The 286,417-nt window shown below is 46.2% G+C and overlaps 3 protein-coding genes across 6 annotated transcripts; all 3 read left to right on the top strand.

Annotated features, from left to right (window-relative positions):
* Window positions 1–14,391: 14,391 nt before the first annotated feature.
* On the top strand, window positions 14,392–67,529 carry Bcr (BCR activator of RhoGEF and GTPase). Its single transcript, XM_041647523.1, has 24 exons — window positions 14,392–14,416; window positions 14,983–15,078; window positions 15,148–15,329; window positions 21,238–21,342; window positions 21,656–21,841; window positions 24,706–24,813; window positions 26,180–26,240; window positions 29,662–29,714; window positions 31,611–31,751; window positions 38,933–39,054; window positions 39,807–39,975; window positions 41,933–42,052; window positions 42,872–42,947; window positions 44,285–44,389; window positions 44,948–45,022; window positions 48,777–48,874; window positions 51,084–51,215; window positions 58,106–58,165; window positions 59,282–59,391; window positions 61,154–61,293; window positions 62,803–62,937; window positions 63,829–63,934; window positions 64,260–64,422; window positions 64,834–67,529. Exons 1-24 carry the CDS (start codon window positions 14,392–14,394, stop codon window positions 64,921–64,923), a joined length of 2,658 nt encoding a protein of 885 aa, XP_041503457.1. The 3' UTR covers window positions 64,924–67,529.
* A 20,711-nt stretch (window positions 67,530–88,240) lies between these two features.
* Window positions 88,241–196,345, top strand: Specc1l (sperm antigen with calponin homology and coiled-coil domains 1 like). Of its 2 annotated transcripts, XM_041647520.1 has the most exons (17): window positions 88,355–88,380; window positions 93,167–93,291; window positions 106,108–106,297; window positions 115,563–115,716; window positions 119,624–121,257; window positions 123,466–123,673; window positions 135,100–135,173; window positions 136,300–136,475; window positions 139,962–140,125; window positions 141,537–141,628; window positions 146,665–146,755; window positions 152,803–152,886; window positions 155,282–155,438; window positions 159,380–159,482; window positions 191,598–191,714; window positions 192,362–192,421; window positions 193,829–196,345. In XM_041647520.1, exons 2-17 carry the CDS (start codon window positions 93,245–93,247, stop codon window positions 193,916–193,918), a joined length of 3,441 nt encoding a protein of 1,146 aa, XP_041503454.1. In that variant the 5' UTR covers window positions 88,355–88,380; window positions 93,167–93,244; the 3' UTR covers window positions 193,919–196,345. The 2 variants fall into 2 exon arrangements, with proteins under 2 accessions (XP_041503455.1, XP_041503454.1); XM_041647521.1 differs by lacking the exon at window positions 93,167–93,291 and having other exon boundaries at window positions 88,241–88,380.
* A 6,589-nt stretch (window positions 196,346–202,934) lies between these two features.
* On the top strand, window positions 202,935–220,833 carry Adora2a (adenosine A2a receptor). 3 transcript variants are annotated; one of them, XM_041647528.1, is made up of 3 exons: window positions 202,935–202,970; window positions 211,764–212,329; window positions 219,105–220,833. In XM_041647528.1, exons 2-3 carry the CDS (start codon window positions 212,007–212,009, stop codon window positions 220,006–220,008), a joined length of 1,227 nt encoding a protein of 408 aa, XP_041503462.1. In that variant the 5' UTR covers window positions 202,935–202,970; window positions 211,764–212,006; the 3' UTR covers window positions 220,009–220,833. The 3 variants fall into 3 exon arrangements, with proteins under 3 accessions (XP_041503462.1, XP_041503463.1, XP_041503465.1); XM_041647529.1 differs by lacking the exon at window positions 202,935–202,970 and adding an exon at window positions 202,984–203,274; XM_041647531.1 differs by lacking the exon at window positions 202,935–202,970 and adding an exon at window positions 203,405–203,470.
* The last annotated feature ends 65,584 nt before the right edge of the window (window positions 220,834–286,417 follow it).

The raw sequence follows: 286,417 nt of genomic DNA on the forward strand, positions 1-286,417 counted from the left end.
CTTAAGAAAATTTAATTTTTAAAAAAGTGTATGTAAGCAATGCGGATCCCGTAGGAAACCATTGTCCCTTGGGACCCTTAGACTCTCTAAGCAGCGCCCTATGGGAGCTTCCTGTGGGCCACGCACGGGCTGTGGCTGTGGGCTCCCGCTTGGATGCTCATTTCTTGTGAAGACCTCGCGAGGCAGCTTGTGCAGACTTGGGGCTCTGGCTGCGTCTCCGTGTTCCATCCACTGGCCCCTTTCCTGGCGGGAGCAGCCTGTCTTGTTTGTCCTCCCGGTGGTGACAGGCTGTTCTTGTTTGGAAACAGAAAAGATACCACCACTGCCTTTTTTGCTTTATTGTTTTATTTCCCTCTTTTCCTAAAGCATAAAGCCAGTGCTGGTGCTGTGTTTGTACTACTAGGCTCTGCGTCCGTACACGGCAGGCATCCTCCTAGTCCTTAGAAGGCATGGTGACCTCACCTGCCTCAGGATGTATACCCTCTAGGGTAGTGGTTCTCAACCTGTGGGTCACGCATGACCCTTCCACAAGGGTGGCAGATCCTGCGTATCAGATATTTGCATTATGATTCATAACAGTAGCATCATTACCGTTACAGAGCAGCAACGAAAATAACTTTATGGTTTGGGGTCACCACATCACGAGGAACTGTATGAAAGGGTCGCAGCATCAGGAGGGTTGAGAGTCACTGCTTTAGGGGTTCTTAGGAAAGGAACAGGTCATCCAGAGGAACTGGACACTAGGTATGGGAGGCTTTCCTGATGGTCAGTAACCAAGAACATCACTTTGGGTTTTTGTAACTCATTCCCAGTGAGCTCAGCCTGTTCACCCTACAGACGTGCTGAGCCCTGGTATAAGGCCTCTAGAAGGGACCAACTGTGTCCACGTATGTAAACCCCTTTTCTCCCCTCCCCTGCAGTCCTCTTCTCTCTTCTCCTTCTCTGTCTCCTCTTCCCCATCTTCCCCTCTCCTTTCCTCCCTTCCCTCCTCCTCTTGGCTCCCTCCTTCGCTTCTCCCCTCCTCATCCTCCCCCCCTTCTCTTTTGCCTCATGTAACCTGAGCAGGTCTTGAACTTGTGTTGTTGAGGATGACTATAAACCCTGGGTTTATAGGTGTTCCCCATTACACATGGATCATGCAGTGCCAGAGATCAAGTCAGGGTCTCATACATGTAAACAAGCACAAGAGCTACATGGGGTTTCATACATGCTAGGAAGTACTGTGCCAGCTGAGGCACACACGGAGTTTCATGCATGCTAGGCAAACACTCTACCAACTGAGCTACACAGGGTTTCATACATGCTAGGAAGCACTCTGCAACTGAGCTACATTTCCTGTTCATCTTTTCTTCTGACATTTTTACAGAGATCCTAGCACTGCTGGACTCCTAGGAGACCACAGTTTATTTATTTCATTTATTTGTGCCTTACCAACTCAGAAGGCCTTTAAGTCTCCTGTATGTCAGGCACCCCACCCCTACCCTGGCCTCGTGGCCTACTGTGGGTTTGGCCAGCCTGATGTTTTCCCTGGCTAAGCCACAGATGGGCTCCCAGTGGTTCTATATATGTGTAGTTGTTTGCTTATTGGTTTAGATCTGAGCACCTAATTAGCAGTACAGTCTAAGTGGACTAGAAGTGTGCTCTACAAATGGTCCAGGGTTTTTAAATGGTCGTCAGCCTGTGGAGGGACCAGAATAGGCCCTTGTCTTCAGGAAATAAAAGTTGAAAGAAAATCCACAATCGAGAGTTGGGTATTGGAGTAGAGGGATCCTTGAAGGGTGAGAGAGAAAACTCTGGAGAATGTTCCCCTGGCCCAGGCTGCAGGAGCAAGAATCAGGTTAAGCCCTTCAAGGAAAAGAGTGGAGCGTTGTAAAGATTGGTAGGACTCATAGACCCCTCAGGTATGAGGTAGGTGTGATCCAGGCTCTAGAATGGCGCACCCAGGGGCCCAGGCTGGTCAAGCTGCAGTGTGCACTGGGAATCCATAGCCGCCTGTGTGAGGAAGGGTGGGACCAGGGTGGAGCTCAGGGCCCAGAGGGCCTTGGAGCCTAAGGCAGCCTGAAGGCTGGGGACAGCTGGGAGGAGGGTGTGTGCACACGGCCTGCCCCCTGTTCGACAGGGTCTACAGCTCCACCTGGATCTGCAGCAGTACTTTCTCCTGACTGCTCTTGATTGTGCAGCTAGGATGAGGGTGGAAACCAGCAGAAGGCAGGCTTCCATTTCATCTCCATCTCTAAGCCTGAAAGCATTTCTACCTGACCCCTAGGCAGAATCCTGACTCTAAAGCACCTGTAAGTGCCTCCCACGAAGAGAACACCCCTATGTTCAAGTCTGCATGGTCTCAGACACGGGGTGCAAAGGAGGTAAGAGATACTCAGAACAATACGTATACATCAGATTTTTCAGCTGTAAGTCTATTTAGGCTTTAATGAAAGTACTCTAAACTAGGTGACCTAAACCACCAATAGTAGTTTCTCCATTCAAGAGTCAGCCGTCTGAGATCAAGGCAGTGGCAGATACGGTTACTGGTCAGGATCCTTCTTTCTGTCCCGTTGACTGGTCTTCTCGCTGTGTCTTCCCATGGTAGAAGGGAGAGAAGTATTCTGGGGTCCCAGAAAAGTGCCATTCCCACTCACGAGAGTTCCACCCTTCTGTCCTGGCCACCTTCTTAAGTTCTCACCTCCAAATGTGAGGGATTAAGTTTCAACATGTGAATTTTGGTGAGGCACAAACATAGTCTGTAGCAAGCAACATCTCATACAGTGCCTCCTCCACAAAGCTGAGGGGTGTTGCCCATGAGAGCTGACAACTCCTGGGACTGGTGGGCATGGTGGCTTAGAGGCCTTTTGGGGCACTTCAGTTAAAGACTCCCCAGCTACCACCATGCACCCCAACAACCAGCCCAGTACACATGGAGAATGGCTTCTTTGTGTCGTTGAGCCCTGGGGTTCCATGTGACTCTGGCCCTCTCATAGTTCCCTCTTCGCCGGTGGTATGTCTTCATCCTGCAATACCAAGCCATTTTTGGTGGAGCTGTGGGAGCTAAGACACATTTGCATTGCCAGTGTGTTGCTGACTCATTGGGTAGAAGCCCTCTGATGGTCTCCTGTCAGCTGTCCAAAATAGCAGTCCACCCTGCTAAAAGAAATGGCCCACGCTCCACTGGTGACAGTTCCTTCACTCCAGTCACGAACAGAGCAAAATCCAGCAAAAGAGTGACAACACATGTCTGCACAGCCAAGGTGCAAAGCACTGAGTATCGGGGGACTCCACCTTAGCTGAGCTGAAAGCCCCTGGGTGCAAGCAGCTCTGGGTTTCTTCCTGAAGACAGAGGTGACTCGTGTCTGCCAGATGCTGGTGTGAAATCAGTAGGTCGCTACTACTGTCCTTTGCTGGGGGCTGGTGGTGCCCCCTCCAGAGGGAGGTCAGTGGGCTGGGATTAACTTGTGTGTAAGAAGTGTATACTTGTCTAGGAAGTGTTTTTGACTCATCCTAAATAAGCTGCCAACCTTACAAGGCCCCGAGAACAGGGGTGGCTGTTGAGATAAGAATGTTGGGCAAGGTGATCCAGTAGGACCAAGCGTTGCTCTAGTACTTGGAGATTTTCTGTGAGACACGCCAGATTTAGAGCCAGAAGGTACCTTCTGGGCACCCCTCCAGATGTCTCGGCTCCCAGTGGATCCCACAGTTCTGGAGGAAGGCCTCTTCCTGATACTATGCCAACTGATGTCGTGGAGACTGCGTAACAGAGAGAAGTGGTCCAGCCGCGCCTCCTTGGAGTTGTGTCAGACACTCACTTTCCCTGGAGAGCACTTGGGGGATGGAACATAGCCCAGCTGCCATCAGGACCTGCTCACCTGACTGGTCTGGCCAGTGCCCAGTGTGAGTCCTGAGTGGGTGTGTGAGCGTCTGACAGCTGCTCCAGTCAGGGACAGCTCAGGCCTGTGAATCTCTCCTCCCCGGGGGGGGGGGGGGGGGGGGGGGGGGGGGGGGGGAGCAGGCTGGGAGCTGGGCCTGGTTCCCCAGCCTGACTGGCCAAGGAATGACAGGTGGGTCTTGGAACAGATTGTCACACCCTTGATGACAACTGGGATTATCACCACGAGTGGTAATTCCAACATGACGGTTTTGAGTTTCAGGTCAAGAGCCAAGTTCTCTTCTTGCATCTGGACAAAGAAGTCCTTACTGACTGACTGGCTTTCAGGCTCATTTCTCGGCCGTATGCAGAGACTGCATGGAGATCTTTGGCCTACAGAGCCTGAAGCCCTGCAGAGTTCTGCTCCAGCCTGGTTCTTGCCTCAGAACAGAAATCTGGCATCTGAAAAAATGGAAAAGAGGACCTCCGTAGATAAGTGGCCAGTATATCCATGGGCATTTGAGTCTCGGCTGACCCTTTCTGGTAGGCAGGGACCACTATGCTTGGATGACTCTCTGGCCCACAAAAGCCTTAGACCCTATAAGTAGATTCTGCTATGATTTAGATATGTCCCCCAAAGATTTGAATGTTGGACATTTGGCGTCTAGTGTGTTAGTGGTAATGCTGATTAGAAATGGGACTTTTTAGAGGTGAGACCCAGTAGGAGTTGGTTAACATACTGGGCAAGTTACCTTTGGGTTAGTTCTCATGGGACCCTACATTAGATCCAACAGTGGGTTATTCTAGGAGGGGACACCAGTCCCTTCCCCTCTCTGGCAATCTCACAGTGGTGCTGTGTTACATCAATCAGACTTTTTATCCCCAGAATGAAATGCAGGAGAAAGCAAGCAAGGAAGGAAGGATTCGTTTGAGCTTACGGTTTCTGAGGTTTTAGTCTGTGGTCATCTGGTGCCGCCTTTGCTTCTAGGTCACTGTCAAGACGGAGGCATCATAGAGGAAGGACACAGCAGAGGAAAGCTATTTGTCTTTATCCCTGAAGCCAGGGGGAGTGGAAACCAGAGGAAGGGACCGAAGACAATGAATAGCTCCTAATAATAGTGACCTGTTCCTCCCGCTGGGCCTTAACTCCTGAAGCTTCTACCACCTTCCAAAAGCTGGGGACCAAGCTTGTAACACACAGGAGCCTATGGGGAGCATTTCCTAGGCGTACTGTAACAGATGCCACCCACTGTGATACGATACAGTTAGGGGAACCCTCAGCATAGCCATACCATGCCACCGTGAGCTAAATGATCTTTTTATAAGCGATTGTCCTCTAGTGTTTCATTATAGCAACAGAAAACAGACAATTGCTGAGAGTCCTGCCAGCATGCGGATCTTGCCGCATTTTATAAGTGGAGATGGTTTAAAACAGTAATAGCAGTGGCTTCACACACTAAAGAAGCCAAGCAAGGGCAGATCAGATGGTCTTCTGGAAGGGAGCCACACAGTGACGATAGCTATCACACCTTGGCTGGTATGAATAGCCAGTTTGCAGTAATTGCTCTAAGTGATGCTTCTAGGCGCTTCCTCCTTCTGGTAGGGGAGTAGTGGTTTACTTGTCACCCCCCCCCCAGGGCATTCGGGTAAGAGTGTCATTATCCTCATTTCATTGATGGGAATGTTGAGAGATGAAAAGAACCTCTGCCCCCCCACCCCCCACCTCTTCCCTGCAGTTCCAGTTTGTCGTCTTTCTTCTGTAGGGGATTTCTTGAAGAAGGCCCTCAAGGATGAGCAGTGGAGGCAGGGAACAAAAACGATGCTATTTCTCCCAACCAATATCTGTTTAAGCAGAAAACTGAGCGAGTTCCCAGGGGAAAATCCATTTACCCTGGGCTGGCAGACCCTGCCACTTTTTGATCTCTCCTTTGGCTTTTGACATCTGCCCACGTATCATGTACCGTAAATTCTGGTACAGATTCCAGAACATCCCTTGCACGGAGCTTACTGTGTTTCCAGTACCCTCTTTCCAGTTCAGCTCATGGATGCTGAAGTTGAGGATCCAGCCCAGATTATGATCAAACCTTCTGCTATTAACTATTAACTAGAAGACCACCTTAAGTCTCCACTTTGAGACCTAGCTGGGGCACTCGGGGCATGTCGCTTCCATGGCCAGCAGGTTATAATGAGGTCTGTTTCCATGGGCAGGTGGTAATTAAGAAATGGTTCTTTGGTGCTGGTGTCTGAGATCCACGATAGACTATGCATTGATCTACAAAGGGCTTCATAACAAAAAGTTACAAGCAGTGTGGCTCCAAGACTAGTTCTTGGTCTCATACTTTAGAAGACTACGTAGCTTTAGGATGGGACTGGTTGCCAGCAGAGCCAAAAACTATAGGATGAGAGAGCTGGAACTTGCAGCCCTACCCCCTGCCTCTGGGGAAGGACAAGATGCTGGAGATTGAATTGATGCCCGCAGTCAGTGCGCGAGTCAGTCGTGACTCCGTAAAGAAACTAAACAACGGGATTGAGAGAGCTTCCAAGTGGGCATTTGGAGAGGCAGAGAAGGTTGCCAGTACAGCACGGATATGTGTGCCCTGTTTACCTCTTCCATTTGGCTGTTGTCATTTGTGTCCTTTATGATAGGTTGGCAGTGGGGACCAGAGAGGCAGCCCTTGGCCTGATAGAAGTCTCCAGAGATTCCTGGCCGTGCTGCAGAAGAGAATTTAAAACAAACAAATGTGAATCAAGCTTGGGGTTTGTCATTAGAAGGTTTTAGTACAAAGGAACAGTGCACACCCTGCCGGGGCTGTGGGGTCCTCAGGAAATTCTCCTTTGGCTTTGAGTGTCTCAACAATAACCATCTGGGTGATTGGGGTGGGCGGAGTGATGTTGTTCAGAAGGCTTCCAGAAGCTTTCTCTTTTCAAATCGTGATTTCTGAAGTGCATGGGACAGGATTGTGGACTTACGAATTCTAAAAAGTAGGTCAAAAGGGTCCAAGGAATCCTTACTGTATGTAGGTCACAAGGAAGTTAAGATACGCTTTAATAGGGTTTGTTATTTTGTTTGTGAGGTTCTCATAAAATGACAGGTTTATAGCTAGGAAAAGAATAAGGTTAAGTACAAAGGTCACGTGTGCTTCGGCCTTAAGTGTGGTTCAATGATATTTTAACATTCTTATTTGAAATATCGCTATTCAAAAAGAAAAAAATAGGCAATATTCTTGGTAGGTTTTATTAGTTGTGACAAAATCGTTTTCGTCAGCTGTCTAGAGGCTTCTCTCGGCCCAGGGTCTCCTGTCTATAGTGAGCTCTCCAAAAATCTAGGCTATTCTAGAAAAATCATCATACTGGAAGAACAGTGTGGCAGAAACACACACGTATACCGCTTAGTAGCTGGTCATTCAGAAGTCCCAGATAGGGCTGCAGAGATAGTTCAGAGGTTAAGAGCACTAACTGGCTGTTCTTCCAGAGGTCCTAAGTTCAATTCCCAGCTACCACGTGGTGACTCACAACCATCTACAATGAGATCTGATGCCCTCTTGGGCATATATGCAGGCAGAACACTGTATATATAATAAATAAATCTTATTTTTAAAAAAAAAATCCTAGGTAGCCTCAACATTTGAGTGACGTGAATTCAGTGTGTCAGACTGAGCCCTTAGCCCGTGGAGTCCAGATAGTAACAAAACTGAAGTCACATTGGTGGTGTCCCAAGACTTGGACAGTTTCTTGATGTATAGGAATATACCTTATATTTCTCATGAGTGATCTTTGAGGACACGGGCACAACAGAGCGATACTATTGGGTAATCTACAGAGATGGCATCTGAGGCTCCTTAATTATGTCTGTCTGCCTCCAAATACGATTCTGTTCACCTTGCAGGACCAGAGTTAAGATATGGACCTACTTTTTATTTTAACATCAATAGGAACAGAACCCAGAGCTTTGCACATAAGGCAAGCGCTCCAGCACTAACGTTCTCAGCCCAAGGACGTGATTTTTTTAGGAGGGTTAGCCCTGAATCTTTCATGGCTTTCTGTTTGCCTTTGTGTTCAGGGCAGAGCCTGTCTGCCTCTCCTACACCTCCCTCAGATTTTATAGTCATTTCCTCAGCTTCCTCTGTTGGTGGCCTTGGCATGATCGTCCTGACGTACACATCCCATAGTTCCAAGGGGAGAGGGGTTATGTGTGGTGCCATGACATACCCAGCACAGGTGCTAAATGCAGCCCATCTCTTGGTGTGACAGATGCTGTGTTCATTTTTCTGGGATAAATAGTTGAGGCTCCAAGAAGGTTTTCTTAACCTTGTTGTCAAAAAATAAAAAGCAAGGTGGCTCAAGAAACAGTAATTAAATCAACCCTTCTCGTGGCAAAGGGCTGCTGCCTTTTCCTGGGGGGCGGGGGTCTGCCTTTGCTTAGGGCACCAGCCAGTTTCAGCCTAGGGCCTGGAGCATCAGATCACTTCTCTTGCCTCCAGTGTCTAGGAGTTTGAGACCCCTAAGTCCTCAGAAGCTGAAGGGTTTTTTTTTTGTGTGTGTGTGTGTGTGTGTGTGTGTGTTTTAAAAACTGTGTTCTGGATGCCAGTTATATAAGGGGAATGTCTTAGTTACTTTTCTATTGCTGTGAAGACACTACAGTCAAGGCAACTTATAGAAGAGTGTATGGGAGGCTTACAGTTCCAGAGGGTGCAACCTTGATCATCGTCAGAGGTAGCACGGTGGCCGGCACGCAGGGCGCTGGAGCCGTAGCTGAGAACTCCCCTCTCAATCCACAAGTGTCAGTCAGAGAGAGGGAGAAACTGGGGATGGTGTGGGCTTTTGAAACCTCAGAGCCCACCCCGCAGTGGCACACCCCCTTGAAGGCCACACCTTCTGATCTTTCCCAGATACCAACCGAGGACCAACTATTCAAACATATGAGCCTATGGGGGCCTTTCTCACTCAAACCACCTTAGGGAGGGTACTTGCCCACATTGTGGGTACACTCAGCTGGGGGAAGATGTCCACCTTCCTGCAAAGTTGGCCCTTCGGTAGTTCAGAATCTTCAGCCACCTGGAACCCAGGCCCTGAGTAGACAGAGCAGTGCAGTGTATATGGGTCAGCCTCTAAGACAGTAGTTTTCAACCTGTGGGTCGTGACCCCCTTGCCAAACCTCTATCTCCAAAAATATTTATATTATGATTCATAACAGCAGCAAAATTACAGTCATGACGTAGCAACAAAAATGGTTTTGTGGTCGGGAGTTACCACATGAGGAACTGTATTAAAGGGTCACAACATTAGGAAGGCTGAGAACCACTGATCTAAAAACAAATCATTAGAAACATCTGCCCCCTCCTCTAGGACAAATAGGACCACCTGGAGAGCCAAGGCAACAGGCCATGAGCAGGGCACTCTCGGGTCCTTCCCGGCTGGCATTCTGCAACCCGCCTGGGTGCTAGTCATGGCTTAGCCAGCCTCAGGGCTTTCTGGGTGGCATACACTGATTCATGACCATGACCTCTCCCTGCCCAGGCAACCGGGGATTTCCATGCTTGGGAACTGGCCAAAAATGATGATGCCATTTTTGGGGATGCGGTGCAAGGGCCAAGAGACCCAGGATTGCGGTGCTCACGGTGGCCCTCTTCCTAAAGGCATTGCATTATAGCCAAGTGGGTGAGGGATGTTCCCTTTATCAAGAGTTTTGATGTACTTGTCTGTCAGAGCAGGAGGGACAGCTGCCAGCCTATCAGAGGAGGAGAAAGTAGAAAATCCACTGAAACCAGCAACTATCTCAGAAAGCTCAGTGGCCATTTGCTGCTCGGGGTTGCCTGGGGTTACGACACCAACTGGCTGGTTCTTTTGGCTATTTTGAATAGTTCTCTTGGCCTTCAGAAAACTGTTAGATTTGGTTTTTTGTTTTGTATTTTTTTAAGACAATGACTCATGTAGCTTAAGCTGTCTGCAAGCCTCCTGCTGTAAGCTCCCTAAGGAACCGCGGGCATGGAGTATGGTGCTGTGCACCCAATTTATTTTTAATTGAGGGAAAATTCATATAACATGAAAATCATTGTGTGCCCACACCTCCCTCCCCCCCCCGTGTGTGTGTGTGTGTGTGTGTGTGTGTGTGTGTGTGTGTTGAGTCAGACCTAAACCACTAGGTCTAACTTAGAATTAATTATTTTAAAATAAGCAGTTGGGTGTTATCCATTCAGTTTTAACTAGCAATCTAAGAGTTTCTATTGCTGCGATGAAACACCATGACTAAAAGCAAGTTGTTGAGAAAGGGGTTTATTTGGCTTACACTTCCACATCGCTGTTCATCACTGAAGGAAGTCACCACGGGAACTCAAGCAGGGCAGGAACCTGGAAGCAGAAGCTGATGCAGAGGCCATGGAGGGGTCACTTACTGACTTTCTCCGTGGCTTGCTCAGCCCGTTTTCTTACAGAACCCAGGACCACTAACCCAAGGACAGCACCACCCAGGCCTTCCCACATCAATCACTAAGAAAATGCCCAGCAGCCAGATCTTATGGAGGCATTTTCTCAGTCCCTCCTTTCAGATGACTCTAGCTTGGGTCCGGTTGACATAGAATCCACAGTTTGGTTCCACAGTTCCCCATCCCCTAATTCCCAAGCCTCACAATCACAAAGCAGTGACTGCCCTACTTCCTGTAACTTTCCACGTACCTGCTGGACCGTGTGAATGGTACCGTGATGTGTGACCCTTTCTGTCTGTCAGTGTCTCTGACCACGGAACATAGCATCCTCGAGGGTCATCCATCTTGTAGCTGACGTCGGAACATCTTTCCTTTAAAGCTCATAGACTTTGTAGAAAATGAGTATTTGGATTGATTCCACTCTTTGACCAGGGCGTAACTTCACTCTTGGGTTTTGCCAGCAGTGGGGCTCTACCCAGGCTGTGCGCGTGCCAGGCAAGCTTCCCGCCGCTGCCACTTGCGGCTCCTTGACTGTTGTGAACAGCGCTTTCTGTGAACATCACGACACAAGTGTTTGTTTAAACATCAGCATAAACAACTTTCCAGTCTCCTTGGTCACGTAGGTAATAGAATTGCTGGATTGTGTGGTTATCAGCCCAGGATTTTAGGAATACCGTCTCTTTGGAGTGTGCTTGGAAAGTGACAATAATAGACACTCGAGGTCAAGCCTAGGGCCTCAGGATGCTAAACTGTATCTCTAGATCCGCCCCCCTTTACCCTTCATTTTGAGATAGAGTCTCAAACTATGTTGCCCAGACTGGCCTTGAAGTCACCTCATAGTTCAGGCGTGCCTTGAGCCTATAATCATCCTGCATTAGCTTCTTCAGTGATGGGATAACAAGCCTATTTCAACAGGCTCTGTGTGTGTTTGTGTGTGTGTGTGTGTGTGTGTGTGTGTGTACACGTACGTACCAAGCGCCTTGCTTACACTCAGCAGACTTTCTTTCCCTGCTCATGAAGTTCAATTCTGTGCTGCTTTGGCATCTATATTTAGCATAAGTGGGCTTCCTCCCCTTACAAGCAGGTCTCAGTCACTCTTCCAGTTGTGCAATTGTTTCACAATTTCCCGCCTTCCACCTCCTTCCAGTTCCTGCAACATCTGCCTTATAACCGCCTCCCAGTGACCACTTCCCTAGGTGATACTAGATCAGGTGGATAGACCAACTAAATTTGCCATCCTAACCCCACATGTCACACAGATGGCGAAGCTAGGCCTTAGTGACACCCCAATAGTGCCAGTGTGCTTTAAACCTACCAATTAAAACCCCATTAGAAAAATGTTTGGATACCACCCTGGACCAATAAGGCTGATGCATTGATATGTCCTCCTGCTCCTCCTTCCTAGTTTCTCTCTCCATACTCCCTGACCTCTCTGCGTGTGGACCCCAGGCACGCTGTATGCACCCTCAGGACCTGCTGGCTGTTGCGTCATCAGTGATGGAACTCCCTGCATCTTACAGGGTTTTAAATTACAATAGTCATAGGTGGACTTGAATGTAGTCAGGCTCCAAAACTCTGTCAGAAAAATGGTGATCTGGAAATCCATGCCCACCGAGGTGTCTGCATACATCCACAGAATGTGCGAAAGATTGCAACACCATGAAGAGGCGTGGGCAGTGCCTGGCAAAGGGTAACAAGTAGGTGTTTTCCACCCTGCTTCTTGTAAGACCTGAGGCTTCCCGGTTGTTAGGAAATTTAGTTCCGGGTAGTGCCCTGGCTACTATATAAGGTACGGCTCCAAGCTGAAGGAAGACCCCTGTTGGTGACTGACCTCATGGTCCTTGTGTATGGTTATCTTCCCGAGCTGTAGTCAACTTGGGATTCATAGGGTTCTGGGAGAAGGCTGTAGCCTGTAGCTTGTGATCACAGGTCCAAAACTGGCTCTAACTGTGGTAAGACTTGAACCTGCCTGCCCTGCAGATTTCTAAGCCTATAGTGGAGAGGTCTGCCTGCCCAAGGATGTGAATAGCTGTCTGTAGAAACAGCCAACACCAGCAATGTGCAACTTCAGTTTGCCTTCAACCCTGGAGAGAGTGCAGAGTTGGGAGGAGGGTAGGAGCTGGGGAAACCTTCCTATCATGGCTGGATGTCCGATCTGCTCTCACGTCTGTAAATATGGGGGTGTCGCTCTGCCGCTGCTGAGCTGCCGCCCCAGCCCCAGTTCTCCCCAGAGCCCCCACACTCTTCCTCTTGAATCCAGTATGTTACAATGAATGGGTTACCTGGCCCTCTCGGTCTGTTTTCGTGGTCTGGGTAGGCAGGGCTAAGAACATGGCCATGTTCCTCCTGAGTTCAAATGCCCAGCTCCTCGGAGGGTGGGATGCAGCTTACTTCCTGGGTCACCCGCGACTCAGGTAGCAGGAGGAGCGACTTGAGGAGTATTGATTATCATCTGAAAAGATGCCTTAGGAAAAGAGCAAGACGGTCACAAGATTCTTAGGAATGTTTAGCTGACACTGGGCCCTTGTCTGTGCTGTCTCTGGTGAGGGGTCCAATTCCACTGAAAACTGCAAGCTGGGGCCTGGGTGTGTACTTGAGTTGCTAGAGTGTTAGGCAGCCTTGGGTGTGCTCCCTAGCACCACAGAAATCTAGTAGAGGGTTGCACGCCTGGAATCTCAGTACTCACAGATGGAGACAGGAAGTCCAGAAGTTCAAGGTCACCCTCGGCTTCACAGTGAGTTGTTGGAGGACACAGGCCAGCTTGAGACACGTGAGGCCCTGTTTCAGCAAACTGGAAGGAAGGACTCTCGAGCTAAGAGTGGTTCAAAGAGGAGCTACAGGTGGCCAACAAGCTTTGTCAGCCAGCCTTGAGGTGTGTATGGGTGGGGGTGGGAAGTGCCTTTGTAGGACTGTGTTATTTTCTGTAAGTGGAACTTCACTAGCCCCGGGGCTCTCGCAGAATGGACCCCTCTGTCCTTGTGCTGCGATTGGATTGGAATAAAGGGGGTCTGGGCTGTGGGTTGAGTTCCTCGGGTCAGGACCACCAGGCCTTGCTGGTAATCACTGTTCACAGTTGCCCGTTCTTGTCGCTGGACTGGCCTGCTATCCTATGGTCTCAGGCTAGACCTTACTGTGAACATGGCAACCATGGATAGCTGATATCACAGCATCCTGTGTCTCTAAACGGTGTACCCCACTGCCTGTCAGCATCACCCAGGAGCTTTGAAATGCAGCCAGGCCCAGCACCCTGATTCCCACCCCTAACCTTCACTTAAGTTTTGTGATAAGATCACTTTTGTATCTCTGACTGCCCTGGAACTCCTGTGTAGACCAGGCTAGCCTCAGACCTACAGAGATCCACTTTCCTCTGCCTCCCAGTGTTGGAGTTAAAGGTGCGTGCAACCATACCGGGCTTAACATCCTCATTCTTATAGAGGCTTCCCAGAGGACTAGCAGGTAACTAGCTTGGCTGTCTGGTCTGGTATCTGGCACTGTGCTGGTTCCCATGCTAACCTACCACATGCCCCAACCGTCCGCATGAAGTTGTTTTGCAAAGGGTAGGCCACATTTTGCCTCTGTGTGTATGTTCACTGGAAGGTCTTGGCAAAAGGTTACTACTATAAATAGTAGCATGGGGCAGGGTGGGGCCAGGGGCAGTCCAGGATCATGGTTGAGCTTTTTCTGGGTTTGCCAACAATTAGTACAGAGGACTGTGGTCTTTTTGCCCATTGCATCCCCATAGGTAGGCATATAGGGACCATACAAGGGTATCCTTGCATTTGGGGTTCTTCTATCCAGGTCCCCTCCCCATATGATGAGCCCCTGTGTGTCTTCTCATCGCCTTCAACAGAACACTTCTATGACCTAATTTCCTCCACACCCAGAAACCCTTAAGTTTCCTGGGGATGCCACCTGGGTATAGTGCAGCGTTAGCTCCGGTTTGGCATCATCTTCCTGGAGATGGTACAGGGTCCCACAGGTTAAGGGCTCAGCCCTATAATACCAGCTCCCCCTCACTCTACCACCTCCAAGCCCCGGGATTCTCTTCGACCATATAAATGAGGAAAGGGAGGAGGAGCAGCTCACAACCCATCTTTCATAACTCTGTCGTCGATGCAGGGATGGCTGGTGGCAGAAGGTAGGGAAACAGTTTCCTAACTAGACTTTCAGTTTCTGATTAAAAATAAAACAGAAGAGGAACCACTCAGAACGAGTGAGAGGAAAGAGAGGCATGAGGCGAGTTATATGGTGGGGTGGCCTAGAGTGTTTTCCTGGGACTCAGTGGCCAAGACATTTTCCCAACCCTGCCTTTTAGGTTTCTCTAGAAGTTTCATTCTATAGGCTTGACGGATTATGCCACTGGCCTCAAATGATCGGCTCAGGCTTCAGCCCCCTTCCTTTCCCTAGAGGGCCGGGGTCATGACTGAAAGTTGCAACTCTCTAACCGTAATCTCGGTCCTCCCTTCCACTCTCCCCAACAAACCAACCCCCATCCTGAGCTACCCAATCATCTCACAAACATGAAATATAGTTGTCATTTTGGAGCGCCTAATGGTCTTAGGAGCCATGTCCTAGAAAAGTGTGTGTGTGCTTACCAAGATCAGATGTTACCTGTTTATCCACTATACCACCCATTTCCCAAGGACAGTCTTGGCTACTCTTGTATTTTCTGGATACCCCTTCTCACCCTGTGTCTTTGGCTAGTAGTAGGTCTTGAGACTGGTGGCCTTGTACCTAAAACCCCCGAGAGATGCCAATTTGCGGCGGAGATAGTGTCAGCTCGGGTCCTTGCGTGGACAGGTGAGCCGTAGATGCCCCTGAAATGGCCCTTTGGCTCTCGTTTACACGGTCGCTTCTCTGTACACACAGATTCCTCGTTTGGCACACCACCTGGGTACGGCTGTGCCGCAGACCAGGCCGAGGAGCAGCGCCGGCACCAGGATGGGCTGCCCTACATCGATGATTCGCCTTCCTCCTCTCCACACCTCAGCAGCAAAGGCAGAGGCAGCCGCGACGCTCTGGCCTCAGGAGCCCTGGAGCCCAGCAAAGCGGTGAGTCCGGGAGGTCCACCTGCCGCCGAGAGTGTGGGGTAAATGTGAAATCCACGTGGGGCACTGAGCTCCGCTCTGGACAAGGTCATAGCTTCTATGGACAGGCCTTCTGAAAGGCAGTTCCTAGTTCAGAGACATGTCACAAAGAGGTGATGGCACCATTAGACAAACCACAGAAAACTGTTTTCTTGACATATGTCAAGTAGAGGGTGACAGCCCTCTGCATACATTCTTCAGGGAGGTCATGGATTGCTTTGTAAACTCAGAGAGGTGAGTTGCATGGGTTCTTGAAGCTAAGAATAGTCATGCCAGAGGCCGCTACCTAAGCAAGCAGGAATTGCATGGTGGCCCTAGCGGTAGTGCTCGGCTAGGCCGATGTTAGCCCTGGTCCTGATGTTAGTTAGCCCTGGTCCTGTGCTCAAGGAGTATTATACTAACTCGCTTTTCAACAGAGGAGGTGCTGACAGTGGTTTGGCTTGATCAAGGTCTTTACCGGTGAGTTCCCACTTAACCAACAGTCCTAAGGGACTTGCCTTGGGTCACCTTCATGTCACCAATGTGTAGCTGAGGTCAGTTGTTGGCTTTCTCTCAGGTCATGTGACTAGTGAGTAATGGGACATCTGAAAGATGATCTAACCACATTTCCAAGTAGCATCCTTGGTGGTCCAGCCTTCTTCAGGAACATCACTCTGAGGTGCTTGCAGGCTGGACAGGGCAGTTTGCAGAGTGAGTCCTCCCAACCAGCACAGTGTCCTGAGCCATTCTGTGGACCTGTGGCTAGGATATTGTTGCAGGTGACTTTCTCAGTGGTGTACTGAGGCAGGGATGTGCTCCTCTTGCCATTGGAGCAAGGGCACCACCTGTGATGACTTTAATGGTCAGTGTGACACAGTGAGGATCATATTGGAAGAGTGTCTCAGCGGAGATTGTCTAGATTCGGATAGCCTATGAGGGGGGGGTATCTAATTATGCTAAGTGATGTAAAAGGACCTACCTGCTCACTGTACACAGCTGGACAGCATTATTCCCTGGGTTGGTAGCCTAAGGGGCTAGCCACCTTGACTTTGTGAGTGTGAGCCAAATAAGCCCTTCATCCCAGAACTTGCCCCTTTCTGGTGTGTGTGTTATCAGGGCAACGATGAAGACAGCTCCGTTCACATCTTGCATTCTTCCTTCTTGGGCTGAGTGATCTCTGTTGCTCCGGAGCAGTTTCTCCTCCTCATCTTTGGCTCTTTTGTCTTTTCAGCCCCTCTGCTTACCTTGGGTTTGGATGGTTTCTACCCTGGGTATAAGCATAGGAATGAGAACAGGCCTTGGGATCATGGCTCAGTTTCTAGAGTTCACGCCCAGCGTACACCTGGCCCTGGCTTCCACCGCCAGCGTCACACTTTCCCGTATTGCTGTAATAAAGCCCAGGAAATGTGTCTTTCCTCCATAGTTGCTTTGCTCTGATGATGATGCCTTTGTTGAAAGACCGTTTTCTTTTTATGGGCCTGTGATTTCTAATGGCGCTGTTGCTGAACAGATTCCTCATTCTGAAATTTGAGACTGAGGAAGGAAGCCAGTGTGTGGCCTCTGCCTGCTCCTTGTTGCTTATGTCCCTGTCCAGCCATCACTTGAGAGGAGCTGATCTGCCTCTCTGTACCTCAAGCCCTATCCAGGTTGGCCTCTATCCTGCTACTCTCCTGATGTAGCACCCAGTTCAGGGGCTCATCCCTGTAGGTTCCATGCAGAACCTTGTCTGCCTTCTCCAGCCCCCTCAAGAGTCCATAAAACACCACCCATGTTGCGTTTTTTAGCAGGATGTTACACATCTGCACATACGTAGGGCTCTACAGTTCCCCCAAGTGTTCTGCCAGGGCAGGCGGTGGGATGTGTCCTGAAGGAGGAGGGTTGACATGTCACCTAGTCTTGTTCCAGCAGCCCTCCAGTTAGGTGCTTAATCTAATGCATACGACCCTAAGGGTAGACGCCCATCTTGGTGCTGGTGGTAGGCACCGCCTTCGCTTTCTGATTTCACTTCTTAGGTTCCTTAGGGAATGTGGTGGGTTTGAAGTCAGAAGCACCCCACCCTGCTGCCTAAGGTTCTTCTACCTCCCAAGTCCAGGTTTGTTCCCTGCTGCCAGGCTCACACCTTTTGGGCTACTGAGCATTAAGAGCGCTTCTCAGGGGATGTCATGGCAACACATAAGCTCTGTGGAGCTTCTGGGTTTCGGGGGATCTCTGGGCGCATCCACCCCCAAGGAGTTAGGTAGGTATTGTTTGTGGTGGGGCAGAGACCTGGCACCCCTGACCCTAGGAACAACAAGGTCTTCAGTGGGTTTACTGAGGCAGAGCCAGGTCTGCGTGCTGTGGGATCTCCCCTTCTGGAGGACTAGTCTGCTGTGAAAGTCAGGCCTTCAGAGTGCTTTCAAGCTCGCCTCTGGGGCCGTAGCTAGGCTATTACTCTGACTAGAACCAGCTGCTATGCTGGTTTTGAACTTACAGAGCAGAGAAAGCTGCACCCTGCCTGATTGGCCAGTGGGCTCCTCTGAGAGGAGTCTTGAAAGACTTCCTAATGGACCAGCCTTCAGCTCACCTGTGGGCTTGGTAGCATTTGTCACCTTGTCACTGTGAGCCTAGTTTGTTTCTCTCCATTCTTGGTTTCCTGTTTCTGAACTCCAGTTAGGCATAAGGGCTTCTTCCAGTTGCCCAGCTTTCTCCTAGAAGGAACCTCCCTGCCTGTAGGTGCCAGCTCAGCCCATTGTCCTTGTCTTCTTCCATGCCCCATTTCCTTTTGGTGAGGCAGAGTGGGCTGCTTGTGTTGCCGCCAGCACTGTTCTGATCCCCAAAAGACTGTCCGTCTAAGGTTCCTCTTCTCGTGGCCTGTCTCCGTCCACCGCAGCACCACTTCTGGGCCAGAGAGCCTCACCCTTTAGAATAAGGAGAACCGGACTTGGCGCCATCCTGCTTGCACAGTCTTTCCTCCTGGCTTTCCAAACTGCGTGGGTGGAATGAGGCACCAGGCTTCCACCAGGCACTTCCATCCATGCAGGCAGCAGCAGCTTATGCTGGGCAGAGCTGTCACTGGCCCTGCTGACCTCCCCAGACCCCACCGTCCCTCTGGAGCTGGCAGTAGCAAGATTGTTCTCAGAGCAGGAGAGCTGGGTGTAGGGGGTGGCTGCTGCTGTCAGAAGGCCTGCCATTTCCCTGATCTCTTCCCTCGTGTGGGGTAGGTGCTTTGTCTACACAGTGGGAGGCTGTGCAGAGACAAGAGAAAAGTGCTTCTCCGAGGACCTGCCGTTTGCACTGGGCTGAGACCTGGGCACCACGCCATCAAATCCTGCATATTTGGGCCCCATGGGCAGTGATTAACGAGCTCAGCTGACAGTCCTGGATTTCTGGGACCTGCTTGTTTCCCAGCAAGAATACCGAGACTCCAAAGGGGCCCTTGGGGTTTCATAAAGATGAGGCCCAAACTAGGACCTGGCCAGGTCTTTTAGATTTAATGGTGAAAGGAATCTTAACTGAGCACTGTATGTTCCAAGCACAGGAATTTCCAAGTTCAGGCACAGCTGTGCCCTGGAGGCTCCTATCTGTGGAAGCTATTGCCTGGTGTTTGCTGAAGGGGACCCATTTGGGTGGGTTAGTTCCTTGGAGCAGTGGCTGCCACATTTGCGTGTTCACAGCTTAGATACACAAACACACACACACGACACACTATAAAGCTGCAGTGACTGCCACCTACACACATTTGCATGTTCACAGCTTAGATATACACACACACATGCACACAAGCATGCACACACTATAAAGCTGCAATGGCTGCCACCTACACACATTTGCATGTTCACAGCTTAGATCCACACATATCCACACATGCATACATGCACGCACACACTATAGAGCTGCAGTGGCTGCCACCTACACACATTTGCATGTTCACAGCTTAGATACACACACACACATGTGCGTGACGCGCGCGCTATAAAGCCATAACTCAAGAAAGTTTCTTAGGAAATCAGATGGCAGTGACAATGTGAATCAAGCCCCCAGGGATCCAGGTGAGGGTGGGACTCCCTGAGCAACGTAGGCTCCTGACCCTGGGCTCTTCTGGATGACCTCGCAGTCTAACCCATGAAATACTTCCCTCTTACAGGACTAGGGAGCTGGACAGGACCAGTGGAGTTATTATGACACAGAGGGTCCTAATGTCCAACTGCAGAGGCCCCCAAAGGCCTGAGCTGGCCCCAGACAGGTCCTTCCTTGAGCCCAGTCTCATTAGGGGTTATACAGACCCCAGGCAGTAAGCGCTACTATCCAGACATTTGTGGCCACCACATGTGGGAAGTAAGAGCAGGATGCAGGTCAGCATCATATTGTATAGGATTGCCCTTCAGCCCAAGACGTCAGCATTGCGGGCATTTTCCGTTAATGATTTAGGGAAGTGAGTCATGGAAGGGTCCCTGCTCCCGTTCTAAGCCCAGGAGCTGGGGTAATAGGGCTCTTGTGAGTTTGCTCTTGAGCTAGGAAACTGGAGAGGTGGGCGGGGCTTTTAATATCCCATTACCTTCCATGGATGTGGGGCTCCTCCCCTTACTGGCATCTCCCTCTGCCTGTAGGTGGGGTTGGTTGGCCAGGTGCCACACAGTGGTTCCATGGGCATGGCCAGCCTCTGACATCACTTGTGACTGGGGAGTGAAGCAGGGAGTGGCCAGGAAGTCCAGCGGCACTTTTTGTTGCCTTTGGCACTGCCATCACTATTGCTTTGTGAGGCGAAAACACCACAAGCCGGGCCGCTTGGACAACAGAAATGTACTGTCTCATAGGCGTTAGGGGCTGGGAGGCTGAGCTCAAGTTGTCACAGGGTTGTTTTCTTCTGAGTCCTCTCTCCTGAATCTGTGAATGGCTATGCCTCGCTACAGCTGGACCAAACGTCTTCCATGTGTGTCTGTCATATACTCCAGTTCTTACAGAATACGAGTTACACTGGCTTAGAATCCACTCTTCTGACTTCATTTCAGCTTCTTTAAATACAGTCACATCCTCAGGCCATGGGGCTCAGGACTTCACTATAGGAATGGGGGGATGTGACACACTTCAGTCCGCATCAGCTGACATCAGCGCATGGTCTTCCAGGTTATGCACTTGCACCCCTATGTCAACAGCCAACAATGTGTCCGCTCTGGCTTGCTGAAACAAAGGCAGTAGAGCGTCACAGTTTTCATCTAGGAAGTTGACAAAGCTTGGGTGCTTTGCCTAGAGCCTGCTTGCAAGAGCATCCCTACAGCAAGGTTAGAGAAAGCTGAGTGAGACAAAAGTCCTGAGCCCGGGGGTGGGGGTGGGGGTGGGCGGGGGGGACCACTCTTCCCAGGTGACACACAGCTGCAACAGTCAAGGCTAGGAAGGACAGCATGCTGAGGAAGGAGGGGGTGCTGCTGCCTAGGAGCCTGGTTGGTCCAAGATTTAAGTGTCTGTGACAGTCAGGAAACCCAGGTGAGGCACACCTCAGGTGAAGGGCAAGGAGCAGCAGATGTTTTTGATAGCAGAAGTCTAGATGGACAGACAGTAGGCTCCGATGTACGCCAGCTCAGCCCTCCTGGAGCATCCCTTGGGCTTCCTGCATGCCATGCTCACCTCGGGTCAGAACCTCCTTTTCCTTCCATGTGTGGAAGGCAGCCACTCCATGGTCCCAGGCACAAGGCAGGAAGGGAGGAGGTCCTGCAACCTCTTAGCATCCAACGTCTCCTTTCCTAGGCTGTGGGGGCTAAGGCCGTCCTAAAGTGGATGGCCTTCCAGATTTTAGTGACGAGTAACTACGATGGCTAAATGGGTACCAGGGCTCTTGGGCCCTTCCTCGTCCTTCTTGGTGGATTGTCTCCGGTTTGTTCTTTGCGGGGAGCTGATGTCTCTGCTTCTCTTCCTGCAGAGTGAGCTGGATTTGGAAAAGGGCTTGGAGATGAGAAAGTGGGTTCTCTCGGGAATCCTGGCCAGCGAGGAGACGTACCTGAGCCACCTGGAGGCTCTGCTATTGGTGAGCACGCCCTGCTGGGATTCACCTCCCACCTCTCTCCAGACATCTGAACTTCTCTAGAAGCTGGGAGATATTGACAGAAGGCCTCTGTTGCCAGGTTTCCCCTTGCTTTTAATTTTTCCTTGGAATTTGAAAATGGTCAAGCCGGGATGTAGTTCAGTGGTAGAGCATTTGTCTGCCCGCCATGCCCAAGGTCCCTCTTGGACCTGATTATGACACCAAAGAAATAAAGTCTATGTCGCGTAACCACCGCGAAGCATCTAGCCAATGGTAAAACCTGTCACCTCATCACTTCACCTATGCCGTTCTCTAGCCCATGAAGCCTCTGAAAGCCGCTGCCACCACCTCGCAGCCGGTGCTGACCAGCCAGCAGATCGAGACCATTTTCTTCAAAGTACCTGAGCTCTATGAGATCCACAAGGAGTTCTACGACGGGCTGTTCCCCCGCGTGCAGCAATGGAGCCACCAACAGCGTGTGGGTGACCTCTTCCAGAAGCTGGTGAGTGACTTGGACATGCTGGCACTTGTGACTAGATTTGTCCCATGGGCTTGTGCCACAAGGAGACAGTAAAAAAGGAGAGCCTGGGGTTTGTCTCTTTAGTACCAAAGGGCAGGCCACTGGGAGAAAGAGGCTGAGGGACACATTGCCAACCCAGCCGGAGTCCGGTGAGTACGATGTCTTCTTCTTCTTGGCTTCCTACAGTTTTGCTTGGGGTCTCCAGTGTCCACACAGATCAGGCTGCCTTTGGGACCAAAATGGCTTTGCTGCCCAGCACGCTGGGCTCTTAGTGGAGAACAGGGTGTGGCTGGGGAGGGGATTGCACGGGAAAGCACAGTGTGGGGCTTGATTACAAGTCAGCTCCTGCATCTGCAGGTTCTCACGTGCAGACTGAGCTAACCAAGGGCTGAAAAACTTCTGTATATACTAAACATGCACAGGCTTTTCCTTCTCATTGGTCCCTAAACAATCCAGCGTAACGGCTATTTATGTAGAGATGACATTGGATTAGACCTAGAGATGATCGAAGTGTATATGTCTGGGTCAGTGGTAACCTATCTGAGCTGTTTGGGAGGCTGAAGCATAAGATTGCTTGAGCCCAGGAATTTATGGAAACAACCTAGGCCAGCGGAGTGAATAAGCAAAGGGAGAACGGGGGGTGTGACTCGGAGCCTCCATAGAGAAGCATGGACCAGGTGACAGCCACAGGCTGTGAGGAAGGTGGCTTCCTACAGAGCTGGGTCTCTGACACAAAGGGGCAGAAGGTGTGCCCAAGGGGCATGCACCGTCTTACCTGCACTGAGACAGACGGCCCTGTATACCAGGTACTGTTTTCAAAGCTATTCAGCAAGGAAAGAGGATATTTCTCATAAAAGAGTACATTTGTCTGCCATGAGGCATAAAAACCAAAGGACAAGAGGTGTTAGACAACAGAACAAGAAAATTTATTATTTATTTATTATTTAATAATAAATTTAATAAAAATTTAATAATAATTTCTTGCCAGCTTTTCTTAACCTGTCTACCTTTTGTCTCTGGGGTTTTACCATTCTCTTACTTTTTTTATTCTTATTCTGTTAGAATAATAAATAAATATTCTGTTAGACAACAGAATAAGGGTTTCTGGAAGGCTTTTTACATCCCGTTACCTTCCATGGATGGAGTAAGGAGTTATATGAACCTCCTCCACCTTTGGTACCTTCTTGAGAGCCCTGGACTCCTGGGTTAAAGCAGTGGGTACAGAAGTTCCTTTCCTGAGGTTTGCTTTCAGTGCATGGGGTTTTGTTTTTGCTTGATGTCCTCATCCCTACTCACTCTCTGATGGAGGATCCAGTTCTGTCCTTATGTTGTATATGTGTTTGGCTAGGATGTGTCTTTAGCAACCTTGTGTCTATCTTAGTGCCTCGAACTGACATTTTTCTGAAGGGCCCAGGCTGCTTTGAGTTTGTCAGCTATGCCTTCAGACCTTTCTGGTAAAGAATGACCACAGTAGGGATCCGTGTCCATCACAGGACATCCTGACTAGATACTGGCCATCTCCATTTTTGCTGTTACTGTGCAGCTCCAGTTTTTGGTTACCAAAAACATCATTTTTTTTTTTTCAGAATTTCTCATACCTGAAAGATATAAGCCCCTTAAGCTGTGAACGTGGTTCCCTACCAAAATTCTCCAGACTGCAAGCCACTCCTCTCCAGAGAGGCCATCATGAGCCCCAGGGCAGCTGGGAAGCCCTTACTCAGTGGTCTGCAAAGAAGGAGGGGGTCGAGGCAGCAAAGGCAATGCTTTGGGTCTTACGGACAGCCTGGAATTCAAGGATGCAGCCACTTCTCTGGGGTAGTTAAAAGTGTAGGAGCTGAGCGGGGTGTCTTCCAGTCCTTCCTCCAGCACCCCATACCTTCTGTGCAAGCCCAATGGGAACACAGCCAGTTCGGGCCCAGCCTATCCAGGGGCACCTGGTTTTATCTAGCAACTGGGATTGTCATCCCTGGAAGTAGGAATGCTCATATAAATGCAAATGCTCATGGAAATGACATTCCACACAGAGAAAAAGTCCAGGAACAGCAAATGCATCAGGCTTCTAGCTCCTGGGCAGCCGCTGTGGGAGGCTCAGCCCTTCCCAGCGTGTGTCCACATGTTGCTCCATGTGAGCACTAGCTTTTTCCTTGCTGCCCCAAAACGATGTGAGACCCAGAAATAACCATGGTGGTGACCCCCCCTCCCACTCCATCTACCCATGGAAACCATGGCTTAATTTAGGGCGTGTCTGAACAGAAGCCCAGCGAGGAAACCCTCTATTCATGTCTTCAATCACATAAAGAACAAACAAAATGTCTCTCACCTCGCGGCTGGCAGGCTTTCCACCTGCCGGGTATATAAGAGCCGGGTACCCCTGTGGAGTCTGGGAAAGGCAGCTAGTCGTGGGAGCTCATCTTTCTGGTCAGCCAAACTGTTCTTTACCTGCCTGACAGGATCAGAAACGAGCACAACACCACGGTTACCAGGGTGGCCTCCTCCATCTCACCTGCATGGAAGCATTTATCTGCATTCTCACCTCAAGTTTAAGCTGCTCCTCGTGACACCCTTTGTTGCATTTGGGGTGGGAGGAATAAGGATCTCTGAAGGGAACCATTACCTGTTCAAGGCTGTGACTCACTTCTCAACATGTCGTTTTCAGAGAGGGAATCGTGCTCGGTGTGTGGGGAGGTGAAGCAGGTGGGAGGGAAGAGCTGACGTTCCTGCACCCCGCGTACTGTCTCTTACCTGGGTTCTCTCCAGAGCAATGCTCACGAGCCCAATCCTCAGGGAGGCAGGGAACAACTCCCTCTCCCACCTCTGTCTCACCCTCCCCTCCTTCCTCTCCGCAGGCCAGCCAGCTGGGTGTGTACCGAGCCTTCGTGGATAACTATGGAGTGGCCATGGAAACGGCAGAGAAGTGCTGTCAGGCCAACAGTCAGTTTGCAGAAATATCTGAGGTAATGAGGGAGCACCCTGACGCCGTGCAGGCCAGAGCGCTGCCGGCTCCCACCCGTATCTTCCCACTCCTGCCATGGGCTGTGGGCTGGTTGTTAGGAGAACAAAGTATACCAGATTAAAGGCTGGGTATGAACCCCAGCTCTGACTCAGAGTCGGCTGGGTCATCTCCCTCGCAGGACACCGTTGTGATTCAACAGGAGCGGTCCTCACAGGGCTGTTACCCAAGGCCCAGGGTCGGATTCAAGATGCCTTTATCTTTTCTCCATCACTACTACAAACTGTTCGCTGTGTCCTTTGTAAAGACTAGAAATGTATTTGTTTGGAGGCTGAGAAGCCTGACCACACTGAGGTTCCTCTGTTGAGGATCTTCTCGCTAGATCATCACAGGACAGGGTGTCACATGTCAGGACAGAACAGGCAGACTAACTCACTTGAGGTGTGCCCTCATGACCTCATCCAACTACCTCTTAAAGATCCCAACTTCAAGCTCAGTGTGTCTGGTAGGGGTTTATGTTCCCAGTACACGGGCCTTTTGGGGGACACATCCCTTTGTAATAAAGCAATTCATTTGCACATTATAATGAGTATGTATGTGCATGTCCAATCATGAGACTGGCTGAAAGTAAAACATGCTATCCGTCTGGGGGTGCCCCACCCCTACCCCTACTGCACTGGCCGTCACCAAAGGTGAGTGGGGACTTTTCAGAATGACCAGCTCCTTGAATGCTGTTCAGCTGCCCTTAGTAAGCACTTTGTGCAGAAGTCTCCATCTCGGGGTCCCCATCTGTAGATGACTTTGTTCCCACAGGAGCCTTGGGCAGGAGACTGGATTGTTAACTACACTCATAGATAGCGACCAGGGATGTGGCTTGCGGCAGCCTCACAGGGCAGGTACTCGGGACAAGGAATTTCTGACCCCTCGGTGCTGAGATTGAGAAACCTTGTCTTAAGGGAGCATTCGGGGCAGTGGTTCTCAAGCTTCCTAATATTTTGACCCTTTAGTACATTTCCTCCTATGCTGGTGGCCCCCAATCATACAATTATTTTTGTTGCTACTTCGTAACTATAATTTTGCTACTGTTGTGAATCAAATGTAAACTTCTGTGTTTTCCGATAGTCTTAGGGAACCCCTGTGAAAGGGTTGATCTTCCTCCAAAGGGGTCACGACCCACAGGTTGAGAACCGTTCATCTAGGGGACACCCTTTGTCCTCGTCTTTTTCATAGGTCATTGCTCAATCCATGTCTTCATTTGGTGGCTCAGAGTGCCCCCTGATGCTTGCTGCACACAGGGCTGTCTGTGTTCAGGCTGTGGTGCCCAAGCTGCTTCTGCCATTCCGTGTGAGCATGTGCTCTTCTCTCTGCAGAACCTGAGAGCCAGGAGCAACAGAGATGCCAAGGACTCCACCACCAAGAACTCTTTGGAAAGTGAGTTCTCTCTGCAGAGGGTTCTCTTTTCCTTTGCGGTAGTGGCCACTTCCAACAGAGGGGATGTTGTTGGAAAGACACTACACCTCGTTGGGTCACCTAGTTCTTCCTAGTTCTGGACTTCAGGTAGTGAGGAGGAACAGAGACCAGCCTGGGACAGGGTAGGGCAGAAAGGATAAGGTCACCAACCGTGACACCAGGAGAACATTGTAGGAATTAGCAGGTACCTCAGTCTGCCAAGTTCACTGTAGGGCTGTGGGTAAAGGGCTTGCTGTCACGCCTGATGACCCTGGTCCACATGGTAAAGAAGAGAGCCAGTTCTCCAAAGTTATCCTACAAATTCCACTTGCACACACAGAATTAATTAATCTGTGTCTTTAGAAAGATAATAAAGGTCTGGAGAGATGACTCGGAGGTTAAGAGCACTGACTGCTCTTTCAGAGGTCCTGAGTTCAATTCCCAGCACCCACATGGTGACTCACAACCATTTATAAGACCTGGTGCCCTTGGGCCAGGCATACATCTTTAATCCCAGCACACAGGAGGCAGAGTTCAAGGCTAGCCTGGTCTACAGAGTGAGTTCCAGGACAGCCAAGGCTACAATGATAAACCCTGTCTCGAGAGAAAAAAAAAAAAAGATCTGGTACCCTCTTCTGGCATGCAGGCAGAACACTATATACATAATAAATAAACCTTTAAAAAAATGGAAAAGGTATTAAGGGTCTGGAGAGACGGCTCAGCAGTTAAAAGCCCTAACTGCTCTTTCAGAAGACCCAGTTTCTGTTCCCAGCACCCACATGGCAGCTCACATAGACACAGTATTTTTTTTTTAAAGAATCACATAATAAATATCACATATTAAAGTCTTACTGGGAAGGCAAATGAAGTGGCACACACCTATAATCTCAGCTTTCAGGAGGCATTTAGGAGAAGCTTACATTTGAGGCTGGCCTGGGATACATAGTGAGACCCTGTCTGACAGTAAATACACACATTGCTGTGCTGTGCCTGGTGTGGGGACATGCGGCTGTAGTCTGAGATACTGAGGAGGCTGAGGTGGAGGAGAGCAAGTTTGGGGCGAGTCTGAGCAAGTGGGAACCCATTTAAAAATATTTTTAATTTTTTCTAAAGATCTTTTTAATTTTTGTTTTATGTGTATATATGTATGAGGTATGTATGAATGTATGTATGTATGAGGTATTATGAATATATGTATGTATGAGGTATGTATGAATGTATATATGTATGTATGTATGTGCACTGTGTGTGTGCAGTACCCAGAGGCCAGGAGAAGGCATTAGATGCCCTTGAACTGGAGTCAGAGGCAGGCAAGCGTGAGCTGGGGAGCAAGTCCGTGGACTCTGGAAGAGCAGCGAGTGCTCTTAACCACTGAGCCACCGCTCCAGATCCCAAATACTAATATCAGCTATTATTTGTTGTTGTTACTAAATACTGGGTGTGTATGTCTATGTGTGGGTATGTGCACGTGAGTGCGGTTTGGCCCATGGAGGCCAGAGGCAGTGGATTTCCCATGTGCTGGAGTTGCAGGTGGTTGTGGGTGCTAGGATCTGAACTTAGATCTTCTGGAAGAGCACCAAGTGCACTTAACAACTGAGTCTTTCTCCAGTCCCCCAAAATACTTTTTAAAATGATTTTTAATTGTGTGTGTGTGTGTGTGTGTGTGTGTGTGTGTGTGTGAGAGAGAGAGAGAGAGAGAGAGAGAGAGAGAGAGAGAGAGAGAGTTTTATGGAAGGAGACTGTGCACACTGGATCCCCTGAAGCTGGAGTTACAGGTGACCGTGGGAAGAGCAGCATGCACTCTCTTTTTGATTTTTTGAGGACTCTCCTGGAATTAGCTCTTATAGACCAGGCTGGCCTCGAACCCATAGAGCCACCTGCCTCTGCCTCCCAAGTGCTGGGATTAAAGGCGTGCACCACCACCGCCTGACTAGCAACATGCACTCAAGTGCTGAGCCATCCCTCCAACCCCCTTAAATACCTTCTAAGAATATCATCATGTTGCTCCACTGGCCCTGAAAGGCAGTTGCATTTTCTCTTCATTTGTAGGTATTAGTCTAATTTCTATTGCTGCCACTGAGTAGCACCACTAAGTTCTTTATTTTATTTTATTTATTTATTTCATTGGTCTTTGAGACAGGGTTTCACACTGTGCTCCAGACTTGCCTGGAACTCACTGCTATCCTCCTGACTCAGCCTCCCAGGTGATGGGATCCCTAATAAGATCCGCCACACATGGCTTAACCAAGCACTCTATAAAGAATAAAGGTTTATTTGTTCTGGAGCTATAGCTTGATGGTATACACAGCCCCTGTGCTCAATCTCAAGTAACACACACAAAGCACACACAACTTATAAAAGGATAAGAAGGCTCAACGTTAAGCGGTTGCATCTAGTAAGGGCACTCATGCCAGTGGGGACTCTGCAGAGTCCCAAGACAACATGGGCCATCACACAGCAAGGCAAACAAGTATGCAAGAGATAGTTCAAATCAATAGCAAAGCTACTTCCTTGATAATCCATATATAGATGAATTCATTCATGGGGGCAGAGTCCAGTTATGTTTCAAAGCAAAAGCGCACCAACTATCAGTAACAGAGAACAAGGCAAGGGCATCATCACATAAAGTACCTGTGTGGAGTGCAGGTGGGTAGGCAGGTAAGGGTTGAGCCCTGGAACATGTGTTTAACCTCTGCCTGTACTAATCAAAAAGTTGTAAGTTGTTTCTTGCTTGAATTGCTGGGCTGGTGTGAACAGGAGAAGAGTTAGGCTGGTGTGAACAGGAGTAGTAATGAACAGTGGATATAGTTCTTTTTCCCAGAGCTCTCCCCCTAGCCCTTCTGAGCCCCAGTTTCCCTGTCTATCTATAAAACAGAGACAGCAGTGTGTGTCCAGTAGCAGTCATGGAAGTTATGTAAAGAAGTGTACCTGGCATGTTAGGAAGACTTAAGAGTCTGTGCTCATGTCTACAATGTTCATCACTGTGTGGGAGAAGCAAAGATGGCCAGGGCTGGCCCTGGTGTCCCCAGATGTGTTCCCATCCCAGAGCAGCCACCAGATGCAGAGCTCTATTTGGCTTCTGCCCATCCCAGATCCAGGCCATGGACTTTCAGAGCCACATCCTGGTCTGCTACAGGGTAGGACTAGGGCCCTCACCATCCTCTTAGACAGTCCAAGGCAGCCATGCATCCATACTGAGCCTTTCCAGTGGCCCAGCCCTGAGCAGCAGCCCTAAACTCCGAGCCGGTAGTATGGCAGACAGATCCCAAGTTTGCCCTCATGGCCCTGCAGAGGGGAGGTGGGACTTCTCTTCCATCTTCTTGGCCTTGCAGCACCAGTGGGCAGGTAAGCGTTTTGTCTTCCCCAGGTGTGATCATATGTCCCCCCGCGTGTCTCTCCACAGATCTGCTCTACAAGCCTGTGGACCGGGTGACAAGGAGCACACTAGTCCTGCACGTGAGTCCCATCATAGAGCATGACAGCTGCCTCCCCAAGGTGGCCTGGGTCCTCTCCTTGTCCTCAGGCCAGCTGAAGAAGGCCTCTTCACCCGAGTCTCCCTTGGGTCCCCTGTCTGGAGGTTGATGCTGGTTTTTTGCCCTCCTCCTCACTTGTGTCCAGCCATTCCATTACCACACAGAATTATTGAGGATGCAGGACCTCCCTGGAGCTTGCTGGGAAACAGGTGCCCCCACTGGGACAGACAGGGAAGGAGCATCCTACCTAACCCACGTGGGCAGAGGTCGTGGGAACACTGTGCAGCAGTGAAGTGTGTGAGCTGAGGTTCCATGGACAACAGGCACGGTTGGGGCAGTAGGCTGGTGACCCACTGCCCGGATGCTTTCCTACACTGAGAAGCAAAACCAGAAAATAGAAGCAGCTCTGGTCTTTCTGCCCAGGGAAACCCTGTTCATAGCATGCATGCTTACAAATTCCAGGCACATATTTTGTTTAATGGGCCACAATTCACAAGAATTCCGTGACGCTTTTCTTTTCTTTTCTTCCCCTCCCACTGAGTCCCCCACTAGAGGGCTTGTTGATCATGAACTAACATGTGTGAACATCTTTTTTAATTACTTAGAAGATGTCATGTTGTAAGTGTTCACACCACTTTTTCCCCTTTATGCATTTTATGTATACGGGTACTTTGCCTGCATGTACATCTGTACACCAGAAGAGGGCATCAGACTCTTGTGAGCTGCCATGTGGGTGTTGGGAATTGAACTCAGGACCTTCAGAAGAGCAGCGAGTACTCTTAACCACTGAACCATCTCTCCATCCCCTACTTTTTTTTTCCTTTTAATAGTGTATATGGAGATTATTATTTCATTTTGGTCCAGGCAGCTTTGCCTCATTTTTTTTAGCTCATTTTTTTTTTTTGAGGGTTTTACTCTATAGCCTAAGCTGAACCTGAACTCGTGGTTCTTCTGCCTCAACTTCCCAAATCCTGGGATCACAGACATGTGCTACCATACTCGGCTTTATTATTCTTTGTCGTGTTCTGATTGTTTGGGGGGATGAGGCTGGAGAGATGGCTCAGCAGTTAAGACTGTGTACTGCTCTCCCAGGGGACCTAAAGTTTGATTCTCGGTACCCACATCAGGTGACTCACAATCACCTTCAACTCCAGTTCCAGGGGGATGATGCCTCTGAACTCTGAGGGCTGGAGCTATCAGGGTGACAGATCTTGAAGCAGCCAGTCACATCCCCAATCAAGAGCAGAAATAGGGTAAATGTGTGCACTGTTCACAATTGGCTTTCTCCACTCTTACACAATTCATAATGCCCTGACTAGGGAATGGCTCCCTCCACAATGGACAGGTCTCCACTTAAGCAAATATACTCAAGATAATTCCCCACAGGTATGCCTCCAAGCCATCCTGCTCTAGACAGTTCCTCATTAAGGCTGTCTTTCTAGATGATTCTAGGATTGTGAAATAGTAACAGTTCAGAGTTTCTGGCCAGGTAGCCCATCCATGTAACTCTCTTGAGATGCTGCCATCTGCCTGTGGCTGTGATTGGTTCAGATCTCAGGCCTGTGTGTAGTAAAGCATCCTGGTGGAGAACACCAGAGCTCCTAGGAGTGGTGGGAGCGATGGGTGGACCTACTCCCTAGCTTCTCTTTGTAGTTGGGATTAGGAGTTGAAAGGGTTTTGTTTCTGTGAATCAGGGAGCTGCTTGCCATGGGCAAGGAACAAATTGCCCTTGTGGTATATAAATTTTTAATACCCATGTCTGGGCTTTGGGAGCAGTGGGCCTGCAGCTCTGAATTGCACCCAGTGTGCGTGTATGGTTTCACACAACGTTCTGTGCCGATGCTATTCTGACTAACTCTGGTCTTCCCGCCTGGGCCAGGACTTGCTAAAGCACACTCCGTCCAGCCATCCTGACCATTCCCTGCTACAGGACGCCCTCCGCATCTCACAGAACTTCCTGTCCAGCATCAATGAGGAGATCACACCCCGACGGCAGTCCATGACCGTGAAGAAAGGAGAGGTGAGCATAGCTGAGCGCGGCACCCTTGATCTCAGGCACAGACCCTGAGCGCGGCACCCTCAATCTCAGGCACAGAGAGTCACTTGCTGGTCCTTAGCAGATGGCTCAGCACAGCACAGGATACATATGGCCCTTGGGGAATCCATGACTTCGGGTACAGCAGGACATCAGGGTAAAGTCAAAAGGGTGATCCTGTGCCACATCAGCCATTGTCACCATCCCTCATTCAGCCTTCTTTCTGTTTTCTATTTCTGTTGAGTGAGGCCTGAAACATATCTCATCGTTTTCCTCATACTCCACCAGCCCAGGTCCCCACCCAAAGCAACAATGAGCAGGAAGACAGCATCTTGTTTGCCTGGACCTGTCTCTTGATGGTCTTTTCTCAAAAACCTGCCAACACTAGATGTACAGGTTTAAATGTAGGACAGGGACGGATCCACGATTTTGGGGGACATGAGTCTGGCTAAGGAAGTTGATATCTGCAGCACAGAGCTCCCCTTCTCCCTGTGCTGGCCACGGATGGAGATTCTGTTTCTGTGAGTCATCAGTAAGCAGCCTGTGCTCCTGACCGCCTCTGACTGGTGAGGACAGCGGAGGGCCAAGGCCAGGAGCTGGAATCTAATATCCTGTGTCAGAAGGGGTGTTAGAGTTGGGGGAGCTGCCCTCTCGTCTCTGGAGTCTTGTACCCAGACAGGAGCTGTCAGACCCACGCAGGTTATGGTAAGGTCATGCCACTGACCGCAGCTGCCTCTGAGAACCACTTCTTCCTCCTCTGGCTCATGTGCCAGGTGCCTGGGGACATTTCTTTCCTTCTTCAATACAGTTGACAGGCAGGCTGCTCTTGGCTCTCATCCTCCATGTCTCTTTCTGGGAAGAGCTGTCCTACATGTTGAGTTGAAAGTACTTAGCCACGGTCTAATTGGGCTTAATTGCGAATGAGGCGCCTGGTCATATCTCTCTTGGTGGGCCTGACCCAGGAGGAGCTGGGGAAGAGAAGGAGGTGTCCTTTGGGCTTTGGAATAAAGCCAACTTGGGCTCCATCCCAGTATCCTGAGGGCTGCTCCTAAGCATCCCAGTACCCATAGCTTCTCCGTTCTAGGCCCGTTCTTTGTCTCTACAGTAGGGTAGGGGCATAACTCACCTCCCTGGGCCCCTGGGCCTCAGAGGGATGCAATTTATGGGAAAAGCAGTAAATGACAGCACCCTGGCCCTGTGTGTCCACTCTTCTGTTGTCGTTAACTCCGTTGAAGGCAAGAGAGGTGGACCCTAGCTTTACTAGCTGGTAACCCCTGGGGAAAGATACTGAGTGGAGTAGTTTTCCAGCTAGGCAGGTGTTCAGTATCTGGCACCTAGGGAAACTAGGAAGCAGGTCTCCTCTACAGTGACACTGGGCCTTGCTATGGTTCTCACGTGAGGCCATTGGATAAGAGCGGAGCCTGTGCTCCCCTCAGCAGCCCACTGTATTCGACTTGGTGTTGGATCTGTGCCCGCCAAGATCGCATGTATTGATTGGATACCTGCTGAGATCACCCATCCCACATGGTGTTTCTCTCCTCTCTTATGCCAACTGTTCCTTTATGACCCGAGAAGCAAACTTTGAACCCCTTTTCCCTTGGCCCTGAATATGGGACCAATTCTACCCCCTCTTCCCAGCCCACTGCTTAGGATCCCTTAACAGAAATAGTCCATGTGTTCAGGTCAGCTGCCTTAGGGACTGAGGACTGAGGTGTCACCCGGAAGCTAGCAGCTAAGTCCCTACTCCCGCATCTGTCTCAGGTCTGTAGTGTTTAGGGCAGAGTGCTTTAAGGAGGCCGGAGGCTCCCTGTGGGGGAATCTGCTGATGCTGCCTCTGCTGCTTGTAGGGTCTGCAGGTTTGCAGTCCTGACTTACCTGCTTCATCCAGCACTATCCATTAGTGCCTCGGGGCTTACTAAGCCAGGATGCCTGTTCTTGTGCCCCCTGGTCCCCAGACGTGTGGGGTCCTCATTGTCCTCCCCAGGGTCCTTCCACCCACACAGTGCTTGATGCTTCCGGAAAGGTACTAGAAGGGCAATCTTCAACCAACCCCACGCTGGTCCTCGCCCACTGCTTGCCTCTGAAGCTGACTTGGGCCCCCTCCCCCTTGAGCATCTGTGCTCTCTAAGGACAGTGACCCCTCCGCTGGGCCACGGTGGAACTGAAAGTTTTGTCATCTCACATACTGATACTATGAAACTGAGTGGTGACATGGAGATGCCTTCTGTGCCAAAGATGCTGATGGGCACCCTTGGTGTTGCTAGCCAGTAAAGAACCCATAAGCATCCCAGCAGGATGAGTCGGGGCACTGTGGAAAGTCGCACATGTGAGCCGTGGGCAGCACCTGATGTCTAGCGTGTCTGCTCTGATCTCTTCATGCTTTTCAGCCAAGTCTCCTGGCTCCAGAGCTGGCCCTTTTTTGGAAGTGTCTGGGCAGCGTTAGAGGTGGTTTCCAAACTGAGCAGCGGCCAGCGGCTGCCCTGGCCGACCAGAATTCTTACCAGAGCACACCAGGAACTAGCAGGAGTGGGAGCTGCCCAGCATGAGGAGTGAGGGCTTGGGATCTCAGCTTTTTGGATCAGAAGGTCCTGCAAACGCATTTTCCTTCCAGGCCCTCGGCCTGTGAGCTGGTGGGTGGGTGTGCACTTGTTTAGCTGAATTAGCTTCACAGTTAGATAACTAAGTCCCTGCTGCTGGATCATTTCCTCCGAGCAGTGGTGGCCTGTCTGCTCTGAGCTCTGCACTGTGTGCTGCTCAGGCTTGCAAGAGTAGCTGATGATTCCAGTTCTCTGCTGGGGCTTCTAGAGGCCGTGGAGGAGGCAGGCAGTGGCTTCTGAAGGCACTATAAGAAGGGACAGAGCTAGTGAAGGCTACGAGGCAGCGGGGCTCAGGGCATACTAGGCTTTCCTGCCAACGATTAAAAGGAGTTGGGGGCGAAGGGTATACCTCACCTGTAGAGTACTTGCCTATCATGCTTGGAACCCGCGGCTCCATTGCATGTGTGCATGCGTGTGTGCATGCATGTGTGTGCGTGTGCGTGTGTGTGTGTGTGTATGCTCACATGTGCGCACACACGTGGATAATTGATGAATTATCCACTGGAAACATCAAACCCATTTGCAAGAGGCATTTCGAGGGTGGGGAGCATCAGCACTGAGCACCTGCTAAGTAGTGCTTGCTTGCTGCCATGACGAGGATGGACATGGACCGCAGAGCCCACAGCCCGAGCAGCAGGCTCAGAGCTTAGAGTGTAGTGCGCTATAGAATATATATGCAGGGGCCTGGATTCAGTCCTGAGTACCCACAAGAGCCCTGTGGCCCCTGAGAGGCCCTGTGGGTATGTTGATTCATTTAATCCTCAAGAAAAAAAAAAGGCCACTAAACAGGCTTTTTTTTTTTTTTTTTTTTTGTCGTCCCCGTCTGTAACACTGGCGTGGAACCCAGGGCCTTGTACAAGCTAGGCAAACATTTTGTCCCTGAGCTGTGGTTCAGCCCCAACCCTACCCTACATCTGAGTTTTAAAGATACCGAGATAGAAAGAAAGTAAACAAGCTAGGGTGTAAACATTAAAACCATAACAACGTGCTTCTAAATTTGGTCTTCCCAAAGGAGGCCCCGGACGGGCTGGTTCCCAAGCCATGCCAGGAGACAGGCAGTGAAAGTGAAGGGGATCCTGGTCTGTTTGTGTCGGTTTCTCAAGAAGGCAGTGGTGTCCTTTCCAGCTGATATTTCCTACCTGCATGTAGAGGAACACCCAGAGAGTGCCTCCCCCCAAAACCATACACAGGTCTTCCTCCACTGCTTTGCCCTACAACCTGGGGGCGCAGAAACCTGCATAGGGGCTCCTGCCAGCACACAGGACGTGTACACCAACAGCCACACACGGGAACATGCATCTCTCCCCCTCTCCTCTTGGACACAACTCTTGCCATTTCCACAAACAGCCTTCTCTGAGCTACAGACTCCTTGGACCTGGGTCCAGCAAGGTCCTGGGCTGTCTGTCCTTCAGCTCTGTCTTGGGGCGGGGGTGGGGTGGGGCATGCACTGGGTGAGGCTTTGAGTGGATACTTCTTCCCGGGCGCCTGGCCTCATTTAATGTTTTGCACACTGTTGCTGCTAGCGAAGGTGGCTCAGCCTTGACCTTGTCTGTGTGCCCTGGAGAATGGGAGCAGGCGGGATGGGGAGCCAGGGCTGGGTCTCCTGTGCTCCCGGGCCTGTAACCAGACTGATGAGTACTTCTGAGTGAGGTGTCCCCTGGGCAGCCCGAAGCCGTGAGAGTCTGAACTCACTAAGGCCATGTGAGCTGGCCTAGCCAGACCACACTGGCCGGAGTCTGCACAGGAGCCAGGATTCCAGGAAGGGAATGGGGGAGGCAGCAGGAGTTGAATTTGCAATGAAGGCTTCTTAGCTAATGGTCAGAGGGACAAGGTTACTGTTAGGGCTCCCTTCTCCACCTCACCCCAGTATTTCCTTATCATAGAGTCCTCCCTGTGTTATCTGTCTTGGACCTGTCTCTCCCCTCCCCTGCGGCTGTTACCAGGGGGAGAAGATGGAGGATGGTCTTAGTAGAGTTTCTAGCTAGGCTCCCAGCAGAGTTGAACCCAGGTCTGGCCAACGTGAGCTATGGAGGTGGCATCTGCCCAGAAGCCTAGGGATCTTAACCAGCCTGAGACTCTTGCCTCCAGGCCTGGGACAGTCCTGGACCCGCCCTCCCTCTTCCCACTGCAGTCTTCACCCACCGGGCTCTCCTCTCTGATTCTCTGATCCTAAGCCTTTTTTCCTGGATAGGCTGTTGTTATGTTTGGGGCCTCACCTGTTGTCCCAAGGCTTGGGCGCCCTCTGCCCTGGCTGTTGAATGTTCTCTTTGGCGAGGGACTGCCCATGCCCTGAGATTCAGAAGCCAGATCTCATGGTGCTTGCACAAGGACAACTCTGATGGGTGTCCCCGCCAATGACTTTTACACATCTGAAACCGCTCTCACAGAATGGGGACCAGGGGTGGTGGGGCCAGCTGGGAAGTGTTGAAGTTGTCATCTGTCCCCTCCCCTCCTCCTCCCCCCACCCGTGACAACGCTGGAGAGGGGTTAAGTAACTGTTGTGATATCAAAAGTGCTTGCCAGAACCAGGCTAAATCTGCCTCTTGGAACCTCTTAAGCCTGCATGAGATTTGGAGAGCATTAGGTGTCAGGGGACTCTTGCCTGAACACTACAGACCCACAGCTTCTAGGCTGAGCTTAGGGCGCCCTCTGCTGGTTTGAAAGAAATTCAGTTATTTGGAAAGAGAAAAGACTGCCACCTGGTGGTCTGCGATCCTGCTTCTGTGTCCTTATTGAGGAAGCATTCATTGCAGACTTGGGTGTCCCAGAACACTTCCTTATCCCCACCACAGACCTAGCAATATATATATACCTGTCTCTATAATCTACTCTGCATCTCCCACCAACATTTCCTCAGATGTATGCACCATTGGGCTAGGGAGGTGGCTCGTCTGTTAAAGGCTAGGCTCACGCCCCAAAAGACAAATGTCTGTATACTGTTTCTTGAATCTTGTAGCTACCGTCATCCAGAAAGCCTTCTGCCCTGTGGAGGTGTGTGTGAGAGTCCCGGTCTTAGCATGTTGACACCAGCCTATATAAAATAATTAGCTGTTCCACACCAGCAATCAGCTGACCGTCATGAGCTGAGTGCCTGTGATGGCGGCGTGTGACCCTCCATGCCAGGGGATGTCAGGGGACCTGTCCAGGCTGCACCCTGCAGAGCGTGCTGCACCCTGCAGAGCGTGGGAATAGAGTTTATGGAGGTGAGACTACAGGCACAGGGAAGCAGGCCCTGTACAGCCCCAGTCCACTGGATGAGAGGAGGGAGCATCCTGCTTCTTGGGGGGTTGGGGATCTACTACACCTCAGGCTGGGGAAGACAGTGGTTTTTGGTTTGGTTTGGTTTTTTGGTTTTGGGGTTTTTTTTGGGGGGGGGTTGTTTGTTTGTTTGTTTGTTTTGGTTTTGTTTTGTTTTTTTTGAGACAGGATTTCTCTGGTTCTCCTGGAACTCCCTTTATAGACCAGGCTGGCCTTGAATTCACAGAGACCCATCCACCTGCCTCTTCCTCCTGGGTGCTGGAATTAAAGGTGTGAGCCACCACTGCCCAGCAACAGTAGAATTTGTTGTATACGTCTGACCTGTAGGTCCTCCCCGGACAGGTGCCCCCCCCCCAGAAAGCCTTTCTGAAGCCGGGTGCGCCCCCCAGGCCAACGAGTAAACATTCCCTGTGCTTGCAGTGCTGCCTTGGGATGGCCTTTCCGGGGCCATTTTCTCATGTCTGAATTGGGCTTGGGGTGGCGGGACTCACAGTAACAGAACCTCATCCTATCTCTGTCCTCTGCATGACATATCATCTAACCCACATGAGGTGGCTGGCATTGTCTGAACAAGTTAATAACTTGTCTTATTGTGCCTGCTTAGCAACTTGTTGGGTTGCACAGGAGAGGTGACTGTCCTTGGCTTGTTGATGGACTGTTGAGTTACATAAGGCTTGGGACCTGCTGGGAGACTCTCTTCACAGTCCTTCCCTTGTTCTAGTCCCCGCCCACCCGTGTCACACATCCTCTTCTCTCTGTTGGCCTTGTTCTTAGTCATTAGTGTCTGGGGAAGGGTTGGAGGTAGGGTTCAGACATAGGTCCACAGCTTCCTGAAGCCTTTGGCATGAGACCCAGCCCATATTCCCAGCCCTGCTTCTTCTCGAAGAACTCCTGGGCCCATCTTCTTCCTGCTGATTGGCTGCCCAGTCAGTCGCTGGAATATGGTGCCCGTGCCTGAGAACAGTCATCCATCTGTGTGGCTGACCTCAGGCCAGCTCCTCAGAGAGGAACCAGTCACCCCAAACTGATGTCCACCTCTGCCCCATTCTCTGGTGTTCTTCTCTGGGCGAACATCTAGGCGGGACTCAGAATAATTGGCAGAACAAGAGAGATGCTGGCAGCCCCATCTCTTAGCACGCAAATAAGATGACTAGAACGTGTTGAAAATAAATGCAGCAGGAGTGTAAATCCCAAAGGAGAGCACTTTCTAGACGGTTTCCTCCTTGCTCCTGCTGAGAGAGAGGCCCTGTGCCCCATCTCCCCTCCACACCCATCGCCCTGACCTGCCCCCTGTACACACTGTGCCCACAGCACCGGCAGCTGCTGAAGGACAGCTTCATGGTGGAGCTGGTGGAGGGGGCCCGCAAGCTGCGCCACATCTTCCTGTTCACCGACCTGCTCCTTTGCACCAAGCTGAAGAAGCAAAGTGGAGGGTGAGTGACCTTGGCCCTGCCCTCACCGCAAGGCTTTGCTGGCTGGGTTTCTGACAGACATGAATAACAATGTAGCCAGACCCCCCCCCACACACTCTTTACATAGTTTCTATTTGGATGTGATGCCAGGCTCAAAGTCAGGGACATCACCAACCATCTGGAGGGGTCATAAGGCAGGGCAGTGACTTGTCTTTGCGTCCTGTAATGAAAGGCAGGAAAGTCTCATCAAAAACCATCAGAGAAGCATCGAGGGCTACAGGGCTGGGCCAGAAACCCTCCCCTGTCAGCAAATGGTCACTCGGGGGTAGCTGTCCTTCCGTCTTCCCATGCTGTAATGTTTTACACGCATCACCACCGCCACCAGCAAACTGCCCAATGTACACATACACACACGCCACCAGCACCAGAGATTTGCCCAGGTTGGAATGGAGTCAAGAGGTCCTGTTAGAACAACCTAGACACGGTGGGGTCTCCTTACATATTTCTGCTGACGTGGGAATGAACTCACTCACTCCACGCAGAAGGGGAGCCTCCGCTGCTGTTCATCAGTAAAGTGACGCTAACAGGTATACCGCGGCCTCTCAACCTCTGCGCCTCTGCACTTCAGTCCCGTCCCGTCAGTGCCTGCTGCCAACTGCAACCTCGCCTGTTTTCAGTCAGCTGAAGGGCCCAGCTGTAGACCTAGGGCTCTCTGCTTCTCAAAAGCAAAGGGAAGTGCAGTCTGTTAACGTTCTCGTCCCTCTCCACCCCAGCAAAACCCAGCAATATGACTGCAAATGGTACATTCCGCTCACGGACCTCAGCTTCCAGATGGTGGATGAACTGGAGGCTGTGCCCAACATCCCTCTGGTGCCAGACGAGGAACTGGATGCCCTGAAGATCAAAATCTCCCAGATCAAGAGCGACATCCAACGGGAGAAGGTGAGACCGATTTTGGAGAGCTCCTGCCAGGTTCCGTGGAGCCTGAGTGCACAGCAGACCCTTGTGTGCAGGCCAAGCAGGGGCTCTCTCGGTCTTGGCCAGGCATCTGTCCCTCCACAGCTGGTCCGCAGGATCTGCAGGGACCCTTGAGAGTTCTCGGGTCCTGGGCATCGGATCATAGCTGGACTCTGGTTGTTTTGAGAGCCTCCAACTAAATTTGAGTTCTCCTACCAAAGTCCCTAGCAACCGAGCCTCAATGGGAGATGAGGCATCCGGCAGGCTGTTCACGGAGTGTCTGTTATAGGATGCTTACCCCGTCTGTCAAACTGCTCAGTGTCCACTTACCTGACTAGTGACCCTTGCATAGAAGGTTCGTGTTCACTCATAGATCCCCTGTGGCTCTTCTCTGACGTGGTCCAGCTTAAGCCTGCATGGCCATCCCTGGAATGTTGAGAGCCCAGCCTTGTACCTACCTCTTACTATGATCTTCTCATCCTCTCCCCGACCCCGTCCTTGCGTTCCAGGAAGATCAGGCCTGGGGAAGCTCCTGATTCTTCTTATGGAGGTTATGAATTTAACCTCTACCACATAGAAAACAAGCCAGGAGATCAGTACTCAACGGTCCTAGGCAAGAAAGGCACCCAAGGATGGGAGGACTGTTTTCCCACCACCCCCAAGTCACACCAAGTAGAAATGAAGTCAGGCAGAGAAAGAGGGCATCCAGAGGACAACTAAGAGACAAGGTCTTGGGTTGTCCATGCTAGTATCCTGGGCCTGAGCAATCCTCTCACCCCACCTTCCATATTTAGAGCTACTGCTAGCTGATGCTCAGGCAGCATCTGTGTGGTATTGTGGCAGGGAGACATGCTTAATCATGGCGGGGGGGGGGGGGGGAGGGGATGGTGCATCCATCCCAATTGGGCTGTAGAGGACTCAGGGCAGACTAGGATGTGGCCCCTCTAGCTGCTTTGAATTACAGTCCCCCAGGTTTGTTTGTTTTGTTTTTTTTTTTTTCCTGGAGAATTCTTAGAAGGTGTAAAGGTGAGTCTAGGGTTAGTTCAGGCCAGGGGGTGGGGGCTAGCATTAGCCCCAAACAAGCTGTATCATCAGAAGACAGGCTTCTGCTCAAGGACACCCCCTAGATCCCTAGTGAAGTGGATACCACAGAACAAAGGGTCCTCTTCAGGCGGCATGCCCCTTCCTAGATCTCCACGTTGCAAGTGTTACGCATTTAGGGATATGTAGGGAAGCTCTAAAGCTTCAGATAGGGGTGAGCCAAGACCACGGTGGATGTTAAATCATTGATTTATGACCTCTGTAGCATTGTCCCCAAGCAGAGCCAGTGCTGCGTCCTCGGGGCTACTGGGCCCTGCTGCCCACTGATGGTTGTCCCTATCCCACATCATGGGATAGGGATCGGGGCACCAGCTTATGAGAGGCCACAGTCTTCTTTCCAGAGTCAAGTGGCTTCAGGAAAGTTCCACACAGCCCAGGACAAGGAGGGGTTTTCTCATCAGATCATAGTGATGTTCATTCTAATGTGCTAGGACCCTCTCCTTCCCTGACCCCCAACATCCCAGGGGCCTGATGATAAATGTGACCAAGGCAAGGAGCAGGGTAAAGGTCCCCTAGATCCCACTAACTCCTGAACATTGTCCAGGTTTTGACAAGCTGAAGGCCTAGCCCCTGCTCTTACATAAAGGACTGATTCCTTCAGGAAGGGCTCAGTGAGCACACCCCAAGTTAGTGCTGGGGCTCAACCCCAAGGAAAGGCTGTTCACATCCTCTAAAGGCCACCAGCAACAGCTGACGAAGGGCCTGGACTGTACTGAGCTGACAGATGGGATTCTGTGCTCTGTGAGCCTGGGGGTAAGGCCGGGGAGTGATGGACCACAACTGAGGGGGAGCAGATGGCATTGGTTCCAGATGAAAAAGCAAGACTATGCTCTCTCTGCAGAGAGCAAACAAGGGCAGCAAAGTCATGGAGAGGCTGAGGAAGAAGCTGTCTGAGCAAGAGTCACTGCTGCTCTTAATGTCCCCCAGCATGGCCTTCAGGGTACACAGTCGCAATGGTAAGGTGAGTGCCAGCCGCGGTCCAGCCTTCCCCAGCCGCCTGCTGTCTCCAGCTCATGGATGCCTTGTGGCAGCCATTCTATGGCTCCAGGGAGCTGGGGAGCATTCCCATTCCAAAAGAGACCAGTGCAGCGTGACACATGCAGGCACACATCCCTCCGATGGGGCTTTGGGCTAGTCTCCAGCTGAATAACAGCTCCCTCGGCTCCTGCGGCTGGGAAGTGGCAAGGGCTCCAGGGAGCGTGTAGGGGAATGTGACCTCGGGTCCTCAGGTACAGGAACTCTACCTAGGGACCTCCAGGGTCATTGACATTCTCTTCTGGTCTGATTCCTGGTGCCACCTGTAGCCTGGGTCTCTCTATTCTCTCTCTCTCTCTCTCTCTCTCTCTCTCTCTCTCTCTCTCTCTCTCTCTCTCTGTGTGTGTGTGTGTGTGTGTGTGTGTGTGTGTGTGTTCTTGTTCAAGACAGGGTTTTGTGTGATTTATTCTTTTGCACGTGACAGGGAGAGCAGCTGACCAGACTTTGTGAGCCTTGTCTTCTTATGGGCTGGTTGCATAGGTTAGATTCCCATCAGCCCTCACCCTAAAGAACTACCTCATAACCCCTCCCTCCATGTCCTTAAGCCGCACCCCCTCTGCCAGAGTCATGCCCTTAACCCCAGGCATTTCGGGTAGGCTTATGCCGGACATAGGCCTATACTGTGTCTGGGTACCATGGCCCACAGTATAGTACAGTAGAGTGTACAAAAAGTGGTCAGTTTGGCTGCGGGAGAAAAGTGTGTCTCTCCGACTCTAGGGTCTGCTCTTCTTTTCCCTCTCTGCAGAGTTACACATTCCTGATCTCCTCCGACTATGAGCGAGCCGAGTGGCGAGAGAGCATCCGGGAGCAGCAGAAGAAATGTGAGTGGGCCCTGTATCCAGAGAACTCGGCCTTCAGCCACCAGGGATGGATGGGTGGGTGGACAGACGGATGGACGGATGACTACTCAGTGGACAGTTCTCAATCTTCTAACGCTTCTCCTTTCCCCCGTTTCTCTGCTCTACTCTTCTTTTCAGGGGGGCTTTAGACTGGGAAGGGAGATGTTGCATGGAACCCGGCCTAATTCAGAACATTAGAGGAACTGCCCAGCCCTATTGTGCTCTCCCAGTGCTCGCCCAGCCAATATGCCCTTTGCTCTTCCTAGCTGTCTGTTCACACACCATCTACCCTTCTCACCTGTCCCAGCCAGGCCTTTATGGCCTAATCCTTGGGCCTGTTCACCAGTTACTGTCTGACCCCCTGGGGCTCCATTGCCCTCCCTCTCCAGGTAGTGAAGAAGGAGCCGTTGCCTGGACTTACCTCAGGAACCACACCGTAGTGGCCCCACTGTTGCTCACCTCCAAACAAGACTCTTCATCCTCCCTGTAATGACTCCTTCCTTCTCTAGGCGCTTCCCTCTGTCAGTGGGTTTTTTTCTCTCTCTGAAATTGCAAGCTACACTCCGGGTCCTGGGACAGTGTTGGGAACAGAATGGTAGACCTCACCCACAAGTCCTTGGCCTGCAGCTGCCTAACACCCCATTTTCCAAGAACTGCGTCCTCTGAGAGATCAGCAGCTCCTGCTGAAACAGGAGTTGGGGTTCAGTTTCTGCAGATACAGCTGGGGGGCTCTGCACGCCTCTGACCCCTTCTGAGTTCCTGTCTCTAAGACACATCATTTATGCTGAGCTAAGACCACTTTTTCCTTTCAGTGCCTGTATGGCCTAGGAGAGACCAAGGGTTTATGTCCCAGGGATTCTTGGCCTAACATGGGATCCAAACCATTTCCAGTATGGCAGCATCTGTCCCTGCTCCAAGTGGTGTCCAGAAATAAACCCCTTTGCTTCAGCTGACTGGGAGACATCATCCACCGTAGCAGAGTGAAGGACAAGAGCTACACGGATGTTTGTCTGGGGAGACCTACCAGGGAGATGCTTCCAGACCAATCTGTCTGTTCCAGCCTGCCTTGTGGCATTGTGCCTGGGTGGCAAGAGAGCACATGTGAACATGAGTTATCAGCAGCATTGCCGATCCTCTCAGGGGCCCATGGGCCTGGGCTCTTCAGGGCTTTGCATTGCCCTGTGCTATCCCCGCATTTCACCTGGGAGTCAGCAAGGCCCAGGGGGCCTTTCTGACCTTCCTGCCTCCATGTGTCGAGAGGGTCACTTGAGAGGGCCAGTACGGACTGACTTGTCCCCATGCCTGCTCTGCCCCTTCAGGTTTCAAAAGTTTCTCTCTGACGTCGGTGGAGCTGCAAATGCTGACCAACTCATGCGTGAAACTTCAGACTGTTCATCACATTCCACTGACCATCAACAAAGAGGGTAAGGCTGGGATCCTGGGCTCCGGGTTGATCTGGTAGGAGCAGTGTCAGCTCCTGGGCACCGGGCTGATCTCTTAGGAGCAGTTTCGGCTCCTGGGCATCGGGCTGATCTTAGGAGCAGTTTTTCCCCTTGAAGCCACTGCCGGACAGTTGTAAAAACTGACCCTGGGCTTTGTCCCTAGCCATAAGGTTTGTGACAGCTGGCCAGACTGTCAGTACAGTGGGTGTGAACCCTGAGCAGCACTGAAACCATGGCGAGTTTTGTGTTCGGTGCTGTCCGTGTGCATACGCACTCAGTTAACACACACGGGCGTGTATTCAAGCACAAGGGCTCCGCTCATACCCATGTCACCCCAACTCCCTCTCCTGTCTTTGGAACTTTGTTTTGGCCACCAGTTTGCCTGCGTTTTGAACCCAGCTAGATCCTAAGATACTAAATGCAGCATCCATAGTGGGTACCCACTGTCTGTGATACTACCTCCTCCTGCTGGACCAACCAGTCACCTTACCCTCCCGTGCTGGGAAGGCAGAAAGTTGACCTCTATGGTCTCTCATGCAGATGATGAGTCTCCTGGGCTCTACGGCTTCCTGAATGTCATCGTCCACTCAGCCACCGGGTTTAAGCAGAGTTCAAGTAAGTGGCTTAGGGAGGGAGGTGGTGGACCCTGTAAGTAAACTTTCCTAGGAACGCTGTTCGGGTCCACCAGAGGTGCGCTGTTCCGCTGTTCCGTGTGGGACCCTGCTGGATGAAGCCTGCTGGGGATGGGATTGTTTTCTCAGCTTTTCCCCTGTCTCAGAGAACGGAGAACGCATACAGATGAGCTGCCACCTGCTGGCAGGTCTTTTAATTACCGGGTCTGGAATTTGAGCCCGAAGCCTGATGGCAGCAAGATGCCGGGGAGCCTAAGGTCCAATTCAGGGAACTGTAGGCGGCGGTCCCCCAAGCCCGGCAGCAGAGCAGATTTAGCTGGTTCGAGACCACCCTTTCTCTCCCAGCGAGCTGCTCTGGCTGTCTAAGGGCGGCCACACTGCATCTTCCCATCTCCTCACCTAGGTAGGTCCTCCCAGCCCTCAGGCCCGTGGTACTGAAGGGCAATTAGAGTTTTGACCCTCTCCACACTGCTGCAGAACAGGAAGCCTCAACAAGTTCTGGAATGGGTCCGATAAAGGACTTGCATCTAGAATATACAAGGAACTCTTAAAACTGAGCACTAGGAAGATGCAGTTTCAAACATTTTGTTTTTAAACGAGCCGTGGGCTGGTGAGATGGCTCAGTGGGTGGAAGAGCCTCCCGTGCAAGTCTGGCCACCTAAGTTCAGCGCCTGGAGCCCACGATGAAAGGAGAGAACCTCCTAGAAGCTGTCCTCTGCCTTCCCCACATGCACCGTGAGCACACAAAGACATCCGCTCACACACGTCATGCATACACATACACAACACACGCATGCATACACGCTCACTTGTGTGTGCACATGCGCACAAAAACAATGCTAATTTTTTTGACATGAAAAAGATTTGAATAGAAAACACCTCACCAAAGGAATAGTACATAGCTAGTAAGTACATGGGAAAAAATGCTTGTCATGTTAGAAAAATGAGACTTAAAACCACTTTGAGATATTTGTTCATACACCCTGAGTCAGTGATCCTCAGAAAGATGCGCACTCGGGCTGGAAGTGTAGCTCAGTGGTAGATCTCCTCACTGGCATGAATGGGGCTCTGTCTATCTCAGATGTAAAATGCATTAAGTCCTAGTTCAAAAAAATCCCCATAGTTTTTTAAAATGTCAACCCTGCTTAAAAGCCTCAAGTCTCATCTTATCTGAACTCCTATAAAACAAAAACAAGTTACATGTTTCCGACATAAAATGGCACAGAATAAACATTCTCATAGCCAAAGGCCTAAATGGGAGCTATCAAGGAAAGATCGGGATAAAGCAAACTTCAGCAGGGCAAACGCTAAAGCCTGCAGTTTTGTGTCCAGCATCTTGGACTCATGATAGACCTCTCTGAACTCGAGAGGATTGGGTAGCCTCTCTGCCCAGCTCTGCCACCTGCAGCCCCTCTCTTTTGCCGTAAATTCTCCATAGCTACAGTTTTCCTTGGTGGCTATCCATGGTCCTGACATCTTCACCCTGCTGGGTCTCCAATGCAACTTAACCTTTACCTGCACAGCTTCACCCGGTGGCCTCTTGAGGCCTCCTCGAAGAGACTCCACCTCTCTTATACATTGTCTGGCCCAAGTTGCTCTCTGGAACTGCTGTGCAAGATTTCGTGACTTTCTCAATCTTATATCTTTCATGTCTATAAAATCAGTAATGCCATGGGGACAGTATTACCAGGTTGCCAGCCTGGGATGGAGTCTGGACCCCTGCACTGCATTTGTCCCAGCTTCCCTGAGCTGACCTGGGAAAACACTTCCCCAGCCAGTGACTTTGCAGGATCGGGGAACCCTTCAACTGCACCCTCGGTTCAGACTTTCTCCTTTCAAATGAATTTGTATCTTCACACTGCAGACTTTGGGGGTTGGGGTCTTGACCTCAGGGCGCCTTTCATTCTGTCCCAGTTGAAAGCACAGGTTTGTCTTTAACAATTACTGCTACATGGTCCCCTTGGGTGTTGGCTGCAGCTATCAACTTGTTTAAGTTCCCTTCCTTAACAAACTGCTCGTGTTTTACGTCTGGATAGGAACCGTGGGCAATAGCCGCGCCACAGCCTGGATGTCATCTTTCCTTGAAACTTCTTCCACGAAGCAAATTAGTCCATTATTTTTAAAATTCAGCCTCACTCAAGTTCTCAGGAGATGGGCAAAATGAGGCCTGATTATTTGCCAGAATATAACCAGAATGACCTCTGAAGCCTGCTGAGGTGGCCTCCACCATCCCAATGTCTCTCGGTCTTCTGGTCCTCCAAACTCACACCAGACTAGTTCCTTCAACTCTGCTCATGGCATTCAAGGGCATTTCTAACCCAGAGTTCCAGGCACTCCACGTTCCTCCAACAAACCAATTCCAAAGTCCTAGAACCAAAGTCCTACTTACCACAGCAACACCCTGCTTGTGGTACCAAGTCCCTGTCTCTCCCCCTCCTCTCTCTCTCTCGTTGTTGTTGTTGTGACAAATATCCCAACAGAGGCAGCTTAAGGAGAAAGGGCTAATTCTGGTTCCAGAGTATTATCCATCATGGTGGGGAAGTCATGGAGGCAGAAGGCAGCTAGTCTAGTCACATGGCACCCAGTCAGTGGGGGGAGGGGGGGATACTTAAGCTAGCTTGCTTTCTCTTCTTCGCCAGCCTGTGGAATGGAACCACCCACATTCAGGCTGGGTCTTTACATCTCAATTAACCTAGTATAGATAATCTCTCACAGCAGTCTGTTTGCAAAGATTCGCCATATGTTTGTTCCATAAGCATCTTCCCCCGCCCCTTGCCAGGCCTACCCCCAAGACTCATCCAGTAACAGACCAACGATGCCCAAGCTGCCTTTCTAGCTCTTGGCCTCTCTCTCCTGACCAACTGTGTTCATTTATATCTGATATTTTACTCTTTAAACTTCAGATTCCCAAGCCAAGGGTATCACTTGCAGCCTCTGTTCCACTGTGAGACTCCTTGCCATCAGTCCGGGGCCATTCTCCATCAGTGTCTTAATCTGTATTAATCTGGACTCTTGACACCCGACTCACTGATAGCTGTCCTGTTCCACCGTACTGTCCCCTTGCCCTGTCAGTCAGATGTCATTATTCATTGCAGCATCATCTTGGTCCATATGCATGTAGGTCTTTGACGTGGCCTTCCCAATCCCTACTGCCAGGCCTCCCTTACTCCTCATCGAGGACTCCCCTAAAATGCAGGACCCCTTCCTGTCATTTACCAGTTACACTTGGTCCAACAAGTACCCCTGCTTCTCATCTTTCTCAGCCCTGCACTGGTGTGAAACTTCCCGTGCTCTAGCTCCGTGTTTCGTGAAGTTCCCGTCAGGGTCTGCTCAGATCCTCGGAGCTCCCCCTAGGCTCCCGTTTCCACCCTTTGTTACTCCCAGGGTAGGAGACATCTGCTGTGGCCTCTCCACAATGCAACGCTCAACCCACCCTGGCTTCCAAGGCCACATCCACCTTTCCCCCTGCACACCCAGCATAGGTCCCCCATCCCAGCAGGGGCTTTAGCGGACTATTGCCGAGTGTTGTGGAAGTGGGTGTTTTGAGAAGTTCTGTGTCCCAACACCTCTGGCTGGCCCAGGGATATTACCTGAGGGGCTAGTGTTTGTGTCAGCCACCGTTTGGGTTACCTTAAGAAGGAAAGGTCATTTTCCCCCTGACGTTGTAATGATACCTGCTCTGACACAAGCTAGCAATACAGAAGACCCATCACCCTCACCCTGTCCCTTTCTCCCAGATCTATACTGCACCCTGGAGGTGGACTCCTTCGGGTATTTTGTGAACAAAGCGAAGACCCGCGTCTACAGGGACACGACTGAGCCAAACTGGAACGAGGTGAGGAGCCAGCCCCCACCAGGATGTTTTCCACGGATCTTAATCTCCGGGGGCTCCCCGAGGGCTTCCCCCATGCGGTTGCCAGCATTCCTGGAATCTCCTAGAGGTTGGGGGGGGGAGCTGTATGATACAGCCAAGAGATTTTATCTCTGTGTTCCTGAGACTCTTACCCACCCACGCCCAGGAGAGGAATAACCCATTTCTCCAGAGAAGCGTTTCGAAAGAATACTTTAAAAGGCTTTTGAATCCTGCTATAGCCTATTGTATAGTTGTTAGGTTTCTGGCTTGCCTTTTTCCTCCGAAACTGAAATGAACTCCTGGGACTATTCTGGCTTCCGGAGTTCTTAGGCCCTGCTTGCCAAGGTTGTGGGCCTGGCTCCCTGAGCCTCCCTGTTCTGTTTCCAAGGGTCCCGTGTGCTTGTCTTGAGGTACTAGCTTGGCGTAGTCTGTTGGCTGTACTCCCCAACTGTGGGCCTTTGGCGTGACATGATCGCACAGAAGCATGAAGTTGTCAGACTCTGAGTTACCCCCTCTGGTCTCCGCAGTTGCCGTGACCCTAAACAGCCTTGATTTAGTTGGCACAGGTGGAATAGCCAAGCTACAGAGCTGCCTCCCACCCCTTGCGCACCAAGGAGTAAACCATAAAATACCAGGCAGCTTGGTCTCATCTACCTTGGTCATATGGCTAACAGTGTAACCGTGCGACCAGATCCCTGGTCTTGCTTCATTGCGTCCCCTCATCGTCTGTCCATTATACATGTTGTCTAAGTAGGACAAGGACACAAGGGGCCCAGTAGTTACCTCTCAACTTCTCAGGACAAAAAGGCCAAATATAATCTATGATAGTGGCAGAATAAAACCACATGAGGCTTGCTTGGTGATACATTCTTGCAGTCCCAGTACATAGGAGGTAGAAGCAGGAAAATTGCCTGGCTTTCAAGACTAGCCTGGGCACATAGTGAATATCAGGCCAGCTCCATCTTTAAAAAAAAAAAAAAAGCCACACGAGACCCATTGTAAATGGCTTTCAGAAAATAAGGGGACTGGGGGATTGTGACACCCCACAGAGGCAACAAAGATGGATTCTAGGTAGGTTGCAAAAGGCCTAGGTAGGCATAATGGGGAGTCTAGGTCACCTGATGTGTACCTGCAGGTCATAGAGGGAATTCACATACTCCTAATACAACTTCCCAAAAATAGCTGCTATGCCCAGCTAGAGTCATGCATGCCCAGCTAGAGCCATGCATGCATAAGCATGGATGGAAAATGCAGAATTCCCTAGAGACTCTGAAGGTTGATAGAGGAGCAAGTTAACTCCACATTAAGTGGCAAAGCTCAGAGGACCATTGCAAAGCCCTCTGGCCCTTCCATGGATTATGGTTTTTTAAAGAGAATGTACGGAAGCCAGAACTTGCACTTGCTGAACACTGAATTGTACCCCTAGCTTCGGTTTTATTCTTCCGTCTTAGTGTGACAGCAGAATTAAGAGGAAGGGCGGAAATTCCCATGGACTGCCCGCTATTTCAGTCTTATACAATGTGATCTACCTGCATAGCACACCCACCATGGCCCAAAGGCTACAGTTAGCGGTAGATGTACCTGCTGTGGGTTTTCACAGATCAATGATGATATGTAGTGCCACTCTAGCACTACCCAGAACAGCTTCACGGCCCTGAAAATGAACTCACTTCACAGGCCGTTACCACCCAACGTTATCAAACCCTGTCTCGATTCTGATGCCGCTGGTATTAAGACCACTCTTTGGAGACAGATGCCATTGTGCCGAGTTTGAGTTAGGTTTTAAAAGGCTTCTAGAAACTGGGTGGTGGTGGCGTATGCCTTTAATCCCAGCATTTGGAAGGCAGAAGCAGGCATATCTCTATAAGTTTGAGGCTAGCCTGGTCGACAAGAGCTAGTTCCAGGACAGGCACCAAAGGTACAGAGAAACTCTGTCTTGAAAAAACAAACAAACAAAGGCTTCCAGAAACTTCCAATCACAGACCCACAGTGTAGTGACAGCATTGTCTACAGGAATGCTCACAAGGATCCCAGGACCAAGGGAGGAGAGTTATGTAAGGTCTGGGTCCTTCTGGGGCAGCAGGGGTACCATTGTTGTTAAACCGTGGTTCAGACATGATGTTGAACCTGCCACATTCTTGGTTGGACCTGCTTGTTTGTGGATAACTTTCTTTCTTTTGGGGAACCACAGGAGTTCGAGATAGAGCTGGAAGGCTCCCAGACCCTGCGGATACTGTGCTATGAAAAGTGTTACAACAAGATGAAGATCACCAAGGAGGATGGCGAGAGCACAGACAAGCTCATGGGGAAAGGTCAGCTCCAGGTGAGCCCACACCCCTAGATGGGATGCTTTATGGCCTTTTCCATGTGAGGCTGCTAAAACGGCCTAACTCCTGGGATGGAGGATAGCGAGCCCAGTCATGGGTCCTTCCTTCTTTTCTCTCTGTCTGTTATATCACACTGTCTTGTTCCCCAAAGATTTTCTGTCAGACTTGTTCTTGCAGCTGAAGCCGTAACTTCTCTGATGGTTTTAGCAGCCCGTGCTTTCTCATGGTGCTTACAGCAGATCTTTTCTTAGAAGGGAGTGAACCCAGGACCTTGTGTATGCTAAGCAAGTGTAGAACCACTGTTCTCCAACCCTGTTCCTTCCTTGTGTTAGTCAGAGGCAGAGCCCTACTGACTTGCGTAGGCAGGCCTGAACTCACCTACAGGCCGACTGTCTCAGACTTTTCAGTGGATGGGATCTGGTGTGCACTACACCCAGCTGCAGCAAATCTTGAAGAATGCTCATTCGACGTTCAAGGAGACACCTTCCCAACTATTTCCGGCCCTCTGATGAGCAGTACTGTCTGGAACTTGTTGGGGCTCCAGTTCCCTTCTCCCTCTTGGTATCTGCCCACAACCCAGGCTTTCTTCGTGCATATCCCAGACCCTGGTACCCTCTTGAAGCTCCTATTACCCAGCCTCACTCAGGGGTGATCCCAAGGATCCTTCATGGTTTCATCAAGTACAGTAAAGAGAAATTCAGGCCCCACTGGTCGTCTTGAACCTCTGGAATCTTGGGAATGGCTGGATTTGAACCAGGACCTCTGAGTACCACCACTGGAAAACTAGGGATCTCAGTAGGAAGAGAGCAGAGCTGCTGTATCAAACCAAGCTTCTTTGGCACCCCCTTGCTGTGATGCTGTCATATAAACAAAATGTTTCTTGATGCATTTGCTTTTGGGGGGGGAGGGCAGTCTTGAGTGCCCTGCAACCAGCCTAGTGAAGAGAAGAGAAATTTCCAGAGCTGAGAGCAGTGAAGGCGGCAGAGGCAGCTATGTTCAGGATGTTTCCAAGAGGGAAGAGATACCTTTATATAGAACAGGGCTCAGCTCCAGATACAGCGCAGACAAGTGGGCATTCACAGCCAAGGAACAGAGTGAGGGTCAGTGGATAGATGATTACTAACGGGAAATGCCGTGTGTACGGAGGATCCTGGCTAGACCAGCCTACTAGGGTTTTTTCTGAAGGAAGGGCAGGTCAGCAGACATCACCTGGAGGAAGATAGGAGATAACCCAACCAGATATCCAAGGTGGTGGTGCACATCTGTAATCCCAGCACTTTGGAGATGGAGGCAGGAAATCCATGATTCCAGGACCAGTCACAGCCATGTGGTGAATTGTTAGAGGCCAGTCTGGGCTTTATGAGACACAACAAACAAACAAAAAAAGCTAGTATGAGGGCAAAATAGTTGATATGGAGGCTTGAGTGTTATTGCCAGCATCCTTGTGTAAAAAAAAAGGGGACAAGGATAAAAGCCCAGTGTGATGACTCGCTTCTAATCCCAGCACTGGGAAATGGAGACAGACAGATTCCCTGGACCTCGCTGGCCGGCCTGTCCTTATCTCAATAAAAACAAGGTGGGTAGCACCTGAGGAACGACACCAGAGGTTGGCCTCTGGCCTCCACAAACTTATACGTACACACACAAAATAAAGCACCCCTAAGTGTGTGTGTGTGTGTGTGTGTGTGTGTGTGATCTCAGCATAGAGATTTCTAATAATACTGACTTAACAGGATCCTCACTCAAACTGGGTTTCTGAACATGCCCAGGGATAAAGCCATGGTGAACAAAGAGCTGGGAGCCAGGTTAGTATGGTAAAGAAGCTAATCTCATCTCTGTCAGCTCCCTGGCCTGCCGTGCTCTGTGGGACCCGAGTGAGTCATAACCCCGTCACCCTTCCAGCTGTTGTTTCCTTACGTCTAGGCCAGAGTGGGAGACATGATACATCGGGGCTCGGTGACGTATCCCTCGGACCTGGTCAGCGTTTGGTTCTGTTATTATTATTTGTTACCGTCATGGTTAGCCAAGAGGAATTGGAGACAGTTGGATGCGCCAGCCCCCCCTGGTCACTGCCGTGGCCTGAGATGAATAGCTTCTGGAACCTCATTAAACAGGAAGGAACCCAAATGCTTGTACGGGTCTAGATGACTCATACCCGCCTACACAGTGGCTGCCCTGTCTCCTGGCAACGAGGGCTTATTCGTGTGATCTCAGGAGGAAGGAAACAGGAGGAGGAGCTGTGACATGGTGATGCTCCAGTCTGGCTCCATCCTTCTGCCTGCTGGCTTTTTCTCACCTGCAGATGCTGTTGTCTGGGTTAGGTGTACCTAGGAGAGCCATCTGTGACTTGTTAAGGCTAGCCTCCCTTAGCCCAGGCTTCCCCACTGGCATCAGTGCCTTCCATGTGTGCCGTGTGGGTTGGATGCCAAGCTGTCCATTTCCTGCTGCTGGGGGTTGATAGGGATGGCAACCTTGGCTCAGACACTGAGTAGAGAGACCTGAGATAATATGACCTTGCACTGAGATGATGTCACAGTCTTGGATATCCAAGGGAGGACAGGAAGAGAAGTCCAGTCCCAGGGAGGAGAGCAGGGCCCAAGGCAAAGGTCAGAATGGAACCTGGGACTCTCATGGTATGGTCTATGCACATCCCAGGACAGGAGGTGTCATATTCTTCTGAGGTTAAGAGCCTGCCTCAGCATGCTTTTTGCTCCATAAATGTTGTTATCGAACACTTACTTCAAGAACCATAACCTGGTCGGGCAGTGATGGCACATGCCTTTAATCCCAGCACTTAGGAGGCAGAGGCAGGCAAACCTCTGTGAGTTCGAGGCCAGCCTGGTCTACAAGAGCTAGTTCCAGGACAGGCTCCAAAGCTACAGCAAAACCCTGTCTCGAAATCTTTGGTTTCTGCTCTTCCTGAAGATAGAGTTCCACAAGAGAAAGAGTAGAGGGTTCCCTCTTTCTGAATTAGATACATTAGAGCCACAGGTCAGAAAGAGGGAGGGGTGTGGTGGCACTGGTCTGGGACGCAGTCACCAGGATGGTGCCAGCTCTTCAAAGAGTCACCCAGCAAGGAAAATGTGAGACCTCACGTACAGTATGTACACAGGACCTTGGCTAGAGTCCATTTCAAGATGGTCCCAAGCTTCTGTGGATTATCCAAGCAAACGAGGCCATCATACACAAGAGCCTGTTGTTTTGCCCTCATGATGGTCCCAAGCTTCTGTGGATTATCCAAGCAAACGAGGCCATCATACACAAGAGCCTGTTGTTTTGCCCTCATGAGGCAGGACCTATATGCCAGGCTCCAAAAATGCCATAACATGAAGCCATTTATCCCCCGAGCTTTGTGATCCAGAGTAGAGAGACTCAAGACTACAGATGCACCACAAGCCAGGGCCAGCCTACTGACAAGGTCACACTGGCTCAGGGGGCAGTGATGGTGGGGTAAGATCAGGGCATAGGGAAACCTTCACAGGAAGGGACACTAGGTGTCCTATCTTCAGAGAGAGGCTTCCCAAGGTAATGACATCAAGTTTTACACCCCAAGGCCAGCAGTAGCCCAGGATTTGTGGAGATGCCTGTGCTGGGAGGATGCCATTCTGTAGCCTGGTAGGATGTGGTCAGGACAGGGACAGGATCCAGAGAGCACCATCCTCAGCTAGAGCCACCATTCAAAGGAAACTGTCAGACTCAGAAAAGCCTAGGACTCTTGGGGTCTTGTACCCATCAGAGATTTCTCCCTGCCTCTTCCCTTCCCTTGTTTCCACTCACAGACTTTCTAAGCTGGTGAGTTCCCATAGATGATGAATTACAAGAGTTCTTTCTTGGGGAAAAACATCGTATCGAGTCATAGGATCTTGTCTTTTCCCATGTTCCCCTCTTGTGCCATCTCTCTTAACCTTCTGAGTCCAGCTGGGGTTATGACTCAGGTTCCCACAGAGCCTTCTGGGTCATAATAGTTTTTGTCTTCAGTTTGTTCGTTCTGCACATTTTATATCAACAGAATCATGCCAGAGGTAATCTTCCGTGACCATTTTGGTTTTTCGAGACAGGGTTTCTCTGTGTAGCTTTGACTGTTCTGGAACTCGTTCTGTAGACCAGGCTGGCCTCGAACTCACAGGGATCCAGCTGCCTCTGCCTCCCCAGTGCTGGGATTAAAGCTGTGTGCCACTACCACCCAGCTGACTGTTGTTTTTAAGGGTTATCTGCTTCTTAATATTATTAATAAGTAACTAAATAAGATTACTCTGCCATGGCCTACAGTTTTGTTTTCTCTGATTATTAGGCTATTGTGGTTGGTGCCACTGTGACCCCTGGCATTGGTATGAGTCAGTATGGATGACTGCTTTCCAACCATAGGCAGAGGAGGTTCCAGGTCCCATTCAGTGCTGCCCTGGTTAAACTGAGGCACGCCCCAGCCTGTCCTGGTGTGTACTAAGCAGTTTTCTAGGCAGGCTCCTGGGTAGCCGTCCACCAAATCCACTGACCACAGCTGCCCTTCTGTGTTCCTCCCGGTCCAGTCCCAGTGAGACAGTGGTGTTACAGGTTGCCCTTCTGAGACCACTGTATGAGCACGCACGTGCTGGCTGCCCAGTGGCTGTGTGGAACTGTGGTACCTTACAGCCCCAACGGCCCTGAGGGCTTTAGCTTTGCCCTGCGCTTCTGTTTAATAGCCCGTGCCCCTCGGTCATCAGTTTTTCCAAATCCTGGTCTCTTGCTGGTTTGTTTCTCTGGAACTTTAAGTAACGGCATGGGAAAGGGTGCCAGCCTTGGCTCCCATTAGCGGGGTAGCCCATGGGAAGGTGCGCCAGCCTGGACTGCTGTTTGCCACATAGCCCAGCCCTCCTTATCCTGTTATTCTTTACATGGTTTCTGCTCTGCTAAGTACATTCTGTTCTCTGAGGCAAATCCACCTATTCGAGGCTGCTGTGGAACCGAGTGTCTAGACACCAGCATAAGCTACAGATGGGGGTCTGGTGTCGGGCTAGCCTGACACCAGCAGCTCTGGGCAGTTAGACCTCGGTGCTTAGGAGTGGGCAGGGTCTAGATCAGCAAGTCCTTGGAAGCTCGTCTACAGGGGACAGGGTCTACACTCAGGATGCTCTCTGCTCCAGTCCCATTGACAGCAGTATATGCGATTTAGAACTGTCAGCAGGCCTGGAAGCATTCTTACAGGACCCTACCAGCCTGAAGTGGACTGAGCAACAACGCACGTTACTCAGTGTCTCTAAATTTGAACACAGGAAACCACCCACTCGAAAAGGAGACTCCGGCATAAGAGGAGACTATGACATGTTGGAGTTCCCGTAACCAATAGGCCCCGGAGCGGGAGCTGTTTTTCCCATATACTGACCAAAAAACAAAAGTGGAATGTGAGGATGATGGGAAGCTGGGACCTTGGCTGGCCCCACTGTAGGGCGGAGCTTACCCGGGAGAGCCTGTTCAAAAGGAGACAGAGGCAAGGAGCTTGCCACTGTGCTGCTGTTCAGCTCCTCAAGCCTCCTGCCGCCTGACCCCCATCGCCATGCAGGGTCTCATTCGGTTTTTCTACCCCAGCCGGGCAAGCCGCAGCCGGATAGCCTCTGCTGAAAAACAGCTGTGTGCCCGAGGCACTGCCCTGTGGACCCACATCCGATGTCTGGTGTGCAAGGGCAAGGTGGGCCAGTCAGGGCCTGGGGTCCCAGGTGGGCTGGGAAGGGTGGGTTCCAGGCACCCATGGCTCAGGTGGCTGCTCTCCCAGTCTTAGAAGAATGCTATCACTCATCACCTTTGCCTGTTCTGGGTTTCTAGGGATGAGGGGGTCCCCGTTATCTGTCCTGGGATGGAAAGGGAAGGTTTGTCTTTCTCAACTTGCTTCTGAAGAAGGAAGGGACGCTGCTGTCCTTGGGCAACCAAGAGAGGTGGGCCCTGGGATTCCTACAAGGAAGTAGGAGGCAAGAACGGGAGTTTCTCCACACCACAGATTCCCACACTGAAAAGAGGTTAATTCTTTGTGTAAAGAGCCTGGGAAGCTGTGGTGGTTCTTTTTTAATCTCTGAATTTGGGGTACTAGAGATAAAAATCCAAGGCTCTTTTTGTTCGTTTGTTTGTTGTTTTAGTTTTTGATTTTCGAGACAGGGTTTCTCTGTAGCTTTGGAGCCTGTCTTGGAACTAGCTCTTGTAGACCAGGCTGGCCTCGAACTCACAGAGATCCGCCTGCCTTTGCCTCCCGAGTGCTGGGATTAAAGGCATGTGCCACTACTGCCCGGAGAAATCCAATATTCTTGTACACACCAGCAAGAGCTCTCCCACAGAGCCACCCTCAGTTCATGGTGTGTTTTCAGAAGCCCTCCGGTTGCTTATGTAGCCTAGCTAGTGGCCTCTCCGAAGCTCCCTGTGATAGCTAAGGGGTACTCATCAGGCAGGGGAAGCAGTGCCATAGATGGGGGGCACGTGGCAGTTTTGAAGACTGCTTATTCAGGTGACATACAGTAGGGTCCTATAGACCGACTGCCAGACAGCGTTCTGCAGAGGTCAAAGTGGGAGGGTACAGTGAGGCTTCCGTCTGATTTTGGGGTGCCGCTCTATGCCTTGATGCTCTTGATGCTCCGCCCTCCCACAGTCCCCACTGAAATTAGTTTTCATCCCAGACTGCCCTGCATTCAGATCTGGAAGCCCCTCTGACAAATACAAGGACGTAGGCTCCATCTGTGGCAGGGGTGGAGAGCAGGGCTCATGGCAGTGAGCTCTGGCACTCTGAGGTTCAAGAACTGTCTAACAGGTCAGTCCGCCTCTCCGGCTGCCATCAGAGAGTATAGGACAGCAGCAGGTGTGGCCACTGCTGGGCAGAGCCTCCAAGCAGTCCTGAGGGCCTCTTCTAATCATTCATCCTTGGTTTCAGTTGGACCCCCAAACGCTACAGGACAGAGACTGGCAACGGACTGTCATCGACATGAATGGGGTAAGTGCCCACGGGGCTCTGTTTGCGCCTGTCTCCCACTGAAAGTTAAAGCAGACCCAGTTCCATCCAGAACAGTCAGAAGAAGGCTAAGCCTGAGATATTAGCTGGAGAACAGGCTCCAGAGGAGGCCTTGTAGGTGGGAGGAAGGGGTACCCCACAGGAGTGCTGTGTACACGGCAGAAGGGGAGACCTCCAGAGCAGACACGCCATACACAGGTTGCCACCCAGACCCTGCGTGTTCCATCCTGAAGGAAAAGATCTGTATTAGGAGCCCTGGGACGGCATCTCACAGAACACTTCAGATCCACTGCGGTCATCTTTGGCTGTCTCAGGGAAATGGAGCCAAAAAGATTGGGACTAGAGCAGTTTTAGAGATTTTCCCCCCTTTTTCTGATGATTTGCAGGCATATAAGCAGTCTTGGACACAGGCCCAAACATAAATATGAAATTTATTATTATTTTATATATAACTTACATGCATAGCTGTGGGGGGTAATCTTATGCATCTTAACTCATTAGCAGGGAGGTCAGTTGGGTGCAGAACCCTGCACGTGCATCACGGAGTTCAGGGACTTTACAGTTTGGTAACAGTTTAGATTTCCAGATGCAGATGCTTGACCTGTTGCTTTTGCTGTGGATCCTTCTTTGAGGGGTGGCGGTGGTTTGATTGTTTTGTTTTCTTTTGCTTTGTTCTGATACTTTGAATTGAAGGCTGTACCTTGTGCGTGCTAAGTTTGTGCACCACCGCTGAGCTACTCACTCCAACCCCACTTATTTATTTTTTTAATTATTACTTCAAAAACTAAAGGGGAACAGGGCTGGAGAGACAGCTCAGGGGTTAAGAACACTGACTGCTCTTCTAGAGGATCCAGGTTCAATTCCCAGCACCCACGTGGCAGTTCACAATTGTCTGTAAACTCCAGTTCCAGGGGTCCAATACCCATGGCAAAACACCAGTGCACATTAAAAAAAAAAAAAAAAAGACTCTTACTCCAACACCTCATTATGTGGCCTTGATTTATTTGCCCTGGGGGTGAAAAGGTTTCTTGGGCTAGGACCTTCTGGACCCAAGAGGTCCAGAGGGTGAAAGACCCATGCCCTCTCTTTCTATCGCAGATCGAAGTGAAACTTTCCGTCAAGTTCACGAGTAGGGAGTTCAGCTTGAAGAGAATGCCTTCCCGCAAACAGACTGGGGTCTTCGGGGTCAAGATTGCAGTGGTCACAAAGTGAGTGGCGGGTGATGTGGGCTTGTCTGTGAAGGCATGCTGCAGGCAGGTCTGAGGGAAAGGCCTGTTCTCTTAGTGCCTGGCCCTGCTGGCTGCCTTTTGGGGGGCGGGGGGGGGGGGGTTATGGAGAGAGGGGTAGCCCCAGGGAAGACTACAAGTCTTTGCTTAGCCACCTCCTGTGTTTATTGCAAAACCAGCTCAGGAATGTCTCACCTCCTGGTCAGGAACTGCCCAAGTGCAGGACTTGCTTCCCTCGCTTGGGATATGTTGTGATCCCGAGTTCCTGTTGAACAATTTGAACCTCGGCCCTCTTGTTATGAGCCTGTTGCCAGGAGATGCCTGTTTGTTGGTTTGAGGGCAATTCTTGGGGATACAGGCCACTTCCTCCCAGACTTCAGCCACTTCCCCAGGATGGAATATTGGCTGCACCATTCATTGTCCGGCGCTGACATGTGTCCAAGCACACTCTTGTCCTCTGAGAGATTCCGCTTCCAAGCTGTTCCAGAAAATGAGGATGACACGCCCCTCTCTTCCCCCATGTAACTATGGGGTTGGGGCTTGGAAGGGACCTGGTTGTGTGTGTCTGAGTCCGGCTATGAGTGAAGCCAAGTTCGTGTCTCCACACAGCAGTGGTTTCTAGCTTCAAAGCGTTCTCCTTCCAGAGCTGTACCAGGAGGTCCAGAGGCTGTCATAAGAGAAAGCCTTTAAAATGGCAAGGTGCCTGGGTACGTGCAGCATGTCCCAGGATCGCTATTGCTGAGATGAACACCATGACCAAAGAAACTTAAGGAGGACAGAGTGTATCCATATGACTGTTCATCACTGAAAGAAGTCGGGGCAGGAACCTGGAGGCAGGGGCTGATGCAGAGGTAGTGGAGGGGTGCTGCTTACTGGCTTGCTCTTCATGGCTTGCTCAGCCTGCTTTCTTTCTTTTTTAAAAAAATTTTATTATTTATTATATATACAATGTTCTATCTGTGTGTATGCCTGCAGGCCAGAAGAAGGCCCCAGACCTCATTATAGATGGTTGTGAGCCACCATGTGGTTGCTGGGAATTGAACTCAGGACCTTTGGAAGAGCAGGCAATGTTCTTAACCACTGAGCCATCTCTCCAGCCCCTCAGCCTGCTTTCTTATAGAACTCAGGACCAGCAGCCCAGGAGTGGAAACACCCACAATGGGCTGGGCCCTCCCTATCAATCAGCTAATTAAGAAAGTGCCTTACAGCCAGATCTTATGGAAGCATTTTCTCAATTGAGGTTCCCTCTTTTCAGATAACTCCAGCTTGTGTCAAGTTAACTTAAAACTATCCAACACACAACAAATGCAAGGTGTTTACCCTATGCAAACCTTAGCTCTCAAGGAGCCTCAAGGGATTCACTGCACAGCGTGCAGGCGCCTGGGCCAATACCCTGCCCCACTTCCTGTCTTAGAGGTGAGAGTTTTTTAGGATTCCAGGAAGCTTTTGGTCCATTCACAGCCTAGGAGCTGTACTTCCTGGGACATTATTGCCTAGGAAAGCTCCTAGGTTGAAGATGAGCTCAGAGCACTTTCCCAGCATCTGTGAGGTATGCATGTGTGCCCTTCCAGCACCATGGAAGAAAATAGCAAAGCCTCCTGACCTTCCCATAGCATTATATATAATTAACAATATGATTGGCTGCTTCAGGTTCTCAGAAAGTTAAGAACTCAGCAGGAAGGAAAACTTGCCCAAGGTTACATGTGTGACCTTGAACTGTACACACCTTCCTCTCCCCCTGCAGGAGAGAGAGGTCCAAGGTACCCTACATTGTACGCCAGTGTGTGGAAGAGATTGAACGCCGGGGCATGGAGGAAGTGGGCATCTACCGAGTGTCTGGAGTGGCCACAGACATCCAGGCACTGAAGGCAGCCTTTGATGTCAGTGAGTATTGCCTAGCAGTGTGGGACAGATGGTGGTGTCCACACTGAGACTCCCAGGGGGCCTAGAACATCAGTCTCTCTCTTTTCCTTCCTTTCTGTTTTATTATTGAAGAGTACAAGGCGGAAACTGGATGCGGCAATATGAGCCTGTGCTTTAACATCCAGGAGGATAAGCCAGGAGTAGCTACTGTCAGCCTGGACTACATGAGTTCCAAGCTAGCTTTAGCCTCATCGTGATTTCCTGTGTCAAATAGATAGATGATTGATTGATGATTGATTGATTGATTGATTGATTGATGGTTGATAATTAGTACCTATAATCCCAGTATTCATGAGGTAGACACAAGGATTGCTGCAAATTCAAGAAGAGCCTACAGGCCTTTTTTCTTTTTTTTTTTTTTCTTTTTTCTTTTTTTTTGTTTTTCAAGACAGGGTTTCTCTGTTACTTTGGAGCCTATTCTGGCACTCACTCTATAGACCAGGCTGGCCTTAAACTCACAGGGGTCCACCTGCCTCTGCCTCCCGAGTACTGGGATTAAACACATGGGCCACCACCGCCCAGCCTACAGGCCAATCTTATGGAAGAATTTTCTCGGTTGAGGTTCCCTCTTCCAGGTATATCTAGGTTTGTTTCACCTTGACGAAAACCAACCAGCACAGGGTCCTTACCCAGCATCCCCAGAGAACAAGAAAATAGAAGCAGGACTTGACAGAGTCTTTGTGCCGCTTTCCTGACCTGGGCCATCAAGCACCCTTTGATGAGCCTTGCTTTCCTGACCTGGGCCATCAAGCACCCTTTGATGAGCCTTGCTTTCCTGACCTGGGCCATCAAGCACCCTTTGATGAGCCTTGCTTTCCTGACCTGGGCCATCAAGCACCCTTTGATGAGCCTTGCTTTCCTGACCTGGGCCATCAAGCACCCTTTGATGAGCCTTGCTTTCCTGACCTGGGCCATCAAGCACCCTTTGATGAGCCTTGCTTTCCTGACCTGGGCCATCAAGCACCCTTTGATGAGCCTTGCTGTACCTTCAGCTTCTCTGGACAACCAGAGCAGGCCTGCTGTCCAGTGCACAGGACCAGTGGCCACCTAAGTCCAAAGAAAACTCCTAGTAAGACCACAGAAATGACCTTAATAACCCCAGGGCCTTCCTGTCGAAAGAAGCTGCCACCCAGGCAGCTGTTTGGTACGGAACAGAGTTGCCCGATTCCTACCTAGGCTCCATGAGCTCTGCCTTCTCCTGCCCTGGCCTGCCTGGCTCTGCACCTCGGTGGCTCTGCAGCTGGACTGCCCTTCGCAGCACAGAGCAGAGACATGGGCAGAGGTGTGAGATACTCTTGTTTCCCAGCAACTCTGCCCAGACTCCATCACACAGACACTTAGGAGAAAGAGGACAGACTACATAAAGGGGCTGGGCACTTACATTTAGCAACATGGTGATGGTCACATTAGCTTTGGCAGGGTTGCAGAAGCCCAGCCTACATAAAGGCTCCGTTTCTATGTTCTTTCCAGATAATAAGGATGTATCCGTGATGATGAGCGAGATGGACGTGAATGCCATTGCCGGCACGCTGAAGCTTTACTTCCGCGAGCTGCCCGAGCCCCTCTTCACTGATGAGTTCTACCCCAACTTCGCAGAGGGCATCGGTGAGCATTGCTGGCCTCGGCCTTGCGGGAGGCATCCCCCTCCTTCTTCTCTCTACTGCCACTGTTAGGAGAGGGAATCAGGACCATTCCCCTCTACTCTTCCATATTGGAACCCGACCTAAGAGAGCTGGCTGTGTAGGAAACAAAAGCCAAGCCATCTGTGGGTTGTCTGAAGCTACCTCTCCTCTCAGTACGGCCAGAGGGTATCAATGTCTCCACTGTTGTATCCAGCTGTGGGACCCTGATAGCTACAGCATCCCTTTTAGTAGAGCAGCATTGAATGGATGGCGTGCCAGGCCAAAAGGAACCCCTAACACTTAAACCCCAGGTCCTGGCCCAGACAAGCAGAGGTTCAAGTCAACTTGAAGAATGGTACTCAAAGTGGCCACTGGCACAGACCAGCATAGCTCCTGCCTCGCCCTTAGGATGACCCAGCCTGTAGGGCCAGTTCACCAAGTGCCCCTTGGGTGCACATGAAAAAAGGGAAACTCCCAGGGACTGGGGCAGAGGCCTTTCAACCCCCCAGTTCTCTTTATCCCGACTCTGTGTGCTTCCTTCAGAGTTTGGGCTCTGTAGGTCTTAACAGCAGCAGAAAGTGGCCCTGAGCACAAGCAGCAGCCATCAGGATGCCTGTTGAACAGGTGCCTAGGGTGCTGTTGACCCTTTGAGATGAGAGAAGGCTTTCCGGGTATCTCCCATGCCATATAAACAGCCGCCACAGGGTCCTTCTCAGTGGGGGTTAATCTAAGCTGTGTAAACCCAGACAGTGATGGGTCTGAACTCCATGGTGTCTTCCCTCCTAGGCTTTGGATACCTTATCTGACATGCTTAGGAGAGGTCTCTGGCTTGTGCTATACATGACCCTGGAAACTAAGCTTCCTCTCTCTGTAGCTCTTTCAGACCCTGTTGCAAAAGAGAGCTGCATGCTCAACTTGCTGCTGTCCCTCCCAGAGGCCAACCTAGTGACCTTCCTTTTCCTTCTGGACCACTTGAAAAGGTAGTGCCTGTTCTCCCATGCAGCCCAAGACCCCAGGAAACGGGACACCAAGGGCCTTTTCTCCTCCCAGGTCTGCAGTTGTTTCCCACACTAGGGGCCAGAGCCTTTGCCACCCTGTCCCTCTGCACCGTGACATTAAGTCAACAGCCAGAATTGCACTTGAACTTGTCCTTTACTCCCAGATCGTGGCTCTAGAGCTGTCCCAGCTGCCCACTAGTCTTGAGTTCTCTTGATCCTGGGCTTCTCGGACCCTGGGGTGGAATCCTTACCTCTGCCCTGAGTGTGGTGATGTTGAAACAGGATCCTCTGCTTTGGCCTTACACAGGGTGGCTGAAAAGGAGCCAGTGAACAAGATGTCCCTGCATAACCTCGCCACAGTCTTTGGCCCCACGCTGCTTCGACCTTCAGAGAAGGAAAGCAAGCTTCCTTCGAACCCCAACCAGCCCATCACCATGACTGACAGCTGGTCCCTGGAGGTCATGTCCCAGGTAGAGGAAAGACTGTAGTCAGTGTTACCCTAGCTTGATACAGGTGGTCTCAGCCTACCCCAGCCTGGGTCTTGTTAGTCATTCCCAGCTCTACTGCAGAGGCCTACCCCCTACCCCTGAGAGGGCCAAGAATGAAGGACCCTGGCTACCTCAATTCCCTCTGCACCTGACTAGATTTGCAGGGCCCAAGACCCAGCCCACCTGCTGGTCTTTGGAGTGCACATAGCCTAGGTCTTAAGACTTCATCATGTGTAGTCGGACACCCTCCTAATCTGGGGTGTATTGATGTGTGGGGCTGTTGTCACTGACAGGATCTCTTAGCCCCTGAGCTGGGTGAGCCAAGGTGAGCTCCCCAACCCCAACCCAGTACACCCTCTTACCTGTCTGCCCTTCCCTTCTCTGCCGGGACAGGTCCAAGTGTTGCTGTACTTCCTGCAGCTGGAGGCCATCCCTGCCCCGGACAGCAAGAGACAGAGCATCCTGTTCTCCACCGAAGTCTAAAGGCCTGGCATCAGTCGTCTCATTAAGAGGCCCTCAGAATGACCTGGAAACCTGTGACGAGAGAATCCATCCCCGGAGTGGGAACGGGACTCTTCTTGTGGTGTAATTTAACCATTCCCAAGCCCTGGGCCATCTGTCAAGAGACAAGTACCCAAAGCTGAAGGCCCAAGGGGGCCTATACAAACCATGCAGGTGTGTCTGCAAGTCCCAGGCTGGCCCCAGACTGTACTCTTCCCTTGTTGCCGCCAGAGGGCACCCCAGGCCAGCCCATCCGCCAGCCTGCATACAAGGGAAAGGTGACGAAGAGAGTGGTTTTTACGAATCTAATTTATCATAAGAGTTTTAAGAAAAAAAAAAAAAATCTCTACTGGATCATTTGTTCCGATGCACCCTCTCTGGGGAATGGGGACACCACCAGATCCCTCACTCTTGTGTCTTGAATAAACACTGCTGCTGCTTCATATTGTGGGGGCCACAGCCATGTCCCTGTGTGGGTGGGGATATCTCCATTTCCCTGACTTGGAGTTCCACTGTCTGTGTACCAGGGCTTGAGACGCCGAGCCAGCGCTGTAGCCTCTTGACTCCTTGCTGCTTGCTTTGTCCTCCTCCAAGGCTGTCTGTGCAGAAGTAGGTCAGGCTCCTGTTGGCTGATACTCTTGTTTTTGCTAGCTGTGCAGTTCTCAGGAGTATGCTCCATCGCAGCCCAGAAGTGTCCGGGGACCAGACACAGGGGGAAAGGAGGTCCTGGCCATGCACCTTACGGTTCCTTCTGCAGGGAGAGTGGCCGTGTCCACTGATCCCCATCGCCTACCTGGCACCTGTCTCCCTTTTGGCTGACAAAGGCTGTGACTTCTCTGGCCTGGCTCTGACTACTCTCTCTGTCCCTTGTTGTCCCACATAAACATCACGTGATCCCATCCTTTCCTTGCCCTCAACTGAGCAGACTCAGTTAACTTTTGTAGAGGTTTCTGCTCCGAAGCAGCAACTTGCTCTAGTGGCTTGTTTTAAAACTTTGATCTGAACTAGCTTTTGATACTTGAATATTTTTAAGTTTTATACATAGTTTCTAATTTTTTTCCTAATGGATTCAGACACCTAATATAAGATACTAGAATGTACACCGTGAAATGAACGGGCAGTGTCCCACACAGCATTCTGTCTTCCTTCGAGAGCCAGCTTTCTTTTTGCTTGGAGTCATTTCTGATGTCTCTGGGACATCAGAAACATGGGAAGAAGGTAAGGAAAGTCAGACCTGGGGTGGGAGCAGACACCCCAAAGCAGATTGGAAGCCAACCCACCTTCCGAGAACATCTGGGAAAAATAAAGCCTGTATTCGGGCGAGAGTTGGGATAGTCTCTTCCTGACCACCCTAGAGAGTAAAAAGAGAAAGGAGATACCACCAATTATTTTCAAGGAAGAAATCCACAAATCCTTGCATCGATTTTAAAAAGGTCTTAGAATCCTACACTTGGGAGGCTGGGGCAGAATTGCCGTGAGTTCAAGACCAGCCGTTGGCAGCATAGAGCTTATTGGTCCAGCCAAGGCTCCAATGCAGGGCTTTGGGACAGGAGTGTGGAGTAGACAGGGAGAGAAGAAAGACTGTAGACTTGAATCCCAAACTGCTCCTGCAGTAGGGCATGACTTGGGGGGTATAGATTGCTTGTCACAGAGGACTCTTGCACCTGGTCACATACCCCACGGTCCCTCCCACGTGTGGAAGGTGGTGGGTATGTCCACGTACAGCATCTGCCAACTCCACAACCCATGGGGATTCCCAAGAGGCAGGGCCATGTATTCCCCTACCGTCTGCTCTTGAACCTGCTCAATGTATTGGGCAGGAAACAAAAGGCCCTGCAGGGTCTCCGTCTGCATACAGTATTTGTTTAGTTGGCCTTTTTTTTTTTTCTCAGCAGAGCCACCCTTTGGTCTGCCCTTGAGCATTTTTGAACCCAGTGGGCTCCTCCATCACAGTCCATCTCAGTGGCGCTGACCACTGAGATGGGAACCCTGCTGAGAAAAGCCAAACCCAGCTGTTGCTTCTGCTCCCTCTGTTGTCTCTTGATTTGCCTCTGTCACCTTGAACTGGAAAGCAATATAGCAACGTGCCAATTTGCGTTCCCTCGGCCTCTCCTTCCTCCGTTGCTCTTTATTTATAGAGGTGTTGTTTGATGATGGAATGGTCACTCTTGCATTGTTCTAAAAGTGTTCCTCCGCCATCCGGCCATGATGGCACTGGCTGGGGTTGTCTCTGTTAACTGTCTCACACCCTGCAGGCCTGTAGGCTGGCAAAGCCACGGTGGGGCATGGAAAAGGCATGGTGTTCTGCAGGAGCGGGATAACCTGGCTTTCCCTCTGCAGAGAGAGTGATGGCCCAGAGTCCATCATGACTGTGCACCAAGCACGGCTGCCAGACTCTAAAGGAAGAAATGCTACTTTCTTACCTTGGAACCTGGGTCCGGGGTACAGTGGGCGTGGCTTCATGGTGGTAACCTGGCCTCCCCAGCGGGTGGATGGTTTCTTAGCTGCAATCTTGCTTTTTTGAGCTCAGCTGTCTGTACTACCCCTGTGCCGGAAGGACCCACGGACACTCTCATTAAAGTCTCCTGAGACTACTTCAGTTTGTGGTGGTTTCTAGACGGTCAGTTTCCTCTGAGTTTGAACCCCCTGCATTCCTGGGGCTTGACAAAACTAGACGCCGCGGGCATAGAGAGGTGCCAGTGGTACAGTTGCCTTCACTGTCCAATCAGGCCACGGGCGGGGGGGAGGGGGAGAAGGGGCCTGTGTGGACCATGGTGGGAAGTCCTGGTTTAGTGGAATCGGGTGCCCACAGGCAGTTGCCAGGCAGGCAGTTGCAAGATTCGGAGTAGCAGCTGAGTCCTCAAGCATGGGGCAGTCTAGTTTGGGCAAGGAACATAGCCTTGGCTAAGGAGGAGAAAGAGGAACCACATAGGATGTTAGTCCTGACCCTGCAGGTGGGGGAGATGGCAATAGGGTAGCTAGCCAGTCCTGCCTGCTCTGCCGGGCCCTGGTTCTCACCTATACCCATACCCCCGTTTTAAGCCCCTTAGCCTGCTGGGATTGCAGGTTGGGGCAGCTGGACCCGACCTTTGTATGGCATGTAGAGGAGGTGACACTCTTAGCTGCCTCTAGCCTTGCCCTCAGAACCTGCTAATAAGGAAGCTGAAGCTGGTGAAAGTGGGCACGGGATATGGATTCTTCCTTTGATAGTGGTGGCTTGGGAAGAGCCTTGTCATATCCGACTGTCCTTTGACATTACCTTTGACAATACCTCTAGCAAGTCACCCTAACGCTTCCCAGAGCAAGGCTCACTTGACAGAGATTGCAAATGGCCAGCCAAGGAGGGGCGTTGAGCAATACGATGTTTCAGTGTGACTCCGGCCTGCAGGGTTGCTCAGAGTAGACTCTCACTGCTCCATTCACCGATTGGCGGGCTGGACAGTGATCACCCTGAAGGACCAAAAGAGCTGCACCCTCACTCTTGGATCCTGAGAGGTCTCAGATGCCCTAACCCCATTCCCACTCCACAAGTACATAGATTGACCTTGGATCCGCCCTTCCCAGGAAGGGCTTCTATTGGTATTTGACTAAGTCCAGCCTCTAAGAGGTTCCAGTTTATGGTCTCTTCCATTGTCTGCCGGCCCTGTTTGGGAAACTTACACGCATGCGTATATTCATAGCCTGTTTTGCATCTCTTACTTTCAGGCAAAAATTGCCTCCTCACCAGGCTTCTGCATGCAAGGGCCAGGTCTGTCCAAACCCAGGTCAGTGATACGACCCAGGGGCAGGATAATTAACTGTACCTCAAGTCTGAAGTTATCAACACTTCCAATAGCCTTTCAAGAAGAGGTTCTGAACCTGTGGGTGATGACCTCTGGTGGAGGGGTTAAACAATTCTTTCACAGGACCATAGGAAAACAGGTTTGTATTATGATTCATAACAATAGCAAAATTCCAGTTATGAAATAGCAACAAAATAATTTTATGGTTGGATAATTTTATAGAGTTCCACAGCATGAGGAACTCTATTAAAGGGTCGCAGCATTAGGAAGGTTGAGAACCACTACCTTGGAGGAAAATGGAGTAACCCCATTCTACATAGAATCCCAGATCCTGCCTGTGAGCAGACGCTGGGGTCTGTCTTGCCTCCCTGTCAACAAATGTACCAACTTTCTGCAAGATGAGACCTCCACCAGCAGCCTTGGCCTGAACAGAATGGTGTTTATTGATGGGGGCACACAGGCTGATTTTCCGGCATCATGGTCTATCAGAGTCATAGAAAAATTGCAGAAGGGCTCTCCATGACTCCTCTACCCCAGTGTCCCAGTGGTCTTAAAAGATGTTTCATGGGTCTGAAGATTGGCCCTTGCAGATATTTCTGGAAAGATAAACAGAAAGATCAAGGCGGTGACAAACTGCTCTTGAAGAGGTCCAAATGGCCTCTACTGGAACAGTGCCCACAGGCCAGCAAGAGCTGAGCAAGATCCCAGCAGAGGTCAAGAGAGCTGTTGGGGTTTGGCTCCCACCCATCTGGCTGAATAGGAGTGAGAGAAGCTGACAGGCTATAGTCAACTTCCAGGCAGAGTTCTGCATCACCCCCACTCCTTACAGAAAGGCCAGCCAGGGATGTGACGGGCATGCACAGAGATGAGCTCTTAGAGACTCGCGTCACATTCGTAACCAAATTAGAAAAGGCACCAGTTACTTGAGGAAAAATGGTGCCAGAACTCCCTAAACCCAGCAGCCCAGCCTGATATCAGATGGTAATAACATTTCAAGAAAGGCTTCAGAGCTCCCCAGGTTATGTCTCTAGCTACGGAAGTACTTCGGAGGCTTAATCTACATTCCTGTCCTATGTATGGAACCTGGGAAAGATCAAGACAGCTTGGACTGTCGAGCAAGACCATGTTTCAAAGAACAAACCAGAAAGTACCATGCAAAGATGGAGGGGTAAATTTACAGGTCAAGTATTGTCAAGGTTGCCGGAGGCACCATGACCAAAGCGAGAGGCGGACTGGACCAAAATGCCACCCAGTGCCTCCACCTGCCAACAGATTAACTCGGCACTTCTGGCTTCTAGAACTGAGACAGAAGTCAGTCCTGGTTTTCTGGAGCCCTGTAGTTTGTAAGTTTCTAACACAGCCATATAAAGCTAATATTGTCACACACCTAGGAAGTCAAGATGCTTCCATCAGTCCCAGGGCCCAAAGCCTAACAGAGAGAGACAGAAGCCAGCAAGGCAGGCATAAAGGTCACCCCCACCTTGGCAATGGTGCAGCACAGCATGCAGGCAGAGGGCTTGCTGACCTGATCTATAGGCCATGGCTGCCCCTCTCCAGCCACCAGCTGTGCTTACAAAGACCCCGAGAAAGTGGAGAGTGTCTTTGCCTGCCGTGTCCTCGCTCGCCTCTTCCTGTCTCCTTGTGTTCACACCCTTTCTAAAATTGGTCCCACATGGCTCTCAGTCTTCTGCAAGACCCTCTAGTGTGTTTGGAACTGGCCACCTTTGCCTCACAGACAGCTCCTTTCTCGCCCTCAGAAAGCATGGGAGAGCCGGGCGGTGGTGGCACACGCCTTTAATCCCAGCACTCGGGAGGCAGAGGCAGGCGGATCTCTGTGAGTTCAAGGCCAGCCTGGTCTACAAGAGCTAGTTCCAGGACAGGAACCAAAAGCTACGGAGAAACCCTGTCTCGAAAAATAAAAAAAAAATAAAAAAAAATAAAAAAAAAAGAAAGCATGGGAGAGTTGGAAATATGGGCCAGTGGCTCAGCGCTAGCCTAAGATGCAGCCCCTGGGCTTTGTCACTAACGCTGCAAAGGGTAGGGGCTGCGAGGGGGGGAGGGGAGGCATCCACCAAGGCTGCTGTTTGCTCTGAATTTGACACCAGTGAAATCTGCCTTGAAGTGGGATGTGTGTGTTGGTGTCTGCTGGGGAATCACATAAAGCACCAAGCTCATTACCATTGAGCTATAGCCTCACTCTGAAAGTTTTTATTACATTATATCTCAATTATACATAATAGCTCCATTATGACATTGTATGCATGTATAAAAATCTATTTCAATCATATTCATCTTCCATTTCCTTCTCTTGCCCCCTCCTACTCCTATCAATACCTTCCTCTTCCCGACTAGTTTCTACTCTTGTCATGTCATGTGTATGTGTCTGTCTGTCAATGACCCTGTGGCCACATGAGGTTTCTCTTTCTCATTTCATTATGATAGGTATCTTTGCTAGGTATAGTAGTGTGGGCTGACATAGCTTTGCTGGGTATAGTAGCCTAGATTGCATTGTTCTCTTTCAGAGTCTGAAATACCTCATTCCAAGCAATCCTGGTTTTAAAGTTCCTTTTCAAGAAATATGCTGTAATTCTGAAGGGCCTGGTCTTTCTGAGTTGATTCTTCTTGCTTGTCACTTTCAACAAACTTTGTTTGTTCTGTATATTCACTTATAGTTTAACGAGGGGAAGTTCTTTTGTGGTCTTGTCTGCTTGGTATTTTATATCTTTCCTGTATCTGGAGTGATATCTTTTTACCTATTTTCAACCATGATTTTGTCGAAATTGTTTCTCTACCTACCTTTAGGATGAAATGTGTTGCCCTTGACCATGAGTCCTAGATTTGTTCTTTTCACAGTGTCCCAAATGTCTTGAAATTTCCATTTATACCATCTGACTAATTTATCTTTACCTTTGTTCTGATTCCTCTACTCTGTCTTTGGGTTTAAATAGTTTGTTCTTTCCTGGGTCCTTTCTGTTTATGAAGCTTTCATTGTTTTCTGGCTTTCATTTCCAGTATTTCAGTTTGATTTTTCTTCAGTATTTTTCTTTATTGAATTCCTAGCCCATATCTTGTATCAACTTCCTATTTCATTCACCTATTTTTTTTGGGGGGGGGATTTTTCGAGACAGGGTTTCTCCGTAGCTTTTGGTTCCTGTCCTGGAACTAGCTCTTGTAGACCAGGCTGGCCTCGAACTCACAGAGATCCGCCTGCCTCTGCCTCCCGAGTGCTGGGATTAAAGGCGTGCGCCACCAACGCCCGGCTCATTCACCTATTTTTGTGTGTGTGTGTTCTCTTGGAATTCATTTGGGATTTTATTCGTCGAGTTTTTTTTTAAAGTATTTCTGATCCTTCTTTTGAGTTATTTGTCTTAGATTTTTGTCTAATTTACCCTCACTGAAGGTCATTACTGTGGGATTAGTAATTTCTTTTTCGAGACAGGGTTTCTCTGTGTATTCCTGGCTGTCATGAAACTCATTATGTAGAGCAGGCTGTCCTTGAACTCACAGAGATCTGCTGCCTTTGCCTGCCTCCCAAGTGCTAGGATTAAAGGCATATGCCACCACTGCCTGGCCTTTTTATTTCTGTTTTGGGATTAGTAATTTTTGAAGGAGTAGTATTATCTTGGTTTTTCATGTTCTTTATATTACTACCACATTAGGTTTTATGTATCTGGGGTTATTTTATTGTTTGGAATTTTTTTTCCTAAGTTGTATTCCTTCATTTGAAGTATTTGCAATGCTCAAGTAAGATGAGAATGTGATAAAGTGAGGTATAGAGTTCAGAAATCACACCCTATCTAGGAACTGTGTGTACCTAGTGTGATGTACTCTCTACCAGAGCAGACCATTAACTGTGGGAGCTGCCACAGTGTTGGATATGCCCACTATGCAAATGTCCTACTAGCTAATTAACAACACTGGTCCCATTGACTTTGGTAATTTTTTAATATTTAATTACTTACTGGTTGCACACACGCTTGCCCCATGGGTACCCTAGAATGCCTGTATGTAAAAGTCAGAGAACAACTTGTGGAAGCTAGTTCCCTGCATCCATCATCAAGTTTGGCAGCAAGTGCCCTTACCTATTATCTCACAAGCCCTCATTAACTTTTGGTGTGAGTGTCTAACACACCTGTGTGAACAGATCGGTACAATTATCAAATCCCTCCCTAGTTTGGTTCAACTCAGCTCAGCTCAGGACTGTATGTAGAAGAAGTAAACGGGAGCCTTTGGCTCTAGAAGAATCCACAGTGTTCCATGGGTGTGCTTGTGTGGAGGGAGGTGAGGCAAATTGCTGTCAGGTGGATCCAGGCACCTCAGTCCTGGGCTTTCTGCTTCTGTTCCTCTGCTGTGTGTGAAAAGAGGCACTTCCTGGGTGGATTTCACTGCTGCAGCTCAGTTTAACTGGGTGCTGATTTGTGCCGATCAATAGCAGCACCCACCTACTTCCTCACAGATATCTTCACTTGGCTTAACAAGTTCATTCATAGATTTTTTTTTTATCTCATTAAGGAAGAGAGATTATTGTGTGTCATCTTGTCTGTTTTCTTTTTCCAAGTATCACGGTTGAGGCTTCTAATCTACCATCTTACCTTGAAGGAACCTTAAGAGGTGACAGAGGGGGCTGGAGATGTGGCTCAATGGCAGGACACGTACCTGCCGCACATAAAAATCCTGGGTTTGATCCCCGAAAACTTAGGGGTTATTCTCCAAAAGCATGTGGGTGCATGGGGAGCCTTAAGGTGGTTCAGAAGGGATCATTATCCACCAGCATGTGGGTTCACAAGGGATGATTATCCAAGAGCATGTGGGTGCATGGGGAGGCTTAAGGTGGTTAAGAAGGGATCATTATCCAAGAGCATGTAGGTGCATGGGGACCTTAAGGTGGTTCAGAATCCTCAGAAAGCTCAAGTACAAGAAAGCGACTGTGACTTAGGGAACTGAACACAGAACTCAGAGGCCAAGGTTGAGGTCTCCATCTCAATGTATCCCTCTGAACCCCGCTTTCTTCACATGAGAAACGAGAGTATAAATGAAGATCTGTATACAAGCTAATAGAGATACCTGAAAACCTCAGGGACACGACTTGAAGCCCTCCGAATCATCCTTCCTTTCCCGTGTCTCCACCACGACATGTGTATAGTTGGTTTCCTGCTTTCGTTGCTTCTCGTCTGTGTGTGCCAATGCTAGGTATGCATGTCATCTTTCTGTTACTGTAACAAAGATCAGAGATAAGCCATGTTCCATTTGTCTCATAATTTCAAAGGTTTCAACCCCTGATAAATTTGTCCTGTTGCTTTGAGTCTATCAGAAGACAATGCATCACTATGAGAACACATGGCAGAAGAGAGGGTTTACATTTAAAGCCAAAGACAAAAATAAGAGGAAGAGAAGAAAATCCCACAATCCCCCTGGAAGATATGCCTCTCCCTCCAAGGCCCTATCTCTTAAGGTTCTACCATCTCAACATAGCACCAACCTGAGACTTTAGGCTCAAAGCCTGAGCACTGGCAACTCTAGCAAGCTAGGTCAGCCACCCATCCTTAATCCACCAATTAAAAAGAGGCTCCAGTGGCCCTGCCAAATCCATATTTGGGGTCCCAGTGTGAGGTTTAGATTTAAATGAAGGGTAAGGGATATACATAACAAAGCAGTCCTATATAAGTGTGCCCCGCTCGTTCCTGAAGCACCATTGCCTGGCATAGAAGCAATAGGAATGAGACTGCACGAAGTAGTTAGGGAATACAGCTGAGGCTTTATTTAGCATGGCTTCAACCAGCGGGGCAGGGAATACAGCTGAGGCTTTATTTAGCATGGCTTCAACCAGCGGGGCAAAGCTAATATCTTGACTGAGAAGTCTGCTCCTAAACCAAAGGAAGAAGTAGGCCTTTGTTGGTTTCCTAGGCTGGGTTAATAAGCCCTCTTACGGTTTCTATTGCTGTGAAGAGACACATGACCACAGCAACTCTTACAAAGGAAAACATTTAATTGGTGCTAGCTTACAGTTCAGAGGTTTAGTCCATTATTATCATGGCAAGACGCATGGCGGACACGGTGCTGGAGAGGTAGCTGAGATTTCTATAACGGGATCTGAAGGCAACAGGAAAAAAGAGACACTGGGCTTGGCTTAAGCATCTGAAATCTCAAAGCCCACCCCCAGTGACATACCTCCTCCAACAATACCACACCTATTCCAACAAGGCTACACCTCCTAATAGTGTCACTCTCTATGAACCTATGGGGGCCATTTTTATTCAGACCACCACACAAGACATCATCTTCTATTGTAGGAGGTTGCTTGTTTGTTCCCGGCTGCTCAGCCCCGAAATAATCACACAGAAGCTGTATTAATTAAAACACTGTTCAGCCTATTAGCTTATGCATATTTCTAGCTCACTCTTATCTCTTAAATTAACCCAAATTTAAATTAAATTAAAATCAATTTCTATTATTTTATGTTTTACTACGAGGTTTGTGGCCTACTGGAAAGGTTCCAGCATGTCTGTCTCGGGCGGCAGCTCCATGACTCCGCCTTCTTTCTACCAGCCTTTAGTTTAGTTTTTTTCCTGCCTAGCCAAGTTCTGCCTTGCTAAGGGCCAAAGCTGTTTCTTTATTCATCAACCAATAAAAGCAACACATAGAGAGAAGAACCTCCCACACCAACTATCTTGGCAGAAAGAGTTCAGGGATTCATGAACATATATGATAAAACTTGAGATTTCCAGATATTTATGCTGCTGAGGCTACTGCAGTGACACCTGCAACCAAAGCAGTGTTTGGACCTCTGAAAAGAAACCCAGGCAACTGTTCTCCTAACCTAGTCAGAGGTTTTCTCTACCACAAAGCTGGTGGGAAAATAATAGATTGCCCAATTGTGTGACCTCTAGAATAGTGACCTTTAAGTCAACTATGACAAAGTAAAGCCAGCATGTTTAGGATTTGTGCTGGTAACACGAAGATTTCTGATCTCTTTGAGCCATGAAGGGTGGTGAATGTACTGGCCTGAGTTTTCCCCTGTGCTGCTTTCGGCTGCCTGTACCTTGACTGGGCATTGCGAGGAGCCTGTTTCAGTTCACAGATGCTGCGTTTGGACCAAGTGGTTTTGTAGAAGGCAAACAGCTCGTCCCTGTACAGTGACACTTCTTTCCTTGGCTGAAGTTGTGTATTTCCCATAATCCATAGTTCCCTGGTCTTCTAGGAGAACATGTCAAGAATCCCAAGCCTGTGACCCGGCACTCAGACCTATCACTTGACAATGGTTTGAAACAGTTGTTTTCTGACTAAAAGTTGGCCTGAAGCCCCAGCTGGGTCCAGCTTCTCCATCAGTGGGTATAGGTGGAGGGAGCTGGGCCCAAAGGCCTCAGTCATAGTGGGGTGGGTCTGAGGGTAGAGTGTTCAGTGTGAGAAAACTGAGAAACAGAGGCACTGCTTAGCTTGACCCATTCTGAGCGGTGGAGTTTGGCCTAATTCAGAGGTAAGGATGTAGGACAGAGCCAACCAGGCCTGATGGGAGAAGAGATGTCAACTCCTGATTTGGGGGTGCGTGGTAGTATGTGTCTGAGATTCCAATCATCTTATGGTGAGAGGGGAAGCAAAGACACAGAATACTGAGTAGTTCATAGGGCAACCAGCCTAGGGCATGCAGTGGGGAAATCTCCGACAAGGTGGATGCAGACCAATGCCTGAGGCTGTCCTCTGACCTCCACATCTGTTCCACGCCATATGCATCTCTCACTTTCTTGATTTAAAAAAAAAAATAAGTAAATGAGATAACAAAGTACTTACGAGGTATGTTAACTTTGAACCCTTCAGGTGTACTTACTTCCAAGAGGGCCTGTGCTAGTTAGGATCATCTGGGAAGAGAGAACCTCAATTGAGAAAATGTCTCCATACGATTGCCCTGTAGGGAAGTATGGGGGGCATTTTCTCGTTAATGACTGATGTGGAAGGACCCAGCCTAATGTGAGTAGTACCATTCTTAGCCCTGTGGTCTTGGGTTGTATAAGAAATCAGGCCAGGGAAGCCATGAAGAGAAAGCCAGTAAAACAGTGTTCTTCCATGGCCTCTGCTTCATTCCTGCCTTTGGTTCCTGCCCTGACTGACCTCAAGTGCTGTAATATGGAATCTAAACCAAATACGCCCTTTCCTCCCTAAGTTGCTTTGGGCTATGGTGTTTAGCACAGCAACAGAGAGCAACTAGGCCAGTGGTAGAGCAGGGTCGGACAGTGGCTTTGAAGCAGAGAGGAAGATGGAAAAGAGACCCCTTTGTCTGGGAATCTGGTTGAAGTCTCTTGTCAGCAGTGATTCGAGATCCAGCTGTCTCCATTTCCTAAAGCTGAGATTACAGACACACGGGGCCATCATGTCCAGCACTTATGGGTTCTCGGGATTCAAACTTGGGTCCTCATGCATAACAAGTGTTCTTATCCACTAAGTTCTCATCCTCAACCCCATGGTGAATGATCTTAATGTTACTGGGCAAACAGAAGTTCCCCTTTGGGCCACTAGTCTCATTAGCAAAGTAAGTTAAAAACAGATTCAGATGAAAGCTTGAGAACAATTTTATTAAAAGATGAGGAGAGAAAACAGGGCGGGCAGGCTAACAATCCCAGTGCTTGCCAAGAGGAGGGGACATGAAGAAAAGTTATGCCTCTGAAGTCTAGCACAGAGGTCAGAGAAACAGTAAGAAAGCCCAGAGTGTCAAGGAAAATATGCATAGAAGTGCCAAGTCACAGATCTGAGTTCAGAGTGCTCTCAATCCCAGGCTCTTGGGTCCTAGGGTGGAGGGTTGTACCAGGGACACAGAAATAAACACAAATAGAGACAGCTCATTAAGAAAGAGAAAGCTTTCCCCCAGACGGGAGTGGGTCACTGGGCTGAGGAAGGAGCCCAAAAGTGCTGGGCCACGTGGATCAGTTTTAGGACACTTCCTTGACACCTGGGCTTGTCTGCAAGGTCAGTCTAGGAAACACTTAATGAGACCTTGTCTCAAAATAATTTTTTTAAAGTAAGAAATAGTGCTAGGTATTAGATATATGGTAAAGTGTTTGCCTAGCATTCTAGAAGCCCTAATTCAATCTCTGTTACTGCAATAATAATGATGAGGATGGTGGTGGCGATGGTGATGATGATAAAATTTTTGTGATGCTGAGAATTGAATCCAATGTCTTGCACACCATAGCAAATGCTCTAATATTTCTAGCAGCAGAGAATACAACTTCAACTACTGGCTGTGAAGTCTAAAAAGAATCAAGTATTTCCACGGAGATACAGTTGATTTTTTTTCCCCTGAGACAGGGATTCTCTGTAGCATTGGCTGTCCTGGAACTTTTGCTCTGTAGACCAGGCTTGCCTCAAACTCACAGAGTGTCCGCCTTCATCTGCCTCCCAAGGGCTGGAACTAAAAGTGTGTACTACCACTACAGGCTGGTTTGTTTATTTTTATGTGTGTATGCCTGTGTATGTATATACTGTGCACCACATGAGTGCAGGAGCTCAGGGAGGTTCAAAGAGGACATTGAATCCCCTGGAACTGGAGTTAGAAGTGGTTGTGAACGGCCATGTGGGAGCTGGGAATTGAACCCAGGTCTTCTGAACAACCAACCAGTACTCTTAACCACGAGCCATCTCTCCAGCCTTGCAGTTGACATCTTAACTTGGTTTATCGATGATCACAAAGGGCACCTAAGTGTTGCAGAAGGAGCTGACTCTGAAGCCGTACCAAGCATGTGGAATTTAGAAGATGACTTTTAGGAGTTAGTTCTCTCCCTCCATTGTGGATCAGGGAGTCAATCTCTGGCCATCAGGTTTGCACAAGTGCTTTCACTCACTGAGTCAACTTGCCAACCTTCTTTTAATTGTTAAGAGGCACTGCTTGGGGCCACCAAGATGGCTCCGTCAGTAACGGCACGTAATTCGGCAAGTGTGGTTAACCAAATTTGATGCCTAGAACCCACATGAAAGTGGGAAGAGGACAGACTCCCGCAGGTTGTCCTCTGACCTCCTCACACACAACTCCCCCTTATCATGCACATGGGCTTCTATTAGGACACACCGAATTTTCTTGGTTTGGAGAGAATGTCTATGAATATTGCCAATGCTCTGGGTTGTTCACCATAAGTAGATGGTGAGACCCTATTGCCAAAGACGTTGCTCACTTTGGAGGCTGAACAAAGAGAAACCAACCTCGACTAACCAAGAGCCTCTCTTCCTGCTGGCTAGCTTCCAGAGTGAAGGCAGGACTCTGAAGGCTGCTGTGGGGGAGACGCCATCAGTGGTTATACACAGGCCTGGCCCCCAGATAACCACAATACCAACCTGTCTGGAAAGATGTGTCAACCGGTAAAATAGTGTCATGAAGGTTATGGGGGTGACCAACCACTTTCGGATTGAATATGAGGCTTGCTCCACACGAGATTTTATGGCTGGTAATGTAAGGTCGAAAGCCTTGACTGAGGAGATCATATGCTCTGGGGTAGGAGAACATACTGTTATTGCTGTGCTAAATGGTCATGCTGCCAAACTACTTCTGAATATTTATCTCTATATCCATGTGTAACGGCTGTTTTTGGTTGTCAACTTGACTACATCTGGAATGAACCAAAACCCAAATGTCTGGGTACACCTGTGAGGAACTTTTTTTAAAAATATATATATATATATATTTTTTTATAGATGAGTACTCTATCTGCATGTTCACCTTTATGCCAGAAGAGGGCATCAGAACCCACTATAGATGGTTATGAGCCACCATGTGGTTGCTGGGAAATGAACTGAGGACCTCTGGAAGAGCAGCCAGTGCTCTTAACCTCTGAGTCATCTCTCCAGCACCAAAGAATTTTTCTCCATTGAATCATTTGAAGGAGAAAGACCCACCTTAAATCCAGATCTTTCGAGGTGGGAAGATCTACCTTCAATCTGGGCCACCCCTTCAGGTGCAGCCTATATAAAGGACCTGCAGGGAAGGAAGAAGGTGCTGCCCTTTGCCTGTCTGCTCTGTCACTCTTGCTGGCAGTCCATCCCTTCACTGTATTAGAGCCTGCATCTTCGGGGTTCTGGTGTCTACTGAGGTCCAGCCGAGGCATCCAGCCTACAGTCCAAACAACTACTGGATTCCTGACCTCCCATCAGGAGACTGTCATTGTTGGAACAGGCAGAACACAACCTGTAAGCCTAAATTATATATATTATATAATTATATAAATTATATATGGCATACGCAAATTATATATGGGATATATAAATTATGTATATATATGGGCTATATAAATGACATCTGCTTACCCATTGGTTCTGTTTCTCTAGAGAACCCTGACTAATACACCCATAGGTTTGTGTTGCTCTCAGCTTCTGGTCTTTTGGCAGTAGGTGGTGATTAATGTGGAGGCTCATAACTGGCCAAAGTGCTGGGGATCGATAACTGTGAGTGCTTAGCTGTGGATAAATCACGGGTGTTGATCTCCACTCCCACCCACCTCCGAGGCTGAGGGAACATCAAGGGAAAGGGAGCAGAAAGAATCTAAGAACTGGTGGATGGGGGAGTGGAGCTATAAAAATATGGACTCTGGACATGACATAGCTCTTGCACGTATCAACTCAGGGCAGCTGTGGTTACCTGCATAAAACCTACACAAGGTCAAGCCAGTCAACATTCAAGTATGGACACCACCCCTACCTTTGGTGGAGGAGCTAAGGGCAGTTGCTGACTGATAAAAGAGAGAGTCCCTCCCCTTCGAGGATGTGGCTACTGGTATGTTGCCCATGCCCCAGTGGATGGCCCCATATACTTATGGATATAGATAGCACTCAATAACAACCAATAACACGAAGTAAAGTGTATGGGGTGGGGCTACTAGTAAGTGTTAGAGGAAGGTAGTGGGCGATCAATAGGATCAGACTACATCTGGGAAGGATGAGAGGCTAAGGAGAGGGTATATAGTGATGGGCCTGCTATACTTAAGTCTGAAAGGCTAAAGTCAAGATGTTTTCTAGAGAGAGCTCTTAAATGAAGGAGAGCAACAGGCAGAACTAGACAGGAGAACTGAAGAATTAGCTTTGTGAAGTATTGCTTGTAAAGAACCCTGGCATGGCCCACCTTTTCTGATGACTGGGGTCTATAAGGAATATGGAAAGAGAATTTGATATCTGAGGAGGTTGCCAGATGTTGAGTTATTTTCAAAACAAATGCAGGTACATTGTCAGGTTGTAGAGATGACAGCAGGTTAAAAAATAAGAAATGATTTGAGCTAGAAGGATGCAAGGGGCCTCTTGTGTATCCTCCGATCTAGCGTGGTAAACTATCCAAGCTGAGGAAGTATCTGTGGGAAGACAGGAGAGGAGAGCTGTGTCTTGAGAAAGGTAAGAAGTTGATGTCCCATTGAGAGTCGCTCATGTAGGGAGGGAAGGATGTGTCACAAGAGGGAATAGTGGAGTCACGGTTTCTATCTGGAGTCATTGATATGGCTTCCCTTTTTTCTGTGCGGAGAACCTCATCATATGGGGGTTTCTGAAACTGCCATGAGCAGCAGAGTAATGAATGCAGTCCAGTTCAACACAATTCAGTAGCAAGTGTTGGTTCAAACTTCTAGAGCTGACACCGGGCAGCTTATTTTAAACATATTTAAGTATAGTGCAATTTTGGAAAATTGTGTCCTAGTAACAGCTGTCTCAATGCCAAGTGCACAATAAAGCTTAAGGCATGACTACATCAAAACTCTTTTGCATAGTGCATGTGACCTCTTCCATAAAGGTGTGTTCTAAAGGGCCTAGGATCTGGTGTGGTCTTGGTCACACAGATAGTGTAAAGGTCACTAGGCTATAAAGTATGTGTGACATCCCTTAAGGATGAGTTTTATCTGATCAAGATAAAGGTCTAGGGAGGAAAAGTCTGGGCTAAACAAGTAGTTTGAGGAACTTGGATGTGGCCTGACAGACAGCACAGATCACAAGGTTATTCACAACTTCCATTTCCAGCCTGTCTGGGTGGAAAAACTGTATGCACATCCCTTCCGTTGAAGAGACAAGCCGGGAGGCATATTTAACATACTTGGTTTCCCCAGTGCTAATCTGTAAGCACAAGGACCTCAGGCCCTCTATACACCATGGGGTTAGATGGGTTAGAAAGAAACAAAGGTTGGAAGAATATTAGAGTCAACAAATGAAACAAGTTTGGAAGAGCAGACTTTAGAGAGCTGGGATTATGTGACTGAGGGGCTGGTGTCTGTTCTGCAAGGGTGTCTTTTGGAGTGCTGCCGTTGGCGGTCTGATCCAAAGCGCCTTGGTGGGAGTCGCAGTAGATGACTGCTGCTATCAGAGACAAGTGGGTGGCTTGAAAGGGTTTATGTATTAATTATAGGTGTCCCCTATGAAGTGAGAGAGAGTTTTCCTCTTGCCAAATTAGGGCATGAAAGTGGAGGATGCCGCGTATGTATTTGGAGTCAACAGTAACCTTTTGGTTTTGGGCTAGCGTGCCAGGGAAGAGCAATGCCTGTCTGCTGTGAGGAGATGTGTAGGGGAGAGACTGAGGGCCGTGTGTCCTGTGACAGCGGAGCATTGGACAGGTGACTGAAAGGTATCAAAGAGTAAAGAAGACCAGGATAGGAGTAGGGGTCTTCTGGAAGGCTCTGTAGGAAGGGGGTGGCTGGATTAAGAGGTTGACAACATTGAAAAGTGATCAGGAGCTAGAAAGACGTCTCCGCGGTTAAGGGCACTTGTTCTTGCAGAGAACCTGAGTTCAGTTCCTAGCACCCACGTGGTGGTTCCCAACCTCAGTAACTTCAGTTCCCGGGGATCTGATGCCTTCTGGCCTCCGAGGGCACCCCACATGAACATGGTGCACACCTGCCACACATATGGTACACATACGTACATGCAGGACAAATCCTCATAAATGTAAGATAGAATACATAAGTTAAAATGATTTTTAGAAAAAGGATATCAGGGGCCTGGAGAGATGGCTCAGTGGTTAAGAGCATTGCCTGCTCTTCCAAAGGTCCTGAGTTCAATTCCCAGCAACCACATGGTGGCTCACAACCATCTGTAATGAGGTCTGGCGCCCTCTTCTGGCCTGTAGGCATACAGACAGAACATTGTATACTAAATAAATAAATTTTCCAAAAAATAAAAAAAAAATAAATTAAAAAAATTTAAAAAAAGAAAAAGGATATCAGGAGGTTTTGTATAAATCATTTATGTACCGCTGCCTGCAAGAGGGAAGGAGAGAGAGTGAGGAGGGGAGAGACTGGTTAACTTTTGAGTTCACAGAGGTTGTGGAAGGCAGGGACGGAAAGGGAAAGGGGTTGATAGTGTCAGTTTGAAGACTTTCTATCATTAACAAAGAAGGTCAACCCTGTGCCATCCAGTCTAAGTGTTTATCAGGGAGGCCACTGTTTTGGCTGAATCTCCATAAAACTGACATAGACCTACGGCTCAGTTATGAGAGGTGTGTACAAACAGGGTGTAAGTTAGAGAGGGGGTTAGGAACATTAAAACAGGAATGTTCTGACAGGCTTGGTGCTTGAAGCATGAGGGTAGGATGGGGTGAGAGGGGTCCAGAGGACCATGAATGGCTTAGTAAAGAGGTTTAGGTAAGACCCCCAAAGTTGGGGCTCTGAGTATAAAAGCAACCTGCTAGCCCAGAAAGGAGAGAAAGTTCCATTTAGTTTGGAGGGCTTGGTCCTGGATCAGAGCTTTGCAACTTTAGCTATGATCCAGAGAGAGGGGGTTAGGATGAGTCCAAGGTAGGTTACTTACAAGGAGGCCATATTGGGCATAGAACAGGACACTCAGTATCCCTGGGCAGCCAGCAAAGGAGGGAAGGTAGAGGTGTGTTAAAGAGATAGATCATAAGAGGGTTTCAGAGAGAGAGAGAGAGAGAGAGAGAGAGAGAGAGAGAGAGAGAGAATCTATATATTAGAGGAGCGTCCTGTTAGCAACATTGAGGCTTAGCAGGTTGTGAGCAAGGGCCTGGCTAAATAGATGAGAGCCATCTCAAAATCTCTGGGGTGGACTACCTAGGTAAACTGAGTGGGCACCTGGGTGTTGTGACTGCCCAGATAAATGCAGAGGGTCTGGACAGGGTGGATTGAGGGGAATAATAAAGAAAGCGATTGGGAAATGAGAGCTGGAGGAAGGCATATGGGATTCCAAGATAGAAGGGTTGGAGACCACCAAGTGGCTAGAATTACAGCTTTGTTAATTGGGTGTAAACCTTGAAGGGTTGTGGGGAGAGTTAGTAGGCTATAAAATGCAGGCTTTGAAGAGTCTGATAATTATGGGCTCCAGTCTCTCTAAGCCTTTAGAAGCCTGGATGTTGAGCCTGATGCACCAAGGGGGATAGCAACAGTGAGACAGGGTGGGGGAACGGGGGTGGGGGTGGGGGCATGGGGTGGGGTGGGTGTATCCCAAGGGAGTTCGCACGACAGAGTGGTAGAAAGGAAGTCACTTCCACGGGGGCTTTGCGACGGAACCGATTGTAGAGGTATGTACGCAACTTTTCCTGAATGTCGTGTTCTGGGTCAGGGGTCAGATAACGAGGAATGTCTGGGAAGGAAGGTACAAACAGGCTGCTCAGTAACGGCCCTGTCTATCTGGGTTGAGATAGAATGCCCTCTTCAGGAAATTATGGTTGAAAAAAAAAAAAGGAATAATCTGACCCCCCATGTCAATGAAAAAAGGCACTATCTTGCTAGCGAGTGATAGTGGTGTCCTGGGTTTGATAAAAGTGACAGTAATTCCATACTTTCTTCATCCATTCTTCTATTGAAGGGCATCTAGGTTGTTTCCAGGTTCTGGCTATCACAAACAATGCTGCTATGAACATCGTAGAGCATATACTTTTGTTGTATGATAAGGCCTCTCTTGGGTATATTCCCAAGAGTGGTATTGCTGGGTCCAGGGGTAAGTTGATCCCGAATTTCCTGAGAAACCGCCACACTGCTTTCCAAAGTGGTTGCACAAGTTTGCATTCCCACCAGCAATGGATGAGTGTACCCCTTTCTCCACAACCTCTCCAGCAAAGGCTATCATTGGTGTTTTTGATTTTAGCCATTCTGACAGGTGTAAGATGGTTCTACTGGGAACTCACCAAGGCCAGCTGGCCTGGGTCTGGAAAGGCCTGGGATAAAACCGGACTCTCTAAACATAGTGGGCAATGAGGACTACTGAGAACTCAAGAACAATGGCAATGGGTTTCTGATCCTACTGCACACACTGGCTTTGTGGGAGCCTAGGCAGTTTGGATGCTCAACTTACTAGACCTGGATGGAGGTGGGGGTTCCTTGAACTTCCCACAGGACAGGGAACCCTGATTGCTTTTCGGGCTGAGGGTGGGGGGGGGGGCTTAGTTGGGGGAGGGGGAGGGAAATGGGAGGCGGCGGCGGGGAAGAGACAGAAATCTTTAATAAATAAATAAATTAAAAAAAAAGTGACAGTAATGCGAACTGCAGTCTGTCACTTGGTAGCACTTGTCAATCCCGACAAATCCACCTATCTTAGGAGTCTGGTGTTTAAGATCTAGCAAGGACAGAAGCTTAGGGGGACTGGCATCTTTCTTTGCTCTGGGTGATTTCCAGTGTCCTTTTTCCCACACAGAGAGCGGGGGCAAGGCAGTGGCCCTGGACTGGGGCATGTTCTTGCCGGGTGGTCCATTTGGCTACATTTAAAGCAGGCTCCAGGTGTCTAGCCCTGAATGGGGAGAGTGGCACTCCCATGTTTGAGTTGCCCTGTGAGGAATCATGGTGTAAGGCGGCCAGCAGCACTCACTACTTCCCCTCATCTTCCTGAAGGTTCTTATTTTGAAGACCCTTTGGTCACTTCTATACAGCCTCTTTGGAGGGTGGAGAGCTGTCCCCTAGTCTTTGAAGCTGTTGTCACTATCAGGTGCCAATGGAAAGCTGAAATGAAGGAGTTGATATCATTTCCCCATTGTTATCCAAGGTCAGGTTGGTCTGTTTAGTTTCTGCTAAGCGTTAGTTCCAAAGCAGGGCCCCTTGAAGGCTTCCGCCTACCAGGAACCTTCCTTGGCCCGCCCCAAAGGTCAATTACCTTGGACAAGGGCTCTAGTTCCTGGTCAGTCAGAACAGCTCTGTTGGCTCAAGGACCACACCCTGCTGACTGTCCAATAAACTCTGCTTGCTTTCCCACCATTTCCCCTTCTGTCTGCCCGCTGGGAGAAAGCCTTGACAGTTTGATTCCCAATAAACCTTTCTTTCCGCCCCTGGAGAGGTCTTGTTTGGTGATATCACAGCACCCTCGCATACAATAAGTGAGAGAAAAGTAAGGCTGGGTTTTCATAGACTCTCTAAGTCATTTCTTTCATCTTCGTCAAAATTAACCACTGTGAAGGCTGCCACCCTCCTGCCAGCAGGCCAGTAATGATGAAGCCTGTCTGCGGAGATCATCCAACTTGGACTGGTAATTCAATAAGGATGGGTGTGTGGAACCAACACAGTTCCTACTACATTATGGTATCCTGGACGTGAAGAGTGTTGCCACATGTCTGTCCTTGGGAGACAGGGTGGAGGTCAGGGTGACGTATATGTCAGGCCAGGTTTGGCTTAAGGACTGGGTAATATATTGAAATTGTAGTAGAAATGGGTGCCAGACAAGAAGCCCAAACATTTTTCTATTTGAGAGAGATCAGTGAGGGAGAAGGGGACATGGGCAGATGGGGGGGGGGCTCAGGTCCAGCAACCCTGTGGAGTGGGAGATCAGAGTGGGGCTGAATGAGGGGAGTCGAATGAAAGCAGGTGTGTGGGGGTGAAGGGAGGGGCAGGCCAAGGTTGATGGCGGGAAGGAAAGTGGGTGAAAGGCTGAGGCTAGGCCTGGGAGGATGGCCCTGGGAATAGGTCTGGCTGGCCAGAAAAGAGAGACAGTGGCAGGCAGAAGGGGTTATTGTTAGGGGGAGACAGTGGCAAAAGAGGAGTCTTGAGGTTACCATGTACCTTGGAATCTTTTTACAATTCTAGGAATTGTAGGAAGCAGTCAGGAACATGCCTGATTCTCACTTACCCTAGGATAACTCCCCCCCCCCCCCCACGAACAGTGGAAAAGCAAGTTTGGCCTCGATGAGCAAGTTTATTTCAATATTTCCAATTGATGAATTTGGTCCTTGAATTCCTTGAAGACAGCAATTCCTTCATTTAATTAACGAATTCAATGAATGAATCCTCTAACCAATGTTTACTGTGTATTTGCACAAGGATCATGATTTTCTGAAAACCGTGCCTGAGTTTTGAGATGAAGGAGGGCCCTGTGGCAGAAAACCACATTTGTAGAGTGTCTGAGGGTCTGGGTTCAATTCTGACATCAGAATAAAATAAAAAAAATTAAAAACTTCCTTAAAAATAAAGTTCCTGGGGATGTAGGTGAGGATAGCTGGTTACATGATAAAGGGATTCAGAAACCAAATGGCCCATTCAGTCGCCAAGTTCTGGGTAAGAGGAAGGACCTGGATCCACTTCTGGCTCTGTCATTTCCTAGCTTGTAATCTTGGGCAAGTGACATTGTGTTTTGTTTTGTTTTTCGAGACAGGGTTTCTGTGTAGTCAGGGTCTGTCCTGGAACTCGCTCTGTAGACCAAGCTAGACTTGAACTCAGAGATCTGCCTGCCTCTGTCTCCAGAGTGCTGAAATTAAGGATGCGTTACCACTATAAGCACTGAATCTGAGCTAAATTCTTAAAAAAGAAAATACTAAAGATTAATGTTTTGGCTAAGTTTGGTCAGTTTGATCTATATTAAGAGTTATCTGGGAAGAGGAACTTAGGTTGAGAAACCATCTTCACCAGATTGCCTGTAGGCGAACCTGTAGGGCATCTTAACGATTCAAGTGGAAGGGGCCCAGCCCCCCTGGGGGCGGTGCTACCCCGTAGAGGTGGTCTTAGGTGAAGCAAGGCCTGAGGAGTTAGCCAACGATCTGAGTCCCTCTAAAGCGTCCCTGATGGAGTGTGGCCTGAGACTTGTGTAAGCCCTCCCTCCCCAAGTTGCTTTTGGTCGTGGTGCTTTATCACAGCAATATAACTAAGACGAATTAAAAATGAAAATAAATCCACTGGGGGACTTAGATGAACGTATAGTCTCGTTCCCTTCAGGAGGGTGGGTGGGGACAGGTGCTGCTCGCCCGGTTTTTGCGTTCCCTCATGTGCACCAGGAGCATCTGTTAAGTGCATTTTTCTCAGCTGTCGCGTTCATTAAGAGCAAAGTCCTCAGCACACTGTAAGCATATATCTCAACCGAAACGGACCCATTTGCCTGCGAGAGAAAACCTGGAACTTGGGGCTTGCGCACGTAGCACCCAGGAACCCTTACCTTCCTAGAGAGCACCTCCAGCTACAAAAGCGGCGACAGCGCCTGCGCGCCCCAGACCCCTGCGCGAAAGACAGCAGGCGCCTGCGCAGTGGTGGGCTGGGAGGAGGCGGCGGACACGGCGCGTGCGCGGGGGAATAGTAAGGGGGGGCGGCGCCGGCCGGCCAGGGGTGGATAAGGGGCGGGCAGAGGGCGGGAGCCGCAAGAGAGACAGGGCGGGCCGAGGGAGCGGCGCCGTGGGGTTGGCTGCTGCCCTGAGGCCGGACTCAACGGATCCGGGCCGCGCCACCGGGCAGGCGAGCTCGCCGCCCGGCCCCAGCCCGGAGCCAGCGAGTGAGCGAGGCGGTGCCGCGCGGTAAGAGCCAGGCCAGGGCAGGGTCTTCTCCGCTTATGCCGCGGGCACGCTCGTCTCCTCAGCGCCGCCCGCGCGGCCAGGCCCGGGCGGCCCCGCAGACCCTGGCGGCGGCCCCGCGCCTGCGCTTTTCCCCCCCTTACCACCCCCCCACCCCCAGCCATCGGCGCCTGCGCCGTGTCCCTTCCCGGGCGGACCTCACAGCTTGCCGGGCAGACTCCCCCCCCCCCCCCCCCCCCCCCCGGGAGCCCTGGCTGGCGTGGTACCCAGCTAGCCGGGGATCTCATCCTTGCGGAGAGTCTAGGTGCGACCCTCGTGCTTGGAATCCCTGTGGTGCGGGGGGAGACGGGGCTTTCACCCTGGTCCCTTGCCCTGGGCTGGGACAGGTTGCCTCCCCGTCTGGAGGATTGAGGGTGGGGAGCAGGGGCGGGAAGCGGAGGAACCCCCCCCCCCCCGCCCTCCCCGAAGGCTGCGTCCTACTGTTAGGACCTGGCCGTTTGCAGCTGGCAGTGTTCTTTATTCTTGAGACTTGGCTAATTGTTTCAGGTTGGATATGTGTTGTTGAAGAAATGATGCATTTCCAAGCAGTGGTTACGTTAGAGACATCCGTAGTTCTTTGTTGTGTGTGTGTGTGTTTCTTGGTGGGTTTAGCTATTTATAAACCAAATGAAAATTTCGGTGATCATTCAAATCCAGGCAACCTTGATTTCTTCACTCCCTTGAAGGATCTGTCTGTCCTAAAGTGCAGGTGGGGAAGAAACTCCATGATAAAATGGAATATTGACCTTGTCATGGGAAAGAACCTTAAGCTTTGGCCCATACCTGTAATACTGGTACTTGGGGAGACTGAGGCAAGATGAGCTCAGAGTCGGGCTGCAGAGTGAGACACCTTGACTCAAAAATAAATAATAGACGGATCGTGGAGCCCAACAGGGCTTGCCCTTCAGGAGCTTAAATCCTGAGGTGAATTCAGCTGTGGACCACAGGCAACAGCAGTTCTTCCTAAAGGTTTGGAGCGAGGGACCTGTGTTGTTGCATAGGCGGTTCGGTCCTCCTTCAGTACATTAGGGAAAAGTTTGAAAAACGGTATGTCTGTGTTAGAGTCGTACAGATTTTTCCCTATCCTTTCATTGTACTGGGTTAATATAAGAAACTATTAATGATTGAGGTGTACTTTGGAATTAAGGGCATGGCTAGATACATGCCTTTATAGCTAAGCTATATCCCCAACCCTACTAGCCTCTTAACCTTTAATTGGGAGATAGATGGAGGTCAGACCAAGTGTCCCAGACCGCTATAACTCTCACTTTGTTGCCACGCAGGCTTGGAACGTTCAGTCCTGCTTCAGCCTCTTGAGTAGCTGGAATTCGCTGCAAGCCTACCCCACACCACCAGCCTAACTCCATCATTCTGTAAGAGACTGGAGTGTCTACCCACTTTAGTTCTCTCATGCCCTGTGCAACCAGAACAAGTGTAATTTTTTTCTTAATTAAAAAATATATAAGTAGTGCATCTATGTTGCAAAATAGTCAAACCATTGTAGAAGGGGATATGGAGAAAAAGAATTGGTTTCGTTACAGTTTTTCCTATTGAGAAAGAGCTGGTGTCCTCCTTCCCTTTATCTCCCATTAAAAAGTCCCATTTTTCCCCTTTGGATTCCAGTGTACACCAAACAGTGTTCTAACCTCAGAAACGTTAGATAGCGTGAGAATGTTTTGTATGTATGTTTGCCTCTATATTTTCTATGTATGTAAGGATTTCTTTGATGTTTCAGTAAGAAAGGTGATTAACGTGCCGTAGAAAAACTGTATCAAGCTGTCTCTTGGTATCAGTCAAAAATATCTGAGCTGATGCAGAGCGGACAGCTTAAGTGAAATTTGCTCAGGCTGTGACCCTGCATTTCGTTTTCTTGACAACACGTGACTTCTGAAGCAGAGGTTCACTTTCATTTGATCCGATGACTCGGGTATTGCAAAGGGTCAAAACTCTTGTCAGGGATGGGTTTTCTTCATGCTCACAACTGGCTAAATAACCTTATGCATATTCAAATCACACGTCTACTTGCACCAAGTGTTCTGCAAACATCTCACCCCGATAGAGGAATGGTGACAGTCTCACGAGGTTGGAAAGATTTCTTTTGTCTTTATGTCTTTGGGCAAGTAAGCCTTCCTTTCTGGTTCTCACTTCCTCCATTCTGTATGCGTCCATGTGAAGGAGCTCTTGGAGCTTGTCTGCAGTTTTTAGCAAGTGTCTACATAATGCTATGAAGTGTTGAATTATTCTTTTATCAACAAAAACTCGGGAGTCAGATATGGGGGGATCTGTATGATCAGAGAAGCGGTGGAGAAGCAGCCTTTGACCCCCTTTCTTATCCTTCCTTGATTCAAAAGGCTGAGATTATTTGTAGGCTGCTCCCTACTACTTTCTGTGTCTCTCCATATGTCCTAGGTTCTCCAAATCTCTATGGCTAATTTTGGTCAGCTAGTAACTAGCTCTACTCTCTGATTCAAGGTAAACTTTATTGGCAGAATCAGAAGTGTCAGAGTGTGATAAAAATATCCCACACAACACTGAAGTTTCCTCAAAAATTTGGGTGACGAGCCAGGCTATGTAGTAAGGTAGGTGAGAATGAATTTGGGACCCTCTGGTGTGAAGGAGTATTGAGTAGTCCTTTATATAATAAGAAAAATAAGGACAGTGTATGGAGTTTTAATGATAATGAATTTTAGCCAATTTAAAGGACCGTCATTTCTAAAAAAACAAAGTAAACCAAAATCACTCAGTTTCTTGGTGATAACATTAAGCTTTCAGGGACTGGAGAGTTGACTCGGTAAAGAGCATTTGTTGTTCTTACAGAGGACCTGGGTTTGGTTCCCAGCACCCATGTACATGGTGCCTCACAACCAGCTGAAACTCCAGATACAAGGGACCCAACATCTTTGACCTCCCTGGGTACCAAGCATGTAGTGCACATACATACATTCTTGCAAAGCACTCATACATACAAATAAACCTAAAGCAATCTTAAAATTCAGCATCTAGTTGGATATGACTTTACAAGCTTCTAGTTTCAGTTATTTTGGAGACTGAGGTGGGAAGGATTGCTTGCTCTAGTCTGAGGCCAGTCTGAGCGATATAGGTAGGCCCTGTGTAAAAGAGATTTAAGTGTCATTTATGATGGTGTGTGGGGATTGCAAACGGTAAATACAAGATAGTTTGTGGATTGTGAGTGTAGACCTAGAGAGAGCATAAAGTTGTGTTTTGCTGTTCTTGAGTTTAAGGGAAAATGTCTGGGCTGTTGCTTTTAGGAAGGTCCAAATACAGCTGCAGCCCTCGGGAGGCCCAGGCAGATGGAGCTCCAGGACAGCTGAGACTACATTAAAGAGACCCGGTCTCAGAACACCAAGGGGAAAAAAGATGTACATACATTTTGTCTGTTTTTTTTTTTTTGTTTTTGTTTGCTTATTTTTGAGACTGTATCTTTTGTAGTTCAGGCTGCCCTTGAACTCACTGTGTAGCCAACGGTGACCTCACACTTTTGATTCTTTTGCCTCCATCTCCCAAATGCTAGAATTATAGTTGTGGCACCATGTCTAGGTTTATGTAGTCCTGGGATTGAATGTGGGGATGTGCGTATGGTCAGCAAACACTCCATCAGCTGGGCTATATTCCTGGGTCTGAACTACTACCTGAGAGAAATGACTTTGGGGTGGTTTACCATGCATGTAAAAAGCCATTAAGTTCGATATTAAGCATGTCCTGTTTTGATTATGTTTAAAATAAAGCTCTTGGGCTGGGGGGTTAGTGGGGATTAAGGCTCTTGCTGCATAAGATGGGGGACCGAAGTGTGGATCCCCAGAATCCACATAAAGTTGATGTGGTAGTGCCTCTCTGTCACCACAGCACTGCAGTTCTGAGGAGACAGGAGGGTCCCTCGACGCTCGCTCCCTGGCCCGCTAGCTTGTGGTATGCTACCGCACACAAGGGGCCCTGTGTCAAGATGGAAGGTGAGGACTGGCACCGAGTGGTCTTCTGACCTCCATGTGTGCTGTGTGGCACTGGATGTCTGTATGTGAGAACACACATAGACACGCTATGCACAAACGTCAGTGTGTATTTCTCGCGTTGATATAAAATGTCAGTTTTTTCCCCTCTTCCATTTGTGTGTGTGCTTGTCTGTCTATGTGCGTCATGTGTATAAAGTGTCCACTAGTGGAGGTTGACTGGTCCTTGGAATTGTGTGTGCCAACAAAATAATGCTAAGGGAAATTCCTGTTGGTTAGAATTGTTAGTACTGAATAGATTTACTGCAAAGTAAAAAACTCCTGTCAACTCAGAAGTTTGTTATTGTTTTCTTTTTCTCCTGAATCTCTTTCTGATCTGAAACAGCATGATGATCAAATTGGTCTTGGGGATGTAGCTTAGTACTCAATATCCCTAGAAATCAGGGACATGCAGATGAAAACTACTTGGAGATACTATCTCGTTCTAGTCACTGGCTAGTGAGAAATCTGATATGGGGAAGAGGAACTCTTACTCACAGATGGTGGGAGTGCAAATTTATATAGCCATTATGGCAGTCAGTTTGGCAGCGACTCTGTACTACTCCTGGGTATTTCCCTAAAGATAGCCTATCACAGAGATATTTTCACATCCGTGTTGATTGCTGCAAGGACGTAGAAGAAGCCTAAGTATCCATCAACTCATGATTGGACAATGAAAATATAGTGTGTACATACAGTGGAATAATATTCATCTGTAAGTAACAGTGAAATCATGACATTTGCAGGAAGGTGGATGAACCTGGAAAGCTTATTAAGCGAGGTGACCCAAACTCCAAAAAACCAGACCACATGTCCCTCCTCGTATGTCAGTCCCAGTCTGTGATGTGTTCATGGGTGTGTATAAACAGGGGTAAGTGTGCATTAAATTCAGAAGTTAAGAAGGGAGACTGTCAGGTGATGAAGAAATGGGCAAAAGGACATAAGTCATGAGGGAGGACTCAAACTTCCTTCCTCTGGTTTTAACTTGGTCATAGGTGGTTTTCTGTGTGTGTAGGGGGTATGTGAATTAAACTTTCTGTATGTTGAAATAGCAATAATCATTTCGTTCCAAAAAAAGAATCTAACATGTGTTAGTCTTTTGAGGCAGTGATTGTGAAGGTTGGGCTAGGTTTTTAATCCCATTGATTAGCACACTATGACATGATTAGTTGCTGAGTACATTTGTCTCATTGACCCACTTTTAGAAAAAAATGATTTTTTTTTGTTGTTATTTTGGAGGGAGGGGTTTAATAACTGGAAATTTTTCTGTTTTTTTTCTTTTAAAGTTGTCAAATCATTCTATTACAGTGTTATTTAATGTGTAAATTGTATTGCTATTTATAAAGTATTGTTTTAAGAAAACTTAAGCGTGGGAAGTAGCCTAGTGGTAGAGTACTTGCCTAGAGTGTACAAGGTCCTGGGTTCAGTTCCCAGTATCACAAAAATAAGTCAAATAGGTTTAAAGAATTGAAGGGGCGGGAGATATTGAGGCAGCTTTGATCCATAGCAAATATAGAGGACTTTGATATTCATGAAACTTTTACTACAGTTTATGGTAGTCTGTTCTGTACTTACCCTCCAGAAAATACAGTTACAAAAGCATCATGTTTTAAAAAAAAAAAAGCAGAACAGGGAAATCTCTGTGAGTTCACGGCCAGCCTGGTCTACAGAGCGAGTGTCAGCACAACTGGAGCTACACAGAGAAACCAAATAAATAAATAAATATAAAACAGTAAACTATATAGCAGTTAAAGAATTCTTGTTGTAGTTCAGAGTAGCCCTTAACAATGTGCGAATGAGCGTAACTAGGTTTCAGTAAAAGTTAAGACTGCAGATTTTCATGTTGTGAAGTAGTCTAGATTTACTCTCCAGTCTTTCAGTAACACAGTAATAGAATCTGAGTTTGTGATACTTTACAATTTTGAGTTTGCACTTGTTCCTTGCTGTGTATGGAGATGTAGTTGATTCTCACACACTGGTTCTGTACTCTGAGACCGTGCTGTGCTTAGATTCCTCAGTAGTGCTTGCTGTAGATTCTATCGGCTCTTCCATTCATTGGGGTCTAGCAGTCAAAGCAGTTTTATTTCCTCCTCCCCAGTTTGAATACCATTTAGTTTTTGTGTTTGTCTCTCTTTCCTGGCTAGAACCTTTGATATGTAGTAACACAGAAGTGAGAGGAATGGGCTTTCTTTCTTTTCTCTCCTCACATGGAGGCACCAGTTCCCTTGGAACTGGAGTTACAGATGCTGTTAGCTGCCATGTGGTCCTCTGGAAGAGCAGCCAGTGCTCTTATCTGCTGAGCCATCTCTACAGCCCTTCAAATTTTTCTTCTAGGACAAAATTCTGTTTTATGGCATTCAGCATGACATTAACTATCAGTATTTCATAGAAACTATATGTCAAGTTAAAGAGATTTATAGCTTTCTTGGGGTTTTTGTTTTATTGAATTTTTTCTGCTGAACTAATCATATTGCTTTTCTTATTTACGTGGTAACTTTGAATTGCATTGAATTTTGAATGTTAAACTTTGATTTGTGGATTAAGTTACTTACATATACTCTTAAAAATTATTTATCCAACCAAAAAAATTTTTAAAAAGCCAGGCAGTGGTGGCACACACCTTTAATACCAGCTCTCAGGGAGGCAGAGGCAGGTGGATCTCTGTGAGTTCAAGGCCAGCCTGGTCTACAGAGTGAGTTTCAGGACAGTCAGGGCTACACAGTGAAACCCTGTCTTGAAAAACATCAAAAATTTATTTATTTATTGGTGTATGTATTTATGTATGTGTGTGTGTGTATATGTGAGGCTTGTGTATGTGTGTATACATGTATGTGAATGTGTATGTATGTATGTATGTGTGTGTGTGTATATATGTGAGGCTTGTGTATGTGTGTATACATGTATGTGAATGTGTATGTGTGTGTGTGTGTGTGTGTGTGTGATATACATGCCATAACACAGTAGTACCAGAGGACAAGTTGTAGGAGTTGGTTCACGTCATCAGATTTGGTAGCAAATTCCTTAACCCAACAAGCTGGCTCACTGGAACTCATACACCATTGGCTATTTTGTTTATTTTCAAAACAGGGTTTCTCTATGTAGCTCTGGCTACACTTGAACTCTGAGATCCACGCACCTCTGCTTCCTGAATGCTGGATTAAAGGCATGTACCACCCAGTCTGGTCCTGATATTCATTCTTGATACATAATCTTTGCTTTGAATTGTTGAATTATATTTGCTTCTTTTGTGATACAAGGACTCAAACCCAGGGTCCATGCTAGGCAAGCACTGGTACAGTACCCTCAAGTCGGAGTTTTCTGAAATTTTGTTTAGAATTTATACATTCATTTTCTTAAGAAATATTGATCAGTAGGGTTTTTTTTGTTGTTGTTGTTGTTTTTTCTCTCTCTCCCTTTTCTCTGCCTTTGCACAGGCTAATTGATAAAATGAACTGGGAAATACTTTTTAGTTTTCTTGAAGAACATTATGATTTGGATGTGTTCTCCAAGAAGAATGCTTTGGAAACTCGATCTCCAATGCTACAGAATTAGGAGGTGAGGCGTAGGCAGCTCTTGAGTCATGAGAATTCACTCCCTCAAATGGATTAAATGGCAGTTATGAAAGGCTTGAGGCTATGCGTTCAGGCTCTTGCTCTTTCAAGTTGTCTGTCTTTCACCTTCTTTCATGGGTGAGCCACAGGAAGAGCTGGCCAGATACGGCTCTTCTAGACTAGACTTCTCTTTTTCTGTGTTCCAGTCCATTTCTGTTCACAGTTACCCAGGCTGAGGTTTCCTATTAGATCAGTTCAGAACAAACTAGCTATAGAAAATTGATACCAAGAAGTCGGACTGTTCCTATTATCAATACCTGATAGTATATATGCACTTTGGGGCCTGAGTGGAGGCTAGATGAATTTAGAGGAGCAATCTAGAGAAAAATCTACATTTCTGTGAATGGAACATTGCAAGCCCCATCCATAGGAGAGCCTGGATGTTAGGGATTGGCTAGGTGGTTGTCATCAGAATTTGTACAAGAAAGACCATTCTGATGAGGTCTCAGGTGGAGCTAAGGGCTAGGTACTGGAAACCTGAGCAAAGGCTCTGTGGTTCCCAGCTGCAAAGACCTTAGTGGCGTGCAGAACCTAAGAATAGTGGCAGGTGAGTGTCAAGGTGCAGGATGACCTTTGGCGGGGGTTGGGGGGGTTGCTTATGGTGAAACAAGAGAAATGACAAGGATGGATTAACAAGAGAAGGAGAATAGAAGGCGCTGGAAAATGTAGAGACTAGCCATTTACGAAAGCATGGAGCTGGATGTAATGGTGCGGGTTGGAATCCCAGCACTCACATGGCTGATGAACCCGTGTTACAGAGTGATAATCTTTCCTCTCTTAAAGAACCCAAACAAAGCCAGGTGTGGTGGCTCACAGATGTGATGGCAACACTTTGGATGGAGGCTGAGGCAGGAAGGTTCCTCTGAGTTCAGGGCCGTTTCTGAGCTATGTAGTGAGTTCCAGACTAGCTTGGACTACAGAGTAGAATCCCATCTCAGCAAACCAACCAACAAATCAAACAATGACAACAAAATTCTCCCAAAAGTAAAATTTAAAAGCGTGTTAGATAATACTCAAGGTGTGACCAAGGAAACATCTGCTAAAAAGATTAAAATGGTTGAAGAAAGAAGGTTGTATTTATGAAGAAAACAGGATAAAGACCCCGAAGACATCTGAGAGACATTGAGGCAAAGTCTTTGAGGTTTGTGTTTGCCAGCAAGACACTGTGGGGCGTCATTTGCTGTGCCGTGCTGCCCGTGGACTCTGTTCCCTGAGTTTCAGTGCAGTGTGTTCCTGCACAGTCAGTGTCCCTTTGCCCCAACTGTGACACACGTCCAGGTCAGCTGTCACTCTGAAAGTGGAACCAGTAAGCCTTGGTGCTGTCTGCGTGGTACCATTTGCAGAGGATGAGCACAGTGCGCAGGCCGTGGGCAAAGGGACTGTGCAATCTCCTTTAGACTTAAGGGGTGGATCAGACAGTCTAAGGGGCTTCGGCAGGAATTTCTTATGGAGTCTGCCCACCGCAGAGCCTTCCGCATGACACTAGCAAACTATGGAATTAGGATGCTGTGGCGACTCCAGCACTACAGGACCCATGGGAGAAGCAGGCACAAGGCTCCAGCCTGGGAGCTCTGTGGCATGACCAGTGTGCACGAAGCCTTGTGGACAGTGCTGCTTGAAGACCCCACATGTCCAGAAGGTGGGGTGTGGAGTCGGAGATTACTGGGGACCTTATGAGGTAATGCAACTTTGCCTGCTGACTTTTGAACTTGGTGCGAGCTGCTGCCCTACTTCCTGCACCTAGTCTCCTTACCATTGCCTCGCCTTCCAAGTTTCTGTTCTGAGCAAGGTCTCACTGTGTTGGCTGTGTAGCCTCAGGTGATTTCAAAATCATCCTCCTATCTCAGCCTCCCTGATGCTGGGACTACAGGTGTGCTGCAATGCCCAGGGCAGTGAAGTGTTTCCTTCTGGTTTTAGTTGTCATTGTATTTCATTCCAGAATTGGAAAACAGATCCTATGAAATGTAGGAAGTGTTCCAGGTAGGGAAACCTTAGCCATAAATCAGACTTCTCTCATAAATACTGGCCATTCAGGTTATCTGCTTTCCACCCCGAGGCCATCACTACTTTAACGAGCTTTTGTAGTCTGCCTTGCAAGGGATTTGTTTCAGCTAAACTTTTGAACTCTGTGACTTAAAGTGAATCTTAGGTTAGTTCTCTTTGGCTTTGCTGTTAGTCTTTCTTTGTTTTGCTTACCTTGATTTTCATTGCTTTTCTTTAAAATATTTGAGTTAAATAGATTTATATGTGTATATATATGTGCGTATATACATTATATATATGTATATAGTGTGTGTGTGTGTGTGTGTGTGTGTGTGTGTGTTAGAGAGAAACACGTGTGGCTTGTAGATGTTGTTTTGTTCCCTCCACTGTGTGGGTACCTGGGATTGAATTCAGGTCATCAGGCTTGGCAACAAGTGTCTTTATTCGTTGAATCATCTTGCTGGCCTCTTTTATTTTTCTCATTTCTTGAAGAAGCAACTGAAGTATTGCTTTGAGTCTTTTCTTTTTCTTGTGTGTTGTATTAAAATTTACCCCCAAATATTGCTTTAATATTCCCACACATTTTTGTCATGTTCTCATTTTTATTCAATTCAAAATATGTTCTAATGCCCCATTGCTATCTATTATTATTATTATTATTATTATTATTATTATTATTATTATTTGTGGAGGGCTCCTGTTGTCAAGCTGACCTTGAGCTCCTGGGCTTCAGCCACCTTCTGCAACCTTCAGAACTGCTGGCCTCCACCACTGTTCCTGGCTGATTCCCCATTTGATTTCTCCTTTGATTGTTTAGCAGTGCTTGAGAACTTCTTAGAGATCTTTTTGTTATTTTCTAATTAACTAATAGTCTATTAAAAAGAAAACAGGCACAGTACCTCGGAAAGAAAGCAGTAGTGCACAAGGATAGGAGATCTGTGTTAATCAGAGAACTGTGTTCAAAGGCCAGTGGAGAGCGTCCAGTAGGGTGGAGTGAGTTGATGGCTGAGAACAGGGTGGACAGGTAGATGCCTGGGCAGCCAAAAAGAACATAAGTGTCAGAACTGCCCCACAGGTGGAGGTTATGCTGAGAGACAGCGGCAGCAGTGATGGTTGCCTGCAGGAGCTCTCAGCCTCTCTGGTAAGCAAGTGACAGAGGGAGACCTGTGAGCCTTTCCAGTACCACAGGGCAATAGAAAAAAAATTGGAGTGAGCGTAGGACAAAGGACATTGCCCACTCGCAGTCCTGGGGGCCAAGGTTTATCATGTCCCCCTTGTCAGTTCCCACACGTTATTGTTATTTAATGGGGTCCTTGTGGAGTCTGTGTCATTTTGCTCTCTAACGTACCCAGCCTGTGCTGTTTCAGATTCTCAGCTGTTTACCCTGCTACTGAGATATGAGTAGTTGTGGGGTGAGTTGTCGAAACCGTATGACAGGTCACACTGTAGTGGAGTGACTAAGTGACCTAACTCACGAAGCCCTAAGCTCTGACTCTGACTGCATGTATTAGCTCTTCAGATCTTAGCTTTTATTGTCTGTTTCTCGAGTGTCTGGTTATGGTTTTTATATAGTTGCTGAGTGGTGTCTTTGGCACATGCCCTGTTTGCTTCCTGTGCATTCTAGGAAGAAATGTATACATCACTGATGTATACTTTCAAGCCACTGTTTGGGATTCCTCCAAGCACCGTAAGCTCAAGTCTGTTTCTGTTAGGCTAAACCGGCCGCTCTGCCAGTCATGCTGCCTGGGTCACAAGCCACTTCCAGGTGATGTATTATTTCCCTCATCTTCCGCAGCCAGTCTCAGAGGACTACTTCCCCTTTCCCACATCCCATCCCATGCCGTCCATCCCAACTATATGAGCTACAACTCAGAGGACTTAGTTTTTTCCCCATCTCACTGTCTGCTTTCCTCATGAAACCCCAAACACTTGGCTTTAACTCCTAGCACTTACCAGCAGCCCTCAGTGGCAGTTTTGGGTTGGTTTGGGTACAGGTATACAGATGTAAATTGATGTTCTTAATTAAAAGTGAATTTTTATGAATACTGTATTGTCTGAGTTTGCTACTGCCTACCAAAATATCTGAGCATAAAGCCATCATGATTTGAAGGGTCTTAAATAAAAATTTTCTTTTGATAAATGCTAAGAAATTGTGGCAGAGGAGGGAATGGCCAGAGAAGACTCACAATTTCTTGGATTCTGACTTTAACTTTGAGAACCAACTTATTTTGGACTAAATCTGCAAAAATAATTTGTGTACTCTAGCCGTAAATTCTTTGAGACGATCTTTTCCCAGTCTTGTCGTGTTGTTAAGTATTACCAGCAGTTCAGCAGTCTTCCTCAGCGGTGCGCCAAAGCAGATCGCCAGGCCGTGATTTCATGTCTGCTATGCTTTTAAAAGCAGTCACAGGAGAGGATGTAGCTGGATCTTTGGAAACCCAGGCTCTTTCTATTTGTTTCTTGTATTTCAGTGAGCTTTTCTGTGCTAAAACAAAGAACTTCTGAAGACGAACCCATTTCTTGTGGCATCTGCTTAGTTGTGGCTTAATGGAAAGAGCAGCCTTTGGGCAGACCAGTCGCTGAGTTCTCTAGCTTTTCTTTCCCACTTAGCCGTGATCCAGTTGCAGTCTGATTTGGACACATCCTTCGCTGGAGCTAGCTTGGCTCTGCTCACCAGTATTGACATCAACTGCAGGGCCATTTGCACACAGCTGATGAGTGTGCCCCTCTCCCGTGCCTTCCCCTCCAGACTCCCTTTACCATGGCCAAGCAGAGAGGAGGGAGCTGTGAGGGAAAGAGAATCTCAATGTGAGGGTCATTTGCAAAATTTACAGTTATAATCTTAAATGCATACATGTTAATAATTTTAGATGTAGAACAAAACCTGGCCTTAAAAATAAGAAAATACTGTTATATTTTAAACATTCAAAACTTGGCTTTCTTAGACCAGTAAGTATTGAAATTTCTAAAGCAGCGCTAGGCTTTTGCTTGTGGATTTGGACAAAGAAGAGAAACCCACAGCTAAAGGTGCCTCATTCCTGTTTGTCTCCTTGTTTTAGGCATTTTGGCTACACGCCAATCACATGTATGTAGATTTCTGATATGACAAGGCTTGATCATCCCTCTGGGGGGTTCTTGTATTTGCTTTGAAGTTACATTCCACATTCTACTTTCAAAGTGGTTATTTTTAATGTATTGTCTGAGTGTTTGTTATAATTCATAAGCATAATAGCTGTGGTGGAGTTGGGCTGGAGGACTGGATCAGCAGAGTTAAGACCACCTGCTGCTCTTGCAGAGGACCTGGGTTCAGCCACGTTGTGTTTCATAGCAGAGTCTGTAATTCTGGTTCTAGGGGATCTAATGCCTTCTTCTGGTTTCTATAGACATTGCAAGCATGTGATGCCCTTGCCTAAATACAGGCACAACATTCATACTCATAAAATCAGAAGGGCTGGAGAGATGGCTTAGCTGTTAAGATCACTGGCTGCTCTTCCAGAAGACCCAGGTTCCATTACCAGCACCCATAGGGTCACTCACAATGTCTGTAACTCTAGTCCCAAGGGATCTAATGCCCTCTCCTGGCCTCTAAGGGCACTGTATGCATGTGGTGCAGAGACATACCTGCAGGCAAAATACCCATACATGTAAAATAAAGGGGAAAAAATGTTTTAAATCTTACTTTTAAAAACCTTTTTGTTGAAGAATTTAGAGTAGAATTAGTTTATTGCATTATGAATGATTTAATAAAACATTTTTATTGGCTTTTCAAAATGAGTTTGGTTTTTGTAGCCATGATTTATATCAGATTGACTTGGTTTTGATTCATCTGGCACTGACTTACCCTTGGCACCTCCCATTCTGTTCTCCTTTGACTATGATTCCTTTCCAGTGTTTAACTCTGTTCTTTCTTTATAATATTAAGATAATCTTTATATTTTAAGTACAGAGTTATGAAACTATAGAAAGATGTATTTAGATTGCCTGGGTCAAGACCTTTTGTAGATATTAAATGGGATAATGCTAGGCATAAAAATCACAATTTTCTAAAAAATGTTTTGAGCACTCCTTGCTGGTGTAAACAAGTTAGCTGTTTACAGAATGTCGGCCTAGGATGTAATCTCGGTCTCTTGATTATCATTCTGATGGACTCCTTACCATGCATCTGCAGCATTTTCTGGTTTGTAATTTACAGTGGGAACGATCCAGAAGCTTCTGTTGTTTGTTGACATCTACATGCTAGAATATGTAATTTAAAGTAAGTAGTAAGTCAAACAGTCTTTAGTCATTCCTTATAAAGGAGCCTCAGCCAGGCATAGAGACACACACCTTTAATTCTAGCATTTAGAAAACAGCTTGGTAGATTCAAGGTCAGCCTGGTAACACAGAGAGTTCTGGCCAGCTAAGACTACAAAGTGAGACCCTGGCTTAAAGGGAGTAGGGGAAAGATTTCTCTTAAAGTACCCTTTGAAGTGCTGTCTTAAAATTTTATGTTTGCTTTATGTGTGTATGTGGTTTGCTTTTGTCTATTCTGTACACGCCTGTGTGCCCAGTGCTTGTAGAGGCCAGAAGAATGCGTTGGATTTCCTGGAATTGTGGTCACAGATGGTCTTGAGCCACCATTTGGGTGCTGGAAATTAACCTGAACCTAGATCCTCTGTAAGAGCAGCCAGTGCTCTTAACTGCTGAGCCAGCTCTCCAGCTCCAAGTTCAGCCTTTCAGTTAATTGTTTTGAGGTGGTCTCAGTGTAGGTCAGGCTGGTCTCACACTTGTGTGCAGCTGAAGATGACCTTGAATTGATTTTCTCTGCTTCTCAAGTGCTGGGTTTCAGGGATCCACCACTATGCCTGGCTGCCTTTATTTTAATAAGGCTTTAGTAATACTCGGGATTTGTAAGATGTTTTTCTATAAATTTTGATAGCTTTTACGTATCTGGTCGTCATTGTGTGCTGTTGCCCTGATAAGCCTACTAGGTTTATTATTTAATTATCTCAGCATCCTTACAAAGTACATACTGTTACTGACCCCATTTTATGAATGAGGGAACTAAAATTTCAAAAGTTAAGCAACTAGTCCCTGGATACAGATTTGATCTCAAGTAGTTATTAGTTTTTATATTTTTGGTTGTGAGCCTAGCCTTTAACGGCTGAGCCATCTCTCCAGCCCTAGTTTTAAAACTAAGCATGGAAGTTGTTTTTATCGTCCTCCTCAGCATGGAAGATCTTATGATAGCAGTTGAATTCAGATACTTTCCAATATCAGTACATCTCTTTTGCAGGAGGAAAAACGATTATAATGAAGGTTAATGTTTAAAGGAAAAGATAACATTCCGGTGTGACATAGAAAGTAGCTTGTATGTTTGTGTAGTGTCCAGAAAGGCTCCTGTCCCTCACTGTTAGGTTGGAGGCACCCACAAGCCAGGGAGTGGCTTAAGAGCCCCTCTGGTTTCCAAGACAGTTGGTGTCCTTGATTCAGGGTGGCTTCTCTCTGATGAATTCATAGGGTCCCATTGGCATTGCTTCTAAAACTTGATTGGTGTACCTCTAGGTTGGAGAGGCTCAGGTTTCTAAACCCCTCTCTAATCTTGGTATGGTGTAACATCTTTCTAACCCCTGGCCCTGGTGAAATGACTTCTAGAACTAGGATGTAAAGACTTTCCCTCAATGGTTTACATGTGTTATTTGTACCAGAAGTCTTTAAGCAAGACTTTCTTAATTCTTATTTATTAGAGAGGAAGTTTATAAAGATAAGTGATTTGACCTTGGTAGCATAACTCATAGGTAAAGCTAGAGGTTGGACCCAGGCCTCCTGACTTTATCCTATTTATTAAAACACTATTATCACATTTAGTGTGTATGTATGTATGTGCACGCATGAGCATATGAACATATATGTACATGGCATGTGAAAGAGAGGGTAAAGCCTAGCTTGACTGTCTTCATGCTTCTTGCTGGAGAGGAATATCATTCTTCATTGGGTGTGAGGCCCAGAGGAGGCCTCTTTTGGTACACCACAGATGTTATTGTTGCTTTGTCCTATGTAACATTGTCAAACAATTAGGTGAATATCTTAGTTTCTTCTCTATTGCTGTGAAGAGACACCATGACAAAGGCAATTTATAAAAGAAAGCATTTAAGAGCCAGGCAGTGGTGGCGCACGCCTTTAATCCCAGCACTTGGGAGGCAGAGGCAGGTGGATCTCTGTGAGTTTGAGGCCCGCCTGGTCTACAAGCACTAGTTCCAGGACAGGCTCCAAAGGTACAGAAAAACCCTGTCTCGAAAAGCCAAACCAAAACAATGCATTTAATTGAGGACTTGTTTACAGTTTCACAGAGTGAGTCCATAACTATCTTGGCCTGAAGCATGATGATTGGTAGGCAGAGAGGGAGGAAGAGAGGGAAGGAGAGGGTGGGGAAAGAAGGGGAGAAAGAGAGTGGGTTCTGCTTGGGCTTCACACCTTCTCCAACAAGGCTACACCTCCTAATCCTTCCTGAAACAGTTCCACCAACTAGAGACCAAGCATTGAAATGTGAGTCTGTAGGGGCCATTCTCAAACAACTACAGTGAGTTACATTCAGTTATGAGGATGCCTTACACAGATTGCTTACAGTGCAGCTTACTCTTTTAGTGCAGAAGTAATAATAGCATGCGAGGCAAGGATGGCAAGATGAGTGAACAGTGGCTGATCTTCAAGGGGTCCTGGATTTGATTCCCAGTACTTGGGTGGTGTCTCACCCTCTTCTGGCCTCCACAGGCACCCAGCACACAAGTGATGCATAGACATACATGTGGGCAAATTATCCATGTACATACAAAAAAAATACATGTATGTTCAGAATGGTGTGTTCAAGTCACCTAATATTGACTCTGTCCTGTGGTTATTAGCCATTATTCTTATGCAGATTTACATTGAGAAAGAGGATACAGGGCAAAAAGAAAAATACAGAATGTACAGTTTGAGGAGAAAAAGATCACGGGGAAATTTGATGTTGGGATCAAGGTGTATGCTATGCTGAAAGAGGAGAAGAAGCCTGGTGGGAGAAGACCGAAAGGGAGTGGTGGTGCCCTCAGGGCAACATGCCACCCAGCTAATCCTGCAGTGTGTGAAAGGAAATCTGAGGGATTTCCTCCACCTAAAAAGCAACTACAAAGGAATGCCTATGCAATTGTAATTCGAGGAAGGTTCAGGTTCCCTCCAAAGCAAATAGACTTGACAGCATCAGCCACGTGATTCATTCTGGCTTTAAAACCACGAAAGATACAGGAGTAAAGGGGCTGTGGAATCTTCCTCAGTGTTTAACAAGAACTGCAGAGACTGGGCATGTGGCAGTAGAGGCATGGAGACCCTGAGAGGTCACTTTGTGAAGATATGAATGTGAAGCCTGTATTGTGTTAGAGACCACAAAATGTTGGAGGTGCAGGAGCCATGCATGGAACACGCGCCAGGGAAAACTGAACAGGGAGTAGAACCAGCTGGAGAGAGAGAAGTGTGTTGTGGTTGGTAAAGCTGGGAGGAAAGAGCCATATAAGTAAGCCTTTTGACACTGGACACAGAGCTGCAGGATTTGGAGTTTGCCCTGCTGAGTTTTGGATATAGAACTATCCAGCACACAATGTAAAGTGTTCTTCCTTCCTTTCTTCTCTCCGTCCGCCTGTCTGTCCTTCCTTCCTTCCTTCCTTCCTTCCTCCCTTTTTTTATTTTTTTGTTTTTAGACAGGGTTTCTCTGTGTACCTTTGGAGCCTGTCCTGGAACTCACTCCTTATTCCAGGCTGGCCTTGAACTCACCGAATAAGTTCCTTTGCCTCTCGAGTGCTGGGGTTAAAGGCATGCACCACCACTGCCGAGCTTAAGGCGCTCTTTCTACTCAATGAAATAAAATACATTATAAATCAGTAAAGTATTACATTTTGGTAATGTAATTTAAGGATTGAAATTACATATCGATAATGTGAGTTTAAGGATTTTCAGCATTGTTTTCTGTTGTGACGTCTGTCTTTCAGATATTTTTATCACAGGGTGAAATTCTTTAGAAATAAGTTTTAAAGATCTGTTTTCCAATTCTTTTTCAATGTGACATTGTTTCTTTCTTCCCACAGGTTTGATTGTAAATGCATCACCAAGAGGCAGCCCAGAATGAAGAAAGCAAACAGGAGTGTTGGCTCAGTGCCTAAGGTGTCTGGCATAAGCAAACCACAACCAGTAGAAAAAAGCAAACCTGAGAACAGCTCTTCTGCACCCACAGCAGGCAAACCTGTAAAGCCGGGAGCCGCAGCATCTTTGTCAAAGGTATTATATTAGCATAGCAATATTTGAATATGCAGTGGATTCTAGGCCTGTATTTTAATATGTTGAATTTATTAAATGAATATTATTTGGGGTTCACTCTCTACTAGGACTAGGAACCTAGTCTTTGAAGGGATCTTAATTGGTGTTTTGGTGTAGCCTTATGAATGGAACTAATAATAGGCTCTGCATGAAAAATAACCCAGTGCCTGCTTTATGCAGGGTGTCGTGTGCAGGTGAGCTGGAGGTAGAGTCTGCCTTCAGGGAGCTTGAGGAGGGAAGGATGGCCACCATGAGATGCAAACAGGAATAACTGACCCACCATGAAAGGCCAGATGCCCAAGACAGTAGGGATAGTAGATAATGCTCCTAGCTCAGGAGGACTTTGAAAGGAACTGGCAAGCTGTGTGTTAAAGGATGACTGGCTGTCGTGTTTCTTCCGTCACACACAGCATAAATTTCTTTCTTTTTTGTTTTTGTTTTTTCGTGACATGGTTTCTCAGTGTAGCCTCCTATAGTTTTTGGCTGGTCTGGAACTCTCTCTAGACCAGGCTGACCTTGAGCTCAAAGATCTGCCTGCCTCTGCTTCCTCAGTATTTGAATTAAAAGTGTGTGCCACAACACCTAATTTACAGTATGGATTTCTGTTTTGTCTTTTTTTTTTTTTTCCTTTATTTATTTTTCATTGGTAGAAGGCTGTTTGTGGGCGTCAATCTGTTGTGGGAGACTGCTTGCTTGTTCGTTCCCAGCTGCCCAGACTCCAGAAATAATCACACAGAAGCTATATTATTTAAGTCACTGCTTGGCCAATCACTTAAGTGTATTGCTAGCTAGCTCTTATATCTTTGATTAACCCATTTCTATTAATCGTGTATCGCCGTCTGGCTGTGGCTTACTGCCAAGGTTCCAGTGTATTTGTCTGCAGCGGCAGCTACATGGCTTCTCCCTGACTTCGGCCTACTCTCTGTATCTCTTTCAGCCCGACTTTACTCTGTTAAGCCATTGGTCGAAAGCAGCTTTTTTATTAACCAATGGCAAGAAAGCATATTCACATCATACATCACCTCCTGCATCACTTTTCTTTTCCATTTTATTCCCCCTGGTTTTTGAGACAGGGTTTCTCTACAACTTTAGAGTCTGTCCTGGAACTAGCTCTAATAGACCAGGATGGCCTTAAACTCCCTCCTAAGTGCTGGGATTAAGGTGTGTGCCACCACCACCACCCAGCTGGATTTCTGTTTTGTTTTTTTTTTCTTAACAGCTGATCCAGTATTAGTCCTAGTCAGCATTGGGTTTTTGATCCAGTAAGAGCTTAGTTAATTTTCTTTAGACTTTCTTAGAGAATGGATTAATTCTTTTTTAAGAAAGAATTGTAATTAGACCAGAATCTTTGGGGACAGAGGTGAATCCATGGCTTCAAAGGATGGATTTTGGGAACATAGCAGTTTTTCAGGGGTGTTCTTTATTGGCTTGGGCTATCCAGTGATGCTCCACGCCGGTCAGTCTGTCCATCAGTCTGTCTACTATGCACCTGAGTACATGTGTGTGTGTACCTTCATGCTACAGTATGGGAGTGGGAGTCCATCTTTGTGTCACAGGGCTTGAACTTAGGTTGTTAGCCTTGGTGACCCACATCTTTACCTGCTGAGCCACAGCCATTGTCCTCAACCTCTACTTTTAAAATGTCTTTATTTTTTTGTTGATGTTATGTCTTGAGACAGGATCTTGCTGTGTAGGCCAGGCTGGCCTCAGATTCCCTGCAGTCCTCCTGTCTCAGCTCCCCAGGTGCCAGGATTACAAGTGTATTGTTCCACTAGACCCAGCTCCTAGTTCAGTGTTGGATGCTGTTATACAGATCCACGCGGGCTTCTCTAGCCCTTCCCATTTAGCACTCATCCCCTTACTCACTTGCCTGCTTCCTTGCTGTAGTGTTGGGATGTTGGGGTCAGCCGATGACACAGGCTCTAGGAAGGGCTTCTGCTAGTCTGACAAGGAGAGACCAAGCATGGCCGACCTCTCCAGCAACCCTTTGTTCAGGCAGAGGGTTTTAGATTGGGGATTAATTTTAAAAGCATTTCAAGTTTGGCAGTGGTGTCACAGGTCTTTAATCCCAGCACTCATGAGACAGAGGCGGGTGGATCTCTGTGAATTTGAGGCCAGCCTGGTCTACAGAGCGAGTTCCAGAATGGGCTCCAAAGCTACAGAGAAATCTGTCTCGAAAAACCAAAGGAAAAAAAAAAAAGGAAAAAGCACTCAGAGGAACAACATGTGAGGGATTGCCATGCGTGTTCTCAAAGACCTAGCAGGAACTTCCAAGGTTATTGAAACTGAACCTGGGCTGATTCAGTGGGTGTGGAGGGCCCTAATTTTTTCCTCACTATATCCTTGATGAAGTTGCTAGTTGTCATCCTGTGGCCTGGGGGGCAATGCCAGGAATGACCTTTGCCCTACTTCCGATAGTCTGAATCAACATCCTGAAGTGTCCCCTGGGTGTCAGAGCTGCCACTCTTTCATGTAAGAGAGGTGGCATGTTCTGACCTAACTGGTTACTCGCTTGCTGGGCTCTCTTCAGAGTGGAGTGCCTGTGTCACAGGAGACCTGTTATTTGTGTGACTGGAAGAACAGGTTGAAATGTTGTTGTTGGATGTGTACCACTGCCTGCCTTCTGTGTCCTGTGTGTCAGATTCACTATGGTATGTGCACTGAGCAGGCATGCCGCATCTGCGGTGTGGGCCTGAAGTTGCTGGGAGTTCGGTCTTGAACGGTGAGTACTTTTCCATTGTAAAGCCAGCACGCACCAGCTGTGCAGGCTTTAGGCTCTGTTACATTAGCAGCTTTGTTTGAGTGTGTGTGCATGTGTGTTGGGGGTGGGGTGGGCAGATTTGTATGTAGTAGGGAGGGTCAGCTGTCATACTGTCTAGAACACTGTGTGAACTGGATCGGTTACTGTCACTTAGAAGAAAACTGCTGTTGATTAGAAATTGAAGAAAAAATAGGAAAGAAAAAGTAAAATAAGCGAAAGAAAGAAAGAAAGAAAGAAAACATTAAAGAACTTTTGAGAGGCTTGGAATTCAGCTCAGTACCAGAGTGCTTGCCTAGCATGTGTTATGCCCCAGGTACCTACCATCCCTAGTACTGTGCAAAAGAAGGGGGTTGCCACATCTCTGGCTTGTTTATATTTTGTTTCTCCGAGTTACTGTAGTTCACTGTTCCTCTGGCACAAACCTCCCACAATCTTCATTCCTGGAACTATAATGGAGCATTGAGGAGTGGCAGGATAAATGAAGTGTTTTGTTTCTGGTTATTTAGACATCATGTGTACATACTTAACCCCATTCATACATTTTTGTCATTGATCAATTTTCCCATGACCCCTTTCTCGTAGTGTCAGGGTAAAAGCCCTTGAACTTTTTAGTATCTTATTTCAGATGCCAACTCTAGCTGAGATTTGGAGGATGATCTTGTGACTTAGCGCTCCGGTCACTGTTGATGGTAGAAGATGAGCAGTCATAGCTCTCCTCAGTGAGATACGGGAGGTCATTCTTACTCCAGCCAGGGGCTGTGCAGATCCCGCTGGGGCTTCGGCTCTTTTCCCTACTGAGGCGGTCCCTCAGTGCTGGCATCTGCCAGTGTGCATACTACGTGGTTCTTCCTAGTTAGTACTTGAAGAAGCAGCAGAGTTCCCATTATACTGGGAGATGTTTTTTGTAAAAATTGGTGGAGGGGACTAATCAGCATCAGTCAGAACTCAAATACTGATAGTACTATGTAATTAATTTGATCATATCTTCTGTGATTGTATTTTGTAGTACAAAATGCAGGATTGTAGCTTAGAAACAGGCTGCGTGTATAGTATGTAAAAGGGCCTGGGCAGATCCTTAATGCTACACACACACACACACACACACACACCACACACCACACCATATATACACACTACACCACACCACACACGCATAAAACATGTGCAGAGGGCCAGGGCGGGGGAGAGAAAGAAGAGGTTAAAGGTGCACCAGTTTATGTCTGAAATGTACAGTTTGGAAAGTAATCTTAAAATTTAGCAAAATATGTAAATTAGACTTGACCATGAGATGTAGGCAATACTTTGTGGGATTTCACTATCTGAATCTGCAACATTTTTACCAAATTAATTTAATCTTGCATCTGTTGTTAAAGGTATATTCATAACATGCTCCTTCATCATGCTCGTGTTTTGGGATGTTAATGGTAGGGAATATTTACAGGGATGTTCATCTATTTACAGAGTCTTGTAGTGCAATCAGAAGAAATGGACAAACAGTAGTGAACATACAAGCAGTTTACTGTAGAAGGCAAGCTGGAAAATGCAGCACTGTTTTGAGCGTGTTTGTACGTTGTTGTATAGCTGATGCTCTCAAGGCATACCTTGAGCTTAGTGAGTCCTTGTGCAGTGAATGTATCCTGCAACCATTACCCAGATCAGGAAGCAGCATCCCTGCTTCTCAGAAGCCTCTCCAGTGCCTCCCCAGAAGGAGATACTGCCCAGAAATTAATTTGCCAGTTTTGAGTTTTATACAAACGTAACATAATAGGTTAGTTACGTTGTTTACTTCCTTTGTTTTAACCACTCAGGGCTGTGTAAAGGGCTGTGTAGGAGGAATAATTTGCTTCTGTTGTGTTATGAATGAGATGGAGCACCTTTTGGTGTGTTTTGTTTCTTCCTTTTAGAGACAGTCTTTCTATGTTACTGAGGTTTTAGACTCTACATGTATTCTTTACTAAGAATCACCACATACTAACTTTTATTTCTGCTGTTTAATCATTGTCCTGTGTATACATGTGCAAACATGCATTTATGTATATGTACACATACAGTTTTTCTTTCTATTTAATTGTAAATTATAGACAGTAATGGTCCTTTACTGGTGAATATTTGTATTTTATAGGAAACGCAAACATTCTCTTTTATAGCCATAGTGTAATTATAAAGCCAGGGCATTATATCACCATAAGCTAGTAGAAGGTGTATAGCCTCATTACATTTGTTAATGGCAATAGTGTTCATTACCAAAAATGAGAATTTCTTTTCTCTTTAAAAGAGATTTGCTTTTGTGTGTGAAGGTGTGTTGCCTGCATGTGTCTCTGTACAGCACATGCATGCAGTGCCCACAGAGGCCAGAAGAAGGTGTTAGGTCCCTGGGAGCTGGACTTAGCGCTCCATTTAGATCCTCAGCCCATTTTAAAAACTGAGTCGTTTGTTTCTTTGATTTTCTTTGTTTGACTCTTTGATTCCTGAGTTTCTTGTCTCTGGTGTTAGTCTTCTGTCAGAGGTGGAGCTGGCGCTCTCCCCACCCACTGGTTCCTTCTTCCTCATACAGCGGCTTTTTAGTTTCGTGAGGTCACACTTGGTGATTGTTGGCCTTAATTCCTGAACAAATGGAGTCCTCTCAGGAAGTCCTTTCCTACACTGAATCTTGTCGATACTGCCGCTGTTTTCGCCAGCAGTTTCATTGTTTCAGCTATCACATTGAGGTCTTTGATCCACTTAGATATCATTTTTGTGCATGGTAATAGATGTAGGTCTAATATTGTTTATCTGTGGACATCCAGTTTTCTCTGCACCATTTGTTAAGATACTGTTTCTTATCCAGTGACTTGGACTTTCTCTCTCTCTCTTGTGTGTGTGTGTAGAGGTCAGAGGACAACTTGTTGGACTTAGTTCTTTCCGTCATATATGTTGCAAAGGTTAAACTCAGGTCTTCAGGCTGGGTGGCCAGTGAGCCATCTCTCCAGCTCTCTGTACTGTTTTTTAATAGCTGTATCCCACATTGTGTTGTGTGCCAATGCAGTTTAAACCATCCTTCTCAAAAGAGTGTGCTATCCTGCCAGCCTGGTATTTCAGCCAAGTATTTCACTATCTGCTTTCTTTTCTTAACTTCCTCTTCCTTTTTATTTGTTTGTTTGTTTGCTCATTTATTTATTTTAACTATGATAAGGATTTTTTTTTTTTTTTGAGACAAGGTTTCTCTGTAGTTTTGGAGTAGTTTTGGAGTCTGTCCTGGAACTAGCTCTTGTAGACCAGGCTGGCCTTGAACTCACAGAGATCCGCCTGCCTCCGCCTCCTGAGTACTGGGATTAAAGGCGTGTGCCACCACCACCCAGCTGGATTTTAATACTTTCTGAAGTTTTGTTTTTATGTACTTAAGTTGATTGAGTTTTTGTTTAATGATTTCAGAATTTCTGGTTGTAGTTAGAAACAGTACACTTTATTTCTGATGTGTATATACTTCAGACTCATTCTTTTCCTACTTTGTGAATACACAGTTGCATGATATTTTGTTTGTGTTCTGACAAGTAAAGCTTGCCTGGAGCTCAGATAGCAGAGCTAGCCTCTAGTTAACCTTGGAGGCCAGGCAGTGGTGGCCTTTAATCCCAGCACTTGGGAGCAGAAAGCCAGTGGATCAGAAGTTCAAGGCTACTCTGGGCTGCAGGTGCTCGAACCAGTCTAAAAGAATGCCAGGCAGTGGTGGCTCACACTAGGGAGATGGAGACAGCACCTGGCTCCAGTCAGTCTGAGGATTTGTAGAGACAGGATCTCTCCCATCCAGTCTGAGATTTTGTAGAGGTGAGAAGTGACTGTGGCTCTGCTTCTCTGCTCTTTCAGCTTCCATCCCCTAATATCTGACTCCGGGTTCTTATTTAGTAAGACTAATTAGGATCCCGCTTCACACAGTTGACCTAGCACGGTTTCTTGTAAAACCTATGTCTTCCGAATTACTTTTAAAGCCATAAATCAACAATCTTCCTATATGGTTTCTGTTGTTCTTTTTTTAAAAATGCTTCAAGATCCCCGGTGGCAGTAGGCAGCAGAAATGCTGTAGGTCCCAAATGGTGGCGGCAGGCCATGTGGCGCAGGCAGCGGGCCCTGGGAGCAGCCAGTCCCAGGCAGAGACAGCTGCTGGTCCCAGAGCAGTGGTGGCGGGCCATGTGGCAGCAGGCAGTGGGCCCCAGGCAGAGATGGCTGCTGGTCCCTGAGCAATGGCTGGTCCCAGGCAGGGAGACACATGGCGGGCAGGCAGAAGACAGAAACATGGATAGACACAACATGCAGGGTGAGGTTGAATGTTTATTCAGGGGGTTATGGAGGAGGAAGGGTGAAGGGGGAGACGGAGAGAGAGGGAGGGAGAGAGAGAAGAGGAGAGGAGAGGAGAGGAGAGGAGAAAGAGACAGAGAAGGGGGGGAAGAGAGAAGTGGGGAGAGAGGCAGAAGCAAAGCTGCCTCTCCGAGAGGAAGATGGAAAAGAGAGCGAGCTCAGGCCGGAAGCTGAAAATCAGCCTGCCTCAGCGGATGGGGAGGGGAATGGGTGTGGCTTGTCTCTTAAAGGGACCAAAACCATAACATTCCCAGGTCTTCCTTATAATAAAAAGCACGCACATCAAGGAAGCAGAAAAGGAAGGGCCCAAGATGGCGGCAGGCAGGTCAGAGGTAATGGGAGTGGGCGTGGCTTGTCCCTTAAAGCGACAGGAAAGCACAACAGTTTCTTTATAGAATTTTTTGCTTATTACTTTGGTTTTTTGAGACAGGGTCTCTTCATGTTAGCTCTTGGCAGTCCTGGAACTCGCTATGTAGACCAGACTGGCCTTCAACTCACAGAGATATACCTGCCTCTTCCTCCCGAGTGCTTATACTATCTCCTGTGCCACAACTCCTGGCTTATACTATCATTGTGCTGCTGAGAGTGTAACCCAGGACCTCACATGTGCTGGCTAAGAGCTCTGCTGCTGAGCTGCACTCTCGCTTTCGACTCTTATTCTGCTTCACCGATTTCTTCTTGTGTTCATAATGTGTGATCTGAGTTACACAGTAAGAGTTTGTGATTTGGTATCCCAGTGTGTGTTTGACTTTGTCATTACCTGAAGGCAAGTTGCAACCAGAGAAGCGTGACTAGGATTAGTTTCCCTTTTCACCTGACTTAAAGGAAAGAATATTTCAGCCTGGTCTACAGAGCTAGTTCCAGGACAGCCAGGGCTGCTACACAGAGAAATCCTGTCTCAGGAAAGAAGTGGGGGTGGGGAAGGAAAGAATCTTTAACATAATGGGAAAGAAAAATTAGTTTGAAGATAGTTTCTTTTAAACATATGAAAGGCGATTTGAAATAGAGTATGTTGCTTTTATGTAACTGCTAGTGGTTGAAGATTGATGGAATAGGGAACTTGAGATTTAAAGGTATTTTGTGTCATAGTTGATGGCAGAGACAAGTCTTAAAGAATGTACATATTTCTTGGTTAATTTCCTCCTTTCTCTTTACTCTATGTTTTTAAAGTATCAAACAGTATGACAACCCTTAATTATCAGAGTTTAATTCTTTGTAAATGTTTGAAGAACTGATCCCTTTTCTGTCTAATTTTATTTTATTTTTTTTTCCCGAGACAGGATTTTTCTGTGGCTTTGGAGCCTGTCCTGGAACTAGCTCTTAGCTCTGTAGACCAGGCTGGTCTCGAACTCACAGAGATCCGCCTGCCTCTGCCTCCCGAGTGCTGGGATTAAAGGCGTGCGCCACCATCGCCCGGGTTTATTTTTTTTTAAAGATTTATTTATTAAGTATACAACATTCTGCCTCCATGTATGCCCATATATCAGAAGAGGGTGCCAGATCTCATTACAGATGGTTGTGAGCCACCATGTGTTAGGAAATAAACCTTAGTGGTGTGAAATTAACCCTTGATGTCCCTATGAAGTCCCAGTTTTTGTTACTGTATTACTTGGGTCTTGAAAAGTTTCCCGGTTTTTGCAAATTTAGCACTAGAGAATTAGATAAGCTAAGGTGCATTTCAGAACCATTTCTTTTAGAGTCATTTTAAAGTAATGAAGCTTTACTTGAGTGTTAGTGGCAATTTTCGAGCTTACGGCAGTGTAGGCTATCCTCATTGTCGCCTGTGTAGTTTCATTGAGGTGATCCCGTTCACGAGTGGTGAGCCAAATGAAAGTTTAATGTGGATGACACCTTCCTGTCTCCCTGAATCTGGCACAAGTGGGCACAGCAGGCATCCATAGAATCTTCTATCGTGTGCATGATTTAGAATCTAAAGAAAGACTTGTGTGGTTGCCTGCAGCTGTAATGAGACTTGGTGTCTGATTGTGCAGCACAGTGGTGCACTGCCTGTTTATTAAATGTCAGAAAGTCTTAGTAGAGTTCTGAAGGATAGGATAAAAGTCAAGAGCCTTGCTTAGCCTTCAAATTAATCTTGCTTCATCCAGTCAATGTCTTTTTATTTTCTCCTGCTTCTAGACCAAGAGCAATGATGACCTTTTAGCTGGAATGGCCGGAGGAGTAAATGCGGCTAATGGTGCTAAAGCAAAGAAGAGCACCTGCTCGTCCGCAGCGCCTTCAGCCCCTGCCCCTGCCATGACCGTCGTGGAGAACAAATCCAAGATTAGCACAGGTATGGGTGGCTTGTACTTATCTGCTTTGGCTCACTTCAGCCTGACACCTTCGTATCCACCCTCCTCCAGGTGAGAGAGAGAACACGCGTGTTTTATTTGTTTCTGTGTAAATGGTTTCAAGGTTGACCACTTTGTACTAGGTGACAGTGAGGGGCTGACCCTGGGAGAGGTGAATTTCTTTCTCCCAGCAGTCATTGTTGGCTGGAGTGGACTCTGTGAGAATCATGCCCCCGGGTTAGCCCATCTAGTTCTGTAGTCTGTCTTCTTGTTGCAGCTGTTTCTAGAGGAGACAGTCTTGTAGGAGACTTCCTGGTATTCTGTGATGTTCCCTGAGTCCAGATGCAGGAGCTGTGATGTAGATGGATCCATTCAGGCTGGGTTCCCTATAATTGTTGATCTTTGCATTGTGTCCAGTTGGGATTTTCTATAATGGCTTCGGTTTTTTGTAGAGAGGCTTCTTTGAGGAGTGATGGCCACGGTTACTTATCTGTGGCATAAGGGTAAGATTTAGAATAAAGTAAGGAACTATGCTGGTTTAGCAAAGTGGCGTAGTAGAGTCTCTTGTGTGACCTCACTGGTCCTGGGGAGTTCAGTGGGTTTCTAGTACCGGCATAATTTCTCCCATTGACAGCTGTGGGTTACCACCAACGTGTGAGAGCCACTGTAGGGTACCTTTAAGGATATCTTGCCACGATGGTCATTGTTGTGGCTCGTGGTTGTCACAGCTGGCTAGGACTCTTAAGTGCTCCCCTCCCTTGGCAGTTTGTGTAGTACTTCTGGTACCATGGAAGCTAGACTTCCAGAGAAGGCTTTTAGGTTAGACCCAGCTTAAATCATCGGAGTCCAGTGGGCTGTGTGTGATTTCTTCAGCAGCAGGGCCTTACCCTCAACCTCTGATGGGAAACCAAGAGCAACAGCCATAGCCTGTATAGTTTTGGGAGTCACTTAGACTACCCTGACCAGCCACTCAAAAAGGAAGTTTCTTGTTTCTGGTACTGGGTTTTTGTTAGTCTATGGTTCTTATGGGTAATGCCCAAGTGGCATATCTCTCTCTCTCTCTCTCTCTCTCTCTCTCTCTCTCTCTCTCATACACACACGTGTATCTTCTATAATTTTAGGTGAACATTAAATATGATTATTTGAGGCTTTATTAGTCTTGGAGTTATTTGTCTCTCTTCCTTTTCCTTAGCTCTTTGTTTTAGATTAATAATATTAATCTAATGATTTATATTATAATAAAACTAATCTAATTAATAAAGTTAATAAATGAACTTAGAAAATCCTACTGTCTAAGGAGGAATATTACCATACTTCACTTCTTACAGTTACAGGGGAAAAAAAGCCTTCAAAACTGTCAGTAACTATAAGATCATGTGATGAAACCCCTAATTTGTACAGTTAATATGTACTAATAAATAATTATAAACCATGAAAATGTCACTTTATATGATAAGGCATATGAAAGAAAACTAATTGGCCGCCATTATAGCAGACCGTCTTCGGTCATTATGTAGTCTCGGCCCTTTTGTTTGTGTTGAACTTTCCTAGCCCAGGGTCCTGCTGTCCTCGTGCCCCTTTGAACTTCTGCAGTTTCTTCTTACATTCCAGATCCCACTCCACCATTCGGCTTAGATTAGCGAGGGAACATTTCCATCTTTTTTTTTATAAGCATTATTTTGTTTGATCGTCATTGTAGCTTTTGAAGTTTAGGCTGTATTTTCTTCATTGTAGATATGAGATAACTATACTGAAGTTATTAGCCTAATACCCTTGCCAAAAGCCATCCTTTGTTTCTTGGGAGCTCATTTTGTACCAGGCTATTTAAGGTACAAACCTGCTGTTGGAATGAGGTTTGAACCTTCAGTGTATTACTTCCAAGCCTGAGGTCATCACATTTAATGCTCTACTCAGGACAAGGATGTTAAGAAGAAATACTCTATTCCCATCTCCTCTTTGTGACTTACAGAGCTGAGCAGGTGATCATCCCAGTATTCATGCGTGGTTGCCTATTGACGAGCATTCCAGTGTGCACACGTGGTTGCCTGTTGATGGTTACACTGACCTTAGGATTCATTCATTACTAGGTACTCTAGTTCATATTTGTGTGTCTCTGTCAGTCTGCTAATACACTGTAATAAAATACCACAGACTGGGTGGTTCACACAACAGAAATTTATTTTATTATAACGTAGTCTGTAAATCAAAGTCTTGGCAGTTTGGCTGCTTTCTCACTGTGTCTCCACCATGTGTCCCTATGCTTTTGTCCTAATCTCCTCTTTTTGTAGTCACAAATCACACTGGATCAGGGCCACCTAACAGCTGTCTTAGTCAGTGTTCCATTGCTGTGAAGAGAACCATGACCGACAACTCTTCTAGAAGAAGGCATTTAAATTGGGACTTGCTTACAGTTTCAGTGGTGTAGTCCATTATCAGCATGGAGGAAGCATGGCAGCGTGCAGACAGACGTGGTGATGATCAATAGCTGAGAGTTCTGCTTCTAGATCTGTAGGCAGTAAGAAGAGATTCCAGGTCAAGCTTGGGCTTCCGAAATTTCAAAGTCCTCCCCCAGTGACACACTTTCTCTGACAAGGCTACACCTCCGAATCCTTTAACTAGTGCCACTCCCTAAGCATTTAAATATTTGAGCCTATGGGGCCATTCTTATTCAGCTCTATCTGAGTTTAATTGACTGGTTCAATTACCTGGCTACAAAGTTTACAAGAATAGAAGTCTTAGCAGTCCCAGTGTAGTGCTGGAGTCCTTGAGATTGAATCCTGAAGTAGTAGGCTCTAGTACCAGCCTTGGCTACAGGATAGATAAGCTTACCAGAGAGAGAAAGGGCAAGGATACACAGGCGAAAGCTGATGTCAAAAGTGTGGCCCAGACAGAAGGTGGGTCTTTCCACCTCAAATGACCCAGCCAAGAAAATCCTTCACATCTGTGCCCAGCTGGTTAGGGTCTAGTTGCTTCCAGATGTAGTCAACTTGACAGTGAAGATTAGCTGTAATAATCATCTAGATTAATTTCCATAAATATCCCCTTTCCTTGTTTCTTTTTTGTCGTCCTTTTGTGTGCCATGCTCACTCCCGCTTCCTTGCCTTTGTCTGTCTTGTAACCAGTCTGACTTCTACCTTACCCTGATTTTGTGGTAAAATGGACGAACCAAGATTTCTGTCAGTGAGTGACTGTAGAATCTATAACTTAGCCAGTAGTCACTGTTGCCTCTTTTGTAAAAAGTGTGTTATACACATTAATCAAATTCATTGAACAAATATACTTTGGAGTTGAAATAGAATCTTAGCATGTATCCCCAACTAGCCTGGAACTCAATATATTGAATCCTCCTGCCTCTGCTCTGCCTCTTGTGTTAGGATTGCAGGTATGTGCCAACCACTCTATCGTGAAAAATTTTTAACTGCTAATGTTTTAAACCTTTGAAAACTGACATGATTGTTTTGCGTGGTGTAAAAGAAATAGAAAAAAATATAAAGAGCAGTATTTTTTACTTCAAAAAACAAGAGCTAGACCTGATTATTGTAGTCCTGTGTCCTCCTACTGTTTCCCCATGCTGGGATGGAACACGAGGCCTAGCAGATGCTAAGATGCCCTGCTACTGAACCCCAGCCTCCGTCCTCTCATCTTGAGACAGGCTGCCACTGAGTTGTCTGGGCTGGCCTTGAATGTGTTCTGTCCCACGTGCCACCAGGCCCAAAAAGTCCTTGAAACCAGGGGATCATCTTTTAATGAGAAGCTATACATCTGATTTTATACATGAGAAGGGTAGATTTTTATGGTCTGTGTCAGTGTGGCTGGCTGCCCAGCTTTCATCTCAGTAGTCCTGGGTTCTGAACACATGCATTTTGTTTTTAATAATTTTATCTTAAATTCTTTGTTTGAAACATGTAGGCACTAGTTCCTCAGCCAAACGGAGTACTTCAGCCGGTAATAAAGAATCCAGTTCTACCAGAGAAAGATTACGTGAACGCACACGGCTAAATCAGAGCAAAAAACTGCCTTCCGTAAGTCAGGGAGCTAATGACGTGGCCCTGGCTAAGCGATCTCGGAGTCGCACTGCTGCAGACTCCGATATTCGCATGAGCAAGTCTAAGTCGGACAATCAGATCAGTGACAAAGCTGCCTTGGAAGCCAAGGTGAAAGATCTCCTCACACTGGCAAAAACCAAGGATGTGGAAATCTTACATTTGAGAAACGAACTCCGAGACATGCGTGCTCAGCTGGGCATTAGTGAGGATCCTCTGGAAGGCGATGAAAAGTCTGCAGAGAAGGAAACCATTATTGCTCACCAGCCAACTGATGTGGAGTCTACTCTACTGCAGCTGCAGGAACAGAACACAGCCATCCGAGAGGAGCTCAACCAGCTGAAGAACGAAAACAGAATGCTGAAGGACAGATTGAATGCATTGGGCTTTTCCCTCGAGCAGAGACTGGACAACTCTGAAAAACTGTTTGGCTATCAGTCCGTGAGCCCAGAAATTACCGCTGGTAACCAGAGCGATGGAGGAGGAACTCTGACATCTTCAGTAGAAGGTTCTGCCCCTGGGTCAGTGGAAGATCTCCTGAGTCAAGATGAAAATACACTCATGGACCATCAGCACAGTAACTCTATGGACAACCTGGACAGCGAATGCAGCGAGGTGTACCAGCCCCTCACCTCAAGTGATGATGCTCTGGATGCCCCCTCGTCTTCAGAGTCAGAGGGCATCCCGAGCATAGAGCGCTCTCGGAAGGGGAGCAGTGGGAATGCGAGCGAGGTCTCCGTTGCGTGCCTGACAGAACGGATTCACCAGATGGAAGAGAACCAGCACAGTACCAGCGAGGAGCTTCAGGCAACTCTGCAAGAGCTCGCTGATCTTCAGCAGATTACCCAAGAACTCAACAGTGAGAACGAGAGGCTGGGAGAGGAGAAGGTCATCCTGATGGAGTCACTGTGTCAGCAGAGCGATAAGTTGGAACACTTTGGCCGACAGATTGAATATTTCCGCTCCCTTCTGGATGAGCATCACATTTCTTACGTCATAGATGAAGATGTAAAGAGTGGGCGCTACATGGAACTAGAGCAGCGTTACATGGATTTGGCTGAGAATGCCCGTTTCGAGCGAGAACAGCTTCTAGGTGTCCAGCAGCATTTAAGCAACACTCTGAAGATGGCAGAGCAGGACAACAAGGAAGCTCAGGAGATGATTGGTGCCCTCAAAGAGCGCAGCCACCACATGGAGCGCATTATTGAGTCTGAGCAGAAGGGCAAAGCAGCCCTGGCAGCCACGCTGGAGGAGTACAAAGCTACCGTGGCCAGTGACCAGATAGAGATGAATCGCCTGAAGGCCCAGCTGGAGAATGAAAAGCAGAAAGTGGCCGAGCTGTACTCCATTCATAACTCTGGAGACAAATCTGATATCCAGGACCTCCTGGAGAGCGTTAGGTTGGACAAGGAAAAGGCGGAGACTTTGGCCAGTAGCCTGCAGGAAGATCTGGCTCATACCCGGAACGATGCCAATCGATTACAGGACACCATTGCTAAGGTATTGCCCAAGTAAAGATGCCCTCATTTGGCATTACACAGTTGCCATACAAAGCAAGCTTGTTGAGAAACAGAAGTGGTTTCTTAATATGCCATTGCCTTTTATTGACAATCATCTCAAGTTCTAAAATGTGCTGCCTTAAATAGAATAAAAATTTTCTTTTCGCTTTTCATTTTCTTCCCAGATGATTTATAGTTAAAATGAATTTGTGCCTTTTTCTGGGCAATAGAGAATTTTATATCCTCATCTTTATTATACTATGGCACGGGGTATATGCTGAGTCAGGATTTCAGTTTTCAAGGATTGGCAGTGTCTGCTGCCTTTTGTCTTGCTATAGTTGTAGTTTTCTCAATATTTTATTGTGAGTTAATTCTACTTTTTAAGAGCATGGTTGCTCCTTTTTCTTGAAGGTGTGGGATTTGTTGCTGGCAGAGAGCTTAGAGATGATTCCTTCCTCTAGATTTGTTGCTTATGTCACAGATGATCAGTGTAGTGGTTCCTAGTTAGGGTTTCCGTTGTGTCACCGTGACAACCCTTCTAAAGGAAAACATGTAATTGAGGTGGTGGCCTAGTTTCAGAGGTCCATTGTCATCATGGCAGGACATAGCAACATGCAGGCAAATGCGGTGCTGAGGAAGGAGTGAGTTGGCTACATTTTGCAGGCAACAGGAAGTTAACTGAACAGTGGGTGGTATCTTGAGTGCACACACACACACACACACACACACACACGAGACCTCAGCATCTTTTCGCAATGATATACTTCCTCTAGCAAGGCTACACCTCCTAATAGTGCCTTTCTCTTTGGGGGCCATTTTCTTTCGAACCAACGCAAATAGTGAAGACTCAGTCAGAATGGCTGATTAGGTTACTGGTATTCTGACCAGGGTTCTATATCCTGAATGATCGTGGAAGTGAGTGTTTTTGTACAAGTTATCTATTCTATCTGATATTTTGGTTCTTTTTTAATGTGTGTGTGTGTGTGTGTGTGTGTGTGTGTGTGTGTGCTTGTGTTATTATGACACATTTGTATGTGCCCAGCCCACAGAAGCTAGAAGGGGGTGTTAGAGTCCTTGAAGCTGGAGTTACAGTCACTTGTTGAGACTCCTGACATGGGTGCTGGGAACTGAACTAGGGCTGTAGAAGGACAGGAAGTGCTCTTGATTGCTGAGATCTTCCCCACCCAAGTACCTTGAGTTTTAAAGAGAGAAGTTCTAGTGCATCTTTGGTTTACATCAGAGGTGGGGAGGTAGAGTATGTGTATGTTGCTGGGGGATCAGGACATCAGGAGCTGGGGAGGTAGAGTATGTGTGTGTGTTGCTGGGGGTTCAGGACCTCAGAGGTGGGGAGATAGAGTATGTGTGTGTTGCTGGGGGTTCAGGACATCAGAGGTGGGGAGATAGAGTATGTGTGTGTTGCTGGGGGATCAGGACATCAGAGGTGGGGAGGTAGAGTATGTGTGTGTTGCTGGGGGGTGGGGGCGGTGTCAGGACAACTTGTGGGAGTTGGTTTTCTCCTTCTCTCATGTGAGTTCCAAGGATTGGACTCTGGTATTCAGTTTGGCGTGGTGCCCTTCCCTCCTGAGCCATCTTGTCAGTCTGATAGTCATCACTTTCAGAGATACAGTTAGGAGGTACATGTTGAGGGGCGCTACGACTAGAGAAAGACTAAAAAATGAAAAACTATGTTTTACTTACTTTTGTATGTGTGTCTGTGTGAATGTGCTATGAGTCACACGAGGAGGCCAGAAGGGGACTTGGAGTATGTCCTCTTCCTCCACCATGTGGGCTCTGGGAATTGAACTCAGGTCCTCGGGCTTGGCAGCTCGCACTTAACCTGCTGAGCCAGATTACTAGTCTTAATTTTTTTTTTAATGGTTTCATATTTGATTTGAGGGTTTTTTTTTTTGTCATAAGTACAGCATTTTTTTTAATGGTAGTGCCAGTTGTTCATCAAATGCACACTTTAAGACCAAACTGGAGAAGAGGAAATGTCCCCAAAATGCTTCATAAATAATCTGGTTAAGTTCAGTGGTACATCAGTGTAATCCCCGTGAGTGACATAGCGGGGTTTGTCCCCATGTTGTGTTTAGCTAGGTTTTTGGTCTGTCTGAGGCTGCTCACGCTTAGTCTTCATCTCAAACAGTTTACTTTGCTTGTAGAGTTTATCTTAAAAGATCTCTCCCTTTAACTGCTACCATTTCTTTAGGTAGAAGATGAGTATCGAGCTTTCCAGGAAGAAGCCAAGAAGCAGATTGAAGATTTGAATATGACGTTGGAGAAAGTAAGATCGGAACTGGAGGAGAAGGAGACGGAAAGGAGCGACATGAAGGAGACTATCTTTGAACTTGAGGACGAAGTAGAACAGCACCGAGCTGTGAAGCTTCATGACAACCTCATCATTTCTGATTTAGAGAGTGAGTAGAGGCAGGCTCTCCATTTCTCTCTATTCCACCCTTTGTGTGCTTGTGTTTAGTGTGGGAAATAATAATCTGACTGGCACGCAGTCTGGGCACAGTAGCACGGCTGACTTTCAGAAGTGTGCTTCCCACGTGAGGGAAACTTTGTTTGGGTCTCTATGTTTTGTTCTCAAATGTTCACTAGAAGCGTTACTTGAAAATTATATCTAATTAAGCAAAATCATTTACATGACGAGCTAATGGCATCAGTTATTATCGAGACCGTAAGAAAAGCCATTTATTTTCTTTTAATGATTGTGACTGTACAGAACAAAAAAGAAAGAACCAATCCTGTAGTGCCCTGATTATGGAGCACTGGTTTCTGTTCTTCTTTTTAAATTTATTTTATTACCCTGAAGATGTTGCATTATGGTAGAATGGAACCTCCATTTTCAAGTTTCATTATACTTTGCATGAGTAGATTTTTTTAAACTTTATTTTGTAGTTATTTTGGGTTTGTAAGAAAGTTGAGAAATCAGGTTTTTATATGAACCTAATCTGTTATCTTATGAATTGTTTGTTTATTAGTTACAAATGAGCGAAAAGAAAAACAACTGCTTGTGCAGTAGGGGAAGCTGAGCGGTCCTTAGGGTTTTCGTATGGGTGGTGGAGGCACATGGCTACGAAGCCCAGCACAAGTGAGATGTGTTCTGACTGAGGTTTTCGTATGGGTGGTGGAGGCACATGGATATTAGGCACAGCCAAGTGAGATGTGTTCTGACTGAGGCATGTACTGACCACTGAGAAACATTAGACAAACAAGGCGATGCATGTCTAATAGCAGAGGTGTGGAGGGTGCTGCAGCCCTGCACACATTAGTATCATGAAAGAGAAAGGCTGTGGAAATGTCAGTATCCTAGACAACAGAAGATTCAGGAGACATGATAATTAGATGTCTAGACAGGTCGATTACTACAGGGAAAAAATGACATAAAGGCACTAATCAAAAATTGAGTTGTGGCTAAGAGATTAAAGATATGTTAATAATACATTTAGGATGTTGATAATTACACTGTGTTTGCATAAAATATCCCTATTCTTAGAAACCACACACCGAGTTTTCCAATGAAGGGCTGTGATTACTGTACCCTCAATGAGTTCTGGGAAAAATGAGGTTAGTGGATAGTAGATACAGAGACAAGGGACAGTGGTTGATAGAACAGTTGAGCACACTGCTGACAGCAGGGCCGTCTGAATAAGTGGGTTTGTACTGTTTGCCACTTCTTGTGAGTTTAAATTATTTCCAAACAGTGCATTTAAAGAACTCTTTGTGTGCCTTTCATCTAGCTCCTAAGTTACTAACAAGGGTTACGGTGTATCACTACTGCCTCCTCCTGTGGTGCTGGAGATGAAGCCTAGGAGCCTGTCCATGGAAATCGCACTTTCTCACCACTGAGCTACAGCCTCATTTCATACACTGTCCTTTACATTACAGAGCTGGAGGGAATGGGGTAGTCTTTTCTGACACATTAATTAAAGTCTTCAGATTATTGGATGCGCGCAATTCTTCTTTAGACATTATTAGTTTATTATTCCTTGACAGTGTTGATTAGCAAGTACAGCATTGGGCCTATTCATAGGTTGGTGGGGATATTTGAGATATTGTCAAAGAAGAACAGGTCATTTGTGGGAAATTTTCAGGTTATAGCTTGGGAATTCTGAGCTCTGGTTAGCTGACCTGAATCTGTGGGTTGACTAAGGTTTTGTTAAGCATTCTCAGGCCTGTCTGTTGAAATAACCAATGACAGGACAGAATCTTTTTGAGAAGATGATGTGACTGTGTACTCTGGCTGGTTTTCTGTGTCAGCTTGACACAAGGCTGAGTCATCAGAGAGGAAGGAACCTCAGTTGAGGAAATGCTTCCACAAGATCCAACTGTAAGGCATTTTCTCAATTAGTGGTCAATGAGGGAAAGCCCAGCCCATTGTGAATGGTGCCATCCCTGGGCTGCTGGTCCTGGGATCTCTAAGAAAGCAGGCAGAGCAAGCTAGGGGAAGCAAACCAGTAAGCAGTATCCTCCATGGCCTCTGCATCGGCTCCTGCCTCCAGGCTCCTGCCCTGCTTGAGTTCCTGTTCTGACTTCCTCCAGTGATGGACTATGATCTGGAAGTGTAAGCCAAATAAACCCTTTCCTCCCCAGCTTATTCTTTGTTCACAGTGTTTTGTTGTAGTAATAGAAACCCTAACTAAGACAGACTAATATGAACTTCCTCATCTCCAACTTAAAAAAACCTTTGGCCTGATCTTAGTGACATGTGTGTGATGCAGTGCTCAATAGCAATGGATTAGAGTTCTGAGCCATCTTCAGCTACTGCAGTCAGATCTGTGGCAGAACAAAAAACAGACAAGAAAGTCAAAGAACTTAATACTTAAAACTTAAAAAGCATGTGTATTTAGTTTTTTTTTTAAAAAAGATGCATTTTATTTTCTAAATTGTATGTGTGTGCGCATGTCATATGTGAGTTGAGAGGAGGATGTCAGAGCCGTGTGAACTGTCTGACACAGTTGAGAGGAAGATGTCGGAGCCGTGTGAACTGTCTGACACAGTTGAGAGGAGGATGTCAGAGCCGTGTGAACTGTCCGACCAGTTGAGAGGAGGATGTTGGAGCCATGTGAACTGCCCGACACAGTTGAGAGGAGGATGTCGGAGCCGTGTGAACTGTCTGACACAGTTGAGAGGAGGATGTCGGAGCCGTGTGAACTGTCTGACACAGTTGAGAGGAGGATGTCGGAGCCGTGTGAACTGTCTGACACAGGTTCTCTCCAGCCCTAGATTGAGTTTATATTTTATATTTGAGAGAATTTGTTTAATTTTGCTTTTCTTTATTACACATTTTCAAGTTTTATTAGTATATATTAATCTTACATAAGGATGTTTCATTCTGATCTTTTTATATGTATATAATATATTTTGACCATATTCACCCATTATTCTATTTGTCTCCTGCTGGTGTCTTCCTCTTTGAGCTAATGTGTGAAACAATGAGTTTTATTATGTTTTTTTTTTTTTATAGGAATGTGGGTAGATTTTTTTTTTTTTTTAAATCAGGTTGTTTATAGGCACATAGGCAAGCCACCCGTGGTTACACCGCTATGTCTACCCTCTGCCAGTAGCTGCTTTTAAATCTTCAGAGAGAGACGGGGCAATTTTGCTTCTTGCATGTAAGAAGGTTTTACGTTTTTCAGATTAACTCTGGCAGTTCACTCAGTGAACTGTCCATCCAGTAAACCGGTGCTGCCCTTTTAGTTTTGAACTAAAAGGCAGTCCTTTTAGTTTTGAACAGGGGAAGAGCGACATCTTGTGGTAACTGAGCACTAGCTAGAAAAATGTTAGATGATGAAGATTTGGGCAGCAGAACTCTATAAATCGTTCATTTTCAACATAAGGAATTTAACTAGAAAATGACCAAAAATCCTGAGTAATTAAAAAATCTATATAGCTTCTTTCCCAGCTTTTTGAGATGAAAAGTGTGAATATGTATCATATTGGAAGTGCTTACACTTGATAGTCCTCACAGCCTTACACCGTCTCTGTGTGTGTTGAACTACTTAATAAGTTCCACCCTATGACACTTCATTCTCAAATATTTCTAGGTATGATCCCTGAAAGAAGAGTCCTGAGCATGTCTAGCAGAATTACTTAGTTTCCTACTATCAACTAGTAACTATAATTAGATTTTTTTCAGATGTCACCAAACTGTCTCTATAGCTTTATTTACTCCCAACCTTTAGTGATTTTTAAAATAATGCTACGGATAGGTCCCAGGGCCTCATGAATGTTAGGAAAGCTTCGTACCTGCAGTTTGGGATTTTGGCCTGAGACCAGTTTCAAACTCCTCACCTTTCTGCCTCTGAGTTTCCACAGTTCTAGGACCATATGTCTGTGCTGCCCCCCCCTTCTCTCTCTCTCTCTCTCTCTCTCTCTCTCTCTCTGTCTTTCAGATGATAGTCAGCCAAATTTGACACTTTATGTTGGATCTCTAGAGTTTGATGGCAGTCATTTTTTTTCTCTAGAAAATCCTCACATTTGGAGTTAACTCAGCACATGCTACGTGAATTTGATGACAAAGAATTTTTATTTAAGAAAGCAAAACTTTTTCTGTAGAATAATTTAACAGTCATCACCACAATTCGTCAGTTGCTAAATAAGCCATGTATTCAGTAGTAATAGCTCCCCAGTCACCCCAAGAAAAACCCCATATTAAGTAGAGTAACTTTTTCACCCCAATGTAAATTCTGGAATTGATACATAGGGATTTACGACAGCTCCTAAACTCAAGAATGTGGAGGGACATATGCTCAGAATGAAAGGACAAGTAGAAAACTACAGGGAAATAAAAACTACAAAACGTAACAAGTAGACACTTTACAACTCCAGATTTAGCATGTATTATAAAAAAAACTTACAATCCTTTAAATATCAAACAAAATGAAGAGCAGTGGAGTTGAGGATTAATTTGCTCATTCTGCAGTATGAAGTATAGGGAGAAAACAGTTGAGGAAAATAAATGGAGATTAATGACCTATGAAATAATCTCAAATTTGCAACATATTTAGAGTCCCAGGAGACTCCCAGATCATACTGGCACCATACAGTATATACCTGGCCTTCTGTGCTCTAGGCCGTGGCTTTAGCATTTAAGCCAGAGAGGTGTGATGTAAACTCACAACTTCCGGTTCAGAACATGGCTTCAGATCACCACGTTTCCCCCACCACCACCAAAAAAAGAAAATGAATGAAATATAAAAGCCTCGTAACGCTAACACTGAGATAAAAAACAGTTGGCTTGTGCCAGTAGACAGTGATTTGGAGTAATTTCTGGAATATGGAAAGCAGATAGTATCGGGTATGGAGAAATAAAACAGAATAGAAAAACCTACAGACCACCAGAACAATGAGAATCAAAGTAATATTCCGAGCAAGCTTTGGGTGAAAGGGGAGCATGTGACTAGAACTGCCCGCTCAGCACTGGGCACTGTACCGAGGCTCCCGACTTAGCTGGCTCCACCCTTGTTGGGCTGAGAATCTTCTGGATAAAGGAGTAGAACTGGGTGCCAGGACTCTTCTCATGACCTTGGTGTCAAAAAGGAAAGTGGATGGTGCCTACAGAAGTGCAGGCTACCATGTGGTCCAGGAGAGAGAACCATACAGAGGGAAAAGAAATCAGTTTGACCCCACTGTAAAATGGATGTACCACCCAGCACCTTGGTTGGAGTACAGTCCTCCTGTTGATGCGTGTCATCACAGAGCCTTTACTGTTGCTGTACCGTGAATGAGAAGCCTGTGGGTAGAAGAGTGATTCCTGCAGTCATTAAGAAATGTGTATATGTCGCTAATGCTTAAATAAAGAAATAACAACCAGGACTTACTGGTCATTTTATTATCTTAAAAAAGAAAGCCTACTAAAGAAAATCAACTGAAGAACACCCCAGATAAAGCTAGGGACTTCATCATCTCCCTAGCAAGCTGGAGCTGACTGCTATTCTGGGTGTGGTGGTGCAACATACCTTTAACCCCATCATAGGCAGGTGATCTCTATGAATTCAAGACAAGCCTGATCTAAATAATGCGTTCCAGGCCAGCCAAGGCTACATAGTGAGACCCTGTCTGAACATGGTGGTGGTTGTGGTGGTGGTGGTGGTGGTGATGATGATGATGAGTAGCATCAGTGTCTCGTTGAGACAGAGAGCTGGCACAGTGGGTAAAAGAACCTACTCTGTAAGCATGAGGGTCTGAATTTGAATTCTAGCAATCACATGGAAATTTGGGCATGGCTGTGTGTGCTTGAGAGAGTTCACTGGCCAGCCAGACTAAGTGAAATAGCAAGCTTTGGTTCTGTGAGAGACCCTGTCTCAAGGGAATAAGACGGAGAGTAATGGAGTTTAATATATATATATATATATATATATATATATATATATATATATTGAAGTAAAAGTTTATGAAAATACAAATCAGAAAAAGACAAAACAAAGATATTTGACATAGGAAAGAAAATAAAGAGCAAAACAAGATGCCAGTATTCATTGAGCAAATGTGAAAAATTAAAAAGCTTGATAGCATGCAAGAGGAGAGAGCGATCCTCTTCCCCTCCCCCCACCCCTCCGACAGGGTGTCCTGGCACTCGCTCTGCAGACCAGGCTGGCTTTGAATTCACAGAGATCCACCTGCCTCTGCTGCCCAAGTGCTGGGATTAAAGGTGTGCACCACCACCACCCCGCTGGGAGCGATATTTTTATGTGCAGTTAAGGAGTATGACCACTGCAGCTTTTTAAAAGAGTGTTGATAAGAACTCCCTTAAAAGATTAGCAGTTGTCTTCCAGGAACCTTCTGTAGGAACAGTATTATAGGTTTGCAGGTGTCTCTTGGGTGCTTGCTGCAGGACTGCTTTGTTAACACAACATTTGGAAATAGTCTATTATATTTTTTAAAGATTTATTTTATGTGCATGAGTTTACTTCCATGTATGTAAGTGCACTGTGTATGTGTCTTGTGCCCCAAGAATTCAGACGCGGGTGCCGAAACCCCTGGAACTGGGGTTACCATGCTGGTTCTGGGAACTGAACCTGGATCCACTACAAGTGCATCCAGTGCTCTTAACTGCTGACCCTTCTCTCCAGTCCCACAGCTTAACCGTTGTAATCTAGTAAATAGCTGTGGACGCAGTGTGGGTCTCCTCTGTTCTATTGCTGTTTTGCCAGTGAGGCTGGAAAAGACAGATCTGAGTCTGTTGGCTAGAAGACAAAACAGAACCAGCCATAGTGCACTTCTGTAGTTTAGAACCACTTAAAGTTTCAAATGTAATGTGGAAATGATAGCCAGACACAACAGTGTTCCTTTTAAAACTGCTGATTTCATTGTACTCTATTAAGCCATAAGTAAATTAGTAATTTTTCAAAAAAGCAGAAAAACAAAACCCCAAAAAACTTAACAAGTCATGTTCTAGTATTCCCTGAATTAGCTATGTTGCTTTTTGTAAGTGTTCTGTCATCATTTCTACTTTTGGAACTTTTCTCCAAGTATTTTCTGAACAACTTTGTAAAGACATTTGCTGTATTTTAACAAAAAGTTGAAACTATGTTAACTCCGTTAGTAGATTTTAAAAGCTAGTTCTGATATGTTCCATTGATGGAATACTCTGGGGCCATCTAGCTGGTGCTGCATGCACATCTGGCTTTTTCTCTGGAGCCATCTAGCTGGTGCTGCACATCTGGCTCTTTCTCTGGGGCCATCTAGCTGGTGCTACACATCTGGCTCTTTCTCTGGGGCCATCTAGCTGGTGCTGCACATCTGGCTCTTTCTCTGGAGCCATCTAGCTGGTGCTACACATCTGGCTCTTTCTCTGGGGCCATCTAGCTGGTGCTGCACATCTGGCTCTTTCTCCGGGGCCATCTGACTGGTGCTACACATCTGGCTCTTTCTCTGGGGCCATCTAGCTGGTGCTGCACATCTGGCTCTTTCTCCGGAGCCATCTGACTGGTGCTACACATCTGGCTCCTCTTCTGGGACCATCTAGCTGGTGCTGCACATCTGGCTCTTTCTCCGGAGCCATCTGACTGGTGCTACACATCTGGCTCCTCTTCTGGGACCATCTAGCTGGTGCTGCACATCTGACTCTTTCTCCGGGGCCATCTGACTGGTGCTACACATCTGGCTCCTCTTCTGGGACCATCTAGCTGGTGCTGCACATCTGGCTCTTTCTCCGGAGCCATCTGACTGGTGCTACACATCTGGCTCTTTCTCTGGGGCCATCTAGCTGGTGCTGCACATCTGGCTCTTTCTCCGGGGCCATCTGACTGGTGCTACACATCTGGCTCTTTCTCTGGGGCCATCTAGCTGGTGCTGCACATTTGGCTCTTTCTCCGGGGCCATCTGACTGATGCTACACATCTGGCTCTTTCTCTGGGGCCATCTGACTGGTGCTACACATCTGGCTCCTTCTCTGGGGCCATCTGACTGGTGCTACACATCTGGCTCTTTCTCTGGGGCCATCTAGCTGGCGCTATACATCTGGCTTTGCTGATAGTGGATTCCATTATTTACTACAGGCTTGTGAAGCAGTACAAACATAATCTTATTGTGCTTAAAAAAGAGAAAGCTAGCCGGGCGGTGGTGGCGCATGCCTTTAATCCCAGCACTTGGGAGGCAGAGGCAGGCAGATCTCTGTGAGTTCGAGACCAGCCTGGTCTACAAGAGCTAGTTCCAGGACAGGCTCCAAAACCACAGAGAAACCCTGTCTCAAAAAACCAAAAAAAAAAAAAAAAAAAAAAAAAAAAAGAGAAAGCTAGCCAGGTGTAGTAGTACATCTCTAGTTCCGAAACAGGAAGGATATCTTGCCACTGCAGGAATTTAAGGCCTGCCTGGGCAACACAGCAGGACCAAGTTCAAACCAAAACGATAATATTCATATGAAGTCTAGAAAGATGTAAGTTTCAATTTCTGTTTTCTTATTTTTTTTTATTGTGAACATATCTTTGAGAATTAAGAAATTTTTTTTTTTTTTTTTTTTTTTTGGAGAAGGGGAGAATAAAGACTTGAGCAAAATTTAAAAGTTAAGTTAAACCATATAAAGTTCATTTGGAAGTCGTTGTGTCTGCCAGGTTCTGTGCACAGCTCCCAGGTCTCGTCACAGATTATTTTGCTCTTGACTTTCCTTTCCTCTGAAAATCGCATTTAGTTATTCACTGGGAAATGCTGGACCAGATGGAAGCAGCTGATGGCACCCAGAGAGCTTCCTGGGCTTTGGAGGCTAGGAAGGTTGTTATGGATGTTGTTGATTTTAATAAGTTCTTGAGAGTACCGTAGCCTGAGCTTGGGTCCATAGTAATGCCTGGTAACATCTGCATGATTGGTGGGCATGGAACCAGAGGTAGCATGGATTACTCTTGATTTGTCAGGGGCAACAGGTCACTGGTGGCGAGACAATTATGGAGCCATTACTAAACAGGAAGGCAGTGCACAGAACTGCTCAGAACAAAGTTAGATGGAATAATAATGCAACAGCAATTTATCTGATTCCTCGAACAAAAATAGCACTGTAAAAATGGAGGTTTAATCTGTAGTTTAAAAACAAGGAGATAATAGTTTTTGGTGGAATTTGAATTGAAAACAGTAGGTGGCAGTGTCGCTCACGTTAGGAAAGCTGGAAAGGAAGGGAGCACATTTGAAGGTTCCCGAGTGGGGGGATGCTTCCTTCTCCTGTGATTCCCCCCATTGTGCTAAGTGGCAGTAGTCTATAAAAGAACTTAAATAGACACTCCTCCGATATCGGGAAGGAAAAGCTTGTTGCCATTTCTTAACTTTTTATCTCAGAGGAAAAGTACAAACATGATCATAAAGTTTAAATCATATCCCTGAAGACCCGTTTCGTACAGTTTATGCTGTCTGAACATGTCCTCTGGCAGCTTTCCTTCCATTTAAAAGGAATAATGACAGGGCAGTAATTCATGTGTAGTACCAGCTACAGCGGATGCCTCGTTAAGAAGGACTGTGTGCCATCTGTGGACACGAATGTAGAGGTCGGTGGAAAAAGGACCAGAACAAAAGGGGTTGGTGAAATTAGACTGCGTGGGAGTTTAGTGGGCTGCAAGAATCGTGACGGCAGGTGCTGAACGTGAGCTGTCCTGCAGTCAGCTGTCCTGTGAATTGTGTCTGACGATGTCCTCTGTGACCAGAAGAAAAGGAAAACAAGTTTTTAAAATTGAATTTTGTTTGTATTTGAGTGTTTTGCCTGTGTGGATGTGTCTTGAATATCCTGGAGCTGGAGTTACAGACAGTTGTGAGGTGCCATGTGGGTGCTGGGAATTGAACCTCTGTCATTTGGAAGAATAGCTAGTGTTCTTAACCATTGACCCAGTTCTCTAGCCCCAAGAATTCAAAGAGAATTTTGTTTCGTTTCACTGTTTTTCTTATAAAATATCTTTGGGCAGGTAACTCTGTGAGTTCAAGGCTAGCCTGGTCTCGTAGCAAATTGCAGGCCAACAAGGACTAAATGGGGAGGCACCCTGGAATCAAAATGAAACAACAAACAACTCTGTCCATCAGTGGACCTAGTATACAGAAAAGCAGACTTCCCAGTGTCCTCAGCTTCTGTCCTTCTGCTGTCTGTGTCCGGGTGTCTGCATTCACCCCCTGGGAGCTGACAAGGAGCCAGGCTTCCCTGCTGGTTTCATCACCTTTGTTTCTGTCAGCAGGGAACTGGGCCATGACTTGTCCACTCGTCATGTTCACTTTGCCGTGATTGTACTGGGAGGCCTGTCTAGCCCTCAGCGTCCAGGTTCAAGGAGGTCTGAAGTAGCTTGTAGCTTTCACGTGAGGCAGCCTCTAGTTGAATCCTCTGACCACGACACTATCCTGCTTTGCTAGTTCAGTGCAGTCATAACTTTTTTTTTTAATCTCTAAGAATGTGGAAACTATGTCTCTTTTTCTTTATATCTTCATTATCTAGAAAATACCCTGATTCATGGTTTATACTTATAAGATGATAATTGATTAATGAATAAATTTTGAACACTTTATTTCATGGGCCCTGAGTTTGAGGCCAGCCTGGTCTACAGAGTGAGTTCCATATATATAAATCATGGCTGGGATGTAGCTCAGTGGCTGAAAACATGTGTGACATATATGAGGCCCTGGATTTACTTTTATTTTATGTGGATGTGGGGGGAGGAGAAAAATATGGATGAGAGTGGAGAGGGAACTGTAACATCAATAGGCAAAATCTTAATAAAGGAGTATCATCGTACGTAAGAGGCCTTTCTGGTGCATAACCGAGAAGTGACTTATTCCTGAGCTGTCAGAGTTCCGAGTGTGGCAGCTGTCCAGAGGGACAGTTACAGCATGGTGCCCGCATGTACAGCATGATTTCTCTTTGTGCATGACTTTTAAGGCATTGTTTCCTTCCAACCAAACAGTATGTGATTTTCTATTGTGTTTACTGCTACTCGTCCATAGACTAATTGGTAGCTCTTTGGATATTACAAATTAGTTGTATAAATAATTTTACTGATTTCACTTTTCTTGAATTTATTCCAGTGTTTAAAGGGAATAATGCGTACATGGTTGACAGTGGTAACTTCTCTGATTAAAAGTTTACATTTTAATAGCAGTCAGTGCTATTTTGATTGACTCTGTGCCAATAGTATGTATGTTTATAACAATTGCTTTCAGTTTACTTAGGAAGTGAAGCAGAAACTGTGATCTTGCATTGAATATTTTTTCATGCCTTCAAGTCCTGTGATGAGAGGCAGACAAGTCTTAGCTCAGGAAAATTGTTTTGATGGTCATATTTTAGCACCTCTTTTCTATCATTTCTTTGGAACATGTAATATCATTAAGAACTTGAGGTCTAAGGAGAAATATTTAATCTTTGTGGTCTTTTCAGATACTGTTAAAAAACTCCAAGACCAAAAGCACGACATGGAAAGAGAAATCAAGACCCTCCACAGGAGACTTCGGGTAGGACGGATTTTCATGTGCTGCCAGTACTGAAGTACTAGTGATTTATGGGTAGTAATTTTAGGGAGATTAGTATGGGAGGGTATTACATTTTGAAAAGAAAATTTATTAACTTTTGATTTTAAGATCACAAACAAGGCTGTTTCTGTGTAAGATTTCTGCATTCTCTGGGTTGGGTTAGCTGCCAGCACCCAGGCTGCTAGGATGTGGAGGGAGAGAGTGCTCATCATAGACCTTGAGTCCTGACGCCGTTGTCCTGGCTGCTTTCGTGGTATTAGAAAATTGCTTTGAGGTTGAGAGGGCTCATGCAAGGCCCAGCTGTGGCTCTGGGGGAAGTGAAGCCCCTGGGGAGACTTCTCTGCCCAGCCACACCCGCATCCTTCTTGTCTGTGGGAAGCGGCAGACCACTCAGTTCCTTACAGTCTCTTTGTATGATTGTGTCTGCCTATATTGAGTTCAGTTTTTCTTCTGGCTTCCTCTTCCTTTTCCTTTACTTTAGTTTTTTTTTTTCCTGCTGGTTTTTGATGTCAGAGTATTTATAGATTTTCACTGTATGGCGCACATACCATTTATACACCCTCACAAACCACTTAGGTACTTTCTCATGCCATTTATGTGCCTTCACATACTATATATATATATATATATATATATATATATATATATATATACCTTCCCATGCCATTTACACACCCTCACAAACCATTTAGGTACTTTCTCATGCCATTTATGTACCATCACAATACAGTTTATATACCTTCTTAAGAGTTCAGAGGTAAAGCTCTAAGTTTTTGATGTTATTTATTTTTGTAAGACTTGCTTTGAAATTTGCATGAGGAAGGGAAGTCTAACATTTTTTCTCATTAATATTTATTGAGTGCTCTGAATACTTGATGGCTCAGTAGGAAGACCAGATGGCAAGTCTTCCCTTCATTTAGAACAAATTCACTGATAAAAGAGCTGCTTTGTCTGTTAAAATAAGATAACAGCACTCTTGGGATTAAAAAAAAACTCACCATTCAAGAATATGACTCGCAAGGGCAAACTAATCATTAACAAATTTTACTGCTTTTAAATAATTCTCCATTACTCCCTTTTGGAAATAAAAATTAATCTTTTAATGTAGGAAGAATCTGCAGAATGGCGGCAGTTTCAGGCTGATCTCCAGACTGCAGTGGTAATCGCAAATGATATCAAGTCCGAAGCCCAAGAAGAGATTGGTGACCTAAAGCGACGGTTACATGAGGCACAAGAAAAAAATGAGAAACTCACAAAAGAATTGGAGGAAATAAAGTCACGCAAGTATGTTCTGAGAATCCAGTTGTGTGTTTCAGTAACGAACAGTTTGGTCTCAGTCTCGGGATGGGCCTGTTGCTAGTGCTGTCTTATCTGGACTCTGGCAGCCCACCACTCGTACTTCTCTGTAGACTGCAGTCTGGAAGCACATAGTCGGCTTCGGTCTGACCCTGCCTCTTGGTAGATGTGTGATCTGTTAACAGTCCTTGCCCTGTGCCTCGGTTCTCTCACCTGTGAATGAAGGCAATGTGAATTGATTTATAGTCTTGTAAGAGTAAATGAACTAATAATGCCTGCAAAGTTCCGACCAGTAAACTCGAGTTACTGGTTTTGGGAAAACAGCTGATCTGTTCAGTGTAAGTTTCTTTCCCTCATTCACTGTTGCAATTTCCATTTTTCAGTGACCTCCAAAGTAGTACCCCCCACATCTCACAAAGGGATCACTGGAAATCCGTAAAGATGACTGTATCAGGTGATACCTGTGCTGAGTTCCACTGTGAGACTCCGCCTGAGCGGGGGAGAGAATTTATGTGTTTGTTGTTATTATTAAGAATTTGGTTTTACTTCACTTTAAATAATTATTAATTAGGCATAGGGAAAGGCAATATATCTTTGAAAGGCTTTTATTTAATTAGTGCTTAGTTTTAATGTGTTGCTAAGTGTTTTTTTTATTGGCATCCTTAGGCAGAACTTGGAATGAAGCTTAATGAATCTTCACTGGTATAAAGCTGGCATTACTCTTTTCTCTGTATATTATTAAATAAATAGTTTATCAGAAATGGCTCATTTGATAGTTAACCCTGAGTGATTGAACTTGGTTCTGCCTGTCCATCCACCCATCTGTCCACCCACTCACGGCCCACCCATGACCCACCCACTCATCCATCCATCGGTCCATCAGTCCCTCATGCGGTGGATTAATTTAAGGCCTTACACATGCCAGGCAAGTGATCTATCACCGAGCCCTAAGATTCAGTTCTTGAAGGATCTTTCCACTGGATCCTGAAAGTTTACTTGTCTTTATATTTCAAAGAAATGCCTGTTAAGAGGCAGCATCTTGGGCTGGAGAGGTAACTAGATGGTTAAGAAAACCTCTTCTCTTCCCAGAAGATCTGAGTTTGGGTCCAGCCCCTTATCACGTGACTCCAATTGAGGGGACATGTTGCTCTTCTCTGGCCTCTGTGGTCCCCCCCCCACATGCCCCCCACCACACACTATTTGAAAAAGGAAGAGATAGCATCTTACAAGCAGTGATTATCAGAGTGATGTTTTTAAGTACAAAACTACCTAAATGAAAAGTGTGGGTTTCACTCAAAATATCCTTAAAGGGGAACGTGTTACTTTTACCAAATCCAGTCTTGGAGGGCCTGATTTTCAACCTTCCGTGTGACAAAATGGGAAGTGTGGGCAGGCACTTCCGCTTAACACTGTGTTTCCAAGTGTGAGGTGGCCTTGAGGTGGACACTGTGTGACCTTTCCAGTCTGAGCTGCTCTCTTCTCATGGAACAGCGTTTTTTTATTTGAGAATGATTGGGAGAGAAACTGGCTATTCAAACTCTGTTCTTTGACATTTTCTTTGAAAGTGATTAGGACCCTGTCCCATCGAGGAAAACGCCTGGTGGTATATGTTGTTGTTAATGAAATGTAGGTATTCAAGGGAATGGAAAACCTTTATCTGCCATTGCAAGATGATTTAAAAAGTTTTTTTAAATTATATTTCTTTATTTTGTGTGTGCGCCATTCGGCACATGTGTAAATGAGAAAGCACCTTGTGGAATACACTTCCTACCGTGTGTATTCTGAGCAGCAGCTTGGTAGGAAACACCTTTGTCTGCTGAGCCATCTCACTGGCCTCAGAGCATGTTGATGCCATCATTTAGCAAGCGTGACTCCAATGTATTATATGATTCAAGGATTTGAAAAGCCTCTGTATTGCCTGTATTTTTCTTATGATCAATATATGTTATATGATGTTGCAGAATCAGATGGATAAAAGTCTTTCAGCGAATTTTAGTGGATAGGGTAGGAGAAATTTACTTACATGGCTTCATTTTCCACATTGAAGCTACGTTTTTCTTCTTGGCGTGCTGGTTCTCAGACACAGGGCCCCATTCATGCTCAGCAGTGTTGTGCTGCACCACGGCTCCAGTCTGCAGCTAAGCTTACCACTGCGGCAGTGCAGGTTTAACCCAGGGCCTTCTCCCTGTTTAGTCAGGGGCTCAGCAAAAATTTGGTAATACCCATTGTTTCATTTTAGTGTACTGAAAAGGTTATTAAAATATTCTTCCCTATTCCAAACACACGTTTGTTTGAGATGTGCATTTTTTATATCTCAGAAGATCGAATACAGAAGAAATGAGAATACATCATTTCTGTTTATCTATTTATTTTGAGACAGGGTCTCTGTAGTCTTGGCTGTAGCTCACTATATATAAACCAGGCTGGTCTTGAATTGGCAGAGATCCACCTGCCTCTCTACCTCATAAGTGCCGGGATTAAAGGCATACACCACCATACTTGGTTAAATACATATTTTTAAAAATGTAAGACACTGTTATTTTTCTTAGCAATTTTTTGAATTTGGAAAATAAATTTTTTTTATTTTTTTAATTTATTTATTAAAGATTTCTGTCTCTTCCCTGCCGCCGCCTCCCATTTCTCTCCCCCTCCCCCAATCAAGTCCCCGTCCCTCATCAGCCCAAAGAGCGATCAGGGTTCCCTGCCCTGTGGGAAGTCCAAGGACCACCCACCTCCATCCAGGTCTAGTAAGGTGAGCATCCAAACTGCCTAGGCTCCCACAAAGCCAGTACGTGCAGTAGGATCAAGAGGAAAATAATTTTTTTTAAATAAAATTTTTAAAAATATTCTTAGATTTTTATTTACTTACCCTTTTTTTTTTGAGATAGGGCCTCATTGTGTAACATTTGCTGATCTAGAACTCCCTGTATGTGAGCCTAGAACTCATAGAGCTGAATAAAATATTTTATGGTCTTAATTAACTTAATGAGCTTTTCCAGTCTTTGCAGGGATTCTCTTTCTGTGACAGTTTTGTCTCATTCTTAGGGAACTGGAACTTTTGGTTCTGTTCCATTGTATGTGTACGCACAGTGCGTTGGCCTCTGTGATCTGCTGGTGAATTCCCAGGTGACTGAGAAGGGCTGTGCCTTCCTGGCAGCACAAAACCAGAGATTCCCAGTTGAGTCAGGCTGTGGCCAGTCTGCTTCCCGATTTACTGCTAATTGATTACTGATGTCCTCACCTGACACTTTATGAAAATGGAACTTGATGGCTATTTAACTTGCTTAGGATAACCCGATAGGAGCATTTCAGCATCATTTCCTGGTATTTACCGGGCAATTGCTGTGTTCAACTGGTACAACTTATAAAAACAAAAAACAAACCCTGATACCCTTTAATGCTTTTTAATCAGGACTTTTAAAATGTATATTTTCTCATACATGCAGATGCCTTTATTCCACTGTTTTTTGTTAGGCAAGAGGAGGAGCGAGGCCGGGTCTACAACTACATGAATGCTGTTGAAAGAGATTTGGCAGCCTTGCGGCAAGGGATGGGACTGAGTAGAAGGTCCTCAACTTCTTCAGAGCCAACTCCTACAGTAAAAACCCTCATCAAGTCTTTTGACAGTGCATCTCAAGGTAAGTGAGTCCTTGTCTGTGGTTCCCAAGACTTGTGCTTCTCTGTTTGCTTGACTTAGTTGCCTGATGTAGTTTGCTATTCTGTATCATTTTGTTCTGTTTTGTCAGCTTGCATATAGGGTTTATCATACAGTGCCATGTGCATGTAGTGTCACATACGTCATATTAGGTATCTTGAGTCAAAGCAAATTCTGCAGGGTTGGAATGCACTGCTTTAGAAAGCCTGGTCTCAGCTGCGCACCCTACTTCCCTTGCCCAGCAGTATCTTTTCTCCCTAGATGGATCACACTCATTCCTGATTTCTCGTATCTTCTTTATGCGCAGACTTCCTGATACGTAACTCTAGCTCCTAACCTTCCTCCAAATTTCCTAATTCTGTGTACCCAAGTGCCTCATTGACATTGATACTTGAGCATGTGCAGGCGTCCTGTGTTTTCCAGCCTCATCGCTTCTCAAGCCTAGAGTCAGCACGGGTCTACTGAGTCACTGGGACCAGAAACCTAGGACTCTGACTTAAACCCTTTTGCTCACTGTCTGACTTCCCACATGGACTTCTTTGTTCTGTTCTCTTTCTTCACTCTCAGTGACATCGACTTTAGTTCAGGCCATCTTCAGTTAGTAACCGGTAAGCTTCTAGTCTCCTTTTTGTCATCAAGAAAGTCTTTCTTGTTTAAAATGCTGCAATCATCTTATGATAGAAGGAAGTGCAGATCAAGGTTGTGTAACCGCTGGGCTACTCTTCTTTTACCTTGTACAGCCCACAACACTGCACTTCAGGGTGAAAACCAAACTAGACTCTTGATGAGGTAGCTCTTACAACACTGACCCTGAAGACACATCTGCAGTCTTTCATAAAAGCTGTAGACGGTCTTATGTGACTGTGTGTGTGTGTGCGCGCGCCTTACTTATTGAGACAGGATCCTACTTGCAGCCCAGGATGACCTAGAATACTCGATAAGTATCTCAGTCTAGTCTGAACTTGTTATCCTCTTCTGCCTTAACCTCTGAAGTGCTGAGATTATAGGTGTTCACTGCCATGTCTGCCATTTATCTACTTGTTAAAAATATATAAATAATGGTGCTACAAGTGCTCTACCCCTGAGCTGTGCCCCATCCCTCTTGTTTCCTTTCTTTAGAGTTCATTGCTTTATGGAGTATTTTAGCCATGTGATTAAATAGCAGAAATGAAGTACTGACCTAGGAAAGCATTCGTCTGGTAGGAAAAGAAATACCAGTGTCATAGACTCTGCCTGTGAGTATTCAGCGTAGGTCAGGCATTGTTTCCAGGATACAGTTTGCAGGAAATTAGGAACACTGGCTAACAGGCGAATCCTTCCATGGAGATGAGTAGGAAACTCCCCCTGCATCGTGATAAGTTTATTATTAACTTTCTCATTTACTATTTTTGTAGTGCCAAATGCTGCTGCAGCTGCAATTCCTCGAACGCCCCTGAGTCCAAGTCCCATGAAAACCCCTCCTGCCGCCGCTGTTTCCCCCATGCAGGTGAGTGCCCAGGATTATCGAAGGCTCAGAAAGGTTGAATTGCACATTAGATCATCTTTTTCAGTTGTGCACATGTCTCAGGTGGTGAATGGACTACTTCAGAAGAGGGAGTGGTAAGGTTCGCTTGGTTAAAATACCACCTGTAGCCTTAACTGAAGCAGTTTATAAATTGTGACGCTCTTCTGGAAAACACTGATGTCTGAGTGAGTGTGTAGCTGGCATATCTTATCTTTTGCTGTCTAACAGATCACTTCAAAACTTTGCTGACTTAATGGCTGGAGAGATGGCTGAGCACTTCAGAGCGCTTAGTGCTCTTGTAGAGGTCCTGAGTTCAGTCCCCAGCACTCGTGTGAGACAGCTCATAGTAGCCTATAACTCCAGCTCCAGGGGCGGATCTGACTCCTTTTCTGGGCCTCCTTGGACACCTGAACTCAAGTGTACACCCAACATGAGTTAAATGTGGATCTACACAAGGCATGAGTGGAGAGAAGAGTTGTTCATTGGAGGCCATTTGTCACCGTTGAGCTCAAGGACATTATGGCATTGCTGATCTACTATAAATGACTTTCAGAGTTGCTATTCTTTTCTGTTGTTGGGAATAGAGCCAGGAGTAAGGCAGAAGGCTTTTCTCTGTGGAGCTCAAGAGACCCTCTTGTGATGCCATTTCCATAGCCACTTTCAGAATATGGCTGAAGTGAAATACTTTAACATGGGTGAGAGTAGCCAAAGGAAAAATAGCCCCTGAACTAGTATTCTGTGATAAGGATAGCCAGGGCTGCCATTTACCTTAAAATTGAGAGCTTGGGGCATTTTATTTTTTTTGAGTTCTATATTGGGTTAATGATTGGCCCTGTGATTTGAGAGTGGACTTTTAAAGTCTAGGATAAGTGAAGTTTCTCTGACAGTGGCTTGGCATTTGAAAAGTAAGGAAGCTCCATGGTTTGGCTGCAGATTTAATGCTTTTTAGATGTTCTCTATTAATCAGACTTTTAAAAGAAAACCTAAAGGTACAAAGCAAGATGCCAAGTAAAACAAACCTCAAATAAGATGAATAAGACAGGGCTGAGAGATGACTCAGAGGTTAAGACCACTGCCTACTCTTCCAAAGGTCCTGAGTTCAATTCCCAGCAACCACATGGTGGCTCACAACCATCTGTAATGAGATCTGGTGCCCTCTTCTGGCCTGCAGGCATACACGCAGACAGAATACTGTATACTTATATAAATAAATATTTAAAAAAAAGATGAATAAGACAAAGCTTCTCTAGCATTTATCTGTTATATTTCATGTCTAAGATTTTGTAACATCTTTTTGAAGATAGGAAGATTAAAAAATACCTGTAGCTAGCAACAAAACTTATTATAATGCTCTTTAATTCGTAGTTAGTCTGTCTAGTGTCTCTCAAGCCTAGCTGCACAGAAAACTGCATAAAGAGTTTAGAAATAGATTCCTAGACATTGTCTTTGTGAATAGAATCTCTGGGACAGCACCAGGGTTGGGTGTGTTTTTAAAACACTCCATGGGCAGGAATAATTCTTGTCATGTGAAATAACAAGAGTTGTCACAAACAAATGGAAAGCTGGACAAAATCTAGGAATCAATGGTTTTCAGACATTGCACCGCTGTGGTCCCTGAAAAAATTCCCAGCAGATGAGGGAAGCCCTTGTGTGGCTCGCATTGTTTGCCTGGAGGCAGTTTCTAGGTGGCGGTTTAGGGAGGATGAACTAACTTAGGACAGAGAGGGCAGACCAGTTGCATCTGAGGGTATAAGCCAACATTCATGGAAAATGAGACTGCTACAATTTTCAGGGCAGAGTCCCTGGGAAGAGGAAACTACAGAGAGGGTCCAGACATTTCCATGGGTATCCTTTTTTTTTTTTTTTTTTTTTTGATTTTTCGAGACAGGGTTTCTCTGTAGCGTTTGGTTCCTGTCCTGGAACTAGCTCTTGTAGACCAGGCTGGCCTCGAACTCACAGAGATCCGCCTGCCTCTGCCTCCCGAGTGCTGGGATTAAAGGCGTGCGCCACCACCGCCCGGCCATGGGTATCCTTTTGAATCTTTGCCTGAGGCTGGCTGCTGGAAGCCCTAGAAGGCCCGGCTGAAAGAAGTCTTCAGCAGCAATTGCGGGGACTTCTCAGACACTTTCAATAGTTTACGTAGGGTAGGGAATCATGTGAGTTCATATCAGCCACCATGAAGAAACTTCCTCGAACAGATAGGGAATAAAGTACACCTAGACAGCTTTCGAGTCTGGATGCTCTAGGTCTGCCCCAAAGACCTCAAAGGTACCTTCCAAAAGGATTAGCAGAGCTGGAAGTAGAAATGCTGTAGGAAGTCTATAAACTCTTCCAGTGAGCTCATCTGCTGGTAGTTAGCGTTTGTGTTCTCTGCTCTTGTTGAGTGTTGGCTGACTTCGTGATTTGTTTCTAATAGCAGAAGTATGCAGTGGTGCTTCCGAGAGAAAGTTATAAAATGATTGGCTTCTGCTCTGAGTGCGCCTCTTAGGTTCGCTGACTCTGAGGGAACCCTCTGTAGTTGCCTTGTGCTGAGCTTATTCTTGTGGAAGACTATGGAAGTAAGCTTAGCAGCCACTCTGAGACTCACCATCAAAGAGACCCCTACACCTTCCTCCTGCCTGTCTTTGTGATAACCTGTGATACCTTGATTTGTCTTCTTACCGAAGACCTGGAGCTACAATTATCCAGCTAAGTTTTTGGACCCATAGAAATCATGAGATCATAAGTGTTTATTGTTTAAAGTCACTGGAAAGTATGGGGATACTTTGTCATGCGGCATACATCAGTAACGTAGTAGGTTATTTTCCTGCCAGAATGGTCTTACAGTCTTTAGTAGAATCCAACAAAATAAAAGGTGCTTTTGTATTTATATGGAAATGCAAAGGGATTTGAATATGTAAAACATTTGAGGACTTGGAGTGCTTGATTTCAATATTTACTGCATGACACAAACATTATGTTTCACTGAAGAGAAATCAGAAAGTGGATAGAGTCCTGGGGTAGACGAGCTGATTTTCAGCACAAATGTCAGGATTATTTAGTATGAGGGCAGGAGTTGTCTACACGGGATTCTGAGTAACTAGATAACATAGGATAATACTGTCAGGATTATATAGTATGAGGGCAGGAGTTGTCTACACGGGATTCTGAGTAACTAGATAACATAGGATAATACTGTCAGGATTATTTAGTATGAGGGTAGGTATAGATTCTGAGTATGAAATACTGAGGTTGACCAGTAGACCCAAACTATATATAAAAGTATAGAATATAAAGCTTAAAGGTAGGATCATTAGTAAAAATCTTTTGTGTTCTTTGAGCACACAAAGGCTTCTTCTTTAGGACACACACACACAAATGAGTTATAAAAGCAACTGATACTTGAATATCAGGATTTTTAAAATTTGAACCGGCGGTGGTGGCGCACGCCTTTAATCCCAGCACTCGGGAGGCAGAGGCAGGCGGATCTCTGGGAGTTCGAGGCCAGCCTGGTCTACAAGAGCTAGTTCCAGGACAGGAACCAAAAAAGCTACGGAGAAACCTTGTCTCGAAAAATCAAAAAAAAAAAAAATTTGAACCCAAAGACATGACAAATAAGCAAAGGCATATTTTATATAGGAGAATATATTCACAGTATTTACTTGTCTTACAGAAGACTTGCATGTGATAACTTGAAAACAGCATGTAATAAAGGGCAAACAATTTATATGAAAGCATAGAAGAAGTTCAGCATCATTAGTCATCAAGGAAATGAAAATGAAATTCACAGTAAGCTATTAGTCCTTATGGCTAAAATTAAAGGTTAATGATGTAAAGATGTAGCAAAGCTGTACTTTTGCATAGGTCTTTTGGGAGAGTGAAATAAGTAGCTAGAAGTTAGTTAGATTTTTTTTTTTTAAAAATGGCTGAGGGTTGGGGTGTGGAGGCAGAGGCAGGTGGATCTCTTTGAGTCTGAGAGCAGCCTGGTCTACATAGCAAGTTCCAGGACAGCCAGGGTTACATAGTGAGATCCTATCTTTAGGGTGTGTGTGTTTGTGTGTGTGCGTGTGTGTGTGTGTGTGTGTGAGAGACGGCTGGAGAAAAGCCAAGGAAATGGAAGCACAAGGAAGAAGGGTGGGTGGCCTGTTCTGTATATTATGGGTTAGAGCAGTAGTGGTGGGTATTTTAGGCTGCTGTGTGTGTCTACATCAGGGCATCAGGAAACTCCTTATATTGCTGTTGGCAGGAGTTCTGAGTTAAAGACTACAGCCTGGACTGGGACAGTTGTCAAATTATCAAGTGGGAGACATAGTTGAGGTCTGTTTGGAACCAGGACAAGAAAAACCAATAAAACCACAATAGAAACACATCCATATTTTGGTTTGGAACCTAATTTTGTGTTTGGCACATTGGCATATGGTAGTTCAAGAATCTCTTTAAACAGAGGAATTAAATTATATTCCGAGTGCCAGAGGCTTTCAGGGTCAGTGGTATGCGTAACTATAAAAGGCCCCAGGGAAGCATCTTTGTGGGGAGCAAGTGTCCTGCATCTTGACTGTCCGCATTCTGGTTGTGATGCCTTAATACAGAAGTATAAGAAAATCAAGTGAAGAGGGTGCCGACTGTTAAAACTGTATAAGAATATACATTTTTCTTATAAGTTTATTTACTTTAAAAATGATTAGTTTAATTTTTAATTTTATTATCTAATTTGTTTATTTTATATGCAATTATGTTTTGCTTTCATGTTTGTCTGTGTGAGGGAGTCATATCCCCTGGAACTGGAGTTGGAGACAGTTGTGAACTGCCATATGTTTGCAGGGAATTGAACCCAGGTCCTCTGGAAGAGCAGTCAGTGTTCTTAACTGCTGAACCATCTCTCCAGCTCTCAAGTTTATTTTTTTTTAAAGTACTGATCACACACTGTATGTTTGTATCAAAGGAGTTATGCATTGTTTGTAACTGACATCTACTCTCTGAAGTGTTTGTTTTCTCTGTGAGTCTTAGTACTAGATTTAACATAGCTGCTTTTATTTCAGAGACATTCCATAAGTGGACCAATATCAACCCCCAAGCCTCTGACAGCCCTGTCAGATAAGAGATCAAACTACGGAGAAATTCCTGTACAAGGTACAGCTAATGCATCCTTAGCATTTCCCTTTTTTGTTAATTTTTAGACTCTTCGGCTAACAGCTTATTTTCTTGGTGCTGGCATTATGCTTGCCAACCTGGTATATGTCTTTTTCAAAAGTTTTTCCTAATATGTCTTAACTACAAGTAGGAAAATGAGTTATTAGCAAATGAAGCTTTCATGACAAATGTATTTTTTCCTTTTGTTCTGAGACAAAGTCTTGCTATATAGTCAGACTTGCATTGAACTGAGTTCTAGGTCTTCTTGCCTGATGCTCCAGAGTGTGGTGTTACATGGGCATGCTACTCTCCAGGCTGGTACCTTTAAATAATGATAAGTAATGCAGAGTGCATGTCACTGCAGGACATGGTTCACATCATCAGAACACATAAAGCCTTTAAAAACCCACACTTTAATATACAGGCATAGATAAAAGTAAAACAAAGGAACAGATTGACCATGGAAGCCAAATGTGGTAGCACATGCCTGTGATCCCAGTACAGCAACAACAACATAGAGGTCTGGTGTTAACCTCCTTAGTCTGACATAAAAGGCATTGACCTAATCACTTGGGTAGTCCAGCCCATATTGCAGTCTCCTCTAGGTCCCCTACTTCCGTAATCCTAGTACCCAGTAGTGTACAAACCAAAAAGGGAAATTTTGGGAGAAAAGCATTGGAGTATGTAACTGAAAGCCTGAGGTGCAAGGAATTGTGAAAGTGAGGCTGTCTCCTGAGGGTTTGGTGGTGCTGTGAAGTTGGGTGTCACTCTTTTGTTCATCCCTGTGGCGCATTAACCAAAGTGACAGTGAGCTCTCATAGTCATTGCCATCTTGATGGTGTCGTTAACCAAGGTAGTGACAAAACTTTTTGCTTATGGTAAGCTCAGCTTCATGGTAATATGAACCTATTGTAGGAGGCTGCTTGTTTGTTCCCGGTTGACCAGAAATAACCACTCAGAAACTGTATTAATTAAATCACTGCTTGGCCTATTAGCTCTAGCTTCTTATTGGCTAGCTCTTACCTCTTAATTTAACGCATTTCTCTTAATCTGTGTAATCACCATGTGATTGTGGCTTACCGGCAAGGTTCCGTCCAGGGTCTGTCTCTGGCATGACTACATGATGTCTCCTTGACAACACCTTCTTTCTCCCAGCATTCAGTTTAGTTTTCCCCGCCTAGCTCTATTCTATGCTATCACAGTTTCTTTATTCATTAACCAATAAAAGCAACATATATACAGAAGGACTTCCCACACCATGAGCCCATTTCCCATAGGGCACAGATCTTTTGGGCATCATCTTTCTCATAGATTAAAGATAGACAGTTATCCATTTCCTTTAAAATGACACCTGAGTTAGGTTACCATGGATATAGGAGGAGAGAGTACATTGGCCTAGACAGGTAAGCTCCAAATAACAAAGCAAAGAAAAGGAGGAAGGAATTTCATGGTGTTAGTGCAAGAAAAGTGAGTATGTCTTACCACAGAAATTGTAAGTGGGAACATTAAGCGGTGCCATCTGGATCTGGCTTTGGTCTCCCGTCAGCTGCCCTCCACAAACTGTTGCTGGGAAAGGAGCCCGTGAAGAAATCAGAAGGAATAGGAGGTGTGCCCACCATCCATAGCTTGCACTGTTGCTCTGGGAGACATGGAGAAACTGGGACAGAATCATGACCTTGGTACCATCTTATTCCACTTGCGCATGACTTGAGCTGGGCCAGAAAGATCTGTGACTATTGAAAGGGCGAGAGGAGTTGGTTATCTCCTGTCTGGGAGGATCTCTTTCCTTAGAAATCTTTTTCCAGAATTGTTCTACATCTTGACTTTGTGCTGTTAGCCCATCGGAGCCTCAGCCTCTTGTCATGGAGGTTTCCTATCTCTGGTAATGGAGGGTTTTTGTCTTGCTTTGTATTCTGAGTTGGAGTGCTTTGTTCATCTCCAACCACTTCCCTCACTTGGCAGTGTTCTATCTTAGGAGCTTTTTAGCAAGCTGAAGTCAGCAAGGACACCCATGGAGCTTTGAACCAGGAATCTATATTCACTTCATGCCAGGGATATCTCTCATTTACTCTCTTTGTCACCCTCCGGATGTCTTGATCCATCAACAAATATTTTGTGATTCTTTGCATTTGCTACCTTGGTCTTGTATATAAGAGTTGGTTCAGTATTTTCTTGTGCCTTCCTGACATTGCCAAAAAAAAAAAAAAAAAAAAAAATCTTTCTGTCCTGAGGTCCTTATCGATCCAAAGAGTCACTCACCCTAGATCCCCCATCACAACAGGTAGGGCATGCCTCCTCCGAAGGAGGGGATCTCAACCTCGTTCCATTTGAAATCCCCTAGATCCCCAAATTGTAGAAAATAAATACTTTTGATGCCACACAATGAAACAGAGTAATTTGGCAAGTCAGTTTTCCTTTTTTCAAATGGAGGAGACGTACCCACACCAGGCTAATGAGCGCCTGCCAGAATGGCTTCTGTCTTTCCCCTCTGGTAGGTGATGGCTGTGTCTTCCCATTGTTGGGCACTCAGCTTCACAGTCTGACATACTGGCTAATTGAATTAAAGAGGGAAATGGGTAGGCCCTTCTCAGGCTGCCTTTGATAGAAAACAGACCAGCCAGCCTGTGTCTCACAAGTGCTATCTCCTTAGGTTTTTCTAGACTTCTCATCAGCTCCTGGGTCCCAGAGCCCTTGCTTTTCCTCCCTTGAATACTTTACTCACAGAATAGTAATTGTCTTGTCCTAGATTCCAAGTTCTGCAAGGGCAAGCTTCGGTTTCCTTTCCTTGACCCTTGCACTAAGCTTAGCTCCCAACAAGTGGTAGATGCTCAAATGATAATGAGCGATTTAAAGATAAGGCCAGTGGGGTTTCTCATCAGATAAAGATGCTTGCTACCAAGTCTGGGGACCTGACTTTTCATACCTGGAACCTGCATGGTGGAAGGAGAGAACCAGACGTCAACAGAGTAGACTCTGTCACTGTAAAATATACACCAATCCTATTTCTTGAAGAAGGCTAACCCAACTCTTACCTGCAGTTGGAAAGCAGCTTGTTTACTACAGTCATAAACAGTCTGTGTCTTACTGTGGCAGGTGTGTCTCAGCCCAAGTTTTTGGAGTGAAATGCTTTAAGAAATGCCAGTAGACTGCTTTATGACTGTTGAGTCACTATCGATGATTTTTTTTTTTTTTTTGTACCTGGGGATGGAGCCTGTTGAACACCATTGTAGAGCTGCTCCTCTTGTCCTACTGCACATAATCTTAAGAAGAGTAATTTAGCCAGCCGTGGCATTTCATACCTGTAAACCTGGGACTTGGGAGGCTGATGCAGGAGAACAGCATTTGAGACCATTGTAGGCTACATAGTGAACTTCTGCCTCAAAAAAATAAAATGAAATAAAAATTAGTTTTTGATACATTTTTGGAAAGGGCAACTGGGTTATGGCAGGGAGCACATGCTGAAATGAGACATGGGTGTGGACCTTTAGACATGCAGTATGAAAGCACAAGTGGGCTGATGTGTCGGGTATTAAATTACATGAACATTTTTCCAGTTGTGTGCATGTAGGGGTAAGATTGGATAAGGGGACACTTCCATGCAGGGAATGAGCGAGTTGTACGCTACCATCCATAACTGACACTCCTTAGTTTGCTTTTTGAGACAGGGTCGGTCGTATTGCATAAATGGCCTGGGACTCTCTCTGTAGACCAGACTGGCCTTGAACTCATGAAATTCATCTGCCCTACTGAATTAAATGTGTGTGCCACCACAGCTTGCTAGACATTACTTGTTTTGTCGTTATAACTTTTGTTTTACTTTCTTAATTTGCTTTGTTGTTTTTTTGGGAGACTGGACTTTTAAGGAAATGATCCTTATTATTGGTTTATTATTGACTAAATTTAAAATATTACGGGACTAGAGAGTTCAGTTGGTAAAATATTTTCTGTGCAATCTTGAGGTCTTCAAATCAACCCCAAGCACCCATGGGAAAAATTGAGCGTGGTGGTGCACACTTTAAGCCAGCACTAGGGAGGCAGAGACACAGATACTTGGGGCTGACGGGCAAGCCAGCCAGGCAGTGGCAAGACACTAGTGTCAGTGAGAGATCCTCTCAGAAGCCAAGGTGAATGGCTTCTGAGGAACAACACCTGATTCGACCTCTTGCCTCCACATGTACACACACACACACACACACACACACACACACCACAACACACATATTTAAGTAAATAAAACTTTGATTTCTATTTCCTCTTTCTATTCTGTCCGTTAGAATTTGTGCATGCTATATTTTTCCTTTAAAAGCCGATAGGGTTTGGAACTCTTCTTGTAAGCTGTTTGCATAAAAATGATGTATGTTAAATGATAAAATCACTAATGATTTTAATCTGCATGTGTCCTATTCTTATGTATAATATGAGCTATCCTTTCTACTCCCTGGGCCTCGTAGGGATGCTCCGAAGACTCTTGGAAAATATTACTTGGGGACTGTGGAGATGGTTAAGTGCTTAGGAGCATACACTGCTTTTTCAGAGGACTTGAGTTTGGTTCCCAGTGTCTATCTCAGGTGGCCATAGCTTCCTTTAACATAAATAACCTGTTATTTAGAAACAATGTTGTATGCCATTGCTTTTCACATTATGATGGTTTAAGAGTGGTATCATTTAAATTGATAAATTCTTTGGTTTTCCCTGTTTGTTTTTTGGTGGTTATTGTTGCCAATCATTGGTCCCAGGACCTCATGCATGCTAAAACATGCTTATTGTTGACCTGCTTTTCCAGTCACTAAATAGTTGCTATGTTTAAAAAAAGAAATAGGTGGACATTCATGGAAAGCAAGGCTAATAATAGTCCTTATTAAATGAAAGCCTTATTGTTTAGTTTTACACTGGTCATTTATCCTTAACATATCAGATCCTGGCCAGACAGAACACATACATTCATGTCTTCTAGGCTGAGGACAGCCAGTTGGGTTTGTAGTTGTAGATAAGACATGTACAGGAAGAGAGAATTAGCAGGAACAAAGAGATTTCCCCAGTGTTCCCGGGAACTAAAGAGACTCCTAAGATAGCTTGTGTTCAAGAACCAGACTGAAGCTGTAATAGAGGCGGTATCTGATTGTGCCCTTCCAGCTGCTCAGGAGAGATGAGACTAGACTGGCCCTCAGACTCGAGCCCACAGATGAGGCTGTGGAGGCTCTCAGCACCATCCTCCCTGGAGGAGCCCCTCCTTCACACCCTGTTGTCCATATAATAAACTCCATGTTTTATCAAACCAGGCTCTTGTTTCTTCTTATTTGTGTCTTTGCTTCTATTATTGTGTGACTGAAGTGCAGGTCCCAGCCCTTTTTCTTTTTTTGCTAGTAAGGTCCAACTTGATACCATTATATTTTTCTTTTTAAAAAGAATTTATTTGACTTTATTTTATGTGCATTGGTGTGAAGGTGTTAGATTCTTAAGAACTGTAGTTACAAACAGTTGTAAGCTGCCATGTGGATGCTGGGAATTGAACCCAGGTCCTCCAGAAGAACAGCCAGTGCTCTTAACCTCTGAGCCCTCTCTCTAACCCTATCCATTATATTTTCCCATCTCCTATCTGAAATAAGAATGAACTATTCTCCTTCTGTAGTTGTGTTATGTGTTGCTGTTATGAAATTCTAACCATACGATGGTAATCCAGGTTTGTTTGTGGATACACATATAGGGATGTTCCCTCTAAATAGGCACAGAGGGGCAAGGTTTTATTTAGTTTGTTCCTTAGGCCCATGCAATAAGGGACCTCTTAATTTTGATTGAGTTGCTTTGAAGAGCTAAGTGGCACAAAATGATTTAGAACAGTCGTGTGTAGCATGTCTCACTGTCATCTCCAGAAACACACTATTGACCTGGATGGAGGTTATTTTTAATAAATATGCTGTCTGGGGGTTGCAGGGTCTTGGATTAGGAAGAGGGGTGAGCCTCAAGGTAAAGTAAAGTCAGTCAGCTTTCTTGTACTCTGACCACCTCAGCACTCATAGTTCTGTTTCTGACCTTTCCACTTGGTGCAGAGCATCTTCTAAGAACGTCTTCAACTAGCCGGCCTGCTTCTCTACCCAGAGTCCCTGCCATGGAGAGTGCCAAGACCATCTCTGGTAATGACTTTTATCTGAAAAGTTGTTTTTTGTTTTTTTTTTTTTTTTTTTTTGGTTTTTCGAGACAGGGTTTCTCCGTGGCTTTGGAGCCTGTCCTGGAACTAGCTCTGTAGACCAGGCTGGTCTCGAATTCACAGAGATCTGCCTGCCTCCGCCTCCCGAGTGCTGGGATTAAAGGCGTGCGCCACTACTGCCCGGCCTGAAAAGTTGTTTTAAAAACTCCTGCGGAGGTTTTCAGTTGCCTACATCATGGTAGATGACACGTGAAGGTGCATCTTTGCAGAAGTTGATAGAGCTAGGTGTGCAACGACTGATCTGAAGAGTCAGAACACCAAAGAGTTTCTGGGAACTGAATGTGCGGTGTGATAAAGCCAGGCTACAGCAATGACTTCGAAGGCTTACGTGTTTGTCTTCTGGGCTATCTGTCTTTCAGTTATTCCTACTGTTTTCCCTTGTGCCCTTTCAGCTGCACCCGGAAGGGAAAACTGATAACCCTGCCATGCATGGCTAATGTCCTCCATTACATGGCGTGAGCGAGCGCACACACCTGCCGCCTTTCCTCTCACCCTTGCTCCCAGCTTACTAAGATCTGTTAATAGGAGAAAGCATCTGCCCCTTCCAGATCTTTAATGTAGCACATTCCTAACGCTGCCCGTGTTTGTCCTGCTCATCCAGACCCGGTGCGGCAGCCAGAGTGAGTGTATGCCACAGGCAGCATATCTGTGCCTGCTTGCAGAGGCGAGGCAGGAAGGCTGCGGAGTTCCAAGACAGTGTTTTGTTTTGTTTTTCCTATGTCAGGCTTGCAAAATTATAGATGACTGACTTGTTACCTTTTAGTTTTCCGTCTTCCTTGTCTGTCTGAACATGGAGCCTAGCCCAGAGCTGCATGGAACTCTATGAAGAAACATTTTTGCTTCTTCCCCTTTAGCAGTGTCTTGCTACATTTAGAAGGGATGTGTTTAATTGTGGGTGCTGGGTAGGGGTGAGTAGTTGCAAATGTACACCCTCTGACTTTTAATTGTGTCTGTATGGTACTCATTGTGTACCAGGTGAGTGCTGCAAGGTTCTTGTTCACAGAGACATAAGACAGTTCATATTCCACTACCAACCTTTCACAGATTGTAATTTTTTATTTTTTATCATAATGTTTTATTCTGACCCCATGTTCATGGTAGTCCTCCTGCTTCAGTTTTGAAAGTATAGGGATTCTAATTATAAATTCCCAGCTGTCTAAGTGTTATGAATGAAAAGTAAATACTGTCCAGTCATCAGTAAGATCGAGTATTAGTTTTTTCTTTCACAAGGTATTATTTGTTCTTTAGGAATCGTCAGAAGAAAATGTCAAGAACTCAGACAAAAAAACTGAAAACATATGTATCACTTTATGTTTCTTAAAGATATATAATTATAATTTTTCAATATATTCACTACATTTCAAACATTTGATGAAGCATTCTGGCCTTTTCTCTAAGACAACCATCTAGATGTCAAAAAATAAGATAACTGTTAATCTTTCCAAGATATTTTCTTCACAGAGTTTTTATACCTTTTAAAAACTGAAATAGATTTCATACAGTCTACTCTGATTCTATTTCATACTGTATATTCTTACATTTCCCTGTCCAACTCCTCTCAGATTCTTTCCCACCCACCCAAGTCCACACCCTTTCTTTCTCTCTTATTAGAAAACAAACAGGCATCAATAATAATAGTAATATAAAAACAATTCAGAATAGGGCAAAACAAACAGGAAAAAAGATCCAAGAAAAGGCACAAGAACATCTACAGACGCTCACACACACACACACACACACACACACACACACACACACACACCTTCAATTAGAAAACACATTGTGTTAGTTCATTGCACATGGCACCAGGTCACAACTCTAAGTTGATCATGTTCCCCATCGTCCTCCTCCGTGATTGGTTTCCTTTAGTTCTGTTTGTTCCCCTGGACAGTTCTGTCTCATGTCATGTGTTCTTCTGGTAGAACCTGTGTAGCATCTAGAAACCACAAACGAGAGAAAACATCTATTTGTCTTTGTGAGACTGACTTAATTTGTGTAAATAATATAAATGTTGTGAGATCATCTTATCTAGAGTCTACCTGCATCCCTTTCCCTGCAAGTGATGAAATCTTGTTCTTTTGGCTGGGAAAAGAAATCTGCTGTATATATACACCACTGTTGCTTGTCGCTTCCTCTGTTGTTTGACACCTGGGCGGTTCCATAGCTCAGCTAGTGTGAATAGCGCTGCTGTCCACAGTGACAGACAAGTAGCTCTGTGCTGTGTTGATCTGAACAGCTGGTAGTTCTAGCTGTAGTTTGGCGTGAAGCCTCCGTGAGCTCCACAGTGGCTGGACTGCTTATACTCATGATCACTTTCTCAGTGTCACGGCGAAGTAGTGAAGAAATGAAACGGGACATCTCGGCGTCTGAGGGAGCATCACCAGCCTCTCTCATGGCGATGGGCACCACCTCACCACAGCTCTCCCTCTCCTCCTCCCCCACTGCATCAGTCACTCCGAGCACCCGGAGCCGAATAAGGTAGGAGACATGTCCTATGTATCTTTCCTGGCCTTTCCAAGCAAAGGGTGGGCTTACAGATCAGTGCTGTCTGAGCACTCCCCTTTCTATTATTCAGTGTTGACTAACTGCATGCTTTTGTTTGGTTTTAAACTAGAAATGACCAAATAAGTACAGGTGAGGTGTCCCTGGTGTCAAAAGCCAAGGGCCTGCCTTTTTGTGTACCAGCATGAAGGCTAGAATGTTTCAGACTTTAGATTTTCAAAATAGAGATGTTCTACTGGTAAATTTGGGGTAAATGCAAATATCCCAAAATCTGGTGCTTGCTTTTCGGGAGGGTGTAGCTCAGTGGTTAAATACTTGTTAGTAAGTGAAAAGGCCTTGCGTTCAATTCCCAGTGTCATAAGTAAATAAATGAAATTAAGGGAGGGCTAAGAGAAATAAGCAATGTGAGTAGAAGTAGGGCGTGCCTGCGGTCTCAGCCTTTAGAAAATGGCTATAAGTGTGAGCCAGCCTTGACTACTTAGGGAAGCTTTGTCTTAAAAAAAAAATTAAATTAAAACAAGCTGAAAAGGCTCTGAAATCTGAAATACTTTCTAACCTTATATTGTGAAGTTGAACCACGGGCATCCTGTTAGAGTATTAGAGAGAGCTTCCTAGGTAGGTAGAGCCTTGGTGAAGCCTTGAGGATTGTGTATAGGGACATTATTGGCAGGATACATAACTTGAATAAACATGGGAAGGGGATGAATAAGCATATAATCAGGGATGTGATCCATGGGACAGATACAGAAAGTCACAGAACGATGTCTCTACTGTCTCAGGGTGGAGAAGATGTCGTTGAGTAGCTAGCTTTTTAGGAACCTTTTCAAAGTCATAACAAGGTCTCTTTGGTGTGGTTAAGGGTAACAAGTGGAGTGAATGAACTGAGATGATAGAAGAAGTTTTTTCTTCTTCAGGAGAGTCCAGGAAACTATCTCAAAGGATATTTGTTCTGGTATTGTGGGTCAGAGTTATCAAGTCTGATCAGGGTCATAGCAGAGTTGGAGAGCTGAAGAAAGGTGGGGTCCAGGAAGTGTCTGCAAAGGCGATGGTTTTAGCAACAGGTTTTTATGTAAAGAATCCAGGCATAGCAGACATGGCAGACATGAGAGGCAGCTCTGATTGTTCAGATGGACATCAGACAATACGATATTATGTTAATCATTGTCAGCAGGACATGAAAATGTGAATTTATGTTTTGTTTCTAGTTCTTTCTGGCAGAAGCTGCTTAACTAAGTAAGAGTTCAGAGGAAGGCAGGGATGGTGACACATACTTTTAATTATAACACACAGGAAACAGAGGCAGGTACCTCTGAGTTTGGGCCAGCCAGGACAGATAGTGAGACCTTTTTTTCCTACACAACAAAGTTTACAGAGAAAAGATACTGTCAGAAATCTAGCATGCTTTGTTTGTAGGAATGAGAAAAACTGTTGGCTCTGTAGGATTAAGAAAAGAAGGACTAGGAAAGGGCTTCAGAAACTTAGCTGTATATATCATTGTAAAGAAAGGAACTTGCTTCATGGCCTAGGCTGGCCTTGAACTTGAGATTCTCCTTCCTGTTTCCCAGGTGCTGAGATTATAGGCTATGCCACCATGCCTGGTATATGAACTTAACTTTTATTTGTATTTATTTATTTTAAAAATTGACTTTATTTTTACTTTATGTATGTGTGTTCCCTGTATGTATGTCTGTGAACCATGTGTATGCAGTGCCCATAGAGGCCAGAAGAGGGCGTTGGATCCCCTGGGCTGTCAATGTGGTTGCTGGGACTCAAACTTGGTTCCTCAGAAAGAACAGCCAGCGCTCCTAACCTCTGAGATATCTCCCAGCCCCATGAGCTAACTTTTAAAGTCATACCTCTTGGTGTGACCAACCTCTGAGGAATGTGCAGTTTTATTAGTAAGTAGACAGTTGAAGGACAAAGTAGCTTGACCATCTTGCAGTGCCAAGGACTTGGCCAGGCACATTGGAGTTCGCCTGTGTCTTAGCACTGAGGGAGAATGAGGCAGAAGGGCTGAGCTCAGGAGTTTGAACACAACCCGGGACATAGTGAGCTTTCCTCTCAAAAATTGGGGTATACAGCCAGCAGTAAACACATGAGATAATTTTTAGAAGTGATAATATGGTTTTGTTTGTTTCATTTGCAGTGGGGATTGAACCTAGGGCCCTGTACATTCTAGGCAAGCACTCTAGCACCAAACAGCAGCCTTAGCATTTTTTTTATTTTGTTTTATTTTTAGGTTAGTTCTTTGTTGTTTGTGTTTTTTTTTTTGTTTTTTGTTTTTTTTTTGAGACAAGCCGGGCTAGCCTAGAACTTTCACTAAAGCCTAGACAGGCCTTGAGCTTGGAATCTTTCTGCCTCAGCCTCAGAAATGGTGGGAAATGTGGGATTACAGGCGTTTCCCACCATGCTGGGATTGTATGTGGTTTTGGAGTATTTGTGTATGTTGTTGTTGTTTTGTCTCATGAACTTTCTTGGTAGACAAGACTGGCTTTGAACTTAACAGAACTCTTCCTGCCTCTGCATCCTAAGTACCCACACACAATGTAATATGTGTTTTTAATGTTTATTGCCATCTCTTTCCCCCCATACCTTTAAAAAATATAGTAAATTATTTTTGTTATTTTACTTTTTTTTTTTTTCTGAGACAGGGTTTCTCTGTAGCTTTTGGTTCCTGTCTTGGAACTAGCTCTTGTAGACCAGGCTGGCCTCGAACTCACAGAGATCCGCCTGCCTCTGCCTCCCGAGTGCTAGGATTAAAGGCGTGCGCCACCACCGTCTGGCCCTTATTTTACTTTTTGATGTGGGTGTTTTGCCTGAATGTATAGCTTTGCACTGCATACATGCATGGTAGCTATGGCTGCCAGAGGAAAGGCATTGAATCCCCTGGAAATGGAGTTACAGATACTTGTAAGCTACCATGTAAGTGCTGGGAGTTGAACCTGGGTCCTCTGGAAGGGCAGTCAGTGCTCTTAACCACTGAGCTATCTCCAGCCCTCTAGTTGGAGGCTGCTCGTTCATTTTCTGACCACCCAGACTCGTTTCCTGGTGCCCAGACTCCCAAAATAATCACACAGAAACTATATAATTTTCAATACTGTTAAGCCAATAGCTTAAGTGTATTGTTAGCTAGCTCTTACATCTAGAATTAACCCATCTCCATTATTTTATATTTTACCACGAGGCTCATGGCCTATAAGCAAGGTTCCAGCTGGTGGCTCGCAGTCTGTCTCTTACTTGCAGCTTGTCTTCTGCGGAGGCTCCATGACTTTTCCCTGACTCCGCCTACTCTCTGTATCTCTCTTTCAGCCTGGCTTTACTCTGTTAAGCCATTGGCCGAAAGCAGCTTCTTTATTAATCAATAGCAATAAAACATATTCACAGCATATATCACCTCTCACATCACCTTCAACATCACAGCCTTATTGCCATCTCTTTTCTGTTTTATTTGTCTAGTTTTGAACTAGGCAGTGCTTTAGAATTTTTCATCTCATATAACCTTGTTCTTTATACTTATAATGAGTGATTTTGGAATTGATGAGAGAATTAAGGCAATAAAAAGAAGTAAAATAAACCAAGCATGTTATGTTAAGTAAGATATTGAACCAAAGACCTGCAACAGTTTTCGATGTCACTGGTGTCACGTTGAGCACCCCAGAGTGCATCCTATTTCTTGTGACCGCACTTGATGCAGGATCTCTGTTGCTATGTGGATGAGGAGTAGTGTCCCTCCTCTTAGACTTGACAGCTGTGGGACCAGACTAAAAGCTGACTGTGAAATTAAATAAAAAACTGTGTCTTTCTGCAAAACAGCCTTAGTTTGTGCAGTTATCTGTTCAAAGGTGTAATTAGTGCTGTGGTCTCTTACTGTGGTGCTCAAATATTTCAATTTTGTGTTTCTTATTTTCACAAATTAGGGAGGAACGGAAGGACCCCCTCTCAGCTTTGGCAAGAGAATATGGAGGATCTAAGAGGAACGCCTTGTTGAAGTGGTGTCAGAAGAAAACAGAAGGCTACCAGGTAACCATGTGTTCTCTTTTTTCCTATGAGCGAATGCTATGACAACTGTCATGGCTGACTTTGTTCTTACGTTCAACATTATTCTTATCCCGACATTTAGGAATACGTTCTCAGAGTCCATACTGGACTTGGTTGAGTGCTCCTGGGACAAAATAGTTTCTTATGTTTGAAAAGTAACCAGTTATCCAGGACTTTTGATGAGCACCTTTAGAACGTCCTCCTTGCTTTGTGCTTGTGAGTGTGTGAGGGTATGCCTTTGGGAGTTGCTTTTCTCCTTCCGCTGTGGGTTCCAGGCGACTCAGGCTTGCGCTGTAGGCACTTTCCGCCTGAGGACTTTCACTGGCCCTTACAGCACTTCTCAAGCCCAGGTGAAGGGCTTCTGTTGAGATGACGTGCAGATTAAAATGGAAAACATGCGTATTGTACTCATAATAGATTGAGGTGTTTTTGCTTTCATAGCATTTTGCCTTTCCTGTTGTAGTTTATGCCTCACTGTTTCCTATCTGAACTGTTTGATATCTTGTCACTCCTTCCTATCTTGCTTCCAGCATCTTATTCAGGTTTTATTTGATATGATATTAAATACGACTGAGAAAGAGATCTAATTCCACACAAATTGAATGTATTTATTGTACTCCTAAAAAAAATGCGATTTAAATTTACCCAGGGTCTTCACATAGGATCTAAGTGAGAGACCTTTCCAGATTGCATCTGCTTTTCCTCATAATTGTGCAGGGAATGCCAGAAAGTGATTGGAGCTCTATACTCCTGGGTTCATGTCAACAAAGTAGCCAAGAGAACTAACTATATTCGCAGAAAACTTCCCTGTGGAAGAAATAGCAAAGCAGTAGAGGAATCGGTGAACAAGATCTACCAGTAAGAAACCTCCTGTGGACTTTAAGCAGAGATTGTCAGTTCATTTAGGATTAATGAGCCAAGTGTGTGCAGGAGATGCAAGGAGAAGGCAGTAGTCACTGAGAATCTGCCACCAGTCTGCCCATTTCCGGCTCTTGTTAGCGAACATGAGAATAGCATGAAGGTGTGAACAGGGAGCCGTGCATTGTTAGACTAAATGTGAAGTGTTATAACTGCTGCGGGAAATAATTTAGTAATTCTTTTTTTTTTTTTTGGTTTTTCGAGACAGGGTTTCTCTGTGGTTTGGAGCCTGTCCTGGAACTAGCTCTTGTAGACCAGGCTGGTCTCGAACTCACAGAGATCCGCCTGCCTCTGCCTCCCAAGTGCTGGGATTAAAGGCGTGCGCCACCACCGCCCGGCTAATTTAGTAATTCTTAAAAACATTCAGAATTGCCATATTACCTGACAGTTACATCTCGGGATATATATAAGCAGAAGACTTGAAAACAAGGATCCTAAGAGATAGCTTAGATGTTCCTATGCCCATGGCACCATAATTCACAGTAGCCAAGAGGTGGAAAGTATAAGCATCCCAGGGACTTGGCAAATGAGTGGATATGTAATCTTGGATCTCTGCCTACAGCAAAATGTTGTATGTGTATAATGAAAAAAATCTGATACACATTACAATATAGATGAGCATTCAAGGCTAGAGGAACAAACCTGATGCAAAAGGAACAATTCTGCATGATGTTTATGTAAACACCCACAACAGCGACAGAAGTACACACAGGCAATAGAACCATCTTTGTGTGGGTCTAGGAGGGGTGGGAGCTACTTTAGTAGTTGCAAGATGAGATGGCAGATGGTGATGGAAGTAGAATAGTGCAAATTTCTCATACCACTGATGGTAAAGATTGTAAGTTGTATGTATACTTCATCAAATAAGATAATTGCTATTAAAGAAAGCAAAGGGTTGCCACCCCAAGCTAGGAGGTTATTGTGAATGTATTGTTTCTCTTACTCTTTCTGATTTTGTTTTTCCTTTGTATATAAGGAGGCTGCTGTTTTTTAATCTGTTAATGTTGTACCTGCAACTTAACTGAAAGTGTTTATTAGCTATAGAAGTTTCCTGGTGGAGTTTTTAGGGTTATTCATATATAAAGTCATATCATCCTCAAATAAAGGTATGTAGACTTCTTCCTTCCCATTTATATCCCTTGATCTCCTTCCTTTCTTACTGCTCCAGCTGTGACTCCATGCACTATATATTGAAGGGCTATGGAGAGAGTGGGCATCCTGTCTTGTTCTGATCTCAGTGGAAATATTTGAGTTTCCTGCTGTTTAGGTTGGTTGGCTCTAGACGTGGTGTACATTGCCTTTATTATGTTGAGGTATATCCCCTGTATCCCTAGTCTTGTTGGGTTTTGTCAAAGACCTTTTCTGCACTTCATGAAATGATCATGTGGGTTTTGTATTTCAGAATGCTTATGTGGTTTATTATGTTTCTAGATTTATGTATGTTGAATATATAACCCCTGTATCCCTGGGATGAACCTAACAAATGATTATGCTGGAAATTGTATTTGATCTGTTCTTGGATCCAGATTGCAAGTATTTTATTGAGAATTTTTGTATCTTTGTTCATAAATGAGATTGATCTGTGTCTTAGGATTTCTATTGCTGTGAAGAGACACCAGGACCACAGTAACTCTTATAGAGGAAAACATTTAATTGGATGGCTTACAGTTTCAGAGGTTCAGTCCATTATCATCTGTAGGTGGGGGCTGCTTATTTGTTTCCTGGCTGCCCATACCTGAAACAATCACACAGAAATTGTATTAATTAAAACACAGCTTGGCCTATTAGCTCGGGCTTCTTACTAACCAACTCTTACATCTTAAATTAGCCCATTTTTATTATTTTGTATTTTACCATGAGGCTCATAGTTTATTGGTAAGGTTCTCAGGGCATCTGTCTTCTTTGGGCAGTTATATGGCATCTCACTGATTCCGCCTTCTTTTCTCCTCTATCTCTGCTTGGAATTTCTGCCTTGCTCTATTCTGCGCTGCAGTAGGCCCAAAGTAGCTTCTTTATTAACCAGTATAATAAAACATATTCACAGCAAAAAGAGGAGAATCCCACATCAATCATCTTCACGGGACATGGCAGCTTGCAGACAGACATGGTTCTGTAAAGAGACTTAAGAATTCTACATTTTTGGTCCATTTGGAACAGGAAGTGAACTGAAACACTGACTGTGCCTTGAGCATATATGAGACCTCAAAGTCCGCCCCACAGTGACGCACCTTCTCCAACAAGACCAGCAGAGCCACACCTCCTGATAGCATCACTCCCTGTGAGCTTATGGGGGCCAATTACATTCAAACTACGATTTTCTTTTTTTGTTGGGTCTTTGTGTGGTTTTGGAGTCAGGGTAATTGTTGCCTTGTATAAAGAATTAGGAAGTGTTCCTTTAGTCTATAATTTGTGGAATAATTTTACAAGTATCGCTACTAATTATTCTTCAATTATTCTATGCTGACTTCATCTGACTTTGTGTGTGTGTGAATGTGTGTGCTTGATTGGGAGACTTGTAATTATTATTCTATTTAATTATTACTTCTATTTCATTCAGAGCTATAGGACTGCTCGAATTGCTTATTAGTTCTTGATTTAAATTTAGTAGATTGTATATATCAAGAAATTCATCCATTTCTTTTAGGCTTCCCAGTTTGGTAGAGATTTTTAAAGTCTGTCCTTATGATTCTCTGAATTTCCTTAGTGTCTGTTGTAAAATGCCCCCTTTCTCCTCTGATTTTATTAATTTGGATCTTCTGTCTTCTTCATTTCATTGATTCTTTGTAGTATTTTTTGTTTTTATTTCATTGATTTCAGCTTTGAGTTTGATTATTTCTTGCCATCTACTCTTTTTGAGCCAGTCACCTTTTATTGGACATTAGTTCTCATGATTTGAGTCATGATTTGGAGATTCAGCCGTTGTAGAATTCTGCATGGCTGGTAGCTGGGCAGCTAGTTGTGCTCAGGTATGTAGCCGCTCTTCACACTGACCTCCCTTCAGTGGGCCTTACGTCACCACTCATGTTTGAGTTCCTTGTAAGAGATGCAGTAGCTGAAAACCTACGATGCTGCCTTTCCAGATGTTGATGTACTTGTGTTGCTGGCTGTATCCTCTCTGAAAGGCTCCCACGGTGTCACTGGAGCTGAAATTCTGTATCGATAGCAGCTTGGCAGCTCTCCATGTTTAACCTCTATGAGCTTCTCCTTCAGCGGCAGGAGCATCAACCTCCTGCAGTGTCCCAACCAGTGTGAATGCTGGGAACTGATTTCAGGTCCTCTGCAAGAACAGTACGTGCTCTTGACTGCTGAGCCATCGCTCCAGCCCCAGCCATAATCTCTTTATACTAAAAGACTGATCTGTTAGAGCTCTTGATGTGTCAGACACCACGTAAGAAGTGCCAGAGCCCCTCTCCAGACTGGCTGTGTGTGGGGGTGAGCATCTGTGTCCCTAGGTACAGCAGGGGTTCAGGCCTTGGGTCTCTGCTGCCTCACAAATCTGTTTGACTGTTCTGTGGAGCAGGAGCTGTTACGTGACACTTAGTGTGCACTGTTCTACAGACCCCCAAATGAACCACGAATGCTTTATGTCAAAGAAGCTGGCTAATGAATGGAGATAGATTCCCTAATACTCATATCTGCTTTCATGAACTCTTTTAAGGGGCATCCTCACATTACTGTGCTGATCACTGTAATCTTATTAACCATCCATTAGGAAAATAAACTGTTGTGAATATACCTGTTATCTAACAAATACTTTTGTCTCCTTTAAATGGTGCCCTGCCATTTATTAAGCTCTGTAGTTTTAGAACACCAAGTTAGCATCCGAAGGACCTTGTGCCCTGGCTTTTGAGGGAGAGGAACTTATATGTGTCTATTGAGTTGATCCTATGGTTTTTCTTTTTTAGTTTGTTGATAGAAGAAATTAAAATCACTCCTCTTTGGCTGTTAAGTCATCTGGATTCCCAGGACAAACATTAATGGTTAATGGAGTGTATTTTCTCTTTATTTTTAGAACCTATTAAGGATTTATTTAGAAGTTATGTCATTTTGTTTCTGTCTACTTTGTCAGTATATGGCATCAAGATATGTTGACTTCCTTGAATAAATTGTTAGGAATTACCTCTGTAGGCTTATGGAGAGATCTGTGTAGAACTGGCATTTGTGTGTGTGTGTGTGTGTGTGTGTGTGTGTGTGTGTGTTCAGTAGAATTTCCCAGTGAAGCATCTGGACCTGGGCCTTTCTTTGTGGGGAAGTTTTTGATATAAATCTGATTTCTTCAATAGATACAGACTGTTTGTTTCTTTATCTATGAATGAACTTAAGTTTTAAAAAATCTGAGTTGTTGAATATTGACAAAGGTATTCATAGTATCTGTAGGATTCCTTTTATATATAATAGTGTATTTTTTTAAGAATGATTTTTTTTATTGAGAAAAGGAGAAAAAAAAAACAAGTTTCCACCTCCTCCCAGCCTTCCATTTCCCTCCCCCTCCTCCCACCCTTCTCCCCCTCCTCCCACCCTTCTCCCCCTCCCCTCACTCCTCTCCCCCTCCCTCTCCAGTCCAAAGAGCAGTCCGGGTTCCCTGTCCTGTGGTAAGTCCTAGGTCCTCTCCCCTCCGTCCATATCTAGGAAGGTGAACATCCAAACTGGCTAGGCTCCCATAAAGCCAGCACATTAAGTAGGATCAAAACCCCGTTCCATTGTCCTTGGCGTCTCATCAGCCCTCATTGTTCGCCATGTTCAGAGAGTCCGGTTTTATCCCATGCTTTTTCGGTCACAGTCCAGCTGGCCTTGGTGAGCTCCCAGTAGATCAGCTCCACTGTCTCAGTGGGTGGGTGCACCCCTCGTGGTCCCGACTTCTTTGCTCATGTTCTCCCTCCTTCTGCTCCTCATTGGGACCTTGGGAGCTCAGTCCAGTGCTCCAGTGTGGGTCTCTGTCTCTATCTCCATCCATCACCAGATGAAGGTTCTATTATGATATGCAAGATATTCGTCAGTATTGCTCTAGGATAGGGTCATTTCAGGTTCCCTATCCTCAGCTGCCCAAGGAACTAACTGGGAACCTCAGCTTGGGCACCTGGGAGCCCCTCTAGGGTCAAGTCTCTTGCCGACCCTAAAGTGGCTCCCTTCACTAAGAATTGTGGTTCCGTGCTCCCCTATCCACCCTTCCTTTATCCCAATCCTCCTATTTCCCCAAGTCCCCCCCTCCTTCCCTTCTACTTTTTCTCTCCCCATCTCCCCTTACCCCATCCCACCCTACCCCCAAGATCCCAATTTACTCCCCGGCAATTTTGTCTACTTCCCTTAGCAAAGAGGATAACTATATGTTTTTCCTTGGGTTCACCTTCTTACTTAGCTTCTATAGGTTCACCTATTGTAGACTCCGTGACCCTTATTTATGGCTAGAAACCAATTATGAGTGAGTATATCCCATGATCATCTTTTTGGTTCTGGGACACCTCACTCAGGATAGTGTTTTCTATTTCCATCCATTTGCATGCAAAATTCGAGAAGTCATTGTTTTTTACCGCAGCGTAGTACTCTAGTGTGTATATATTCCATACTTTCTTCATCCATTCTTCCATTGAAGGGCATCTAGGTTGTTTCCAGGTTCTGGCTATTACAAATAATACTGCTGTGAACATAGTTGAACAAATGCTTTTGTCATATGATAGAGCATCTCTTGGGTATATTCCCAGGAGTGGTATTGCTGGGTCCAGGGGTAGGTTGATCCCGAATTTCCTGAGAAACCGAAACACTGACTTCCACAGTGGTTGCACAAGATTGCATTCCCACCAGCAATGGATGAGGGTACCCCTTCCTCCACAGCCTCTCCAGCAAAGGCTATCCTTGGTGTTTTTGACTTTAGCCATTCTGACAAGTGTAAGATGATATCTCAAAGTTGTTTTGATTTGCATTTCCCTGATTGCTAAGGAAGTTGAGCACGACCTTAAGTGTCTTTTGGCCATTTGAACTTCTTCTGTTGAGAATTCTCTGTTAAATTCAGTGCCCCATTTTTTAATTGGGTTAATTAGCATTTTACAGTCTAGTTTCTTGAGTTCTCTATATATTTTGGAGATCAGACCTTTGTCTGTTGCGGGGTTGGTGAAGATCTTCTCCCAGTCAGTAGGTTGCCTTTGTGTCTTAGTGACAGTGTCCTTTGATTTACAGAAGCTTCTCAGTTTAAGTAGTTCCCATTTATTCAATGTTGCCCTTAATGTCTGTACTTCTGGGGTTATACATAGGAAGCGATCTCCTGTGCCCATCTGTTGTAGGGTATTTCCCACTTTCTCTTCTATCAGGTTCAGTGTGTTCGGGCTGATATTGAGGTCTTTAATCCATTTGGACTTGAGTTTTGTGCATGGTGATAGATATGGGTCTATTTTCATTCTTCTACAGGTTGACATCCAGTTGTGCCAGCACCATTTGTTGAAGATGCTTTCTTTCTTCCATTGTATACTTTTAGCTCCTTTATCGAAAATGAGGTGTTCATAGGTTTGTGGGATAAAATCCGGGTCTTCTATACGTTTCCATTGGTCGACTTCTCTGTTTTTATGCCAGTACCACATTGTTTTCATTACTGTAGCTCTGTAATAGAGTTTGAAGTCAGGGATGGTAATGCCTCCAGAAGATCCTTTATTGTATAGGATTGTTTTGGCTATCCTGGGTTTTTTGTTTTTCCATATAAAGTTGATTATTGTCCTCTCCAGATCTGTGAAGAATTTTGATGGGATCTTGATGGGGATTGCATTGAATCTATAAATTGCCTTTGGTAGAATTGCCATTTTTACTATGTTGATCCTCCCAATCCAAGAGCAAGGGAGGTCCATCCATTTTTTGGTATCCTCTTCAATTTCTTTCTTCAATGCCTTAAAGTTCTTGTCAAATAGATCTTTCACTTCCTTGGTTAGATTTACCCCCAGATATTTTATGCTGTTTGTGGCTATCGTGAATGGTGAAGTTTCTCTGATTTCCCTCTCTGCTTCCATATCCTTTGTGTATAAGAGGGCGACTGATTTTTTGGAGTTGATCTTGTATCCTGCCACATTACTAAAGGTGTTTATCAGCTGTAAAAGTTCTTTGATGGAGTTTTGGGGGTCGCTTATGTACACTATTATATCATCTGCAAATAACGAAAATTTAACTTCTTCCTTTCCAATTCGAATCCCCTTGATCCCATTATGTTGTCTTATTGCTATTGCTAGAACTTCAAGCACTATATTGAAGAGGTATGGCGAGAGTGTACAGCCTTGTCGTGTTCCTGAGTTAAGCGTGATGGCTTTGAGTTTCTCTTCGTTTAATTTGATGTTAGCTGTCGGCTTGCTGTATATAGCTTTTATTATATTTAGGTATGACCCTTGTATCCCTAATCTCTCCAAGACTTTTAACATAAATGGATGTTGAATTTTGTCAAATGCTTTTTCAGCATCTAATGAAATGATCATATGGTTTTTTTCTTTCAGTTTATTTATATGCTGGATTACATTGATAGATTTTCGTATGTTGAACCAGCCCTGCATCTCAGGAATGAAGCCTACTTGATCATAATGGATAATTTTTCGGTTGTGTTCTTGGATTCGATTTGCCAGTATTTTGTTGAGGATTTTTGCGTCGATATTCATGAGTGAGATTGGTCTGTAGTTCTCTTTCCTGGTTGAGTCTTTGAGTGGTTTTGGTATCAGAGTAATTGTGGCTTCATAAAAGGAATTTGGTAATGACCCTTCTGTTTCTATATTGTGGAATACATTAAGGAGTATAGGTATTAGGTCTTCTTGGAAGTTCTGGTAGAATTCTGCATTGAAACCATCTGGTCCTGGGCTTTTTTTGGTAGGGAGGTTTTTGATAACAGCTTCTAATTCTTCGCGACTGACAGGTCTGTTTAGATTGTTCACCTGGTCCTGGTTTAGTTTTGGTAAATGGTATTTATCTAAAAAAGCGTCCATTTCTTTTACATTTTCCAATTTTGTGGCATACAGGCTTTTGTAGTAAGATCTAATGACTCTCTGAATTTCCTCTGTGTCTGTGGTTATGTCCCCCTTTTCATTTCTGATCTTATTAATTTGCGTGTTCTCTCTCTGTCGTTTGATTAGTTTGGATAGGGGTTTATCAATCTTGTTGATTTTCTCCAGGAACCAGCTTTTTGTTTCTTTGATTCTTTGGATTGTTTTCTGTGTTTCTATTTTGTTGATTTCAGCCCTCAGTTTGATTATTTCCAGTCTTCTACTCCTCCTAGGTGAGTCTGCTTCTTTTTTTTCTAGAGCTTTCAAGTGGGCTGTTAAGTCTCCAATATGTGCTTTCTCTGTTTTCTTTAGATGGGCACTTAGTGCTATGAACTTTCCTCTCAGGACTGCTTTCATAGTGTCCCATAAGTTCGAGTATGTTGTTTCTTTATTTTCATTGAATTCAAGGAAGACTTTAATTTCTTTCTTAATTTCTTCCTTAATCCAGGTATGGTTCAGTAGTTGACTGTTCAGTTTCCATGAGTTTGTAGGCTTTCTGGGGGTAGCATTGTTGTTGAATTCTAACTTTAATCCATGGTGATCTGATAAGACACAGGTGGTTACTAATATTTTTTTGTTACTGTGTAAGTTAGCTTTGTTACCGAGTATGTGGTCAATTTTCGAGAAGGTTCCATGAGCTGCAGAGAAGAAGGTATATTCTTTCCTATTTGGGTGGAATAATCTATAGATGTCTATTAAATCCATTTGCTTCATTACCTCCATTAATTCTCTAATTTCTCTGTTAGGTTTCTGTCTGATTGACCTGTCCATTGGTGAGAGAGGAGTGTTGAAGTCTCCTACTATTAGTGTGTGTGGTTTGATGGCTGCCTTGAGTTTTAGTAATGTTTCTTTTACGTACGTGGGTGCTTTTATATTAGGGGCATAGATATTCAGGATTGAGACTTCTTCCTGATGAATTGTTCCTGTTATGAGTATAAAATGTACCTCTCCATCTCTTCTGATTGAATTAAGTTTGAGGTCAACTTTGTTAGAAATTAGTATGGCCACACCTGCTTGTTTCTTAGGTCCATTTGCTTGATAAGCCTTTTCCCAGCTCTTTACTCTGAGTAGGTGCCTGTCTTTGTGGTTGGGGTGTGTTTCTTGTAGACAGCAGAATGTTGGATCCTGTTTTTGTATCCAATCTCTTAGCTTGTGCCTTTTTATAGGTTAGTTGAGCCCATTGACATTAAGTGATATTAATGACCAGTGGTTGTTAACTCCGGTCACTTTTTTAGTAGTAGGGTTTGTGTGTTTCCCTTCTTTGAGTAGTGCTGGTGAAGGGTCTCTAGATGTCTGAGTTATTGTGGTCATTGTTGGACTCCTTGGTTAGTGATTTTCCTTCTATTATTTTCTGTAAGGCTGGATTTGTGGCTACGTATTGTTTAAATTTGTTTTTATCCTGGAAAATTTTGTTTTCTCCATTTATAGTGAACGAAAGCTTGGCTGGATATAGTAGTCTGGGTTTGCATCCAGGGTCTCTTAGTTTTTGGAGTACATCTATCCAGGACCTTCTGGCTTTCATGGTTTCCATAGAGATGTCAGGTGTAAGTCTGATAGGTTTACCTTTATAAGTAACTTGGCCTTTTTCCTTTGCAGCTCTTAATATTCTTTCTTTATTCTGTATATTTTGTGTTTTGATTATTATATGGCGAGGGGATTTTTTTTTTTTTTTATCCAGCCTATTTGGTGTTCTGTATGCTTCTTGAACCTTCATAGGTACATCTTTCTTCAGGTTGGGAAAGTTTTCTTCTATAATTTTATTAAGTATATTTTCTGGACCGTTGAGCTGCACTTCTTCTCCTTCTTCTACTCCAATTATTCTTAGGTTTGGTCTTTTTATTGTGTCCCATATTTCCTGAATGTTTTGTGATGAGAGTTTGTTGGACTTGCTGTTTTCTTTGATCAGTGCGTTTATTTTCTCTATGTTATCCTCAGAATCTGAGATTCTTTCTTCTATCTCTTGTATTCTGCTGGTTATGCTTGTTTCTGTAGTCTCTATTCGTTTACCTAGATTTTCCATGTCCAGCTGGCCCTCTGTTTGTGTTTTCTTCTTTGCCTCCATTTCAGTTTTCAAGTCATGAACTGTTTCCATTATCTGCTTGATTGTTTTTCCTTGGTTTCCTAGGGTATCATTCACTGATTTACTCAATTCCTCGAACTTTCTGTTATACTTCTCATCCATTTCTATAAGGGCATTTTTTACATGCTGTTTAAGGGTGTCAATCACTTTCATGAAGTCAGTTTTTTCTACTTCTTCTTGATTAAGGTGTTCATGTCCTCCTGTTGTGAGGTCGCTGGCTTCTGGTGGTTTCGTGTTGTTTTTCAGATTGTTGGGTGAATTCTTGCATTGGCGTCTGCCCATCTCTTCCTCCCAATACTCCCCTATGGATCTTCTTTTACAGGATCAGGTCTTCTTGCCCACTGATGTACCTTCCCAGTGATGTCACTACCCAGTGATGCTTCTCCTGGTGTCCAGATCGGATCTCCTTGCTGCTTGCTTAGCTCGCAAACAAAGGGCCCACCCTGCTTGCTGCAGGCAGGCTATGGGGACAAAGGAGCTGCCGCCCTCCCCTTTGCCCTCCCGATTCGGGTTAGGTCCCAGCGCCCAAGCAGGCTGAGCAGGGAGGCGCTATGCTGCCAAAGAAGGGAGGGAGGGAGGGAGATAAGGGGTGGGGGGATCTGGATGTAAGCTGGATGGGATAGGAAGAGAGAGGAGGTATAGGGCAGTATAATAGTGTAATTTTTATAGTGTCTTTTTTTTTCCTCAGATGAATCTACCTAGAAGTTTATCAAATATATTTTTCTTATCAAAGAATTGGTGTTTGGTTTTTGTTTTATATTCTGTTATTTTTAATTTCTGTTTTATCACTCCCACTGTAATTGTTATTTCTTTCTCGTTCCTTTAAGTTTTATTTGTTTTTATTTTCAAAGGAGGAATAACTTATTTTGGCTCATGTTTTCACAGTTCAGAGCTTGATCACTCAGCTCCATGAACTCGGGCAGAGTGTCGTGGTTACAAGATTGCGTGATCGAGCAGCCGTGTGTGGCAGATGGAACTGAGGAAGGCTCATTTGCATTTCAGTTTCTTATGGTGAAAGTTGCTATCTTGGTTTGAAGACTTATCTTTTCCATTAACATTCTATAAGTTTGATGTGTTGTACTTTAGTTCAAAATGCTCTAACTTTTCATTTCTTTCCTTTTTATTTTTATTTTATTTTGAAACAGAGTTTTAATGCGTTGCTTAGGTCTGGACTCCTGGACTCAAGCCATCCTCCTGTCTCAGTATGTCAACTGGTTGACTAATTTAATCTTTCGACCCATGGGCTACTTAGAAGAGTATTTATTGTTTGGTTTCTAAGTATTTGAGGATTTTTCCAGTGATCTTAGTGTTTCTAGTTTAATTCCATTGTGAGCAGAGAATCCTTTCCAAGTTATTAAGACTCAGACTATGGTCTGGCGTGTTCAGAGGAGCTTGTCTGCTGTGTTGGAGACATGCTTTGTAGATGCCACTTAGTTTCCTTGTGAGAGTAGTGCTCACAGCTCCCCATCCAGCTTTTGCTTACTTACTATCACTTGTTGAGAGGAGGACGTTAGAATCTCTTGACAGTAGTAGCAGGTTTCTCTCCCTGTAGTTCTAACAGTTTGGAGCACCTTGACACTAGTTGGTTGTTGGCTGGTTGTTAGTTTGTCCCTGTATCTTAGGCTGGCCTAGAACTTGAGACCATTCTCTTGCCTCAGCCCACCACGTACTGGGGTGGCAGGTGTGCGCTGCTTGCCTAGCTCCAGACACTTACGGATCCATAGATGCTCAGGATTCTTTCTCTTGAGAAATTTGCCTCTGTTGTTATGAAATGACATTTTCATTCCTGATGATATCTTCTATTCAACTTTCCTTATTTGTTAATAATATACCTACTTTCACTTTCTTTTATTCATTCAGCATGGTATGTGTATTTCCATGTGTGCGCATGTGCGTGCCTGTGCCTGCACCTGCTGCATCTGTATTTATGCATGTGGAGGCTGGACATCAACCTCAGACATTGTTCCCTCTGTTGTCCACCTTTGCTAAGAGGATTTATTTATCGATTATGTGTATATGTATGTGAGTATGTGCATGCGTACAGGTACCCTCAGAGTGTATAAGGAGCTGTTGATGCCTTGCAACTAGAGCCGTCTGACATGGGCGCTCAGAACTGAATTTGGGTCCTGGAAGAGAACTACACTCTTTTAACCACTTCTCCGGCCACCACCCTCCCTCCCTTCCTCTTTCCTCCTCTTTTTTTAGAGTCTCTCAGTGGCTTGAGCTTGCTGATTAAGTTAGGCTGACTGATCAGCGAGCCCAGGGAGCCCTGTCTGTACTTCCCCAACACTGGGCTACCTGCATTGCCGCCTTGTCTGGGTATTTACTGGGTACTGGGCCTCATACTTGCACAATAAGCACTTTTCCAGCCTCGCTATCTACCCAGCTCCTTTGTGGTGCTTCTTTTTGGTGGCAGATAATTTATTAGTATCTTTATTTTGTTACTGATTTTTCCAAGGTTTATACTATAAATTTTATCATAATTTACTTAAAGCTTGTTCTAATTTTCTTTAAGAAAAAAAAGATAGCAGCTTTGCCCTCTTTGCTTCTTCTTTCTCTGAAGCATGTCTCCTATGTGTCTCCATGTGTTACAGACCTGAGAGTATAGTATTGGAAGAAGACAAGGAGAGCTGTTGTTAGCAGGAGGACCACACACCCACTGTTTTTACCTCATATTTTAGCCTCTTTTCATGAAGAATATTTCTTAATTTATTATTTGCCTTTAGATGATTTTCAGTGTTCTAAATGGTTGTTTTTGAAAATTTGGTCTTGTTTTGAATCTGCTTTTTAGGGGAAGTATTTATCTCTCCTTTGCTCTACCACAGCCAAAAATTTCTTAGCATGCTTTATTTTGGTAGTCTCCCTGAAACCTCAGTCCTCTTTTGACTAAGCAGAGTCAAAGACAGGAACTTAATGTTCATTCTTTCAGGGGTGTGTGTCTCCATGGTTTAGAGTCCACAGAGTCAGAAATAGTTGACAGATACTTTCCCAGCATCCTTTGTGACAATAGACCATTCACAGACAAGCAGAGGAAGGGGAAGTTCTTCCATAAACTGTCTGAAGTGATCACACTCATCTCTCCAAGCTTGTGAGTTGTGCATGTGTAGGCGACTCTGCCTTTAAAGCTCAGGTTCCTCCCCTTCTGTCGGGTCCACATGATGGAGCAGAGCAGGACTCAGTAGGAGTTGAAGCCTTTTCAGCCGACCTGTTCCTTGTTCTTGTTCCTATTCGTCCCTTAGGTTTTACAAAGAGGACTCTTCCAGAGAGACAGGGCAGTGTGCGCCGCCCCCATCCATCCTTCTTTCTCCTTTCTCTTCCTGAGACTGCACCCCCCTTCATGATGGAGGATTAGGGCCAGGCAAGAGAGGGTGGATTGAGTCAGGTCGGCAGGCTGGAGTCCTGCTGGAGACACACAGTCACAACTGCATATTATATTCCATTTCCTCTCCTACAGCTGACCCTCAGGTCACAGGAATGCCTTCCCAGAGCTCAATTAAAAAGTTGCAAGTGTAGATAAGGTTTTGATCTGAATCAAATCTAGGTTGAAAGTCTAAGTCTCTTCATTTTTCATTGTGTTTTACATGAAAACTGAGTCTGTAAAATAAATCTTACTGTTTGTAAATATTACTGTGTTCTAGGGATTAAAAATACTTTAACAAAGGGGAGAAAGAATAGCCCAAATTGTAGCTCCACCTTGCTTTCTGTGGGATGCTCCTGCTAAAATGTGGCACCGTGAAGCACAGAAACGCCAGTAGCGTCTTCTGCCCTGACAGCAAGAGGTCATGGCGGACAGAGCTTCACATTTCTATAAGGCGCCACCAGGGAGTAGGAGCAGCCAGGGCTTTTCCTGGGCCTGTGTGCTCTGTGTGCTGCAGAGGTTAGATGATGGCTTCGTGGTCACAGTGGAGTGAAAGAGCTGTTTCCTGTTTTCAGGGGATTCCTTTTCATGCCAAACATAGCAGCTGGGAAACAGAGTTTTCCCAGAAGCAAGTGTACTTACTGCGTTTTGTCTAAACATGATTTTGACAGCAACTATTAACATCTATTTCCAGAAATGTCAGTGCTATAATTTTTAAAAGTTAATTTCTTAGTACTGTTACATAAATTACTTTGATCTGTGTCTTGTGTTTTTGTTTTTGAGAAATGAGCTCTCACATTGTAGCTCAGGCTGTCCCCAAACTTGCAGTTTCCCAAGTGCTAGAGTTCAGTTATGAGCAATCATACCTTGCAAGTGTGTTTTAGCACATAGATGAGACTGCTCAGTCACCTTTTACCCTCCCTGGCTGACACAATTTCTGCATAGGTGAGGAAGTAGAGAAACAAGACCTATTCTTTGAATACCAACTTTGAATGTTTTCATTGTAAGTATTTTTGGATTTAAGGAGCTATTTGGTAATGATGCCCTTCTAGCTGCTTGGTGGTCCTGCCGTGCATACAGCAAGAATAGCTGCGTGGAGATAAGGGTTATTACTTCACCAACAGGGTGGGTTCTCAGAGGCCCAAAGAGAGAGGCTGGCCTGGAGAGTTCAAATGGATTTTTGGGTCCTTGTCTTTCCACTGGATGCAGAAGTTCTGTTCATGTCCCATGCATTTTGCCTCCATGTAACTTCCACCCATGATGTCGAGAAAACCTGCTGAGCGTAGTAAAATGTTTGGTTTCCAGTGTTCTCAGTTAACTTTAAAATAATTGTCTTAAGGATGAATTTTCTTATATAAAAAGCAAGGCACTAAAGCCACACATGGTGTGTATGTCTGAATCACTGAGACACTGACTCAAGAGAAGATAGAGTGGAAGGAAGGAATATGGCTGTCTCAAGTCTGACCTAAGAAATTACACTGTTGAGAGACACAAATGTGGTCTGTGACTTTACAGTTGGGCCTCCAAGCTCTCAACTGCTGCCTGTTTATATACTACACTACCCCCCAGCAGCATTCTGATTCTTACGTAAGATTCCATAAGTAGGTATTTTTATTATGAACAGTGCTCAGAGATAGAAGGGAAACCAGCTAAGCAGTGTTTTCAAGATATGCTTAATTATTTTATTAAAAGCAGAATCATTAAGTTGCCTGATTCAAATAGTTTTTAAAATATCATTGAGAATAAATATGTGTAGTGTGTTTCTTCTGGTTCAGGATGCTAGCTCAGTGGTGCGGCAGCTACAGAGAGCTGAAGTTTGACACATTGATTTCATTATATACATGATTGCCTTGGATTTCATAAATGAGGTTAGCCCGAGGGCATCCTGGCTATTTAGGGTGAACTCTCCATTTGTAGAAGCAGCTTACTTATAAAGATTGCCACGTCCTGATAAATAATTATGGAAAGGACAGTCAGCCATTAGACTTTGTCAGGAGTGGAAGAGAAGGAGGTTTCTTTCTGAATGGGCTTTTTAGGTCTTAGAGAAAGACTGCTGGCCTGCGCATCTACAAGCACCATCCAGAACTTAATGGCTTCAGATAATGACTTCATCTGTTTAGCTCATCACTCTGCAGCCTGGGTGGGGCATAATGGGCTTATCTCTTTTTCATTTACTTTCCTCAGAGGTGGCTCAGTACTGCCTGGAGCTGGAATCATCTCTTGGCTATCTCCCCCAGGACTGGTGGTTGGTGGCTAATGCCTATAACAGAGGCTCAATACATAGTTCTCCTAGCCATCCCTACCTTCTGGGGGCATGCTCATGACAGAGATAGGTAAAAGTGTCTCTCCTTCTGCGACCTAGCCTTGGTCAGAGGGGCCTTTCTGCCCTACTATTTTTCAGTCAGTAATGAAGCTTTGCCTGTTTGGGTTGGGGGCAGGGGACGACGACAGGAAAACAGGTGGCATGTCTTGAGAAAGTTGTGACAAGTTCTAAAGAGAATGTAGTCCAGAAAGATTGCTGTAGCTATTTGCCCCAGAGACTTCTTTCTCTTATATAAGTAAGCCAAAAAGATAGTAATATGACAGGCTGGACACAGCCTTATACTCCTTTTTAAAATAAACTTTATTCATTCATTCATTTATTCGTTCATAAGAAGGAGCAATCTGGGGAAGTAAAGCAGTATGAAGGTGAGAATAACTGAGAGTCTAGGAAGAATTACACATGAGTCAATCTGATGGATCTGCAGGACTCTGAAGCTCCTTACCCAAGATGTAGCTTGTATGCTGGAACACAGAGGGAGGTGAGCCCTGCCCCTCAGTAGCCATCCAGAGTGTCTTTCCTCAAATGTCATCTTTTTATCAGAGGTACTTGGGCTGTGTCTGTGCTAATCATAGACCCTCCCTCCTACCGTGGTCTCCGGACCTTGGAGTGCAGGTGCACATTACCACCATTGGCACAGCTCTGAAAATGAAAACAGAATTTCTGAGTTCCTGACTGTTGTTTGTGGACCCTGGAATGCCTTGAAAAAAGAGATGTACTAAGGCATAATTGATAAGTACTAGTAAGCTACATATGAGTTTATAATTTAGTAACTCACGGCGTTTTGTATACTTGTTAGACTGTAACCACAGCTGATAGGCACACTAGTACATGAAAGTCCTCATGCATTTTGTACTCCCTTGGGTCCCACCTTTCATCCTTCGTTTCCAGACAGCCATCCATCTGCTGTCACTGTGTATCATTTGATGTAAGTGGAAAAGATTTACAAAGAGAGGGAATGTCCTCTTTCACTTAGCATTATTGTGAGAATCATTGCTGCTGTATGTATTAGTAATTCATTTCCCTTTCTTTTGAGTAGTAGCCCGTTTATAGATGTACCAGTGTGTCGGTTCATCTTCTAATGAGCATTTGCGTTATTTCTCATTACTGCTACTGTAAGTTAAACTCCTAGGTACCTTCCTGTGCATGTGTTTGTAAACATAGCTGCTCTTATAAAGTATTATAGATAAACAATGTATCATTTACAAATAAACAAAAATAATTCTTTTAGATCCAGAGGTAAGATCCAGAGTCTGAGATCAGGGTTTCCAGTGGTCAAATTTTTGTGAGGTTTATGCCCCAGGTTGCAACTTGCCATCTTGTATCTTCACATGACAGAAAAAAAAGATCTGGAAGTCTTTTGTTTATGTTTGATTTGAGATAGAGTCTGTGTATCCCTGTCAGGCCTGGAACGTGCTGGGTAACCAGACTGGTGTGGAGCTTTCATTGATCTCCTGTGTCTGCCTCTCAAATGCCAGGATTGCAGATATTCACTGCTATATCTGGCTTGGAATTCTTTTTCTGTTATTATTATTATTATCGTCATCATCATCCTTCTCCTCCTCCTTTCCTCCTCTTTCTCCTCTTTTTAAGGAGACATACAGATTCAAGCAATCTTCTTGCCTAGCATACCACTACCCCCCCCCCCCCCACATACACCCTTGAGATCACAGGCATGTACCACTGTATCTGGCTTGGAATCTTTTAGGACACTAATGCCATTCAGTGGTCTACTCTCATGACTTGGTCACTTGTCTAAGCCCTGGCTCCTTATGCTATCACCATAGAAGTTCAGGTTTGAATGTGTGGGTTTGGGGGGACAAGAGCATTATCTGCGTATCTTAAATACATGAGATCTGAGGTGAGTTGAAGCAGCTTAAGAAGCTGCCAAGCTGTCTGTGGGAGGGGCAGCATCACTTTGCTTTTCCACAAATGTTGGAGGGTTCGGTTCTTTCCTATCCTCACAACACTCTGGGCAGCTCAAGGCTTTCATAAAGTGTGAAGGGAGCTTCCTTGTGGCTCAGTTCTTATAGCGTCTTTCCATATTCTTGTTTGCTACCATATAATTATTCTTTTGCTTGTTTGTTATTCTGTGTTGTCTGTCGACTTTTTTTTTTTTTTTTTTATGTTCTGAGTTCAAGCCCTTCAAAAAATGGCTGGCTTTCAAACATTTCCTCAATTTGTACAACTTGCCATTTTTGCTCTTACTATTTTTTGGAGGGCAGAAGTTCTTGATTTTAATAACATCTAATTTATGAAATTGTTTTTAATGGAAATCTTTTATGGATGCTTTGGTGTTACATATAAATGTTTGACCAACCCAAAATCTCAAAGAATTGTTTCTTCTTTTTTTCTGGAAAGTTTATACATTTAGGTCTGAATTCATCTCTGCATGTAGTTTAAGACATGAATTGGAGTGAACTTTGTGGCCCCGTGGCCTCTTAAGTTGGAGAGGATTGTAGATGGTAGAAAAATTTAAAAGCATCTTAAAGACAGATTGCATGGTCACACTAATGCATACAGGATGTCCTATAGTATCAGTGGTGGAGCAGTGTGAAGCAAAGAGCATAGACCTTTCTGGAGAGAAGGATGGCTCATCAGGATTAACATGGTGGCTTCAAAAAGGATGCAGGGGAAAAACAGTGCTTGGAAGCAGATTCTAGGTAAGGAATGAACTTTCGAGTTCTTACTGTTTCAGTGCCCTGTGTTTTTATCTCCACACTCCGCAGAGGAGATTAAGTGTCGAGCTAAGTGCCAAGTGGGGAAGTGTTGCTCTCAGTCTTGGTACTGAGTGACAGCGATACTTTGGGGTTCCACCTGCTAAGTGGGGTGCTTGTTAGGAGCATCTCTGTAATGCCAACCCCTTCAAGTGTCTCAACTTGTGAAGAACCTTTTCTTTTCTGTTTCTGTTCTAAACCATGACCTATGTACATGACCATGGGCAGCTGGAGAGGTAATTAGATACAAGTAGAAACGACTTATAATCTAGAGCATGACCTTTGTCCTCAGGAACTTTCAGATTATTTCTAAAACTATTACTTCCCAGTATTTTAGAACTGTGCCTTTTCCTGGGCATAATTTAACTGTTTTTTAATGGCTCAGATTTATCTTAGCAAATATTTTTACTTACATCAGCATTGAGTTTTGCATTCCCTTTGTACTTCTGTTGCCTTTGCTTTTCTTTTATGGTCCTTGACCCTTTATATCTTGTTGTATCCTGTGTTGCATACCAAGAAAATAGCAAGAAAAACTGGTAACGAACTCATTTGCAAAATAAAATCAGAAACATGAAGCAGCACACACAGGGCATCTGTGGTGGAGTATATGTTCCCCTCTAAGACCTGGGTGAGCTCTGCCCACCATAACAGCAGTGTCCGTTACATCTGGTCCACAGCAAAGTCTCCTGTGCTTTCTCTTAACAATCTGTTGTGTTAAAGGAAAGTGAATTGCGAGGTTTGGGACTTAAAGGAAGCAAGAGGTGGCAGCACGTTGCCACCTTCTCAAAGGTTTTGCCATTTCCTTCTGCCAGAACTGCTTGGTAAGGTGTGCAGAGTAACACTCACAGGTTTAAGAGGACAACTTGGTCCCTGCTGCACACAACAAAAGAGGTTCATCGTAAGGTGAGCATGCTACGCAGAGCATCTCTTTCCTGAGATCATTTCCTTTCTGAGCTCCTGTGAGACCATAGGCGTTTCACATCCAGGATGTCTGCACTTGGATGGCCTTGGTGTGCTGGGTCAGGCTAAATGCATTACCCACATTTCAGAACTAGGAAAAGAACAATGGTCCTCCCAAGTCTCCTGTGCCATCTCGGTGTGAGAGGTTGGGGCAGCAGGTAAGCTTTCTAAATGTGAGTTCCAAGAGAGAAGTGATGTGTCCAAGTTGCAGAGGAGCTCACCGTCAGTACAGTGGTCCAGATCTTCTCACTTTGTATTGATTAGTAGCATGCTGTGGTCTTGGGGTTATATTCAGCCTGTACTTTTAGATGCTCTGGGCTTTCTGAGTTTGTACATCTTTTGGTGTTTTCTTATGGCTGCATATTATTCAGCAAGTCATGGCTGACACTAGAAAACCATCCAATTTTCTGATCAAGTCCTTAGGTAGGATGAAGCCCACTTTTGAAGAGTCGCTTTGGGAAGCAAAGTCATGTAAGTGCTATTCCCTGGATGTACACTGTGAGGGCCCGTGACAGAAGCTTTCTTCATCTCTGGGTGTGGCTAGAGAAGAGGAATTGGAAACTACTGTGGCTATCTTTTGGTACCCGGAAGCCTCTCCCATGGGTGGGGAAGCAGTATTTTTATTTGTTCTATGCTTTTGGTTGAATCAACACTGTCTTGTGGTCAGGAGCAAGGAAGGCAAGAGAAGGTGCAATATACCCAGCTCCAGTAAGAAGAGCTTTACTGACTGTCCTGTTGATCCTTATACTTTGTTGTTGTTCCCATTTGCGTGTGAGAAAAGTGAGGCTCGTATGAGTGAAAAGCCATGTGTTAAGGTCTTCTAGCTAGAGCAGAGTGGCACCAACATCAGAGGCTCTGCCCATAGGAGACTGAAACTCATGACGCTCTGACCTCACTTGCCCTTTTCAGTGATGTTTACTGAGAAGGTGATTTCACATCCATATTGATTTACAATAGAGAGCAGTTAGCTTCTAAAGAGGTGCATCCCTTAATGGGAGTTCTAGCATGGATTGAAGAGCCTTCATGGAGAAGGTGTTTAAACAAGGTTTCTGTGATGGTTGCATGAGGTGCTTTGGTAGAATTCACATCCCACACTTTCAAATCCTGAACACAAAATTGATGACTTTTTTCTTCTAAAAGTAAACTGAAAAAGACCCCCAGGGATGTTTCATAAAGCTTAATTTTCTTCCCCTCAAACATGACCTATTCCCTTAAGTGTTTGGGACAGGTAGTAATTTCCACACAGTCGCTCTCTCATCTTGCCCTGCCAAGTCCTTCCCAGAGCACACACCAGGGCAGATGTTAGAGTTACTGTGTCTGCTCTCTAAAGTCAGAATTACACCTGAGTGGTTAATAACCCCTGGCAGAGCAAAAGTAAATGGAAGTATATACCCAAAAGTGGTATTGCTGGGTCTTGTGTAGGTTAAGAAATTGCCATACTGATACTATGTTTTATTTTTTATGATGCTTCAATATATTTGGAGCTTTGAACTAGCTGGGGGTATTATTATTTGAACATGGTTGTGCCTTTCAAAATTAGGGGACAGCGTCTCACTGTTGGGGTTTGGAGAAGCTGTTCATAAGGTCGATGTGTCAGGTTTCTGTGAAGGTACTAGGTCTGCTCAGTCTCCCACTGGTGAAGAAAGCCATTTGATACTCTGCCACTTACCCCATAATATTTTGTTTTGTTTTTAAGAAGTAATTTCTTAGGGCTGGGCCATAATCCATCTCCATAAATAGCTTCATGAAGCAACTACATTTAAGCTATGTGACCTTTTAGTAAATATTCTGAAGAACTAATTGCTACTGAGCTCTACCTGGCATATAGAGGTACTGGGTGTAAAATACTGCAGGATATGTGATAATTTAAAAAATTGTGGGAAAATACATTTAATAAGGGTTACCATTTGTGAATTTGATATCCAGTGATATTAATTATGCATACAGTGCTGTGCATGGCCACCACTTCCTAGCTCCAGAACTTTCCATCAGCGCCCAGTGGAAATCTTCCACACAGGAAGTTGTCACTCTCCTTTCTTCTAGTACCCTGCAACTATTAATCACGTTCTGTGTGTTTCGTTTAGTGTCAAGACGCACTCATGTTGTAATGTGTCAGCACATGGTTCCTGTCTGTGGCTGACAAATATTCTCTTGTGCAGAAAGACTACACTCCATTTACCCATTCATGGTTATATGGAGAGTTTCCTTTTGGAGGCTGTTGTGGTTGCAAATGTTGCTTTGACTGTTGCTATACAGGTGTTTAGATGAACATCTGTGTTCAGTTCTTCTAAACCTTTAATACAGGCGTACAATCATTAGTCGTATAGTGGCCATGTTTGGCTGGCTGAGGACTTGAGAGGCTCCTCAGTGATTCCAGTTTTGGTCAGGAAAGTCCTTTGTTTGTTGTCTTCCTTGATTCTCCAGCTTTCAGGCTGGTCTGGTGGGTCCCCTGACTAGCCTCATGAATTTAAGGATTGCATATTCTGGACAGCCCTGTTTGTTGTACTTACTGCCTGATCTTGGTCCTCTCTCACATCACCTAAAGAAAAGTTTTTGCTTTTTTTTTTTGTTTGTTTTAAAATGGTGCCCTGACCTTCACAGCTTTAGGGTTGAGCCAGTGTCTTAGTTAGGGTTTCTGTTGCAGTGAAGCGGCAAAGAGACACCATGACCACAGCAACTCTTATAAAGGAAAACATTTAATTGGGGTGCCTTACAGTTCAGGGATTCAGTCCATTATGGTCATGGCAGGATGCAGGCAGGCAAAGTGCTAGAGAGGTAGCTTAGAGTACATCTTTCAGGCAGCAGGAAGCGGTGTGTCTCACTGACTAGTATCTTGAACATATATAAGAGCTCAAAATCTGTCCCCACCATATAGTTCCTCCAACAAAGCCACTCCTCCTAATAGTATTTATCACATTCAGACTACCACAGTCAGGTGGAAGAAAACCTGACAAACTTGGAAGGTGATTGTGGTGCACAATGAGGACTAAGGGTCTCCAATAAGTATGAGGCCCTGCCCTTGGTGGCTCACCAGTTCTGTCATGGATGCCTGACAGGAACTTGAGGAAAGATATTTGCTGATGGTTTCATGGCTACTTGACCCCATGTACTTGAAGCAGCTGGAGTGTGTGGTAGAGACAGCTGTTTACTTTTGATGATGAGAGTTCACAGAACATGACAGGAGCCAGGGATTAATGTACCTCGAGAGCTCCCAATGGGTCTCTTCCCTCCAGGGTAGGCCCTACCTCCCACAGTTTCCACAGCCTTCCCAAATAGTGCCACTAGCTGGGAAACAGGTGCTAAAAACGAGCCTGTGGGGTCCCAGCGTCTGACTTCATGGCATATCTTCTTCCCCCTGGTTGGTCTCCAAAAGGAAAGAACATACATGGTGGCTCAGGGCTCCCACACCTCCCCTCTGGCCTTCTTTAAACAGTACTGGGTGAATGATTAAAAAAGTTTATTTTCAGTTTTGTTTTTATAAATCCCTCCCCCCAGCATTTCATACCCAAGCTCCCAAACAGCCTACAAGCCCTGCCCCCTGGTGAGAAGATAGGTACCTGGAGAAACTCACTCCTGCTCCTGCCTGTTGGGTTTCTTTTTCACTTTATATCACAAAACTGGTTGTTAATGAAGATGGCTGTACCGTGTGTGGTCTACAGATTGTGCTTTCCATAGCCAAGGGCATACGGAAGTAGACGATGAAAGATGAGTCATGCCCTCTGGCTTCTTGCCAGATGCCCATAAAATGCCATTTCCTTAAATAGATCAGACCTTTAATAGCTATTTAAAGAACATGTGGTCTTTCTTTAGATGTGTATTTGGTGGCCCTTAATTAAATTTCAGACAAATTCAAACATTTTTATAAGTGTGTGCGTGCGCACACACATATGTGTGTACACTTGCATGCGTGTATGTGTGTGTGTTATGTATGTGCGTGTTTGTGTGTACCTGTGTGCACATGCATATGGCTAGAGGTCTATGACAGGTATCTTCCTTAATTGCTTTCTACCTTATCTTTTTGTAACAGGCTTTCTTACTGAACCTGGAACTCAACTATTAGTCTAGATTGCCTGGGCAGCAAGCCCCAGGAGTCCTTCTGTCTCTTTCTCTCTGGTACTGGGATTGCAGGCTTGTGCCACTGCCCCCAGCTTTGTATGTGAGTCCTGTGACCCTTGTTCACATGACAAGCACGTCACTGACTGAGCTATCTTCCCAGTCCCCAGTTTTAGGTATTTTGTGGCATTTTAAATACATATTGAGATTTCTGTATGTCTTGGCTTTCATATCCTACTCCTAAACTCCCAGTGCTTTCAGGGGAATAGGAAGACAGGCCCATCTGATGGCCACTGGCAGAAGTTCATTCCCTGGAAAAGTAAAGGTACAAGGAACTGGGCTTCTCTGCTCCAGGCCATCTAAGGTGAGTGTCAAAGGTGACATCACATTTAACTGAGGAAAAGGTACTTTCTATATTCGGTACATGTCTTAGGGTTTCTGTTGCTGTGAAGAGGCACTATGACCATGGCAACTCTTATAAGAAAACCTTTTCATTGAGGTGGCAGCTTACAATTTCAGAGGATCAGTCCTTTATCATCATGGCAGAGAGCATGGCAGCATACAGACAGACAGGGTGCTTGCTGGCAAAGTAGCCGGGAGTGCTACATTTGTAGGCAACAGGAAATGATCTAAAAATCACACTGAAGGAAGCTTGAGCAAAAGAGATCTCAAAGCCTGCCCCTACAGTGACACACTTCCTCCAACAGGGCCATGCTTCCTCTTAGTGCCACTCCCTTTTTTTAAAATAATATTTATTTATTATGTATATAATATTCTGTCTGTGTGTATGCCTGTAGGCCAGAAGAGGGCACCAGACCCCGTTACAGATGGTTGTGAGCCACCATGTGGTTGCTGGGAATTGAACTCAGGACCTTTGAAAGAGCAGGCAATGCTCTTAACCTCTAAGCCATCTCTCCAGCCCAGTGCCACTCCCTTTGGTGGCCATTTTCTTTCAAACCACTACAGCACATTACTGTAGATATTTCCTGGCTGAAACTCTGTGACTTCTTAAAGACATGGTTTCACAATGTAGCCCAGACTGGCTTGGAATTCTGGATCCTTCTGCCTCGACCTCGTGAATGCTAGGAGCGTAGGCCTGGGCCACCACATTTGGGTTCTTGTTGGACCTTTCTTGCATTTCCTGCTTTCTTTTTCTTTTCTTTTTAACATTTTATTTATAAAACCTATTAAATTTTTATAATTTTATTTTATTCTCTCATACAATACATCCCACCTACAGCTTCCCCTCTTCCCAGTCCTTTCCCCCATCTTCTCTCTCCCCCCCAGACCCACTGCTCCTCCATTTCCCTTCAGAAAAGAGCAGGCCTCCCAGTGATATCCACCAAGCTCAGTAGAATAAGATGCAGTAATGAAGGCTGGATGAGGCAGCCCAGTAGGAGAGCACTCCTGTTTTCACAACCATCACATACTTTTGTCTCTGTGTTCTACTCCAGACGTAGAACTAACTGCTCTGTTGGGTGGGAAAGCCCAGCTTTGGTGGAAACTGAATGCAAGGTGAGAACCCGCACTAAGAACTGGAACTGGAACTATTAGAATATTTCTTAGCTTCCTCATGGCTTGTTTGTCTTAGAAACAGACTCTCATTCTGTTGCCCAGGCAGGCCTCAAACTCAGGATCTTCCTGCCTCAGCCTCAGAGTACTGAAATTGAATTTTGGTGGATGGCTGGTAGGTGTCACCTTGCCCAGCCCCTGCTGCTTCTTCTTGTTCTGTTTCTTAAAGCTATTTTTTAAAAATATTTACCTTTTTACTTCTAATTATGTGTATCTGTGTATGGGATATGTGCATTTGAGTGCAGGTGTAGATGGAGGCCTGAGACATTGGAGCTAGAATAGTAAGTGACCTCATGGGTACTGGGGACCAAACTCGGGTCCCTTGGAAGAACAATACATGCCCTTAAAAGCTGAGCCATCTCTCTAACCCCAAGATTTATTTTAATTTAATTATGTGTATATGTGTATACGTCCACTGGTTGCCAGAGGAAGCCAGAGGTGCCCGGGTAGTTGTGAGCCGCCTGATGTAGGTGATAGGAAACTGCCAAAAGATTGGCAGTGTTGCCTGCAACCAGTAGAAACTCTGTACAGAAAATCGGTGTACATGTTTTTCCTCCAGAAAAGTAACTTTGGGCCTGATGGCATGGTTCAGTGGGTAAGTCTGAGTTTGGGCCTGATAACCTGAGTGTGATTCTTGGGATTTACATGGTGGAAGGAGAGAGCCAACCCCTACAAGCTATCTTCAGACTTATACGGGGCGCGCGCGCGCACACACACACACACACACACACACACACAGAGGCAGCTGTTCTGTATGAGTTGGGAAGTGACACCTTCAGCCAGTAACCCTTTCTTAACCTGCAGTGTAGAGGTACCTCTGGGATGAGCCCTGCAAGATTGGGATTTGCCTGAGCACCAAAGGTTGCTTTGTAAAACCTAGAAATTCCATTGTAGATCTTGTGAACTAAACGCCTTGTAGAAAGAGTGGCTGAAAGTCTGGCACTATTACTGTTACAGGCTATGGCCTTTGTGCTGTGCTCGCCTCTTAATTGGCCATTGCTCATTGGAACGTCAGAGTTTTCATGTCCTCTTAGCCTCTGAGCAACACTACTGCATTGGTTACTCTCTTCTTGGCCTTTCGTTTCCACTCACTTTCGTGGTGCTGGGGATTACGCCCGGGGCCTCATGCAATGATAGGAACATTCCTACCACTGAGCTGCACCACAGCCCTTATCTTCTGAACACTGCCTTCCTTCGCATGCTAGTTCCTCTCCCACTCTTTGCTCCTCTTCATGCCCCATTAAAGGTTCTTTTCTTCAGCATGGCCACTGCTCTGGGGAGTTCCAAGACCTCCTTTCTCCATCTGCTCCTCTGCACCATCCCTGGGTAACTGGGACAGTGGTAGTCCTACATTTTCTCCTTCGCTCAATTCTCCCTGACTCCTACACCCATATTGGTGCTACTAGGCCCCTCTGTCTGTTTACAAAATAGCTTTAAGTTACTGCATCTAAATTGTACCTCCGGTGTGCTCAAACCCTGTTTCCAGTGAGTTCTATTCTACGAAGGTCACTACAGGTGTTTGGCTCTGGGGAAGCCAAGGGTTATCCTTGGTACAACATGCACTTCCCCTTCGTGCCTCTAACTTGTCACCAAAAGCATTTGCTTTAGCTCTCAGTTACCTCTGTACCCCGTCTCCCTTCCCTCCCACCATAGACCTCTGCAGTCAGCAGTGCCCCCACACACATACGCAGCCCCAGCCCCCCAACTCCCATTGGCTCTTCTGATTCCCTTTTGATTCCTGTGTAGCCACACTTCCCCCGTGGCCTTCTTTTGGCCCTGGACTGTGTCTCTCCACACGTGGGCTTGTTTTATTTGTCAGCCATCCCTGAGTGCCAAGGCCTAACCCCAGGACCTGGCCTCTGGTGAGAATCCATCAGATGGGCAAACTGTGCCCCGTACCCTCCCCTTCCTGTCATCTACCCAGGTTCAAGTCCCCTCATCCAGGCAATCCCAGGTGCCGGCTTACACATAAGCCTTTATTTACACACAGACCTGAGGTTGTCACTATCCTCTCAGGGACTCTGGGCCCTTCACTCATTGCTTATTTCGTCCCTTGAGAATTTCGTACAGTGTGTTTTGATCATACCCCTCCACACACCACTCCTTCCAGATCCACTCCCCAATTCCCTACCCATCCACCTTGTGTCTTCTTTTTCTCCTCATATCCTTATTTAAGAGCTGCAGAAACATCCACTTAGACGGCCATGCCAGTCTTGCTGTTTTGAAACAAATGATGATAGATTGGGTGTCTTAGTGCTGCCTTCTTCACAGTGAATAGGCAACTCGAGGACTCTTCAGGTGTCTCCTAGAGACATAGCAATTCATCATGTTGGGCTGACATTTCTGTATCTGCTTTACTGAAGCCAGGGACAGCTGCTATCAGTTATTTGTCCAGGAAGTGTGAGACCTGGCCCTCCGCCATCCACAAACTTCACACAGTAGTATTGATTTGGGTTTTCCTGAGTCACAAAATGGTTCAGTTTTTACTAGTTGCCAGTCAAACCAAAGGGTGACATTTTATTTGGCCATTGTGGGCAGGTAAAGTGACCGAGATTGTGTAGAGCAGCATCCCCAGGATGGCCCATCTGTCTTTGCTGTTGGCCTCCGAGGGGATGTTTAGCTTTGTACTTGTAGAGATAAAACATCAGGCTGCACCTGCTACACTGTGCAGTACAGACTGAGAGAAACAGTAAGAAACAGCTGGTTCTGGTCGCAGCAGACTTGGTGAGGGGCCCAGGATTTCCCACCTCTCCCTGCAGCCTGGAACCTACTCATAGTTCAATTTTGGGGACAGGTGGTCATCTCTGCGGGGTGGGGCCTTCACTGGGTGACGAAAGGAAAAGCTGTTTCTCTGGTGACTTGGTGTGACTTTTTATTAGTCAGTGTGTTTCTTCTCCAGTCTGTTTACCAGTTCTGACATTGTATCGCTGGACTGTAATAAGCAGTGGTGGAGAGCTTCACACGTGGGCAGGGGTTTCCTCTCTGACTTTTTAGCACCGAGCTCTTTTTTTCCTTTGCAAGCCAGCCTGGTGTTTGCAGACCTTTGTAAATTCAGCTGACATTATTTTATTAGTAGCAAGACTTTCCGCCCTGACCATTAACAAGAGTTAAACATCTGGAGTGGCTGAGGCAGGAGACCTGCTGTCTCAGCTTGCAGGCTTCTCCCCTCTGTCCAGGGAGCACTCCTGTGTCCAGGCCTGGCATCCTTCCCTGCTGAGTGTTTTAGGAGTAGGTCTGGGCAGAGGCTAAGCTGGTACTTAGGGTTCCTTTGGGTTCAGTGCTTAATGGTCTCACAGCCCTTAGTCACCACCTCACTCCTAAACAGCGCACTTCCAGCCACCAGGGGGGTGGGCACTCAAGACTCAGCCAGCATATCTAGATTTGGGCATTATTTTGATCTAAAATGTTAGCAGAGTATCAAACAAACACCTCTCCCCTGGAAGCCCAGGATCCTTGCCTGGTCAAGCCCGGAGCTGCATCCTGCCTCTGTTTGGAGAGGAGGAGCAGGGGAAGGTGGCCCAGGGACAGCAGCAGCAGCAGCTTCTCCCACAGCAGGGTGGGGCTTGTCTGGAGGAAGCGGGCCTTAGCCAGGCAGCTGAGGTGCAGGAGCCTCTGCTGCGAGGCACAGTGACGTTAGGCACGTCCACAACCCTGTGAGAACTGCCTCTGTCTCCGGGAGCAAAAGGGGGCACCGACACAGGAAGAAGGGGTTTGTCTTTTTCCAGCAGTGAGTGACCTCTGCTGATACTGCCACAGAACTCTGTGTGTCACTAAAAAACTTCCTGCCCTGTTGTCTGCACAAAGCCTAGGCCTTAGCTTCTACATCAGTCACTTAGATGCAAGCCCGAGAAGGATGATGGAAAGGTTTTTCTTTTTTCTTTTTAATTTAGTACCATTAGTGGCCTTTTCTCTTTGGCATGCTGTAAACAAGAGACCTTTCATGTTTATTTTATACCGGACCTTGTATGCCATGTCATTCATCAGTCCTGACCCATTCAGTTCTCCCATGTACTTCATTCTTGTCTCTTTCCTGTGCCAGTCTGGGCTTACTTTGTAAATGCAGCGCTTTCCTTTGAGCATAGGATCTTTACTCAGATACCATCTGCACAAGCTGCCCGCCAGTGAGAACTAACTCTGCAAGCCACTGCCCTCCTTTTAAGACTGGCCCAGAATGAGCTTTCCAGTGGTAGAGCACTAGCCTAGCATTTGTGGGAACCCCCAGGCCACCACTGCAAAAGTGACAGTGACCAAGTACTCCAGCTAAGCAAGACTTTAGATGCTTCCTGTGAAGTGTTTGAGACAAAGTCTCAGTCCCTGTCATCTCTACTGCTGCAGAGAAACTTGGGCACATGTTTCATCTCCCAGGTCCCTCAGATGGGGCTGGCTACTTGTCTGCTTCCTAAGATTCAGATGAGAAAAGAGACAGCCAACTGCGCATGAGTATATTCTGGCACCTCGTGTACACTTACACCTGAGGTGGGGGGTGTTGAAGTCAGATGGGAGAAGCAGGAAGCAGCAGGTGGTCAGGTTACCCACTGCTCTGAGAGCCACTGCATCCAGCAAGGTGTGCTTGGTGAAGGTGCTGTCAGAGGGCAGTGTTCTGTGTGTGCACCGTCAGGAGCAAGAAGATGCACTTGGTGCTGAAGCTGATGGCCTCATGCTGCTCCGTGAAGGGACCGCCTAGATCAGGAGACACTAGCCAGCTTGGGCACAACTCCCAGCACAGAGAGCTTGGTCTCTACTGGTTTTAGGGTCATCGTTTTATAAAGAGGAGTGAAGATGGTGAAGTGCCTTGTCAGCTGGAAACCACAGCGCTGTGCAGCTTTGAACAGTATTGGCGAATGCTGCTGACCACCCATTCCTGGAGGATTCTCAAAGGCTGGGTGGTTTGTCTTACATAGTGGAGTGTTTCCCAGCCAGCCTGACTTGAAATAATCACACGGAAGCTATATAATTGCAATACTGTTTAGTCAGTGGCTTAAGTGTATTTCTAGCTAGCTCTTATATCCTAAACCAACCCATCTCCATTAATCTGTGCATCACCATGAGGTCATGGCCTACCAGTTTCTGTGGGCTCCAGCCAAGGCGTCTGTCTCTGGTAGCAGCTACATGGCTTCTTTCTGACTGCCTACTCTGCATATATCTCTTCCAGCCTGGCTATATTCTGTTAAGCCATAGGCCAAAAGCATCTTCTTTATTAACCAAAAAAAGCAACACATATACAAAAGGACTTCCCACGCCAGTGGAATTGAACTTTAATGCTGTTGAAGATGGCATACTGAGATGTGAAACGAGGTGTTGGGGAGCTGTTCCTCACGTGTGTGCCAAAGCCTGGCGGATTTGGGGTGCTTTTCACCTTCGGTGCATGTGCCAGTCCCTGAGCAGAGCATGTCTTCTGAGATGTGCAGTGTCTGAAAGGGTGGGAATGTTGTTGGTATTAATATTCTTGTCACTTAAGTGAACCGGTGAGTTTATTGGAGTTCCTTAAGGAGTATGAGAGTTCCCTCCAGGAGCATGGCTTATTCAAAGGCAGCAGTAGCATCAAAAAGCCCCCTCCATTGTAGATTACTCATGAAAGCTAAATCTCTGCAGCTCCCTACTCAATTTGCAGGCAGATAGGAGAGTCTCCTCAGTGTTACTGGTGTGTGTGACAGTCTCAGTGACTATATATCCCAGGCTGGCTTTGAACTCACAATCTACCTGCATAGTAAGATTCCAGGTGTGATCCATTGTGTATCACAATGCCTAGCTTGAAAAATCTTTGAAAAGCTTTAATAAGTAATGAGGAGCCTCATTGGTTGTCACTGGCATCTGGCAGTCAGTATTGTTACCTTAGCAAGCCTTGGAGAGGCCTTTCCTTGTGTAGAACAGCTTATAGATCATGTCTCTGGCCCACGCCTTACCAGGCAGGAATACCAATCTTCAGCTAGTAGGTAGGTGGGTTGCGAGATCATAAAACGCCTAGTGATGGTCACAGGGTAAGTACTGGGACACGGCCCACAGCACGCTCTGGTTCATCCAGAGTGAGGTCACGATGGGAGGCCTCGGGGTCCTCCTTACACAGCACTCCTCAGAGAAGACCAGAGCTCACACCGCGTTTCTCTTCTCTCTTCCCTCAGAATATCGACATCACAAACTTCAGCAGCAGCTGGAACGATGGGCTGGCTTTCTGTGCACTGCTCCACACCTATCTCCCGGCCCACATACCCTACCAGGAACTCAACAGCCAAGATAAGGTGAGGCAAAGCTAGGGATGGTGCCTGGTTAGTGGGTCACTCTCTCCTGTCTTGCCACACAGCAGTCTGTCTGGGCTCGTTGCCCTGGGATTGGCTGTTACCACTGTCCTGGATCTACCCAGAGCTGCCCATGTAACATCATTCCTAGTGGGAGTAGTTGGTTCTTCCTGAGTGACAACTTTTAGGATCAAAGACTAAGAAGTTCAAGAGGAAGCTGACTGGCATGAGCAGTCAGGGCAGTGCCAGCTAGCCTGAGCTAACCTTCTGCTCAAAGCCTGTTCTATACCATGGGTCTCAGAAATGAGAAGGCAGCCATTCTTCTAGTCCAGGCTGTAGTTGCAGTATCCCACTCATAGGGTTCTGCAGCTCCCCCACTTTACCTTACTGCAGCCTAAGCCCTGTAGAAAACCCTTGAAGTTCCCAAGGGGGAGAATAACCTTTGGGCAGGCATGTGCTTCAGCGTTTGGGACCTGTATCCGGTTAGCTGAGGCCCTTGTGCTAGAATGCAACTTTCTGAGTAAGGAAAGAATAAGTAGATAGAGCTGGAGCTGATGGAGAGGGGTTGTCAAGACCCATAAAGGGGTTACTGTCTGTCCTTCCTGATCTTCAGATGTCTATACACTGCACTGACATGATTTCTTTTGCAGAAAAGGAACTTCACCCTGGCTTTCCAGGCAGCTGAAAGTGTTGGAATCAAATCCACCCTGGTAAGCCCACAACTTACTGAGGAGTTGCTGGCAGTGCCTTCTGCCTAGGCGAAGTGGTCACAGGTGGGCTGGGCTCAGGGTGTGGAGTGCTCGTGGGAGCTCAGCTGTTGCACCAAATGCTTCTCTAAGGAAGCATTCAAGCTTGTGATCATGGTCCCAGCAGCTCTTGTGTGGGGCTATTCCTCATGGTTCTCTGTTCCTTAGCAGAATCTCTGGGTTCATGGGGGGAGCATTGCTGTTCACTGCACTCTGCACAGGGCTGTGTGTCTTTTGCTGGTCTAGAGGCTGAGGGCCAGGAGCATCCTGAGTCCAGAAGACATTCTGTAGGTTGCACAGCCCTGCCCACAGTTACTCACAGGCCCATAGGAAGGTGCTGAAAATTCTGCTCATGGCGCAGGACACCAGTGGTGGGAAATGACGTCCTTTCTTAGGCTTCTGCCCTGCTGACCCCAGCGGGGCTCTCACAGACAAGAACCTGACAGCTGCTCTTGCTGTCCTCCGCAAACAAGCCTGTTGCTTCCAGATGCAAAGAGATGCTTCACCAGCTAGAGGGACAGTGCCCAGATTTGCTCCTGTGACCCTGTGAGACAAGAACATTCTTAGGGCTCTAGGATACCTGCACGTCTGCAGGCCTGCCTCCTCAGCCCTGGGTACCCATTACCTTGACCTGCAGCGACCGTGTGGGCTTTGAAGAAGTATTTACATTCTTAGTAATACTATAACAGTGTTTGCTTGTAATGGCATCTTCTGAATTCATAGAAGCAGGCTTGCTTAGGGTAGCTTTTATTGAGCCGTGTAGGAAGAGATCAGGTACAGTAGGACATTTCACACCACATACAAAGTATTCTCTTACATGAAAAGTGGCTAGGTGTTTGAGCCTAAAAAGGAATAGTTGTCAAGATTTATTCTCCAAGCCTTATTTCCTGAAGTCTTAAGTTGCTCAGTCTAGCCCTTCTCACCCCAGACACTCGGGGACACTTCTGGGTTCCTCGGCTGTGAAATAGCCCTCAGACTACCTGGCTCTGCTTTTTAGTTCGCAGCAGGCACTTGTGAGAGGTGCTCAGGTCCACACCACAGGTCACTAGTACTCTGCAAAAGGAACTAAAAAAGAAAATCTTTGGTAACTTCTGACACACCGTGGTACTGTGACCCCAAAGGGAAGTAAGTTTTTCAGGCCTTGGCAAGCCATGGCTGGAACCCTGGTGGTGCAGGAGTGTGACTTGGAGTGATCCTGATAGGAAGGCGTATTCACAGGGGCTGTTGTGGAGGCAGAGCAGCTACTCAAGGCCTGTCCTCTGAAAGAGGGAATAAACCTCAGACTAAAAGCTGTCTGTGTTTGTTGGGACTAGAAGCCCATGGATGACCTGGGAAGGCAGATGAATCCTAACCAAGCCTCTTCTCTACCAGGACATCAATGAGATGGCGCGCACTGAGCGACCCGACTGGCAGAACGTAATGCTGTATGTCACGGCCATCTACAAGTACTTTGAAACCTGAGCACACAGGAGGAGCTGCTGCTACCAGCTACGGACCTCTGCAGTCACCAAGTGACAACACCATTAGCTAGAACCCTTAAAGCTTTCAGCGACTCTGGGCCTCTCTGCAGGGAGTGTGCTCAGCTCTAGGCCTCTGCATCGGAACTGGAACTGCAGACCAGGGCTCTTCCATATGGCCATCCTCGGGAGCAGGAAGCACAGCCCACAGCCATCTTACTTCCAGAGACTGTCAAGCTCCATCCGTGCCCTGAAGTGTAAACATCAGGAAGGCTTGTGCCTGGCTCATCTTAGGAATTAAATTGTGGGAACCAGGGGTTAGTGAAAGCTTTAGCCATTGCAATTCTTGACTGTCATCTCTGTGATTCCCAATGCTGGGACAAAGCTGACCTTGGTCCCTTTGTGTGGGCCTGGGTTCTAGAAGTGTGTTAGAAGAGAGTCATTATCCTTTCCATGTGACAGGACTGTCCTTAACCACCACAGTTTAATTTAGGAGTGTCAAAAACCCAGCACCCAGGCCCACAGCTAGCTGAGTCTGTACTGCCACCAAACAGACTTTGTCATTGTCAGAAAGAAGCAAGTGGCACATTCAGTGAGTACTTAGCTACTTGCTTCTGGCCCCAGGCAAAAGACTGGTCCAAGGAGTCCTAGTTAAAGTTGCTGTTTTATCAGAAGCAATATTGGGAAAATAGCTCCTATTCTGTTAGTACCAAAGTTAGTTGTAGCATAGAAATAAAACACAAAATGTGGGTGTTAGCATGGTGAGAATGAGGATTCGTGCAGTGGGGAAAGGAGGAGGCATGTTAGGGAGCCAGAGATTCAAGTCATTGATGGCTGCCCCTCCAGGGCAGGAGTTAAGACAGTGCCTTAGCCCTGCACCAGGACAGCTGCACCCACGCCTACATGAGTATCCTGCATGTTGGTGGGGACTCTGTGGTAGAGGTGGCTCCATGCTGTGCCTGGCATGTGGGGCCTACATCACGAGCCAAGGCCTTACTCAATTCTGTTGATTTCTGGCTGGAATTAAGCAGCCCCTTTTTGGGTATAGGAAGCCCTTATCTCATGTGCCTGACACAGAACTGTTGTTTGAAAAATGTCAAGACCTGTAACTTCCAGTATACACTTGTTTGCCACCTGCAAGACACCATGAGGAAGACCAACCATCAGTAGAAATGGGGTCACAGCCTCAATAACTAGATGGATGCTGGAAAGGTCTCCCAGGAGGCATGCCCAGTTCAGACATGCACTGAGTGAGGTACTGTGTTCAAGCGTAATGCTTTATGCTGGGACTGTGGTGTGTCTGGAACCTGGAGAAGAGAGTAGTTATTAGGACATGGGCTGTGTCTAGGTGTTCATCAGACAGCCAGTCCTTCCCATCCACCCTGCCCAAATGTCCAAATCTGGCAGCTCGCTTTGCAGTCTTCTGGTGACAACCCCTATTGTTCTGGCTGTCCCAGTGCCTCTCTGGTCTTCCTTGGCCCAGTTCTGTTCTTGCTCTTGTTCTGCTGCTGACCACCTGTCAGGGTGACTGACTATCCATGAGAGAATTACTGTTTCCAGATGAGTCTCCACTGACGTCTCTGAGCTTCCAGTGTCTGCTGTCACTTGTCTTCATTGAGGCCTGTCCACTGTGCACCAGGGTGTTGGACCTGAGGCCAGGCTTTATTTATTATGTCATGTTAAAGAGACTTTTCTGGGCTTGCGGTCCACAGCTTCTGTCCCTTGCTGACTAATATGAGCCTAGCCTCGTGCCAGAGTAGAAGTTGCCAGAGTTTTCTGAAAGTATCTGGAGTAAGTTGACTGCTACTGAAGGGTATGTCCGTATAGAGATAACGTTGATCCAGAATCTGTGGTGCTGGTATAGGCCTGGAGCCAGGAGCAGGGATTGGATGCTAGATGGTGGACTAGGAGGACCCCCTCCCCCAGGCTGCCCATGTTTGTGTGAGGGGCCACAAGTCTTTTGCCTTCTGTAATAGGCCCCTAAAAGAGCACTGTTGGCCCTGTAAACAAGCTTGTAGATGGCCATGTGTGTTTAAAAGTAGTATGTGGGAGTTGGTAGCGTGCCTGTCTACAATGCACGAGGCCCTGGGTCGATCCCTAACACCACGTGAACTGGGTGTGGTGGTGTATACCTGTAATTCCAATCCTTGGGAAGTGGAGGCAGGAAGATCAGGAGTCCAGGATTACTATTGATGGCATGGTGGATTCAATGCCAGCCTTGGCATGGGAACCTGTCCCCCCAAAGAGTGATATTTGGAGGGTCCCTCATTCTAGGTGACTTCCTGGGAAGCTCCAAGATGTAAGCTTGCCCCTCTTCCCTAAAGCACAAATTCACTACAGAAGGACCAGTACCTTTCTACTTTCTCAGTCACAGGCCTCTGCTGATGAATGATACTTTGTCATTTTGTTCTAGTAAATACTCTTGAATGTATTAAATTGTTGTGCTTTGATTTCCTAGTTTGTTCTCCTTCTCTGCTACCCCTCTGAACTTACACAAGCCAGAGCTCTCAGCTCTGATGCGGAATTGAAGTAGAAGGCATGGGTGTACCTGCCGTAGTACCCTGCCATGTGGGCTCAGGCAGCTCTGGACAGAGGGTGGAGGAAATGGATGAGCCCAGAGGTTCTGGCCTGCCCAGAAGCCACATGGTATCCGTGGCCAGTCTCGAGATCCCATCTTACGGCTAACGCGCCCCACTGTGGAGTCCCTGCATGAGTGAAGCCTCCAGCATAGCCCACACATTGGAACAGGATGTCCCAAATGTTTTTGTTTGCTTTTCTTTTCTTTTTATAAATGTTAGCTTCTTAGAGATGGATTTCAGGATATATAAAGCTATGGGGTTAGGGTATTCTATCTAGAGGCAGCTAGTTAGGCATTTTTTTTTTCCTGTGCATCTTTTTTGTTTCAGTGCTGGGGTTCAAACTGCAGGACCTCGCATGTGCTATAACAAATTCTATATCTCTGAGCTGTACTTCAGCTCTGAGTGTGGACCTTGTGTGCAGTGTTTTCAAATCCAGTGTGCTGATGTTGGCCGCTTTCTTTCCTCTTTGCACATGTCACATGCGGGAGAGATCTGTGGACTCAGCATCTGTACACAGGGCACCTATGTTGAACATCCTGCCTAGGCATGATAGTCTCCAGGATTTGGGGTCCCATGGTGGCCAAGACTCCAGCTGGCCTGAGTTTGGATATGTCCTTAGAGTGCCCACAAGCCATGACCTCCAACATTTCAGGTGCCCAGGACAACCCACATGACCCTAACTCAAGCCTGGAGCAGAGGGCTCTGCTGAATTTTTGGAGCTGTCGTGGCAGGGACTGGACCAGGACCATTCCAGCTCTTCCTCACTCTGAACACTGGATTTGTGTTCTCAGGACATCAGAAACCTGTTGCAAGGCAAGAGGAGTGCTGACCTGCCTGTGGCACTTTGATCTGCCCCTGAGACGGCATCAGGCCCCTCCAAAGAAGGGTCTCCTCGGCCCTGCCGACTGCAGGTTGTATGCTGACCCCGAAGGGCTCTTATGTAACCTACTTTATCTGCCAAGAGTTCTCAGTGATAGTATCTTTTCTTCTTTATCATAGATAAGGGATTGCCAGTCCCAGCCAGTACCTTGATAAGGGAGGTTTAGAGCTGTGAGGGGCACTCTATTGGAAAAGGAAAATAGGTTCCTAGGAAGAAAGGACTAACTAGAAAGCTTCCCAGACACCTGTATCTACAGCCTCTGGGAGCCAGGGCACCCAGCGGCCACCTCATGCCCCATTTTGACAGGGTTGGCACTTCCCCCAAAGTCTCAGAGGGGCTGCATTATTTGAAGTGGTTCCTCCAGCGGGAAGTGGTCAGATGTGAATGGTCTCAGTGTGTGGCCACTATGCTCTGTGTTGAGTGGTGAAGGTGGAGTCCCAGACTGCTGTGACTCCATTCTGGTGGAACTCTGACAGCAGCAGGTTGGACTCCCCAGGAAGCCAGGCAGGGATAGGAGAGGAAGCCACACTTCTTGGGGGTGAATTAGTGTGTGGTTTACCAATGACTACCACCAGGCCCAAAGCCTGGGAGGACTGGTCTTTGTCACCAAAAGTGCCTAGAGGGTGTCTGCATTGCCCTGAGTGTAAAAAGGGACCATCAGGGTATCTGAAGTTTGGGAGCTGAGTCCTAGGAAGAGAACGAGATCTTGGAAAGACTACAAGCCAGCGTGCTCTTCATTTTGTTTTATGTGGGCTGGACCGTAGGGTCTTCCCAAGGTGGACAACTTTTCGAATATGTTGGAGCTGTTCTGACCTCTGTGGGCTCCGACTGTCAATCATCCTTTAATGTGAGAGAGGCCTGGTGCATCCCCAGGACTGGGGACACAGAGCACAGGGAGGTGACTTAGGGCCATCATTGGGGTGATAAGTGGCAAACCCTGGCAGAAAGAACTGCAGGGCACAGTTGCTTCCCACCGTGGGGCCAGGACAAGGTTGTGGACACCTCTGCCGTTGGCCTGTCTACAGTACTGCAGCAGATGAGCTCCACCGTTACAATCCAGGGCCGCTGCTCTGTCCCAATGGTAAGAAGTAAGTGAAGGATGGAGCGTTTTCTTGCAAGGCCATAGGTTGGGAGGGAATCACCCTCCTGTCTGCCCTGCTTTGGACAATTTGGTCTGCTTCCTCTCACAGTATTTTGCCTTTTCAGGGTGTCCCTCTAAGGATGAACTTAGCCTCTGGCTCACAGGAAGAAAATTGAGCACTTGGGGTGGCGTGGGGTTCTCAAGGGACTTGGCCCAGAGCCGACTAGGTCCATAGTCCCCAGTCTTGGCGTGTCTTGTTCCCTGATGTGGCCCAGCTGGCCCTAGAGCAAACAATGAGGGCCAGAGGCCACGCAGGTGCATCCTGGGCAGGAACAAAGGGCTGGGGGTAGGGTGGAGGAGTAAGCTGAGAGTGGAATTCTGGGACACGATTCGGGCTGAGGGGTTGGGACCTGGCCTTAAGGAAGGGTGGGCAGCTAAAAGGCTGCCTGAGGCTATGCGGGGAAACCAAAGCCCAGAGCTAGAAACCAGGCAACCAGGGACCAAGTGCGCTCTCAGGCAGGATCCGCTAGGAACAGGCTTTTACCCTCTGCCTTTGAACCCTTTTCAGGAAGGCCCAGGCTCCCGATTGATCTCAGCACCCGCGAAAAGCCCACATAACTAGGAAGGGAGTCAGACCAAGACCAAAGTGAACCTTTATTGCCTAGGAAGGCCTGAGTCAGCCTCTCGTGGCTCAGCACAGTTCTTCATGGCCATGTGGGCCTATAGAGTTGAAGCCAAGCCAGGCTCTGCCTTACTGTGGTGGCCTTAGGGCACAGTTTTCGTGGTGGGTTTCTACCCATCAGAACTTAAGAGTGAACTGCAAGGGCCACCAGCTTTACTTTCCTGCGGGCCGGTATTGGAAAGGAGGCCTTACTCCTTGGGTAAGACATTGCTACAGTACACCAGGCAAGACCCTCTACGGCAGCGGTTCCCAACCTTCTTAATGCTATGATCCTTTAATACAGTTTTTCATGTTGTAGTGGCCTCCAGCCATAAACCTATTTTCATTACTACTTAGTAACTAATTCTGCTACTGTTAAGAATCAGTGCAAATATCTGCTATGTCCAATGGCTTTAGGTGCCCCCCGTGAAAGGATCATTAGACCCATGAAGGGTTGCAACCACAGGTTGAAAACCAGTTCTCTAGAGGACTCCTGAAGTGTAAAGCAACCTCTGCTCTCCGCACTAGGAGCTACCGCTACATGCTACGGTCTGGTCCTGTAGCGCCTGCACTTCGAGACAGGAACTAGGCTGGAGATTTAAAAACATACAGAAACAGATATACAGGGACACGGGTCATCCTTGATGCAAGACTGCCCACTTTATTGGGTTCAGGGCTCTGGCCACGTCCCAGCTCTCGGGATCTTTCAGCTGCAACCACCAGAAATCACTCCCCTGTCTCGTGCTCAGAGCAGCTGCAAACACAGGAAAACAAGTTTTGCTCAAAGCAGCTGCAAGTTGTTTACAGGAAATTCAGGGTCTGGGGGTCTACAGTCCCCAACCGCTCCCCGTTTTCTATATAAGTAGCACTAATGTTCTTAACTGGCCCGAGCGTGGCTCAAATATGTAAAAAAGAGCAACGAACTAACCACATGCAAATCGCACAAGAAATCCAACTGCTCCTAAATGCTGGAAAACGCCCTAGCGAACATGCTCATTCTACGATCAGCATGAATGATAGTAAATGCTGGTGCTGGCTGCAAGATAGTTACAGCAGCCGTCCTGCTGATGGCAATTCCAGCTATCGCAAAGGGGGCCCGCAGCGGTGACAATAGGAGCCGCTCATGGTGATCCCGAAGTCTGGGCCAGGATGGTCGGCAGTCATCCTCAAACTCCAGATCCTCCTGCCTCTGCCTCCTTCAGCAAATCCTACTGGCGAGCGCTACCACAACTGGCCAGGGCTGTAGGTAGGCTCAGAGACCTTCGTGGCTACTGTGCGGGGTCCTCAGGTCCTGCCGGAAAGCCTGCTGCTCATGCTACAGCGCTACAGACTCTTGGGTGCACAGAGCTGGGAACCACCACCGCCTTCTCCTCGCCCAGCTGCAACCTTCTCCATTGAGGCGGCCCAGAGGGGTCTGAGCAGCTCTGGCTTGCCTCGGCTCCAGCACTTGTTGCCACGCTGATGCTCCTGGCACTACTGCTGTGTCCCCCTGGGCTCCATAACCTCTATTAAACAATTTTGGGAATTTGGGTGTCATTCTCTATACTACTTCCTGCTGTTTATTGGGCGAACTTTCTTTGGGGGGCATTCACAGCAACATTTCATGGGGTCTTGTTGCATCAAACCACATTAGCCTGGAATGAATCCACAAGTTCTCATCCTCTGTGGAAACAAAAGCAGAACCTCTTTTCTAAAGCCACAAATCCTTAGACCCATATTTTAAAGTCAAGATACCTTCCTTAGCAGAAGGAAATCAAATGTCTCTCTCCAGTCAAAAAACCAAAAGAAAATATACATCTGTGCACATTCTTCCATCTTTTCGAGTCTTCCTTTTTATCTGACTGTCTATACTCTCTTTAAAGACTCACTCTTTTTCTTCCATACGCATAGACACATACCCATCTTCAATCCACCCGCACCATTCCCGAGGGCCATCTCTCATTATCTCCCTAGTTCCTGTTGTCACCGAGGGCCTTGTACTGTCTGCCTATACTACGGGACAATTCAAGTTTGCGAGTCTCGAGCAAGGGCCTGGAGCTTTAAACACACAAAGACACAGATACAGAGAGAGACGGGGACACGAGTCATCCTTGATGCAAGAATGCCCACTTTATTGTGTTCAGGGCTCTGGCCACGCCCCAGCTCGGGATCTTTCAACTGCAGCCACCAGAAATCACTCCCCTGTCTCGTGCTCAGAGCAGCTGCAAACACAGAAAAACGAGTCGTTTTGCTCAGAGCAGCTTTAAGCAAGTTGTATGCAGGAAATTAAGGGTCTGGGGGTCCATAGCCCCCAATACTGGAGGAAGGTGCTGGGCCTTGGAATTGTAAGGGCTGGGAAGAGAAGCCTGAGGAAAAAGGAGGAACCCTCAGAACTGGGCAGTAGTTGACTTCTACTTCATGAGTCCCCATAACGCCTTCAGGGTGATTTTCAGGATAGTGTTCTCAGGACATAAGTCCGGGAGGATGGCACAGTTCAGGCATGAGGAGGACCAAAGCAAGCGTGCAGTGTCACCAGCTTGAGAATAGGCCCCAGCTTGGTTGTGTCCCCATTCTTAATCCTCTGGTAGCTGTTGGCAAGTCCCGGATGGTGGCTAAACAAACAACCACATCCCTGGAAGGCATATGGCAATGCATGCCTGTGCCAGAGCAGCCCCAGCAACTGGTTCTGCTTGATGAAGCCTATGGACTTCTTCACCTGCAGTGACAGTACCTCAGTCTCATGTGCTCCTCCAGGGGGTCTCGGGTTTAATTCACATTGCATGCAGGTCCCTACCCTAACCAGATCTACACATGTGCACAATACACGCATGCCCACTCTCGACCCTACAGTTACTGTAACACTAATAGAGCCTGGACTCATCCAATGGAAACAAGAGGCCAGACTTTGGAGGGATGAGCCCCGGAAAGCGACAATTACCATTTTACAGGCAGGCATTTGGCTTCTCCAAGGGCTAGGCACCTGCACACTCGCTGCCCACCTGTTTCTGTGATGGAGCAACGGGCTGCTTCTGAAGAATTGTTCCTTCACATACAGACCTTAGCCCTGGGGTCTAGCCTGGTTCTCAGCAAGCCTCTCCACACTTGCCTCTAGACGGCAGTCTGTAGGTTCCAGCAGGTTTCCAGAGAGGCCTTGGCCCTCAGTGCCTGGGTGTATGAAGGACTTCTGCTGGAAACAGATGGAGATTCGCAAATCCATCCAGAGACATGCGTCCAAGGCAGGCTTCGTCGTCCAGCCACCTCCAGAACCAGGGTAGTGAGAGGAGGGGATTCCCAGCCCAGATTTCTGAAAGTCCTAGTTAGTCTGTGGTGCAGACGCAACTCCCTTCTTGCTCTGTAGTGAGGATTGTGGGGAGGAGTCACGGTCCCGTAGGCGTCAGGGGTGAAAGAACAGAAAAGGACCCCGGTCTAAAGTCGGGTGTGGAGCGGTAGCTGGAGTAACAGCACCAGGGCAGCCTAGCTCCTATAGAAGGCAGAACCGGGAGCCCCAGAGTGGCACAGGCAGCCAGCCTGATGCCTTGTAGAGGAGCCACCGGAGAGGGGTGGGGCGCCAAGGCTTCATGGGTGGGGGCATTCGGGTGGGGGTGGGAGTGGCGCTGGAGGAGGCGGTCAGGATGCGTAGACCAGAAGCTCCCATACTGGGAAAAGGGGTGCTTTGCTGCCAGACCCATCACGACTTATCCCTCCCGGGGCTATTTCCTCTGATTCCCGCCTCAGGGCCTCGGTTTCCCCAAGCGGCGGGGCGGGGCGGGAGCGGCGCTGGTTTCAAAGTCGCCTGCAGGGTGCGCCCATGAGCGGCGCGGCCGGAGCTGGAGCCCGAGCCGCCTCTGAGACGGTGGGAGCCAGCGCAGGAGACAGGTCAGCCGGGGGCCTGGGTCTGGGGAATCCAGGGGAGGAGGGTGTCGCGGGCCGGCGTCTTGGCGACTGTGGCCGTCGGATTCCGAAGGGCCAGGAGGTCTGAGCGGATTAGGACCCTCCTGCCCCTTGGAGCGCCCGCCTCTCCCTCGGACCGGACCCTTCCTTCCTGCTGTCGGGAGGAGAGTCCGCGGGTATCAGGGTCCGAGCCTGTCCTGGCTGCCTCGGGAGTGGCCGCAGCTGGGCTCCTTGGTGCGGGTCACATCCTAAGAGCCGTGCCTTCGGGGCGGTCCTCAGCGACCGGAAGGTGAGCATTAGCAGGTAGCACGGAAGGGGCTCGAGTAAGGCAGGGCAGCGGGGTTCCTTACAGATTAGACCGGCAGGCGACGCGCGGCGACTGCCGTCGATTTGTCCGCGTTGAGGACTGAACCTGCAAGCTCACAAGTCGCTTTAGGGCGCGTCCCTGCCAAAGCTAGGCTGCGGACGTCGAGGCGCGGCCGGAGGTAGGCGGGTCAGACTCCCGGGTAAGGGGTTCAGGCGGGCACCAGCTTACAGCCAGGAAGGCACGGAGAGAGCAGGGGAGTTTGGAACCCGGGGGAGGGGAGCATCCTGTTGACAGTGGTGGCGGGAACCCGACTTAGGACACTGGAGAGGCCAGAGGACAAGAGGGTGGGTGATCATTTGGGGCTGCCTGAAGCAGGGGGCAGAAATGGCGGGAACGGTGGCAGCTCTCAAGGGTTTGGCAGAAGATGGGCAAGGGAACGTTTAGACTAATTTTGCCAGTCCATACAAACGGAGCAGCAGGGATTCACAGTGGTCCAGGGCGACAGAAGCAGGCGGTCTCCAGGACTCCTTCTCCCCACAACCGGGGCAGGCAGAGCTCGTATTCTCCTGATGACTGGGAAGGGATTTGGACCCCTCCCCTTACCCAGAGGCCGTGCCTTGTCTCCCTGAGAAAGGAGCCTGCTTTCTGTCCTTCTACCTGGAATGTTCTGCCTCTGCTGCCTAGCTTTCTCTGGACTCCTAGATTCCGCATGCCCTTCAGAAGAGTGTCACACCCAACCAATCTTGTCCTTGGTGTCAGGACCTTTAGGATGATGGTGGAGAGCTTTTGGGAAACACCGGGTAGGGAAGGCCCTGCTCGTTTGGGTCCTCGAGGGCTCCTTAAAGACTGATGGGTCTGTGACTATGATGTCAAGATCTCAAAATTCAGCCCTTACATTCTGGAAGTTCCCAGGTTCTCTCGGGTTCTGGCGTCTCTTGGGCAAACCCTAGCCAATGTGCACTCTCTCAGAGCTGACCATGACTGTTCCGGGCTGAGCCTATCTCCCTGTTTATGGCTTGAAGTTAGACTAAGGGCAGTTCACACATGTAGTAAGAGACAAACTTTGGGTCAGGCAGAAGAAGCGGTGGCTGATCTCCAGGGCCCTGCAGAAGGACTAAAGATTTTGGTGTCCTAACCTGGGTTTTGCTCTTGTCCTCTAGATGTGTACTAAGTGGCCTTGCCACTGCCCTGGGAATCCATTTTCCCATTTGTAGAGTAGTGATGTTCTTAGTAATGCTGAACACACAGGTGTAGAGGAAGAGGGGGAAGATAGTCTTTGGCTGGTTATGGGGATAAATCAGGGGAAGGGGTTGTGGTCAGGATATGCCAGAGGGCAGGTCAGGGAGCTCTGTGCTTAGGTTGGGTAGTCCTGGATGAAGAGGCACAGATTGCTATGAGCGGAGGGAAGTGTGGACAAGTTTAGCTTGGGAGCAAGCATGTGGCATCAAGGTGTCAGGTTCTGCAAAGTCCAGGACCTGTAAGAGGAAGCACAGTCCCTGGTAACTCGCTTGTTGCCTGAAATCAGCAGCTCTGGCCTCTAACCTGCCCATTCCTGAGCTAGCGCACCTCATAGAAGTTACGGTCACCATTGCTGTCCTTTTGATACAACCAAACCGGGGCCTTGCCTAGTGTGTGCATATGAGAGTAGAGGGAGAGAAAGCTAGGCATATATATATATATATATATATGATAGATAGATAGATAGATAGATGATAGATAAATATATGATAGATAGATGTTGGATGATTGATGATAGATAAATAGAAGATAGATAGATAGATAGATAGATGTATGGATGATAGATGATAAATAGATAGATGATAGATAGATAGGTAGATAAGGTTGATAGATGATAGATAGATGATAGATAGATAGATCGATAGATAGATATTGGATGATAGATGTATGGATTATAGATGATAAATAGATGATAGATAGATAGATAGATAAGATTGATAGATAACAGACAGATAGGCACAGGTAGGAAGGGTTTTGATGAATATGATGGAGGAGCTGAGGAGGTGGGGCAGATAGACAGATAGATGATGGATGGGTGGATAGATAGATAGATGGACAGACAGACAGATAGATAGACAGGCACAGGTAGGAAGGGTTTTCATGAATGCAATGGAGGAGCTGAGGAGATGGGGACATACAGGTGAGGATGCTCTACCTGCAGGTAACTGAGCTGGTAAAAGAGACTCTCCCAATTACCATGGAAGACTCCGGTCCCTGGGACACATTGGGGACCACAGAAGGGTAGATCATGACCTGGGGAACTCAGTAGTGGTGAGGGAGCAGAGGTGATACAGTGCTTGAGGAACTGCCCTAGGTCCATACTGGGCCTCCAATAGGAGGAAAAGATTAAGGGTACAGAAAGGGGACCCTGGAGGCTGCTCATGTTCAGAGCAAGGCCTGGAACCATGAGGTGCAGAGAGGAAGGTCCCAGCTCTGAATCTGGAAGCCTTGAGATCCTGCCATGTGCTAAGCAGGGATGGAACGGGGTGGGGGGAAACAGCGCCCTCACTCTAGGCCTGGCAAGGGGTTAGACACTAGGACCACAGGTCCTGTGCGGTGTCCCAGGGCTACCTCTAACTTTATGTGACAGGTCTCTTCCAGAGGCTCTAGCTGGAGGAATCTTTACATTTGACCTCGCAGTGACCTCTGAGAGCCATGAGCCCTTCATCTTCTATGGCTGCATCATCACACCCATATCCTAGGGATATGAATAAGCAGTAGGTTTGAACCCCTCATGTCTAGTGTGCAGGCCAGCCCCCTGCCAGGGTTCCACCCCGGGATCCCTTGTTCCCTTTTCAGGAGGAACAGTACCTGTTAACCACTATTTATGGCAGGCACAGGGGCTGCTCATATATATGATGCTCTAGCCTGTGCACATGGGAGAAGCCAAGGCACAGTGGGGGGGGGGGAGTCTGTGATGGACGTGGTATGGACCCCGCCGCAGGCTGATCCCACCGCAGGCTGCCCTCCAGGCCCCTCTGTAAGGCCTGGATCCCGGGAGGGGTTATATCTGGAGAAGCAGCCTGCAATGCGTGAGTAGCCCCTGAGGTGAGGACTGGGAACCTGTGATCTTTCTGGGTACCAGACCTGGACAAGTGGGCATGTCAGGGTCCATTCTAGGACTCTCAGTGGGAGAGAAGGGAGATCTGACCAGTAGCCTTTGAGCCTAAACGAGGGGAGCCTGGGTCCTGGCTGGTGATAGAGAAGTTGTTTAGAAAGGCAAGCTAGTGCCCCAGCCTCCAGCTGCAGAGAGCTGGTTCTCCCTTCCTGCCCACATCCTGTCCCCAGGAACATAACAGCAGCCACACACCCTGGTTGGTAGGGGAAGGACATACTGGTCACCTACTTGTATTCTTGAGGTCCCAAGCCTTTACCAGGTATTAGAATGTGGGTGCTGCACAACCCTGGAGGGACCCAGGAAGGGGAGGGAGGCCCAGGCCATGCAGCGTCGGGCAGCCTCAGAGCACACCTGTCTTGTTGATTGGTGTGTTAGGGAGGAACTCAGTGGGCTTGGGAGGTTTTCCTGCAAGTCCAGCTACTGCTGAGCAGCTACAGGGCTGTGCTTCAGGTGTAAGAGGTACCAGTGCATCCAGCCGTGACTGCTTCGGGTGTAAGAGGTACCGGCACATCCCGCCGTGACTCTTGCTTGGTGCCATTCCACATATCACCCACTTCCCAAGGACAAATATTGAATCTCCTCCATCTAGACTTTGTCTCTGGTTCTTGTAGAAATTCCTCGGGATTCTCTTCCATCCACCACTGCCTCGGGCCTCCGCTGCCTGCAGGGCTGACATCTATCACGCTCTTTATGACACGCTCTTTATTTTGATTCCTATTTGTCCTGCCCACAATTTTATGCTACTTGTTTGTATTTGCTCTGGTGTGCCAGAGAGTTTGCTAGCTCTCATTCTCGTTTATGGCCCCTCCTTTGTAAAATATCTAAATTATCACTACATAGGCCATATCCTCTCCTGTGGGTTTGATACTTTTATTTTCTCTTTCACGGACTTTTTTTTTTTTTTGAGGGAGTGTCATGTAGACTGGCCTGGCCTCCAACTCAGTCACAGAGACCCACCTATTTCTGCCTCCCAAGTGCTAGGGTTAAAGATAAATGCCGCAATTTTTCTTCTTCATAATCTTGTTTTCTTCTGGCATCTTAAATCTAGTGTGCAGCTCACCTGAAGTGGGAGATGAGGTCCTGGGCATGGCTTCTAAGTATCTGAATCTCATAGGTAGCAGCTGTCATTGAAGAATTCCCAGGTTCTTGTCTTTTGAGACCCCTGCAGTAGACTCCAGGACGGCAGGGAGCAAAAGTGGCAGCAGACGGCTCAGAGGTTCCCCGGGGCCCAGAAGGTTAGGTAACTGGTGAACATTGTCTATGAGAAAGAGGCAGCCCGGGCACAATGGCACAGGCCTATGTTACAGCACTTAGAGGTCAAAAGCAGGAGGATCACGAGTTTGAGATTATACTTGGCTACATAGCAAGCTTAAGGCCAGCCTGGGCTACAAGTGACCCATCTCACAACAAAACGAAATCGTAAGGCTGGGGTTCTAGAGCCCAGGAAGAAGCCCAGTGCCGCTGCAGTGGCCTGTCCCTGCGCTACTCTGTTCTGTGTGCTAGGCTGCACCCCGGAGCAGTACGTGGAGCACTGTCTGGGAGCACGGAGACACAGCCAGCAGGGTCCGGAGGCACCACCTGGGCATGTGTACACGGAGCCTGGGGTGAGGTGGGTCAGGAGATATGCGGGTTGGGATTAAGTGGTTTTAATTAAAGTGGCTGGATCAGGGTGGGAGTGAATGGGTGGGAAAAGACAGCATGGAGTGTGACCGCTGGGACCCTAAGGCATTGTCCCTTCAAGTCTACTGATACATGTCCCGTAGCATATGCCTGTGGTTTACACGGGACAGTTTCTACACCCTGCCCTGTCCCCAGCAAAGGACAATCATAAGGAAATGCAACATTATTAATATTTAATTTCCCCTCTTGGCTAGCAACAGATGACTCAAGGATTAATTCGATGGAGACAAAAGATAGGGATAGGAAATTGCTAGATCCCGGCTCTGCACTGGCCCCTTCCCCTGGGCCCCCAGGCTTCCCGTGACTCTAGAGCGGTGGTTCTCAACCTTCTTAATTCTATGACCCTTTAATACAGTTTCTCGTGTTGTGGTGACCCCCCAACCATAAGATTATTTTCATTACTACTTTATAACTATAATTTTGCTCCTGTTATGAATCGTAATATAGATAATTTTTTAGAGAAAAAGGTTTGTTGAAGGGGTCGCCTCCCACAGGTTAAGAACCACTGTTGTCGCAGAGAGGGACGTCGGCTACCGTATCCCTTAGCATTCTCCAGGGACTATGCCACCCTCTAACGTCCCTGATAAGGGGGAGAATCTTTTCACCTGTTTGGGCTGCAGCTTCTCATCTGAAAAATGGAATTCACCAGGCCAGCCCGAACACAGCTTTCAGGCATTTTCCAAACTCCCAGACAACACACACAAGTTCCTCAAGGGGGCCCAGAGTAGCCTTGATATTCAGATCCACAGCCACCTGGAGAGTACGGGACTTAACAGTGCAGCGGTGGCTGACATCTCTTGGCCCCGTCTGTGTGTGGCTCCGTCTGGTCAGTGATACATTCGTAGGTCTGAATTGGCCCAGTGGGAACATTCATACTACAAAGAAAAGCTACAAGGCAGGGTGCCCTGGCCCTGGGCTATTTTGCCTGCCTATAACTAGACAGTCTCAGCCTTCCCCTGCAGGGCTCCTCCCTCCTGTCTGTCCTGAGAATGCCTCTGGCTCCGCTGATCTGCTGGACTTGGGGCTGGGGAAAGCACAAATGAAAAGAAAGATTCTGGTTTGGCAGCTGCCCAGGTGGCCCTGGGATCAGAGGAGCTTCCCCTGGGATGCGCTGTGATAGCTGAGGCAGGCTGCAGGAATGCTGAAGGAAGGGCAGAGGAAAGGGCCCTGGGACAGGAACCTTTGGTGTGTCCTCAGCCCGTGCAAGGCAGGCCTGGCAGGAGGGCCAGCTGTGTTGAGACTGGAGCGCAGCAGGGTGGCCTCAGGGCAGTCAGGGAGGGTGCTGGTGGCCAGAAATATCCAGCGCGGACCCAGCACAGAACGTGAGGATCCTTGAGAACTGGGACGACTCAGTCAGGTAGCGAGGCTGCTGGGAGAACCTCAGCAAATACAGGCCTGAGTTAGGCACTTTCCAAGCCAAGGTTCTGGAAGCGATGGAGTTAGTGCAGTCACTGGCGGGTCAGCCCCGGCGGTGTGGCCATCAGCAGGGCTCTCTCTCGGCTCAAGGAAGGAGCTGGCTCACCTTGACAGAACTGTGTTACGTTCCGCTTTTCCCACTGGGGACCTTGAAGATGGAGGATGTTTAGTGCCTAGGCCGGCTTTCTAGCCATGGGCTGGTCTAATTCCAGACAGCTTCAGTGCCCATCAACACAAATTCCACTAGAACAGGCCCAAGGGATATGTGGTTACCCTCCCCCCAGAAGATACCAGTTGGGAGTCAGGATTCTTGGAAGGCAGTAGCTCTCCAGGGGCTCACTGGGCCTGGCTGGGCCTGGTTGAGCCTGGTTGGGCCTGGTTGAGCCGACAGAGGGCTGCTGTAGCTCCACATGTTGAAAGCTACAGCCCAAGGTAGGAGCTGCTGGTCCTGGGCTTGCTGTGGACCCCTGATGCATGCTTCTGTAAACTGTAAATTGTGTGCACAGAGGGACACGGACCCAGAGGCGGCACACATCCCGGCTCTAGCCATTCTTCTGGGGAGATGCATTAAGAACAACTAGTTGGCCATTGGCTTATGCAAAGCTGGGATTCATAAGGGCTTAGCTATAGCTGTCTCTGCTTTACCTAAGGAGCCATGGCGCCTCTTAGGTAGAAACGGTAATACCGTCGGCTTCTGCAGACTTTGGCCTCAAGTTCCTAGCTTTCCGTATCTGCTTCCTCGCTGGGTAGAAGGGCTTCCACACCTGCACAGCTGCAGCCGTGTCTCCCCTGGCTCCAGACTGAAGCCCTGGCAACATCACAATAGGGAGCTTGGGGTTTATTTATTGCAGCCCCATCTTACCTCTTGGCCAGATTCGAGTGGAGAAGACCCTTCTTCCAAGGCCTGGAGTTCCACTCACCCTCAGTCCTGGCGTATAGAAGTAGGAAAGATGTGTTTTCGTGCAGGCACAACCTGGGGTCCTATAGAGGTTCAGAACTGAAGAGGATGAACTGGGAGTGGAGGGATCTCTTGGTTCTTGCCTGGGGGATAGCAGGCTTTGGGGAATGTCCTGCTTACACTGAGTTTTGCAAGCTCAGGGAGCAGGAGTTTGGACTTGACTGGGACTTGCTACAGAGAGAGCAAGACTTCCAGTTTCTAGGGGGTCTCAGCTATTCCTGTGATCTGACGTTGGGACTCTGGGGTAGTCTTTCCAAATCTGTTATTCTTTTCTCAAGGGGTTATGGATAAGCACGGAAATGAGCCCATGGTTGTCATCTGGGACAATGTAATGGTGTTACACTCTGAGTGGAGAAACTGAGACCCGGGGAAAAAAAAAAAGAGCATTCCTGCCCACAGTCCTCCAGTGGGTCCTCACAGAGCGCCTGTTTTCCTAAAGCTGCAGTCCCAGCAGCAGCTAGGCACAGAGACAGGTGGGAAGAGGCGGGGGAGGAGAGCAGGAGGCGGATCCCTCAGAGAAGGGAAGCAGCCGCAGTGCCTGCCCTGCCCGGGTGCACAGCCTGCTGGCAGGAGCTCTCGGAGCGGTGGCCTTCGCTTGGATCCTGGTTTGCCACCTGTGAGGGTAAGAAAGCTTAGGACATAAGGCTCCCGGGTCCCTTCAGAAAGGAACTCCAGGAGTGTCTGAAGAAGTGTCTGACCTGAGTGACAGTGGTGTCCCTCAGGTGGGGATGGTAGGAGCAAGATGAGCTGGGCTGGGAGGCTAGCCCAGTGTGAGAAGGTAGATGGGATTTGGGAAGTCCGGTAGGGAGAGAGCTTTGCTGGAGGGAAGGGTCTCACGGGGCTGATCATGGATGCAGGGACCCAGAGGACAGGACAGGCTGTCACAGAAGATCCGAAAAGCTACAGAAAAGAGGAGCCAGTAGAAGCACCATTTTGCCTTGACTTTAACTTGCTTCCATAGCGCCAGCTGCTAGTCTGGGCTGGGACGGTGGTAAAGCGGTACCCGAAGTGAGGAAAGTGGCATGTTGGGTAGAGAGTCCTCGCTCTGACTGCTATCCTTCCCATGTCTGTCCTGAAGAGACTGGGGGAGGAACTACTTCCCTGAGAAGGGTTGGGTGAAGATCTTGACCAGAATTCTTTGGAACCATTGAGTTCTTCAGGCCTGTGTCCTGACTGACGGCCACAGATAGGGCAAGACGGGAGTTGTTCCTGGATAGACACTAGGCAGAATCTGGAGTGGCTGGGGTGGCTGAGCTGCTCACTGGCAATCTCTCTTTGCAGGTACCTCGGAAGCCTAAAGTCGAGCGGAGCCCGGCCGGATCCCTTGGCGTAGTCATGATTTTAGAAGACGCGGAGTCCTCTGTGAGAAAGCCTGTGGCAAACTCTCTCTGGGAACACTCGTGGCTCTTGTGAGGAAAGGGCTGCGAGACTTGAGTAGGTGGTCGGCTGGGCTGCAGCTATGGACCGAGAGCTGGCCCAGACCCGCATCCTTGCTGAGCCTGCCCAAGTGTGGCTGCTCCCACCATGGTCTCCTCGGTGTACATCATGGTGGAGCTGGCCATTGCTGTGCTGGCCGTCCTGGGCAACGTACTTGTGTGCTGGGCTGTGTGGATCAACAGCAACCTACAGAATGTCACCAACTACTTTGTGGTGTCACTGGCAGCGGCTGACATTGCAGTGGGTGTGCTCGCCATCCCCTTCGCCATCACCATCAGCACCGGCTTCTGCGCCGCCTGCCACGGCTGCCTCTTCTTCGCCTGCTTCGTCCTGGTCCTCACTCAGAGCTCCATCTTCAGCCTCTTGGCCATTGCCATTGACCGCTACATCGCCATCCGCATCCCACTCCGGTGAGCCAGGGCTTGCATATCTGTGGGCACAGAGGACAGGCCTCTGGGTCTTGGTCTGATTCTTGATAGAACTGGAGGTGGCCATACCTGTCTGGCTTATCCCTATAGGTACAGGGTACCCTGGCATCTCCCCAGGTGCCATGCTGAGGCTGTCTACAGGCAGCCGTGTATGGCTCCTGTCAGATGAGGGTGGCCTGGCTCTGATACTGCATGCTGGTGTGTGTGAGTTAGTCTTCATACCTCTAAGCATGATCTGAGGTGGGTGGGGAAGCACGGGAAACCACAGAGCCTTCGCTAGGAACCCGCCTCTGTCACCACCAGCCTTCCCCCAGTGTGTGCTTCAGAAGAGTGACCCAGAGAGGGGAAGTGACTTGGCCAAATGCCACAGTGAGTCATTTGGACTTCTATGCAAATTACGTTGCTCTTAAGTCTGAGAGGACTTTGCCTGCTTTAGGGGCTGGCTGTGCAGAGGGGGTTTTCTGGTGATTCTGTTGTGACGTGACTTTGGCCAAGTGTTGTGTAATAAAGATCTTCCCAGAGGCCTCTTCCCAGCCACCCTGTAGATAACCCAGACTCTCCCAGGAATTGTACCTCTGTTCTTCTTACCAGAGCTCGGTCCTGTAGCCAGGGTGGCTGCGGGCCCTGAGGAGGGAGTCCATAAAGGGAGATTACAACGTATAGCCCCCAGAGTGAGTTTTTCCTACCCCAGTGGAGTTCCCACCCACAAAGGAAGCATCAGTAACTTTGCTGTGGGCTGAGGGCAGCCAGCGATAGGGACCAGGCTTGGTGAACGGTGAAAATTCAGGGTCAGAGGCAAGAGGGCCTTTAGAGGTCATTTCCTTCCCCCTCATCTTCTGGATGGAAAAAAGAGGCTCTGAGAAGTGGGCTGCCTCTCTCACAGCCATCCAAGGAGTGGGTAGCAGAGCCTGGGGAGAAGTGTAACTTGCCATCAGGGTGACGCCAGGCTTCGGGGGTCGCCCCAAGTGCCTCGGTGGTGTCCTGGACAGTACGTCACACAGCTGTTGCTATAAGCTGAGCCCTGAAGCGAACACCCACGCTAGCTTACTTGAAAGGATGGAGCCTGTGCCTTGTGTTGCCTTAAAGACTTCGTCAAAAGGGACTCAGCCAGGCATGGTAGCAAGCACACACACTTGTAGCTGGGAACTTGGCAAAAGCTATAGCCTAAACATGGAGAGTTACTGGTCAGCCAGGACTTTGCCTGAAGACCCCTGTTCAAAGAAAAGAAAAGAAATAAGCAAAAATGAAAGGGGAGGGACTTCCGGTGAGCTCTACGAAGGGATGGAGTTAAAGGTCGCCTGTGGGGACAGTCTGCCCCATTGCCTCCACCCCATACTTCGTAAGTAGACCAAGGTCTAGGTTTCTGCAGTGACAAACTAGAACCCAGAGGCCTAGGGGAAATCTACATGTGGGTCCCCAAGGGGTCAATGGCATCTACCCTCTACCCTGGGAGTCTCCAGTGGTCAGTGGCATTTGCCCTGGGAGTCAGGCTCAGCCATGCAGTAGTAGGTCACCAAGAGGAGCAGTAGCTTAACATTCTCGTTTCCAACTCCGAGGAGCGGCATAGTGGGAAAGATGAGGCTGGCTAATCTTGGTTTAAAGGCTTCAGTTGGCTCTCCTCTCCTTGGCCTTTCTCTGTCTTTGTCTTCTCAGTATCAAAAGACTGAAACCCTGAAATGGGATGGGATGAGGTGTGTGTCTGTAGGATGCTAGCCGCTCTATGCTGGGCCTGTTCTCTCAGGTGTGACAAGAAGACACATTTCTGTGTTGTCCCTCTGAGCTCATAAAGAAAGGTCTGCAGCTTCAGTAAATGGGCAGGAATGACTAGGCCGGGCGGGGTAATGGGGGAAGGATGCAGCTCTTTTGTGAGATGGAGGCTTGGAGCCATTGTATCCTTGACCCCCAGGACCTCCTGACCTCAGTTCCGCTTGGACCTTGGGTCATCTGAGCTCTGAGTGGGGCTGCGAAAAGCACAGGCTGGTCTCGGCCAGGAGCCGAGTTTTACAGCTGCCGTGGAGTGTTAGTACAGTATATCCTTTGAACATCCTGGTCCAGCTTTTCAAGCAGAGCAGATGACATGACCCTTGTGGGAGACCAGAGCCACGAAAGGACATCTCTGTGTCTCCCAACCTGAACAGACTCTAGAGCCTGCCACTGTGTTCCTGGCTATTGAGCCCCTTCACTTGCCCATCCCTCGAAGTTTCTGGTTATTGAGAATGTGGAGGTAACTGTAGAGCAAGGTATCTGAGAGCAAGCCGGGCGTGATAGGGGCATAGAGGACACCAGAGGACCAGGCATGGGGGAGGGTTCTAGATAGGGAGCATCCAGGCATGCAGGGTTTCTGGAAGGGACCAGGGCACCAGGAATGAGGGGGATCTGAAGGGGATTAGGGGATCAGGCATGAGGGGAATCTGGAGGGGACCAGGGGACCAGGCATGAGGGGGATCTGAAGGTGACCAGGGGATCAGGCATGAGAGGGACCTGGAGAGGACTAGGCACCCTTGGGTAGCTCTGGAGATGTTCTTTAGCTTGGACTCTCATTTTCTTCCCTTCACAGCCAGGAATTCAGCCTCTTCTAAGGTACTTCTTGTTGTATTGGCAAGGTCCATAGACTCTGGCCTTTGATGGAGGCTTAGTCCCAAGCTTGGACCAGGCACCAGGAATTGGACTGATCACTTCCCTCCTTCCTGAGTGTAGGGACCCTGTTCAATTAAGGCAGGGTCTCTTGGGTGATAAAGAAAATGGGTCGGTGGCAGAGATGAAGTTCTGTGCCTGTAAAGAATGAAAAGCAAGGTGTTAGAGACCAGGCTCCCTCTCCTAGGGACCCTTCACACCACTGTCTGCAAGTCTCACATTGGCCTCTGGGGCTCTCAGACCCAAAGAACGGGCCAAAGGACACACAGGAAATCAGTTGGTGCAAGACCTGAAGTCCTATAAAATACACTTCTCTATTTCCAAAAGGGCACAAGGGCCAGGCATATACACAGTGGGAGAGTGTTTATGTAGCACGCCTTAGGCCTTAAGCAGTATCGCTAGTACCACAAAATGGAAATAAAAAGGCTTTCCATTTGGCTGTAAGTCCCTGCTGGCTTGGCTCAGTGTTCAGTGGTAGAATACTAGTTGCTTAACATAGTGTGAAGCCCGGACTCCATTCTTCCCTACATGAGGGTGCTGGTGAGGGTGCAGAATTGGGAGGCGGTGCCCTGAAGGAAGTCTTTCTGTATTAGTGTTACAGGGTGTGCATGGTCTTGATAGGTGAAGTAGGGGGTGTCCAGAGGGTAAAACCCTGCCAAAGGTCCCCAAGGAAGGAGTAAGTGAGGCAGGTGTGGTGTGAGGCTGATTTAGGCTGGTCTCTGCCTATGGAGGGATTTTGAGTTTCTTCTTTGGTCAAGATGCTCTTCAGTTCTTAGGTCATTGCCCCTTAAGGTGACTTAGAAAATTCCACCTTCTCTCCAGTATGGCGAATACACATGGAAACTCCACCTGGAATTGTGGGTATGTTCTGGAGCCATGGGGTGAACCCCCAGGATAGGTGATGAAGAGTCCCAGGGGAGGGCAACTTCTACGGATTGGAGGATATACAGATGCAGAGGCCACTTGAAAATAGGGTTGCTGGAGACTCTGGTACCCACACGCTATATCTCCGAGGCTCCCTGGAAGGACTCCATGTCGCACTAGACAGCCTGGACATCATTATGGCTGCACAGAATGTATTTATCCAGAAAGCCTCAATGAGACTGTGTTAGTCACAGAACAGGCCAGGATGTGCCCTTGAGACAGCTATGGTCTGTTTGTGATTCCATTTGGGTCCTGATGCTATTCTAGACCTCAGACTTTAGCCCTATGACCTTGAATTCTTGATTCTCCTGCCTCTATTTCCAAGTGCTGAAAATATGAGCATGGGGTCCTATTTGGGTTGTGTGTGTATGTGTAAAAATAAAGCTTGCATGCACTTAAACATTCAAGAAGACCAAAGGTCATATAACCAAATATCTCCAAGACCATCAGTACATTGCCAACATAGGAAAGTACATCCATAGGGGCTTTCTTTCTAGAATCCAGGGGAAGACTTCCCCTTATGGGTTCCCTGCCTGTAAAAGTAAACTGGACAAACCAGGGATTTCCATGGTGTATTCCCAGAAACTATCAGCCCTGACCCATTGTCTCCCACAACATTGTTAACTCAGAAGCTACTTACTACCGCCTTTCTAACTCCCTGGACAGGGTCAAGAAGGCCTGTTCTGAGAATAGTTTGAAAGTCACGCGGTGGGAGACCCTACCCCATTCCCAGAAGCCCATCAGTCTCCCATGCAGCCCGTTTCTCTGAATAGCAGCTGAACAACTGATCCCCCCTGAGCCGTTTCTCTGAACAGCGGCCGAATAGCTCTCTGATCCACCCTGAGCCACAGAGTGGTTCCCTGGGGTTTCCAGCCACTAAATTCAGCATCTTGCCCTTACGGAGCAGTGGTGATACATCTAGAATTCTTAGTTTCAGTTTATAAAGGAGGAAATTGAGGCCCAGAGAGGAGAAGTGACGCAGCATTCCCTGCTTATGGGAATGTACCGGTACTAGGACCCAGGAAGGGTGTGCTTGCCCCAGGAAAGATGTGAACAGTAACATAGCTTCCCCTCCCGTGAGGATCATGTAAAGCACTGTTGAGGGGTGCCTGGCACAGAGTAAGTATTAGATGAGGTGGGGGCCCTAGGACGTCGTGTTTGAGCCTGCAGAGAGGCACACATACAGTGCTTGGTCTGTGATGGTTGGTGGGCAGAGTTAGTCTGTGACTCTCCTGCAGAGGCCCTGTTACAGGAGACCAAGGGCCCCACTCGGCGGGCCTGTGAAGCTCCTGAGAACGTGCCTGACAGTTACTGTCTGGGTTCTGAATTGGCAGGGCTGGAGTGATAGCTCAGAGGAAGGACTCTTGCCTCTCATATGCAGGGCCTTGGATTTGATCCCCAGCACCACGGCAGAAGAGACTGTAAAAGATCCTGAGAAATTCATCCAGGCTTCAGTTGCCCCAGGGTCTGTTCACAGGAAGTCCCTGTGTCTCTTTGGGTCTCAGTTTCAGTTTCCCCTAAAACAGAGGAACAGATTAGATAAGTGGTAAGCAACTACTAGGGCCTGTCTGTCTGTCTGTCTATCTATCTATCTATCTATCTATCTATTCTATCATCTATCAGTCTTATCTATCTATCGATCATCTATCTTATCTATCCTCCATCATCTATCTAATCTCTATATCATCTATCTGTCTATCTTATCTATCTATATATCAGCAACATTGAAGATGGGAGATATTTTTGCCTCAAAAAAAAAAAAAAAAAACAAACCCTCTGGTCCTTCTCGAGATCTAGCAACACTGGGTATACATTTTCCTTCTTCCTTTCTTTCTCTTTCTTTCCTCCTTTCTTCCTTCCTTTCTTTTTTATGATACTTAGGGCCTCACACATGTGAGGTAAGTTCGTTAACTCTGGGCATACATGTTGCATCGTGACGAAGATAGGGCGACCACATACCAGCTTTCCTCCTATGTCTTATATCAGTAGGTGCCTGTGTCTGCTACCCGTAAGCCTTTCTGGAGCTGCTTTCAGTCTGGACTCAATAGGTGTACGTGTTTTCCTTGTTACCTGCTGTAGGCCCCTGTCCACCAGCTGGCAGTGTAGAGATAAATGCAGGAGATTCCTACTCTAAGTGGGCTCCCGGCCTCAGATGAGGCAGGAAACTTCTCCAAGATGTCTAGCCTGAATCTGAAGAGTGGAAGTTCCACTGGGCAAGATCGCCCTGGGCACCACTGCAAGTGGGCAAGATCGCCCTGGGCACCACTGCGCATAGGTCTTGTTTGGCCAGAATTGAAACCTTTAGATTTATCTCTTAGATGCTACCAAAGCTCCTTTTTATCAGCCAGAGACTCTTACTGAACAGCAGCTGAATGGCTCTGATCCACCCTGAGCCACAGAGTGCCTCCCTTCTTTCTCTAAAGTAATCGTGTATTTCCAATGGAGTGGAGTCTACTTTCTAGTGGATAAGTCAAGCCCTGCCCCCACCCCCACCCCGGGGCTGGGAATCAGCACAAGAATGTTTTTATTTACTGCCTTATTTCATACCCCATTCAGTACCTCTTGATTATTAAGATTGCCAGGAGAATGTCAAGACATAATTGTCTCGTTTCCACCGAGAGGATTATGGGTGGGTTTGGAGGGCAGGAGGGATGATATCTCATCTGGCCTGGGACTTCTGCTCCTTCTCCATGACCTGGACAGCCTTTTCTTGAGGCCGGTGGAGATTCAAGTCTGATGGGGAAGAACAAGCGTGGAGTATAAGTGGCTCTGACCATCTACAGGTCTGATCTTGCTCGCTCTGTCTCCACCCTGGACAGAACTAGTCCTTCTCTAAAGGAAATCATGTTATCGAAGGAACCACGATTAACCAAACAGAAGAGGCACTTGTCCCCCTAAGATCACCTATTTCTCCCAAACCAAACTCCAGGTGAATCTCATACCTAAGACTAATAACCCCTGAACATTTGTGAGATCGCGTCCATGTCCTGGATGACCACTTCCCGTCACATCCCTACAGCTATGATAAGGACGAGCCCAGCACCTCACCTACAAGAGATACTACTGAGGCTAGGAGAAGGAAGTGCTCAGTGAAGTAAGCGAAAGAGACAGGAACCGTTGGGGCTTCTGTGGGCTTCTGAGCTTGCGGCTCCGCTGACCTTTGTTCATCAGGCCTCTAACGCTGGTCCTCTCTCCCCAGGTACAATGGCTTGGTGACAGGCATGAGGGCAAAGGGCATCATTGCAATTTGTTGGGTGCTGTCGTTCGCCATCGGCCTGACCCCCATGCTGGGCTGGAACAGCTGCGGTCAGGTCAAGGATGGCCAGAACTACACGCAGGCCTGCGGCAAGGGCCAGGTGGCCTGTCTGTTCGAGGACGTGGTGCCCATGAACTACATGGTATACTACAACTTCTTCGCTTTCGTCTTACTGCCCCTGCTGCTCATGCTGGGCATCTACTTGCGGATTTTTTTGGCAGCCCGGAGACAGCTGAAGCAGATGGAAAGCCAACCCCTGCCAGGGGAGCGGACCCGGTCCACGCTGCAGAAGGAGGTCCATGCTGCCAAGTCCCTCGCCATCATCGTGGGGCTCTTTGCCCTCTGCTGGCTGCCACTCCACATCATCAACTGCTTCACTTTCTTCTGCCCCTCATGCCAGCACGCCCCTCCGTGGCTCATGTACCTGGCCATCATCCTCTCACACAGCAACTCCGTCGTCAACCCCTTCATCTACGCCTACAGGATCCGTGAGTTCCGCCAGACCTTCCGGAAGATCATCCGCACCCACGTCCTGAGGCGGCAGGAACCCTTCAAGGCCGGGGGTTCCGGTGCCTGGGCCTTGGCGTCTCACAGCACTGAGGGAGAGCAGGTCAGCCTCCGCCTCAATGGCCACCCCCTGGGGGTGTGGGCCAATGGCAGTGCCCCCCATTCTGGACGGAGGCCCAATGGCTATACCCTGGGGCTGGTGAGCGGAGGGAGTTCCCAAGGGTCTCCTGGAGATGTGGAACACCAGGAAGGCGGCCCAGAGCATCCTGGCCTAGGGGAGCAACTGGCCGAGGGCAGAGAAGGAACATCCTCGTGGTCCACAGAGTTTGCCCCTTCCTGAGGGAAAGACATCTTTATCTTTTTGGTTGGCTGGACCAATCTCACTGAGAGAAGACAAGGAAGACCATGCCGGAAAACACACTGGGCATCTGGTTCCCACTTTGGACTAAGAAGAGGGAGCATTGAGCTGATGCAGCATGAAGCCCAGCAAGAAAGGCCTGGGGTGGAGGAAGCAGATGCCTCGTGCTGTGGGGCCCTGCGTTAGGCCCTAGTTAGAGCAACATCAGCGTCTTCGAAGGTGGGGACCAGTTCCCCGACTCCAGAAGCATCAGAAAGTTCTATCTTGTCTCTGTAGAGCAGCTGTGGCCTGGAGGACTGGCTTGGCCTGATGTTGGGGTATGGCTGCTTCAGGCCTCCCGCCATAGTACACTACCCTCCCCAGACCGTCTCGGGCTCAGGGAGCTGCTGGCCTGGAAGTTGGCACTTGACTACTTTTTTTTTTTTCTTTCCAGAAGATGAAAATGTGAGGAAACCCTTTCTATTTTATTGACGTCCCCTCCCCGGCTGCTGGATCTGTCCTCGATCCTGCCCTATCCCAAGGAGTCACAGGCAACCCTCTCAGGCTGCCACAAGCTGCCATGCACTTAGTCATAGGGCCATCTCGGGGCAGCAAAGCTGGGCTTGAAGACAGGAACTGCAAAGGGAATGGTGTCAGAGTGTGGGCTCTCAGGTCCCACGAGAGAGGTTAGAGCCGTCAAGCCATGGACCTGAGCCTGGGAAGCTCAGAGCTGCCCCCTCAGAGGCCCTGTCTACTGCCTTTCCTCCTGGAGGGACTGATTTCTTTGTTTTTGTTTGTGTTTTTTTTTCCTGAGATAAAATAAAATGAGCCACACTTGTGTTTTAAATTTATCCGCGAAGAATGATGTCTGAGTTCTTTTCTCGATTTCCTAGCCAGGCCTGATGCACACACGTGAGCTCACGCGATTACACGTGAGAGAATGTGTATATGGACAGACAGACAAAAGCTACATTGCTCATCCTGGAGATTTTCCAGGCTCCTATTCTCCAAGGGGACAGGCTGCCCGGGTAACACCAGAATCCAAATGCCGGTGTGTTAGGGTAGAGTGGGGAGCATGGGGTGGCAAACTTATATTTCCTATGGGAGACACGGCCATTCCTCACAGGCACCGTGGAAGGTGGGGGCTGTTTGGTCATGCCTTTAGGGTCTTTAACCCCTCCTGTCCTAAGGACTGAAAATGAGAATACCTAGGGCCTTCCTCCTATGCTTCAAGAAGACCTGTCTGTAAGTCACCTCAGAGCCGGGGCCATCAACTCCCGCCGTAGCCAAGAGGCTATCGAGGTCCCAGAAACAGATCTGGGCTGGGGCAGAACTGCCTTCCCTTCCTTCCAACAAAGAAACTATGAGGCACTGTCCCTTGCTCCAGCCTTGGCCCCTGGGTCCCTGCCTAAGGAGACGCTGCTTTCTCACGGTGATGGATGGTGATGACAGCTTGGGATGGGCAGGGAGCCATGAGTGGTTCTGACAGGGCCCCGAGGGCCACTTGAGTATTTCTTGGGCTGTGATTTGAGGAAAAGGGTGTTAGAACTTCAACACCACCCTAGGAGCCTTGTTTTACACGCAATTAACAAGCCCAGAGAGGTTAAATTCTTGCCCTGGGTTACACAGCAAAACAAGCGGCAGAAGTGGATCTAAGTCCAGGTCCACCCAACTGTGACAGTCACACTTTGTAAAACTGACTGGCGACGATCTCAACCAAGCCAGATGGTGTGCGATAATAGCCGTCTCTGGAACTGGCGTTCGCCTTTAATCCCGCCACTCAGGAGGCAGGGATCTCTGAGCTCGAGACCAACCTGGTCTATAGAGTGAGTTCCAGGACAGCCAGGGCTACATAGAGAAACCCCGTCTCAAACAAACAAAAGCAAAGAAGATCAAAGAAAAGAAAAAGATTTCATTTGATCCATCTGACTCTTCCATTACCCTCTTTACTCTTCTTCACACAGAGGCAGGAATATGTGCAAATTGCTCCCAGCCTCTTTTTCACAAGCTCATCAATTACAGGTCCTCCTGGCTGACTGAGGAGAACCATCTAGAACACTTCTCAGCGGCTCTGAAGCCTGAGTGAACCGCCCTGGCTGGCTCTCCGCCGTTGTTAGTAACCTAAGCCTCTTAGTCAGGACAGCGAGGCCAGGAAGTGCCAGTATGAATGTTGAGTGTGCCCTCGTCCTCACCAGCGTCTCCCTCCTCATACCTTAGGTCTGTACTGGCTGAAGACAGAACAGCGAACGAACTGGGCTGTGTGTGAGGAGGCAGAGAACAGGGATGTTGCTGGTCATCAGTTGGTCCCCAGTTGGTAGGAGAAGTCCAAAGAGAACCACAAATGCAGAAAAGGAAGAAATCTCATCACCCCAGCCTTTTCTGGCAACTGAGCTTTCGGGCTGAGCTGCATAGGTGTAGGCTTTGGGCTTAGGAGATCAGGATGAGGGGCTGAGAAGGGACTTCTAGGTACAGCTGCGATGCTTTCAGTCAGCCAGGCCCAGCTCTGGAACCCAGGCTTCCTTGTGTCTTCAGAATTCAGTGTTCCATGTTCACATCTACCCCATACAGGCTCCCACTGTGAGTGGAGAATTTCAGTGTGAGGACACATGTCTAGACACAAACGTATACATGTCGTTCTTCTGATCATAACTGTAAGTGTTCGCTGGGCGATGGTGGCACACGCCTTTAATCCCAGCACTCGGGAGGCAGAGGCAGGCGGATCTCTGTGAGTTCGAGACCAGCCTGGTCTACAGAGCTAGTTCCAGGACAGGCTCCAAAAAAAGACACAGAGAAACCCTGTCTCAAAAAACCAAAAATAAATAAATAAATAACTGTAAGTGTTCATACATGAACACTGCAAGTGGATGCAGTAAAAATGAAAAGAAAGAATGAAAGAAAAAAACTGCCACCGGGCAGTGGTGGCGCACGCCTTTAATCCCAGCACTCTTGGAAGACAGAGACAGGCAGATCTCTGTGAGTTTGAGACCAACCTAGTCTACAAGATCTAGTTCCAGGACAGGCTGAATAGCTACAGCGAAACCCTGTCTCAAAAAACAAAAACAAACAAAAACAAAAACAAAAAAAAAAAAAACAAAAAAAAAACCCAAAACAAAACCTGCCGAGGTGACCAGTCCATTGTATGACTTAGGTTTTTATTCTGACTAAGAGAGAGCAGAGGGAAAAGGCAGAGTGGACATAGGTCAGCAGGATAAACTTGAGTTGGAAGTATAAACCAAGTGACCTCCCAAATAAGAGTGACAGATTTACCCACTATCTGGACAGCCAGCTTGTGATCCTCAGTGGGGATCTCGAGGACTCTGTTGGGGGCAGAGGTCACCAGTCTTTGGCTGCCACACAGGACAGCATCAGCTCTCGGCCGCCAGACAAGAAGATCTGAGGGATTTTTCTATGGGGGAGGAACTTGAACTGGCCTGCTTTAATGAGGCAGAGATAGCCATCCATCCCACAGTGTGGCGAGGCATGAAACAGTTCTTTGCCCAGTGGCACGTGTCACCACACTTGAAGCCAGCTCAAGGTGGCATCTGTTGCTGCTCGTGTTCTTTGGAGATAGCGCCAGCTGCTGCTACCAGAAGCTAGTATTCTGTCTGCCAGGGAAGACCTTTTTCATTAAACACCTTAAATACCATGTTCAACTCTCTTTGAGGGGTTTGAGGGTTCCCCATATAATCTATTAACTATACCAGATTTGAAACAAGCTTTAATTGATTTTAGTTCATTGCTTCAGGCTTAACCTTGACAACATATACAGAAGGCTAAAGCTTGTCCCTCTAAACGAACTAATTTGTGCTTAGCATATATATATATATATGACTGCAAGCATAATTCAAGCATGCTATTAATAAGTTTTATTTATTGAATCCAAGTTACAGATATAATATATATAATATATATGTAATATTCTGTAGCAAATTAAGATCACCTATGGATAGAGCCGCCAATACTTTTTGTTACATGTTTTCCACACTGCCTCCAGCCTCTCTGTTGGAGTCTTTTTTTTTTTTCAGTTTACTTAGCTTTATTTTATGTGCATTGGTGTGAAGGTATCAGATCCCTGAGAACTGGAGTTACAGACAGTTGTAAACTGGGAATTGAACCCAGGCCCTCTGGAAGAACAGCCAGTGCTCTTAACTGCTGAGCCACCTCTCCAGCCCCTGTTACATGTTTTAAGTTAAGTATTTTGGTACAGATTTTACAGGCTTTTTTTTTTTAAAACCACACTCAATGAACTTACAAACCCTGAGATAAAGTTTAAATAATGGTCTTAGTTTTTCTGGGGTTTTTTTTGTTGTTGTTTTTGTTTTTATTTTTTGTAAACAAAGTATGAAGTCTTAGCGATAAGAGATTTTTGAGACTGGAGAGTAGAGAAAGCTTAGCAATAAAAGATTTTGCGCAGGTGAGTGGGAAAAAGTTGGGGGAATCATTGTGTTGTGCAGTGGCAGAAGCTGTTACAATTTGATGCACAGGCGGTGGCCACCTCAGCAGGAGTGTCCACGGCAAAGCAGATAGTGAAGGACATTAGCCACAGCATGCAGCTCCAGGCAAGGACCCCCTCGGCCTTTGAAAATGTTGTTTTGAGACAGGGTCTCACTATGTAGTCCTGGCTGGCCTGGAACTCACAGAGTTGCACCTGTCTCTGCCTCCTGAGTGTTAGCATTAAAGGTGTGCTCCACCAAGCCCGCTCCAAAGAGCTTTTCTGAGCACATGGGACCATCATATATTCATGTCCTCTGGCTACCAGGCCATCTCCAAGACAAGAATGATAGGACCACAGGGAGGCCCAAAACAAAGACCTGACTCAGGCTGGAGCTCAGCCTATCTCAGTCCCCTGAGAAACAGGTTTCTGGGGCTTCTCCTTGCTCTGCTCCTTGCCAGACCTCAAAACCCCACCTTTGTAAATCTCTCCATCTGCCTGAGGCTCCTTGTTTCCCCATGGGAGGCATCATGAAAGGGGACCTGTGGAACTTGGGGAGTGGAGGAGAGTCACGGGTCTATGTGTTGACCATGGAGCGACAAACCATCGGACATGGAGGAAGGGCTTCTGAATGAGGAGAAATGGACTATTGATGACCCCCGAATCGGTTCCCCACAAACGGGAAATTGACCTTCTTTTAAACTCTCATGGGGAAGTTGAGCATGGTAGCTCATGTCTTTAATCCCAGCACTTAGGAGGCAGAGGCTGGTGGGCCTCTGTGAGTTCAAGACCTGGTCTACATAAATAGTTCCAGGACAGCGAGTCGGGGCAATGTAGGGACTCTTTCAAAATAAAAAATAAAAATAAATTAAAAAAAGGTCCTTGCCCTAATCTGCTATTCTGCTTACAACAGTCCCTTCTGCATCTTCAGGTACCCCTCCCTGTAGCTGTATTAGCAGTAACTGTCAGCTTTAGGACAGCCAATCAGGCCCCAGAACCAAGAAAGATGCCCTCTAAAGAGGGGCTAGCAAGAATGTGGAGCCCAGGTGCCTTTCTCAACCTCTAGCTCTGCCTTTTCTTCTTAAGGAAGTTTTATTTATTTATCTTATGTGAATAAGTGCTTTGCCTGCATGTATGTCTATGTACCACATGTGTGCCTGGTGCCCGCGAAGGTCAGAAGAGGGCATCAGATTTCTTGGTGCATGAGTTAGAGATGGTTGTGAGCTACCATGTGAGTGATGAGAAACTGGGGTCCTCTGCAAGAGTGCTAATCAGATCCATCTCTCCAGCCATCTGTCCTTTCCTTCCCTGTAATAAAGTACAGCCCGGTCTCCTCTGCCTCCAGCTGCAAGGCTGGGGAAGGACCTGGGCATGGGGAAAGAATGACCAGGCATGGAGGTAGTGTGAGTAAAAGCATCCCCAATCAAGGGACAATGTTACAAGGATCCACCTCTATTACTGTATTTTTGAAGTGGAGGGGATTCTGTCTGTTTAGCCCTCTGGACTGGTACCTAGCTAAGAGCAAAGTTCTAGAGAGGCCTGCTTAGGAGCTGAGTCATAAGCCCTGCTCTGTTCCACCTCGAATTACTCAGGGATCCTTGCTGGTCCACACTGAGCCTGGGGCTGGCAACATGCAGAAGGGTCAGCAATCAGTGTAGGAGAATAAACCAGACCTGCCTGATGAGGGCCAGGAGAGAGACATGAATTGCTGAGTTCGGAAGAGGAAAAGGTCACATTTCCAGGGTTTCCCAAAGTGAGCCATGTTGAGTTAGCCATGGTTGGTGGCGGTCAGCCACGCTGAGTTATCTATGGGTTGGTGGTAATCAGGCAGTGAGTTAGCCATGGGTGGTGGTGATCAGCCAGGTTGAGTTATCTATGGGTGGTGGTAATCAGGCAGTGAGTTAGCCATGGGTGGTGGTGATCAGCCAGGTTGAGTTAGCCATAGGCAGTGGTGATCAGCCAGGTTGAGTTATCCACAGGTGGTGGTGACCAACCAGGTTAAGTTAGCCATGACTCGGCCAGGACTGTGACTCTCCAATGTGTTAAAGATAGGAGACCCAGGGGAGTCTGAGTAAGTCTACCTGACTTCCATCTGCCTACGCAGAATTATGCCATCCATTTAGAGGCAATTTTCAAGTTAAAATGTTGTCAGGAGGTTGTCACGGCTTTGATGTCTCTTTTCTGTTCCTTTCAAACCACCCACATCAATAGTTGGGTTGGAAATGGGAACAAGTGGGGTAGAACCTAGTTTAGACTTAGAGATTTTTTTGCAGTTGTTAAAGGTGGTTGGGACTTTCGGGAACGACTGGGTTTTCTCTTCAGAAACTTGAACCACAGAACCCATTGCCACAGCTGCTCTGTTGCCTTCAGGACTTTTAGGGCAACTGGAGAGACCAGAACAGGCATTCGGTGGTTATCCCACACTATCTCCAGGGGTTTCATCTGGCTCGTACTTTCTGTCTCACACAGCAATGCCAGATAACCCCACCACTGTGTTTGGACGAGGCCTCAATGGAGAGTCAGGGTACCAGGTCCCCATAGACCTCTTGACTGTGAGCTGTCCCTCTTGAAGCTGCCGTGCCTCCTCTCCGATAAAAAAGGACAAGAAGTGTGAATGTGCAGGAGATGGTAAATGTGACCTAAGTTCCCAGAATTATAATGATTCCAACTACCAATCAACTGATGAACAGCTACAATGTCCTTGGCATCGAAGGGAAAAGGAGGCTGTGAGGGGAGAAAAAAATAGGGACAAAGCCAAGAACTGGTGGCCTGGTTTCTGTGTTCCATTCACCGCCATTGCTCAGCTCCTCCTAGATGAAGAAATAGGGTTAGCATAAGTTTCAGTCATATCCGGAGGGTTCTTGTCACAGGGGGCTTGCCCCAGGTTCAGTGTGGACCGGCAAAGATCCCGGGTGGTTATAGGTGGGACAGAGGCAGGGGGTAGGGGTCAGGTCCTCTGCATCCCTGTCTTACACTTTGCTGATAGCTGGGTGCCAGTCCAGGTGAGCAGGTGACTGAAACAGGAACCATTTTCTGCCTCCGACCCTGCCCCTTCCCCTCTGCTAACAAAACTCTAGAAAACAGAGGCGCTCATATATGTGGAAAAGGTGAATGAAGAAGGGACATTGCAAATATCTGTACATAAAAGAGATCAGATTTCAGAATAGCCTCAGCTGATCAGGCTGATAAAACTGAGCCAGGATCCATGGAAGCCCCACACAAGCTTGACAAGGCAGACCTGTGGAAGATTAATTTGACAGACGGCGCCTTCGTCCAGTTCAGCACTGGATAGCTCCAGGAAACCGACCTGGGGAAAAGCATCTGGGGCTTGAAACTGTACCTTCACCCCAGCGAACTGGATGGTACCAGGCAAAGGGGATTGTGGCGTGATCAAGGCAGGAAGGGTCTGGGAAGCAAAAGTGGTTGGAGGAAGTGACGTCGAAGACCTGGCAGAGTGGCGGCAGCAGGCGAAGGGAAGATAAAGCATTAAGAGTTGGTTTTCAGGTAAGTTAGGTGGGCTGTGGTTATTTGGTGGAAGACAGAAAGGAACCTAAGGGACCCTTAGGTTGGGCTCGGAATCCAACCTTGCAGTGGCTCTCCAGGGGAAGGACGTTTACTGTTTGCCGGACACAGCATAAAGCTTTGTTGGGTCCACATGTGGGCTTCTGGCAGAGAACTAGAAACGGTCACGTGCAGATTGTGCCACCTTTAAAATTTTTTATTACATTTATGTACTGTATGCAGAGTGTGTGTTGTTGAGGGGAGGATCAGAGGACAATGTGTAGAAGTCAGCTCTATCTTTTGGCCACATGGGACCCAGGGATGGAAGTCAGGTAGTCAGGTTTGACAGAAGTGACTTTACCCATGGAACCAACTCGCTGGGTCAGCTTGGGTGCCTTTACAAAGCATGGTCTTCTCACCCAGTGACCAGCAGAGGGGTCTCACTGCCTCTTCCATCCTGCTGCCACACTTCTGCAGCAGGCTCTTTGGGGGGCCACCAACCGGCTCCCAGATCGTGACATGAAGACTTACTAATTACTGCCTGGCCCTATCCTATGCTTGCTCACTCACTCTTAGAACTTAAACTAAAACTTGTTTCTCTTCACCTACATTTTGCCTCGGGACTTTTCCCTTTCTTTTATTCTGTGTGTTCTACTCTGGCTGTCTGGCTGCCTGGCCCTGGGCATCTCCCCCTCTTCTCCCTCATTCTCTCTCCTCCTAGTTATTCTCTCTGCCCACTACCCCCTTGTATCCCTCTAAGGCCTAGCTACTGGCCGTTCAGCTTTTTTATTAGACCAACCAGGTGCCTTAGGCAAGCAAAACAACACATCTTTCCATCATTAAACAAATGCAGCATAAATAAATGTAACATAAACAAATGTAACACAGCTTTGCCTAGTTAAAGTAATAGTCCACAACACACTTCACTTCCCTAATGCTACTGATAAGGGCTCATTCCTTATAGTCTCAAATCTAATTTGTCACATCTGCTACTTCCTCCTAAACACCTTTGAATCTGTTCTATTTCCCCCTGGATGAACTAACCCTCGAATGTAATAGTCTCAGCTGTGACCCTGTCATCCCCACACAGGTGGGTAAAATTCCTTCTCAGGGTGAGATATAAACCATATCTATTTCTCCTCTCAAGGTCCCAATGACAAACCCAGGCACGATTCCATCAGAGTTCACTCCAGGGAACGAAGAGTTTCTTGAGTGATCTTAAATGAGGGGTTTGTGGCTGTTCCTGCTCCCAACAGGCAGCACCGGAAAACCCTTTATCCAGCAGGGAGGAGGTCTTTCCCATAGCTGTAGAAATGGAGCCATACTCCCCTAGTCTTTTCTGGCCTATAAACTAGCCCTTCCCTGAGGTCACATACAATTAAGGTAAGGAACAGCTGGACACTCAGATGAAGGTCTTATGGCCCTCCCCATCCCCCCACGATGGGGCAAAAACAGTTAAGAAGCCCAGCTGGGGCAATTTATTTGCAAGAGGATACAGCTGCATTACCTAAGATGATGGTTGCGCGATTCAGGAAAGAGTCCCTCACAAGAAGACTGACCTCTCCAACCGACCTTGCATGCTTACATTTTCTGTCTGTTCATTCCACACAATCAAATGAATCTTCCTAAGGCTTCCGTCGTGGACTGGCTAGTCTTATGACACTTGACACAAGCGAGAGTCATTTGGGAAGCAGGAACCTGGACTGAGAAAACACCCCCACCAGACTGGGCTGTAGGCAAGCCTGTGGTGCATCATATTGAGCAATGATTGACACACGAGGACCCCGCTCACTGTGGGTGGGGCAAGTTCTGGGCTGGTGGCCCTGAGTTCTTTAATAAAGCAGGCTGAATAAGCCACGAGGAGCAAGCTAGTAAGTACCACACCCTCTATGACTTCGGAATCAGTTTCTGCCTCCAGGTTCTTGCCCTGTTTGAGTCCCTGTCCTAATGTCCCCTCAGTGGTGTACTGTGACCAGGAAGGGTAAAGGAGAACTAATCCTGTTCCCTCTCAAACTGCTTTGGGTCATGGTGTCTCACCACAGCAATAGTAACCCTAAGATAAGCTATAGCTTCCATTTGCTGGAAATGATGTATTTCCAACCAAATTTCTAAAAATGCATGGGCATTTTTGTTAGTTGAATATAAAATGTTCATGTGTTGGATGCTTGGTCCCACACCAGGTACAGATAATGTCAGAGTTCTAGAAACTTTAAGAGGGTGCACTGGAGAAAGTCAGTCACTAGAGACATGCCTTGTCCCCGTTCCCTGTCATCTTCTGCTTCCTATTCCCTATAAGGTAAAGAACGGTTTCTGTCACATGTTCCCCTACCATTTTGTTCTGCCCAGTTACACACGGGTTGATCCCTGAGACCATGAGTGAAATGGGATGAGAAAGGACCTAAAAATCTCTGCTGAGTGCCTCTTCCCCTCGGGTCTCCTTTAGCCCTTGTGCCTGCCACACATGATGGAAGTTTGTTGCCTGCTGGGAGCTTAGCTTCAGCCACTGAACCCCAATTTAGCTCCTGGATACTGACTGGTTTTCATTGGGGCATGTTCGGTAGACCAAGCATCCTGATCTAAACTCCAGAGTCTCAGAGGCTACAGTGTGGAGAGGACCTCCTCCTTCTGAGGTCAACAACCCCAGTGAGCATGTCACGCCTGTGGTGAGAAGGCAGAAAGCTCAGCCATGATGTCAAGAAGTCTAGGTGGTCCTCTTCACAGCCATTAGCTGGCCACGTGACTCTGGTCTTGAGAGAAACGGTCCTTCCTTGCACAGTGAAACGGATGGATGGATGGATGGATGGATGGATGGACGGATGTGTGTGTCCCTTACTGACTAGGGGTTGACTCAGCTTTAGGACTGGCTAAGGAAATAGTAAGAGAGGCTACAAGAAGCCCTGGGAAAGGGAGAGGGAGATGGGGGAGCTAACAGCTCAGAGGAAGGAAGGGCATGCTGGGCTAATGGGATAATTGGATGATCCTCTGAGCTGGGGGCTGCCAGGCTGGGGCCAGCTGGTAGAAGCAGACACAGATAGCACAAACACAACAGGGTGCTGGTGCAGGAAGCAGCTTGCTGTGAGTGGTGGGGGAAGGGCAGTGGGAGCCCACGGTGGAGGGCCTTGGAGGGAAACAAATCCTGAGAGGACATAGAGGACAGGCCCTTGGGAGCTTGAATTCTGATCCTGTGAACTAAGGGGACAGTTAGGGACCCTGAATCCCTTTCTGTACCAGAGCCCATGGACTCAAAGGGTGTCCTGGCCACCAAAGACTTGTAGACACCATGAGGCCTCATTCTTCCCCACTGGGGATTGCTACAGATGGGGCTTCTGTTTGACATGCCTGTGAAATATTGCTGGATTCTTGTAAAAAAGTGAGTTTAGATTCAGGGTTCAGAGAGGCCCTCTATTTCAGGTGTGTATTGGGTCTGCGTTGGTCACAGGACAAGACACATTTTTGGGGAGAGGCCTGATGTTGGAGTCAGAAATCTGACTTCAGGTCTTAGCTTGGGTTGGTCACATAAGTGTTGATGTGAGCTCAGTCTATTCATATGATGGGAGCAATAAATGGTCCCTTTCTAAAGGACTCCATTATGAATGGGACCATTATGAAATCATTTGTCAAATACTTTGCTCTCAAATCTGTACGTAACTTATGTGATTTGAAGAGGTTGTGTTTTGTTCTAGGAGTCCTAGTTTCCTTTGTAAGATGGTTATATTAGACTGGGTATCCTTATTCCGTTTTTCAAGACGGTATTGCCATTAGCCTAGACTGACCTCCAACTCCTGAGCCTCCTCGTGGCCCCAGTTGCCAGCATTACAGCTATGGTCAGCCAGCCCTACATGGATTGGGTGTTCTTTAAGTTCCTTTCTAATTTTTAACAACCCCAACTCTTACTTAAAAGTCTATCTTGAGATTTGAATACAGTAAGAAGAGAAATGGTAATTAGAAGCCAGTTTTATCTATGAATGTAGATATACAATATTAGATATTAACAAGCTGACCCTAGCATTGTAGAAAAGGCAATATAAATCATGACCAAGGGGGCTGAAGAGATGGCTGAGAGGTTAAGAGCATTGACTGCTCTTCCAGAGGACCTGAGTTCAGTTCCCAGCAACTGCATGGTGGCTCACAACCATCTATAATGAGATCTGGTGCCTTCTTCTTTTGGCAGAAAACTGTATACATAATAAATAAATCTTAAAATAAATAAATCATGACCAATTAGGGTTTACACTAGGGATGCAAGAATGAGTTAATGTTAGGTACTACTCCAATTAATAAATTAAAGAACACCATAGGAGCATCTCTGGACTTGCAGAAAACATTTAAAAAAAGTCATCACTGATTCAAGGTTAACACTTGACCAAGTAGAACTACAAAGATGTTTTCTTAATACAATAAAGGGTAATTTTCTTTTCTCTTTTAAGTTTTTTTTATTTGTACGTGTCTGGTATGTGCATAATGTGTGTGCAAGTACCAGCGGAGGCCAAGAGAGGACATTCGACCCCTTAGAACTGGAATTAACAAGCAATTATGAAGCCGGGCGGTGGTGGCGCACGCCTTTAATCCCAGCACTCGGGAGGCAGAGGCAGGTGGATCTCTGTGAGTTCGAGACCAGCCTGGTCTACAAGAGCTAGTTCCAGGACAGGCTCCAAAACCACAGAGAAACCCTGTCTCGAAAAACCAAAACAAAACAAAAAAAAAAAACAAAAAAAAACAAGCAATTATGAACCTCCTGATATGGGTGCTGGGAACCAAGCCTGGGTCCTCTACAGGTGTAACAAAGGTTCCTAACCACTGAAGCATCTTTCCAGCCCCCTCTTCTCTTTTTAAAATTAGTATACAAAGTAATGGGTTTCATTATGGGATTTTCAACAGTTTTTAAAATTATATTTATTTACTTACTCTATGTGTATGTGTGTACACACACATATGTGCCCCCTTGTGCTTGCCACAGTGCATGGGTGGAGGTCAAAAGAAAATTTTCAAGAGTTGATTCTCTCCTTGCACCATGTGGGTTCCAGGGATGAAAATCAGATTTGATGGCAAGCACCCCTACCCACTTGAGCCATCTTTCCTGCCCCATATTTTGTTCTGTTGTTCCTTCATTCCTGTCTACCCCACCCCCACCCCTGTGCCTTCCTGCCCTGGACTGTGCCCTTCTACCCTCAGTTGTGCCCTTTCCGTATTACATATATTCCGTTATCCTCTGTTGTGGTCTGAATAGGAGCGGCCCCCATGGGCTGATAGATCTCAACGCTTGGTCACCAGGGAGTGGCACTATTTGACAGGGATTAGGAGTTGTAGCCTTTTTTAGAGAAAGAGTGTCACTTGGGGTGGGCTTTGGGAACTCAAATGCTCAAGCCAGGCCCAGTAGCTCTCTCTTCCTGCTGCCTGCTGATCTGGATATAGAGCTCTCTGCTCCTCTCCAGCACCATGTCTGCCTGTGCGCCGCCACGCTTCCCACCATGATGATAATGGGCCAAACCTCTGAAACTGTGTGCCAACTCCAGTGAACTATTTTCCTTTGTAAGAGTTGCTGTGGTAATGGTGTCTCTTCACAGCAATAGGACACTAAGACACCCTCCCTCCTCACTTACTTCAAAACTCTTTGTCCCCTCGCCTGGTTTTCTGCAACACCTGTAGAAAACACATGAGATGGTCAGAACTGCGAGTCTTCTCCCTGCGGTGAGATCTTGTGCTCTCTTGTAGTGCAGCACTAAAAGCCCCCAACACACAAGAAAAGAAATGTGTATTGTTAGGAAGGGAAAATGTCACAATATTTATAAATTTATGGATTTATTGTCTTTAGAGAAAAAAAACATAACCTTTTTCTTCAGAGTATTATAGGAACTAAAAGGGTTTAGTCAAGGATGTTGAATGTAAGATCAACATGAAGACTCAACAGTGTTCCTATATACCAGTGAAAACTGTCACCAGAAGTAATCAAAACAATAGCTACAAGAACTAGAAAGTATCTGGGAATAAATTAACGAATAATGCACAAGACAAATGACAAAGGCTTGATGGACAGCCCAGTAGTAAAGGGCAGACTTAGTATCTGCAAGCATGGGTTCACACACCATACACACAAAGAAAAGATCTCAAATAAATATGCATTATGTTTATGTGTGTGGAGATATGACAGTATAAGATTGGCAGCTCTTTCCAACGCTATATAATCAGCAAAGAAAAACTCTCAAGTAAATAAATGTGTTATGCTTACAGATAAACAGAGTGAAATTCTCTCCAAGTCTGTAGAGCAGTTGAAAGCTCTTGAAATTACTAGTAGGAGTTTTTCATGAGACCAAAAAATGGAATTTTAAAGATTCATTGCATTAAAAAAATGGTCAGAAAGAGCCAGAATAATTCCTGTTCTTTGGAAAAAGGCGAGGACTTACTTTACTGGTTTTTCAAATTGAAGTAAAAGTCAGTACAGCAATGCTGTTCAGGAACAGGCAACAGAGGATAGATTCCAACAAGACAGTTGGAAGTAGACCCATCTACCCATGAAAATGCCATGTGCGATAGAAGTAGACTGGACATGGTCAGGGCTATCTGCAAGAGAGGGGAGAATAGCAGGGGATAGAGAAAAGAAAAAACATAGTAAGAGAAGCAGCATCAGAGAGCATAGAGAACACAGCAAAAAAATAACAGGGTTACAAGGAGAAGGGGTAGCTGGATGCAAAGGGAAGACCTTGAGCAGGAGGACTGTGGGGTAGGAGGGACGAGGTGAGAAGGGGCTAGGGTGCCAGCATGGACTCTGAGATGTGTAGCAGGTGATGGTGATACCAGCATGAGCTTTCCTATGCTGATAGGCACCACAGGTAGCCGTATGTCCCTTCTGCCAGAGGCAAGGGAAATGATTCCTTTTGGTAGCAGGGAACCAGCTCCACAGGTCCTGAGGAGTGCTGGCTTCTAACTACCACAAATCCCTCTACAGTTTGAGCTCATTTGGGATGTTTGAACTGCCTTTGGGGATTTGAGAAGTTGGAGTTTTTCTTTGGATCTGACGACCTCTAGCTTTGTATCACTTCTGCAGGGGAACGCCTTTGTAAATCTCTTCTCTGTGTTCTTCTGGTTTGGCCTTCCCGTCATCTTTCCTGGGTTCCATAGAGCTGCCACCTCGCCCCATCTACCAGCCACTCTTAGAGGCCCCTGATGTTTAAGGTCTACTGAAGTACGAGGTGGAGGGCTGTACCTGACCCAAGTGACAACAAATGCTGAACTAAGCCCAGTGAACAACAGCCTGTGTCTTCTCCCTTACCCAGCTGCTGAGTGCCAAGCAGGTCCTCCTGCTCACAGAAGGATGTCTGATAGGTCCCTTGCTACAGAGTATTGGGACCTTTTCATTTGTCTTCCTCTTCTAGGCTCTGTGTGGTCAAGCTGACCTTGGGAAACAATGGTAAACTTGGCCATGGGTCACACAGGACAGTGGAGAGAGGAACAATGGATGGGACCGTGCAGGGCCAGGACTGCACGGGCCTCTGCTTCCCAGCCCAACTCCTTCCCTAGCCTAGAGGTTTCACACCATGTCCCCTCACAGTGGCAGAGCAGGGGCCTGGAGACCCCTAGACAGATACAGGATTAGGGCTAAGGAAAGCTTTGAAGTTGAACAGTCCCTGCTCCCTCTCTCCTTTCATTTTTAATTGAGAAGCGTTTCCTTTTCTTCTGCTTCAGAGTACTCTTAAGAGAAGTAAGACAAGACAGAAGGGAGCTAAGAAAGGTGCCGCCCAAGTCCACCAGGCCTGCTAGGACCTCCTGTCTGTGGCACTCACACAGACAGTTTAAGCAGTCTCTGAGGGCCCTCCCCTCACCTGCTCCAGGAACATACAGACTAAATGCCAGAGACCTGGCATCTCTAGTGACCTTTTATCTACATGGGATTGTTTTTGTCTGCCAAATGGAGCAAGAGGAAGGAAGGTCAGCAAATTCTTTTCTTAGCTTCTAAATGGCTAACATTTCAGGAAATCAAAATTCTGAATGGACTAGAGGGCACTTCAATTCATTCTGCCTTGGTGTGGTTGGGGCAAGTCCTAAATAAGCTTTCCAGTGTGCAAAGGTGTGGTTTTCCTCGCGTAGGGACGCGTGTGAACGTGTGCTTCTCCAGGCTTAGGGATACGTGTGAACGTGGGCTTCTCCAGGTTTAGGGACGAGTGTGAAGGTGTGCTTCTCCAGGCTTAGCGATGCATGTGAAGTGTGCTTCTCGAGGCTCGGGGCATGTGTGAAGGTGTGCTTCAGATTTAGGGGGAAGCCCTTCAAACTTACCGTTCCTGTTTGGACACTCGTTATTAGAACTTTTTTGTTTGTTTTTGTTTTGGCACAGGACAGATGTATGTTTCTGTCTTCTATAAAATTAGGCAAAAGTCATATGAAACCGTATAAATCACATGTATAAAACTGTCAGGAGCGTGGGGATGTGGTTCGATGGCTCATGCTGGCCTAGGTTGAGGGTCCAGGTTCAGTTCTACAGTATCGCACAACCAACAAATGATAGGAAAACTCACACCCGTCTCTGCAGCATGTATGGAGGGAGATGGTTTCTCCAGAAACCAGGCTCAGATTGAATAACGCTGAAGGCGGTGGTCCCCAAAGCTGTGTGGAGGAAGAAAGCATGTGAAGAGGAAGGACATAGGGGAAGATGATAACCCTCCCCCTGGACAGTCAAGTGTGGGCTCCAGAGCATCCCGAAGAGGGACGTGAAGAAAATGAGATCATTCTGCCTAATTCCATTTGAGTCCAGTGAATGCAACTGCATGCCTAGTGACAGAGGGAAGACCAGTGGTTGCCTGGGCAGGGCCAGGGAGCGAATTACCAAGGGACGTGGGAGACTTGGGCAAGACTGGTGTTTGGACTCTGACAGTGCTTACAGGATTATATGTGTACCAAAATATATCCAATCAGATATGTATGTATAGTTATTTTATTCCAGTTATCCCTAAATAGCACTTTTTTAAAAAAAAATCAATCCACAGAAAACTAGGTGCCTTTTCTAATCATCTCTCATGATTCTAGTTAATTTCAGTTTTAAAAAAAAAGGAATTTCCCTGGCTGATGTCATAACTTTCTGAGGATAAAGTTTTGTTTCTAGTTGATTGAACTGACAAAATGAGCCCAGGACAAACAGCCCGGGCCGTAGCTGTTATCCATCAGCCGAGAGGAGAACATTACACAGACTTGACGGGATTCATCGCAAGCCTTAGGCCAGGGTGCTCCTCAGGTTCCCCTTAGTCTAACAAGGTATGTGAAGCAATCAGATTTTTGAAAGGAAAGGTTAATTTGGGCTTATTGTGGAGGTCGGGGTCCAGACTGGCTAGCCCAAGTGCCATGGACCTGGAGCAACACAGCACATTCTGTCAGGAACGGAAGCCCACTGACGGGTCAACGAGAGTCCGGTGGCTCAGATCACGTAGGGTATTCCCAAGAGCTCTCGCACTAGGCCTTACCTCTAACGGACACCCCCTGGATAAGTACCGTGGGTTAGGGACTGATCATTTGACACAGGCCTTCAAGGGCCGTTCCATATCCATCCATAGCACTCAAAACTATTAAGGAATTTACGCCTAGAGTGCTTCTAGGTAATGATAATGTGTCAAACACAAGTATTTAATTTTATGATATCTAAAATTTCACTAAAATGGCATTCAGTAGCAAAGTCTGCAGAGGAGTTCTTAGGAAAGCAAACACTTAACATCCTATCCAGAGGACGGAGTGAAGACACTTCCCAGAAAGGCAAGCAAAAGGGCAGGGGCAGACTAGGAATAAACAGAGGCAAAATTCATCGCAATGTCAGACTAACAGGCATTTTTAGAAGCACAACAAAAGAAATGAGACAATTGAAGAAAACATCCCAGAGCAAAGGACACCAGTTTTCAGTATGAAAGGGACTCTGAGTGGCCAGCAGGATAGGTATCTCGTGGTGACATTTCCTAATGCTGAGACAGAGAAGTCCTACAAGCTCACACACGCAGTCAGCGATCAAATTGACTCTGGCCTTTCAATAGCAGCTCTAGAGGCTCAAAGCCCATGGGCTGTGCTGGGAGATGATGGCTACCCTATTCCGAGGCAAGATGGCTTCCCACCTGGAACTGTACTTGTAATTAAGCATTCGATATCTTCAGACAGGCAAGACTTTGAAGGAGAGTGTCCCACATGTCCTCTCAGGAAGCTCCTACAGTCTGCATGGCATTCAGGAGAAGGAAGGGGAGAGCACAGAATGAGAAGTCATGGGGTCCAGGAAGCAGACATCCATCCCTGGAAGGAGGCACAGGAATTCCCCGGTGATGCCGGCAGGGGATTCCAGCATGGCAGCCACACAGCAGGTCCTCGGAGTAGGAACACAGACTCTAAGACACATCCCAAGAGCAACACATTGAAAAGAGATCAAGATAATGGGCAGAGATCAGCTGGTAGGAAGGACCGCTGATAAGACCCTAGACACATAAATGCATGGAAAAACAAGATAATCAAAACAAAAACATGTTGGAGAGGAAAAGCCCTTGTAGCTGACAACATGGTTCCGTGGTGACCAGTATATGCCTTGTCATGCTAATAAAGACTAATTTGAGTACTTATTTTTTTTAGTAAATATAAAAATAGCAAGCTTCTTTTACATTTTTAAGTTTTGATTATGTGTACATGCGTGTGCCTGTGAGGGACCATGTGCACACACATATCAGGGCCTATTGAAGTCAGAAGCAGCAGATCTTCCGAGAGCTGGGGTGACAGGCAGCAGTGAGCCACCCAATGTGGGTGCTGGGAATTGAACTGTAGTCCTCTGCAAGAGCAGTATGTGGTCTTAGCCACTGTGCTATCGCTCCTGCCCCTAAAAAAAGTAGTATTATTTTTACATAGTCATGCATACATATGGTTACAGCTAGCCTATGTTAACCCCTTATTAACCACGCTTGTCTCTTTTTTTCTTCAGGAAGAGAGAGAGAGAGAGAGAGAGACGGGGGGGGAGAGAGAGAGAGAGAGAGAGAGAGAGAGAGAGAGGAAGAAAGAAAGAAAGAAGCACATAGATCTTGATTCTGAATATGAGAAGAACATGTAGTAATTTCCCCCCTCCTATTATTCTTTCTTTCTCCATTTTCTTTTCTCATTCCATAGGGGTCTTCTTTCTACTTTCATATTTTACTTAACTGTATTTATTTGGACAGAATCTCTCAAAGTCTAGGCTGTCCTCAAACTCACTGTGTAATCAAGCCTGCCTTTGAACTCCAGGCGCTCAGCCTCCACCTTCCAAATGCTGAGCTGAAGCGTTCTGCTGCATCTGTTTTCATACTTTTGGTGTGTGTATATTTTACAGTCTACATATGGTACCTGAGAGAAAAACGCGTGGCATTTGCCTCTCTAACAGCACCTTATTTTGCTTAATGCACAATCTCTAGCTTATTTTCCTGCAAATGTCATACTATTTTGTGGCCAAATAAAATTCTATTGCATGCATAACTAGAGTTTTGGAACTTTTTCTACTTTTAGTTTTTAGATGGGGTCTCACTATGTAGCCCTGACGGACCTGGAACTCACAGAGATACACCTGCCTCTGCTTCTGGTGTTGGGATTAAAGGTGTGTGCCATCGTGCTGAGCTATACCACACTTTATTATCCATTCATCTGTTGACGGGCGTCCAGGCTGGTTCCGTGTCTTGGCTGTTGTGAGCAGTGCTGTAACAAAGATGGATGCTCAAGTATCTGTACCTTGCTGGCTTTGATTTCTTTGGGTGTAACACAAATGGTAACGCTAGATTAGACGGTGGTTCTATTTTTAACTTTTGGATTTCCATAGCGGTTACACTAACTTTCATTCCCACCAGCAACGTATGTGTTCCTCTGCCTTCCCACATTCCAACCGACATCTGTTTCTTTTCTTGATAACAGCCATTCTGATTGGAGTGAGATGAAATCCCAACATAGTTTTGTTTCCCTGAAGGCTAAGGATTTGGAATATTTTAAAATACTTATTGGGCTGCTGTAATTGTTCCGAGAACTGCCTGATCAATTAATTTATCTACCTACCACTTGCTTCTTTATTTTCTTAACTATCTCGGCTATTAATTCTCTGTTGTATGCATCGTTAGCAAAGATTCCCTCCATTCTGTAGATCGTTTCTTCTATGTCGGTAATTATTTTGTCACATGGAAGCTTTTAATTTTGTGAAATTGTATTTGTCAAATTTCACAATTGTTTCCTGAGCTGCCACAGTCTGTTTTGGAAAGACCTCGCCGATGTCTCTACATCCTGAAGTGTTTTTCTTGTCATTTCAGAGCTTTGATCTTATTATACATTAAAGTCTCTGATCTATTTTGAATTGATCCTTACCTAGGGTGAGAGTGAGATCCAGTTTCAAGCTTCTGTGTGTGGACATCCGGTTTTCCCAGCACCATTTGCTAACGAGGCTGTCTTTCCTCCAATGCATTATTCTCAACAGCTTTGCCTAAAATGAAGTGAATAGCAATGTGGTTTCCTTGCTGGTTCCTCTGTTCTGCTCCATTGATTGACATATCTGATGCTATCAGATACTGTGATATCATTAGCATTTGCTCTTTCTGCCCAGTGTTTAGGCTATCCGAGGTCTTTTGTACTTCCATATGAATTTAAGCATTGTTTTCCCAAATTTTGTGGGGAATGCCATAGAGATTGATGGAGATTATACAAGATCTTAGATGACTTTTGGTAGGACAGCCATTTTCACACACCACCCTGATGAACTGTGAACATCCAAAGATTTCTCATCCACTAGCATCTTCTTTAATGTCCTTCAGTTTTTCAAAGATTTTTGTTGTGAAGGGTTTTTCACCTTACTGGTAATGTTTCCTCCTATGCATTTTGAAGTTATACTATTGATATGCCCCAAATTAAGCCATAACTGTATGGAGCATACGGGGACTTAGAGAATTCTGGCACATATAGAAAGTGGGAGAAAGGGCAGCCAAGTCCTTATTTCCCATAATGTGTATGAAGTCAAAGAACATGCCTAAACCGAAAGATCAGGATGTAGCATTGTAAACATGTCATTTAGAGATAAGTAAATTCCAGAAGAATTAATTAAACAAGCTCAGAGCGCTTCCTTGGGGAGAGGAAAATGGCTTTGAGATGGGTCAAGGGAGATGGACCCAAGAACACTCATGGCCTTCTTTGGGCTTGAATTCTTTCAGACATAGAAAACAGAAAATATACCTTTATTATTACTAACAAATCAGCTTTAGGGCTTTTTTAATCAACAATTTTTTTTGAGACAGCCTTGCTATGTAGTTGAGCCCAGCCCCTAGATTGCAATCCCCCTGCCTCACTCACATACTTCTGTAATCAGAAGTATGTGGTACTAGTCTTGTCTCTCAAACACGTAGAATGTCATGCCAACCTCTACCAAAAATCATAAGGATGCAGTAGAAAATAAAACTAGCATAATTTCTGTTCTAGAACCTAGAGTTGAGCGAGAGGTAGAGGTAAGAGCGTAAGGACAAAAACGAAATTCTCTGGCCTGGCATTGAAAATCTAGTTCAGTCTGAGGCCTGTCCACCCCTGCTCAGGTGCCTTGCTAAAACCAAATCCCCTTCATCAAACCTGACATCTATTTCTTACCCAGCATGCTGCTTTTGCATTATTTTAAGTAAACAAACAAACAAAACCCACCATGACTACGCTAGCTTAAGGAAGAGTTTATTTTACTGACAGCTCCAGAGAGAGCTAAGAGTCCATAATGGCAAGGCTGCAAAGATTCTTGTATTGGGGGACCAAGGCCTACAAAGGAACCTGACATCGGAGTCCCTTCAACCACAATTAGCCTTTACGCTGGAGAGCTCAGCTACAACCTGATGAGACGCTCTCAATCAGAGGCGGCCAGTCCTTGTAGCTGATCCTTGACCAAAGAAAGAGCTGCATAATACATGGTTGTTGTCTGAAGCCGCAAATATTAAAGTGATTTGTTATGCAGTAATAGACAGTGACACCCAACGGAGGTAACATGTGACACAGCAATAAACATCAAACACATAAGACCTGGCTCACATTGTTAATGAATTCCCTTGACTTCCCCTCGCCCAGAGCAACCTTTGCCTCATTTGAATGTGATGGATCCGCTCTCGTCGGTCATTTTGCACACTGGTGTCACCTCTTCCTTCCTCTCTTGGTGTTTGTCCTTTTCAGTAATTGGAGGCCAGGAGCAGCTTCAATTCCTTTTGGCCCTGTGTTTGGACAGAGCAAGTGTTTGTAGAGAGAAAGAAGTCTGGAAAGGTGGGGAAATGGGAGGGGCTCTGCTTAGGGAGGGAGAGGCAGGTAAACACAGAAGAGGGGCAGGTAAACACTAATGTAAAATTGTCTGAAGCAGTCATCAGAAATCAGTCTTAACTATTTATCAAAGACTGATAATACCTGTAAGTCTGTGTGCAAATGTACATATATAGTTTACATGAGAATTTCTCATCTGAGTTGACAATGCATTCTCCAAGAGCCAAAGGCCAGTTATAATAAAAAGCCTAACACCAGGCATGAGAAACCTTCTTTTGAGTTGTTGGCCAGGGTTTGTCAAAGAGACTCCCAAGACGTTACAGTCTGTTGCTGTTGCCAATCGTTGCCCCCTGCCCTCAGAGATGGGAGGCAAATCCCTATTGCTGAAGACACCATGCACTTCAGACACAGGGCCCAGAGGCCCCTGAGCTAGAACTGACCTGAAATTCTCCTCTCTGAGGACTAGATTTCATGTTACAGAAAGCAAGCAACCAGCAGTCCTACCCAGTTAGGATGCCTGTGGACCACAACAGTGACCAGCATAGAGCAATAACACTAAGTGTGCACTAGTGACGCTCATGATGGTGACCAGCGGCTCTCTAGTTAGACTTAAGACTCTCTCCAAAAGAGGAAAATCCTGCCTGGTACTGGAAACCCAGCTAACGACTCAGACTGTAAAGTCATGGATCTTGAAGGAGAACCTACAACCACCATTTTACTAAGTCAGCATCGTCCCCACCTGCATCCTATGTAGTTGTCCTTAGATACACAGATAAGTGCACCTTGTCTCCACTCTCATCAAGGAAAATGCGCTTTGTAGCAGACAGAGGCCATTACAGAAAACCATAATCAATCAAAATGCAATTGTGACAACCCTCCTTCCCCGCCCCAGCTCTTCGATCCTTGGACAAATTTGTTGTGAGATTGTATCTCCTAAGATTGTCAAGCACTAACCACCCCCCAAAAATCTCACCAACGTGACTGCTTAAATATGAGATGAATAAGGACAACAACAAAAGACATGCCGAAATGGATGGGGGAAAACTCACAAGGATTTAGCCCTACACAAAGAACTACAGGCAACCGAGGAACGCTGAGAAAGAGAGAGATGGTCTTCCCCAGAGAAGAGCACACTAACTGGGTATCCCACACCAAGTGGTCAGCCCTGAAAACATACAAGCACGGAATATGTATGTATATGCATACAAATAGTTATGTGTAACAACAATTAATGAAAAAGAAGCCATAAATTTGAGAGAGAGCTAGAAGGGGTATTTGGGACATTTTGGAAGGAGGAAATAATATAATTACATTATAATATCAAAAAATAATAAAATTAATGAGGCTTCCGAGGTAAACACCAGCGACCAATCCTCCCCGCAACTTGTTTCTGGTGATTTCACCTCCTTGTGGACAGCTTAGCCTTGTTGGCACTTGTGACCGGCGACAGAGAGAGCAGCTCTTGCTCACTTGAGAGGAAAAGAAGCCAATTATTTTTTCAGGCCTCCTTGTCTCATGCTTCTTCTTTCTGGGGCCTCTGCAGCAGGACTGGCTGAAGGTTGCTTCCTACACGTAGCCCCACTTACTAAAACACAAATCACATTCACAACAAACCAAGTGCAAAGGGAAGAGGAAGAAAGGGCTGGAGAGCAGAGTCACTGGGAGTTCAGGCTAAGAATAGAGAGGAACTCTGAGAGCTTCTTGGCTGTGTGACCTCCTGCAGGGACTTGGCAAGAAGCCGGTGCAGCTTTGTTTTTCTAGGCTTTTTACAGAGAAAGAACTGGGCTAGGAGGCAGGAGACTAGGTACCAGGCTGGGCTCTGATAGGCCTCTCTCAGTGACCTTGGGTAAGTGTTCTTTCTAGGCCTCCCTTCCTTGTTTGTAAAATTAAGGGGTTGGAGTAGGCTCCAAGATGATCCAGGCTAAGTGTGAGGAGACACAGAAGAATTAAGACTGAATGCTGATGACCAGGGTGGAAGAGCCTGCCTTTTCGCCATTTCTGTCTCTCTTAAAAACCTGATTCCTGTGACCGCCACTTCCTCCTGTAGAAAATCAGGTGTTGTGCCCATTCATCCAAAACCTGGTCCGATGTTTCCTCGCCACCTGCCTTGTGCCAGGCTTGGTGGCCAAGACGCAACGGTGAGTCACACGCTCATACAGTTTCCAGTTTATTGGACAGAAGAAGGGAAGGGCGTATAAGTTGTAACCAATCAAATAAAAGGAAGTGTCGTTGAAGGAGGGATTATACTTGGCCACCGTCCCCATCAGTTCCAGGGTCTGTGACCCAGTCTGGGAGGGACAGACAAACCATTGGAACATGTCACTTAAAAGCCAGTTACCCTCACCCACCTCCGGGAATGAGACAGTTTAAGCCAATCCACTGCCCGACTATTGGAGGTGGGCTAAGTGAAATCGACACCCTCGCTCCTATCTCCTTACCTAAAGTTTACACTAGAGGCCACACCGTACTCACAAATTGACAAGGGTATAAAACGTTTCACGCCATTCTGTGCTTGAAACTTTTGAGTTCCAAATAACCTGGTTGATGAGCTAAGAACTAAAGAGGGGGGAGGGTTCCCAGGGCAGGAGAGCTGCTCTTCCACAGGACCTGGGTTCGAAACCCAGCACCCACTGCTCCGCTAACAACTCTCTGTAACTTCAGTACCAAGGAATCTGACCTCTCTTCTGCCCTCTGCTGGGCGCTGCTCACATGTGGCCCACAGACAGGCATGCAGGCAAAACACTCATATACATAAAATAAGTTTTTAAAGAGAACTAATTGGGGATTTGGGTTTGGAGGGGCTACCAAAGAGAATTTCTTAGAAAGAGACACTGAGGATGTCCCTGAGAGTTTTCTGTGTTTCCAAGTGCCCTTTTCTGCATGGCTTTAGATAAACATGAGCAAGGATGTCAGGAGACAAAGCTCCGTTCTCCTTTCCTAGCCCTGACAGGTTCCTGGGACTTCTAAGAGATATCCCAAACCAGAGGCAGCTAAGTCCATGCTGCAGGAAGCAATGCAAGCCCCACTTTCTGTTACGGAACAAAACATCTCTTGATGATCGACTCTGAAATTGGACTGGGAGGCCCTGCTAATGACAGGCTTCCTTAGTCCGGGCATCCACCTTGCCTCTTAGACCTGCTTATGTAATACAAAATGGGGTGTTAGCTGACACCAAACATCCCATTGAGTACCCGGAAGTATTGGCAGAAGTAGAATTTCTCTAGGAATCTAGATTATTTTATAATAAGCTTGCTGCTCTGCAGTATGGTTGGTGAGACCTTCGGCATGCTGCCAAGTTTTCTACATAGTGGGTGTGGCGGCTCATGCTAATGCCAGCGTTTGGGTGAGAGAATCAATAGGGTCAGGAATTCAAGATCATCTTCAGCTGTATAGTGAGTTTGTAGTCACTCTGAGCTATCAGTGATCCCATTCAAGAGTCAAGGTTAGGATAAAACCGGACTCGCTGAACATAGCGGACAATGAGGACTACTGAGAACTCAAGAACAATGGTAATGGGTTTTTGATCCTACGGCACGTACTGGCTTTGTGGGAGCCTAGGCAGTTTGGATGCTCACCTTACTAGACCTGGATGGAGGTGGGTGGTGTTTGGACTTCCTACATGGCAGGGAACCCTGATCGCTCTTTGGGCTGACGAGGGAGGGGGACTTGATTGGGAGAGGGAAATGGGAGGCAGCGGCGGGGAAGAGACAGAAATCTTTAATAAATAAATAAATTTTAAAAAAAAGAGTCAAGGTTATACTAGGCTATAAGAGACTCAAAGTTGACCTGGGATACATGAGGAAATTCTACCTCAAAAAAGAAAAAATACGCAATTTTTCAAAAAGTATAATCCACACTAAAATTAGTTACAGAATTCCCACTGGAGGTGATGAGGACATTTTGGAAATTGTGGCCATTTACACAATATTGTGACTGTCATTCAATGCCAGCAAGTCATGCACCTCAATGGCATAGAGAATGAGGCAGCTGTGAGGTACACTTGGGAGGCCGAGATAGAATTACTGTGGGTTCGTGGCCAACTTGTGTACATACACAGTGAGTTCAGAGACAGCTTTAACTATAAGAGATAAAATGTGTAACTTTGTTTTATGTGTATGTATTTTTAACATAATATGAGCATTAACTAAATATTTGAAACACATATTGCATACGCAACTGTATGTGTATTGTGTGCTCTGTATTCTCTACAAAGGACTTGCTGTGTGTGCCTTAGCCTGGCCTGGGACAAATGTTTCTCCCTCCTCTGCCTGCCAAGAGCTGCAGTTACAGGCTCGTACCCCCCAGTTGAGCTAGTAATTATATCTTGGTAAAAAGCCTTTCTCCACACACCTAAAACTCCGATCCCTTTCTCAATGGCAGTTACTTTCTTCTTGCCTTCTAGAAAGAACCCAGGCCTACGAGGCACTTTAAGGTGCCTCTTAAAGTCTACCATATACTTCTGTTTTAATACAAATACAAAGAAGTGTCGTGTCGTTCTTTGATCTTTTTTCTTACTTAATAGTACACCTCTCAGATGGTGTGAACCGGCACGGGCACATCCACGCCTGTCCTTGCACCTCTCTAGAACGCACCTGAGAACCTAGGGGCTTCTTTGATGAATGCCCGTATTGATGAACATGCTGCTTGCTTCTAGTCTTTCACCAGAAAGCAATGGGTTTGTAAACATCCATTCACTTATGATCTCAGGCACATGCGTGAACCTTTCGTGTGTGGGATGATTTCTTAGTTACGTGGTGCAAGGTCCAAAGTCAGGGCATATCAGGTACTGCAAGGTTGAACTTTTTCCCTACAATAGAGACCAATTTTTGTTACATTCCTAGTTATTTATTTGGGGAGGGGGCATGGTGGGCTGAGGCCCATTGTGGAATCAGAGGACAGCTTTAAGAAGTTCATTATCTCTTTCTGCCACGTGGGTCCCTGGGACTGACCTCAGGTGGTCCGGATTAGCAACAAGTGCCATTAGCTGCTGAAGCACCCTGCCATCCCTCAGATTCTTTTAATTTACTCCAACCAAAACTCGAGTAATAGGCTTAATTATGGGCCTTGGGAATAAAATAACTAAGTAGTAAAGGCAAAGTTCATTTCCTAATGAAACTTACATTATTGTAGAAATGAGAAAATTTTTTTAAAAATTTAAGCAATACTAAATTCTAGGACCAAATAAAGCAAGAAAGGAATATCAGGCAGAGGTAGCTTAGCAGAAATGCTTTTTGAGACAAGGCTTTGCTGTGTCGTCCAGGTTGGTCTTGAACTCTGGGCTCAGGTGGACTTCTGCATCTGCCTCTCAAGTAGCTGGGATTCCATATCATATCACCATGCCTGGACTGGGCCATTGCTTACATGGGATGGCGAGGGTTATGAAAATCTATGCAGCCTACAGGATTTAAGAAAATCTTTTCCATCTGTATAGATGATAGATAAATATCTAGACTATATAATGAACTTAAACTAAACATAAAGGAAACAAACAACTTGATTTTTAAAGCAAACTGTGGGACAGAATAGGGAGTTCTTAGAAGAAACACAAATGGCTAATAAGGGGCTAGAATGGTGGATCCGCAGTTAAAAGCACCGACTGTTCTTCCAGAGGACTTGGGTTCTGTTCCCAGCACCCACTTGGTATTTCATAACTACCTGTAACTCCATTCTAGAGGATCCGATGCCCTCTTTTGGCTTCAAAAAGCTCCTGCATACACCACATAAACTCATGCAGGCACACACCTACGAATTCTTAAAAATCTCTTAAAAGCAAAAATGGCTAATAGACTCTAAAGTCTTCAAGATCATAAGTCGTTGTTGATGTGCACACCACGACTGCTTTGGGATTCTACCTTACCCCCATCAGAATGCCTATCATCAAGAAAACAACTGGTAACAAATGCCGGCACAGATGTGGGAAGCCCTTAGCCACTGTGGGAATGTGAGCTGGGCAGCCACTGTGGAAACATGTATGGAGTTTTCTTGAAAAGCTGAAAAAAATATAGGGGCTAGAAAGACGGATCATCATTAGTAGCCCTGTGGTCTTGCAGAAGAGCTGGTTTCTGTCCTGGTGACTCAGAACCTCCTGGAACTACAGGTCTGGGGATCCAACATCATCTTCTGGCCTCCATGGGCGCCTGCATGGGTATAGTGCACACATACTCATTCAGGCTCATAAATACACATACATAATAAATAAGTTTTTTAAAAGCTGAAGATTTGTATCTACTATATGACCCAATAACACCACCCCTGGGCACATAATCAAAATACTTTATATCCTACTGCAGAGGTACCGGCACATCCCATTCATGTGTGTTGCTTTTATTCCACAGTGGCAAGGAAATGGAATTAATCTAAATGTTCATCTACTGATGAATATCTATTGGAATGGTGGTATACATAACAATGGAATTGTATTACTCTATAAGGGAAAATGAAATTATGTAATTGGTAGGAAAATGGGTAGAGCTGGATAATATACCGAGTGAAATAACACAGGCCCAGAAAGACGAACGCCACGTGGTCTCTCTCATGCGTAGATTTGTGTGTTTAATCTAGGGTATCTGTAGAGGTCAGGAAACCAGAAAAGACCCATGAGTGGAGGGAGGGAAAGAGGTCTTAAAGGGAAAGGACGTAGTGGAATGCACAGGATAGACAAGTGGGGAGGATACTGGGGGCATCAACACTAAGTAGGGATGGAGAAGGGGCATGGGCAAGATGAGAATAAGGAGTCTGGATGGGGCCACTTTGCATGAATGTGCAGTGCTTCTTCAAGATGACACAAAGCCTTAAGTGGTAATCTCAGTGCTGGGCGTGGCAGGTGTTGGATACCGCCCTACCTGATTTTGGTCAAGGATGCTCCAGAGAGACACAAGCCACTGCTCTTGGGAATGTCCACCAGAATCAAATGGTGAGACTCTATCACCGAAGGCAACACATACTCTGGTTGCAGGATTTAGAGGAATCAAGCTGGAAATGACCTGACAGTCCCCTGCCAGTAGGGTCCAGAGAGCCAGAAGGGGCTGCGTAAGCTGCTGGGAGAGAAAAGTCATCAGCGGTTTTAGACAACGGTGAAGTTGCTGTGCTAATAATACCAACCTGCTGGCAAGATGTACCCATTGGTGCCATAGCGGTATGATTGTTATGTGGCTCACCAACCATTTTCTGCTTCCATTTGAGGCTTGGTCCATGTAAGTCTGCTACCCTAAATCTGGTCAAGAGCCCACAGCTGGGAAAGGTTATAGGCCCTCTGGATAACTACTATTGTTTTGCCAAGGTTTTGTCAAACTCTCTTAAGTATTTATAGCCATACAGGCTTCTTTCAACCTTGGTTAGGAGGCAGACTTCTTTTTGTAGTGGTCAATGATGAAGCAGAGAGTCACAACAGGTCAAAGTGCTAAAAAAAAAAGTGACTGTGGAGTGCTCATCCATAAATGTATCATCTACGTCAAGGCCCTCAAGGCTCGTGGATAACTGTGGTGAAGTATAAGAGGCAGAGGATGTGGGAAGGAGTGCTGGGGTATGATGCCCTTGGGTCATGGCATGGCTGTTGCTCTGTGGACTCACAGCAGCTATGGTTGTCTACATAAGACCTGCAAAGCCAGTTGTTGTGGCACATACTGGTAGGATATGTGGAAGAGGCAGAGGAAGGAGGATCACGGGTTTGAAGCCAGCCTGAGTTCAAGTTGGGCTGGTAAAATGGCTCAGGAGGCAAAGACACTGGCCGCCAATCCTGGCAACCTGAGTTTGATCCCACCTCCTCCTCGGAACCCACATGGCAGAAGGAAAGAGCTGACTCCAGTAAGATGTCTTCAGACCCCTGCATTTGTGCCAGGGCAGGTGCATACCCAGTGTTACAAATAAATGTAATAGAAATAAGACTTGTACAAGCTCAAGCCAAGCAACCTTTCAGCAGGAATGGGAGAGGAGCTCTTGAGGCCCCACCACTCGCTGACTAGCTACTGACTTATGATATCTGCCTGGGGAGTGGGACTTACTTTTTCTTGAGCACGTAGTGTGGGGTAGGTTGTCCATGTTCTAGTGGTTGTCCCTATACCCATGAACATGCAAACATATGGACAGAACTAATTGGATTTGATGGGCATGAGGATAGGAACCGGAAGAAGTTGGAGAAGAACATGATCAAGATACATTGAATACATATATGAAATTATCAAAGAATATAAAATGGAATTCTAAGCCTCCATTTCCTTATCTGTAAAGTCAGACAATAATAGCACACACACCAGAGACTGTTGAAAGACTCTAGTGAGATTACATAATTTATTATAAACAGCCCTTATAGTGAACAGGGAAGGACAGTTTGTCCACAAGGGAGCAAGATCCTGGGGGAATCAGCAACTGCACAGCAACCAGAATCCAGGCCCCCTGAGTCTGAGTGCCATGCATTTGTGGATGCTCCAAGCAACCAACAGCACTGAGCTCTAACAAGCACAGAAAGGCAGAAAAGATGGGGAACTGCCTACAAGCTAGCTGCCCAACTCAGGCCTATTGGCCAAGCCTGCTGGGGTCTACTCACAAGACATCCACTTCCGGGATGGTGCTCTCAGCCAAAGGCAACAGTCTTGCTGGCCGCCCTGGCCCATCTGCTCCGATGAGACTCTCCCAAAGCCTGGACTCCCATTGGGTTCCGTCCAAAGACTCTCTTGGAAGATAAGCTCTTGAGTCGCAGCTGTGGAAATACACAGACCCAGCGGAGCATGCGCATCTGCCGGCCTGGGCAAGACTCGAGCCCACCGAGGGTGTGGTGGACGCTGCCCCTCAACTCTCTGTGTGTCGTCTCGCCCGGTGGCATCTCCTCTTCTGCCCACAGTGAGCTCCCTCCCTCTTCTCTCTTCTTCTGCTCCCCAGAGCCCTGTCCTTGGAGGGCTCTGACCCTTCTTCAACCCCTTCCAGGCCTCATAACTCCATCTTTGGATTTGGGTTCTTGGTGGATTAAAGTGTGAGTGTATAATGGAGTTCAGAAGTTGGTTTTCTCTCTCTTAATCAATGCTCTTATGAATTAGGGGAAAATTATGATTGTTTGGGGACTTCAATTGTACATTATATGTTATTTCAGACAAGAATGGGTACATTCAGGGTGCTATGGCTAGACCATTGAGTAGATTGTTTTCTGAACAGGCATTCTCAGCCTAAATTTAAAATGATATTTTATATATAAACATACATATATAATATTATATATATACACAAATAGCACATGGTTCAGTTCTATGAGATGTAAAAATGTTTGCCCTGTAGAAGTAGAGTAGGAACATGGTTACCAGACCTTAGGAAACTAGCAAGGAAGTGTGAGAAGGCAAAAGGGGAATCAGGACTACTGCATTACAGCTAGGTAAGAAAAAGAAATGATGAACATCTATTGTAGAGTAAGGACCAAAGGTAATTACATTGATACTATGACTATAGATAATATTATACTTTAAAACTATGTAAAACGGGGTTTTGAATATTTACATCATGAGAACATGATGTTAGAAGTCTTGCCCTGATTTGAACACCAGGCAATGTATTTATGGATCAACCCATCGCATTTTATTACCTCATAATTGTGTACAAGTTTTTTTTTTTTTTTGGTTTTTTCGAGACAAGGTTTCTCTGTGGTTTTGGAGCCTGTCCTGGAACTAGCTCTGTAGACCAGGCTGGTCTCGAACTCACAGAGATCCGCCTGCCTCTGCCTCCCGAGTGCTGGGATTACAGGCGTGCGCCACCACCGCCCGGCCTAATTGTGTACAAGTTTTAAGTGCCAATCAATAAAACAAAAATATATACAATTTAGATAAATTTGCATGCACAAAATTTTCTTTAGAGACAAGAGTAAAACTGTGTTATAATGACTAATGTCTAGTGAGAAGTATCCAGTGTCTAGTAAGAGGCCTGTGTTTTGGAGTTTATTCTTGCATTGAGTGGATCCCAGGGCAGGGGTGATCCAGACCATCACTACTCTTTAAAAAGGATCATTAGAAGTAGAAGATTCTTTGGTTCAGATAACTAGTACATCAGTTATTGGAACATCATGGTATATGATGAATTACAGGCTTCCTTTGTGTCTTAGTTGGGGTTTCTCTTGCTGTGATGGCACACTGTATCCAGAAAGCAAGGTGGGGAGGAAAGGGTTTATTTGGCTTACACTTCCACAACATAGTCCATCACTTAAGGAGCCAGGAAAGGAACTCAAACAGGGAAGGAAGGAGCTGGAGGCAGGAGCTGATGCAGAGGCTTTACAGGAACCCTGTTTACTGGCTTGCTTCCCATGCCTTGCTCAGCCTGTTTGCTTATAGAACAGAGGACCACCTGCCCAGGGGTGGTGCCGCCCAGAATGGACTGGATCCTCTCCCCTATCAACCACTAATTAAGAAATTACCTGTTGCCCTATAGGCATTTCCAGGAGCCCAATCTTACAGAGGCATTTTCTCATTGAGGCTCCCTCTTCCCCAGTGACTCTAGCTGTGTTGAGCTGACATAAACTCATCAGCACACTCTGTAAGTCTAGAAAGAGATAATACAAGGACTATTCATGTTGTGCAATGATCGGCTTTATTTGTCAATCTGACAGAGTCTAGACTCTCAAGAGAGTCTCCATAAAGGGCTGAATAGATCAGGTTAACCTGTGGGATTGTCTACAGAAGATGGTTTTGATTACCTTCATCCGAGTGGGAAACCCCACCCACTATGAGTGGCACCATTCCTTATGCAGGGAATTCTGAACTGCATGAGTGAAGAAAGCAGCTGAGCCTTAACCTACGGTCTTTGCTCTCCGCTCGTTGACTATGGCTACAGTGTGACCAGATGTCTGGAGTTCCTGTAACTGCTGGCAATGACAGACAGTCATTGGAACTGGACCCACAGGAAACTTCCCTTCCCCTAAATTTTTTAGGGTATCTTATCACAGCAACAAGGAAAAAACAAAACTAAGACTGACTTTTAAAGTGACATCTATTTTCTTTAAGACAGAGTCCAGCTGAGATGCTCAGGTTGACTTGAATGTCCTGTGTCCCGGCAGGTCTTGAAATTATGATCATCTACCTCTGTTTCTTGACCATCCCAGAAATAAAGATGTCTTGAACTCAAATTTGTAAAAAAATGAGCTAAAAGGATTCAAAAGATACTAGAATTATAGACAAGTAACGTAGATTATTCCCTCTACTTCTGCTTCAGATGTGGAAGTTATGTTAGTAGATGGAACTTAGGCTGTGGTGAGATTGAGAAAACTGAAAATTTCAGGGAAGGTCACTAAATACATGCCGTCTTTCAAGGAGTGTGCGTGTGTGTGTGTGTGCGTGCGTGCGTGTTGCTGGAGATGGGAGCCACAGCTCTGAGCACCCCAGACACTCTGCCACTAACGTACACTTCTAAGTTGGCATTCCTTCCTCCCCATTCTCTGAAACAGTCTTCCCATGTAGCCCAGGCTGCACTCTTCTTGCCTCGGCTAACCAAATTCGGTGCTACCACACCTCTAGGCATCCATGGTCTTTACCCGCCGAGAGGAAGGCAGAGAATAGTCTGCGGACAGACACACAAGATTCTGAATTCTGAAATAACCTGTGATAATTAGTACGTCCTTTTCCCTGTATGGAAGACAGTCTGGACTCAAGTATGTCTCTCTTTATCCTTGGAATTGGCCTGAAAACAAACTCTCACAGGCTGAGTCTCGCGGCATCATTGGTTTAGCAAAACCCTGCTGTAGACTCTTAGCGTTTAGGTTGGAAAAATCTACCTAACCTGCTTAGAGTCCTATCTCTGTTGGGACAACAATGTGCCCTGGAGTCAGCAGGGTATCCTGGCAGATGAATACCGACAAAGGGGAACCACTGTTTGCATGTTGTTTCCAGTGACTTTCCACTGAACTATGGGAAGATTTCTCAGTGGGCTCTGACCGAATGGTAACCCAGAGGTCCTGACCACGCCATCTCTCCAGATTCCATGCATTCCTGGCAGACTCCACTGGCTCAGCTTCATTTACCTTCAGTGTCTTGGAGTTCCATGAGGCACAGAGTTGGATGCTGTCGCTGGTGCCAGATGGGTATTAGAGAACCAGCAGCTACAATTGCATTGACAATCATTTCTCTCTCCTGTATTCCCTGGGTCAGGCATTTTAAAAATAGCTCCTTTTTATTGATTCCTTACACACATGAGTAGGCGTATCTTCACTGCCATCATCCCTAGTCTGCAGATGGGGAAGCCAAGCTCCAGGGCGACGACCAACTGCTTGTCCATGGCCATATAGCTAGGACTGAGATGGGGAGACCAAACCTAAGCATTTGAGTCTGTGCTTCCAACCGTTAGGATATACTATGTACTTATACAGATATTCCAAACTCAGAGGCACCTTAGACATCACAGATCACATGCCCCTCTGGATTTTGCAGCTGAGCAAACAGACCCAGTGAGATGATGGAAATTACCCATTGACAGAGCTAGGATTCCAAGCAGTTCTCTTCACACCAGGGCTCGATGCTCTCTGTTGAATGCCTTCAGTTTTCACATAGCCTTGAGAGTCTCGAGCTAATACATACATACACACACACACACATATGTACATATATATATATATACATATATACATACATACAACAAACAAAAATGTCTTAGGCCCTACTCTTTATAAAGAATTTCTATTTGGATAAACATAAATTTGTTTCTATTAATTTTCTATAACATACTGACTTCCCAATTCTCCCCCCCTTTACAATATAGGATTTATTTTAAGAGTGTGTTTGTGACTCATTGTAGTATCGTGTGGAATATTTTCACTACTCTAGGAATCCTGTCTCTTCTGTTTATCCTTTCCTCTCCTCTAAAACCCCTGCCAATCGCTGATGTCTTTCTATCCGAATATTTTCCCGACTACCTATCATGCGGTGCACAGTCTGGTGCCTTTTTTTTGGACTGGCTTTCCTGCACCGTACTATGTATGTAAGGTGCCTCCCTGTCTTACCATAGATGGAGAGCTCATTTCTTTCCAGGACTGAATATACTATATACCAGTTTATCCGTTCATTTTACCCCCTAAAGGGCATCTTGATTGCCTTCGAGCTTGGTCGTTTGCAGATGATGTCGCCATAAACACGTATGTACAAATGTCTAAGTAAACGTGAGATTTCTTCTCCTCTAGGTCAACGCTAAGGGCCACGATGACTGGAACACGTTTCAAGATTAATCTCACAAAAACCCTGCCAAACGCTCTCCCAAGGTGCCTGTACTCTGCTTCTCTAGCGCTACGAGGAATGGGAGCTCTTAGCGCCCACCTCCTGATCAGCGTTTCACATGTCAGTGTTCTGGATTTTAGCCGGCTTGCAAGGTATGTTGTGGTATATAGCTATGTTTAATTTCCAGTTCTCTAATGATACTCAATGTCAGCAGTTTCCGTGTGCCTACCTGCTGTCTGTCGGCACGCTGTGTGGTGAAGTATGTTTTGATACCGTGCTGGCTATTCTGATGTTATATTTGTTGGCTTGTTGACCGTGGGTTTCTCAATATTACTCAGGCTGGTGTGAAACTTGTAGGTTGCAATGTTCCTCTGCCTCGGCCTCTGAGAAGCCGGGCTCCAGCTGCATGCCGCCACGGCTGCTTTACTTTGGTTTTTGATGTAATATTTTTTATTGATCTTTAGGAACTTCATGCAAGGGATTTTGATTATAGTCATCCCTATTCCTCTCCCTCACTCTCCCTTTCTCACGCTCTCCAAACTTTGTGTCCTCGTGTTTTAAAGCAGGACTGTTCCCTACTTAAAAAAAAATGGCCCAGGAATAGAGAGACAGCTTAGCAGTTAGGAGTCTATGCAGGACTGAGCTCAGTTCCCAGAACAACTTGTAATGCCATCATCTAGAAGACCTGGTGCCCTCTTCTAGATGGGGTGCACACTTGTGTGTGAGTGTGCATGTACACACACACATCATACACACACACCAGTTTTTAATAATAAGAAGAAGTTTGGGACTGGAACGATGGTTCCGCAGGTATGAGCACTGGGTGCTCTTCAGAGGGCCTGGATTTGACTTCTAGCACCCACGTGGCAGCTCACAGCTGTCTGTAACTCCAGTTCAGGGATTCTCTCCTGGCCTCCTTGGGCACTGGGCGTGCACATGGTGCACAGACATACACATGCAGGCAAAACACATACCCAGGAAATATAAATAAATCTTTTTTAAAAACTGGGCTGTTTTCAAATAAAGAGGCTCATTTTTTTTTAATCCTCTGAAAGCTAAAGAAATTTCAAGTAGTATAAAAAACTGTTTTCACCAACTTTCCCCCCATTTATCAAATACTGACTTCCAGCTGTGGTTTCTAATTATTAATCATCTTGCAAGTGTTTCCTGATGTCTTCATGACGCCCACTCCTACTTTCCCTCGGAAGAGATGACCAGCCAAAGCTTGGTGTGCCCACTCAGCTCCTGTGTTTCCATTTCCTGGCCTTACTGTGTGCAGGTTTGCTTTCATATCCTGCCCGCTGTTGAGGACAATGCCCCATTCTTCCCAGGTAGTTTTCCCACGGTGACACTGGCCCTACTAGCGTTCCTTTTTCCCTTCCATATCTAGACCAACAAATTATTCATTCTCATTCTCTCTCTCTCCCTCTCCCTCTCCTTCTCCTTGTCTCCCTTCCTCCCTCTCTTCCTTGTCCCCTCTTCCTCTCTCCCTCCCTTGCCCTCCCTCCTGACCATTCTCTCTCTCCTTTTGTCCTTCCTTCCTTTGATTACTTTTCTGATAGAGTCTCACTCTGGCTTGGAACTCACAGTGTAGCCCAGGCTAGCCTCACACTCACTCCTCCTACCTCATCCTCCTGAGTGTGGGGATTATAGGTGTGAGCCACTACTTCTGGTTTTCCCTTTCGTGTGACATTGGAGATGGGTAATGGGCTGGAAACAGCTACATGGAGTGGAAAGATTGTTTCCGCAATCAAATAAATCTTAGTTATCCACACTGAGCCCTGAGCCTCAAGTACATAGAGACCATTAAGGATTATAAAGTATGGAATGTGAAAAGGGTTAGCTCTATAGCCTAGAATGCAATACATACCAGGCTGCCTCTCTTTCATCTCCCGGTACCAATGTTTTCAAATATGGCCCACAGGGCTTCATTTTAAAAAACGCAATTCTCATCTTCAGTCAATGTCCCAGGCTTTCTCCTTCCTGCTATTACCAGCTTTTTGAGAAATTATTTTCACCGCAGATCCCATCAATGAATTTTGCCGACCAGTTATCGCACTCCAACTAGGAAATATGTTGGCCATTTTCAATACTCTCTCAAGTGCTAAATTTAGGAGATAACTGGAAACCAGTCCCACCTAGGCACTAACTAGTGGCTGGCACACAGACTTCAGGCGCCCACTTGTTTCTGCAGCTAACCTCTCTGAATGTTTCGGGCGTGGAGTCATTAAATAACTGGCTCTGAGTCACATAGCTACTTACAAGGCCCTGCATTAAGCATCACTGGCATCGATAAAACTGTGTCCGGCTTTTAAAATGCTAAAATTTTAATCAAAGAGACAGATACACATGCCTTTGTGGGTAGGGTAGGATGGTATGGGAATTGAAGTGCAGGATCTTTCACGGGGCAAGTATCCTGGCACTCGACTCCATAGCCAGTTTATTCTTGGCATCTTTGTCATAAACGAGGTGACTGTAACTGTAGGATTACATCTCACTGGTCATCTGGGTGTTTCCCTGTGCCATGCTGTTTGTGTTACGATGGTTCTGGTAGAACTTCCGACATTGTTTTTTTTTTTTTTTTTTTTTTTTTTTTGGTTTTTCGAGACAGGGTTTCTCTGTGGCTTTGGAGCCTGTCCTGGAACTAGCTTTGTAGACCAGGCTGGTCTCGAACTCACAGAGATCCGCCTGCCTCTGCCTCCCGAGTGCTGGGATTAAAGGCGTGCGCCACCATCGCCCGGCCCGACATTGTTTATATGGGAATGTACATTAGTTCAAACACTAAAGACATCCGTAGAGAGAGTCTTCAAACAAAACTCTGAGTAGGTGCTGGGGAGAAAGTACAGGCAGAAAAGCTTTGCCGCAGAAGCATGGGTTGGATCTGCAGCGCTCACATAAAAGTCATGGTGGCATGTACTTGTTATCTCAACACAGGGAGGAAGACAGGAGGCTACCTGGGGCTTCCTGGACATCTGACCTGATTAATCTGCATGTCCTAGGTCCCAGTGAGCCCCTGCCTAGAAAAAATTAAGAAGAATGATTCCTAATCAATGACCCAGGAAGTGTATATCTGGCCTCCACACACACATGCAAAATATACATGTATACCTGACACAGATTTTTCTGTACACACATGAACATACACATGCACACATACACACACACACACACACACACACTCACACACACCTTCCCTCATGCAAAAAAAATAAATAAATAACTCCTAAAAGTAGAACTACCTTATGACTCAGTTATACCACTTCCAGGTATCTCCATTAGTGTGATGGCTATTCTTGGTTGTCAGCTAGACTGTATCTGTAATGAACTACAATTCAGCACACCTATGAGAAATTTTCTGCTTGGTTTGAAGTGGGTGAATTCACTTTTAGTCCAGACTGTTGAAGTAGGAAGACACACACCTTTGATCCAGATCTTAAGGCTGGAAGACCAGGCCTTGAGTCCAAACCTTGAAGTACAAAGACACACCTTTAATATGGACCATACCTTCTGCTGGAAGTCTACAGTAAGGAATAGAAGGAAGGTTCACTCCTTGCCTGCTTGCCCTTGTCTTGCTAGTGCATCCATTCCTTCCCTGGCCTTGGAGCCTACTTCTTCTGGATTCCAGCACATACAGAAGACCAGGTGAGACACCCAGCCTTGTGGGACTGAGCAGCTGCTAGATTCCTGGATTTTCCATTCACAGCTAGTCATTGTTGGACTGAAGCCTATAAGTCATTCCAATAAATCCTGTGTGTGTGTGTGTGTGTGTGTGTGTGTGTGTGTGTATGGAAAGAGAGAGAGAGAGAGAGAGAGATTCATTCCGTAAATTCTGTGACTCTAGAGGATCCTGACCAATACACCCGAGTAACCCCAAGTCAAAGTCAATGTATCATAAAGATGTATATGAGGGAGCAGAGTAAAGACAATGCCAATATGGCTGCTCCATTATTAAGAAAGGTTTGTATTGTACATAAGAAAGAGAGAGAGCAGCCAGAGGCATCTGGGAGAGTTCAGAGCAGAAAGGAAGGAAGGCAGACTGGCCAGGTCAGGGTTATCTTCAAGCGGAGACTAGCAGGGAAAGAGAGAACAGGGGAGAGAGGAGGGAGGGAGAGAGGGAGGGAGAGAGAGAATAGTGGCAACGGAGGAGTAGCTGTGGGGTAGGAGGTGTGAAAAGAAGGAGGTGTGAAAAGAACAGGGGACCTGAGAAAGGCCAGGGTAGAGTCCTTGAAATATATAACAAGTACTTGTGACTAGGGACTGAGGGAGCCTGGAGGTTGCAGGACCACAGATAAGTGTCAATGGAGCTATGTCCTTCTGCCAGAGGTAAGGGAATGACTCCTTGTGACAGATGGGAACTGGTTCCACAAGTTTCTGAGGATCTCTGGCTTTTATCTAGCTGCCAGAAATCCTCCTATAGTCCAGGCTGAGCTAGGTCTAGACTCAGTTTTGGACGAGTCAGTGGGCCTGCCCTTTTGTGTGCACAGGGGTTGCAGGGGGTACACTTTGGACCTTACAAGAGATATTTGGCCATAGATGTTTACTGTAGCTCTTCACACAATACATAAGTTAGGGACCGATCTAGGTGTCCCTTAACTGAGGAGTGGATTTTTTTTTAAAGTGTTATAATTACACAATGGAAAGTTTTCAGCCAGAAAGAAGAACGAAATCATGCCATTTGCAGGAAAATGGATACGACTGGAGATAATCACATTAAGCAAATTGAGTCAGTCTGAGAAAGACAAATATTGCAGGTTTTTCTCCTTTGTGAGGCCTGGATTTTTCCCCTACACTTTGACCAATTGTGAGTCTCTGGATTAATCTCCGTCTGTGGCAAAAATAAGCTTCTCCCAGTTCTCCAGTAACAGCTGAGAGCTACACCAATCTATGGCTATAAAGATATGTTTTTAGGGGGCAGTTTAATAGAGTCCACTTAGCAAAATAGAAGCTGTAGGTCTCTCCCTAGGGCAATGACATGCCCAGCCTTGAGTTCTTGGCCCAGTTAACAGAACTGTGCATCAGTTCTATCCTGTAGAGCAGGCCATAGGTACTATCAGAATGCAGGTATCACTCCTGGAACACTTGTGGCATTATTGTACCAATAGGCATAACTTTCCAGGACAATTGCATTGTAGCTCACATTTAGTGTTGGTTGCTCCTCCATGTACCCTCTCCTTTACCTTGCCTTATTCCCCCACCTCACTTAACCCTTTCTGTTCCACACACCCCCTCCTCATACCATCTGTATTTCATATATGGTTCATACCTAACTTCTTTTGAGGTCCTAAATTTTTAAACAGATCTATAAAGTCATGTATGACGTGAAAGTAGCAAGTATGAGATAGCAGAACTGTCCATAGGAAAAAATGGGACTAACAGGAGGGGGGGCTGGAAAGGGGGAAGATGGGAGTAAGATGGAGGGGGGATACACAAAGTACATTGCTTACTAGAATGAAAATGTGCGCATGTAACCCAGTACCATGTACAATGAACATGCAACAACACACACATACAAACTCAGGATACTGGATATGGTGGAGCACCTCAGTACTCAGGAGTCTAAGGCAGGAGCATAGCTAGCTTTAGGCAAGTCTGTGCTACAGGACAAGGCTCTGTAATCCTTAATACGAACAAGCACCACCATCTTTTATATTGAAGAAACACGGGGTAGTCCAGTCCTGGCTTCTCTGGGAGCAATCTTAACCACGACAAACAAAACTCAAAACCAAGCAGACAGACACACCATAAAGGGATTCCATCAGTTCCATAATTTGCTCAGTTAGCAAAGAAAGTTGGAAACGGAACACTTAATGGCTTTGAGCCAGGAAGAGTGGGATAGGCCTCTCTTTTCAATACTGGTGGTGGAGGAAGGAGGATCAAGAGTTCAAGGCCAGGGCTGGAGAGGTGGCTCAGAGGTTAAGAGCACTGACTCTTCTTCCAGAGGTCCTGAGTTCAATTCCCAGCAACCACATGGTGGCTCACAACCATCTGTAATGAGATCTGGTGCCCTCTTCTGGTCTGTAGACACACTTGCAGACAGAACACTGTATACATAATAAATAAATCTTAAAAAAAAAAAAAGAGGTCAAGGCCAGCCTTAGTTGAGATCCAACCTGACTACATGAGGCCCACATTGCTTCTGCCAAAATAAAAATCTACTTTCAGTGTCTAGAAAAGTGATTAGTTAAGTACTCTTTACGTTATGTATATAAACTTAAGCCACAGTGTGGGTGCTGGGAATCAAACCTAGGTCCTCTGGAAGAGCAACCATAGACTTAGGTTTGACCTTCCTCTGAATATAATAGTGTAATTCTCTGCTGGTCAGATTTTGTCAATTCGACTCAAACTCTAGTCCCCTGGGAAGAGGAAACCTCAGCTGAGAAACTGCCTCCCTCAGACTGGCCTGTAAGCCTGTCTATGGAGCATTTTCTTGATTAATAACTAATATGGGCAGGCCCAAGTCACAGTGGGTGGTGCCTCCCTGGACTGGTGGTCCCAGATTGTATAAGAAAGCAGGCTGAGGAAGCCATGGGGAGCAAGCCAGTGAGCAGCATCCCTCCATGACCTCTGTTTCAGTTCCCGCTTCCAAATTCCTGTCTTGAGTACCTGCCTTAGCTTCCTTCCATGATAGACCGTGACCTGGAAGCCAAATAAACACTTTCCTTCGAAGTTCTTTTGGTCAGAATTTTCACACAGTTAAGTGTGGTATAGTTCAGGTCAACAAACCAATAGTGTTTCCTTCCCTGCATACCAAGGCTGAGAATGAAGGCTTTTGTGTAGTTGCCACCGGGGACTTTGTTTACTCATTGATTTTTTTTTTTTTTTGATTTTTCAAGACAGGGTTTCTCCGTAGCTTTTTGGTTCCTATCCTGGCACTAGCTCTTGTAGACCAGGCTGGCCTCGAACTCACAGAGATCCGCCTGCCTCTGCCTCCCGAGTGCTGGGATTAAAGGCGTGCACCACCACTGCCCGGCTACTCATTGATTCTTGTACAATAAGTTTTACTTATTCTTCCTTTGAATTCTTCTCACCCACCACTCAAACACTCCCCCACATTTACATATAACTGACTCTCACACCATACTAACAGCGTTGGAAGCCTGCAGACTTGAGTTACCAAAAAGAAGGAGCTCAGCTGGCCTACCAAGTGCTTCAATCGATGCACACTTAGGTGACAGGATCATCTTTTGTTTTGTTTTTTTTTTTTAATATTTATTTATTTATTTTATTATGTATATAGTATTCTGTCTGTGTGTATGCCTGCAGGCCAGAAGAGGGCACCAGATCTCATTACAGATGGTTGTGAGCCACCATGTGGTTGCTGGGAATTGAACTCAGGACCTTTGGAAGAGCAGGCAATGCTCTTAACCACTGAGCCATCTCTCCAGCCTTCATCTTTTGTTTTATAAGCTCTCCTCTCTCCAGAGGTCACCGAGCATGGCAATAATGTCGCCTTCCTTTGATGAGACAGCTTCAGAGATGGGCCTTATTCTTCTAGTGTTTACAAATTCATGCAGTCCTTTTCCTCTGAGGAATATAGTAGGGTTTCGAAGGGTTCCTTGACTCCAGAACAGTGTGGGTCTGCTTCTTTGTAATGAGTCCAGCAAGACCCTCTGTCTGCTTGTGATCTAGACGCACTGGCTACTTTCCAGTGGTCGTCTTCTGATAATAGCCTTGCTTTTCTTTCCTGGGCTAGCCTTAATATGTTCAACACACATCCTTCTGGCTCACAATTGTTCTCCCACTTGGGGACGTTTGTGGCAATTTGGTAATGCTATTTCATAACACCATGAACACTGATGTCTTTAATAAACACTAACCATATGCTTCATTCACAGTTCTCATCCTCTATGAGGGCTGTCATTTATAGACCTAAGTGACACACCTCTAGTCCTCTGTAAGCCTGCCACTATAGGTCTTTCACACTTGGCATATAGGAGGAACTCAAGAAGTAGAGATCACTATTACCATAAAATGGGACCAAACACTAGTTACGGTATTAATATTTGGCATGATGCCTGGCTCACTAAGTGTGTGTTTATACAACAAATGCTGAATGATTGATTGTGAGACTCTTGTGATTCAATCTGACCAGTTTGCTACAGGTTGATGAAACCAACGTCACAGGATCTGTAGGTAAAGTGCACAATTACAGAGATTCAGCTGTGTTTCCCAGAGGCCCGGTACATTTATGGTACCGGCTGCAGTTGGAAGAAATTCTTTTTGGTTAGAGACTCTGGGGGCTGAGTTTGGAAGAGGGCATGGCTCTGGATACAGGCCAAAAAATCCACAGCCCCCTTAAATGAGAGGAACTTAGAATTCCCAAAAAGACTCCTAGGCTAGGGGTTGCAGTTTGTCTAGAATACATAAGGTCCTGGGGTCAGTCCTGAATGCTATGTCGCTACTACAATCATAATCAGTAGAAGAGGCCCTGGTGATACAGCGATGGCTAATTCAAATGGAGAATTGAAGCGTGGAACTGTAGTGCTCACACAGACCCGAAGGCGAGGTGCGAGGGCCCTAGGATTTAGCAATGGCTCTTTAGGAAGCAGCCTGAGCTATAAACTCTAGTGAGAGGTAACAGACCAGGGACCAGGAGGACACTTGGACTCCAGTCGTGACCAACATTAAGCTTTTAAGCTTTCTGTTCACCAACAGAAAGAGACTTAAGTATATAGAAACAAGATGGAAATTAAATGAGTGACTACAGAGATGTTGGATGCTTCAAACATAAACAATTACTAATTCAATTTGGGGTCTTATTGTAGGCAGGGATGGTGGGAAGGCTGAGATCTGCAGGAGAGCTGGGAGCTAGGGGACCCAGACTGGACAAGTACTTAAGCTTGGGCTAAACTTGCCAGTGGTAGAGCTGCAGGTAGGGCATTGAGTGTGGTGAATCCTTGCAATGTTTTGGCATAAATCACAACTTTTCAGCATATAGTGTGGCAGGCTTTAGGATGCCAGTTTCTGCTGACGGTAAAGTACTGAGCATAATTTCAAGTCATGATAAAAATCTCATCACTTGGTCGTTCACATTTCTGGACTTCTGTGTCTTCAGATACCAGCTGTCTGTTATTGTTTTATAATTTGTCTGTGGCTCTTTTGGATTAAATTTTCCATAAGAGATTTTTGTTTGCTGTTTGCTTGTTTTGTGGTTTATGTTACAACACTACACATAGGTCACGGTCTTCTTAGTTCAAGGAACCATCTCCTAACTGACTTTCTTCTACAATACCCCCACCAAGTGGCCATCTGGACTGTACCTGAACATGATGAAGGACCAATAAGTCATCTCCTGCTGGCATCCTAACTCAGCTTTTGACACAGTCTGTTGGAAATAATTATCGTGATTTCTATCGATTAACTTCACTCCTATTCTTGGGGTAGACGGAACAAATTAAGACCTTTTATATATCACTTTCCCTCTAGGAGTCCAGGTCAAGTGGACTATGCTTTCCTGGTTCGTTGCTTGTTTTGCTATAAACATGTTCCCACAGTTTTCAACCCCTGTTGTCAGATAGCCCTGTCAACAGCTTCTTCCTTTCTTTTCCACATAGTTAAGACGATCTATATACCATATATCTTACCTAGAGATAGATGCGTGCTGCGTAAGCCCAGAACAGAGTGAGACAATCCCATCTTTTGTATCCTAGACACTATAAGACAATCTAAGACTACATTAGCTCTTTGGACAGTCAAATGTCTTCACTTGTGTTAAGCTTGTAACCAAGTGGATATCTATCCCTAAGTGCCACATATAGTACTTTTAAGCCACTTACGTATTTATGCAATTGTTTGAGAAGGAGGCAGAAAGAATAGCTTGTTTACCATATTGATATGCTCTGAATTTGAGATCTAAATATTCTAGAGTTTGGATCCCTGATGATACCTAAGCTTTCATTCTCTAGGTCAAATTATAGGCAAATGAACGGTGGGTCATTGGCTGGATTTCAGCATAGGCTAGTCAAGTTTTGCTTTATTTCATAGTCTCAGACTTGTAGCCTTCTTCAAAATTATCCCATCTTTCAATTAGCTTACTTTATCACCAGAAAAATTGGCATAAAGACTACAAATGACTCAGTTTAAAGCTATCTATCACCCTTAGAAAAATAAGTGTAAATATCTACTACATTTAAGATAGATTGTTTATAAGTACCTGTGGACAGATTCCATTCAGATGCTTTTCTGTTAATTAGTTATGGCAGCTATAACACTGCATAGATTATGAAATACCTCCAAATGTGGTGGTTTTGATTCTTTCAAATCAAAGGAAGTGGAGTATTAGTACTCTTATTTTTCCAAGAGAAGAAATTAAGATAGAGACTTCCAGTGACTTGTCTCCAGCTGCACAGCAGGAAAGGAGATCCACGAGGGCTGGCCCCTCGGATGTTGGGCAATCCTTCTACCCATGTTTCCCCAATAAAACAAGAAGCAGTTCTGGACCTGAGACACTAATATCCAAAGTTATCCTCCTGGTGGTGGGTAACATGATACAGTTGCTCTTGCTAACCACATTTTTTAAAAGGCCCCCACTTCATACTCCCCAATCACAGAATTTACATTATTATGATGCTTTTAACTTAGAATTTATAACATATCAAACAATTTCCCAAATATAGAAGTTAGATCTAATAGTAAAACTCAGTTTAAAACCTGTCCATGTACCCAGCCCAGTGTTCTTTCTCTTCAACTACTTTTCAAGATACAAACAGGTATTTTAGATTCTCGTTTCTTAAAACACAAGCAGAGAGCTGTGTTACCTGTAGTAAGAGGTCAGATGTAAATTCTCTATAACTCAGAAGCAGCATTGGATGAGGAGCCTTCCAAATTCATAATCTAAGGAAATGTGACCCAGGAGGCTGATCAGAGAGAGAGATGATCTATGTTTACTTCTGAGTAAAGCGTCGGCCATATGAAGCAGCATAAGGGTGTGGACCACCTCATCACTCCCAATACCTACAGTCGCTGGAGCTACTTAAGGACTCAGACCACTTCTGCATCAAATATCAAGTGTGCAAAGATGGTGAAGTGCCTTGTTGAAGTCAAACAATTATAAATCCCCCCGGGGCTAAGTGTAGTCTTTTGTTAAAGCAGAGCAGATAAAAGCGATTGAGTTAATATGTATAAAGGAACCTTAAGCGATTACATATACTGACAGCGGTGTTCAGTGTGACTCAACAATAATTTCTGGGGTACCAGTTATATACAAAGCATTGTAGATGCAAAGACAAGCTCTATCTCTGGATGTGGGTGAAAGCATTTCAAGGATGGGGCCACAGACTGAATGAAGAGAAGAGAGGAGTGAGGCTGTCAGGGCCATTGAAACTTCATGGATCCATTGTTTCCGTAGTCTGATAGTCAAAGGTAAGGAGACGAGGCAGGCGTGTTACAGTCGTGACTTGTGGGAGCAGGAGACAGTGCAGATCTCTTTGTTTCTACAGAGAGGGCTGTATGCTCACACTCAGGGGCTTCCTCCTTTTCATGTAGTCCACACCCAGGCCTGGGGATGATGCTGTCTTCCTTTTAGGGTGAGCCCCCCATGTCAACCTAATCTCGAAGATCCCTCATGGATACGCCCAAAGGTTTGTCTTCTAGGTGATTCTAAGATCCTATCAAGTTGGCTGTCACTCTTAGTCATTGTCATAGCAGGTCAGAGAAAAGCTCCACTTCATTTGAGCCACTCTGACTTGGCAATGAAGCCTCTTCTAGTGTAGACCTTCCTGGATTTCCCTTTCTGGGGTGGGAATCACGGCCTCCATTTACAAGTCAATGTGCGGTTCCTCAGTTAAGGGACGTACCATTTAAATGAGGCTTTAGTGGGGTTTGTGCTCAGGTGTCAAGGAAATAATAGCACACCCGACAGAGTTCTTGGTCTGGTTAACTCCCTGAAGTGAAGAGGAACGCTTGCATTTGAGGCGCTCACCATTGTCACCCCAGGAATGGGCAGAGCAGGCATCCCGTGATGCAAGCTTCAGAGGGGGCATCTAGTACAAGTGATGGAGAAGGATGTCCTGGGATGCGCATCCTACAAAATCCTGCTTTTCCTCAAAGACAGAGAAACCCATGCTCTCATTACCCCTATGAGAGGATTTTGGTTTTCCTCCTTAATCTTAAAAGGTCACAGGCAAAAGTTGTTCTGCTCCGTAGCTGTTTGGTGCAGTCAGAAGACTATCCGTATGGTTCCTTGGAATTGTAAAAGAAAAAAAAGTCACTTAGTGCTATGTGTGGGCCCAGTTCCTCCCTCAAAATTCCATAGAAAAGCAGGAGTCAACCTAGGTAGAGAAGGCCTGACCACCTCTCCAATGGAGGTGGCCATGGGCTGATGGATCTGAAGTTGTGAGCCGCTTTGCTTGGTTGCCAGGACCAAGCTACGCCCTACTCTACATCGCTTCATATTGTATAAAGCAGTGTTGCTTTTGAGAGTGTGGTTAATTCATTGTTCTAGACAGTGGTTCTCAACCTATAGATTGAGGCCCCTTTGGGGAGTCGAACGACCCTTTCACTGGGGTTGCTTATCTGATATCCTGCATATCAGATATTTGCAGTACAATTCATAACAGTAGCAACATTTCAGTTATGAAGTAGCAACGAAGATGATTTTATGGTTGGGGTCATCACAATGTGAGGGACTGTATTAAAGGGTCTCAGTGTTGAGAGGAAATTCTTTAGGAAATTCTATTTTACAAGCAGGTTTTTTATTTTACTTTGAGAAGGAAGACTGCAGCCCCTGTATGGAGCCAGACACTGAACCATCTGTTAGGCAACCCCGTCCAGCAAAGGCTATTCTTCCAACTAGAAAGGGAGCCACCCTGTAAGTTTATTGGGGGAGAATTAAAATTGTGAGGATACATGAACATATTAAAATCATATCAGGGAAACCAGACCCAAGAACTTAAAGGACACACCAGATTGAGGAAAAGGTATAAGTTCATTGTCTGGACCCCTTAATGCGATGGACACTTAACACTACAATAGCATGGCCCTGCGTCAATTTGTCACCTGATACCGTGTGTTTGAGCAAGACCCAGGGCTCCTCCTGGACTTGATTCGGGCCCTGCTACTGATACAGCCTACTTGACCGCCTGCACATCCACCTGTCGGCCCATCTGGACCTGGGCCTGACCACGGTTTCCTGCTCTTGACTCATTTCCTGCTCCGGACCCAGTGTGGCCTTTCACCTCCCAGCTGAGTTCTGCAGCTTTGTTCTCTCTCCTGACTTGCCCTCGCGTCTCCCTCCTGGTGTGTGGGTCTGGCTCCTTATCTTATCTATACAGAGTCTTTCTCGGCCCGCTTCTGAAACCGCTGGAGTGCTGCTGCAGCCTCTTTGGTGTGTATTTTATTCTGTAACCCGTCTATATTGTATAGAGATGTACTTATTGTGTGCTACGCACTTTGGGAGTTAGTAATGAAGCTCAGAATAAAGAACTTGTATTTGCTTCGGCCGAGACACAAAAGTAGACATTTTTTATGACAAATTGCTGTCATTGAAACTGCTGAACTCTGTGAATTTATTGTTCGATAAATTCTGACTCTGTGGAAAGAGACAAACGTGTTGGTCTACGTCTCTGGCAAATCCTTATACAACCTTCGGTATCCCGATGAGGTGAAGACCTGAGACTTTTCTGATGCAAAGCTTTGGTACACAGAGGCAAAAGAGGTCTTTCTCTGAGTGACACCTCACTAAAGTGAGGATGAGGCAGGGAAAGGCAGGGGAATGGAACTGACTGCGTGAACACAGAAGGAGGAAGACAACGGAGCCACAAAAGTGGGGACAGGAAGTCTGCTGGCACAGGCTCACTCATCCACCCCTGCATCCTCCTGCTGTAAGACAAGAAGCCTCCTCTGCCACCAAGTCCTACAGCCATCCCGGTGGGGGTGCGGGGAGATGGGATCATCCTCCTTCCCTCCATTCACCTCCTGTAATGGCATTTCTGCTTACCTCTTCCTTCCGAGAGACTCTAGTTTAAACTGCTTTAGAAGTCCGCTGACTGCCAGCTGCCTCTGCTCTTTCCTTTTCTGTCATCCGCTGCCTCGTCTGGCCAGTCTCTTTCTTCCTTGACCAGCTCTTCCAGACTGCTCTCTGAATATACGTTGTTACCCAGGATCTATCCCTAGCCTGCTTTTAATCCCATTTGAGTTAGTTTATCTGTTCCTCTGACAAATGCCTGAGCTGGGGGTGGGGTTGTAGAAAACACCTAACCAAATAAGAACAGAAATAACTCGAAGTGGGAGAGGCTATTTCATCTCGGTTTCAGACGTTTTACACTGTGATGTCTGGACGCATTGCTTTAGGTCTCAGGTGAGCGCGGCTGTCTAGTTCCTTCTGGTTAAATGTAGGTTCCATGCAGGTGACGACTGTTCTTGGTTGTCAGCTTGACTCCATCTGGACTCAACTAACTCTGAAAGGCTAAGCACACCTGTGAGGGATCTTTTCTTATTCAACCATTTGAAGTGGGAAGACTCACTTCTAATCCAGATCTTTTTGAGGTGGGAAATCCGACCTTTAATCTGGTCAGCCTATATAAAGAATGTGGAAGAAGGAAGCTTACTCGCTCTCTCTGCCTGTACACTCTCGCTAGGAAATCCATTGCTTCGTTGACATTAATGCCGACTGTTTCAGCATATAACGTAGACCAGCTGAGACATCCAGCCGCCTGGACTGAGCAACAACTGGATTCTTGGACCCACCACTGGGAGACAGCCATTGCTGGAGTAGCTAGACCACATGTAAGCCATTTTAATATATCACACAGACACACACATATGTGTATAAAATCATGCTATCAGTTCTGTTCCTCTAGAGAACCCTGACTAATATAACACGTGACGGAAAGCATGCAGTCTATGTCTTCACAGCGTAATTTCCATTGCCATCCCTTTTCCAGTGAGTGCTATTTTTTTTAAACCATGGTTGAATAAAATCCCACTTTCTTTATCCATGTATCTGCTGATGGACATCTAGGCTGGTTCCACTTCTCAGCCATGAAGAGAGTAGCAATAAGCGTGGTTGCACCCATATCGTTGTGGTATATTGACCCACAGTCCTTCGGTATATATCCGGGAGTAGTGTAGTTGGGTCCTGTGTCAGTTCTATTTTAAGTATTTGGGAGAGCTCGGTACTGATCTCTATAGTGGCTGCCCAAGTTTACAGTCCTATTAGCAATGAGTGAGTGTTCCTTCCCACCCTTATCTTCACCCACATTTGCTGCTCTTTGTTTTCTTTCCTTCTTTAACTGAACACAATCTTTTTCACACAACATATTCTGATCACCATTTCCCTTCCCTCAACTCTTCCAAGATTCTCCCTACCTCCCCACCCACACAACGCCAGCCACATTCTTTCTTTCTCTCTTAAAAAAATAAACAAAAAACAAATAACAAAAAATAAACAAACACACACACAAACATACAAGCAAAGACCAGTAAGATTGTTTTTAATGCCCAAACAAAGCAATAGAAGACAAAACATTTACAAAAACACCACCTAGTTCTCTTTGCTTGGATAAACTACTCATAAGTCTGTCCTGAAGAATGGTGGATATACCCAGTCAAACTCCACTGGAGAACACTTGGCACTGCTTTGTATAGTTTCTGACCACCTCTGGTTTCTACTGTCTTTCCACCTCCTCATCCACATGGCTCCCTAAGCCCTTAGAAGTCTGGTGAAGACATCCCCTTTAAAACTGAGTGCTCCAGGGCTGGAGAGATGGCTCAGAGGTTAAGAGCACTGGCTGCTCTTCCAGAGGTCCTGAGTTCAATTCCCAGCAACCGCATGGTGGCTCACAACCATCTGTACTGAGATCTGGCACCCTCCTCTGGCGTGTGGGCATACATCGAGGCAGAATGTTGTGTACATAATAAATAAATAAATCTTTAAAAACAAAAACAAAAAACTGAGTGCTCCAAAGTCTCTCACTCTCTGCATTCTGCCCATTTGTGGGTCTCTGTGACAGCTTCCATATGCAGCAAGAAGAAACTTCTCAGATGATGACTAAGCAAGGGACTGATCTATGGGTATAGCAAAATGTCATTAGGAGTCATTTTCCTGCTATGTTCCTTTAGCAGAGCAATAATATTTGGTTTTCCCCTAGACCCACAGTCTATGTAGTCTCAGAATCTTAGCCACCCTAACGGTGTCAGGCTTGGGTTCTGTCTCATGGGGTGAGCCTTAAATCTAATCAGAGAGTGGTTCGTGATTTCCACAGTCTCTGTGCCACTATTCCACCAGCAGAGACAGGTCACTGTTGGAGATCACAGGGTTTATAGCTGGGTTGGTGGTCACCTTTTCCCCTCTAGTAGTGAGCAGAGTACCTTCTAGTGTACTGTCCGCCTGTACTACATGTACTACGGTACTACGCCTCTAGTGCGATGCCTTCACTACTAGACCGTAAGGCACGTGAGTCTCGGGGAAGGGCCTGGAAATTTAAACACACAGAGACACGGGTCATCTGTAAAACAAGAATGCCCCCTTTATTGTGCTCAGGGGCAGCTTATATAGTGCTCTGGCCACGCCCCAGCTCTCGGGATCTTTCAGCTGCAGACCCATCAGAACCCACTTCCCTGTCATCAGGGTCTCGTGCTCAGAGCAGCGGCAGGCTGCTCAGATCAGAGGAAAACAAGTTGTTTACAGGAAATTCAGGGTCTGTGGTCCGCAGTCCCCAACATTCTAGCACCACAAACACTCGACAGTAGGGGTGAAACTCTAGATAGGCACCATTTTGACTTCTCTGTGTTAGATGGGACATGTAAGTGTTGTCGTCAGCAATAGGTCCTTACTGTCAGGCTGTGGAGAACAATCAATAGCCTGAGGTGTTTTAGGGTTTCCATGGAGCCCTTTGGCCAGTGACTCAACAAGATGTAAGCCATTCCTGGCACAAGAGGCTTCACTTGGTGGGGTGAGACATCTAGGTAGAGCATTGTCTCCGCCATTGTTTGATGACTCCATTTAGATTCCTTTCACATATGTAGAAATTTTAGTAGACTTTTACAGTAGCAGGCGTCATGCACCCTATCAACGGCCTTTAGAGTTAGCTGGTTCTCCCCATATTCTCTCCCTTATCCCTTTCTTCCTTCCCCCACATTGAATCCCTCCCCCCTCCCCGTCTCTCTATAGTTTATAGAGTCTATAATAACACATTCTATTTCTCCCTTCCTTGGGAGAGCCACCCACCCCTGTCTCTTCCCAAGGTACCCGACCTCTGTAGCTAGATGAATTGTGGCATGCATACTGAAAACTTAAAAGCTAATATGCACATTTAGGAGAAAACATGCTATTGGTCTTCTTGGTCTGAGTTCCCTGGGGATGATTTTTTTTTTCTAGCTCCATCCATTTACAGGCTGCTCTAGTCCAGGTTCTTTAGAGAAACAGAACTGATAGGATGGATGAATACATTATACGCATGCACGCACACGCGCACACAGAGAGGACTTATTCAAGTAGCTTACAAGCTGTGGTCCCGACTATTCCAACAATGGCTGTCTCCCATGGAAATTCTAAGAATCCAGTGATTGTTCAGTCCATGTAGCTGGATGTCTCAGCTGGTCTTCAGTAGGCCGGAATCCAGAAGAAGTAGACTTACTACCAGTGAAGGGAAGCTCTTGCCAGTGAAAGCGAGAGCATATAGCCTGCCATCAGAAGGTGCGGCCCAGATTTTAATGTGGGTCTTCCCATCTCAAATGATTCACTCAAGAAAAATCTCTCTCTCTCTAGCCGGGCGGTGGTGGCGCACGCCTTTAATCCCAGCACTCGGGAGGCAGAGGCAGGCGGATCTCTGTGAGTTCGAGGCCAGCCTGGTCTACAAGAGCTAGTTCCAGGACAGGAACCAAAAGCTACGGAGAAACCCTGACTCGAAAAATCAAAAAAAAAAAAAAAAAAGAAAAATCTCTCTCAGGTGTACCCAGTAGCTTGGGGTTTAATTGATTCCGGATGTCATGAGGCTGGCAACCAAGAATAGTCATCACATCTGTGAATTTCATAATTTTGTTTTTGAAGAGCTGAGTAGTATTCCATTGTGTAAATGTACTATAGTTTCCTTACTCATTCATCCACAGATAGATATCTAGGCTGTTTCCAGTTTCTGACTAATATGAAAAGAACAGCAATGAACATGCATGAGAAAGTACCTCCGTAGTAGGATGAAGAGTCCTTTGGGTATATGCCCAAGGGCGATATAGCTGGATCTTGAGGTAGATCTACTCCCAGCTTCCCAAGGAATTGCCACACTGATTTCCACAGTGGCTTTAAAAATTTGCAATCCCACCATCAATAAATAAGTGTTCTATTTTCCCCGCATCCTTGCCAGCCTGTGCTATCATTTGTTTTATTGATCTTGGCCAACCTGACTGGTGTAAGATGAAATCTCAAAGCAGTTATAATGTTCATTTCCCTTATGACTAAGGATATTGAATATTTCTTTAAATGTTTCTCAGTCATTTGAGTTCTATCTTTTGAGAGCCCTCTGCTTATTCTATAAACCATTTTTAAATTGGGTTATATGTTTTCTTGATGTTCAGTCTCTTCATTCTTTTTAATTTTAGATATTAACCATCTATCTGTTGTGTTTGTAATTGGTTTAAATCTTTCCCCGTTTTCAAGGCTGTCATTTTGCCCAGATGTTGGTGTCCTTTGAAATATAGAAAACTTTTTACCTTCATGAATTTTCGTTTATTAATTGCTGGACCTAGTGTTTGTGTAATTGGTGCCCTGTTCAGAAAACCCCTGCCTGTGCCAATGAGTTCAAGCCTACTCCCCATTGTATCTTCTATGAGTTTCAGGGTATCTTACTTCGAGGTTCTTGGTCCATTGGAGTTGAGTTTTAAATATGCAGGGTGATAAATATGGGTCTGTTTGCCTTCTTTTACATGCAGCTGCCAAGTTTGACCACAGCACTGTTTTTTTTTTTTTTGAAGATGCTGTCTTGTTTCCTGTGTGAGTTTTCAGATTTTTTGAAAAAAAAAAAAAGGTGTGGCGATTTATGTCTGGGTCTTCAGTTTAATTCTGCTGATCAACATGTGTGTCTTTGTACCAATTCTATGCTGTTTTATTACTATAGAGCCCTGTAGCACAGCCTGAGATCTGGATGGCCATACCTCCAGCATTTCATTTGTTATTCAGGACTGCGGTATCTATCCTGGGCTTCTCTGTTTCCATACGAATCTGAAAGTTGTTTCTTCTCTTTTTCAATTTCCATGAATTGGGTTGGAATATTGATGGTGATTGCATTGGATCTGTGGATTGATTTTGGCAGGATGGCCATTTCTAAAATATCAATTCTACTAATTCATGAGCATTGGAGATCCTTCCATCTTCTACTGTGTTCAGTTTCTTTCTTCAATGTCTTAAAGTTTTTGTCGTACAAGTTTCTCCCTTGTTTGGTTAGAACTATCACACAATATTTCTGAGGCTATTGTGAGAAATACTGATTCACTGATTTCTTTCTCTTGCATTTATATATAGGAAGGCTACTGATTTTTGTGTGTTAATTTTGTATTCTGCTACTTTGCTGAAAGTGTTTATGAACTCTGGAAAATTCCTGGTCAAGTTTTTAGGGTCTTCTATGTATAAAACCACCTCATCTATGAATAAGGATACTTTGACTTCTTTCTTTCCTATTTGTATCCCCTCGATCTCCTTCAGCTGTCTTATTGCTCTAGTTAAGACTTAAACATTATATTGAACAGGTATGAAGAAAGGGACATTCTTGTCTTATTCCTGATTTTAGTGGAAATGTTTGAGTTTCTTTCTGTTTACATTGATTGGCTGTGGGCTTGCTGTAGATTGCCTTTATTTGTCGATCTATATCTCTTGTATGCCTAGCCTCGCCAGGACTTTTTATCATGAAGGGATGTTAGATTTTGTAAAATATCCTTTCTGCATCTCATGAGATGTGATTTTTGTCTTTAGCCTATTTATAGGGTGGATTATATTTATTGATTTAGGTATGTTGAACAATCCCTCTATCTCTGGCATGGACGAGCTTGATAATGGTCTTTTTTCATGTGTTCTTGAATCCAGATCGCAAGTATTTTATTGAGAATTTTGCATCTCCATTCATAAGGGATATTGGTCTATAATATTCTTTTTTGTTCTGTCTTTGTGTGGTTTTGTTATCAAGGCAAGTGTGGTTTTATATAAGGAATTAGGAAATCTTCCTTCAGCTTCTATTTTGAAGAATTATCTGAAGATATAACCACTAATTCTTCTTTGGAGGTCTGGCAGAGTTCTGGACTGAATCCATCTAGCCCTGCATTTTTGTTTTTGTTTGTTTGTGGTGAATTTTTTCTTTCATGAGGGTATAGTGTTCTTCCCTATCTCTTCTGATTAGTTGATAGTCCATTTTGTCAAATATTAAAACAGCTGCACCTGCTTGCTTCTTGTCCGTTCGCTTGGAATATCTTTTTCTGTCCTTTTACCCGGAGGAAATGTCTGTTCTTTATGGTGCGGTGTGTTTCTTGGATGCAGCAGGGAGATGGATCCTGCTTTCTAATCCAGTGTGTTAGTCTGTGTCTTTTTTTTTTTTTTTATTGAGAAAAGGAAAAAAAAAGTTACCGCCTCCTCCCAGCCTCCCATTTCCCTCCCTCTCCTCCCACCCTCCTCCCCCTCCCCCCCACTCCTCTCCCCCTCCCTCTCCAGTCCAAAGAGCAGTCAGGGTTCCCTGCCCTGTGGAAAGTCCAAGGTCCTCCTCCCTCCGTCCATATCTAGGAAGGTGAACATCCAAACTGGCTAGGCTCCCACAAAGCCAGAACGTTGAGTAGGATCAAAACCCCGTGCCATTGTCCTTGGCTTCTCCTCGGCCCTTATTGTTCGCCATGTTCAGAGAGTCTGGTTTTATCCGATGCTTTTTCAGTCACAGTCCAGCTGGCCTTAGTGAGCTCCCAGTAGATCAGCTCCACTGTCTCAGTGGGTGGGTGCACCCCTCGTGGTCCTGACTTCCTTGCTCATGTTCTCCCTCCTTCTGCTCCTCATTGGGACCTTGGGAGCTCAGTCCAGTGCTCCAGTGTGGGTATCTAGATAGAGATAGTCTGTGTCTTTTATTGGGGAATTGAGACCACTAACACTGAGTTTTCAATGAGCTGTTTTTATGGATTCCTGCTATTTTATTGTTATGGTGTGGCATTTTCCTCCCTCTTTCAGTGAACTATTCCGGGATCATTTATTGCTTGTGTCTTCTTGGGTGTGGTTAACCTCCTCAGACTAAAGGTTTCCTTAGAGAGTCTTCTGGAGGGCTGATGGGCAGAGAGATGTTGCTTAAATTTGGTTTTATCCTGAAATGCTGTTCTTTCTCCACCAACTGGGATGGATAGCTTTGATGGTTAGAGTAGAGTCTAGGCTGGCTTCTGCAGTCTCTTAGATTTTGCAGAACATCTCTTCAAACCTTTCTGGCTTTTAGAGTCTCCATTGAGAAGTCAGGTGTGAATTGTTTTTGTGTTTGTTTTCCCCTGGCAGCTTTTAATATTCTTTCCTCTGTACATTTAGTGTTTGGCTCATGCTGTGTCACGGGGAATTTCTTTTCTAGTCCTATTTGGTTCTATATGCTTCCTGTACTTTGATAGGCCCCTCCTTTTACAGGTTGGTTTATTTATTTCCTATGGTTTTGTTAACAGTATTTTCTAAGCCTTTGACCCTGGTTTCTTCTGTTTCCTCTATGCCCGTTATCCACATATTTGTGCTTCTCACAGTGCCCCCGACTTCCGGGATGTTTTTTTGTGTTTGGAGTTTTTTAGATCTGCTATTTTCTTTGGCTGAGGTATCCATTTCCTCTACTTTGTCTTCAGCACCTGCGATCCTGTCTTCTGAGTCTTGTACCCCGTCGGCAGGGCTTACCTCTGAGGTTCTGTTTGACATCCTCAAATTTTCATTTCCAGTTTTATTTCAGTTTGTGTTTTCTTCAGTGATTCTATTTGTTAACCCCTACTTTCGTGTTTTGAATTATTTTCATTATTTTATCAAACTATTTGTGTTTTCACAGACTTCATTAAGGCATTTATTCCTATCCTCTTTCAGGTCCTTGAACATAATTCATAATTGCTATTTTGAAGTCCTTGCCTTGTGCTTCCAAGAGCTCTAGGGCATTTCTGGGTGTCTTCTGCTATTGTAGAAGGCTTACTGACATCTGGTGGAGGCATATATATTGTCTTGGCTGGTCATGTTTGCAGTTTTTGTCTTGGGGTCTAGGTGTCCGTAGTCATGATGTCTGAGGTGGTTCTTGGTGTCCGTATCTGGTCTGGTTAGTGGATGTTCTACTCTTCGGCTGTTGCTGTGTCTGGACTCTAGGCAAGTGTGGCGGCCACGGTGGCTTTGATTAGAGGGTGTTTCTGTGGGTAGGCGGGGTGGCAGAAAGGAATGGAGATAGTGGAGGGGAAGGCCTGAGAGGGTCGGTAGGGAAAAACTAGAGGGACTGAGTTAGCGCCAACAGGGTGTCCCCAGGGAGTGGAAGTGTTGGGAGGAGGGGCTCCTGAAAGCCCTTGGACAAAGAATAAGTCTGGAGAGACAAGGATGTAGGTGGAGGGGGACCCTGGGGCACACCAGAAGGTGGAGTTTCCAGGGAATGGAGTCTGAGAAGGGACTCCTCCTATAAGCAAGCCTTTGTTTTCTTGATGATGGCCATTCTGCCCAGTGTGAGACAGAATCTCAAATCAGCTTTAATTTGCATTTTCCCAATGACTAAGCATATAGATCACCTTTTCAATATGAATCACCATTTGTATTCTTTTGAAAAACTGCCTATCGTCTTATTTGCCCATTAATTGAATGGATGATTTGGTTTTGGTGTTTAGTTTCTGCACTTCTTTATATAGGCTGGATAGTAGGTCCCTGTGTGATATATGTAATTGGCAACATCTTTCTCCCATTCTGAGGGTTTTTTCATCCTCTGATGATTCTTTTCTCTGCTATGCAGGGGCTTTTAAACTTCATCTAATCCAGTTTGTCAATTCTTGGGATTACTTCCTGTGATGGTGGAGTTTCTTTTCAGAAAGTTCTCGGTTATACTTGTATCTTGAATGTTTTGCCTGTGTTTTCCTCTGTAACTGTCAAGAAGACTTCTGGCATTACAATAAAGTTTTGATCCATTTTGAGTTGGTTTTCGTGTAGGATGAGGGGGAATTTTTTTCACCCTTGTACATATGAACGTTCAGTTTTCCCAGTACCATCATTTGAAGAGGCTGTCTTTCTCTGAGTATATTTTTGACACCTTTATAAAATTTTAGATGGCTATAGCTGTGTGGGTTTATCTCTAGGCCCTCTGTTCTACTCCATTGGCCAATGTGCCTGTTCTTGTGTTAGTACCACTCAGTTTTTAATCATTATGGCTCTGTCGTATAATTTAAGATCAGGTATTGATACTAACAATGATGCTTTTTCTTCTTGGAATTGCCTTAGTATCCTTTTGTGCTTCCACATGAATTTTTCAACTTTTTTTCTCTACTTCTGTGAAAAATGTTGTCGGAATTTGTGTGTGGCTGTATTAATATATGTGTAGACATTGGAATTTGTGTGTGGCTGTATAATATGTGTGTAGACATTGGAATTTGTATGTGGCTGTATATGTGTGTACACATTGGAATTTGTGTGTGGCTGTATAATATGTGTGTACACATTGGAATTTGTGTGTGGCTGTATAATATATGTGTACACATTGGAATTTGTGTGTGGCTGTATAATATGTGTGTACACATTGGAATTTGTGTGTGGCTGTATAATATGTGTGTACACATTGGAATTTGTGTGTGGCTGTATAATATGTGTGTACACATTGGAATTTGTGTGTGGCTGTATAATATGTGTGTACACATTGGAATTTGTGTGTGGCACCCATGAATGTACAGAAGTCAGAGGTTTCAGCTTCATCATTCACCACCTGACCACCACACATTTGCGGTGGCATGCACGTATGTGCCCATATGTATAAGCACACACAAAACAATAAGAACGAATAATAAATGTATTAATAAGCCGTCAGAAGACAATTTGTGGAAGCTGGTTCTCATCTTCCACAGTGTGAGTTCTGGGATAGATGTTGGGTCATCAGGATTGGTGACAAGTATCTTTACCACTAAGCCATCCCTCTGGCTTTGTCATTGGAACTCTGATGGAGGGAGACTGTGCTGAATCTGCAGATCACTTTCAGTGACATGGCTATTTCAAAAATATTAATTCTTTGCACAAGGGGGGGGGTCTTACCTTTTTGCACCTTCTTCTATTTCTTCAATGTTTTAAAGTTTTCAATGAAGAAATATTTCACCTCCTTGACTAAATTTACTTATAGGTATTTTCTTATCTGGGGGAATAGCTTTTTGGTGTTTTTAGCACTGCAGTATTTAAGCAAGAAATTCATAAAGGATATGAGTATTTTGTTCATCAAGAAATGCAGCTGCTTGTTGTGGGGTGTATTTGTAACCACCACGGCCAGCAGAGTAAAGAACCATGTGAGATAAGAAGGTAGTCTGGTTCAACAAGGTGTTGGTTCAAATAGAGTCTGATGCTGAACAGTTTTTTTTTTAGGTGCATTTAAGCACAGCACAGTTGGGTGGAGTGAGGAGTTTCTTGGTACAATCAATGCAGTTCCATGTGCACAACAGAGCTTAAGACATGACTGCATTGAACCTCTGTCAAGCCTATGTGAGCTTCCATAAAGATGGGTTCGATAGATTAAGCACACGTGACATCTTCCATAAAGATAGGCTCTGTGAACTGAGAAAAACGAGCTCATGATAAGGGTCTGGGGAGGACCTGGTGTGGTTGAGCACACAGCTAGCACAAAGGTCACCAGGGCTATTGACTAGCTCTGCTCCCAGCCTTCTGGGCATCTCTTTCTCTGAGGAGACAACCCTGTGTGTTTGGCATTCCTGGTTTCCCTAGTGCTTCTCTGTGAGTACAAGGACCTAGTGCCTCCTGCAGCTTTTATTAAACTAATATAATATAATTCCAGGCATCCGGGGACAGACTTAACCATAACGGCACTAATGAGGCTGAGGCAGGAGGATTGCTAGTTTGAAGCTGACCTGGCCTACATAGGAAGCTCCAAACCAATTCCAGTGAGCGTACCTCTGAAAACAAACAAATATGAACAAGTTCTTTCTACTTAATTTTTTCTGAGTCATTTAAACCTTGCAAAGTATTTGGGCTCGTGTCTTTTTTCAATTTCGGAGCTCTCACTTATTTTTCCGATGGCTTTGATCATCACATTAATGACTTTTAAATATGAACATATTTTTTGATTTAACATATAACACATATACATAAAATAATTTTCTGATTTGTTTGTTTGTTTGTTTGTTTTCAAGACAGGGTTTCTAGCTGTAGCCCTGGCTGTCCTGGAGCTCACTCCATAGACCAGGCTGGCCTCGAACTCACGTAGTTCCACCTGCTTCTACCTCCCAAGTGCTAGGATTAAAGGTGTGCACAACTACTGCCAGGCAAAATTTTCATATTTTATCATTTGCTAGTCTTTCAAAAAGTGTTTCTTTCTTTGAATTATCAACCTAATCATTTTCTCCATAACATATGCAATCTTTAGTCCAACATTTGCATTTCTGAATACTGGTTACAAACAAGAAACACCTAAGTCTCAAAGACACAAAGCTTAACCCAAACAAGGGTGTAAAGGCCTAGTGACAGCAAACACGTGAAAGTGACCCTTGTTATAAACTGGGTTCCTGATTTTAAGAAGTACTCAGCAGGAGCAGGAGAGATGGCTCAGTGGTTAAGAGCACTCACGGGCTGAGAGGACCAGAGTTCAATTTTGGTTTTTTTGGGTTTTTTTGTATTTATTTATTTATTTATTAAAGATTTCTGACTCTTCCCTGCCACGGCCTCCCATTTCCCTCCCCCTCCCCCGATCAAGTGCCCCTCCCTCCTCAGCCCGAAGAGCAATCAGGGTTCCCTGCCCTGTGGAAAGACCAAGGAACCCCCACCTCCATCCAGTTCTAGTAAGGTGAGCATCCAAACTGCCTAGGTTCCTACAAAGCCAGTACGTGCAGTAGGATCAAAAACCCATTGCCATTGTTCTTGAGTTCTCAGTAGTCCTCATTGTCTGCTATGTTCAACAAGTCCGGTTTTATCCCAGGTTTTTTCAGACCCAGGCCAGCTGGCCTTGGTGAGTTCCCAATAGAACATCCCCATTGTCTCAGTGTGTGGGTGCACCCCTTGCGGTCCTGAGTTCCTTGCTCATGCTCTCTCTCCTTCTGCTCCTGATTTGGACCTTGAGATTTCTGTCCGGTGCTCCAATGTGGGTCTCTGTCTCTGTCTCCTTTCATTGCCTGATGAAGGTTAATATTCAGGAGGATGCTTATATGTTTTTCTTTGGGTTCTCCTATTTAGCTTCTCTAGGATCACTAACTATAGGCTCAATGTCCTTTGTTTATGGCTAGAAACCAAATATGAGTGAGTACATCCCATGCTCCTCTTTTTGGGTCTGGCTTACCTCACTCAGGATAGTGTTTTCTATTTCCATCCATTTGCATGCAAAATTCAAGAAGCCCTTGTTTTTTACTCTAATATGTATATATTCCATACTTTCTTCATCCGTTCTTCTATTGAAGGGCATCAAGGTTGTTTCCAGGTTCTGGGTATTAAAAACAATGCTGCTATGAACATAGTAGAGCATATATTTTTGTTGTATGATAAGGCCTCTCTTGGGTATATTCCCAAGAGTGGTATTGCTGGGTCCAGGGGTAAGTTGATCCCGAATTTCCTGAGAAACCAAAACACTGCTTTCCAAAGTGGTTGCACAAGTTTGCATTCCCACCAGCAATGGATGAGTGTACCCCTTTCTCCACAACCTCTCCAGCAAGGGCTATCCTTGGTGTTTTTGATTTTAGCCATTCTGACAGGTGTAAGATGGTATCTTAAAGTTGTCTTGATTTGCATTTCCCTGATCGCTAAGGAAGTTGAGCATGACCTTAAGTGTCTTTTGGCCATTTGAACTTCTTCTGTTGAGAATTCTCTGTTCAGCTCAGTGCCCCATTTTATAATTGGGTTGATTAGCCTTTTACGGTCTAGTTTCTTGAGAACTTTATATATTTTGGAGATCAGACCTTTGTCAGTTGCGGGGTTGGTGAAGATCTTCTCCCAGTCAGTGGGTTGCCTTTGTGTCTTAGCGACAGTGTCCTTTGCTTTACAGAAGCTTCTCAGCCTCAGGAGGTCCCATTTATTCAATGAGGTCCTTAATGTCTGTGCTGCTGGGGTTATACGTAGGAAGTGGTCTCCTATGCCCATGTGTTGTAGAGTACTTCCCACTTTCTCTTCTATCAGGTTCAGTGTGTTCGGACTGATATTGAGGTCTTTAATCCATTTGGACTTGAGTTTTGTGCATGGTGATAGATATGGATCTATTTTCATTCTTCTACAGGCTGACATCCAGTTTTGCCAGCACAATTTGTTGAAGATGCTCTCTTTTTTCCATTGTATACTTTTAGCTCCTTTATTGAAAATCAGGTGTTCATAAATTTGTGGGTTAATGTCAGGGTCTTCTATTCGATTCCATTGGTCGACTTCTCTGTTTTTATGCCAATACCAAGCTGTTTTCAATACTGTAGCTCTGTAGTAGAGTTTGAAGTCAGGGATGGTAATGCCTCCAGACGATCCTTTGTTGTATAAGATTGTTTTGGCTATCCTGGGTTTTTTGTTATTCCATATAAAGTTGATTATTGTCTTCTCCAGATCTGAGAAGAATTTTGATGGGATTTTGATGGGGATTGCATTGAATCTATAGATTGCTTTTGGTAAAATTGCCATTTTTACTATGTTGATCCTCCCAATCCAGGAGCAAGGGAGATCCTTCCATTTTCTGGTGTCCTCTTCAATTTCTTTCTTCAAAGACTTAAAGTTCTTGTCAAATAGATCTTTCACATCCTTGGTCAGAGTTACCCCAAGATATTTTATGCTATTTGTGGCTATCGTGAAAGGTGATACTTCTCTAACTTCCCTCTCTGTTTCCTTATCCTTAGTGTATAGGAACGCCACTGATTTTTTGGAGTTGATCTTGTATCCTACCACAATACTAAAGGTGTTTATCAGCTGTAGGAGTTCTTTGGTAGAGTTTTTGGGGTCGCTTATGTATACTATCATATCATCTGCAAATAACGAGAGCTTAACTTCTTTTCCGATACGAATCCCCTTGATCCCCTTATGTTGTCTTATTGCTATTGCTAGAACTTCAAGCACTATATTGAAGAGGTATGAAGAGAGTGGACATCCTTGTCGTGTTCCTGATTTTAGTGGGATGGCTTTGAGTTTTTCTCCGTTTAACTTAATGTTAGCTGTCGGCTTGCTGTATATAGCTTTTATTATATTTAGGTATGACCCTTGTATCCCTAATCTCTCCAAGACTTTTATCATAAAGGGGTGTTGAATTTTATCAAATGCTTTTTCAGCATCTAATGAAATGATCATATGGTTTTTTTCTTTCAGTTTATTTATATGATGGATTACATTAATAGTTTTTCGTATGTTGAACCAGCCCTGCATCTCTGGGATGAAGCCTACTTGATCATGATGGATAATTTTTCTAATGTGTTCTTGGATTTGGTTTGCCAGTATTTTATTGAGAATTTTTGCGTTGATATTCATGAGTGAGATAGGCCTGTAATTCTCTTTCTTGGTTGGGTCTTTGTGTGGTTTTGGTATCAGGGTAACTGTAGCTTCATAAAAGGAATTTGGCAATGCTTCTTCTGTTTCTATATTGTGAAATACATTTAGGAGTATAGGTATTAGTTCTTATTGGAAGTTCTGGTAGAATTCTGCATTGAAACCATCTGGTCCTGGGCTCTTTTTGGAAGGGAGATTTTTGATAACAATTTCTAGTTCTTCGCGACTAACAGGTCTATTTAGATCATTCACTTGGTCTTGGTTTAGCTTTGGTATATGGTACTTATCTAAAAAAATGTCCATTTCTTTTGCATTTTCTAGTTTTGTGGCATACAGGCTTTTGTAGTAAGATCTAATGAGTCTCTGAATTTCCTCTGTGTCTGTGGTTATGTCCCCCTTTTCATTTCTGATCTTATTTATTTGCGTGTTCTCTCTATGTTGTTTAATTAGTTTGGATAGGGGTTTGTCGATCTTGTTGATTTTCTCCATGAACAAACTTTTTGTTTTGTTGATTCTTTGGACTGTTTTCTGTGTTTCTATTTTGTTGATTTCTGCCCTCAGTTTGATTATTTCCAGTCTTCTACTCCTCCTGGGCGCGTCTGCTTCTTTTTTTTCTAAAGCTTTCAGGTGTGCTGTTGTCTCCAATGTATTCTTTCTCCGTTTTCTTTAAGTGGGCATTTAGTGCTATGAACTTTCCTCTTAGCACTGCTTTCATAGTGTCCCATAGGTTTGAGTATGCTGTCCCTTTATTTTCATTAAATTCAAGGAAGACTTTAATTTCTTTCTTGATTTCTTCCTTGACCCAGGTGTGGTTCAGTAGTTGACTGTTCAGTTTCCATGAGTTTGTTGGTTTTATGGGGGTAGCGTGGTTGTTGCCTTCTAACTTTAATCTGTGGTGATCTGATAAGACACAGGTGGACACTGATATTTTTTTGTATCTGTGGAGGTTTCCTTTGTTTCCGAGTATGTGGTCAATTTTCGAGAAGGTTCCATGAGCTGCAGAGAAGAAGGTATATTCTTTCCTATTTGGGTGGAATGTTCTATAGATGTCTGTTAAGTCCATTTGCTTCATTACCTCCAGTAGTTCTCTTAATTCTCTATTAGGTTTCTGTCTGATTGACCTGTTCATTGCTGAGAGAGGTGTATTGAAGTCTCCTACTACTAGTGTGTGTGGTTTGATGTCTGCCTTGAGTTTTAGTAATATTTCTTTTACATAAGTGGGTGCTTTTATATTAGGGGCGTAGATATTCAGGATTGAGACGTCATCCTGATGAATTGTTCCTGTTATGAGTATAAAGTGTCCATCTTGATCTCTGTTATGAGTATAAAGTGTCCATCTCGATCTCTTGTGATTGATTTTAGTTTGAAGTCAGTTTTGTTAGAAATTAATATGGCCACACTTGCTTTTTTCTTAGGACCATTTGCTTGAAAGACCTTTTCCCAACCCTTTACTCTGAGTAGGTGCCTGTCTTTGTGGTTGAGATGTGTTTCTTGCAAACAGCAGAATGTTGGATCCTGTTTTCGTATCCAATCTCTTAGCCTGTGCCTTTTTATAGGTGAATTGAGACCATTAATATTAGTGATATTAATGACCAGTGGTTGTTTACTCCGGATATTCTTATTGTTTTTGGAAGTAGAATTTGTGTGTCTCCCTTCTTTGAGTTGTGCTGGTGAAGGGTCTCTAGATGCCTCAGTTATTGTAGGCAGTGTTGGCAATGTTGGATTCCTTGGGTTGCGATTTTCCTTCTATTACTTTCTGTAGGGCTGGATTCGTGGCTACGTATTGTTTAAATTTGTTCTTATCCTGGAATGTCTTGTTTTCTCCATTTATAGTGAACGAAAGCTTGGCTGGATATAGTAGTCTGGGCTTGCATCCATGGTCTCTTAGCTTCTGCAGTACTTCTATCCAGGACCTTCTGGCTTTCATTGTTTCCATAGAGAAGTCAGGTGTAAGTCTGATCGGTTTACCTTTATAAGTTACTTGGCCTTTTTCCTTTGCAGCTCTTAATATTCTTTCTTTAACCTGTATATTTTGTGTTTTGATTATTATATGGCGAGGGGATGTTTTTCTTTGATCCAGTCTGTTTGGTGTTCTGTATGCTTCTTGAATATTCAAAGGAATATCTTTCTGTATGTTGGGAAAGTTTTCTTCCATAATTTTGTTAAAAATATTATCTGGCCCTTTGAGCTGTGACTCTTCTCCTTCTTCTATTCCTATTATTCTTAGGTTTGGTCTTTTTATTGTGTTCCATATTTCCTGAATGTTTTGTGATGAGAATTTGTTGGCTTTGCAGTTTTCTTTGATCAGTGCATTTATTTTCTCTATGGTGTCCTCAGAATCTGAGATTCTTTCTTCTGTTTCTTGTATTCTATTGATTATGCTTGTTTCTATAGGCTCTGCTCGTTGACCTAGATTTTCCATATCCAGCTGGTCCTCAGTTTGTGTTTTCTTCCTTGCTTCCATTTCAGTTTTCAATTCTTGAACTGTTTCTT

Source organism: Microtus oregoni, unplaced genomic scaffold (genome assembly GCF_018167655.1).
Source record: "Microtus oregoni isolate MIOR12 unplaced genomic scaffold, Mior012 000183F_ref0000375, whole genome shotgun sequence".
Taxonomy (NCBI): domain Eukaryota; kingdom Metazoa; phylum Chordata; class Mammalia; order Rodentia; family Cricetidae; genus Microtus; species Microtus oregoni.

What these genes read in the sequence shown, in the direction of transcription:
- Bcr (XM_041647523.1), top strand. Translation starts at nt 14,392, where the DNA reads ATGCAGGGATGGCTGGTGGCAGAAG. An exon ending in GGAGCACACTAGTCCTGCAC is followed by an intron (nt 29,715 to 31,610) that starts GTGAGTCCCATC and finishes CGCCTGGGCCAG; the next exon opens with GACTTGCTAAAGCACACTCC. An exon ending in CAACTTCGCAGAGGGCATCG is followed by an intron (nt 62,938 to 63,828) that starts GTGAGCATTGCT and finishes CTCTCTCTGTAG; the next exon opens with CTCTTTCAGACCCTGTTGCA.
- Specc1l (XM_041647520.1), top strand. Translation starts at nt 93,245, where the DNA reads ATGTCAGTCCCAGTCTGTGATGTGTTCATGGGTGTGTATAAACAGGG. An exon ending in CATCATTTCTGATTTAGAGA is followed by an intron (nt 123,674 to 135,099) that starts GTGAGTAGAGGC and finishes TGGTCTTTTCAG; the next exon opens with ATACTGTTAAAAAACTCCAA. An exon ending in GAGGAAATAAAGTCACGCAA is followed by an intron (nt 136,476 to 139,961) that starts GTATGTTCTGAG and finishes GTTTTTTGTTAG; the next exon opens with GCAAGAGGAGGAGCGAGGCC.
- Adora2a (XM_041647528.1), top strand. Translation starts at nt 212,007, where the DNA reads ATGGTCTCCTCGGTGTACATCATGGTGGAGCTGGCCATTGCTGTGCTG. An exon ending in GCCATCCGCATCCCACTCCG is followed by an intron (nt 212,330 to 219,104) that starts GTGAGCCAGGGC and finishes CTCTCTCCCCAG; the next exon opens with GTACAATGGCTTGGTGACAG.